Source organism: Myotis daubentonii, chromosome 18 (genome assembly GCF_963259705.1).
Source record: "Myotis daubentonii chromosome 18, mMyoDau2.1, whole genome shotgun sequence".
NCBI classification, from domain to species: Eukaryota; Metazoa; Chordata; class Mammalia; order Chiroptera; family Vespertilionidae; genus Myotis; species Myotis daubentonii.
The window spans coordinates 12,032,921-12,319,234 of record NC_081857.1 but is presented as its reverse complement, the minus strand read 5'-3'; the positions used below and the strand labels follow the sequence as shown (position 1 = coordinate 12,319,234).

Sequence of the window (286,314 nt, the reverse complement as noted above, 5' to 3'; positions counted from 1 at the left end):
GGACTTAATACCTAAGCATGTTACTTTTGTAAAATCTCTGATGCAAACCTCCAGTAGATGCATAAAGGACCCTGACTTTATACATCTACTGGAGGTTTGCATCAGAGATTTCACAAAATCCTCTCACCATGACTGCTGTCACCTTTGATAAATATCCAAGGAATATTTAACGCACCAAAACACTCCATTGTGCTGGAAGTCAGTATGATGGAGTGGTTGAGTATGTAGGTGCTCAAGCCAAATTCTTGGGTGTAAATATTGTCTCAACTACCTTCAAGCATCTCGGTACATCTGTTTTCTCTGCCGTGAAACAGGGCTACGGATAGCACCACTGTGAAGAGCAAATCAGTTAATACATGTAAAGGATTGGTTTTTGCTGTATGGCCAGCATTCAAAACTGTGAATTCCTTGAGGCAAATGTGCTCTCAATTTCCAGGATCTGCTTGGCCAAGGTAGCTGTGTGTTCTGGTGAAACTGGCCAGCTTGGCCATGCACTGCCTGTGTTTGATGTTCTTTCTGCCCTGTCCAATGTGTTCCTTTTTGCCTCCGTTTACTTCCCTGGCATTGCCTCTCTTGCATACACACAATAAAGCATTTACCATAATTTTGGCTTCAAGCCTTGCTTTCCAGGGAACCAGAGAAAGACTCTAGGGCAGCGGTTCTCAACCTGTGGGTCGCGACCCCTTTGGGGGTTGAACGACCCTTTCACAAGGGTCGCCTAAGACCATCGGAAAACACATATATAATTACATATTGTTTTTGTGATTAATCACTATGCTTTAATTATGTTCAATTTTTAGCAATGGAAATAGTTCCTGCATATCAGATATTTACATTACGATTCATAACAGTAGTAAAATTACAGTTATGAAGTAGCAACGAAAATAATTTTATGTTTGGAGGTCACCACAACATGGGGAACTGTATTAAAGGGTCGCGGCATTAGGAAGGTTGAGAACCACTTCTCTAGGGTTACTAAGGCAATACCAGATCAACTGGCAAAGAGTATTTTTAATGCTTTTGAATAGAAAACATACATATCCATAGTTGGAATCTAAATAATTATCAAAGGTGATGAGCACCAATGGTGTGTCTTGGGCTTGTGGGTTAAAGCAGGGGCCAATCTAGAGAACAGTACCAACCGACCCATGACCTTCCCCAACACCCCCCCCCCCTACAAACTGCCAAAGGAAATGTTCCCTTCAAGGTCAAGAGGGCCTTTTCCCTGGCGACAGCCCTGGAGGTGACAGGTAAGAATGAGGGTGTTCTTAGGGAAGCCCCGGGACCTAGCACGGACGGAAGCCTGCCCTAAGCAGGTCCACACGGGAGGAGAACTAACTCAAGTCCCAGGAATGACTCCCAGTCATGGGACCCAAGGACCACTGAGGAGAAAGAGCCCACAGAAACCCAGGAGCCTTTGCGACTGAACTGCTTCATCCAAATTCCCATAAAGTGGACACTTTCTCCTCCCAGATCATGTAGGGCAAAGGCTGCTTGGCCACGTCCTGTCTACGTTCCTGAAGTTGGTTCAGGGGCCGGAGTGGCCTAAAATCAAAACAGGCCCCTTCACTGGAGAGACCCGTGTGAGAAAGGAAGGAATAGGAACAGGGCTGCGACTGCTAGATAGAGTTTGTACTGTAAAATCACTAGACCTCGTCAAAAAAGTTCCCGTAACCCAAACATTGGCCTAAGCAGATTCATGGCAAAATATGTGTGATTCTAAAGAGAACAAGGGGAGGGCCGTGGTTCCTAACATTTTGTCTAATGTTAAAACCCTCGGGGGGGCCCCTCTCCCCCGCTCTGACCCCCTCCTCCGGATGGTAGCAGCAAAATGCAAACAGGAGCAAGAATCCTTTCTCTCTCCACCTCCTCATTCAGCCCTGGCCCTGGGCTGCATTCTCACCTCTCACTACATCTTCAGCCTCGTCCTAGACCAGTTTACCCTGGTTCCCGCCCACACAGAGAGCGCTGGCATCAAGGCCAAAGAACTGTCTCAGCAACCAGAGTCCCTGTTACTCACAGCACACCTACGTCCCTGCTTTTCCTTTCTGGTTCCATCTCTAACCTTCAGTGTATCCAGTGGTTTTTAACTTTTTGCCTGAGATTTGAAATTTTCTTTTCAGTTGGTAGTTACAAAATAGTCACCGGGATGTTAAGTACAGCCTAGGAAATAGAGTCAATAATATTGTAATAACTCTGGATGGTGCCAGGTGGGGACTGGAAATATTGGGGGCAATACTTTATAAAGTATACGATTGTCTAACCACTACACCTGAAACCAATACAAAATAATATTGAATGCAAACTGCAATTGAAAAATAAAAAATATTTTTAAAGTGGTTAGAAATAAAAGTAAAAATTTAAGTATATATTTTTATTGATTTTAGAGAGTAAGGGAAAGGGAGAGAGAAACATCAATGATGAGAGAGAATCATTGATTGGCTGCCTCCTGCACAACCCCCACTGGGAATCGAGCCCACAACCTGGGCATGTGCCCTAACCAGGAATCAAATTATGACTTCCTGGCTCATAGGTTGATTTTCAACTACTGAGCCACACCCGTTGTGCTAAACAATTTTTTAAAAAAAATTCTCTTGTCCCTTTTGTATCTTCATTCTTTCCATGTGAATAGATATGGTCCTCAGTTTCCCTTGGGAGTCCTTTATCAGGTATGACCTGACTTTGGCTGGCCCACCTGATTTGATGGCCTTCTCTTGCTGGGTATCAGCAACTGAACTTCAACTCTGACCCTATGCTCTCCAAACACTAAACACACACACACACACACACACACACACACGCGCGCACTCCAGAATAAGAAATGACCCATTTTGCCATAGAATTTTAAAAGAGACAAAAACCGTCTACTTCTGTTTGGGAGCCTCCAAACTAGATCTATTATCACCACCAGAGCACAGGGTCCAAATGAATCACAGAGACAGCCCAGCTACTGAGCACATGCGTTCTCTGGTGAGAGAAGACGCAAGCAACGCTCCATGACCCTGCTGACGTCAAGCTGATTTATCCCCAGCTCTCTCTCCTCTGTTACCCAAACATCAGGACCCCAGCAGCCTCCTGTTGCCATGGACAGCAAAGGAAGGAGAAGCGATGCTGGGAAGAGGATGACCTCAGAAAGGGGAAAACAAATAGAAGGGCGGCCAGGTCTCTCTTGAGCTAGACCCCACTCCCTACCTGCCTCTAAGCCCCACCACTGTTGTGGGTGGGTTTTCACTGTTGTGGCCAAAAGTTGTTTCTAGAGCCACCAAATTCACATTACTTAAGAAAGATTAAACTATTTAAAATTTCACTGTTGTCCGCCAAAAAAATAATAATAGGACGTTGTATAGAGTGGAATGTGCTGACAGCAGTAATGTTTCCGTAATAATTCATGTGCAGTAGATGATGCTCTGGAAGGCAGCCCAGCAGGCTAATGCAGATTGGAGATGCTCTCCTACTGATGGCCAAACGATTGATTGGCATTTTTGCTCCATCATGAAATCAGCTTGCAAATGAAGTGGAGGTGGTTCCAAAGGGAGGGGAAGTGAAAGGACCTGGGGAAGGAAGGGTGATGAACACTGTTGCACAGGGAAGTTGGAGAGACAGACCAAGGTACCATTTTCAAGCTTGATGTCCAATCTAAGCCATCTCCCATCTGGATTTTTTTTGCTATAATTTCAAAAGAAAAAAAAGCTAATATATAAATCATTTAATAAAAGTGGCATTTAAGTCTCTTACGCACTCATTCTCTCTTCCACTTAGAACCTGATCTTCCGCCCAAAGAAATAGCTGCTCTTTTTTTTCCAGTTGTTCTGCTAATTAGATCCATACCATCAATGAATTCTTCTCTTGGTGCACTTAGAACTGGGCGGTTCCTGCTCTGTCCTCATTGGTAAATGTGCCATCAACCAATAATGTCAATGGGTAAGGAACACACGTCTCTACCTGCTTCCCTAAGCTGAATCACCTTGACATCCAGGTGGCTTCAGGACCCCTTCTGCCCCTGAGTGAGAAAAAGAAACTTTATTTCTGAATTATCATCTACAGAACATAATTAGGTAATAAAATATGCTGCCCCTTATCTATCTATCTATCTATCTATCTATCTATCTATCTATCTATTGCATAACAAAGCAAACTGGAAATAAATTGTTAATCATAAATGTTAAGTTTTCTGAATTTAATATGGATAATTAAAATATTTCCAAGTATGTATCTTGTGATTGATGGATAGGAACCAGAGAGAATTTTACCAAGTGCCTCCCCAGTGCCAAGTAACTGAAATGTGAGTAGTCTACTGTGGTTGTTTGTTGTAAGTGTACAAATACACACCGGGTTTAAATAGAAAGTATACAAAATGAATGTAAAATATACTGATTACACATAGAAATTATATTTTAAAATTATTGGGTCAAATAAAATCTATGACAACATGAATTTTACCTGTTTCTTTTGACTTATTTTTTTAGGTGGCCTGGGCTCAAGTCCGCACTTACTCTAAGTCCCTTACCTGCCTGGTCTCCCCCTTTTCATCTGGGAGGCAGAATGACAGGAACATTCAGAGAACCAGGTCAACTTGGATTTAAGCCCAGGTCTACCATTTATGAGCTGTTTCTTCTTTTTTTATTTTTTAAATCACAGTTTATATTCAATTATTTTGTATGAGGTGTACAGCATGGTTGTTGACATTCATATCTTTTACAAAGTGGCCCCTCAATATTCCCAGTACTCACCTGGCACTACACATAGTTATTAACAATATTATCAACTATATTCCCTATGCTGTACTTTACATCCTGAGACTATTTTGGAACTACCAATTTATGCTTCTTATTCCTAAATTATGTAATGTCTTTAGTCCAGTAATTTTCAACCCTTTTCCTCTCATCTGTGGCACACCAAAAAAAATATATTATGTTTTTTTGCAGATCTGACAAAAAAATAGGTATAATTTTGATTGACTTATAAAAAATAATAATAGTAATTACCTACCCTTTTTACTCCAAAATGGCTTTTATTAAAAAGCCAGTACCTATACTTGTATATAAGGATTTCTGGGACCAAGAATTAAGTAATCAAATGTAACCCTATTATGCAACATCCCCAGTAAGATGCAACTCTATTATATACCCTATATATTTATGGTTAAGACAGGGCATTCACACTGGAGGGCTGTTGTTGTGTTGACTGTTGTCATTTTTATTATTGGCAATCTAAGGGAAAAGAGGTCAGTGCCCCTGCCTAGTCAGATATCACGTTTTCAAAATAACTGCAGCACACCGGTTGAAAATCACTGCTCTAGTCCTTAGTTTTCTTACCTATAAAAGGGCTTAATAATAACAAATTTGCAAGATTGCTATGAAGATTAAATAAAATGATATATGTAAAGCAGTTATTGCCATGCCTGGGGTATAGTAGGTGTACAATAAGTTGGGATTGTTATCATCATGTGTCTAAAGAAGTGGTTGAGCAAATGATAGCTAGTAGATCTTTTAATCTATTATTGACTATATGCCCACCTCTTACCAAGAGGCGATGATTCAAAATCAAATTATGGGTACAGAGAAAACTTTTTAACAATTGCTGGCCACTCTCTTGTTGTATTTATCTGCATGGATTCAAAATATTTTGCGGCATCATTTTAGAGCTTTTTTAGAAGTTATGAGGACATCTCAACTCAGATCAAGTTTCATGTGGCCCCTGCTCCATGTCTGGATCCTGCCACCTGACATAGGGGACCATTCACATGTTATCCTGAGGAAAGGATCTTCCTCCAACTCTTTCATTGGCCACATCACCCATGGTGACCAAAGCCTGCAGAGTGCCAGGGACTCAGGAGTGAAGATCTTGACTTCCGCCCCCTCTACAGCAGCTTCGCTGCATGGACCTTCTGGGGCAATACTCAAAAGCTTCAATGAAGTCAATCTGGCCATTTAATCAGAGGATATCTTCTTTTCCTGTCAACCTTTCATTAACTTCTTCTGGCTCTTAGAAAAAAATCTGAAATCTTTAACATTGCCTACAGACCTGATATGATGGGTCCAGGCCTACCTCGCTTGGTACGTATTTCTACTTCCCCCTCCCCCTTTCACTCTGTTCTAGGCAAGTTTGTCTTAGTGCATCCCCCCAAGGTCCCTCCTGCCTCAGACCTTTTGCATATGATGTTTCCTCTTCCCCCAAACTGCACCTGGCTAACTCCTAGTTATGATTCAGGTCTCTGCTTATGTGACATTCCCAAAGAAAGATTTTCGTCATCTTTTATTCTAATGCTACCCCAATCTTTTTCTTCATGCTCCTTATAACCCTGATCAAACTTTTACTATTTCTATTTTTTTAAAATATATTTTATTGATTTTTACAGAGAGGAAGGGAGAGGGATAGAGAGCTAGAAACATCGATGAGAGAGAAACATCGATCAGCTGCCCCCTGCCTACCCCCCACTGGGGATGTCCCCACAACCAAGGCACATGCCCCTGACCAGAATTGAACCTGGGACCCCTCAGTCCGCAGGCCGATGCTCCATCCACTGAGCCAAACTGGTCAGGGCTACTCTTTCTATTTTTCTCAAGATCACAACTCTGTCATTCTTGGCTGCATCTCCAGCACACCACACATAATATATACAACGTATGTTGAATCAATGCGTAAGGAAATGAATTGATAGACATTGGTTGTCCAAAGTGGAATTCATTGCTTGTCTACCTTTCTAACACCCTGTTTTCTGATCCCTTCCCTTTTCCACTCCAGATCTTTGTGTCTAGAACTCCTTCTCTTTGGCGATTCTTCAGGAGGCCCCACACTCACTCAGCATGTTGAAATGGATAAATGATTCCTCGGCCTGATGATGCAGCCGAGGACAAAGTTACATAGGTTTCATCAATGTGCAAATACACTAACAGTGACAATAGCTAAGATTTGAGCATGTGAAATATTCCAGTCAATCACAATAAATATGATGCTTATGTCTCATTTGTCCTTCACAGCAACCCTATAAGCCAGGGACATTAATTGTCCCCATTTTGCAGATGAACAAACTGAGAACTAGCTTAGGCCATTGTCTGAGGCCATAGGGTAGCTAGTGGCTGAGAGGATAGTTGAAACAAACTTGGTCTAATTCCAACACTCAAGCACCTCATCTCTGGAGTTTACTGTCTTTCTTAGCTTCAGGCACGAACTTTGCCAGTTTACTCTTATCTGACTTTAGCTCCACTCTGCTTCTCTCCTAATCCATCTAAGCTCCTTTCTTAAGGAGCAACACCTTAATGGCAGTTCCCCAAAATAACCTCAAGTTCAGGCAGAAGTTATTTTTCTTCAACACTCTGATGCTAACAATTGACAGTCTTTCCTCTTCGGTTCCCGTATCTACCAGTCCTTTACGAGATTTCTACAGCTCCTTTCTTTTAACCAAGGTCATTACGAATCTGGCACTTAATGAGAGGGGAAGAAAAGGTAGAAAAATAGCATTTATTCAGTCCCTTCTATGTGTCAGCCGTTCTTCTACATGTTTCACACATGTCACTCATCCAATTGCCTAATAGCCCATTAAGTGGTTATTAGTATCCTGTTAATATACAAGAGAACACTGAACCTCAGAGAAGTTAAGTAACTTACCCAAGATCACAAGGCTGCTACATGGCAGACTCAACATGTCAGACCTATTCTCCTTTCATTCCAAAGTCATGGCTTTCCCTTTATGCATATTATCTATTCCCGAATCTTTGAGATTTGTCTAGTCAGCTTCCTCACATCGTCTCCCCCTCTCCTTCTGCAGTTTCTCCATAGAACTTCACCATCCAGACACCGGGTTCTAGTTCCATCCCCCAATGTTATGAGAAATCATTCCGTTTTCCCCTTTCCTTTCTTGAGCAGTGGTTGGCCCAATGAAGATTTTCTGTTTATGTGCATGTTCATTCTATTTACATTTGCAAAGCACCTCCATTTGCATATCTCTTTCCCACAGCCACTTTCACAGAACATTAACCAAGGTAAGAGTCCTGAGCGTGGGGCTAAGGGAGCATTTTATTTGGGAGCTTGTCTTGTGCCAAGGCAGCGACATTGTCACATATCATCACATTAGCAGAGAGCAGGCTCCTAGGGGAATGGGACAGAAGACAGACCAGCTCCGAGAGGATAAGTGCCACCCTTGTATAAGCAGCTAACGGATGAGGGGGTCACACAGCCCCTGGAGGTGGAGAAGAGCTCTGGGAGCCCAAGGACAGTGACAGAGAGAAGGGGGCCAAGGTAGTGAGCACATCGTTTGAAACGATGAATAGTGAGCTTCAAGTTGTTATTTAGTCTGGTCCTGAAAATACCATCGCCACTTACCCTCCACGCAAATGCCAACTTGAAAGATTTCTTCTTCCTGGGAGTCTTGGGTAGAGCCTGTAGGCTTTATGTTATAAACAAGATAATCAAATTGACTTATAAGTCCCATGATTTGAGTTCAGGTACAAGTGCTCTGTTTGAATGACAAGTCTGAGAGAGGTTTTCAGAGATGCCATTGGAAAGCATTGATGGGTTATGTGTGCATATGTGGTCCAGGCATAAATGCCTGGCTGCTCTTGATAAAAGCCATAACTAGACCCAGTTTATAGCTCCACCAAAAACAGCCCATTGGCCCTCTTCCTGGGACTGCCTGGTGAAAAAAAGACATACTCTGGTCAGAGCCACTACTCTTAATATTGCTATAACCCTCTTAGAATGGGTGCTATTCCTGTCCACCCAGATCCCTCGAACCCTAGGGGCAGCCATCCCCAGCTGTTGTGTGATGGCCAGATATCCACCCCCAGCCCCCAGATCTGCAGAATTGCCTTTGGTGGAGCAGGAGCATTGCTAACTCGGAGACCACCTCTCCCACCACCTCCAGGTACTCAACCCAGGACATAACCATGGGGGTCATGCTTTATGCTTCAAAGCTTCTGTTAGGAATCAGACATGAATGAAGCGAGTGTCCAGATCTGAACAGATTTCTATTTAGCTTTCCCCCTGCTTCATCTTGATTCCCTCACTCACCTTTCTCCAAGAGCACGCCTCCAAAAATGTGTGTATTTATATACACAATGGAATATTATTCATCCATAAGAAGGAAAGATATCTTGCCATTTGTGACGACATGGATGGACCTTGAGGCATTATGCTAAATGAAACCAGCTAGATAGAGAAAGACAAATATGGTACCTTCTCCTAAAACATACAATCTAAAAAGCTGACCTCATAAAAACATAGAGTAGAATGGTGGTTACCAAGGCCTGGGGGTGGGGGAAAGGGAGATATTAGTCAAAGGGCACAACCCTCTAATTAGAAGATGACTAAGCTGCAAGGATCGGGTGTCCAGCCTGGTGATCATAGGTAACAATACTGTACTACATACTTGAAAGTTGCTAAGAGAGTAGATGCTAAATGTTCTCACAACAAAAAATAAATAATTATGTGACTAGGTGGAGGTGTTAGCTAACACTGCAGGGGTGATTAGACTGCAATTATAAGTGTATCACATCAACATGTGGACATCTTCACCTGACACCGTGACACACGTCAGTTCTATCCCAGCATCTGCTTCTTAGGAGCACCCGGAAGGCATCGCTCTGCTGCTCCCACGGACGAGGCTGTGCTAGAGCCCTGGTCTGGGTGACACCCAAACCTCTCCACCGAGGCCCCAGGAGGAAGCTGGCTCCCCTATAGTCCCACTGGGACCGTGGTCTCTGTTGGACGAAGAGTCCGCTCTTGTGTTCACCTTCAGAAATAGGAACTCAACCATGGCGAGTGCTCATGCTCCTGAGTCAGGGAGAGTCGCAAGGAAATGTGGGGCTCTCTAGTCTGCATGAACAGAGTCCAAGCTGAGCCCAAATCATTTGCTCCCAGCACGAAACTGTCCTGACATCTCTTCGAGCCACTCTCTTCCCAGTGGCAGCTGAGCGGGGATGACAGGGTAGTGAGCTGCTCCTTTCCATTAGCAGCCCCCCTGTGCCCCCCAACTATTCTCATGTGAACCTGGTGATGAAAAACAGACTCGGGCAGAAAACTGGGAAGGGGTGCTGGCCAACATCAGATGTGTATTTATTGAGGTTCAAGGAGCTCAGGAAGTAACACTCCTTGCTTCTACTCTCAAGTTTAGAAGAAAGAAGATTTCAGAGCAGATAAAGATCAAACTATCACCATGTTTGATAAATTGCATAGAAAACAAGGCCTTCTGCCCTGCCGGTGTGGCTCAGTGGTTGAGCATTGACCCGTGAACCAGGAGGCCAAGGTTCAATTCGAGGTCAGTCAGGGCACATGCACCGGTTGTGGGCTTGAACGCACTGTGTCTACGGGCATGCAGGTCTGACAGTGAGAAGGCAAAGGCTGAGCAACGTTTCTTCACCCAAATTCATTAATGAAAGAAATCACTGCTCCAGAGAGGGAGGGCTGGGGAGAGTGCTTGATTCTTTGCAGTCACTACCAAGTTTCCATGGTGCGGGGGTGGGGTGGGAGGTGTGTTTAAAATCATAGGGAGATACAACCAGCATTTAGTGGCAAGAGTGAGAGATGCTAAACATCCTATAACGTTAAGGGCAGTGCCGTATGACAAAGGAACAGAGGACATTCCACCCAAAATGCCAATGGCACCCCCATGGGAAACAGAAGTTGGTCTATGTGGAAACACGGGTAGAGAGCTTGGAGCCTGCCTCCACCCTCGCGCACATACTGTACGGATCACCTACAGACGGCAAAGCACAGCATGCCCAGAGGAGGTCATCGGGGAGGAGCAATGCCAGTTTCACAACCTGGGAAACCCAGCAGACACAGACCCAGTGGATCCAGGCATTGTTCCTGCACTTTGTGGGGCTCCCAGTTGCAGAGTCAGCGCAGAAGTGAGGCGGCCTGTGCCTTTGCCGAGGGGAGCACAGCACCGAGGGCCAGCGTGGCCAGCGGCGGGCACTTCTGGGGAAGGCTGCAGCCACCCCCTGGGAGTCCTCGCCTCCCTTTCTTCCTTCGCTCTCCTTGAGAACTGTGGTTCTTCTCTGGGAGGTGAATTGCTTGCCTGTTATGGTGTCTAGGAGTCTCTCTGTCAGCTCCCTCTGCTTAAGGAAAAGTGTCAGAGGGAGAATTTCTACTAATGCTACTCACACACCCACCCTGTTGCTCCTTCTCTGTCTTCAAAACAGGCTAGTGTCCCCTTGGCATCGCCCTTCAGAGGGCTTGGGCTGCAAGCAAGCAAGCCCAGAACGGTCGCTCGGGCCTCAACGTCTGCAGGCATTGCTGTGTCTGGCCATATTAAGGGGATTATAAATACAGTATGTGTAGTAGGAGTCTGAAGTTTAGAATTGATGAGTGTGATTGGCAAACTACTCAAATAACATGTTTATTATTGAAACCGTGAGAGAGACGCAATGACACACAGAGAGCGCTCACGCATCTCATTTGCGCCTTCATTTCCTAATCTTATCTACTTTTATTTTATGCCACATGAAAAATGGATGGCAGCTGCTTGCTATAGTTGATGAGTTTTCTCTGCAAGGATTCTTCCCCCACCTACTTCAATGAGAGTAGCATCAGGGTCCTCAGAGCCAGTCCAGCCCCAAAGAAAACCAGCACGCATGGCTCAGGAGAAGTGGAGGGGCCGCCTTCCAGGGACATGAGACACGGTGGTCGTGAACTCAGCCTGCAGGCCAGGAGAGCTCCACAGACCCAGCCACCTCCCACCTCTCAGGGATTGAATGAGACATCAGCAAATAAAAGTTTGTAGGGAAAAAGAATTATGGGAAACTTGGTTTCATATGTATTTACATGGGTCGTTTAGAGGGCCTTTTGGAAATGGTCTCTATGCCTGGCCCTTGGGTTGCATAATATCCACATTTCATAATATCAGACGCTCAGTCTTATCCTGGAAATTTTAGCCAAACATTTTAAGATTACTTGCTACTCAAGACAAGACTGTGTAAATATTTCATTAGAAAGCCTAGTAGTAAGCCCAGTGACAGCCAGTTACTCTGACCATTTAAGATGTTCCTGGCAGTATTCTGAGCTCTTTAGAGAAATGGATTCACTTCATCCTCACAGGAGTGTGTCCATCATGAAGATGAGCAAACTGAGGCCACAGGGCCGATTAGTAATGTGCAAATAGGTGGCAGAGCACAGATTTCGACTAGCTCTGGGTCCTGACACTTAGCAGGACGCTAGTAATTCTGGCGTTTATGTTCACCAAGATTCTATTTTCAACAAGCTTAGCACGTCGATAGAATCAAACAGGTTAGGATCCTTCTAAAGTATCTAGCCCAATTGTTCCTACCTCAGATTCCTACATACATAGGCAAGTAACATCTACATATAAATCCAGCAAGGTGCAGGGGAGCCTGTGAATGGTGGGACGTGAGAGCAACCCAATATTGGTATTTTTTCCTTTCTTTTTAAATGCTTTAAAAAATGTCCTTAGGCTAAATTCTGCCAGCTGGCTGCCAATATGGGAGCCCTGATCCTGGTCCAAAATTTTACAGACAGTGAAACTGTAACCCAGAGAGGAAAAGTGGTTTACACAAGGTCACATGTAAATAGTGACAGAAGCAAAGCTGGAATTCAAGGCTCACGCCTTTTTGCCCATCCCACACCAAAATCCTCTCTACCCTCTACTTCCCATTCCCTCCATCCCGGTTCCCATCTTTCCTATGCACAAGCAATAAGGCTCTTATTCTATCTGCAAAGTTAACAGAGCTGAGATACACATTACTCACAAGCATCGGAGCTTTTGTGCAATATAAACAGAATCCGGGTAATGTGTTCGCTTTCACTCCTCTCCCACACACGCAGGCTCCGCGCCAGCCCTGGCAAAATTAGCAGAAGGCAACTCGAACTCAGGCATCCTGGCCACCTGGAGATACACGCAAGGAGATGCACTTAATTTTTCCTGCTTTCTTCTCTTGTCTCACTGACCCTCCAATGGGACTAAAGACTGGATTGTTACTCATGAGGTATCACAGAGGAAAGAATGGAAGACTTGGAGTCACCTGGCTTCTCTTGCAGCCTCCCTGAGTCTCAGTTAACTTAGTTTCAGTGATGTGAGGATTAAATGGGTTAGTAAAAAATAAAGACCTGAAATATGGCACATTATTAAGGTCCCTACTCTCTATGTCTGAGAGGACACACACACACACACACACACACACACACACACACAACCTCTTGTATATTCATAACTATAAAAAACAATACATGTGTTTGGGAAGTTACATTTTTATAACAATAGCACCGCTGTTATTCAATCACACTTTTTTAGAACTAACTCATCCCAGAGAACATCAAGGGCTTAGCAAATTCAGTGTAACTTTGACAGCAGCAAATCTTCATTTTCTGAGTGTGAATGGATTTGATCTTTGATAACAGCCAAAAGTCTCTCAGAGCTCTGGAGGATAAATTGGAAAACAAGCCTGGGACACAAGTTTTAGAGATGAGGAGGCTGGGTGATATAATAAAAAGGGCTCGAGATTCTATGTCAGAAGATCCAGGCTGATTCTCTACTTTAGGTGAGTCCATAACTGTTCTCGGCCTCAGTTTCCTCATCTGTAAAATGGGAATAACAATTTCTTCTTGGAATTTTTTGACGATCAAGAGATACTATGTGCACAAGTGTTCTCTGGGCCATAAAGTCTAAATGTCAAGTTTTAAAAGGTTTTTTTGTTTGTTTTTCTTTTTTTTAGTAAAAGATGTGGGATGATAAGTAAATTAAATCTGAAAGCAGTTCCTATAATGAACTTAAAAGTCCACTGTAATGGGAGCAAAAATAATATCTCCAGGAGACAACTGCAAGTGTCTTCAATCTCATATCTATGCATTTCATGCATTCAGTCAGCCAGCCAATAGATGTTCTTTGAGTGCTGAGGACCAAACTGTTAGACTCGGGGAATTCCAAGCCTAAAAGTTCACAGTGGGATGTGCCTGGACATCCAGCACTGACTTTTGGTGTATCTCATCACCTTAGTGTTAGATCTGATGTGAACAATGACAGTGCAGAACAACTTTAGAAGATCCTTGAGGCTTCCAGGTGCCTACGAAATGCTTTGAAAAATAAAAGATGCCTCCATCTCTGTTCCAAAGTGCGAATAACCAGTGTGTCAGTGAGGCAGAACCAGGAAGATGCTGAAAAATAAAGGGCACAAGGGGAAAGTTCCAGAAAGAAAGCGAGGGTGGGACCAGGTTGGAGTGCCCCCAACAGCTCGGCAACATCCCCCTTATCAAACGCCACTCACCTCCTTTTCTCCATCTGTTCTCTGGTGCTACAACCCAGATGGGAGGAGCTGTCCCATGTAGAGAAGCCACCATGTTTCCATCTTTCCCTTGGACCCAGTTTGATTTTATTTCAGATTTTTCTGCATCACAGACAGTGATTTGCTGCAGCCTGCAGGAAGAATGTGCAGACGACCTGTCTGACCTCAGTCACGCCAGGTTCCCTCTCTGACTCCATTTTCTCGTTTATAAAATCAAGGACTTCAGCCAATGACCATCAAGGTTCATTTCAGCATTGAGATCCGGTGATCCTCTGCCAGACAGGGTAGCAGCACGGTGACCTAAAGGAGTTAATTCCTCTTGCAGAGTATTTCTAACCTTGCATCAGCCCAGGTGAGGCCGAACAGAAGGAGACGAGAAGGCAAGGCCGCCCATCATTTGCCTTTCATCTGTTTTCTTAATTTTCTTCCTAAGGAAAGTCACAGCTCCAATCAGCCCTCTAATCAATGGCTGCACTTACTCCTGCGCAAATGAGCTAGATTTATTAAAGGAGTCTTCTCTTCAATGGAAATGGGCTCCCTGCTGGGGCTGCAAATACAGCCTAAGATTGACTGCTCCCAGAATAGGTGAAGACTTAAAGAAAACGAGAGCAGGCAAATAAGTGATGTGGAAGGGGGCACCCAAGGCCTCTTATGACCCCTCCACCACTATGACCATGAATGGGTGGTCACCAGGGGCAGCCTGGACGTGTGTGTGTCACTTAGGATGACCTTGAGCACAGTAGCTAGTAGTGCGTCACAGGCCAGCACACATACTCTGTCACTTCCCTACATCCCCTAGGACAGTGATGGCGAACCTTTTGAGCTCAGTGTGTCAGCATTTTGAAAAACCCTAACTTAACTCTGGTGCCGTGTCACATATAGAAATGTTTTGATATTTGCAACCATAGTAAAACAAAGATTTATATTTTTGATATTTATTTTATATATTTAAATGCCATTTAACAAAGAAAAATCAACCAAAAAAAATGAGTTCGCGTGTCACCTCTGAGACGTTCATAGGTTCGCCATCACTGCCTTAGGAGCAGAAGCTCACCAAAAAGGGACTGAAGGCGACACCCTTCCAAGTAGAGAACTTCACAGAACCCGAGAGTTTAAGGGCTGTCAGAATGGAAGGACCATTTGAGGATGATGTATAGCCACGAACTGAAGGGGTGTTCTGTGAAAGGACCCTGATATTTCTGAATCATTGATGGCCAGAAGCAGAGGGAATTAAAATTTTAACACTGCAAGAAATTATTCATGTTAAATAAAAATTAAATATGTGCATATTCATATTTGGGAGCTGGGAGCTCTTTGTTGATGGGAAGTGGACACTTTCTTAAACGTTTGGTTAGGTGGGGATACTTGGGACAGAAAAACTTAATCTGTCCTACAAAACAATGTCAAGCTCTGCCTGCACTGCGAGTATATTTGTATTTCTGGAAATATGACTGTTTGATGGGGGCAGGTGTGTGGTTATGACGGGGAAATAGATTTCTTGTTTGTTTCCCCTTGAAACCTCGGAGAGACTGAGAGGCCTGGACCTCAGAGTAGACTATGGACAAGACACTCATGTGGGAGGCAGCTACCTGACCCTGGTAACGTGATGGAGAGAGAAAGATAGAAATAGAGACAGGGAGAGACTGAGAGAGAGGAGAGTCCTGTGCTATAAACAATAGAAGCCACGTTGCTTAGCATCTGTTTTTAAATTTTCTATTCTCGGCTAGAATTTCCTTCTGTTACCTTCAAACCTCAGTTTTATTCAACATGTCAGCCTGAGAGTGAGCAGTCTGGAGAAACAAACCAGTTACAAGATGGTAAGAAGGATCAACACCGCAGAGATCCAGGGAAAAATAGTTTATGGAGATGATGAAGTCACCAGGATGGATCTGTGGGGTATGGGAACGGTCCTGGGGTAAACCTCCCTCCAAAAACGTGGACAGGGGAACCTGGTAGAAGGCCTGCCTTTTCCGCAGGTGGAAACGGGGGCTGCCGCTGATGCTGAGTCACACAGGGAAAGCTGAGGAACTTCTCAGAGCTGGAGGTCTCAGGGTCATCTGGATCCTATAGGGAACAAAGTCCACAGGGAGTCATGAATGACTTGCTCAGGGTCGCATGGCCAGTTGGTGACAAGTTCGGATGGAGACTTCTTGACTCTTAGTCTTGAGTTCTCTGGCACTAGATTGGACCTTACCTCTCCCCACCTTACAAAGCCCAGTCAAGCTTTAAATACCACCCAGAGAGGGAGGGGAGGAAGGAAGAGGGCAGAAAGGAGAGGGACACGGAGAAGGACCGGGGAGTCATTCTGTGTTTAGGAGAAGAATACTTTCTAGCATTACTCTGGCTGCTCGCCTTTCTCTTGACCCGATTCTGCTTTTGGAGACTTGCAGCCTATTAAAGTTGGAAGGTCAGTTAATCCCTTCCTTTTTACAGATAAGAGAAGCTGCCCACACAGACAACAGCATGGCGATTACCCGAGGGGAATGAGGTAGAAGAGGGTACAGGGGGGATAAATGGTGATGGAAGGAGACTCGGCTTGGGGTGGTGAACACACAATACAATATATAGATGATGCAGTAGAGAATCGTATACCTGAAACCTAAAAAATAAAGAAAAACTGCCCAGGCAGTGGAAGTGACTTGCCTAAACTTCCTGACAACTAAAGGTCAGAGTGTGTTTGGAAGCAGAGAACAAAGTGGCAATGACAAAATGTGGAGGGAGAATGGAGAAAAAGAATTACCCCAGTAAGCCTGTCCCTCAACTCCAAGAAGTGGCTCTGAGAATAAGCCACAAACTATGCAGCTGTCTTACTCTTTCCTCCCTCAACCTTTAAAATAACTAGCGGGAGGAAATACCTCCTCTTCCCCGTCTCCCGTCCACTCTGTCTGAAGCCGTCCTCTTTACCTTGCTTAAGTCTGGTTCCCCCAACACTCCCTGCTCCTTCAGGGTAAGACCTGGGGCCCAGGGACTGTACCGTACCACGTGCTATTCTTTTATAAAACACCTCGCACAGTTTAGAATAAGCAACTCATACTCAATCAAACACCTGCATGTCGATCACTCTTTGAGAAAACTTGAAAAACTTCTCCCGGTGCAAATTCTTAAATCATAAGGGGAAAACGTAGAAGTGGGGAAATGAAACTCAGCTTTCTCATCTGAGAAATGGAGAGGAAGTTGCAAGGGCAACGTTAGCTACTGTCTTGACAGACCACAATCTGCCAACTGTGAGGCTTCCTCCCTTTCCCTGGCACCTCCTTCCCTCTCATCCCCGCTACTACCGCACGGGCCTCCGCATGTGACCAAGGCCTCGAAGGACTCCCGCAGCGACACAGCCAGAAATTGCTTGAGGCCTGTGAAAGGCGGCTGCCCTTTACCGCCTTCATATTGTTGTGCTGCAATTGAAATTCTGAGCCTGGAAGTGAGGGATGGCGGTGCTGAGTGCATTTGTAGTTGCGGTTGCTGTCAGAACACGGAGCTGTTTTGCCTCCTGGGATGGGGAACAGTCAGAGTTCAGGCTGGAAGCTGGAAGCGGGACATATTTGCAACCAGAAAACATTTTCTCAGGCGGGTGAAAAGAGCTGTGGCAATTGCTCCCTCTTCCCAATGTCTCCTCCCCAGAAACTACCGCTAATTTCCCTCTTTGTGTCTGTGTGTCATTAAAATGTAACTCATAATGTTAAATGAGGCCCTGAAGTTCAAAGGTAACTATGGGAGCTGTAGAACTATTCATGGAAAGCTTGGATTTTCAATAGTCTCCGGTCTTCATTGCAGAACATTCCAGGGAGCTGTGGGGAGGAGTGGGGGACCAACTCAAACTGACTTTTTCCTCAACTGAAGAAAAAAATAGTGGAGAGGAGCAAGTATGTTTCTGCCGAAAAGAGCCGTTACAAAGCCTTTTGCCTGGCATTATGCGCCACTTAATCTTTTCCACTTGAAAAGAGGATTCCAAGTTTCTTTTTTGTCAAGCAAGTCTCAGCTCCACAGCCCTACCAGAGAGCGACCGCACACAAACGCCACCCTTTTATTCAGGCAAATCTAGGCGGAGCTGGAGACAGACTCCATTCTGTCCCCCACCCTCTGACCTTCACTTCTGAAAGCCACTTGCTTTCAAGGTGAACAAGTCTTGTCCTGGAACCAATTAAATATATATACCACAGTGACTGGAGTGTTCTCCAAAGGATGTGCAAGGGGAGTACCCAGAAAGAGGAGGCATTTCAGAATGAATTATTGATCAAGATTTTTCTCTTACACACACACAAATACAAGGGTCTGGCATTCCTCGCCAGGGGGAGATTGTATCTTGTGTGGTCTTCACAGGGTTAAGGAAACGATAACCTCTTTGCTTCAAATTCTATTTATTTGGCAAATGGAAAATGTGTTTACATCTCTGTGTATCTCCTTTTCTTTGGTTTTCCAGAAAGCCCGAATCAGCAGATTTCAGAAGAATGCTAACGCATCTGACAGGCTTAGAGAAATGATCTGTCACATGAAAAAAATAGTTGGGGGGAAAAAAACACTTTTTACTTAGGTAGCAGTTTTATCCTAGTCTCTAAACAGGTTATGGGTATTAATTAAATGTTGTCATGCATGGTCACCTTGGTTCTATTAACCCAAGTGGAAACATCAGGATGGATTGCTATTAGCGGTGGGGAAACTGAGGCAATGTAGAAGGATGGATTAAACAGTCACTGAGGAAGTTAAAGGAGCTGTCTCCTGTGAATAGACCAATCTCACTCATCTCATGAGAACTACGATGCGGATGACAAACCAGGTACAGTTCACCTAATTCTGGTCTCCTCACTCCCAGTGGCTGCCATTTCTGCTAACCCAGCTCATGGAGCTGTCTCCTTGCAGGTCCACTTAGTGGCCATTACCATGCATTAGTTCCCTATGGTTGTATAACCAATTACCACAAGCTTAGAGGCCTAAATAGCACACACTTATTGTGTCACAGTTTCAGCAGATCGGGAGTCTCTGCATGACTCAGCTGAGTCCTATGCTTAGGGTCTCAGGTGGCTGTGATGAAGGTGTGGGCTGGGGCTGGACTCTCATTTGATGAAGAATCTGCTTTCCTGCGCACGTGGTCTTGGCAGCACCCTGTTCCTTGCAGCTGTCTTGTGCTGGCTGCGGGGCATGGTTCCTAAGGGCCCCAGGCAGTTCCTTGGCACGTGGATCTTCTGATCGTGCCCACTTTCATCAAGGAGAGCGTTTAGAGTCTGATATCAAGAAGGAGCCTTATACAACAGAATGTTACATCAGTGGTTCTCAACCTTGGCTGCACATGAGAGTCACCTTGGAATCACCTTGACTTCTCTTATCAATCCTCCACAATCAGGCCCAGAAATCAGGATTTTTAAAAGATTCCCAGGTGATTCTAATGTGCAGCCAAGGTTGAGAACCACTGAATTACATGATGTGCTTTGTCATCACAAAAGAGGACATCCTATCATGTTTGCTGTATTCTGCTGGTTTAGAACAGTGATGGCGAACCTTTTGAGCTCGGCGTGCCAGCATTTTGAAAAACCCTAACTTAACTCTGGTGCCATGTCACATATAGAAATTTTTTGATAGTTGCAACCATAGTAAAACAAAGACTTATATTTTTGATATTTATTTTATATACTTAAATGCCATTTAACAAAGAAAAATCAACCAAAAAAAATGAGTTCATAGGTTCGCCATCACTGGTTTAGAAGGAAATCACAGGGGCCACCCTGGAGTCTGTCTGCCACACCCAGGAATCTGGAAGTAAAAACTCCTTCACACACTTAGAGTAGGCTTTCAAAAGAAAAAGTTAAGGAATTGGTCAGATTATTTGATATTCTCATCTTCCACAAGACAGGCGAATTCAGCAGAACATGGAAGCCATACAAAAATAGGTGTTTAATAAAGAACTCAAGAAAGCCCCAGCAGTTTGGTTCATTCATTATGATATACAGGATTAATATACTCAACTAATAGCCAGAGTGCTAAAATGCCACCTTCAGGTCCCCTTTTATAGTCTCGGGGAGGAGGGGGGAGGGGAGGGATAAACAAGAGAAGTTCCGATCAATGCAATAACGATTTATTGAATGCCTGCTTTTTGCTCGCCACGTTCTAAATCCTGGGCAGGAGACTCAGGATGCTGTCAGACAGGAGCAGTGTTTCTCAAAGTGCAGCCCTCAGCCAGATCAGAGCCACCGTAAGAGTGTATGAGGAAAGGCCAGTTTCTGGGTGCCATCTCAGGCCTATTGAGTCAACTCTCTGGGTGCAGAGCCCAGTCATGGGCATTTTAACAGGCACCACTGGAATCTCATTCACGTGGTAGTTTGAGAAACAGGATGGAGCCGCACTCAGGAGACGTTAATACACGTATGACAGAACTGAGGTCTTGTTGGAATGCAGATTCTCTGACTCAATAGGCCTGGAGTAGGCCTGAGAGTCTACAGTCCTGACGAGTTCCCAGACGATGTCATAGCTGCTGGTCCTCAGATCACACTCAGAATAGCAAGCGTAGAAGATAAGAAAGACTGGAAGCACCAAATAGCAAAATTCTCCCCCTACCCAAAGTGACTTTGAAATTAGGGAATTTTAAGTAATTTACATATTTTAAGTGCAAAGCTCTGAAACTTCCAGAGCCTGATGAAGATTGCCTTTTGCTGTGTATTTGTCATATTGTGACTTTGGTAGGAAACTGATATTCAGGTTTGGGGGAAAGGGGTTGGGTGAGGGGAATGATATTAGGGGTGAAATGATGAAGTTAATGGATACATGATTAGAGAAATAAGGATAGAGAGAGGAGATAATGAGGGTCCAGGTGAGTGTCAAAAGGCTAGAGCTGGGTCAGAGCTAACCAGAATAGCCTGGAGCGCAGAGCATGCTGGTACAGGATGAGCCATAGGGATGGGAAAAAAAAGATGAAAGAAAATAAAAGCCTTAACAGTAATGGATCAGAATCAACTAAGAGCCTCCAACCAAATGCACAAAGAAGAATGAGAGCAAATGAGATTTCCTAGAAGACAGGGTAGTGGGCAGTTGGGAAGGGAGGTGACCACCAAGTTTGTTTTCCATCAGAAGCTGATGGCAGTACATCTCAAAGGCAATGACTTAATTTTGAGCTAGAGAATAGGAGAAGGGTACATGCCTGGGAGCCCCAGGGTGGCTAACATTTCAAACCTGAATTAAGCTAACTTAGCCATGGGAATAGCACCATTTTTGGAAGGCCTGAGACCATGTGATCTGGAGGAAAGATTACAGAACTGGGAGTCAGGAGACCTGACTTCTCCTTCTGGTTCATTTATTCATTCATTACAAATTTATTGAGACTGCAAGATTCTAAACCCTAGGTTAAGTTCTGGAAAACTTAAAATAATTAAAATAACAAAACAACAAAAAAATGTTACTTAATAATGTCAATAATAATAACATTTTGAGTGAGTAATTTGTGTAAAGTACTATTTTAAGTAGTTCACATTGACTGGGTACTTTAAATATTAGAACAATCTACTGAGGTAGGTAGTGTTTTTATACCCATTTTTCAGAAGTGGAATTTGAGGTGAAGAAATCACAAAGACAGACTATTTCTGCTCCACGGGAACTTATATCCTAATAGTTATGCCTCCAATTAACAGAATGACCTTCGGTGACTTTTCAGTCTGTTTCCTCTTCTATAGCCATACAATAATAGCTAAATATGTTAAGCGCTTGCTTTGAGCCATACATTGCATTTTATTTAGTCCTCACAATGACCTTATGAAGTAATTAGTATTATCATTTCCATTTCGCAGATGAAGAAAGTAAGGTTCAGGGAGGCTAAGTGATTTTCCCAAGCCACCACATCAAGGATTTAAACCCAGGCAGTCTGACTCCACACTACAATATAACACACCTAAAATTGGGAGATTGAACCAAAACTTGGCAATTGCATGTTGTTAGAATGTTCTATCGCATTCCTATAAATTCCCTGAATCTAACAGAGTTAATGACCCTGACACTATTGTGCTAACAGACGATAAGGGGCAGACGAAGAAAAAGCCACAACCTAAGGACAAGTTGTAACAGGGAAAAATCCACTTGACGTCCGTGGGCAATGGCCACAGAGCCAACACAAGCTCTGCCATCTGTGGGTGATGGCACAGATAGGCTGTGCCCCCTGCGGACCCAGACCCAGCACTGCGTGGGAATGTTCCCTTCAGCGTGGAGACCTCGAGGAGCAGGGAATCATTAACTCTGTGCGTCCAGGGATTTGTTTCAGCCCAGATCCACCATGTAACCTTTCCCGATCCTGTTGAACAGGAAAGGGTTTAAATTGAGGTCCTGAACTGAAAGAAGAACACATTAATCGTGCTCATTGCTGGAGTCAGAAACAAATTCATTTTTCCTGTAAGGAGCGTTATCAAGCAGGAAATCAAGTCCACAGGTGAGGGAGGTGGGGAGGTGCTGAGAGGAAGTGACAGAGGTGCCCCTGCAGACGCTAGAGTCATTGTATCTCCACACTCTATAGAACTTTATATACAAAATAGGTCTCCATAAACCACGCGCCACCCTTTGGCTGATATGATGGATGACTCAAAATTGAATGGATGCTCCAAAATTTGAGAGCTTCAACTTTGTCCAGAGCCCAAGTGATTCATTTTTTTCATTCAGCATCTATTCAGTGAATTCCCACTAAACTCCAGGCCTAAGGAATTTAACAGAGAACCAAATAAAAATCGACTCTGCCTGTCTCAAGATTATTTCTAAATACAAAAAATAATTAAAGAGCATGATAACTCTGGATAAACCAAGAGTTAAACCTGGTAACTTTAAGTGATGATAAATGTTATAAAGGGCACACACAGGATGATCTAATGGAGAAAGGCCAGAGATGGGACCACTTAGATACAATGGTCAGGGGAGATTTCTATTTTGAGGAGACATTGGACCTGAAGGATGAGAAGAATCTAGGTAATGAGCAGAGGAGGAGAGTGCTAGGCAGAGGGAAGAGGCCTCTGAAGCAGGAGCAAGTGTGGCCTGTCCGAGGACTTAAGAGGGGGCCACCATGGCTGGTGGGTAACGGGAGAAGGCCCTGGGACAAGATGTGAGAGAAGAAGCTAGGGCAGGGCAGGGTCACACAGGGCTTTGTGCATCATGCTAAGGAGGCAGGTTTTACTCTAAGACCAAGTGAAGCTTTTAAAAATATATGTGTGTTTTTTATTGATTTCAGAGAGAGGAAAGGAGAGAGAAAGAGATATATAAACATCAATAATGAGAGAGAATCATTGATGGGCTGCCTTCTGCACACCCCTACTGGGGATCGAGCCTGAAACCTGGGCATGTGCCCTAACTGGGAATCAAACCATGATTCATAGGTCGAGGCTCAACCACTGAACCTCACTGGCTGGGCAACAAATGAAGCTTTTTAAGCAAAGAATTTGCTTTAGAAAAAGATCGCTCTGCTACAGTGTGGAGAATGAGTTACAAAGGTCCTAGAATGGTGGCAAGGAGACCAAATAGAAGATTATCACAGTCATCCAAGTGGGAGCTGATGGTGACTTGGATTAGGCGGGGGCAGTGAGCTGGGGAAAAGTGGATAGAGTTAAGAGCTATTCTGGAGGTGCTAATGAATTAGGTGTGGGAATGAGCCAAAGGGCATATCTGTGCCCTTATATCACAATCTTTCTGTATTTGAAGCTCTCCTTCATGAATTTTGTTCAGCTTCATACATTACAGATATCCCCAGGGGTGAAACACAATTACCCAGTCTGAGTCTCTCCTCTTCTTCTCTTGTGCTGATGACCATGACCACAGGAGGGAGGAGAGAGAGCCAAGGGCCTGGCTGACCCACCACCTGGACCCGCAGCCTCCCGGCATAATCAGCTTCTGGGCTGGCTTTGATGAGAGAGTCGCACCTGGAGGAAGCCAATGATGCAAAGTGTTGGGCACAGAACATTGGAAATGGCCTTGCCAGCCATTTCAGATCTGCCTCAGGGGCGGAGGGGAGGAATGGGTTGAAGTTGTGGGCGGGGGTGAGGGGGGTTGGGGGGCGGGGGGGGGCGGATGGAGGGCAGAGGCAGGCTTGCTTTGCCTTAGCTAGAAAGGCTGTCCCTTAGCTACCTTGAATTAACAGAAAGGAATATAGCCACATCTGAATCCTGATGTCTCTGAACTTGTCAGAACGTGTCTCTGATTTGCAGCACAAATGGGAGTGGGTGGTAAAAATTTAACCAAAACATTATCCTGTAACTCAGGTTCCCTCCTGCCCCAGTACCCCCAGTCCCCTATCCTGCTGACCCCGGCATGCTGCCTCACAGAGGCCAGGTCTGGGCCAGAGAGAATCATGGAAATGTTGTCCTTTTGTGCCCTAGTCAAAGTCAATTAGACACATAGAGAGGGAGATGGAGGCCCTTGAATATTTTTTTCTTTAAAACAAAATATACAAACTGGCTTGAGTGATCTGCCTTGAAAAAAAAAAAAAACACAGAGGAAATGAAGTAGAATCCTAGATGGGAGGAAAAGCAGGATTGCTGGAGAGAGAACGGGAAGGCGTGTTTGGTTTGGCCTGTGTTGAAGGGAGTGAGCCAGCAAGGAGTGGTGCTCCTCTGACCATCAACAGAGGGGCTCCCTTCCCTCCAAGCACTTAATACCTCTGTGTTTTGACAAGTTACTTAACCCCTTGGGTCTCCATTGCTTTGTAAGTAAAAAGGAAAGGGGAAGACCCACGATAAAACCGTAACTGCCTGGAGGCAGAGAGCGAACCAAACGGTCACTTGAGGTCATTTCAAGGTCAGGGGGTCCATGAATCTGTACAGGAGGCTGAATCATATTGTGGCGAAGAATGCACTGCCATGCCCTGGCCGTCACCTTGGACAAGTTATTTATCTTTGTTGTACTTTCCTTTCCTAATGTGTTAAGTGCAGACCATAACAGTGTTGTTGTAAGGACTGAATGAGGTAGCACAAGTACATAGCTTAGAACAGAGTAAATAAGCAATATTCATTGCTCCATAAATATTAGATGTGTTTTCTCTGACAACCATCTTCTGTAACAACCGCCCCATGATCTGAGCGCCAAAGAATTCCACACAAGGATCCTCAGGCTCCCACGAGGATCTGCAGTCATCCTGTCTCCATGCTTCCATGGAAACTTTGCCTAAACTATCCCGGAGAGATGGGAGTGTGTGCCACCCAACATCATTTGGAGAAGCACCCTGACGTGTCTGGTTCCCATGGCTGACATCACAGCTGGTGGGCTTGCCTGTGACCAGAAAGTCCCCTCTACCTAGGAAAACTTGTGGGGGCCACAGCCACCGGATAGGAGGCCAATCACACAAAAAAAACAAAAAAAACAAACAAACAGGCAGTTGGACACAAGATCACAGAGAGGGTCTGTTTTCAAAGGTCAGCAAGTAACCTCAAGAGCCAACTCAAGCTCCCGTCCGCGGATCGATGTGCCAGGGGCTCGTGAAACAGAATAATCTCTCCCCAAATTTGTTTTACTTAGTAAGGTCAGTGATTCATTAATTAACCATTACTCATTAAAAAGGAGAGACACGACTTCCCAAAGCTCTGGGGATCCAGGGTTGTCAGAGCAGAGGCTGTTGGGAGAGGCAGGAAGACAACATCAGCTTTGTGACTGGGCTTGGGGAGCTAGATAGCTCCTGGGACTCTCCCCTTCCTTAATGCAACGTTGAGTGTTCCGCCTAAATACAAATATGTGGCATGTGGGTGAGTCCATTCTCTAACAAACTCCGAGACCTTCAGGGGCAACTGCTGTCTTATTCATTCCAGAACATCTATTGAAGAAGAAGCATTGCAGACGCCGTTCCCTTTTTTTTTTTTTTTTTTTTGGTTGTTTAAAATAAGAATTTATTTACTTTTTCTTTTTTAATTTCAATTTTATTTTCCACTGACAGTTTGCATATTATTTTGTATTGGTTTCAGGTGTACCATTTAGTGGTTAGACAATTATATACGTGTGAAGGCATTAAGAAGCACAAATTGGTAGTTACAAAGTAGTCATGGAGATGTAAAGTACAGCATAGGAAATATAGCCAATAATATTGTAATAACCATGTGCGGGGCCAGGTGGGGACTGGAGGTATCACAGGGAACACTTCGCAAATGCTTTCCCTTATTTAATGAAGGGGAAACCGAGGTCCACAGAAATAGAACCAGACCAGGATGGAAAAGCAGTAGAAAGACGTGAAATCCAACCACACTGTTGGACTGCCAGCTCCTCAGGTAGCTCTTCCTTGATATTTTATTCTTTTTCTGGGGAGGTTGCAAATGCAGTCCCCCGCTACCACCAATGATGAAGTTGAGTTTCCCCCATTTGGGGAAATCGTAGGGGTCAGCACATCCGGAGTGCAATGGATAAGCCTCGCCCAGGAAAACCGCCTTCGCCATCATGGCACCTCCCTTGATTACTTGGTATCTTAAGCAAGGAGAAGAAAGATGTCTTCCCAAAGAATTTGCTGTTAATCCAGTCGCTTGACCAAAAGGAGAGCCAATATTTAGGGGGGAAAAAATTATTTTTTAATCCCGTAACTGATCTCACTGCCTCTGGCACCTTCCCCTAAAACACAATTTCCTAAAACTTAAATCTGCTTATGTCGTTCTCTGGGTTAAATCCTTAAACCACTCCCTATTGACTTTAGGATAAAATCAAAAGGCCTTGTAATAAGGCCATTTCTTAACTGACTCCTGCCTCCCTCACCAGCTTTCTCCCTTCGTGCCACCAACGTACACACTCTCCATTCCAGCCACCAGAAGCTTCCACTGGCCCCAGTGGCCAGACTCGGTCTCTTTCCTCTTTCTCTGAGGTGCTGAGCATACTGCACGCGGCCTGCCCATCTCTTTCACCTTTCTAACTTCAACCCCGCCAAAGCCAGATATCACTTCTTCTCAGATGCCTTGTCAGTTTCCTTGCAGGACACTGTGGAGCCCCCTCAGCCAGGAGGTTTCACCACCTTTAAGTGATCCCTCTGCCACCAGGCCTGTGAGCTCCCCCTAGGGCAGAGGCTGGGAATAGCCATGTCCACAGCCTCAACCCCCACTCCAGTGCGTGGCCAAATAGACAGTAAATAGCAGATAAGTCATTAACAAATGCCTCTGTCTCACCTAAAGAAGGCCCCTTTCCTTTAGTAATTTTACATACAACTATTTATACTGATATTTAATTACAACCTAGAAAGAAACAGGGAAGCAGAATCTATTGTTAATTACTCTGAAAATGATTATCACCGACTTTATTGGAGAAATAAGACTGGCATCAATAGCCAAAATCAACAGACGATCCAGAAGTCATTTCTAGCTGGTTTGGGGTGCATGACATTGTGGTATAAATATGTGTGTGTGTGTCTGTGTGCGTGTGTGTGTGTAGGTGGGTGGGTGGGTGGAGGGGAGGTAGGTGTGTATGGTATGAATGAAGCAGGAAGAGGCATGTGCAATTGTGTGTGACATTCACTTTTACAGTTTGACCTTTGTTTTTGCTGACCATGCATATGTGCCTGTTCCCTGAGCACATAGTCATTACCAGGGAGAGTGAAGGGGGAGAAATGGCAATTTGGGTAAAAATGAGTGTGGTACTGCAAAGCTATTGCCCAAAGACATACTACATACAGTCCACCAAATGGATAACACATAATACCCCAGGAATTTAGCAATAAGATATCAATGTCCAAGACCCCTTTATCATAAAACCTCTTGCATTTATGTTGTATACTGGAGTTTACAAAACACTTTCCCATTAAAGTACTCATTTGTTTCAGACAACGTTCTGCAAGGTCTGAAGAATATTTTTTATCTCACTTTGTTTTATCTCTAAATAATATAGTAAGCAACCATGTACCTACAGACAACACACACATTAGCACCTTGACAAGAACTTGTACCTGTCAGTGCTGTAGTCTTCACCCATTCCATCCACTCCCCTACCCACAGCCCATAACAGTGCACTAAAGAAAACCATGGGCTTCCCTTCGTATGCATTTCTAAAAAGCATATTTTCATTTTTGTTTTTTAAACTTTATGAAATGGGCATCATGCCAGAGAAAATCTTTGTAGCTTACTTTTTAGAATTTAAGATATATATTGCTAAGTTTCAACCATATTGTTACATGGAGCTATGATGTATTCCTTCTGTCTGCTAGATAATATTTCATTATATGACTAACTATACCCTAGTTCAGTGATGGCGAACCTATGACACGCGTGTCAGAGGTGACACCCAAACTCATTTTTTTGGTTGATATTTTTTTGTTACATGGCATTTAAATATATAAAATAAATATCAAAAATATGTCTTTGTTTTACTATGGTTGCAAAGATCAAAAAGTTTCCATATGTGACACGGCACCAGAGTTAAGTTAGGGATTTTCAAAATGCTGACACGCCGAGCTCAAAAGGTTCGCCATCACTGCCCTAGTTCACTCACCCCCTTCTCCCTCAATGGGTAATTGAGTTGTTTACATTTTTGCTCTTGAACAGCACTGCTATGAATATTCTTATGCATATGTCCTGGTACACATGAATCTCAATCTAGCATCCTTTGTGCCAAATCAGGCTACTTGACTTACAAAGCGTTTTACTAGTTGTTGTTGTTTTAATTTGGCTTTGCAAGACAGACACTCTTGTCTACTATAGGCCTCACTATTCCCTAACGCCTTATACATGGGCTACTTCATACATTTATACTATTGCCTGGCCTCTATAGGAAAATGCATTTGAGATCCCTGTGATCCCTAAAAATCTAAAAATTTAGACTCATGGAAGAATAGTGGGTCCAAGAAAACGGGCTTTCCAATAGGATGCAGAGAGAGCTCAGGTGAATGCCCTGCATCTTTTGGATAAATTATCCCTCGGAGCTGAACTGCAGCTATTCTGCATCAAATGGGTGAAGTATAATCTCAGGAGTCCGTGGAATTCAAGTGACACATGCAAATGGGATGGGATGTAAAATAAACAGCTGTTGAGGGCATGCGCTGCCACAATGAACCCTCCTATCAATTCTTAGAGCTATGTATTACTGTCCCCATTTTATAGCCAAAGAACATGAAACGTAGGGAAGGTCATTGGCTTCCCAAGCTAATAAGTAGGGGAGAGCTGGGACCTGAATGTATTGCTGAACAACTGCATTCGAAGCGCATGCACAGGACACCACAGCACTAAAATAACTCCCTGTTGAGAAGTCACTGGTTTTATAAGAGGCACCTAATTCAGCTCCCCATTAGGGCTGCAAGGTGGTTATAGCACTTGCTCTTGCTGTTTCATAGAAACAGGACATTGGGATCTAGGGGCTTGCCCAAGATCACCTGGGGAGTAACTGAAGGTCTTAAGTTATGAACAAATTCTCCTCCTTCTCACATCACCTGCTTATTCCATACTGACCGAGCAGCAAGTTCTACCAAAAGGCCCCGAGAGGAGTCATTGCAGGCTGACATAATGCGTTCCTACCAGATAGACCCGCAAGTCTCCTCACAGAAGGCGGAGGCCTCAGGGGGGCAAGTTTTGGAAAGGAGAGAATTGCTGCACCTGTACTGGTCTAGACACTGAACACCTTCGCTGATGTCAGTGTTGAGCTGCACTTGAGTATATACTTGAGTATACACTTGAGTATAAACCTGCTAATGAGGAGGCACACACCACAGCTTAAAGATTCACTAATCTTCGTAGAAAGAAATGTTAGGAAAGCAGACTTCCAGAGAAAAGCAACATTCTTTCTAGAAACCGACAAAGAGTGGGCAGCCCAGGCTACAAGTTTTAATGTGATGCCCTTCTCCTTCTCAAAGCAGGTTTAGAAGGCTGCAAGAATAAACTGACCATCACCGTTAGAAACAAATTAAACTTCGAATTGTTCTCATTCAGGTCTGGATCCTGAATGAGAACAAAGACCGTGGAAACCCTCCAGCTTCAGAATAGTCACCCAGAGGAGCCATTACTGGATTACTTACCAAAAATAATACAAATTCTGACTCCATATCTGTTAAGACAGAGAATATTCCCGAAATACTAAGATGCCATTAGCATGAGCTGCTTCAAGCTTTGATGGAAGCTGCCTCTGCCCTGGAACCACCCCACAAGGGGAAGGTTTGAGGTGAGGACCCCTTGCCCTTCTTCAGGCACAGAACTAGACACAGAAGATGCAATGATAACTCAGATAGACTTTGCCCTCCAAGACTTCAGTTGGTAGGGAAGGCATATACACAAACAGGGACAGTTGGAGTACCGCATACAATGATAGAAGCGTGCAGCTGGGCCTGAAGAAGAGGGAAGAGCATCAGTCCTCTCAGTGGTGAAGAAAACCATGTAGAAAAGCAGATGTCAGAGATGAGTTTTCAGAATGGATGTAATGCTCAAGTCCTATCTACTGGATCTCAAGCATACCCCTGCAACTCTTTCTCTTGGGCCAACGAAGGCGAGGTAGTTATCTCTTGTGTGGCAGAGAACTAACACTTTCATTTGTAGAGCTGAGGTTCAATGGTCCTAAGACTGAAAAGCAAATGATCACCTTGAAATGCATCTCTACAGAGTATAGCCCTTTTCTACAGAAAAAGATCTCTACCCAAGTGTTCTCTGCCATCTGGATTCGTTTCATATTTGGGGCGACAGAGGCTGAACTGATGGCTTCTAGCAGTAGCATCCTTCCTCTGATCTTTCTCTCTATTACCCAGCAATAATAGCAATCTTTTCTATTGTCTCAGAATCTACAAGTTCAAACTGGCGTCTCTGTCTTCTGTGACCATCAGATAATCAGATGTGACTGCCTCAGCTTTTCTCTCCAGAGAAACTACAGGTTAATTCTGTTCCAAAGTAGTAAAGGAGACACATTAGGTGGGGGGGCGGGGGGGAAGAATTATCATCACCTACTCCCAGGCAATTTTAGCAGTCTCACATCTCCTGCCCCCTCTCTCCCATCGAAGTCAAACAAAGCCAACCATTTCGTCCTGATCTGTCCCTTTCCCCGGCACTAAATAAAGCTAGCTACAGATGGCATGCACGGATTGGTGCTCCAAAACTCCCCAGTGCCCACTCCCTTCCATCAAGCTGGTTCCTAAATCTGTGGATGCAGCAGACTTCAGAAGAGGAAGCGCGTGATCACGCAGCATGAGCCTTGGCACAATGGAGCCTGGGCTATGCCAGGGCCATGATGCCCAAGTCTCACCCGCTCTGATGCAGCACTCAGATTGGCATCTGGTTGCCCCACTGCCCACATGATGGGATTGTGGTTTTGAAAGCCAAGTTTCTCTCTCTGTATTGCACCCTGGGTAGTAGGTAAAGAAATGCATGATAAAATAGGGAGAAAGGAAAACATCACCAGGGGAAAAGTAGTTGAGGGGCTTGGAGGAAATACATCCCTGAATACTTTCTTCTCTGCTCATTAATTTTTCTGCATACAGCTTTCAGCGGAGAGTCTAAGGAAGGGCCAGCTGAGGAAGAGGAATAAAGGGTTTGGATGGCTTTTCTTCCCTGGGAGTTCTTGAGCTGCTCGCAATAATCCTGCCCCCAGCCATCCCAGATTCCATCCCAGAGCCCTTAGCCACAATAATGCTCCTTTGTTGGTATTTATTATGTTCCAAGCATTGTGTAAATTTTTTATACTCATTTTCTCATTAAATCTTCAAGTAAAATTGAGGGCTAGTATCATTTCCCCCATTTTCCAGAAGAGAAAAAACAAGAGAGATGCTAAAGAAGTTGCCCAGATCACATAATTCTTGAATGGCAGAGCCAAGATTCAAACCCAGCTCTATAGAACTTCAAAGTCTTTATCCCTAAAATATTTTGTCTACCTCACCTAGCTGTCCTAACAGAGCTTTGGCTTTTTGAAGCATTACCCGAAGCTCTCAGTCTCAGAAATATTTACATTTTAATAGCCTGTATCTTAATGAGACTTCAAGGAGCAAAGAAATGAATTGCTTGTAATGCTATTTGGGGCACCAGGATAGGTCACAGAGGAAATACATGGGGTCAGAGGCGTCTGAAATAACAGTGCGTAGACTGTTGTCTGTCTCAACTCCACGTAATGAAGACAGGAAGGTTGAAGTGACTGCTTCACACTTATTACAATAGAAACTGTGCTTATTGGGGGTTATAACCAAGAGAAATGTTGTTTACATATAGGAAAGCTTTCCAGTGAGCCTGTGGAAGTTTCCTGGATGACTAAACACACACACTCAGTGCTCATCCCCAGCCTGGGAGGGATTCAGTCCTACGTACCTGGTCACAGAGAAATGGACAAGGTGATTTCCCAGGAAAACTCGTGGCCTCAACTTGAAATCCTTACCTTTGACTTGGGATATTTAATTTGATTTCCCAGGACTTCCTAAAGACACACATGTAGTTGACATTTCTGTCCTTAAAACAACATTAGATAAGAAAAGCAAGAGACTTCCAACACAAAAGAACAACATTTTCCCAGACTTGGGTCAGGAATGAGTTGTCCAGCCAATAACATTTGGGATTTGATTGCCACCCTCTTCCAGGCTTCCAGCTCTCTCAACCCAAGTTGACTTTCCGTCCTCTGGGACCCACCCTTATTGGAAATCATTTCCTGACAGGCTACCAAGCACAGCTCCTTGAAGGCAAACAGCAGACCCAAAGGCCTCTATTTGTCTTTGTCCCTTCCCTCCTGTTGTGTAGAGAAAGCTCACCTCCAGCAGAGAAAGGTAGTGGTGGTGACCTGCTCCATTCCTGGGCTTGGCAGAGGCTGGATGCCAACTCCCTCCTCAAGCAGTCCCTCCCTCCTCCCCTCCCCTCCCAGAGTGCTCCTGTGGCTGCCCTGTCTGAAAGGAAGAGAGAGGAGAGGAGGGGAGGGGAGGGGAGGGGAGGGGAGGGGAGAGGAGAGGAGAGGAGAGGAGAGGAGAGGAGGGGAGGGGAGGGGAGGGGAGGGGAGGGGAGGGGAGGGGAGGGGAGGGGAGGGGAGGGGAGAGGAGAGGAGAGGAGAGGAGAGGAGAGGAGAGGAGAGGAGAGGAGAGGAGAGGAGAGCTTCAAGAGGACAACTCAGGTGATATTTCATCAATCAGGACCTGCCATATGCAAATCAGCAATGAAAATAAATTGCATAAAGATTCAACACCTTCATTCCAGCGATATGAATGCAGGTGAGCTAGATAAACATGGGCTCAGATACTCCAGTGTTGCCTTTTTATGCCCTCTTCATCATTTCAGCACAAGCAGGAAGCCCTGAATAATCTGGTTCTATGCTATGAACAACGATATATGTTTTCTGACAAATGCTTTTATAATTAGCTTTTAGTCACCGAAGGTATATTGTTGTCACCGGGGCATTTGCACTTCAGAAAGGATGCTAAACTGGTCAGGGCTTAACCTCAAAGTAAAAGCCAAAGTCCCTATTTATTATAGTGTCCTATGAGCCCCTTCACAATTTACTTCCCTCACCCCCATTTCTGATTTCATTTCTTACTAATTTCCCTCTTAGTTCCCTACTCACTCCCTTCCAGCCAAGTGGTCTCCTTACTGCATTTCCTGTTTTAGTCTTTGCCCTGGCTATGCTTTCTGACTAGAATAATATTTCCCTAGAAATCTCCTTGGCTCACTCCATCAAGCCTTTGCTCAAATACGACCTTTTCTAGGAGGTCTCCTCCCTTCCCTAAGCATCCCAATGCAAACTCTACCTGCTCCGTACCACTCCCCAACCCCTGCTCCCTCCAAACCCCCTTTAACCTGTACTATTTGTTCCAATTGTCATTTTATAACATACTGCATACTTGTATTGTTCATTATGTTTATTGTTCATTTACTTTTATCTCATACCTCGCTAGAATGTAAGCTCTATGAAAGCATGAATTTTTGAGCATTTTTTTTTTATCACCAATGTGCCCCAAATGTCTAGGATAACATCTTCCACATAATAGATGCTCAAGAAATGTTGGCTGAATGAATGCTGAGTGAAAGGAATACACACCTAATGGAGGAATTTCAAATACTCTGGAACTGGGCATCCACCTCTAGCCATACTCCAGGCGATGGGTCCACCGAGCATGCGCAGAAACGCCAAAGAAGAGCAAGCCTCCATGCTTCTTGTGCTCCTCACAGCCTTCATCCTTAGTCCCCTTGGACTTGTTTTCCTTTGCACATTTCACACTTTGCACCCAAACTTGAAGTAAATCCACTCACATTGTAACCTCCCGTTTAATCCCCACTGTAGATTTAAGGTGCCCAAGAACCCCTCAATTTGCTTCCTGATTTGCCTGCAATCCAGGCTCTTCTTCCCAATCTCTGGTTATGGGCTCTTGGCACTGCCTGCTACCCGGTTCTGCTTGGTTGCTGGGCTCCTGGTTCTGCCTGGCAACAGCCCCCACAAGCACCCTGCTTGGCTCAGAAATGCCCTTCTAGGTCAACTCGGACCCTAAGGGCGAGTAACACTCTTGAATGCATCTTCATTCACTGTTATGTGTAATACCAGAGCACACTTAAATCAGTAAGTGCCCTCAGCTTCCTCAGGAAACACGCTTAGGAAAGAGTGTGGCGTAATTATGACTCTCTGTTCAGAATGTCAACATGAACTTTGAATTTGTATCTCAATAAGGCAAGAGCGAAACCTGTAAAACTCTGAAGCCACAAGGATGACAAACTATCCCCAAACTGCACATGTATTTTAAGAGAATTTTCCTGGTCTAACTCTTGTTGTTAATTCTCACCTGAGGATATTTTTTCCATTGATTTTTACAGGGAATGGAAGGGAAGGATTGGCATGGGGACACGGAGGAGAGTGAGAGAAGAAACATTGAAGTGAGAGAGACACATCAATTAGTTGCCTCCCACATGCACCCTAACTGGGTCCTGGGATAGAACCTGCCACCAGGTGCATGCCCTTGACCAGGAATCGAACCTGAGACCCTTCGGCACACAGGCTGGCGCTCTAACCACTGAGCTACACAGGTCAAGGCTGGTCTGTTTTGTTATTTTTTTTCTGACAGCACAAATCAAATGATACTCTATTTTTCAATCTCAAACTGGGCAGCCACTTTTTAATAGTCAGCAGCCATATACTGCCAACTCTATATAGCATGGGAGCTCTGAGCATTGGGCCAGGCTGCTGTGGACGTGGGGTGTGCACTCTGCAGCCTCATTACACCTGTGAGACTGTTTTGCAGTAATACCACCTCCTCCCAGCGGGAGCCATTCCTCACTCTACGGGACCTGTCTTAAACGTCATAGCTTTATTCTCTGCCCTCCCTTCTCGCAATACTAAAATGACTCCTGCTGTGCGCGTATCACTTTGTAGATGTCAACCATGCCCTAAGTCTACCCCCACATCAACACTGTAGAGTGGGTGGTATTGTCCATAGGTTATAAAAGTAGTGACTAAAGTTCTGAAAACACAAGGGACTGTGTCAGGCTCACAGCTGGGCCATGGTGAGTTAAGTTCTAACTCGGGCCCTTGATTCCACAGGCTGGGCTCAGCCTTCTCATCCTGCTGCCTGGCTCAGTCACCCAGCACTCAGTGCTAAGTGCTGTAGCCCCCAGGTAACACTTCTACAGATAAACTCTTTTCATGCTGCCAACATGTGCTTCCTCATCCTACCGGCATATCAATGCAGGTATCAGGTGCAGACATCACACATAATTCTCTGCTCCGTCTCCCTTACTCCTTTGTGCTTTTGATTCACACCTGGACCATTGCACTATTATATTGTTTCACAGTTACTCGCTGTGTGTCTCTCTCCTCGCTGTGTATCTCTCTCCTCCAAGACAGCACTGTGTATTTATTACTCAGCTCGATTACCCCAGATCTTAGCACAGTGCTTGAGATGAAAGTTTTCCATACGGGTATGTAATTTTTGAGATGTTGAATGAATGACAATCATAGCCAAGAGAAGAGGAGTATCCTTCAGTGTCTAGGTCACATCCACCCCAGCCCACGTGCATTTTCACAGCCACACAGACCCCTCCCCCCACCCCCGAGCTCACAGGCAGAGGCATGTACACAGCCACAACTCACCAGTTTCTAAAGTCCCGGGGACCCACAGTATTGCTGCTCCAAGAGTCTATGGAGCCCGGGCCGGTGTGCCTCAGTTGGTTGAAGTTTGTCTCATGCACCATAAGGTCACAGGTTGGATTCCCGGTCATGGCACATGCCAGGGTTGTGGGTTCAATCTCCAGTAGGGGGTGTACAGGAAGCAGCCGATCCATGCTTTTCCCTCTTTCTCTCTCGAATAAAAATATATATTTTTTAAAGTTTATGGAGAAACTCAACTAAGAGAAGCAAAGAATTGATAGAGTTGATAGGGGCAGAAACACGGGAATTAAAGGAAGAGGAGCTGTCAGGAGGGCAGAGGAGGGAGGGGGATGCCAGGAGGAGCATCAGCTATGTCTCCATCTCCAGCCTTTACCTTGATGTGCCAGGTCCTGAGAATTCTCTGTGCTAAGAGTGATCAGACTCTGAGGCCCCTATGAGGAAAGCAACAGCTAAATCAAGAAAAGGCTTATATTTCAGTCTGGAATCATCTTTTCTATAAGCAAATTCCTAAGCTCCCTGAAAAGTGGCCCAGCTGTAGTTGTTTTATCACCATAAACCTTCACTCCAAATCTCTCCTCCATGTGGGATCCCTATTCTACACCATACACACACACACACACACACACACACACACACACACACACACACTCACACACACACCATCTCCTGGGACTGAGCTCAAACATTGATCACAATGGTGTGACCTGGAGCTTTCTCAGCTGTCTTTACAAATCAGTTAAATTCAGTTAATGTGCTAACGCTTCTTATGTGTCCAGCAAAGCTCAGGGAATACAAACCTGAATACACATGACTCCTGCCTGCATGGAGTGCTCAGTCAGGTAGATCAGCTGAACTCATAGAGAGGTGAGGGGAGCTGTAGCAAGCCATAGACACGCTGTGGGATGAAGGAAAGGGAGAAATTAACTCCACTTGAAGAGGATCAGTACCCCTGGTGGAGGAGGTGTGACCTAAGCTGGATCAGGAAGGATGGCGCTCGGGCCACTTTGGGGGGCTACATAGGTCTCTGTGTAGAACCCCTGTCCCTGTCATGACCTCTGCTCTAGGGAAGAACACAGACAGGACTAGTAAACTCTCCCAAGAGCAGTAAAAGTCAACCATGACACCAAGAAGCAAAGATTAGAGGTCCAGGTTTCTCTCCATTTGGGAAGATGTTGGTCCTCTAAACAAGCCATGGAACGATGCTGACTCACTCAGTAATTGTGAGGACTCAAGATATTAAGTAAAAGCATGTCTGTAAAGTGCCTACGTGAAATCACCCAGTGGCACCTTTACTTTTCTTACCAGCACCATCTCACACTCTTTTATATTTACTTTCAAGCTGGATCTCCAGTGCCAGTCCCTGTGCCCAGGCTTAATATCAAATTCAAATACAAGGCCCAGCCACGTGGCTCAGTGGTTGAGCATTGACCTATGAACAGGAGGTCATGGTTCGATTCCCAGTCAGGACACATGTCTGGGTTGTGGGCTCAATCCCCAGTGGGGGCGGGGGGGGGGTGGTGTGTGTGCAGGAAGCAGCCAATCCATGTCTCTCTCTCATCATTGACGTTTCTATCCCTTTCTTCCTCTCCCTTCCTCTCTGAAATCAATAAAAACATATATTTTTTAAAAAATCCAAATACAGGGACTTCAGTAAGAAAATGTTAGGGGAGGGGCAGCATTCCATGGGAATAGGGGCCCTCAGAACCTGGCAGGGAGTGGAGAATACGTCCACACTGCTTTACAGGGAGCAACGAAGTGAGGACAGTGGGAGGCAGCACTGGCAAAGTCCCTGAGGGTCAGAGCATGGGCGGGCTATGGCTGCCAAGCCTAGCAGTTTCGCTTGGCTGGTGCCTGCAGGGGAACCACGGAGGGCTTCTGAGGAGTGAATTGATCTGTTTAGGTCCCTCCTGGCTCTCCTGAGACCTGTGTCCTCACCTCAGGAAGTAACCAGCCTGCAGAGAAAGTGGTGTTAATTCTATTCCTAAAAGATGGGGGAGCTCTTCCTGGCCTCTGTGGTCTATGTGTCTGGATACCTAGAACTCGGTCTGTATGCAGGTATCTCTGAGGGCTTCAATGCCACGTCCTCAACTGGACACTGAATACTGACAGGTGAGCCACAGGTGAGCACGGAGGTGGCTCTCTCAGTCCTTGGTGAGGGGACCAACAGGCCTGTCGGAGCAGAGCCCTCTGCCTCACAGCGTGTGGGTCCCGCTATGGCTCAGGCCGAGCAAACATGATATGTCTCCTCTATTCATGACGCATATTCTCCACCTTTTCTGCAAGTTTCCGAGAAAATGTGTTGCTAACTGCAGTCATTTTCATTGCAAATTTATGGTATTGACCAACCACGGGGATGGGTTTCCACTGAGTCATGCCTCTTCCTTTGTCCAACCCAAATAGGGCCATGAGTAACCCATTCTTGTCATGTAAGGGCGTTTGAGTGAAAACAAGTAGACCCTAATCATGAAAGGCGAGATGGAGAGTGGTGTGGCCAATCTTGCTCTGGATGAGAGAGGAAGTGCAGTTGATATTGCCTAACTGATTCCATTCAAATTCCCCTCCAGCCTGCATCTGTGCATTCAAAGGCTCGGGTGGTGCTGGGGCAGAAACTGGGAAGTCAGTAGAAGTAAGGCTTTTCTTTTCTGGTTTCTGGATTATCATGAACTAGAGAATGTTTCCATAACAAAACAAATACTCTGATAGTTACATGGAAGATTTTTTTTTAAAACATAAAAATTGGGCATATGGTTTGACAAGAGTGAGTGTGCTTAGGAAAATATAAGGGAAAAAAGCATTTAAAATGCACACAGTCCCCTCATTGAAGGGGAATACAATAGGCATCATCCAGGGTGAGCCCATTAACACAAGTCACTGAGGACAACTAGGCGGTACCTGTGGTCCACGTGTAGGAAGGGTTCATCAGCACCGCTCAGCTCAGCCTCTTCGTGCCTCTTGGCAGCTAAGCTGCTCACTCAGAGGGCTCAGCAGCCTGCAGGTAAAGGGAGGCTCCGTCTCTGCATGTCAGGATGTCAGGAAACTCTGGCCAGTGCAGCCCTGGGAGCAGACTCAGAGGCTAATCAAGTTAACTATGCACTGTCCTCCGGAGAGCTGACCCTGGGGGATTATCCATCTTTTTTTCTGTACAATTTAGAACAGAATAAAATGGAAGCTTTCCTTAACACCAAAGAATTGCTTTATTCTCATCTGCAAAGTGCATAGCTGGTCTTGCTCACCCCAATACACATATACACAGACCACACAGACCTCCATCACAATCTCTCTCTCTCTCTCTCTCTCTCTCTCTCTCTCTCTCTCTCTCTCTCTCTCACACACACACACACACACACACACACCACACACACACACACACTCACAGCAGGCTCCATTTGGTTGTAGCTCCTGGGAGGAGGTATTCAAAACGGAGCCAAATTTACATAGAATGCCAGACAAGCCCTCCGGCCCCTGAAACTTCACACCTGTCTCCTGCCAGGACCCAAAGTGCCATCTGCTTCTCTGGAAAGCCAGACACAAGGCTTCTCTTTATGCCTGTGGTCGCTGATGAGAAAACCTGGCGAGGGGATCCTTAACTGCTCAGAAATAACTCCGTGGAATGTAACATACAGTTACACGAAGAGTCGGAGGAGAAGCCTGGCAGTCTTTTGACAAACATGCAGGATGATGGTTGGGGCATGCAAAAGGGAAACTATTTAAGGACTCAGCCTGGTCCCAAGCTGTCGCCTCTGCCAAGGACTCCACACGAGACTGTCCTTCGGAACAGGAGTGAGAGGCATCCCGGCCGAATGACATCTTTCATCTGTTCCACCCTGAATCTGAGACGCTCTTTTAAAACCTTTTCTACCCCTCACAGTAAATAAGTTTACTCACGAATGCTACTTTTCCAATACAGTCCTAGTCAGCTGTGGTTAAAAAATAAAATATAGTTCTTCTCCAGTTGTGAGGACAGAGCAGGGAAAAGGCCCTCTCCCAGGTGCATACAGCAGTGTCTGAGCAAAGACAAGCCCCGCATAAAACAGGGAGGCTGAGCCTGGCGGGCGTGGCTCAGTGGTTGACCAGGAGGCCGCAATTCAATTCCCAGTTAGAGCCCATGCCAGGTTTTGGACTTCATCTCCAGCAGGGGGCGTGCAGGAGGCAGACGATCAATGATTCTCTCTCATCATTGATGTTTCTATCCCTCTCCCTTTCCCTCCCTCTCTGAAATCAATAAAAATATATTATAAAAAAAGAAAAAGAAACAGGGATGCTGAGAGAAGCAGGCCAGCTCCCAGCATGGGTTAAGCCCGGGACTGCTTTGAGGCATGCGGAGAGACTGGGGCAGTCTGTCACCAGTGGCGCTGCTGACATGCGGGGCCGATGCATCTCCATTGTAGGAGCAGTTCTGTGCATGGCCGGGTGTTTTGCAGCTTTTCTGGCCTCTACACACTACATGCCTGTGCAGCCCCTTCCCCAGGTGACACGCCAACAGCCATTGTCAAATGTCCCCTGAGAGTGAAATCACCCCTTTTGAGAACTCCCACACTCGATGATCTCCTGAGGTCTCCTCAAGTTCATTACTGGGGTGCGTGGGGGCAGAGAGGGCTCTGACACATAGCACTGATCACAGAGAGTGATGTTGGTTATTTGTGGGTGCGCATCTCCCATTAGGTTGTAGCTTTGCCAGGACAGGAGCCGTTTCCAGCCTAGCATTGCTGCCTCTCCAGCCCGTGGCCCGGTGCTGGGCACAGCACGTCGTAAGGGAATGAATCATTGCTGGGATGAATGGCAGGCTGCGTCCCCCTCTCCTTCCCAACCCCATCTACACTCCCTGTGCCAAGTGCCGTGTCTTTGTGTTGGTGGTGGGAGCATGGGGGGATACCTTCAGGAAACTAATAAAATAAATGACTAAATAAATGGAACCTCTTGTCTAAAGAACACAGAGATAAGATAAATCATTTTGAGTCCTGGGAAAATTATCTCCACCATCCCGCCCCGGTTTCTCCGTTCAGCCAGAAAACACTTTAATTTATCTTGTGAAATTTTTCATCCGCTAGACGAACATTAAGTATTTCTTTCTTCTTCTTCTTTTTTTTTTTTTTAAATATTCTCCTCTCTACAAAGGTGGGTTGGCTCTCAACTCATTGGAATAAAAGCTCCATTAGCCTCAGAGGACGGGAGGCTTGGGAGGTTGGCCTGGATTCAGGGCCGGCAGAAGGATAAAGAAACCTGACACTCATTCTTCATGTAATTAGAGTTGGTAAAATAAACTGAGTGCATTTCATTAAGGGAATGGACCCATCAGCCCAGGACAGAGCGGGAATCCCGTGCTCGCCAGCCACACCAGCTTTTCGTCTCAAATGAACCCCCAGCTGATAAAAAGCTTCCCATGGAGTCATTGGGGAACATTCCTGAACCCCAATCCTATCCCTTCATGCTCTTTGGTCTCTCTCTGAGTCCACAAAGTTTCTCAGCTGGCTCAGACCGAGTCAACACCACCCACAGATGTCTTCTTACACGTGACACATGTCTCTGCCTCCCCCCCCCCCCGAAGTTCCTCCATAGGATGTTTTCTTCCCTCGGGAACATGATGTCATTTGCAAACACATATCCAGGTCCTCACCCGTGGCCAAGAGGGCTCTGCCATTCCATGCAGTCAGTAGTCGGGACGGGGTGGCACTGAGAAAGCCACACGTTTGACCAGCCCAGTGATCAGTTGCAACATGAATCTGATCATTGACTGGGAATCAACAGAATAACCTGCGATGATGAAATAAATTTTCTTTTGAAAAGTAAGCAGCCCCTTCCTAAAGTCAAATGATGGTTCTTAGCCATGTCAGTAAAATCTGAGCAAACCAAACCCAACCCAGTTTTCAAAGAGCCAGGGAGGGTCTTCAAAACTCCATTGTACGTTCTGGGATTCCTTGCTGCTCAGGGTGGTCTCCATGTCTGTCGTAGCTCTCTATCCCGCCTTCACTTTGGCTCACTTAAAATTACTATCAGCCCCAACTGATTTGGCTCAGTGGATAGAGCATCAGCCTGAGGACGGAAGGATCCTGGGTTTGATTCTGGTCAAGGGCATGTACTTTGGTTGCAGACTCGATCGCCGGCCCTGGTCAGGGCTCATGTGGGAGGCAACCAATCAATGAGTCTCTCTCACATAGATGTTTTCTCTCTCCCTGTCCCTCCCTCTCCCTTCCACTCTCTTTTAGAATCAATAGAAAAATATCCTCAGGTAAAGAGTAACAAAAAATTTAATATCAATTTCCTCTAATGGTTCTCTTACCCCTCCTTACTTAGCAGGTGCTCCTATTATTATTATTATTATTATTATTATTATTATTATTATTTTGCATATTTACCTATAAAAGTATGGTAGGTGGGGAAATGTGCCAGGTTAGAGAACAGACAAGCCAGCTCTCCACTGACCCTGGAAGAAACAAGTGGCAAGAAAGGTGCCAGAAGGACAGCCCAGGACTGCCAGGAAGCAAAGGCAGCCTTTGACCCAGACAGGCTGAGCAAGAGGCTCTGGACGTAGGAGTTGTTTCACCCAGAGGTGCAGCCTGGCTGTCCCCCTCAGCAAGCACCTGCAGGCGCTGGTGCCTGGTGCCGCACCGCTGGCCCAACCCCCAGAGTCCAGGGAAACAGCCACGACCACAGTATCAGCGAATGGGTGGGCTTTCCTCATGACAAGACTGTGAACCCCAGCTTTCCCCCTATCTGGGGCTCTTTGAGATTAGGAGAGGCAGTTTCTTCTCCAGGGAACACAATACTGAGCTAGCCTGGAATTTCTAGGAGCATTTTTATCTCCAGGAAGCTATGAAAATCGAGGAGCTATACCCAGGGCAACAGAGGCACCAAGCAGGCTTAAGGTGGGGAGGGTGGAGCCAGTAGGAGCCTGACTCTGCCCAGGCGCTGAGCAGTTTGACCGAGCCTGGGTCTCCTTTGGCTTGAGCGTGTCCCGAGGGGCTGGTGTAGTCCCTCGTAGCCCTGGTGGGTGCGTTTTGCGGTGTTTCCTCTTTCATTGTCTCCTGACTCACTGACGGCAATGTGCGTGCATGTGTGTGTGCATGTATGTGTGTTTCCTTGGCCATTTGCCCCACGAGGTTTCCAGACACATTTCCATGCGTATAGAAGCCTCAGCGGAGACTGGGAGCAGAGATGGCCTTGGGGGCTGGGAGGCCGTCTGTTAATGCCCGGGCCTGCCCTTCTCCATGAACTCAGACATTCGGCATCCATGACGTCTCACCTTTTAAGCTCACTGGAGAGTTGGGGGCAGCTCCTCTTCCCTGCTGGCCTTTGTACACCCGCCTCCCTCTCTCCCTCCTGCCGCCTCCATTCCCTGCTCTCCTTCTCCCCTCTGGTTTCTTCAGTTTCAATGACTTTATTGGCATGACGAATGTTGCCAAAGCCAATAGAAGTGAGTCTCGGTGTCTGGGGATGGATTTCACAGTGGGAAGGGGGTGACCGGGGCCTCGGACCGCATTCCCACTGTGGGTTTCTGCTTCAGTCTGAGCTGGTGGCAGGCTGCCAGGGACCTTGTTCACTTGGGTTTCCAGTCCCAGCTGAACTCACCAGCCTTGTCTCCAGACAGAGAGAACGTTCTTATTATGGCAGAGGTCATGTCTGGAGCCTCGAGTCTGGGGGGAGGGGGGAGGGGTGCTGGTGCTCCAAGCTTATGTTTTCAAGGAGTCGTTTATAAACAAACCCCTGTGCAAACTGCGCTGTTACAGCCCGGCCTCCCACTGACGGGGCAGATTCACAGACAGGACCAGGGTGACAGGACAGGCAGCTCACACCCCGCTTCACGGGACATTGGAAAGGTCCTGGATGGGTCTTCCGAGCACGTGTGAGTCTTACCAACATCCATGCCCATCCTCCACCCAACACAGGCACCGAAAGAACGATTTAATTTTGAGAATCTGAGATAGGCAAGAGAAAAGGGATATTGTCACAACTGGAGCCTCGAACATCCATCTCAAATGAGTTCTTGCTAAGGAAGTCTCCCTCCTAATCAGGGAGACTTATGAGGCTTATCAAGCACTCTCTCTCTCTTCCTCTCTCTCTCTCTCTCTCTCTCTCTCTCTCTGTCTCTCTCTCTCTCCTTTTCCATTTTCTTACACACACACACACACACACACACACACACACCTTGTCAGCACAGCAGGCATTTCCCTCCAGGGCGCCTCAGCTGATGGAAATGTCTATTTGCAATGAAAATCAACTTTGGAAACCGTCACAGCCAGGGACTTTTTTCCTGGCTGCCCCAAGATTGATCTGGTCCATAGGATGCCCCAGATCATTGCATTCGGTAATTTCATTCTGCTTATGATCTATTTCTTATACGATCAATATGATAAATGTGCGGCAGAGCCAAGTGGGTTACGGCCCGACGCTGGTGAAGAGAGGAGGAGCGGTGAGCGCTGGGCTGCCTCGCTGTGTGTCTCATGAAGCAGAAAAGCAATTCAGTCAGACTAAAGGCTACAGACAAGGCGGTATATTCTCCATGATAAATGCAAATGATGTGACTACATTTCCCCCCAGCACACACGGGGGGAGGGAGAAAGGGCCCGCTGTCTGGGAGCACAACATTCCCTTAGGAATCCACAGGAAATTTGCACAAGGCAAGCTTATGGGGGTGGGGGGGGGGAGAGGAGGGGCACTAGGAGGGAAGGATTAGAGTTGCTTAAATAATCAGTGCTAATAGCAAGCCCCTCTTCTCCACCTGGCCATGCCTCTGAGCATTGCCATTTTTAAGCATAATACCACAGAATCAGGCATCCTGCGAGCAGAGAACCTCGGGGAAATATGGGACAGGGCACTGATCCATGTGAACCCCATCATCTTCTGCGAGCATCAGGGTTCCCTTGGCTACAGGTCTTGTTGGGTAGCAATCAGTTTCACTGTCCGCATGGCTGTTTTGTGCCAGGGTCTTCTGTGAGCCGACGTGTCCTTGAATGAGCCATTGAATTCTCTCCATCAAACTTCCATTATCTGTTAACGGGGGTAAATTATATCTCTGCCGCTGCTGGAGAGTATCTTTATGAGGATGGAATGAAATAATTTAGATAACCTCTAAAAATATATAATGTGCCCCAAGCATGAGGTATGGGCTGTGGCGGGCACGGGGATGCCTCTAAAAGGAGAAGGAGAGACCATACTCTCAGAAAGTTCCGAGATCGATAGGGATGTGGAGTCAAATGCGTGAGAAGGAGAAGCAAGACAAGTTCGCATGGAAAAGGTGTCCTGGACCAGGAGGTATAAACCCTGAGTTATAATCCAGGCTCTAGCACCCCTCATGGCGTGACCGTACAACTTCCTTTCCCACGCAGGGCCTCAGTTTCCCCAAAGGAACATGAGACAGTTGGGTGATCTCCAAGGCCATCCACGGCCAAGACGTTGTATGGCACTATGAAAAGTTGGGCCCTAAAGTGGACGCAGATGTTAAAGGGTGACCTGAACTCCAGGAGGAAATAAAATAGAGGTCGATTTTAGAACAGGGAAGGGCATGCCTTGGTAAAATGGAGGCCGGTGACATTCTAAATGTGGAACTCAACCTCTCTAAGCCCCCCAAAATAGGACTGGGCAAGTGCCAATCCAGCATGTTCAAACCATCCAGGTGGTAGGACCCTGGAGGAAAGTAAGGAGAGAGGCAAAGAGCATGGAAGATGTGCTTGGCCTCTGAGCCCTTGCCTGGGATGAGGAGATGGAGTGGAGGGTGTGGACAGAGCTGTCTAGCTGGGTGGGCTCTTCATGCCGGTGCTGAGAAGAGCCTGACCTGCTCCCCTCCCTCCCTCCCATCTGTATCAAAAGGACAGCCTTCAGGATCTTTCTCCAGAGGAGCGCTCTGTCACCACCATGCTGCTGTTTCTTGTGTCCCTTCAGGAAATTAAATTTGAAGCTGCTGGCCCTGCTAGTGTTTGATCCTTCCCAGACACCTCCGCCTCCTGCTGCAGAAAGCCTGGGGCTGGCCGGAGGGGATGGTAGGCGATGGGGGGTGGGGGTTTGTGGAGGGAGCTGTCACGGGAAGATGGATTCCAGCACCTCTGTCCTCCTGCACCTCCCTCTGCAAGGAATTCTTGTCTCTGGAGAGGGGCAGTCGGAATGTCCCTTCTGTTTTCACCTGGCTGGCAGAGGCTGAGCTGAGATCTTCAATGGGAGTGTTGCTTGAATGGTCGCTGCTCTGAGGGCAGGGACGGGAACTGTGATCCAGCTGATAGTCAAGCCATTCCTGGCCCATGTGAGAATGGTCAGGCCGACTCACCTGGGCATTTGCCATTTGTGAGGGGACTGAAGGAATCGCGGATTCGTATATACTATGTCTACTGAAGGTGTATCTTAGATTTTAGTAGAGATGACCATATATTTGTTCACTCAGTTTACTTTCACCCACAGGGAAAGGAAGCCCAAAGCACTAACGCATTGCATCCCTCCTCTATAGCTGAGATGGCTGAGGCCTGTGTGGGGCCACACAGATGGTCATTAGAAGGCCCTGGGGTCTAGAGCAGTGTGGGAGGTCTGGGACTTTGGAAGGAGAAGGGGACCTGAGGGGGGCGCGGGGGGAGCCATGTGCAACTGTTTAAAAACTAAAAGAAGAAATAAAACTCAAAAAATGGGAAGTATTTATTTTAGTCAACAGTTTCTCATCTCCTCTCCATTCAGATATCTCAGCAAGTATGAAGTTCAGAAGAGAGGGCAGAGTATTGTCAAGGACCAAAGGGCCAGGCCTACCTACCCTCTTTGACCTTCATGAAATGAGTTGCCTAGACAGAGCACATAGGTTTCCTTATCAGTGACTGAGGATCATCAGCAAAACATAACATTATATGGGCTGTGCATTGAAAAGCCAGAGCTGGTGAATTAAGAATATGCAGGTTACAACCTGCAGAAGGAAGAGGCACAGAGGCCCACATCAGGTCAGCAGGTAAATCCCTCAGCACCTAAGCTCCCACTTTGGGGAAGTGAAAACCCCAGGGTCGTTTTGATGGAAGGCGCAGTTCCAATACACTCACACAAAAGAATTAAAGCCATAAGACGTGTTACTTACAGATCCCAGAACCAGGGGAGTGGGGAATGTGCAATGAGCCTGGGGAAGGGCAGCTCACTGTCCCAGGTCACCAGCCAGCAGGATAGAAGCACTTTTTACTTACAAGGTGGTTGGGGGCGGAGGTCACTAACTTTTCAACTCTAAGTGGTTATTTAAAAGGGTGCCCCTGGGAAAAGCAAAAGGGGAACCTGGAGCAGGAATCAGCCCTGAGCTCAGGTCCTTATCTAAGTGTCCAGACTCTGAGTGTGAACAGGGTTATCATACTGTAAAATGCCTAGGCAGCAACTCAACATAGTTGTTTTTCTTCTCCCAGTTTGCAATCCAAAAAGGGAGAATTATTATTCTTCCCCCATCCTCCTCATGTCTGAGTTCATTTTCTACTGACTTTACTATTAAGCATCTTAGAGTTTTTGCCTTAAAGAGATTTCTGGTTTGCCCTTTTCCAGCAGCCCAGGCTGCTCTTCTTTTGTTGGTAATGAGTGCAATTCACATGAAAAGCCAGAACCTTCTGAGACATTTGGGCGAGTCCCAGGCAACTCCTCTGCCAATGCCACTTGCCCAAGAATTCCTCTCAAGCCCCCAGGCCACTTAGACTCCACTCCCTCCAGACCATTCTCAATGCTCCAGAATAAGGCAAGTACTAAAAACCAATGGGAACATTCCCGTAGGAAGCCTTCCAAAGTCACCAAAGACGTGAATTACCTTTCCATAATTGGGAAAGTCCACCAAATAGCAGAGAAATGGTCTCTATTTTTCCCCCGACTTGCCAATCGAAACACTGTCTGCTCCTGATCGGAGACATGTCATGTGGCCTGTTCCCAACGAACTCAGCCCCAGTAATTGGAAGCAGCCCTGCCTCGCCTTTGGTCTTGGGTATTTTCATCCTTGGACTGTTGGAGCCAAGACATACATTTTGCCAAGGAAAACTTTCCTTTGAAAACTCCATCTTATCCAAACAGAGTTGGAATTGACTTTTGGCAGCTCCAAAGATAGTCCTGAGTTATGAAAAATAGTACATATGTGTCAGCCAATCTATGAGATTGTCCCCAATCTGAAAAAAAAAAGCAGCCCTTGACCATGAACTCGTCTTTCCTTCCTGTGAACTGAAGAAGGCGATGCACCTGTAACAACTCTGAAGTTGAAGCCACCTGTCCAGTTCCTCTGACTGCAACCCCCAAATCCTTCTACTCAGAGAGGTTTGTGAGGCAAAAGAGCAAGGGGCATTTTAGTGAAAGGGGAGATCTGGGCTACAGAGAAATGTAGTTGTATTCTTCAAGGGGAAGCATTTGAATTCCAGCTCTCTCGAGATTGCACTTTGGAGAAGGTTTGGTCTGACTTGGGGGAACTGCAATGTTGACAAACAGGGCAATGGCGGACACTGTTTATCTCCTTGAGCTGTGAGTGAGTCTTCATGAAGGGGACCCTGGTTATACCCAGAAGCTGACGGGAACATTTTGCAAATATTCAAACCAGTTTTCCGGCCTGGAGAACAGAGAGTCTGCCATCCCTATATAGGCTTCTGCAAGGGGAAGGGACACAGGGCCTTTTTTGTTGTGGTGGTTAATCCCCACTGGGAGACATTTTTTCCATTGACTTTAAAGACACTAGAAGGGAGTGGGGAGGTGGAGAGTGAGAGAGAAAGAGAAACATCGATGTGAGAGGCCCACACCAATTGGGTAGGGAACCTGCAACCCTTGACCAGAATCAAACCTGTGACCCTTTGGTTTCCAGGTCGATGCTCTAGCCACTGAATGACGCTGGCCAGGGCAGAGACAGGGAGTTTTCTTGAGGAATTCCAGTCTCTGTGAATCCCTTGCCCTGTGCTGCCTCACCCTGGGTTACTGATTTTTCTCCTAGTTGCCTTCACAGCTCCTGGAGATGACGTGTTTAGTGCTACATCACGCTCTCAGGACAATCACTTTAATGGGGAAGAAACTACTCAGAGTCATAGAGTCTCATAATTAGACATGACCTTAAAACCCATTTAGTCAGATCACTGACCTCATGCTAGAATGCCTGCATAGCACAGTCCACCACCAATGATATGACCATGACTGCCAGCAGCACAGCTCGAGATGCAGGGCTGGGCAGAGCCACATCATCTCAAGTGGGAACAAGACGCCAAGGCAGAGAAACCAGCTTTGCCAGTGTAAGGGACGACTGGTGGTTAGGATCATGGGCTTAGTCTGCCTGGAGTTAGACTCCCCGAGTTCAAACCCTGGTTCATTTACTCCTAGGTGACCTTGGAGACCACTTACTTGACCCACCTGTACCTCAGTTCTTCATCTGTAAAATAGAGATATTGATAATACCTACCTCATTTGGTATTTGTGAGATGAAAATGAGCTAATATGAATCAAGCACCTAAAATATTGCTATCTTAACAAATCAAGTAACTGAGATGCTCCTCATTTGAAAAAATGTTTTATAAGTCATTATATATGTGTGTGTGTATATATATATGCATATATACATATATATGTGCACAAAAGCATAAATAGCAATATAATGTACACTCATATATCAACATAGAATAATGAATGCCTCACCTAATTTCAACAATGATCAACACATGGTCACTCTTGCTTTATCTTAACTCTTCACACTTCATTTCCATCCCTATTATTTTAAAGCAAATAATATTTAATCTTTAAAAATTTTAGTATGCATCTCTAAAAAGTGGGGAATATCTTAAAAATGTATAACCATAATAGCATTACCACACTCCCCAAAATTATAAGGATAATTCTACAATACTAAATATCAATCATTGTCTCTCTCTTCCCCTCTATCAGAAATGATATGAAAAAAGGTCCACACATTAGTCTTTTAAGTCTTAAGTCTCTTTAATTTGTAGGTTACCCCCTTCAATTACTTTATACTATTTTCCCCTTGCAATGTTTTAGTCAGGAAATTAGATCATTTGTTGTGTAATGTTTCTGACAGTCTGCATTTCGTTGATTGCATATCATTTAACATGCTCCTCTTGCCACTCTGCATTTCCTATAAATTGATAGGTCTGCAGGATCAATTGATAGAGCTTCACTAATTTGACCAGACCACTTCACGGGTCCTCGTAAGCATTCCTATCAGGAGGTTCACGATGTCCAGTTGGTTCTTTTGCTGTGATGTTAGCAATATTAGTGATCAGTGCCTAAGCTTATTAACTCTTTGTCAGGTTTCCAAATAAAACACAGAATGTCCGGTTACAGCTGAATTTCATATAAATAACTAATGATTGTTTAGTGTAAGCATATCCCAAATCCACTTATCCAGGTAATTATTTGGTTTTAATCTGAAATGTATATTTAACTGAGGGTCTTATGTTTTATTTGCTAAATCTAACAACCCTAAATGGGGGCTGCAAAATGATGACATTCTATGATTCCTTCTTTATTTGTTAGCTGTACGACTTATATAAAGAGAAACTTCCTCTCATCTATTAGATAGCCCTGACAGACAGACTATCCATGAAAAGCAGGATAAAGGCTCGATTTTTCTTTTTATTTATCAATTTCAAAATCATGAGACAATTCCTTCAATGGCCAATAGAGGTATCATGATGAACTCACAGATGTAAATACATTGGCTGTGAATTTCAATCTTTTGCAGCTATTATCCTTTCTGTAAAATAGAGATATTGCTAATACTGACCTCATTTCTGGTGCTTAAGCCCTCCCATCTCTGCTCAGTGAGAATCTATCCTACCAGGCTCCAGAGTCCTTTTGACATCACACTAGTAGTGTTTGGTATTTAGTTTTCTTTCTGGAATGACAAGATTTTCCAGACTCACCTTGTGCATTTCCTGCCCTGGATCTGGCATCAAGAAATCTTGCATCCTTTTGGGAGAAAACGGTATTTAGAAAACGTAATCTTGGAGCTAGGGGTGCTCTAGTTCATTATTTGTAGGTCTTTTCAAGAGACGGAGCCAGTAAACATGTATTTTTAAAAGTTAACATGGATTGTGAGTTCATTATAGTATTCCCAATACAAATACAGAATCACAGGCTTTTCTTCACCTCATTGATCTCACATTTGTGTCTCTTCTCCCTGCTGCCAATGACATTTAGTATATAATTACTCATATACAACACATACACATAAAACAATACATAGCAGGTCCTCAAATGTCATTTCGTTCAACATCATTTTGTTGTAATATTGATGAGACGCCAGAGGAATCTAACTCTTGTTCATATCACTGAACTTATGGTTGAGTTCTATCAAGGATGTTGAGGACTTGCTGTACAATATCAACACTACCAGCACCAATACGATTGCTCAAAATAGCTTAAGCTTGGTTTCATTTTGTATTTCTTTTTGTTCTTAGGGTGGATCCCACTAGGGATATAAAAATTTTTATACTTATTTTTTAAGTTACTTGAAATACTTTCTTGGTGTGGTTTTGCTCCAACTGGATATACGGTTACATTCACTTTTGTTTTCTTTCATTTCACTTTCTAAATTTTTAGAAACCACTTTGTTTTATTTTGTTTTAAAGTTGTGTCAAAAATATTTACATAGTTCTAAGGACAAATCCATAAAATGTGGTATATTCAAAGAAGTCTTGTGCCTATCCTGGTCTTTTATTCCCTCTCTTTCTTTGAACATGTTGCTTTTACAATTTATCTTTCTATAATTACTTTAAGAAAATACAAAGATATATCTGTACCTGCCTCATTCTTCAAGCCTCAGCTCCAATATTACTCCTCTAGGCCTCACCACCAAAAAGAGAGTACTCGTGAAATTAATTATTGCCAGAAGTGCACCCTGCCTGACAATACACTGGTAGGGTCACATGCATTGTTCACAGCTAGACTCCATGCTGATTGTTAGCTTCTCTATTCTAATTGTTTGGTGCCTGAGTTTTATCTGATTACAGTTCTTTGCATTCACATCTGCCTCCCTTGGTAGCAAAAGTTGCTAGGATTTCCTTAAAAGCTAGGACCAAACCAGCCCTTACATATTTTTTATATTCCAGACAGCCACAGCCTCAATGAAAAACTGTTGAACTGAATGCACAAAGCGATGCCTCTTAGCCCCGGATAAGCATCCAAATTACCGATCCAGCCATTTCAGCTTTTTAACAGAGCAGGTTGTCACGTTCTAACCCAAGGCCCACTGAATCAGAATCCCCAAAAGTGATTGCCAAGAGTCTGGATTAAATGATGTGGTACGACTCCATTATACGAACAGTCGGAGAGTCATTGACCAGCAGCCACTCTGTATAAAGGCCCGGATGGAGCACAGCCCTTGCAGTGAATGGTTCTTAGTATTTGCTCCCCTCTGCTGTCTGAGATGGTGCCATTCTGTGTCGGCAAAGCCAAAAGGAAACCTTAGCTGGTCCCTTCATCGTCCCTGATGATTTTCATAAAGAACTGGGGAGAGTGGGTTTAGGCCTTGGAGAGAGAGTTGGTTGCATATCAAAGTTAGTTACTTTTTAAGGTCACACCGTTGTCGAAACCTCGGATGAAGCTGGCTTTGTGATCTTCTGGCCCAGGGCTCTGTCACCATCAGCAAACAGCTGCTTTCCCTTGCCCATCCTAGGATCCTGGAGGGTAGAGGTGACACATCTCCCCAGCCCTCCAAGTGCACTTCCATCCCCAGGCAGGACTTGAGAGCCAGAGGGATTTGAAGGATCTAATTCAATCCCTAAGGTGAGAAAACTGTGGCCTGGGTCAGCAAGGCGGTGAAAGGCAGAGCTCGGACCAGAATCCAGCGTTCATTCCTGGTTGATTAGGCTCTTCACTTCTCTAGCTGCGGGGTCCCATCTACTTTTGTGCCATCATAGCTAACAGCCAATCCATTGAAGTGGGCGGCATGAAGGAAGGGAGTTGTTGACATCTAGTCTCGGCCTAATGTCACATTTCTGCAACTGTGTCGAAGGCAAGAATCAGACCCTACTCGACTTGTCTAAGCTTTAGTGACAAAAGCCATTGCTAGACCCGTATCCAGGAAGTACACCCAAAGTAAGCTGAGAGGAAGAGAGGGGAGTGGGCTGAGAAAGGATTATCTCCTCCTACAATAACTTTAAATGAGCTCTCTCGTTTGCTTTTTCTTGATCATCTAGCAGTGAAAAGAGGCAGTGGGTGGGTGGGATGCCTGGGGGCGGGGGACCCCCAGGAGGAGCCTCACAGTTGGCTTCCCCCACGTCTGCCTTTGCACTTTTATCCCCAGGGCTCCCTCCATAGGGCCGAGATAGTCTAATTTATGTCCTGGGGGAAAGAGATGGCGGCTGCGCTCTATAGAAATGAGGCGTAGGTTTTTCCTCCATTGTGCCAATCTACATAATCCTTGCCATTCCCTGTCCCCAGCCCGCAGTTTGAACCAAAGGCAAAAACTGGAGGTGGTCTCCTTGGTACATCTGGCTATTTTTGAAAGCTCCAGGGAAGGAATCATCATAGTAATTGAATGCATCAGTTAAACCCAACAGAGTTTCAGTCCCAGGCAGCATGCGCGCGCACACACACACTCACACACACACACACACATATATACACACACATGCATACACACTAATACATTCGTTTATCTCAATGTACTCTCTAGAGCTTACGCTGGCCTCCTGGCTTTCATAGTGAGTCAAGGCAAATAAACTATTCAAACCACAAGCTTTAGGTTGTGGGGGATGTAGGAAACCAGAGAGGGTGGGCAAGCATGCTGTTGAACTTGAATGTGTGCCAGAGAAGGGGGGCCCAAGTGGCTTTGAAGGCAAAAGTCCCATAGGAATGCTAATCGGGAATATTGTATTGTGATAATTCTGGGTCTCTTTTTCTCACTAGGATGCACATAAAACTATGATGTGTGATAGGAGCCTCCCAGATGCTCACAATCTTGCTATTGAAAAGGAAGTTATAGAGCCTTCTGTCCAAGGCTTTCATAGAAATCATTGTTTAAACTTTCCATTAAAGTTTAAAAGGAAAATTTAGAATCTTCCAGAGTAAAAGTACTATAAAACTATAACAGGTGGTAGGACTACCAGTAATACATTCTAGACTTCCTAAAAGTTATAAGGTAGCTGCCCTGGCCAGGTACTTGGTTAGAGTGTTGTCCTGTATATCAAAAGTTTGCAGGTTCGATTTCCAGTCAGAGCACATACATACCTAGGTTGGGTTAGATTTCCGGTCAGGGCACTTATGGGAGGCAACTGATCGATGTCTCTTTTTCATATCAATGTCTCTCTCTCTCCCTCTCCCTCTCCCTCTCCCTCCCTCCCTTCTGCTCTCACTAAAATTAATAAAAACATATCCTCCAGTGAGGATTTAAAAAGGTTATAAGTTGGTAAATGCCTTATCATTAGATGGGTACAAGGAGACAAAGAATGACCACTGACTGAGTTGATCTAGGAGACATTTTTATAGAGCAGTGATGGCAAACCTTTTGAGCTCGGCGTGTCAGCATTTTGAAAAACCCTAACTTAACTCTGGTGCCGTGTCACATATAGAAATGTTTTGATATTTGCAACCATAGTAAAACAAAGACTTATATTTTTGATATTTATTTTATATATTTAAATGCCATTTAACAAAGAAAAATCAACCAAAAAAATGAGTTCGCGTGTCACCTCTGACACGCGTGTCATAGGTTCGCCATCACTGTTATAGAGGATGTAGTGGGGTTGAATTGTGTTCCCTCAAAAGATATGTTCAAGTCCTTACTTCTAGAGCCTCTGAATGTGACCTTATTTGGAAATAGGGTCTTTGCAGATGTAATCTGGATAAGATAAGGTCAGACTGGAATAGGCTAGGCCCCCATCCAATGACTGGTGTCCTTACAAGAAGGCCATGTGAACACACACACACACACACCACAGACACACACATGCACAAGGAGGTGCACAAGGAGTGATGCACCTACCAACTAAGGAATGCCAAGCACCAGGGACAATGACCAGGATCTAGAAGAGGCACGAAAGATCCCTTCCTGGAGCCTTCAGGAAGAGTGTGGCCCTGACGAAACCGTCTGAGAGAACAGCTGTTTTACACCACCCAGTTTCCGGTCCTTTTTATGGCAGAGCCTTAGGAAACTAACACAGGGTGAGACCAGGAGGCGTGGGGGGTCGCTTCCAACGGCAATGGCTGCAGACCTAAATTCATGGGGGTTTCTTTGCTGGGAGTTTTTGCAGAAACATCTTTCTGAACTGATTTCCACACAGTCCTATCATGAAAGAGAGGAAAGCCTGTCTGCCAATGAGCCGTAGGGAACCGTAAAAGCCATTGTAGGTCCTGTAGGGAGATTTTCAACAGGATTCTTCTTTCCTCAAGAAAGGGTTCGACGTGTCACACTACCACACTCTCTCACACATGTGCCGCCTTCCCATGTAAAACAGCTGGTCAATCTAATGGACAGGAACCAGACCCCAGTCCCCAGGGCTGTCAAGTGGGATTCCTGACTCAGGAGCGCCATTCAATCCCAAACAATTAAGATAATCCAATCAGCACTGCAGACGGCACACACTAATGCCATTAGAGACTAAATCTCCCAGGGCCGTGGCGGGAGGATGAGATGGGAGACAAAGCAGAGTGGGCTCAGTCTCAAGGTCACAGCGCTCTCTAAGACTGAGTTACCTGAGACAGATGGTTCTGAATCAATGCTGGTGTTCTCAGGGGCAGGCACCCCGGTCATCCTCCAGGGAAACCATGGCCAAAAGTAAAGATGGCCAATGTCAAAGGACAAAGGAGACTGGTAGGCGAGCCTGTGCATCTCCATGAGCGATGCATGAGGCCAGACGCAGGGGACCTGGTTTGGGGCCAACTTCTCCATTTATTACCTGCATTCCCCTGGGCAAAGGACTCCCTCTCCTAAACCTGTCTCCTCCGCTGAAAATAGGGACAACTCCCCTACTTCCCACCTTCCTGTGTTGCTCTGAAGACCGAAATGCATCAGGACCCAAAGCTTCTTGCTCTACAGAGGAGGACAATGAAGCGACCGGACTTTCCCAAGGCCACAGCAGACAGAGGCTACCACAGCACACCTGTCCTGTGAGTAGCAGTTCCTCTTGGGCCAGGCACAGTGGTTTTTGAGGCCCTCATTTAATTCTCATCCAACCCCATGATGCCCACATCCCTTCCCTGTCTTGCCATTGAGGAGATTAAAGTCAGCAAGTGATTATGTAACTTTGCTGAGACCATGAAGGAAGCAGTGGCAGAGCCAGGAGTCAAACCCACTCTGAAATCTATGCTCTCAGCAACTGTGACTGAACCCAGCATTTTTTTTTTTTTAGTCTCTATCTATCTGCTTTCGAATGAACGTGAAAACTTTGCCAATGGTAACCTGCTATACATACTGTTATATTAATGATTAACATTCACTGTTAAGTATGATTGCATTAAAGAGAAGTGAGTATTGGTTTGACTTTGAAGCTCATCAAGCGCACAGAGGTGATTCATAGGTCCTGGGATGAGGTGGATATAAAAATTCCAAGGCAATTTGGCACCTTCTTCTGTCAAAGGGTCTTCTCTGAGCTCATCAGTCAACAGAAAGGAGAGGATAGTACTTTGTTTCAAGAAGGCTAGAGGTGCTGGTGGTAGAGCTGGAGGTAGAGCTGGTAGCAGTGAAACTGAAGGCACAAACCAGCGGGGCAGAGCTGGGCGGCCCCTGGTGTCAGCCTGGGAGAGGAGCACAGATCATGGGTGTTTGCCGATCCAGGTCCCCAGGAGACGCCACCGTCAGCACCAAGACCTTCCAAAGTTTGGCTCCACAAAGTTGTGACCAGTTCAACAGACTGGAGAAAGGCTGGGGTGAAGCGGTCATGAGATCGATATATAACTTTTACTTCCAAGGTAAGTACAAGAAAAACATGAGACATGGTCCCTGCCCGTGATGCAATCTGATGAGAAGAGGAAGTGCTGATTGTACCAGGAGAGGTTAGAGGGGGTTGAAGTAGGACTGTAGCGAGGCAGATGGGGGTGGGGGGAGACCCTGGCCTTGGAATTACAACACCCGAGCTCCAGTATGCTCTCTGCCACTTCCTGGACCTGTGATCCCCACATTACTGAACCTCTCTGAACATCGTTCCTTCATCGGCTCTGAAGTGAGTAAGAAATGGCAGGTGCCATCAGTGAATGTCATTCAGCAAGCATTTATGAGGTGACGTCTCTATGCCAAGCTTACCACGGATAGGAACAAGTTCATTCTTAAACACAGTATGACCATAAGGCGCCCCTAGCAAAGACTGGGAAACATATTGTAGAAGAGATGGGTCTCAATGAGGTCATAAACCTGGCTCGGGCTGTGGGAGAGGAGGAAAAGGAATGGACCATTCCAGAATGCAGAAATAACAGGCAGAAGTTCAGGAGGGTACAGTGATCTCAAAGGACTGAGAGAGAGCCCATGTGCCTGGGGCAGGTGGGTAGGGGTTGTTAGAAATGAGAAGGAGTACAGAGGGCAAGGCAAGCTTATGAAAAACCTTGAAAGATGGCCTTCAAGTCCTCCGATATTATGGTATGGGTGTTATTTTTAATCCAGGGGAGAAAAAAAGAAAAGGAATGCATGCTGCTCACCCAAACATCAGGACATTCTGTTCCTCTGTGATTGTGCTTCATGAAAATGCTCTCCAGCAAAAAAGCAGAAGAATGATTAAGGGAAAATAAAACTAGAGCCACATTCATTTCAGCTCCGCTGAAAGCACAGCAGGAGGAAGGAGCTGTGTTTGCCAAACTCCAGAAAGAGACACAGTTGATTGGGGGGGGGGGGGGGGGTAGGGGGGAAGGGCGGGGAGGAGGAGGGTCCACTTTTGTTTTATTCTCCCAAAAAGATATTGTGAATAATAGCGAGGCGTAGTGCACGGAAGGGGAAATTCCTTTGACAGGGCCCCTTTGGGGAGGAAAATGGAGCTAAATGCCCAGTCCATTATTCCTGATCATTCATTCAAGGTCCCACTTACATGGGGACACCCCGGCGCTGATGTTTCCCTTCTGCCGTCTTAAGTCCTCATTGACCAAAGCCAATCATTTTGAAATAATGGCCTGCAATCCTTCCACTGCCGTGATTAACGCGGGGCAATCATTATGAGCACATTGCAAAGTGCAAGGCAAGGTAAGGCTCCCTGCCAGCGCCCCAGCTTTTCTGGACAGTTCCCCTTCCTTCCACCAGGGGGCGATGATTCCCTCCAGCGACCACAGAAGCCTTGCTCCTCTCAAGCTTCTCCAGTTGCCCAGGGCTGGGATCTGCCCTCATCCCAGGACCTCGCCAAACAACGCAGAATAAGAATTCCACAAGAAAGAGAGGAGGCCAGAGAGCGAGGTGGGTGGGAGAAGGAGCGAGAAGGCAAATATGTGATACCCGATCACCCCAGAGACTCTTGGCTTCTGAAACATCGGGAAATATTGACAGCTGGATGGATTGAAGGGGCTGGAGCCACCCATGACTCAGAAAGATTCATACCAGCAGAGCCCCGAACAGAAGCATTTATCAAAGGCAGGCAGGGAGAGCCGTCATCCACCTCGAGACAATTCAAAGGCGCAATCTTGTTTCCCAGCTCTGTCCCTGGTCGCACACCCCCGTCGATTTTTTAAGGCTTTTTTTGTGTCCAATGTCCTTCCTGTGCTCTCCAAGGAGGGGCTTGGAGTAATGACAACACAGCTGTGCTGGGAGAGAGGAGAGGACCCAGCATGATTTCTGCTTTTTACAGGAGGGTGGGGGGAGCCAGGGCCCAAAGAAGGGAGGTGACAGGTGTGCTAGGACAGGGAACAGCAGGGGCGGGATTAGAACCCAGGGCTCCTGACACCTGACACCTAAGCTAGCCTTTCCGACCTCTGCGTTTTGATGAAAATGACAGTCTTTTCATTCAAATGTGAATTCTGAGCGATTGAGGCCATTCTAGAAGAAAAGAAAGAAAAAGAGAAAGAGGCAACATCAGAAAAGCAGGACAGAAACAGAATTCCTCCTGTTGATCTCTGCTTCCCACCTCCTGTTCCGCCCAGACGTCCGACAGGAGAGAAGTTGCAAACAGGACAGTAATGAACTCAACGCTAAGCTGACTTTGAAGGAAAAGTGTGGCCCTTTCTTTCTAGGAATTGGAAACTCAGGATGCAGAAGACGATGCGACGTGCTTTTTCTCCGGCCATTGTTTCATGACGTGGGTGATGACGCAGTTGACTCCTACCTGCCAAGAGCTGTGCCCTTTCTGGATTTTCCTTTCTAGACCTGTGTCCTTCACACCCTGCCCTGCATTCACAGCGTTGAGGCAGGCCCTGGGTTTGCACCTGGATGTCAGAGTGTGTGATTTATGTAAGCGATGTGCTTATTTGTTTTTGCAAGGGAGATGGACTCCACTGCCAGCCTCCTCTCCAGGCAAGGCCCCCCCACCCCACCGGGCCCCGGGCCAGCCCCCACCTGCCTGGTTTGAGGCCTCCCAGACTCCCCCGTGCTCTGCACAGCCTCAGCAGCAAGCAGTCTAGCATTCCCTCCCAGGCCCTGTTCATCACTGTCATCACACAGGACTCCGGGCCCAGGGGGAGCCTGGCACTGTGTTAGGGACGCCAGATATCAGTCAGGAAAGAGGAGTTGGGGTTAGGGGCCGGCAGAGGGAGAGCTTGACATTCTGTCCCTGAAAAGCCCGCAGTCAGAAGCAGAGAGAAATTCTTCTGCTATCATTCTTGTCTTCCTTTCTCCCCTAATTAGAAGGAGATGTAAGTTCAATTCTGTGAGGTTTGCAGGGCACAGATGCAATCAGGGAGCAGGCAGACACTGGCGTGTGGCTCCCCCTGCTCCCCGTGGACCCCCATAAAGGCCGGCTGGCATGCTCTCTAAGGGGTGGGGGGGGGATACACGTTGCACCCAATTAGCCCATTATTTTGAAAGGCAGGCATGGCCACATATGTGCTGGGCAGCCTTGTGCAGGGCAGAGGTGACATGGCTGGTGGAGATTTGCATGTGTCGGCAGCTTCTTTCCTCTGGGCCACTCTCATTGTTAAACACAGACACCCTGCAAAGCGGAGGAGAATTGAGCTCATTAGGATGATTGCTTATAATAATCATGGTAATAATTGCAACATGCGCTCCTTTGTTAGAGAAAATGACACCCTGACCCTCAGGGGAACAGAAGCCCAAGGCGGCTTTGCTGGACTCTGGGGCGTCTGGAGGGCCTCCTGATTCGGGGCTCCAGGCCACCAGCTGGGTGAATGCTCAGAAGGATGAGGCCCCTGCTTCCCATGTTCTGGCATTGGAAGTACGGCTCCCCTTTGTCATCACTTTCTCCTCCTTCAGGAGAGGACAACGCTAGAGAAAATGGGCCTGGCTGGTGTGGCTCAATGGTTGAGCGTCAATCTATGAACCCGGAGGTCATGGATCAATTCCCGGTCAGGACTCGATCCCCAGTCTGGGATATGCAGGAGGCAGCCAATCAATGATTCTCTCTCATCATTGATGTCTTTATCTCTCTCTCCCTCTCCCTTCCTCTCTGAAATTAATAAAAAAAATATATTTAAAAAAAAAAAGAAAATGGATGTCAGGTCAGATAAACCTAGCTGCAAATTCTGACCATACCATACTCTATCTGCGTGGCCTTGGGACCAACCACTTGACCTTTTGCCCATCAGTTTTTGCATCTGCAAAATGGGACGATAACATGTACCTTGTAAGATAAGACTGGCGAGGACTAGGCATCCTATAGGCCCACCGCCAAGCACTGTGATTGAAACAGTGGCCATCCAATACTTTCTAGCTCTTGCCATGATTATGATCATTATAAACAACAGAAGGGAAGCCATCGTTTTATTTAAAGGAAGAACCTTGGATAAAATGATTGCTTCCAATCAGTTCCAAGAGTTTCTGATCTCAAAGGAATGAACCAGACGGGCTCTGTCCTGTCTTACTCACTCCCGCCCCAGATGGCCTGGGTGAGCCTGCCCGTCAGACACGGTCCCTCGGAAAGCTGGCAGCCCAGCTCCCACTGAAGCTCTGAGAGCAACTGTCATCCTAGCCAGGCTGGGCCATCGAAGCCAGGGGGTACGTGTGGGGGGCCACTGACCCCAAAGGCGCATCTTCATAATACACCTCAGGCAATGAGGGTCCATGCCTTTCCAGTGCTTGTCCAATCCAGGGTGTTCTCTGGAATCTCAGCCACCCCCCTGCTCCCCGCCTGCCTGGGCGGGGCGTGTGTGTGTGTGTGTGTGTGTGTGTGTGTGTGTGTGTGTGTGCGCGCGCGCGCGCACGCTCCCTGCCTAGCAGGGAGTGCCGACTCCAGCATCCCTGTGCTCTGTGTCTGTGTAGGAAGGTAACTGACAGAACCTCTGGGCCTGTAGCAGTTTCCAGGGGAGAGAAAGAGGGACCCCGAAGTGACGGGAAGACGATGCAGCCACCCCTGAAGAGAAGGCATATTTCTGAGGAGTCAGCTGCTTCGCATTGAAAACCAAGCCAGAGAATGAGCTGAACCACAGCCGTCGAGCAGTGGGTTTGGCTCTGGAAGAGTCATCTGGATGGTAAGACAACACCCCCATGTGTGTCTGACGCGTTCCAATTCCCAGCCAGGGTCTTATTTGATTCTTATGAAGCAGTGGCTGCAAGGTGAAGAATATTATTCCCACTTTACAGATGGGGAAATTGAGGCACCGAGAGAATTAGCCAGGGATGACGTGACCAGATGGGTGGCGCCTCCAATTTTGGACTCTCTTAGAGACAATAAGGACAGAAGACCCTTTCTCAGGCCCTCACTGCTAGGCACACAGCAGGGACAAAGTCAGGCGCCTCCACGCAGCCCTGGCCTTGCTTGCCTGAAGCCCAGTGGAGTCCAGGCTCCCTCCCTCCTCCTGCAGCCTGCACTGTCCCAGGGACCCATGTAAGTAGCTGCAGAGCTGGGCTAGGCTGGGCCTCTCAGAGACTATCCTTTCCCCAGAGCACCAGTCTTAGACGGATGGAGAGGGGGAGGGGAGGCAGGGAGAGAGGGCGAGGCATACAGGGACATAAGCTCCCCTTGTGGGAGGTGTAGTGAGAAAGGAGTGAAATCCCGCCTTATTGGATTTGGAGCCTTAACAGGCTCACTACTGTGTAAAGTACACGGGCAAGTGGGATTTGTGGAGGGATGAGAGGTGCGGAGAGAGGAGGGGACAGCCTATGAATGGTGCTGAGAATCCTGGCGCAGGTGCCCTGTTGCTCTGTGTCCTGGGCCCCTGGGCCCCTTGCCTGGCCGAGGCCCGCCAAGCTGGCATCCCAGTGGCTCCTCTTCCATTCATGGGACTTGGCCCACACACTCCTGTCTGGCCCATCAGAGGAATCCCTTTGTTCCCAACACTCTGGGGGGTAGAGGAAGCGCCTGCTTCTGCCTGACAGTGTCTGCCCCAAGACGGCGAGGTCTGGTGGGAGACAGAGGGCCCACCCACCAGGGACAGTCTCAGGGTCAGGGCAAGGGAAAGAGAATGTGAATTTTTATTTATTTTTAATGTATTTTTATTGATTTCAGAGAGGAAGAGAGAGGGAGAGAAATAGAAACATCAATGGTAAGAGAGAATCATTGATCGGCTGCCTCCTGCACTCAAGCCCCACACTGGGGTTTGAGCCTGCAACCTGGGCATCTGCCCAGACCGGGAATCAAACCGTGACCTCCTGGATTGTAGGTCTACGCTCAACCCCTGAGCCCCGCTGGCCTGGCTGACGTGCATTTTAGAGCAAAGATAGGTCACGTTGGTGGTGGCATCCGTGGTCTCAGCTTTGAGAGCCAGCTGCAGCCTGCGAACAGAGATTACTTCCCCAAAGTTCACACACCGTGGCTGGCAAGCCCTCCAGCCTCTAGGCCACAGGTCCAGGCCCACAGCCTCCCAGGCCAGCCCCCATTCTGCTGCGGGCAGCCTACATATATGCGTGCCCACACTCCCAGGCAGCATTCCCATGCTGCGCACTGAAGGCTTGCCCGCCCCCCCCCCCCCCCAAAGCAAGCAGACTTAATGCTGAAAGGCTGCCGAAGAGTGGCCGGCTTCCAGCGCCAAAAATACGTCTTGTGATCCGAGGGACTACCGTACTGGCATCTATTTGTGGGCCTGGAGCTGCTGCTGTGACAGAGAGAGGACTTCCCCCCTGGCATCGGCTGGTTGCCCATTGGGGCCTGTTCTCCCCAAAGTCTAAGGCCTCCTTCCAAGGGCCCTAGGAGGGCTACTCAGCCAGACTCACCCTCTGCAGGGGAAATCCGTACTCATGGCTCCCAGGAAAGATTCAGCTCCATTCTAGACTGCCCTCGCCCTGTTCTCTCCCACTTCTCCTATCCTCTTCCCCAAGTCACCCGTCTAGTGACAAGCAAAGAAGAGGCCTGGGCCCTGGACCCACAGATGACTCTCCAGGAGCATGGAGACCAGTGGAGGTGGGGGGGTAGGTTGGGATGGAGAAGAACCCTGCTGAGTTTTCGAGGATTTTCCAAATATGATGATTTTATATAAGACGATCATGTTCCCTGCATCCATTTGATAAATATTTATTGAATACCCACCACTGGACTGGGCTGTGGCTGCCCCTCCTCATGGAAATGAAGATGCACTGCAAGGCACTGTGCCAAAGCTTGGTGAGTCCCCGGGGGCTGTGGGTTTGACACCATTTGGGCAGGATGAGGAAGAGGACATCAAAGCCAACTAGATACCAGAAAACTCGAATCCCAGAAAGACATAGGCAGGCCTAGGGGTAGAGAGCCTGCTAGATTATTAGCATGATTTCTAAGAAAAAGAAAATGTGTGGAAGAGATAATTATGTGCTGCATATAATTTCCTTAAAGGAAGAAATCTAATAAATTCACTTTTAATAAATAATATTTGTGGAATAAATGAATGAATGAATGGATACCCAGTGAAAAGAGAAATGAGGTTATTTGAACACCTTTAAAGACCAAGGACATTACCTAGAAGGATGTTATAGCTAAATATAAACCATGAACCTGAGTTGTTCTTTTAACTCCCATGATATATTATTATAATTATGTGCTTAACTAACAAGATTCATATTTTTCCTTTAGCTGATTAGGACTGAACATATGAATAAATATTTCCATTTTAATGATACCATTAATTCTCCCAATGCTTTTAAATATGTCTATTTTGATTCCTTCAACTGTCTGTTGATTGATGGTAGACATCCCCATCTTACAGATGGACAAACTGAGGCCCAGAGATGTTAAGGCTACTTCATCCAGGGTACCTCCCAATAGACCAGGTTAGTGTTCTTCCCATTGTTATGTGACCACGGGTATTCCCACAATCTCTCAGGACTCAAATCTCAGACTCACTGAGTGGCAATGGGAACTAAGTCACTGCCACGCTGCCTTCAATGTGTGCTCCTGCCTGTCTTCTCTCTCTCTCTCTCTCTCTCTCTCTCTCTCTCTCTCTCTCTCTCTATCTCTATCTCTCTCAGAAAGAAAAGGGGAGGCTAGGAGTGAAGGATAGAAGAAGTGGAGGAATTTGTTTCATTTTATCCTTTCTTGCCCTCTCTTTGGAATTTATTTCTGGGCCCTGGGTGGTAGTCACACAATTGTATTAATGCAATTTAATTATTTAAATTGTATTATAATGTTCCTAAGATGTGATTAAACTGATGCATGGGGAAGAGGTGTGACCTATACCAGGGTCACAGAGCACTTGATTTAGAACCAGAGGCCCTGATCTTCAGCTTCGAGCTATATCACCTAGCTATTTCCAACCTGCCGCTGGCTGGCTTAGGTGTCGCTGGCCAGACTGATGCCCCATGTATCAAACAAATGGGAGAAATGTTGTTGCAAAATCTCCTAGCGCCTTCTTCAAATCATCTTCCGTAATAAATTGTGGTTTAGATGTCGCCTACCCAGCGATAAGGAGGTAGACGAGACTGTCTGGATGGGGAGACAAGATCTACTTATAAGGAGAAATTAATAATAATATAGGGTAATTTATGGTAATTGCCTGGAGGGGTGCCAACAATAAATGCTGCAGAAGTTCGCAGAAGAGAACAGGTATGGGTCAGGGAAAACAGCTTAGATTATTTTGTGGCTCCACAGGACATAACGAGGAATAATACCCAGAGAAAGTCACAGGGAGACAAATCTCAGCTCATTACAACGAAGAAAGCATTTTTGAATCAGTAGCTAATTTCTGTAGATGAAGTAAAGCCTGGATTGCCCCCAGTCCGGTATCGAATGGACAATTGTGCAAGATGACAGGTGAGTCTTCATTTCTTTCTTTTTTTTCTTTTTTCAGGCCCCTGCTGCTTTGGGAATTTCATGCAACTCTGGGGTTTCAGGAGTCAATGTTCCCCCTTATTTTTTACCACTGAAGACTGTGGCCACGAGAGGGCAGTAGAGGGAGTTTCTCGGAATACTCGGACGTGCCCAGTAAACTCTCCCGTGCTCTCATCTCCAGCAGGGACTACGAGACCCCGCGAACTCGCCGGGGTCTGGCTTGCAGGCCCGGTTCGGTTCCGACAGCCGCGTCCAGAAGCTGCCGAGATACCCAGACCCTTCACGGGGCGTAATCAGTGGTCATAAGGTCGCCGAGGCATGGCCACCCGGAACCCAGAAACCTCTCACCTGAGGTTATTAAAATAAGTTGTCTTAAGGCCACCTCTCCGATTCCCCCGCCTGGCAGGCGCCGGGTTGGGGCATAGACAGCTCCCCTCCCGTCCCCTCCGCTCGCCAGAGGCTCGGGACCCCCAAGAGCTGGAAGCTGGAGATTCCGAGCAAGACTCATCTTTGCGTTATGAAAATAATAATTCATAACAACTTCAAATCTCATTTGACAGCTTGTTGGCTTTCGGAGATTCACCAGCAGAAGAAATTTGCTCCCACAGATTCCGAGACCCCCCAGTGTCAACCTTGGCAGCCAAGGCCGGTTCCTCCCTCCCCCCACTTTACCCCACGCGCAAATGAAAGATGGAGAGGGAGGTGTGCAGGCTGTGCGCGGGGACCGGTGATGCTCAGGGTGGGGGAGTGCCTGTCCCCGCGGCCCTCACCCCTTCGGCCTGGGTCCCGAGCTCTCCTCGCGCCCCGGGCGCAGCCAGCTGGGCTGGCCAAGCCTCCACCCGCATTCCCAGGCCCCGGCAGGATTTTTTTCGCTGCCCCCTTGGCACTTAAGGGGGCCGGTGGGGCCGGGCTGAGCCGGGCGCCTGGAGGGCAGAGGGGCGGCCTCCCGATGCCAAACGGGCTTCTCCTTTGTTGACAGCTGGCGGGGGAGGAAGTCGGGGAGGGCGGGGAGGGGGCCGGGGGCTGGCGGCGGGCGGTGCCAGCGGCGGGCGCGGCCGGCAGGGAGGGGGTTAAGGCGCGCGGCCTCTATGATAATGAGCCGCCTGGTAATATAGGGAGGGAGGCCGGGCGCGGAGCAGCGCCGCCGCCGCCGCGGGAGCCCGGCAGCCGGAGCAGCGGAGCGGCGTCCTCGCCAGCCGGGAGCGGGAGGCGGCGGGGCAGGGGCCGGCGATCCTCGGCCAAGAGGGCGAGCCCGGGGGAGGGAGCCCCCGCGAGCCGGGGGGCGCGAGCGCGGCGGACCTCCCCGCAGCCGGAGCCAGCGCGGCTCCCGGAGGAAATGGGACCGTGAGCGGACCCGGCGAGCCAAGGGAAGGAAGCGCCGAGATTGCTGATGTCAGAGGCGCCCGGAAAGTCGCGCTGGGAAAACCTGAGGACCGCCTGGGCTCCGCCGCTTCCCCAGGACCGGCACCGCCACCTCCCGCCACCCCCCACGCCCCCTCGGCGCCGCCCGGGTCCCCCGCGAGCCGGCGGCCAGCGCCCGGGGACCGAGGGGCGCGCGCCCCGGAGACCCAGGGGCCGCTCCGGGAAGACAGAGAAGTGCCCGGGGATCTTCGTGAATGTGGACTCCATGTGGACGTGGCTCTCCCGGTGACTGCGAGCTGCGGGCCTCGGCGGCGCGGGCGGACGGACCGGAGACGCCAGGACAGACGGACGCCGCGGAGCCGGGTAAGCGGCGCTCGGGTCGCCGGCGCCCTCGGCCCTCTCTCCCCAGACACCCGGCCGCCCCGCGCCGGCTCCTCCGGCTCCCAGGCGCCTCTCCGGGGTCCCGGCCCCCGGCTCCCGGGCTCGGCGGCGACGGGCGAGTCCGCGGGCGGACTCGGAGCCCTGGCAGCTCGGGCTCCCCCGCCGCCGGCTGCCGGTGGCCGCGGCGCTCCGGGGCGCGCCTTCCCCGCGCACCTGCCGGGGCTCTGCGGCTTCGGGGAGCCCCGGGGCGGCGGGGCTGTCCCGAGAGCTGGGGTCAGTGTGGGCAGAGGTGGCACGAGAGCAAGAGAGCCCCAGGCCACTGTGGCCAGCGCTCGACTCGGGGGGGCCAGGGGGCGGGGGGATGTTCACTCCCGGGCCAGAGTCCCTGGCGGCCGCCGGCTGTTCCTGGGGATCAGGGGACTGACTGGGGAATGGAAGAGGAAGCTGCGCGGGTTCCACGGGCTCAGGGAGCCAGTCCGAGGTGCTGAACGGGGAGAGGCGCCCCCATGCCCTCTCCTCTCCGCGCACCCTCGTGGTGCGCACCAATGGGCACCTGCCCTGGGCGTGGGCAGAGGCGCGGGCTGGGAACTGGAGTAGAGGCTTGCCCAGGACCCACGGGAGCCTTCTCGCTGCCCCCCCCACCCCCCAAGTGATGTAGGGACCTTAGAAAATTCTAGCCCTTTGGAGCCATCCCACAGGTAGACTCCTTAAATGTTAGTCCTGGGCTGGATGGCCAAAGAGAGAGTCATTTCAGCTCCCGGACAAATGCCCGTCTACTTAGCATGACCCTTGCCATAGGAGGAGTTACCTACTCAAACTCAGGTCCTGGGTGATAGAGATAATGGGGGTGGGGAGTACAAGACTTGGGGTTCTAGGCCGGTTAAGAGTCTACAGTGAGAGCCCCCTGAGGTGGGCAGTGGAAATATGGCCAGGTCTCCTGTGGGGATCCAGTGACATAGCGGCAGTGGCTATCTATGCAAGGGACAGACGACACGGGCAGTCTGAGGGCCTCAGGTTGCCAGCTGGATCTTGTCAGTGACTGGGGGATCCAGCAGTTTGTAGGAACCTGCAGAAATTTGGGGACCCATTCATTCTCTGACTTGTATTCTTGAGTGCAGTGGACAAGATTTGTGATTATCTGTGCTGGGCTGGACATTTCAAGGAGGAGAGTCAAATTCAGCTCTCTCCTCCTGGGATGATAGCAGCCCCCACCCCCCAACCCATACCTTTGGGCTTCTTTCTCAGACCTTGAAACTCCCCTCTTCCCTCTGGGCAGGCTATGAATTCTGGGGCCTTCAACAGAGCCACAGAGCCCAGGGAAGAGGTAGCACTGGCAGGAGGAATGAGCTATTCCTGGGTGGAAATGCACAAGTTTTATGCGCTCACCCCAGAAAGCTCCTGGAGTTGCTAGCAGCCCTCTCTCCTCTGGCCTCCTGGCTGGAAGAGAGAAGAATCCATGAACTTCCCCCTCACCTCTCCAAGCACCAGGTGAACTAATTACCTGTAATCTCCCCTCCTTGGTCCAGGGAGTGTGGGTGGGGGAGTGAGGAGAGAGGGGAGGGGACCAGGGAAACTGAAGGAGCATCTGTCAAGATGCCCTAGCCAAGCGGTTTTTCCTTTCCCTTCTTCCACCTGAGTCTCTACCTTTCACCCCAACCCTTCTGCACCCCGGAGCATTCCCTAAGGGAGCCATTCCCTCCATCCCCCAGCGGACCCTCCTCAGGGTCCCGCTGATAAAGGAGGGGTGTGCACACGGCCCTCTCTGCTCCCTCACTGTCTTCTGCAAATTGCCTTCGGATGGGGCAAGTTGGCTGGCAAAGCTCTTGCATGGGAATGACATTTGGAGCGATGGGCAGTGGAGATGGTGGTGCCGCGGAGCAGCAAGACCCGACCTGGCAAAGTACCGGCAGGTCTCCTCTGCCCAGGGACCCCAAGTCTGACAAGGGGGTCCCACCTGGCCCCTCCTTTGACAGGACATAGGGTCATCCTCTCACAGCCCGGGGCAGGGCAGGGGGCTGGCTGGGCTCCCAAGTCTAAAGGAGGAGTAAAAGGTGGTGCTGCATGTCCACTTCCTAAAAGCAGCCGTGTCATGACAAGGTCACTGGCCCCCTTTCAGGGCTGGTCTGACTACCTGCCCCTGTCCCCAGAGCGCCAGGGGCCATTCACCCTCTCACGCTGTTGACCGTCTGAAGCTGCAGGTGAGGGAAACATAAAAGTTCACCCTCCGTTTTACTGGAGTCTGCGCTTCCAGCAGGGTTGAGAAGAAAACCCGCAAAGAGCAGCCCCTTCTCTCTTAGGTCTCTTTCCCATCTACACGCACTTCTGATGATTCCGTTAATCTGTATTTCATGGGCACGTTACAAGGAAACACACAGAGCGGGAGGGAAAACCGGTGACACAGTTAAATATACAGGGCAGCAGCTGGCAGCAGCCCGAGCCCGCCTGCTCAGGTGCTATGAAATATTTACGGTTCTGGAGTTGGCACTGTTTGGGGTTTTATAGTCTCTCTCCTGCCTCCTTTTCTCTGGCTGCATCCTCAAGACAGGGGGTCTGGTGAGGGGAGACTATTCCTGTCTCCAGCAGCAACAGCCCCCACCCCCAGCTGTCTGTCTGCTGCCACACAGCTGTCCCCACACACACAGGCTGGGGCCCAATATACTTCTGTCCATCATGGCCAACGGGGAAGCAGGGAGCTCCCAGCCAAGCCCCCCACCCCCACCCCCATTCTGACCATAAAGAGACTGGAGCATTGTGTTACAGTCTGTTAACTACAAATAATTCAGGGCTGTCCACGGGGAAATGCAGAACCGGGCTTGGAGGTGCTGTAGTTTTATAGCTCATGTGCACCCCTCCCATCACCGCCACCCTCGCCCAGGGGCAGTCTGTTATCAATTCATTATATGGGAATATTCTGTTTCTCCCCTGCACATATGCTCCGTTCAAACAATGATGAATGGGCCCGATTCCCTTATGGGAAACAGTTTTTTCACTTAGTGACAAAGATTTCATGCCCGATTAAAGTAAATGAGGGCGGGTGTGTGTCCACTTCTCTTCTGGTCATTTCTAAAGGTGAGCCCTGTGCAGGGAGAAAGGCCGCGCTTCCCAGGGTCAAACAGCTGGTCCCAAGGGAGGGTGAGATGGTCAGAAGTGGACCCCCTCCCTTTCTCCTGGGGGTCCATTGCCTGGCATGGGGCATATGGAACTTCTTTATCTCGCTCCAGACTCTCCCATCTGGAACTGAGGGCAGAAATAGAGGCGAGAAAGTTCTTTGTTGGGGAGCAGGGTCCCTCCTGGGTGAGAGTGTAAAGAAAGGAGGGGGAGCTGAAAGGAAAGGCTTAGGCCTGAGCAGTGCAAAAGTGCCTGCTCTCTCAGCTGGTTAACCATTAACCCCCCGGCCCTGGCCTGGCCACATCTCCCGCGTGGGTGAGGACATCCTCGGAAACCCAGAGGACTCGCAGGTGCTCCCCGCGGCCCTCTCGCCCCAGCAGAATATCCACTCTGTCTCCCCTTGCCAGCTCCAGCCCCAGGCTCAGTCCAGGCCCTTTATCCCCCTCTTCCCCGGCACCCTCCTCAGGCCCCTGCCAGCTGGCCCTCCATCCTGGTATTGCCCGTTACTTGTCTGCATGGTAGGGTACTGGCAGAGGCCAGGAGGCGGGCAGCACGCTGGGGAGAGTCAGGAGCTGGTTCCACCCTGGGCTCCAGAGCAGGAACTCCCAGCCCAGGTTCTAGACCACTTCACACATGAGTCAGCCCAGGTGTCCCTGGGGGCGGGGCTGCGGAAGGCAGCTGACGCCCAAGTTCCATTCTCCTCCGTCTTCCTTGTGCTTCTCACTGTGGGTCTGGCTTAGGGGTCCCTGTGTTGGCCTCTGAGATTAGGTCATTCGATCAGAAGCCTTGTCAGAGCGTTTCCAGCTCACCAGACCTGGTGTCCAGCAGGTGGACCAAAGATGCAGCAGCCTGGGCGCACCACGAAAGACCCAAGGCCGGATATAGACAGTCACACATAGACGGAGAGAAGCAGGTGACAGAAAGGGACGGCGAAGACAGAGAGACTGACAGTGTGAATGGAGCAGAAAGAGCTGAGAGCTAAAGCAGAAAGCACGTGGCAGAGACCCTTCCAGGCAGATGGGGGCTCCTTCCTATCTTCCCAGGGAGGGGGAGGCTCCTCTGGGTGAACTGGGAGGCTGAAGTAGCAGGTTATCGCCACTAGAGGGGGCTCTTGAAAACCAGGCTTGGTTCTAAACAGTGGTTTTTGTGCCTTTTTTTTTTCTTTTTTAAGACAAGAAAAAAATAGATGAGATATATTAGAAACTACCAGCTGTCACTACCCAGAGACCACAACTGGTAGAGTCCCATTGCCAGGGGGACCTCGGGGCCCTGCCTGGTTGCTGGGGACTGGAAAAGGCGCCTGCAGCATTAAGCAGGGCGCCCCAGGGTGGGGAGCAGCCAGGGAGAGGCCTGTCGGGACAGGATGCCTGGGGGTGTGAGGCCGGGAGGAGGGCTGGGGAGGAGGGCTGCCTTCTCGAGTTAGCAGCACTCAGTCTGCCGGCTGGCCCGCCAAGAGGCCCTTGCCTGTCTTTATCAGCAATAAAAGTTTTTGGCCCATCCCCAAGGCGCCTTCACATGCCTTCCCTCCTTCCAACTCCCTGCCTGCATGAGGACTTTCGAAACCCGCCCAGGTGGTGGCAACACTGTTTCTGGGGAGACTGTTTTCAAAAGATCTTTCGGGAACGGAAGGCCTGTCCAGGGCGCATCGCTGATTTAATCTCGGTCTTCATGTTCTCTGTGGGAGCCTTTCTCTGAATGATAATTCCCCCTTTCATTTCCGCGCAGGACAATGTGGAGAGGGCCCTTCTCATCGGGGAGATAATAACTGCCTGAGAGGGTGTGCAGAAATATGGACGAGGGGCGGGCAGGGGGCCAGAGTGTAGCATCTCCTCAGACCTGATACCAGCCCCTGATAGTTCATCTTGGTTTCCCTTTGGTGCACGTTGACCTGGGGTCAAGGAGGGGAGGGGGCGGGGGGAGAGAGAGACAAGAAAAACAAGATAAATGTATCGTGTTCTGAAAGTTTAATCCTGCTTTTCCTTGGCTGAAATTACTTTCGGTGTGCGAGATAAGGCGGTTGGAAAGTTCAGCGGTGTTTGAGAAGGAAGAGGGAGAGGGGTCCTGGGGCCCTGGGTGAACAGCCCGTCAATGAACCTCTCTCCTGTGCCCCCAACACCCGTGCTCCGATGGGCACCCCAGGGCTGCCTGCACTGTCCAGGAATGACACCCACAGGCTTCCTCCCTTTGCATTGAAACAGCCTCCCCTCCCGCCTTAGTTGGGAGATGGAGGGATGGAGGGAATGAGCATCCCCTCCCACATGAACCCTCACACTGGAGCTGTACCCCACGCTGCCGGCCCTTGCAGCGAACAGCAGACACTGAAAGCAGGGACTGCGATCCATGTCCGTGAAACCAGCAGAAATTGACCACGTAGGCAGTGCTAGGCATGTCGCAGCACCCAGTACAGAAGGGAAATGTCATAGGTCCTACCTTTAAGAAGTGGACAGTATCCTAGGGGGGAGGGAGACGGACATAAGCCGAGTGTCCCCCAGAGAACCTTAGCATAAGGCAGAACGTAGGCCACTGGGCACTGGGCCTCAGGAAGTGAAAGGGCAGAAGTTTCTGGAAGCCCTTGCTCTAGGCCATGCAAGGTGCCTTGGAGATGAGCCAGAAACAGCCAGTGCTGATAAGGAGAGGCCAGGAGAGAGACTCAGGTGCCTGAGGACTTCAAAGTGGCTGGCGGGGAATGACTAACCTCTCATTCCTCAGCCTCTAAGACCTGCCCCTAAGGATTCTTTCCCCTCCTTCTCCTCCACAGACTTTAAAGGTAGGACACTGGGTTGTTTTCTATTAGTCAGAGTCCTAGAGCAAGGTCTCCAGGCCCACTCCCTAGGGTTTCACATTGTATTCTATGTAAATCGCATCCCTTTCCGGTCCCCTGGAGCTGGCTGGGGCGGTCCTTCCGGACATGTTATTACTCATCTGTGCTCGCATATCAGGGTCCAGAATCCTGCTGCTACTCACCCTCTCTGATCCCAGTGAACTCATTGAATGGTTCCCACCAGAGAGAAAATCCAGACTGTAGCCCCGCCCCTTGGCGGAACAGAGAGGCACTTCCCAGCCACCCCTGCCCCCTGCTCCCTGGAGAAGGAACCCCAAAGTTTCTGTAGAAAGAAGGCAGAGAAGGGTGCGAGGAGGGAGGTTAGGGGGAAGGCCAGGCCTGCTTCAGCACAGTTTACAAACTGTCTCTGATCTTAACCTGGAAGGTCGGGCTCTCCTGTCTCCTTGAAGTGCTCTAATCCAGTCTGGGGTCCGGGAGGCCCCGGGACCGGGATGCACAGAACCAGGAGCATGCACGGGCCTTCAGCCGCCTTTGTGACACCCTGACAAGTGAATGCTCTCTAGACATAGGCGGAGATCTCTGTATATTTCTGAAGGCTTTGTGACCCCAGTCAAAAATGTAAAGAACCAGTACACCGCCTAGTATACCCCCTCTGTTGCTGGGTCCTGCTCTGGGGGTAGGACTGCGGCTTCGGATGAGGAACTGGGGCCCAGCCCCTCTCTCTCCTCCATCCACGGGAGTCGATGGATGACTCACTCAGAGTAAACAGGAGAAATCCAAGCCGGGCTCCGAATGCCAGGGGAAGCCAGGTTTTGGAATTGCTCTGCAACCCTGGGCAAGTCCTTGTCCCTCTCCGATGAGGAAGCAGGGCAGGGGGCACCTCCCTTCGAGGGAGAGAGGGTGGAAAGTTCCGGAGGAGAGGAAGGGCTGGGAAAGCTACCCGGCTTGCCCCAAAGGGCAGGAGGACAGGGGCAGACAAGTGGCAGGAGGGGATGTTGCTGCTTTGAAGCGCTTTCCTGCTTCATAAAAGCAGAGACCTCGCGGGGCTGGGTAAATATTACGTTGGCCTCTGACCTCCCACCTCCCCTGATCGCTGCCCCAGCTTCCCCGTACCCGAGGGCGAAGAGCCTGTTCTCTGAACTTGGGGTCCTCCACGGGATGGGGGGCCCAGCCCAAAGCAGACAGCACCTGGCGGTGGGCGGTGTTTTCCAGGAGTGAGGGGGTCAGGATGTCACAATCCCCTGACAAGACTGCCCCCCCCCCCAACCCTTGCCCCAGCTGCCTCGACCATCCTGACAAGTCCCTGGACTCTCCCTGGAACTCAAACCACACCACTAGGGTTTCTGTTAGGCAAACACCCCCCTGAGGTTCATCCGGAAATTAAGAAAATTCAAGTCTGCCGCCCACTGGGAGCGGCCCAGGGCCCAGCTGTGAGAGGCTTGGGGAAAAGGATCTGACCAGCCTGCGAGGCTGGGAAGCCGTGCTCTCACCCCGGTGCTGGAGGTCGGGTCCCACCGGGAAGGTCCCAACAGATGGCCAGGAAGAAGCTGGTGTCAGATAGGGTCCTAATGGGCCAGCACAAAGGGCCCACCTTCACACCTGAGCTCCTCCTTCTTCCTGAAGGATTTCTCACCTCCCCACCATTTGCTCCCGGGTCCGGGGAGGGCGAGGAGACAGAGCCACAAGCCACCCTGGGAGAGCTGGCCCCTGCCCTGTACCCAGCACCTTAGCTTCTCCATTTGTGTGGTGGGAATGACTGCTTTTCAGGTCTCCCCACGTCCCCCAGGTGCCTCTGTGCCTGGCGCCAGGCAGAGCAAGATGGTGGGGGGGATTTGGAAAAAGGACAATTGTTGCAAGCGTGCAAAACTATCTCAAAATTGAGAGCAGGAACGAAGCCAAGCTAGGGACAAGTTCTTCTCTTTCTCTGAATTTGTTTGGGACTTTCTGAGAAAAAAAAAAAAGGAGATTTTATTTAAAGAAGATCTGTGTGCTGAAGGTTGTTATATATAAAGATAGCTAAAAGGCTGAAGACTCAGTGGAGACTGGAAACGGAGAGGGAGGCCACTGGTGCGTGGCTCCTGGTTAGCATTAGTTTTTAAATCCTCTCCTGAGGATATGTCTTTATTGATTTGTAGAGAGAGAGAGAGAAGGGGAGAGAGAAACATCCATCAGTAGCCTCCAGTATGTGGCCCGACGGGAGAGCAAACCCACAATCTTTTTGGTGTAAGGGATGACGCTCCAACCAACTGAGCCAGCTGCCCAGGGCTCGCGGTGAGCATTGAACCTGTGGGACTGGAATTTGAATTCTGAATTTGCTATCCTCTCACCTTTGGTGCCTTCAGGTCTAAGAGGAGGGTGAACGAGACGGTCAGAGAATTGGTCAGGTGGCGTTTTTCCTGGGAGTCAACCCTCCCACGGCAGGGGACGGGGCAGCCCTCACGGGCCTCTGCCTGCCTGCAATGGGCTTCCGTCTCTCGGCAGACAGAGCTCCTTGGAGTGTGGGCATGGAGAGGGCAGACGTGGCATAAAAGACATGAGCAGGCGCTGCGTCCCAGGGCCCAAGCGGGACCCTGGGGCACAGGGATTAGATCCTCAGCCGGCTCCCATCATTGGTCAGAATGTAGCAGAAGGTTTGGGGGACACATCGGCTGTCTTCTAGCCCAAGGAGCTGCCCACTGCCCTCCCAGCTGATGCACAAGGGTCCGTCCCTTGTTGGACGTGCAGAGCGTGGGAAGGTGGCTCTCAGAGGAGCGAGTCCTATGCATTCAGAGCAGTGCCCAAGAGCCAGCTGTGGGAAATGAGTGTGAGGTGCCTTCATTTTCTTTTCTAACATATTATTTTAAAAAACGTTTGAACTACAAAGGAAATAGGTGTTCTGTATAGAATACTTGGGGAAAATGTTTCTGCGTATTTCCTAGCAGCTTTTACCCGGGCCCACATAATAGATGTGAAACCCAACTCCACACTGGGGGAGTGGAGCGCCCTGCGTCACATGGCGAGTGGCCAGGCTCTGCTCTCATCTCGAGGAGGTTTGCTGGCCCCAGCCTCACCCAGCACACCCTCTCAACCTGCCCACTGAGCCACCTTCTCTTCCAGTCTCTCCTTCCCTGACCTCATGCCCAGAGGAGGCAGGCACCTCACAGTGGCGATCCCCTGGAGCTGACCCCTCCCCTTCTCTGCCAGTCCACTAGCCCTTAGGACACACGGACAGCCTCTCCTTGCTCTGGGCAGGAGCAGGATGGTGTAGGACAGGGGTGGGCAAACTTTTTGACTCGAGGGCCACAATGGGTTCTTAAACTGGACTGGAGGGCCGGAACAAAAGCATGGATGGAGTGTTTGTGTGAACTAATATAAATTCAAAGTAAACATCATTACATAAAAGGGTACGGTCTTTTCTTTTTTTAGGTCTTTTCTTTTTTTAGTTTTATCCGGCCCTCGGGCTGTAGTTTGCCCACGGCTGGTGTAGGAAGTTCCCCTTCTCTTCAATAGCCCCACCAGCTTTCCCCCAGGCACAGCAGCAGGCCTTGCTATTTGCACAGCCAATGGTTCTGGCACCCCTCCCTTCACAAGAGGCCCTGTGGACACTGTTTGTGCTTAGGTCTCTATAGGCTCAGCATTCACGCTAGGAATGACCCCAGCAGCTGCCTGCAGACTGCCAGCTGGGAGCCCCCCCCCCCAATCCCTGTGCCTTGGGCCAGCCAGGTTTTGTGCACCTGCACCTGGGCACTTTCTCAGGCAGCCAGGCCCAACCCAGAGGGAATGGGGGAGAGCTGGGATCCAGAGGGCCTGGTCCAGGCCTTTTGATTGGCTTCCACCCGACACTCCAGTTTCCTTGGCCAAGCTTTTCTCTAGCTTTGTTGTCCCTGGAGCCTGGGGGGAGAGAGAAGGGACCTGGCTCCTGAGGACGCAGGCATTTCTGGCCTGAGGACAGGAAGGGGCAGCACTTGTCCCGGTAGAGGAAAACCAGAAGCTTCCCCAGGGGCCTGCCCAGGCAGAAGGGGGGGCCCAGGACTAATGAAGAGACTGACCATAATTTCATGTGATGGGGCAAATGTTTGTTGAATATCTACTATGTGCCAGGTATTGCGGGAGGGAGGCACGTCTCTGTGCTGGCTCTTGAGGACCGTGCAATGGGCCAGGGAAGGAAGGGTATGCATGAATGCTATTACCCGCGTTCGGTGTGAGTGCTGCAGGACCGAGGAGAGGTGGCCAGAGCCCTCCACCCCCAGAAGGGCCGTCTGGGAAGGGAGTGAGCTCCGTATCATTTGGAGAACTCAGGCAGAGGTCGGAAGCTGTGGACCAGGTCTTAAGAAGGGATTCCTGCCCGGCCAGCGTGGTTCAGTGGTTGAGCATGGACCTACGAGCCTGGAGGTCACAGTTCGATTCCCAGTCAGGGCATATGCCTAAGTTGTGGGCTCCATCCCCAGTAGGGGGCGGGCAGGAGGCAGCCGATCAATGATTCTCTCTCATCAATGATGTTTCTATCTATCTCTCTTCCTTCCTCTCTGAAATCAGTAAAAATCTGTTTTTTTTAAGTAAAGGGATTCCCGTGTGGAGCAGAAAGGTACAATAGCTGATGGCTGAGACTGCCACCCGCCTCCCAGTCCTCTAACCTTGAGTCTCCCTGTTTGCTGCTCAGTAAACTCAAGGAAGACAAAGTTGACAAGTGAAGTTGAGTCAGGCCTGCAGCTGCTGGCCTTAATGCCACCGTAAACAGAGCTGGTTCTCACACCTTCCCCCCGACAGCTCCCCTCAGCGGCACGGGGTGCCCGGCAGGCGAGGCCAGGGTAAGCCCTGGTCTCCCCGGGAGCCAGAATTCTCCTAATCGCGTTAGAATGAGCACTCCCTCTACAAGCAGGGCCAGACCCTCTGAACCGAGGCTGGTCAGCTCTCGGCACTGCTCTAACTTCTAATCATTGTCATAAGCGGGAGGGAAGCAGCTGCTCGCTCCAGTCTATTATCAGCTTGGTTGGAGACAGAGAAATTTAAATGACAGTAAGATGCTTAGCAAAGAAACGCAAGTCGGTGTTAAAAATAAAGAAAACAAGACAGCTTGTTTCATCGAAATGGAAGGGTTATTAAACAGCCCTGAATTAATCAGTGATCTGCCAGGGGTTGGAAATTGAAGAGCGGCAGGGCCAGGGTAGCAGGGAGGACGTGAGTGGGGGGTGTCATGGGGAGGAGATGGCAGGTTGGAGCTGCCTGCTCGCTGGGGCCACCAGCAGGGGCTGGGGAAATGTCACAGTCTTTAGAGGGGTGGTGGGCAGCCAGTGTTCTGCCCCGCAGATTGGAAGGGGACTCTGGCACCCCAGCCTCTCTCCCTACGAAGTCCTGCTTCTGGGCTCTTTCTACCTGCCATCTCCTGAGCAGCCCCGGGGGCCAACTCCAGTCCTCAGCCCTTCCCAGCCCTCCTTCCCACCAGTCAGGTCTGAGTAGGAGCCCAATGGCCTTTGCCTCTCTCACAGGGGGTCCCCAAGAACCCAACTCTGAGCTGAGCTCCTAATCCCCACCCCCACTCCCAAAGAGTCTGTCCTGAGCAGGGGCAGAGCCTTGCCCAGCGGGAGCAGAGAGCGATGGCTGGGGTAAGTGATCTCTCCTTGGAGGTGTCAGATGGTGGCCCCTACAACTCCAGGCGGCAGCGAAGCAGGGTGATACGTTTAACTCCAGGAGCCCATGTCCAAGCCCTGGTTCCACACTTGGTGCCTTTGCCAAAATACTTCACCTCTAAGACACCCGAGACTTCCCACCTGTGAAAAGTGACGCTGACACTGCTCTGTCCCTCACTGGCTTGGGTGGGGGGGGCTGCATTAATGGGGAAACATACATGAAATTCGTAGCGAACAGTGAAACTCGGTCACTGCACAAATGCTAGTGTATGTTACAGGGGGCTCCCTTGGGGCCTCAAAACTAGCCATGGGGCAGGGCGGGGGCGGGCGGGAGTTTCAGGGGGCACTGAATGTGTCTGGGAGGAGAGCTGACTTGCTCACCCCTCGGCAGGGGTGGGGGCTGAGGCGGGGGGCAGGGCCCCATGTCTGTGTGCACATCAGCACCCATCCCACCGGGTGTGCGACGTGCTGGATCTTGATTCAATCATTCCAGGAGCATTCGGCTTGCTCTTTGACCTCAGCATTCTTTCCCCTCAGCCTTCCCTCCCTCCTTCGTCCCTCCTGGCTGTTTACCCCTTTGCAGACTCCTCTCTCACACCCCATTCATCACGGGGCCAGATTCCCACTCAGGGAGATCTTTTCATCTCTCTGCCCCAGGTGCCCCCACTGCACTGGCCACCGCCTCCCGCTGCATTCCCTCCAGCACATTCTTCCTCTGTGTCAGGCTCCCGTAATTGCTCCCTTCACTTTCCCTGGGCTGCAGGGCTGGGGTCCCAGACATCAAACATCTCTTCTGCTCTGCACGCTCACCCAGGGCCGATGCCGCTCCTGGTGCAGGCGCAGGCCAGTGTGCGTGCATCTTGGCACAGCCCAGCTCCTTACCAGGACAGAGCTCTGCCCCTCCCTCCAGAATGCCAGCCACCCAGCCATCCCCAGGGTCGCTTTTATCCAGCCCCGCAGCACTTGCCCTGCTGCGGCGTGTGACTGAGCTCCCCTGTCACTTCACAGAGGCTGCTGACGGCTCAGGATCTGTTCTGCAAGAGCTCAGAGTTCCAGACAGAGAGAAAAATAATAGAAACGGAAGGTGGGGCGGTCCAGGGCGGGGACACAGGCTGCTTAAAAAGCCCCTCGTAAAAAAGGAGTTAGCTTTTGATTCGAAGGCTTGGCTGTCGGTTCGGAAAGGCACAGGAGAGGAGGAGAGGCAGGAAAGGATAAGGCAGGGGAAGCTCATCCCACGAGCTGGCCAGACCCAGGTTGGGTAGAGCCCAAAGGATGCGGAGCTACCGCCCGTGAAACTGTTCTCAGCATCTCCTCCCCTCCAGGGGGAAGGCCTTCATCTTTCCTCCTCTCCTCCCTCTTCCCTGCCAAGGGTCCCTGGGTGAATCACAAGAGCAGCAGAAGTGGGGTAATCTGGACCGTGTGGGGCCGAAGGGACTGGGGAGAATGGCTACTAGGGTCCAGCAGCACCCAGTTCCTTCTCAGCATCCCTAGGAGCTGGGAGCTGGGCGTCCACATTCCCCGGCACAAGAATCTCCCCTCACCTGGCTGAAATGGAGCCCCCAGCCTTTGTTGCCATCATATGGGGCAGCTGCCATGGCCAAGGAGATGATTTCCTTGAACCATGTTTCTCCAAAAACAGGAATGTGAGTCGTTGGTGTTTATTCAGACCTGCAGAGTTTACAGAAAAAACACTTTCACATCCGTCATCTCAGTGATTCTCACCACAACCCTGCGAGGTGTCCTTTTGTGGCTGAGGAAACTGAGGCTCCGAAAGGTTAAATAACAATTCAAGGTCATCAAGTGAAAGTGATAGGGCAAGACCGGGGCCCAGGTCTGTCTCCGAAGCCCAGAGTCTGCTCTGTGCACCCACTGCCTGGCTACATGCAGCCCAGGGAGCCTGGCCGTGTCAGCGAGCCCTGTTCTGAACACTTCCTGGGGAGTCTCACCCACCCCACTCTGTTCCTGACCGCTTCCTGCTGTCCGTTGACCGTTTCATATCACATACTTCCATGTGACCTATGATACTGTACGATTTGTGGCTTCAGGGCTCTCTTGCCAAGACTCTTCCTGCACAAGCCCAGTCTGCGTTGGGCATTTTTCAGAGGCAGACTGGTGTCTTCCCGTTCTTCTCCATCCTTCTCCCCACCTCACCCACCTGGCCAGTGAGACTGCTCTCCACCCTGTGGCTTCAAGAGGAATAATCGGCAGGACCCTTTCCGAATGGTTCGCTGCCTTCTTTGCTTCCACCAAAGAGCCCTTATGACAGATCACTGACTGGGCGTGGGAGTTCCAGCCGCGTCTCAGGTCAGGCCAGCAATTGAGAAAAGGCATTGAATCGTCCCGTCTCCCTTCTCCTCTGCTCCCCAGGGTGCAGACAGAGTGAAAGGCACTGGGCTAGCCCAGCACGGGGTGCTGAAGAGCATGAGGTATTGTCCCTGCCCTCTCAGAGCCTCCAGTTCAGTGGGGAGATGGGACCTAGTCCCATAGTCTGCAAGAGCCAGCACTGCAATGCAGTGTGTGCTAGCAACAGCCATTTCTAACTGACTTTGGAGGAGAGATGGTGATGGGGGACCTGGAGTCTTCAGGAGGCTTTGAGGGAGGGATGGGTTGGAATAGGCAACGCTGAAAGTGGAGATAGGGGTTCCCAGGAGAGGGGACCGCTCTGGTGAAATTGTCCAAGGTGTTCTGGGGACTCGACACATGAGCCAGTGTCTTGGGAGTGGAGTCCCTGGGAGAGATGGGAAGAGAGGCAGAGAAAGACAGAAGAGCCAGCTCGGGAAGGACATGAACTTGAGTGCTTAGGAGTCCAGCTTTGAGTCCATCTGGGCAATAGAAGGTGCTCCCATGGGTGGACGTCACCCTCTGGCCGTGTACCTGCCCAAGGTAGACAAGGAGTCTGAGGTACAAGAAACGAAGCAGAGCCAGGCACACCGGGCAGGGTATCTACAGCTGCCCAGGGCTTTCTCCGGGGTCACGCCCAGCCCATCGTCCCCTGTGCAGTCTTCCGTGCATTTTCAGGGAGGCGACACCAGGCTTGCTGGTCAAGAGGCCCACTCTTTTGAACACCGGGGACCCACGACTTGTGGAAGTGGAAAGTGTTGAACAATGAGCCTTGATCTGGCACGAATGGCCGCTTCCCCTGACTGAGGCTGAAGCAGCACGAGGGGTCCCCAGATGGAAGCAGGGGGCTGGGAGGGTCTGTAAGAGAAGCAGGAAGTGCTCTCACCCGGGGACTCCCAGAGGCCATTACGTTTTCTTCAAGAGGAGAAAGAGGGGGAGACCTTCTGGGGACAGGGAGTGAGTTCGGGGGCAGTCCACTGCCTGGGAGCCGAGAGGAATGCCTGGCGTTTTGTTTGAATTGTTTCTACCCCCTTATTTTCCTCCCTCCGCCTCCCACTGCTGTGGACTGGAGCTGTGTCATTATTCTTTGAAAACATTACAGTGGTTAATGGCAGCATAATATGCCATTATGTGGAGTAACTGTAATTTATTTAACGATTTCGTTGGGCACTTTCTACCCTGTGGCCTGCTCTCCTGCCTTGTCTCCCTCCAATCCCGGCTCTGCTATGGACAGTGAGGACGCGTGAGAAGGCAGGAGGCGCATCTCCTGGCGCCCTGGAAAGGTCACCGGAATGTCTCCGAAAGGTGACTGCCAGCTAGCACCCTGCTCGCCTCGAGACACCCCTGGATTCCACCAGGTAGCCCATAACTCAACCCCCACCCCCAGCCCTGCGCCGGGACCAAAGTGGGGGCCTCAAGTTTTGACCTTTAAAAGAAGGTACTTGCCAAGTCTTACTTAACATTCTAGTGAGTCTTTCCAGACCAGAGATAAGAGGGTTTGGTTGAAAAATAAATGCTGACTCTCAAGGCAGTGTGGATTAGTGGGGATAGTGCGGCTGCAGAAAGTTCTGTGTCCTGGCGGAATGATTCCAGTGCGGTTCTCCAGCTCCCTGGGATCCTGATTTCCTACCTGTGAAATGGGAGAATAATACCCTTCTTGCAAGATAAACACAAAATTTCCCCTGGCATATGCAAACAATCTAGCACAGAGCACCATGTAGCAGGTCGTTAATAATAACATTTATGATGTTTTCTAGAAGCAAATGGGAGTTGCTGTGATTTTGCTGCTCATGCCCTTAGGGTACCAGCTCTCCTAGCATGAATTTGGACTTGACTTTAGCCACATACTCCCACTTTTATTCTTCGGCCTGATTTTGGAAGGAGCCTGAGCATTCTTTCCCCTGTTCTTTAATCCCATAATGCCTACCAGACGGCCCCCCTAGCAGGATGGCTTAAGCAGGGTCTGGCGTGGAGTCGGGAGCAGTGGGGTGACCTTTCTGAGCTCACCGTGCCCAGAGCAGGCTCGCTCCTAGGGCCTACTGCTCCTAGCCTCAGAGCCCTGCTCACCTGCAGAAATTCTTCCTTCCCCCTGGGATGAGGTGTCCATGGGCAGGCCCTCCTTGCTGGCTGTCCTGACCCCACAGGGGGTTGAAGAGAGCAGAGCCACGGTAGGGGGAGGGGCAGGATGGGGGGAAGGCAGCTGCTTGAAATTGATTGCTCCTGTAGTTTAGTTTATACCCTGGGCTCTCTCAGCGCTGCCCGGGTGGCGACCTTTAGATAATAAAGGGAATTCTGGGAGATTTCTGACAGGCCCATGACATATGGGGCAGGTCTGCAGGGTCAGGCGTGTATCTCCCTGCTCCCGGCCCCAGGGTAATGAATCTTGTTTTGACTTTGCAAAGCCAGCCCAGCCAGTGCCCCCTCCCCTGCGCCACCCCTCAAGTGAGCGTCTTCGGGACCCTTCATAATTCAGGGGGACAACTGCAAACTTTTACAGGCGGCCAGGGCAGAGGACAAACACTGCGTGTTTTGCTAAGGCCCTGCAAGAGCCCGTGTGGTTTCCAGGGCTCCACCCGAGCCCGCTGGGAGACCTGGGGCGGGGGGGGGGGGGGATGTAACAGAAAACCCTCCCCAGCATGAAAAGGCCCTGGCCGGGACAGGCACAGGCAGGAGCTGGGGTGGGATAGGAGGGCCATCGGCCCTGGGAGTCACACAATATTCCATAAGGTCCTTGGGGTCTGGGAACGGACACACTGACTCTGCTGGGCAGGAGCAGAAGAGCGGGCAGGGGAGGCAAAAAGGAGAGAACCCTCTGCAGGGAGAGCCCAGCCGGGACTCAAGGGGATAAAGCCGGGAGAGGCAAAGCAAGCGGGCTCTCTGGGCAAAGAGGAAGCCTGTGGTGCCATCCTGGTCCTCACAAAGGGGGCAAGACATCTATGCACCCCACCACCGCTGGGCACGAGCATGTGTGTTTAGACCCTGCGCACCCCCCCCCCTTTCTCTAAAAGAACAATCTGGGAGCCAGGATGCCCGGGCGTGTTACTCCTCCCTGCTCTCAGTCTGCTGGGGCCGCTTAACAAAGTAGCACAGGCGGGTGGCTTCCATAGCAGCGTGTATGTCTCACCGTTTTGCAGGCAAGAAGTCAGGGTCTCAGCAGGGTGGCGCCTCCTGAGGTCTGGGAAGGAAGGATCAGCCTCCATCCTTGGCTTGTAGGTGCCATCTTCCCCGCGTGTCTCCTCACATCTGCTTCCCTCTGGGGCGGTCTGTCTCCGTCTCTGCCCACATTCCCCTTTTGCATTACGGCCCTCCCTAATGACCTCATTTTAACTCGATTTCCTCTTTAAAAACGATTTCCAAATGCAGTCCCGTTCTGAGGTACTGGGGGTTAGGACTTCCACATATGAATGGGGGGTGGGATGGGGGAGACACAGTTCAACCCATAACACCTGCCGTTCTGCGTTTCTTGCCAGCGCCCAGCCCCTGCACAGCACCCCACGTCTGCCCATCTTGCCAGCTAAGAGGTCGAGTCCAGCGCGGCCATGGGCTCCCGTGGGTCCCGGGCCTGTTGCCTGAGCAGAGAGCCACCCGCAGCCACAGTCATGAGGGCTCATTGCTGAGCCGGACTGTCGGGGCCCATCCTTGGAATCTCCCTTGACCTGACTCCTCGGTTACTGGAGATAGGATCTGGTTTATCCACCAATAAAAGGGATCGCATATAAAGACAAGCAGGGGATGTCTCTTCTCATGGTGAGAGAGGGCAACTGGATAGACGTGGTCGCCAAAAGTTGTGTTGGCTCACACTGGGGTGCCCCAGTGTATGGGGTTCACCGTCTCTGGGAAGGATGCCAGGAGGGCATGTAGGCCAAGGCCCGTTGTCCTCCGGTCTCCCTCGCCTTCCTTCTCTCTCACTCCGGGGCGAGGTAGAGCCACTTAGCTTCACATAACAGCACACAGAGTCTGGGGGGGAAAATGACATTCGATTAATGAAGCAAACGCAGCTGGTATAGCAGTGACATCTAAATTGTTCCTTTGGTCCCATTATTTTCTGTAGGAAATTCTCCCTCTCCCCACCCCACCCCCCTTTTCCTTTAAATCGTGTGCATAAAATACGCTAATAACAATCTTGGTGTCTGTGCATGAGTGACAGCTGAAATAAGAAAAAGACTAATCGTACCTCCTGCAGCCCTGTCACATGGAGATTAAATGAGTCTCTCTCTCCCCCTCCCCACTCCCCACCCCTCTCCCCCACTCTCTCCTCTCTCTCTCATGGTCTCTCCTCGGTGAGAATCATGGGCATTTGAATAATAATATTATAGGCGCCATCAGGGTGACAGTGGGGAAAAAATCAGCTCAAACCCATGATTATTCCTTCAATCTAATAATTATTTAAATACCAGATAACGCCTTTCACTCTAATTGAGGCCTTTCAGCTGCCGGCATTCCCCGGGGCCTCTGCGTGCGCCCTCTCGCTCACCTTGTGCTACCAACGTGCCTGGACTACCTCTGAGGTCGGTGTTACACAGTGGCGCTCGGAACGTTCGCATGTACAGCCACGCAGAGGACATTATGCCGGGCCCTTCGGGGTCATTCCACCCACAGGGGACAACCTGGGGGCCCCCCGACCTCACATTGAGACATTTTATCCTCCTAGACATCTTAAAGCAGAAGAAGACTTCTGAAGTCTTCCCTGCCTCTGGGTAACTTATTCCTAGACAGCTGTCGGGACCCTTCACTGTCGGAAAATTCCATCATCTCCTTGGCGCTCTGCCCCCGGGATCCTCTCCGGATAGGATGTCCCCTGAATATCTACCTTGAGTCCCTCCTGCTGCAGCTCTGACTCCGGGGAGAAGAGGCCTCCTGTGCTTAGAGTCCAGCTGGCCTGCCTGTCAGGCTGTCTGTAACCGGAGGGGTGTGGCACAGCCCCCCCCACCCCCCCAGCCCCCAAGTCACGGCGTAGGTTCCCTTCCTGCCCCTGATGACTTCCTGGGCCTAGAGTCCGTCCCGGGAAGTCCTCCCCAGCACAGAGGGAGCCGCTCCCATCATGGGGCCATCATTATTCAAGGCACCTTCTTTCCCCCAAACCAGGGCAGCCTCGAGGCAGCACGTGACTGACTCTCAGGACCCTTTTGCCCCATGACGGAGGCAGCGCTAGACTTTTTGCAGAGCTCTGATGGCAGCCTGTCCCTGACTCACTTGGGACAGTTTTTTCCTTTCCGAAGGTTTTAGTTCCTTCACCTAAAAATAAGTCGTGGATTGGTGTAATCATAATGGACTTCGGCATGGGCCCCGAGTGCTGCTTTAAAGGTGCTACTGATTGGAAAGGAGATGGGGGTGGGGGGGGAGGGACCGCCCTCTGCTCACCCTGCCCTGGCTCACAGCCTTTCTCTTTACCGCCTGGCTCCTCAGGATGCTGGCTGTGTGAGCCACTGAGTAGGGCAGTCATGGTCATAGGCACTTGTTACTGTCATTAGGAAAACTATCCTAGCCAGAACGGCGGGGGTGATGACGGGGGTGACGGCCATGACAGAACGGAGGTGGCGGAGCTACAGGAGGGTCCAAGGGTGGGAGATCTACTCTCACGAACTTGGACTCAATTTGACAAAATCACATCCCGACTCTAACGCCTCTTCCGAGCGGTGCCTTTTGCAATAAGAAAAGGACAAGTGAAAGCACGCGTGCCCGGATCTCCTGAGAAAGGCCACGGAGCGGGTCGGCAGGTGGAGAGAACCCTGCACTGAGCTGAACTGGAAATGCCTGATTGTCACTTCCTCGCTGCTTAGCCACCGACGCCCGCAGCAGCTGGTCGGGAAGGTATCCGATGCCTCCACTGGCTGTCACCAGCACCTGCCTCCCGAATCCTGATCGGGGAGATGGTGTCATCGGGCCGCCCAAATAAAATATTCAGTGACATTGCTTCCCACAGAGGCGGTCATGGCCTCTGCTTGGCATCGGAAGGGCTCGGGGTAAGATGTCCCGGGAGGCTCCACTGGTAAGGCAAGCGTCCCACCGCCGCATGTCCTGGTGCAAGACTTGGGGTGAGGGAGAGGCAAGCTTTGGCTCTTGAGAATGCATGTGACAAAGTGACTTCACGAACTAGACAGAGAGAGGAGAAGCGATGGGGAACAGGAGGCATCATGGAGTGGAAACTCCGGAGGCTGACATTAGCAGAAGATCGGAGTTAGGAGAAAATAATAGGTATGCAAAGTCACGGGCCTATGCTCACTGGCTTCAACCAAATCGAGGATGGACGGGTTTATTCTAAGACAGAGCATAGAATGGACGGAGGTGAAGAGCTGGAAATATTGACAAATAAATTACTACTAATAAAGACTAATGAATGGTGAACACTTAACGATGGGCCAGGCATTGTTCCAAGTGCTCTATCTGTATTAACTGAGTTCACCGTAATAATCCCACGAGGCAGATGCAAGTACTAATCCCATTTGATGCCGATAGTGAGATAGCATCGCAGAATGGCTGAGGACCTTGACCAAGTTTGCACAGCTATCCAAGCATCGCAGCCCAGCGTTCATGCATTTAACCATTGCCCCGCACGGCTTCTCGTCAGAGGTACCAAGGAGGGGGCTCGTCCCCCTTTCTCTGAACGTGGAGAGGAGACTTGATCCTTGCCAGCTGGGCCCTGCTTTGGAACAGCGACCTGGTTCCATCAGCCTTGGCATGGAAACACAGAGGCCCTCAAATTGCTGTGGGAGTCAGTTGTCCTTGTGAAAGCCACACTCCTGAGGTAGAGTGGGCGCCTTCCCTGCCACCCCTGCCCTGCAGGAGACCATGCCACCTCCTGCCTCCACTCCGCCAGCGCCTGCTGCTCCCACACGGGTGAATCTTGAGCCCCATGGGATGAATTTGCTTGGCTGGTCACCAAGAGGGGCCTGTCTCAAAGTGGATGCTGATGGAGGAGTCGGGGTCGGGGGGAGGGAGGGAGAAACAGGCCCAACTGTGGTGGTCTGTTGAGAATTCCTGACCTAAGCAGCTTTATCAGGTCGGAGGGAAGGACCTCCGCAGCTATCTCAGTCACAGACTAGAAGCTGAAGGAACCAAGCCTCAAGGCATTATTTCATCTGAAAGAAGAAATCTTACAAACTGGCTCCTGCAAGCCCCCTCTATTTTAAAATCAAGAAATGGGCTCAGGGAGATGCGAGACCAGTCTAAAGCCATATGGCTCATGGCTAACAGAGACAGGATTTGAATCAAAAGCTCCTGAGACCCCCACTCTTCCTCCTCCCCCATGACTGCATGTCTTCTAGCCACCAGACCAATTTCCCCATTTCAGCTCTCAGGATCCTGTGCCTCTGCCAACGTCCCCGCAGGCGGCCGAGGGACTGTGTTGGGACTTGTGCAGTGGTATGATAGAGAAGATCACCTCAGATCTGTTCTCTTTCCTTTGACACATGCTTCCCAGATTGAACCCCTTCACGGGGTCAGGGAAAGCTGGGGATCAAAGGTCTACCCACCGTGTCCATTCCCACGGAAAGAAAGAATATGAGCAAAAACAAGAAGCCGGGGGCTCTGGCAGGATTCCTGAAGTGTGGTCTCCTGGGGAGGCTTTGGTGAAAATAGTAACAACGAGCAGAGGCTGAGCATTCAGTGTGCCTGCCAGCCAGCGGGCTAAGAGGTTCCCCTGCGTTATCTCATTTACTCTCATGACAACCAGAGAGGTCGGTACTGCAGTGATCCCCACTCTCCCAGAAAGGGAGATGAGACTTGCCCACTTTCCCAACTTGTTCCCAGACTCTGCCTACCAGCAAAGCCACTCACGATTCAAACCCTGTCTTGGGATGTTGGGTAGGGAGGTGAGACGGTTGATCTTAGCCTCACACTTTGTCCTTTGACGTTATCTCTGCTACCAGGACCTTCTTCCTGTAGCCACGGGCTGACTATAATGTGCATGTACGTGGGGCTAAATCAGGTGCATGGATGTCAGGCTAAACGTAATGTGCATGTATGTCGTGGAGAAGGCAGGAGAGTGCTGTCCACAGACTCAGTGCCGGAGTGTCTGAGAGAGCACTTTCTAAAAGGCAAAACCCTAGCACTGTGTGGTGACAGTCATTTTCCTCCTTGTGGCTCCTGGCGGGACACGCTGCCCTTCCCCCGCTGGGACAGGGGCATGCCCAGCACAGCCTCCGGCCTCCCGTGGCGCCCTGTCCAGCGGGGATGTGAGGATTCTGTTATTTCCTTTTGCAGCTCCTCTTGAGGAATTCACGTCCTGCGACCAGCCCCTGGACATCGCTAAAAATAACCTCCGGTTTTTTAAACCGAAAGCTCTGGCTGTCGGAGGTCTTCCTGGTGGGTGCGGGCGCGGGGCCGGAAGGGCCATGCTGGAGTCCCCGGGGTCAGCCCGGGCCGCATGAGGCACCCCGCGGAGCTGGTTGGAGGAGAGCGGTCAGGTGGCCCCTCCGGCACCGCGGTGGCGGTCAGGCCCTGGGCCCAGGGTGCAAGGGGAGGAAGGAGAGTTTCTAGAGATACGGAGTAAATTCCTGAGGTGGCGCCTGGCCTGATTCTATCCCAGTCCAGCCAGCCCAGTGGGTGGAAGGAGGCAGGACCCTGCTCAGCTGCCTGGGAGCCAGTTCTCCATCCTGGGCCGGGGTGTGTTCACTTCTGTCGCCTGGCTGCCTAGAGTTGCCTGCCCTTGTCTGAGAAGGGTGCCGGGCCATTTGTCCATTTGTCCAGCGGGAGAAAAGAGGTCCCTGCCAGACAGCGCGGCTTGCGGCCTCCTCCTGCTGCTGTCCCTCTCCGCACTGGCCATGAACAGCGCTCTCAGTGGAGGACAGGCCCCACTGCTCCCCTGGCCCAGGCATCTCCAGAAGCCCCAGAACCCCTCATTTTGCTCCTCTGGGCGGCTTCCTGGGAAAACAGAAGAGCTATAGATCCCGAGGGTCTGGAGGGTATAGAGTCGGACACGCTCCAAGAGCTAGGCTGAGGCCCTGGGTGACCTCATGGATCCTTAAATAGTCACGAGGCCTCAGCAGTAGCTACAATGAGACCGACCCTCAACTTGCTTTCGTTTGCCCCTCTCACATTTTCCAAACCCACCCAGGCCTCTGAAGCTGGGCTCAGAGGGCCAGTCCCCGTAGCGAGGAGGCCCGCCTGCACAGAAGCAGAAGTTGAGGCAATGTCCTCAGGGCCTGGCAGCCTCCTCACCAGGTGGCAGTGACTGGAACCCGCCTGTCTCAAAGAGGAATGGGTGGGGGGTGTCTACCCATCTCCCCGGGGTTGTTCAGGTTCCTGAACAGCACGGGTGACAGTCCCAGGCCTGTTGGCCACAGCGTATCTCACATGTCTCACAGGTTGTAACAGGTAGCATCAGGGGTTCTTCCTCTGGAGAGGCTGAGGCTGAGGGGCAGCGGGAGGCACTGTCATTCAGAAGTCCTTCCCCGTGGAGGACCGAGCTTGAGAAAGTTAGGAGGTGCAGCTGCGTGAGGGGCTGGAAGTCTGAGACCAAGAGGAATTTTGTTTGCCATGTCCCGCTCTGGGAGTCGTTGGCCAGGGGAGCCCAGGAGAGGGCCTGCCCTCAAGCATTTAAAACCGGGAGATTTCCACCTGACGGGGGAGAGGGCAGACGTGATGCCCGGGAGGGAAGACTGGCTTTAGTCCCGACCCGGGATCCACTGGCCCGGTGAACTTGAACTGGCTTTTAACCTCTCTGAGAGATAAAAACGGTGTCTTAAGAGGACAGGAATAGAGATGTTTTGTAAAGCAAAAGAAAGGAATTTACAGCGTAAAGGCTGGAGACCAAAATAGATAACAGGATTCCCTGAACAACCCCAAGAGGGAGAAAGTCTGTTAAAAATAGAAACACTGAAATACTCAAGGAAGAGATGCAGAGCCAGCCGGGGCTGGGACTCCGGGTCAGGCCATCCAATTCACTCCTCTCAGGACCGATTTCCCGCTTGACCTCCCTGCCTTGTGTTTTCCAGAACCATGTGAGGGCCAGCCCAGGACGGCGGCGTGGATGAGCGCTCAGAGGATCCGCCTCCTGGTCCGTGCCCCGCTCAGCATGGAACAGAGGAGGCCCTGGCCACGGGCGGAGGTCGACAGCCGGTCGGTGGTCTTGCTCTCCGTGGTCTGGGTGCTGCTGGCCCCCCCGGCAGCCGGCATGCCTCAGTTCAGCACCTTCCACTCTGAGAACCGAGACTGGACCTTTAACCACTTGACTGTCCACCGAGGGACGGGGGCCGTGTATGTCGGGGCCATCAACCGGGTCTACAAGCTGACGGGCAACCTGACCATCCAGGTGGCTCACATGACTGGGCCGCGGGAGGACAACAAGTCCTGTTACCCGCCCCTCACCGTGCAGCCCTGCAGCGAGGCGCTCACCCTCACCAACAACGTCAACAAGCTGCTCATCATTGACTACCCCGAGAACCGCCTGCTGGCCTGTGGCAGCCTCTACCAGGGGGTCTGCAAGCTGCTGCGGCTGGACGACCTCTTTATCCTGGCGGAGCCGTTCCACAAGAAGGAGCACTACCTGTCCAGCGTCAACAGGACGGGGACGATGTACGGGGTGATCGTGCGCTCCGAGGGGCAGGACGGCAAGCTCTTCATCGGCACGGCCGTGGACGGAAAGCAGGACTACTTCCCCACCCTGTCCAGCAGGAAGCTGCCTCGCGACCCCGAGTCCTCCGCCATGCTGGACTACGAGCTGCACAGTGACTTCGTGTCCTCCCTCATCAAGATCCCCTCCGACACCTTGGCCCTGGTCTCCCACTTCGACATCTTCTACATCTACGGCTTCGCCAGCGGGGGCTTCGTCTACTTCCTCACGGTGCAGCCCGAGACCCCCGAGGGGGTGGCCATCAACTCGGCCGGGGACCTCTTCTACACCTCGCGCATCGTGAGGCTCTGCAAGAATGACCCCAAGTTCCACTCCTACGTGTCCCTGCCTTTCGGCTGCACGCGGGCTGGGGTGGAATACCGCCTCCTGCAGGCGGCTTACCTCGCCAAGCCCGGGGCCTCCCTGGCCCAGGCCTTCAACATCAGCAGCCAGGATGACGTGCTCTTCGCCATCTTCTCCAAAGGGCAGAAGCAGTACCACCACCCGCCCGATGACTCCGCCCTCTGTGCCTTCCCCATCCCTGCCATCAACTTGCAGATCAAGGAGCGCCTGCAGTCCTGCTACCAGGGCGAGGGCCACCTGGAGCTCAACTGGCTGCTGGGGAAGGAAGTCCAGTGCACCAAGGCGGTAAGGAGGCGTGCACCTGCTCTGCCCCCGATGTGGAGCTCCGGCTGCCCAGCCTGTGCTCTGTTGCACACCCAGGTTCACGTCATCAGGTGGTGACCAATCGCACCGAGTCTGACCTACACCAGACACACGTTTGTTTGTCCACTGAGTCATTCCAACTATGGTTGACCCTTGAGCAATGGGGTTGGGGCACTGACCCACTGTGCGGACAGAAATCCACTTATAACGTTTGACTCCCTAAAAACGTAATTAATAGCCTAGTGTTGACTGGAAGCCTTGCCCATAACATAAATAGTTGATCAATACTTATATTTTGTATTACCGGATATTGTATTCTTAAAGTAAGCTAGGGAAAAGAAATACTAAGAAAATATAAGGAAGAGAAAATACATTTATAGTATTTATTGAAAAAACATGCATGTTGCTCAAGGGTCAACTAATATATATATCTCAAGAGCCTATACAACACCAGGCACTGCCGACTTCAGTGGTGACCTGAACAGCAAAGCCCCCTACCCTCATGGAGCTTTCATTAGTGAGGCAAGACAAATAAGCACACATAACATATGTAGCCTGTCAAATGGTGATGATGGCTGTAGAGAAAAATAAAGCAGAGAAAGGGAAGAGGCAGTCCCTGAAAGGGTTGATTCATTGAGAAATGGGGCCTTTGAGCAAAGACTGAGGAGGGTAAGGAAGCGAGCCATGTGGGGATCTGGGGAAAACATTCCCGAGAGGGAACGGCAAGGGCCAAGCATGCGGGGCATGCCTGGCGTGTGTGGGGACCGGCAAGGAGGCCACTGCAGCTGCATCAGCGCATGCGGGAGAAGGAGTGGGGGAAGGTGAGGCAGGCAGTCAGAGATAACAGGATCAGATGGTGTCTGTGCAGAGGCTTGTAGGCCAGTGGGAAGCCAAGTTGGGGTGTCAGGTAGGCAGGTGGATATGGAAGCAGAGGAGAGGGAAGGGAATTAAGCTCGAATGGTAGATTGCAAACTGGAGAAACATAATCTGGTGAAAGGAAGAGAGGAGCAGAAAAGGAGCTCAGGATCCAGGCCAGAGGGCAGCAGAGACAAGATAAGCAGTTGCGAGCACTATCCTGTCAGAGAGGGTCCCAATAGAATATTCAGCAGCTTTTCAGGTGGGTCCTTTCAGGGTCATGGCCTCTACTGATGGGTCAGTGTCAGAGCCGGGGGCCATTGGTCAGTGCAACTGGTCCTGAGGTCAGTCATGACATCGCCTTGTCTGATTTTGCTGCTTTTCTGGGCCTAGAGATGAAACACAACTGAGGCCTACCTAGATATATCTGATGCGGGTCAGAGCCTCCTTGTCTTGGAGCTTAATGCTTAAGGGCTATTCTCTGGCCCCCTCCTCCCTTCCCCTGCTAAGGGGGTCTAACCCAATAGACTAGAAATATGCCAGGGGAGCATCAAAAATGCATGACCAGAAATATGAATGGTCGGGGGGCTCTAAACCACATGACCAGGGATTTGCTAGGGGACAAAGATACCCTGGGGCCAGGTCTTCGTTTTCCCAGTTTTGCCCTTTGCTAGGCACCTGGGGCTTTTTGTACCTGGCTGTCCTCCTTGTTCTACTCATGTCTACCTGCCTACTACAAGTCCAAGTTATTTCTGTCTAGCCACGCTGCTTTAAAGAAAGCCACACTCCAAGATCTCACCATTTGAGCAAAAGTGAAGGCGCATCAGGTGTTTGGGAGGATCTGACAGTTTAGAGGACAGAGAGAGAAATGTCAGCCATTCCCAGGGGTTTAGACTGAGAATAAACCGTTTTCCTCATGGTCTGCAGATTCTAGAGTCAGGGGGGATGGTAGAGAAGCCCACAATCACCAGCAGACTTTTGCTTCTGTCATTATCTCTCAGAAGCTGGCTTGGACTATGGCTGTGTGCAGACTCTGCAGCTATGTCAGCCCCAGGAGACGGTGGGAAATAAACCGAAACCTTGACAGGGACTTGCAGAGTTGAAAGGAAGGTTGATGATTACCTGGTCCACCCCTTTCACTTCACAGATGGGAAAACTGAGGCCCAGAGTGGGCATGTGACACATCAAGGTGAAGTGACTAGTTGGTCTTAGAGACAGGACTATAATCTAGATCTTAGGAGTTTTCCAGGGCCCCTGCTGCCTGCCGTGTGGGGATGAGAAGGACAAGTAGAAGATGTAAAAGGTAGTAGCTGCTCCTCTGGCTCCATTCCTAGGCACAAGATTCTTTCCACATGGGCTCCCGTGGTGTGCTGGTAAAGATTAAACAGCTAGCTCTATGCAGGCTGTGGCGGCGGCGGCAGTGGTGGTGGTGGTGGTGGTGGGAGCCTTGCCTAGAAGCATTTGCTAATGTCCATGGTGTGAGTGCTCCCACCACAGCTGATTTCACGCCACCAATGTGATGTCACTGAATGCAGAGATGTGCCGTCAACCCTCAGGGGCTGGCTCCAGCATACCCCTGCTCCCTTCCCTCCCTTCCTCAGAAGCTCATCCCTTCTGCTGGGGCGGGGCATGGGGTGTGGTGGTGGCTCCATCTTACCAGAGTTCAAGGTTATCTTCACCCTAAAAGTCAGTTCTCTTTCCTAAAGAATATACACACATGCACACTCACACACATACTCACACACTCTCACACACACACACACACACACACACACACACACACACACACTCACACACACACATTCCTACCAGCAGCAGGAGCACAGCTCTCTCCAAAACACAAGTCTCTGTTCCTGTGTTTCTCGGGAGGGAACGGAAGGAAGACCCTGGTTTAGCAAGCACATGTCCTAGCTTATACGCCAGTTATTTTAAGGACAGGAGGCCGCTGACCAGTGAGGCACCAGCCAGCTATTTCCTGGGAAGGGTGAGAGGAGGAGGTTGAAGGGAACAGGTTGCAAGTTTTTCCCTGACGCTTTCTATGCGACAACAGTCATTTCCTTCCTCCTCTGGGATGCCTTTCCAGACCCAGAAGAAACAGCTGTCACAGGACTCCGGGCTCTCAGCTGGCCCAGAGTGGGCATCCTTTGCCTGCGGGATTCCAGGTGTGTAGTCCACTGAGGTGTTTTGGAGGGCCTGTCACGGCCCAGCCCCAGGATGGGCACTGGGCAGAGACCACAGGCCCTTTGGTGTAGCCCCTGTCCTCAGGAAGCATACAGTCTTTTTATTTACATAACTGAATGCGATCTTAGAAATAATCAATTTAACACCCCCCTTTAACAGCAACCAAAGAGGATGCCACTGGTTCAAGTTGATACATAGAGGTACTTAGGGGCAGAGCAGAGGCTAGAACTCGGGGCTTCCTACTTTCTGTCCAACTCATTTTTCATTGGTTTAAGGTGATCTTCTTTCCAAAGCGCCCTAGTCTCTGTCAATAATGAAAATATAAAAATGAATGGAAGTGCCCCTAGTTTCTCCTGAAAGATACACAGAGGCACAACACCACTCCCTTCACCACTGGTGGCAGGGCGGCTGTCACCTGGACAGGGCGGGAGGCCTATACTGGACAGTGGAAATCATTACATAACTTCAGACTCTCCTGCAGGCATTGTTTCATTCGCTCTTCAGTCATTCTCTCAGAAAGGTGGGCAGGTGGTTTGACAAATGAAGAAACTGAGGTTTATATAGATTAAGTGCATTTTTCAAATTAAAATTTTATGTTTGACATTAAAATGACCCTTTTCAATCCCTCCCCCATATAGAAAGTGGTGAATAGTTGGCTTAAAATTCTTTATGCCCAAAGGGAGGTGTGGCATCCCAAACAAACAAGACATCCTCTCCAGACTGGTAGAAATCCGGGGATGTTGCCTCTGGACCGAACCACTACTGTCTAAATAGAAAGATCACCAAAATGGCATGTCCACCGAGACATTAAAATGGCCAGGAAGTGAGTTTAAGCCATCAGCTTTCCAAATTACCCTGGATCTCTTGATAGAAAGGGAATGGTGACTGCAGGTGAATGAGGAGGACGGCTGGTATCACCGGATGCCCCTGTGGGACACATGGGTCAGCTGGTGAGATGTTGTTTACAGCGAGTGTCAGGGCCCTGCTCCTGTGTCACACCTCGCTGAAGCCTGGTCCTAGGGCTGGGGCTTAGGGGTGGGCTATAGACTGATGGCCGTGACTCTGCTGTTGTTCACCCCCATCTCCTCCCTTTCCCTCCAGCCGGTCCCCATCGACGACAACTTCTGTGGATTAGACATCAACCAGCCGCTTGGAGGTTCCACGCCGGTGGAGGGCCTGACCCTGTACACCACCAGCCGGGACCGCATGACATCAGTGGCCTCATATGTTTACAACGGCTACAGCGTGGTGTTCGTGGGGACTAAGAGTGGCAAGCTGAAGAAGGTAAGAGACTGCGGCCCTTCAGCTCCTCAGCTGGGAGCCCCTTCTGGAAGGGAGCTGTTGGTGGAGACTGCACAACAGGCCACTCTGATTTTCTTGGCAGATGGGGTCGGATAGCGGAGTTATTTTTGTGGCTTATCTTCTAGCTGTTTCCCCAGCCATTTGTCAATGGGTGTGTAGGAAATGCAAGCGTGTTTCACATTGCCCACCCTTCAAGGAATTAGGAAGGTGGGTTTGCCTAAGGGAGAAAAACACTCCACTCTTTATCTCCAAGTCCAGAAGAACTGATTTGATTATTCGATTCTCGGTATTATAAATCGCCAACATCACGAATTCCTCCCCACAGCCCGGAGAGTTGATTGTACTGGTCAGAAGTCTTTGTTGAGTTCAGAGCATCTGGCTGAAGCAGATGAGGGGTCTTCATTCTAAGGACAGGGCAGATGGTGGGGCTGCCCTCCAGGGCACATGGTGCCTGGGGAAGACGCCATCCTTTGGTCTCTCCTCTTTCGGAAATTACAGAGTCTTCTCCACTCCTCCACTCCCACCCACCCCCAAGCCCTGAGCTTCCAAGAGGAAGTAGACATCTTAACCCCTGCCTGCCCTGGGCACCTCTGCCAACGGGAGGGCCAGGGCCGTCTGGGCTAACAGTGTGGGCGCCCTTGTGTGCAGCAGGCTTGTAGCTGCTTGCCTGGTGCTTGGGTGCGGAGACCGAGCACGGTCTGGCTCATTATGTGGGATTACGGCGGCCACATTCTTTCCGGTCCCAGCTAATCCCCTTTCCCTAAACTTACCTTCCTGCCACCTTTCCCCAGCCCTCCCCCGACCTGTGGATCACGGCACATGCGGGACATCGCCACGTCTCACCCTTGATGTTGTCATCACCCCTGCAGCTCTTCCCTCCTAATCCATTTAGAGCCTGGGAGAGATGTTATTTGGGAACGAGGGTGGCAGGGCGGGAGCCTGAGGAAGAATTTCCGTGATCTGCTTGTTCTGAGCTGCTGCCAGAGGAGGTGAGAACAACGGGCCTGGGTGTATGTGGAGGTGCTGAACCCTCCAGACCTCTTCTGGTTCTCATGAGACCAACGCCCTTTGGCCCTTTCTCCTTTCCCTGTGCCGTGCCTGCTCCTCTGCCAGCGAATCCTGGCTTGGCTTTTAGACACATGGAAGGGAGGCTGAGTGTGGTCCCTGCTTTCCCAAAACAAGGGAGGAAAGGAACTGCCTTATGAGATTCCATTAAGATTTAACATTGATATATTCCGCCCGCTGTTGTGGCTCAGTGTCGACCCATAAACCAGGAGGTCATGGTTCGAATCCCGATCAGGGCACATGCCTGGGTTGCAGGCTCCATCCCCAATAGGGGGCGTGCAGGAAGCAGCTGATTGATGATGTTTCTCTCTCATCGATGTTTCTATTTCTCTACACCCCTCCCCTCCTCTCTCTCAAAAAATCAATAAAAACATAAAAGTGACGTATTCCACCAGACAGGGTTCAGCTTGGAACCCGCGGCTGGCTGCTTCCCTGCTCAGCAGCTTCCTGTACTCCTGTCCGGTTGGGTAGACTGCTCCTTGCAAGGGGGCTTTGGACCAAGGGGCCTATGGGAGCTGAAGTCCAGCCTCAGCTCTCCCTGTCAACCATGCCCCTGAAGGTATAAACATTCTCCCAGAGCGGCTGCTCTTACTAGTCTCTCTGCCCATAGAGACCACCTTTTTCTAAGCCACACAAGGGCTGTCTGGGGCAGCAGTAGCCACAGGGTTCTGGATCACTCATGTAACTCCGTCTCCTTTATCCTCTTGAAAGTTTTATTAAAAGCAGGGGCCATGCTTTATTCATATTTATTTCCTTCTTTCTCCCTAATTTTTCCCCATGTGTGGTCACACATGGGATAGCCCTCAAAAGGGTTTTGAAAAATAGAACCATCCTCTAAGGAAACTTAGAGATCATCGGGCCCAATACCCTCAGTATTCAGCAGGGAAACTGAGGCTCAGGGACTTGTCCAAGCCTAGAGACTTGGCCAAGTTGCTTCTTGCCTTGACACCGAGTTTGACACCATTTTTAACTTAAAGAAGCAGCCACAGAGCCCAGGGATGGATTCTGGGAACAATCTTTGGGCCCAGACTTGCAGGAGGGGTCAGCCAGGGGCTAGTGCCTCCACTCTTTTTGGTCTTGGATCTGAGTTAAGGAGTTAGTGTTTGCTGAATGGACGGATGAGGACTGAATGAAAGAAGAATGACCTAGCCAGACTCAGAGGGCCCCTGTGTTGACCTTCCCCATGTCTCCGTGTATCTTGCACAGCACACAGCAGGGGCTGCTTGGGGCATCTTTCCAGGCCACACACCCGAGCGAGCAAAGTTCTCCAAACCCTGGCGGGCGAGTCATTATGGAGGCAAGTCAGCCGGTTCAAGGGCAAGGCTGGGAGTGTGGCTGCCCTCAGCTTGTTCCAACCTGCAAGCTGGCTGCTGCTTCTCACTCTTCGCTGTGCCTTTCTTTGACTCTGTCTATGAGCTCATAATACCCCTCCCCTTCTCCTCTGTGCAACTCGCCCTTCCTTTCCTACCCACACTCCTTTGAGGCACCTGGTACTCACACCCCGTCTCCCGCTGGCCTCTCACTTACCCACCCATCCCTCTCCAGAGAAAAGGTCCATGATGAATTTATGGAATGTCCCCAGGAAATCTTACCATGGTCCAGGCCCCATAGCTCTTTCAACACAGGAAGGAAAATAAAGAAAAAAAAAATCTAGCTAAGAGCGTAGGGAGGGGAGGGAAGTAGGCTGTGTCAGAACTGTGCACTCTTTCCCAGCCTGAGCAGGCGTCTGCCAGACTGCCCAGCACTCATCCATGGCAGCCCACAGGAAGGAATAGGATGTCCCTGAAAGGGGAAGTTTAGAGGAAGCAGAGACTCATGACAAGTGCATGACCATGAGGCCACTTCCTCTGAGCCACAAATATGCAGAAGGACCAGGAGGAAAAAGGACAAGTCCTCAAAGCCAAGATGGGAGATGTGTCATGCTTGCCCAGGCCACGGGTCAGTGTATGCAGGTGACAAGAAGACAGGTGAAGCTTCGCCACCGGGATGGAACAATTCCAGAGACACCAGCCGCAATAGAGTGGTCAACCTGGGAGTCTGTATCAGGGAGGACCTTCACCAGGCTTGGCTTAAGGACTGAGACAGGTGCACAGATGAGTTGGGGGTATGAAAGAAGGGCACTCTAGACCTTGGGTGCTATAGAGTACATGGGGAGCTTGGAGGACTTGGTGGAATGGAGGGCAGAGGTAGTGCCTAGAGGATCCAACCCCTAAAAGAAGCAAGTGAGAAGGATCTTGGGATTTTCACTGACCACGAGGTTGACAGGAGCCAACTGCTTGATACAAACGAGCAAAATTAATTAGTCTTCGCCACACTGACAGAAGGACAAGTTCCGGGTCATGAGAAGTGGGGGCTCCACGTTGGAGATAACATTGTAAGGGGGCCTTAATCCCACTAAAGTGTGAGATAAACGAGAGCTGGGGGGATGTGGAAGTCATGCCATATGAATACTGTTAAAAGGATGTTAAGCTAAGAAGAGAAAAGGAGGAGACCGTTTTGTTCAGATACTGTAATTTACTGAGCATGTATTATGTCATGTGCTGTTCTAAGAGCTTATATCTACTAACTCACTCAGCCTGTATGTAACTCATGAAGTAGGTGCTATTCTTATCTCCATTTTATAGATGAGGAAATGGAGGCCAAGACAGGTAAAGAAATGCAGCTAATGCTCCATAGCGAGTAAATGGCAGACCCAGGATTGGATCCTTGATCATTGAGTTCCACAAACAGCATGCTCAATCATTAAGCTGTAGAGGACGACTTAGACCTATTTGATGTGGCCCCAGAGGACGGGACAGGGCTATTGTATAGGAGTGATAGTAGATAGCTTTCCACTTAAAAAAAGGAAGAGGTTTCTTGTGGCAAAACTGTCCCATAATGGAAAGAGTTGACTCAAGTGGGAGTGAGCTCCCAGTCGTCGGAAATATTCAAGCAGAGACTGGATGGTCATGGATCAGGGAAGCTGTAGCGGGGCCCCTGCACTAACCACATGACCTTTGTAATCCTGTCCTCGGTCTTTCTCTGCTCCTCTGGTGGGAGTGGGTGACAGGGCGGGCAGGCTGTGGCAGAGACAGGAGCAGAGAGGGAGGCCAAGGCCCCCTGGGTGCGGGCTTTGAAGTCACGGCTGGGTTCGAGCTTGCCTCAGAGTGTGATGGAAAGCCCCTCAGGGTCCAGGAGTAGGTGCTTGGCAGCGACAGGGATCGGCTTTGCCAAGGTGACGAGGGCAGGAGGCCCCGGGCAGGAGCCAGGGGAGCGACAACAGGCTGTTCTGGGCCGGTTCACTGCGATGGCATCCCTCCTGGCTAAGAGCAGGCTGTGGGAGGCCAGAGGACAGATGCTGGGTGCTAGCACCGAAGCAGATGGAGAAAGAGCAGTGGGAACAGCTCATGTATAGTGCTAACCACAACCTCATTTAATTCCACTTCCTGGTTGAAGGGAGGAGCCAGGTGCAAGCACAGGCCCTGGGGCGGTGGAGAGAAGGGCCAGCTGAGAAGGTAGCAGCCAGCAGGACCTGGGGGGAAGGATTCCCTCCCTTCTTCCTCATCAGGCAAAGTCCCTCTGGTTCCTTCTCTTCATCTGCAGCTGCTAGAAGGGCTGGCTCGGTCCAGGCCTCCTCCGGCCCCCGGGCCTCACACAGCAGCAGGAAGTGTGTTGGCTCCTCGCTTTCTGTCCCCACTGGAAACTTGCCTGCTGCTCAAGGGCTGGTGACGAGACCTCTACCCTGTCCCTTGGAGCATCTGCGCTGTGCCTTCCTCAGATCCCTCATGGCACGTCATTCTGCTATGACAGCATCTGACACAGGAGCAGCTACACGTGTGTCCACCTCTCTTGAGATTCACAGATCCTTGCGGGCAGGGACCCTCCTTTCACATTTATATCACCCATCCCCACGGTCAGAGCCAACATCTCTCAGACATTAGGGGCTCATTAAATTTATGTCATATTTTTGGGGGGCTTTCTTCTGACCAGACTCCTGTGTACACAGATTAGATACCAAGAGTGACTCCTGTGGACGAGGCTGGTTGGCAAAAGAAGGACGTATTGTGTGTTGGATACGCTGGCCGGGGAGGAGGAGGCAGAGGCGGGAGGGATGCGGGATGGTGAGATGAGGAATCAGGAGTGAGAGAACTGCTGTGGGTAACAGGAAAAGAGTTTGTTTGCTGGTTAACAACACTTGGATGAGGGTGGGGAGGTGCTCTCAGAAATGCTGACTGGGGTGGGAAAAGGGGAGGGCATTTATACTGTTGCTTGAGATCCCTAATATAGAATAACATAGGGGGGTGGCATCTACCTCACCCAGGCAGGGAGGCAGGTACAAAGGCTCAGGGGACCACCGCTCCACTCTACCCCATCAGCCCCCTGGACATTCCCAAAATCCACAGGGACAGCCCTTTTCCAGTTGGGGGAAGCCGTGTGGCCTCTTTGGGCACCACCTTATTTCCCATTAGCTGCAGCCAGCTGCAGAAATGCCTGTGAAATTCTTGAGGAACATTCTTTCTGCCTTTCTCTAAGGGCCATACCAACCCAAGGTCTCCAGTCCTCAGCCCGCTGATGTCCCAATCCTGTTCTTCTCTTTGTAATCTCACCAACAATTTGCTAAGCACAGCCAGGAAGAGTGTGAGCTTCTTGAGTAGCATCTTAGGCGCTGGAAAGAATCCATTGAGAGCACCAAAGTATTAACTAACTGCCCCAGGCACCGGAGTTATTCGATAACGCTGATTACTTACAAGCTACCTTTCCCGTGACCCCTTCTGTCTTCCACAAATACTGTTGTTAAGTGTGGTGCTCGTCCCCATTTTGCAGATGTGCAAAACCGAGCCACAGAGATACTAAGCATCTTGCCCAAGGTTATATGGCCCCTCCCTGGGCAATATTGACATTGGCAATTATACTTCCTCCCAAAACACCCAGAGAAGTTCCTAACCTTTGACTTGGCTCCCTCGTGGGGTGGAGTTGTCTTGGCAGACACCAGGCCAAGTTGGATGAAATGCTGAGAAACATGCCTTTCCCTCTGTGCCAACCCCACCAAACAATAGCCACTCATTCCGCTGAGTGGAAATGATTCACTCGTCTCTCAGTGTGAACCCTGGATCCTGTAAACAGCCAGGGCTGCGGCTCCATTTCCAGGAGACCTCCTGGCTCTCCTGGAACCTGGAACTACTGATCTGATGCCCTAACTCCCCGGGCATCTCCGCAGGACTGGGGCTGGGGGAGCAGGGGTCAGGGGCAGACAACCCTCTCTCCTTCCCGGGAGCCTGCGTGGAAGAGGCCGGTGGTGGCTCGGAACTCACCACCGCAGCCCTAGGAATGAGCCTGGCTCCCTGCCCAGACTCCTGCGGCCAAACTCGCTGTTTGTTTTGTTGTTTTATAGCCCTCTTGAGTCCGGAGAACTGGTCTTCTGAAAGCTGGGAAAGGCAGCATTTGGTTGGCACAGGGAAGGAGGCATATTTACAGAGTGCCCCCCCCCCACTCTTGCCCCCCTCCCCACATGACAGGTGTAGAGACGGAATGTGGGTTTCTGTGCAGAGCCCCAGCTGACCCCAGGGGGAGGAGGCCCTGATCTCCCAGAGCCGGGCTGAAAGGGAGAAACTGAAGACTCATTTATTTTTTTGCACCTTTTTGTGCAGCTCTTCGTATGCCTCGATCTCAGACAATCCCTGTAGGAGGCATCAGGCTGTGCGCTCAGCAGGCTGCTTCATATCCAAGAGTTTGCTCCTTGGAGCTCAGAGCTTCCTCGCAGGACAGGGGGAGGGAGGGGTGCAGCTTACGGAATCCAGGTGACCCACATAGGCTGTGCGGAATTTCCAAGAGGCCAAGGTACTAATGTTACAGGCACTCAGCTTTAGGAAAACACCGACCACATAGATGCACCTCCTTTCTGGCCTGTGTGCCTCACCTGCCTGAGGGCCAGGGCTGGAAGGGACCGCCACAGACCAGGAGTCCAGTCCTCTGCCTCCCAGCAGGAATCGATTTCCACAACAAAGAAGTATGTAAGCTCATGGGATGCCTTCCTAACTCAGACCTGCTAGCTACGGGACCTCTCAGGTTCAGTGTCCTCGGGTGTAAAAGGAGGACAATTATGATACCTGCCTCATGAGGTTGTAATGAAGCTTAAATGAAATAATTCATTATGGAATGCAAATTTATTGAACACCTACTATGTGCCATTTTGGGGGTATAAGTAGTGAACAAAACAGTCAAAACTGCCTTTCCTAGTGAAGATTATATCTTCATATGGGAAGATGGACAAAAAAAAAAACCATAAACCAACAGTATGTTTAGAAAATAATTAGTGCTAATGGGGAAAAATAGAGCAGAATGAACTAATTCCTGTGAAGAGTGGTGCCGAGCTGGAGCGGATATGAACTTAAATATCACTGCTGTTGCTCCTTAACTTGTGAGCCTATGTATTTTTCTTCTATAGAGTGGGTAGTAATGAACACTTTGCATGGTTATTGTAAGAACTAAATGAAAGCAAGCACAAAAGTGCTTTTCATGATTATCACTAACATCTTTGAGGCTCCCCCTCTCCCCCAAAGCCCACTCTCCTCTGGCTCCCTGGGGAAGTGGAGCTGTCATATCAGCTCCCTTTTCAGTGACATGTTTGCAAGGTCAGATGGAGGAAGAGAACCCTGCCCCCCTGCCCCCAGCCCTGAGTCATGGGAAAAAATACTGCAAAGACTAGACCAGCTGAGCCGAACTAATCTACTCCTGCTGGACATTGGCACCATGTCCCACTGCTGCATTAGTCACCAGTGAGAGCTTTCCGAGTCCCCTGTCGCCACACAATACGGGCTGGCCCCTCCCCAGGGCGGGGCTGGGGAAGTGGCGGTTTGCTCTTGCAGCTTTACAGACTGGCTAAAACAGGGCCATTCCGTGCCCTTTGCACACTCCCAGGGCAACCATAATATCCTAGTGCCACACAGCTAGCTCTATCCCAGATTAACTGTGTGATCTCGGGGGACTTCAGTTTTCTCAGCTGGTCTTCCAAGATTGCTGTGCGTGTCAGACATGGGAGGTGCAAGGCTACTACAGAGGCTGATGCGTGGTAGGTGCTTAATAAAGAGCAGCCATTGCTGCTATTAGCACTCTCACCATGAGTATGACTCTCACTCGGCTTGCTACTGCCCCTCCTACACTATTGTCACGCTGTTCTCCCAAGGGCCCAGCCAGATTCCCTTGGTTTATATTACGTCATTAATCCCACAACATTTTGAATGGACAGGAAGGGTTGGGATGTTTCTCCGCTCTGTTGCACATACTAATACCGAAACTCAGATTATGGACTTACTCAGGGTCACGGGTAACTAAGGGGAAGATGTGGGAACTGGAACCAGAGCTACAAATATTTCAGGTGGAGATGGGCCCAGCACACACTTGTAGAGTCCAAAGGTGGCACAGCTAAAAGCTTGCAGCTACTTGAACTTGAACTCTTTTCTTCTTGTCATCACGTGTTCTGCTGCCCAGAGAAGCAGGTGCAGAGGTGCAGGTGGGGAGGGTCAACTAAGGTCTGGCCTTCAGAGTCTCTTCTTGGGATTCTGTCCCTCTCCTGGTCTCCGCTTCCAGAAAGGGTTCTGGGCTGCAAGGTGCGGCCGAACTTAGAAGCTGGTGCCTCTGGCCTCGTCCCAATCAGCCATCACTTGGTAGCACATTTCTATTTCTATTTCAACGGCTACTGCACCAGTTGGATGTCGCCACCTAACCTCAAAGGGGCAGTGGCATCACAGGGTTTAGTAACAAATCTGGGATTCTCAGGCTTTACTGTCACGGTGAGTGAGAGCACAGTCAAGGAAGGGGGCGAGGCCATGCAGCTGGGACCCTGAAGAGGGTTCGGGAACCCCCCCCCCTCAACTGCAGAGGAGGGGGACTCTATCTCTGTCAGAATCTTCCTCTGATTTTATAGCTAGAAAGGACCTCAGAAAAGTGGTCCAGCCTATAGACTTTAGGCAGTTGAGATGTGTATTCTATTTTATGGGTAAGACCGCTGAGGCCTAGAAAGGCTAAGTGATCTGCACGAAATCGCCGAGATGCTTAGCAGCAGGGGCAGGACTAAAATCCAGGTCTTTAGATTGCCATGTTTTGGACCCTTCTCTCTCCATCCAAGGGAAGAACGCTCCTATGCAGGAAACATCAGACTAACCTCTGCCTCTCCCTAGCGTGCAAGCATTCTCCCAAGACATGCAGCCTTGCTCAGGGGTGACCAGCCTCCCTGAGCCCTCACCCCACATGTCTCAGGAATCTTATTATTAGAGCCTGGCCAGCAAGAAGGCCTGTTTAACCCCAAAATTCTTGCCTTGGGGCTAAGAAGTTCTGGCAAATCCTAACACTGACTTGGGAAACTCAAGCCTTACATGTTAGTTCTCTATCTAGGCATGCCACTTTCGGGGGGACATGAGGGTCAATTACAAAGTAAGCACTTCCTCTTTGCTAAACCCTGGGAGAAGTAGTTTGGTTTTTGTTCAGTTGCACCTCACATTGCTCTTAGAAGAGAAGGATTAACCTTATGTCCATTTTCCAGATGAGCAAACTGAGCTCAAAGTTAGGTAACTTGCCAGAGTCACATTGCTACCGAGTAAAGAGCTGGAATTTGAACCCAGATCTTTCTGACCCCAGACCTGGGCTTTGTTAACCACCAGTGTTTAGCACTCCGTTGGCCTCCTCGAAGATTCTGTTTGTCCATCTATATCCCACCATATGCCCTACAGAGAGCTACCAGGAGATGCCGAGAGACGAGTAGAAGGGCTAACACGTTGTGCTCTTTTCAGCAAAGATGCCCTGGAAACCCAGGACCTGGCAGCTGTCACCTGGGCACACGCTGCCTTGTGTCACTCCCCTCAGGCCTCCTCCTCCCCCTCCCCACCCATCTCAGCCCAGGCCACAATGGATGGGGTGGCAGCCTTTTGTGCCACACACAGTCCCAGCTGACTCCCCTTTCTCTAGGCAGCATTGTTTGCCCAGAGCTTTCTGAAAGGGAGACAAAGGGGGATTGCTGACAAGGCCAAACGCTGCTGTGTAAAGCGTGAGGCCTGCCCCATCACCCGAGCATCCCTCGGAGCCCTAGGGCTCTTCTTCAAAGACGCTGTCTGGGATCTTTTGTGTGCCAGTCATACCCATTCAGAGCTGGCGGGGCAAAGGAGGGGGACACTGGGAAATGGAGTCATTTTCGTCTGGCAAAATTGGAAGAGACATTAATGCAATAGTTAACAGCAAGCCGCGTGGGGTGGGGGGTGGGGGGGGGGGAGGCGGGGGCAGGGCCGGAATGCTTGTTCTCTGTTTATGGGCTTATGCAATTCCATCAATATTGATGCCTGATGCCTTTGATTCTGACACTAATCATTGCTATGAATTAAATTTTCAGCCATATAATTAGGATTGCTATTAATAGGGCCCTGAGCTAAGCACTACGATGCGGCACGTCTCTTTCTTGATAGAAAATGGCATCCTTGGAACGCTGCTAATGGGGCGCACCTGGGGTTTGCCAGGAGTGATGTGAAAATTATACATTCTATCTTGGTGTCGGGCCTTCACTAAAATACCAGCGAGCAAAGGTGAGGCTGGAGGGAAGGCTCTCGCCTGCCCAGTACTGTGGGCAGCAATTAGGTGTCTCTCACACTCTTTAAAGTCGTTAGGAACGGATATGCCAGAGCCAGTGCTGGCCGCTCATGGTCAAGGCTCGGGCAGCTCACAGCCAGGAAGGGCTCTCTTGAGTCCAGCCTAACGCTAGCCAGCTGCACCTAAGAGACCAGTTGCTCTGGTAGTTTCCTTCTCAGACTTTACGGTGGCAATGAGCCAACTCCGGAAAGAGGAACTTCTCTTTATGCCCTAAGGTTGGTTGAACGGGCTGAGCCCAGTTGGGCCTCCATCATGGGTAGATGATTCAGCAAGACCCCTGCTCACAACTGATTCCGAAGACCCCCCACCCAGAGACCTCCATGGGCCACAGAGCACAGGTTGGCCTCACGCATAAAAGAGCCTGCGCTACACCTGGTGGGAAGGGATGAGCTCTCTCTCAGGGCGAGATGCTTCTCCAGGCAAATGTGCAGCATTTGTTGACTGGGGAGCCCAGTCTTTTATGGTTATCAGGCCCCCAGTTCAGTGTTGGAGACTCTCGATCCCCCCTTCACCCCCAATTTGAGTAATCATGTGTCACCGTGCACACAAGGTTCTCTAACTCTTTCCCAATGGCACATGTGGTGGCCACCCCCCTCCCGCCACTTCATCACTTGGAATCATAATACACACCAGTTGGCATAAGGGATGCATTAGTCCCTGCTCTTTGACCTTCAGGCTGGAAATAATTTTTCCTCCAAATCATCATTTATTGATTTTTTTCCCTTTCATATGTTTAAGTCATTGGGAGAAGACAATGGTATGAGTTCAAGTCCTAACTTCACTCTTTGTTAAGGATGAGACCCTGGCTAAGTTACTTCCCCCACTTGGGAGCTTGGAATGGAGAATTGTCATTTTTAAAATAGGGATAATAATAGCTACTTTAGAAGACTTAGAATAAGGTTGAAGAATTATCTGAATTGCTCATCATAGGCCTTCTATACCTAATAACACTCCCCATCCCCTCCCTTCCTCCTTTCACATAGACCCAGATAGACAGGACAACAGCCTAGCTCTTGGTACCCATGGCATTCCGAGGAATGCCACTTTACTCCCCTCCCATCAATGCGACAGCACAAGGAAAATTAACTCTTCCAAAACATGGAGTGAACGGGAGCATGAATTTCAAATGCCTTCAGGCTTTTTCTCCCCACCAACTAAAAGATGGAACAAGGGGCTTCTTGTCCGACTGTAGGTACCCTCGTTTCTGCTGTTTCTCCTTATCCTCAGGTAGCCCATGGTCTTAGGTGAACTGAATTCACCCTTGAGCTCAGGGCCCAGAGCACTCGCATTGAGGGCTTTGGGTGTATGGAGACAGGAGTGAGAGCATCCTCGCATCCCCCAGGAGGCCCTTATTATACAGGATGTGTATTCACTCTGCCTTCTGCCCCACACACCCCCTGTACATTCGCCCATTCTACCGAAGTGCACACCCTAAGGCAAATGTGTGGACACATGGCAATTGGCCGACGGCCAACATCAACCAGAGAATGTAGGTGCTTCGCCACATAAAATGCTAGAAGAAAAAAATGTGTATGGATGAGTCCTCAACTTGAATGTTTCATTAATTACCAAACAACTGTTTTGCACTTCATACCTGGAGTGTTGAGCAAGATGGAGATTATTGTTGAGTTATTGTTGGTAAAGCTGCTGTTTTAATTCCCACTAAGTAGAGAACATAATTCAGTCCTCTTAATGTTGGAAATTAGCCTGATGTTGGGCAAGTACGCAGTTACTCATTCGTGCATCGAAGCACACATTTAATATAATTATCCTCACCCGCTTCTGTTCTTTTGTTATTTGCACAATCTTGGATGATCCAAACAAAACTCCAAAATTGACTCACCCTGTGAGGTAATGTGATGCACCCACAAACCCTCCTGCACCTCCAGTCTTTCCAAGAGTCTAACTGCTCTGGAACCCATAAAACGTGGAGTAGCTTCCGTCTCAGACAGACAGGTGGTATCCCCAGAGGAATGGCCGTAGGGAAATAGAGGGAAAAATGTGCCCAACCTCCCCCCACCATCAAATCAAAGAAATAAAAAATCTGTCTCCTTGGTGCCTCCCCAGTATTTACGTCTGAGCTCAGCAGACACCCCTGGGCTGCAGCCAGTCTGTGCATCTGCATTAGTCCATTACGCTTTTTATGATGCGTTACCCCTCCCCCCCCCCCAGCGCAACCTTTTATGACTGTCCTTTTCATTTCTGGGAAGAGCCACACGGAATGGCAGATGCCTGCGTTTCTCCACTCTTTGGGGAGCTATTTGTAGGCGGCCTGTCCCAGGCCATAAACAACGGGAGAAAAACCACAGTCACTGCCAATAAATGCACCCAAGGCCAAGGAGGTGCAAAGAGTGGGGGTCAGGGGGGGGAGGGACTGGGGTAAGCTTGGTGGTGTCCCCACAAGCCCAGTGGCCGGTGGATATGGAGTAGATGCCACCTACAGGACAATCAAGGGCTAGTGTGGAAATGGGTGCCGCCCTTCCAGATTTCCCCAGTCACTCTGTCATGCCCGGCTCCCCCACTGAAGCCACCTGTCCCTTAACAGTAATCACAACCGGGGAACTTTCCAGTGGGGAGAAGATGGTTCCCTTTTGACATTTTCCTCTCCTGGGAGCTCATGTTGCTGCATAGATCGCCATGTGCCACTCATCTCCCATTGATGCTTCTGGACCTTGGAGGAACTTCCCAAAAGTGTGTCTGCCTTCTTGCACCCTCCCCCCCCCCCCCGTGACACCACCCCAACCTCTTCCTCCTCCCCTCTCCAATACTTTCCCCCTCCGTCATGCCCAGGGCCAAGCCTTACCAATCCATCACCACTTCTTCTGGTTTATTAAAACTTCAGCCAGGGATCTGGTGGCGGTGGCAGTGATGTTTTGTTTTTTTTTAATTTCTGCTTTTACGCTGCACCTACGAGCAAGTCACTCATGACAGCACCTGGACCCAGCTCTGCTCCCAAAGGGCTCCCCTGGGAGAAGAAAACCAAATTCCGAGTGAATAATTGGTCTAGTGGAGATTGCAGATTCTTCCTGCACATGCAAACAGCCCGAACGCGGAGACTAGAGCACAGATAGGAGGGGGGTGGGAGGTGTAGGACCAGCCGGTGAGGCCCTGGATAATTAGTGCATTGACGAGTTTCCCGCTTCATCAGCCTCATCTCAGTGGCAGGATGCACACAGAGGACGGGGCGATGTTCCTTTCTCCTCCTTATTGGTTTTGGACCCCACATCTAATGGAAACACACAGATGAAAGTGATGTGCATTTGCAATGTCTGTACACATCAGACTGCTGGAGATAGTAGCTATTATGCTGCGTGTATGTTTTTTTGCAGCGAGCTGCTAAATTATTTATTGAGCACTGGGCTTTAATCTCATAAACATACAGGAAGGCGCCGGCAGCCAGAACGCTGCATAAAACACGTATGTAGGCTGCACAGAGCACTTCGGTGACTCTGGCGGAGATTGGTCATTTCCACTGGATCTTTGCCCCCAGATCAGCTCTTGAACGGCAGGCAGACCAAGGAAGAACCTTCTCATTCTCCCATCACTGGGAGTGTGGAAGTTGATTTGCATATCATAGCAGATAAGCACCCCAACCTGAGCACACAGGACCAGGGAGCAAGTTCCCAGAGTCTCTGTCCTTGGCTGAGGGATGGGAGGGAACCTTGAGGTGTATGTGGAGGGATGGGGGGGGGGAGGGGACAGATGACTCAGGGCCACTGGATGATGTACCACTGGATGATGCTGGGATTTTCTAGAGCCTAGTGCCCTAAGCTATGAGGTCCCCCAATTTTCGAACCTGAACAAATTATTTTATATCTTGGGCCACAACTTGACCTTGTTAAATAAAAGTGATCTCCCTCAGCCTCCCTGGTTGCTGGTCTGGAAGGCAATCCTCTTGGTGTATCTCTTAGTCTCTGAACACCAAGATAATAATCCCCGTGGTTTGAGGTACATGAAGCATTTTCATGTGTATCTCACCCATTTTGAGCTCATCTAGTAATCCGAACAACCACGGGCTGGGATCTTGTGGACGAGCAAGCTGGCCTGGAGGGATCAAATGATTTACCCATGACTACTCAGGAAGGGCGCTGAATTGGAACCTGGATGCCCTCCTTTGTCTATTCTAATCCTAGCCCAGATACGTGAGCTCACTAGCGTTAGGCTAGTGAGGAAAATGAGGCACAAATCATCTCTGACCCCCAGGCCCACTAGGGCTGTCTGTGTGGAACAGTGTTAACACCAATGCTTTCATCATAGACATTTGAACCTGAGAAGCTCGGGCTTCCCAAACCCTAGGTCTCTGCTCTCTCTGGGCAGACGAAGCAATGCCAGGACTGTCTGGGCTTCGTCATTGACTGTCTGCAGCCACCGACAGCTTACATCTCCCCTTGCAGTCCCGTGGGGCAGGGAGACCCAGTGGGAAAATATGGCCGAAGCTAAGTGCACAGGGTTTTTAACCTGATTCCAGGATCCAGGGGGTCCATGATCTAGAGAAAAATGCTGTGCAAACATTTGTATGTCTATAATTTCTGTGTGGAGATACCATTGCTGTCATCACATTCTCAAAGCTGTCTACAGCCCTTTGTCTAATGGTTTTTAGACAAGTTTTTAGGCAGTGTGCCTTTGAGCTCTAGGGTAACCACTCTGATTCCCCAATTCCACCCTCCCATATACAAGTAGGGTTATAAGTAGAATTATTTTGTTGTCGTTTTTTTTTGTTTTGTTTTGTTTTTTTTAAAAGGTTTGGATGGTTGGCGTGCTCAGTAGTTGAGCATTAACCTATGAACTAGGAGGTCACGATTCAATTCCCAGTCAGGGCATATGCCTGGTTGCAGGCTCGTTCCCCAGTGTGTATGTGGTGGTGGTGGGGGAGGCGGGGCAAGCAGGAGGCAGCCCATCAATGATTCTCTCTCATCATTGATGTTTCTCTCTCCCCCCCCCCCTCTCCTTTCCTCTCTGAAATCAAGGGTTTGAATGAAAGATGATGAAATGCTGGGCCTGCCTGACCCTCATGTGGTGTGTACCCCTTGTAAGAGGCACGCATACATCATAATCACCACCTGCCACACACACATACACACACTCCCACCCCCGGGCCTGGTGTCAGCAGAACAAGGCGATGCTGAAACAGCCCAGATCAGGGCCAAGAGGTGAGCCAGAGGGCCGAGGCGGGGAGGAGTGGTGCTGAAGACCACACCTATGGGAGACCGAGCATGGGTCCCTCCCAGCCTTTAAATCAGACAGCACGGCTGGCAAAGGAGGCCAACTAGGTGGCTCCACGTGAGTGTCCAGAGAGACACACCACATGAGAGCCAGACAGGCCCAGCATGTCGTCATCTTTCATTCAAACCCTTTTTAAGAATATATTTTTTTATTGATTTTAGAGAGGCAAGAGGTAGTCCTATAAGTCAAGAGGCCAGGGGAGGGGCCTCACATGGGAGGGTAAGAATTGCCCCTTGATACCTTGATGGGTCTCCATGCTCATCACCTCGGACTTTGCATGTGCTGTTCTCTCAGACTAGAAACACTTCTCCCTTCCCCTTGCCCAGCTATCACTTCTCGTCTTCAAGATTCTGTGGTACCCCTCCTCCAGGAAGTCCCCCGTGATGTGCTTCATAGCGCCTATCACATGATTATCAGAGCAGAAGAGCACAGTGGTTCAGAAGAGTTGAGGCCCGGGAACCAAAGTGCCCTGGGCTCCACTCCTGACGCTGCCCCTGGCAGTCTGGGTGAGGTAGTAAGAATCGCTTCACCTTTCTGTCCCTGTTTCTTCGTCTGAAAACCGGAAATAATAGTTTCCGCCTCACAGGCTTGTTGTGAGGGACAACGCAGATGAGTTGATGCATGTAAAGCATATAGATCAGTTTCCAAAATAGACTCAGTGCTCAGTCAATGTTAGCTATGATTATTATAACTTCCCTTTTCCTTTCTCTGTCCCTCGGTGCACTCCGTAACTTTCGGATAGGGGCTGCGCTTCTCATCTCCGTGCCCATTTTACCAACTAATAGAGTAGACATTCAGTCATTGTTTTAGAAAAAGAAAGGAGGGGAAGAGGGGAGGAGGGGAGGAGGGGGGAGGGGGAAAAAATCCTGGGACAGGAGCCACCCCTCTGCCCAGCTGTAAGGTACCTTCTTGATGTGAGTCCAAGTGGCTTGCAGGTGTGTGCTGTGCCTCCAGGTGGAGTGTCAGGGGTTCCACCCAGTGTCTCTGACTGGCCCTGGGCACAAAGGAGGTTCTTTGGGGGGAGTGCTTGTGATTAGAGCAATCACATCTCTTACACTGAAATTCAAGCCCTCATTGCTGCAGGCAAATCCGGAGGGACTGCCCTTTCCCAGAGGGGAAATTCCTTCAGCCTCCTTAGCTCCCAGAGGCACTCACCTGTCAGTGCTCTGTCTGCAACTCCCAGCAGATGCCAGGTCTGGGCCAAAAAACAGCTGGCAGCAGAGATGGGGGGGGGGGCACCGGGTGATGCCCTTCCCAGCCCCTGCTGATTCCATCAACTGCCTAGAGTCCAGAACACAGTAGACAGTACCACTCCTGACACCGAGGCTTGACGATGCAGAACTCCACCTGTTAGTACTTACTGTATGCATTCACACATTCACTCCCTCATTCAAAAAAAAATACATGTTACTACCAGGGCCTACTCTGTGCTTTCAAATATATTGCTTGCTGCCGATATCACCATTAATTACATGAAGCCAGTATTTCTCAACGGGGGCAATTCTATGGACATTTGGCAATGTCTGGAGACATATTTGAATGTTGTGTTCGGAGGGGGGAGGTGCTACTGGCATCCGGTGGATAGAGCCCAGGGATGCTACCCAACATCCTACAATGCAGAGAACACCCTGCCCAATGTCAGCAGTACTGACGTGGAGAAACGGACCAAAGCGAGCAACCTGTATTGAGCATCCACTCTGTCTATGGTAGGCACAGAGTGGGTGCTCAATAAATGTTCCTTAATCCTCGAAACAGCCCTGCAGCGCAGGTACTATGACTATTTATTGTTCCAGATGAGAAAACTGAGGCTCGGGGAGGTTCAATTATTTTCCCATTCATTGATGAACTATGTGTTTATTGGACGGCTCAGTGGGTGTGGATTCGGAGAGCAAACCTAGTTCTGCTGGCCCCAAAGCCTGTGCTTCTCTCTGCACAAGGTCAGGAAGGAGAAGACATGAAATAAGTGCGTGAGGGAGAAACATCAATTTGGGAGGAGACGCTACTTGATAAATGCCACTGGCTATGAAAAATGACATTACTTTTCCTTTTCTGCTTTCTTCTGTCCTTCTTTCCCCACACAGGCCCACCTACTCACAGACACACACAGGCAAGGGAACCAAACCCTTGAGGCCCCAGTTTGCCTTCAAGTTTATTTGGGGATTTTAGTTTGAGATTGCACTCCCCTTTCCCAGCCGCCCCCCCCCCCCAAATGTTTCTCGTCTTACAGACACAGCCAACCCTCCCGCTGGGAGGAGGTGGGGATATCTCTCTGGCTCCTCAAGTGTCTTGATAAAGATCTGCTCCCCCGCCAGCCTCTCCTTGTGCTGATTTAGTGCCTCCCGTAGGAGGTGTGGTGTTTTATTTGTAGCTCCTGACCGTGGGCTGTTTGCTCGGGAGCAGCATGTGTAATGGGAAGAAAACGGACCTTAGAATCAGACCGTGTTGGTTCAAGCCCTGTCTTGGCCACCTACTAGGTCGATGGTGCTGGGAAGAGTGGTTGACCTTATGGAGCTCTGGGTCCTTCATCTGTGAAATGAGATTGAAGATTCCCACCTGGCATGGTGCTTTGAAAATTAAATGAGGTCAGATAGGGTCGTCTTTTAGTGTGGTTGCTTGGCCGAGAGTGGGTACTTAAGACATGCTAGCCAGCCTGGGCATCCTTTCGCCTGGGCCCCAGGTTGGCATTTTCCAGGGGCTCCAGCAGATGGGAGAGGTAGTCAGTCCAGCCTTCTGGTGGGCCTGCTAGGCCTGGCTTCTCTGCCTGCTCTGGGCCTCCTCTGGGGACCCCGTGGATAGGTCAGCCAAGGCCCCTGAGTCAGCCACAAGAGTGCCCTTGTGCCCTGCCTCTGTGGTGAGTTGGGTGACTTGACAACAGCCACTACCGCCTCCCCTGACATGACCACGTAAGCCAGAGTCATCCATATCTATCCCTCAACCCAGCAGAGAGCCAGCGCACGGCACAGAGCTAAGAATGGTGCCAGTTGTCCCTTTGTGAAGACAGATCTGAAATCATTTAAGACTCTGAGGCTAGGAGGGATCCTCCAGGTTCCTAATGATTGTCCTCCCCGTTTTCCCTTCTCATTCGTCTCACAGTAGAGGAACTTGTAGAATGCATAGGGACAGAACACACGCACTAGATGCCTTGTCGCCCTAATGTAGCTCGCCGTCCCCTCCTGGACACACTACTCACCTGCCTGGGGCAGGAGGGCAGGGGCGTAGCTCTGAGAGCCCTCTGCAGAGGAGCTTCCCTCTCTCTCTGTGCTCCCATTTTTGGTGACCTCCTGAACCTCAAGGTCAGCAAGACCCAGCTTTACACATCGCAGTTTGCAGTGTTTGCATTCCTCATTTCCTTTAGCCCAGATAGCAGCTCGGGAGCTGGGTGTGCGTTCTCCATTCTGAAGATGAGGTCAACAGAAACCCCAGCGGATTACTCAGTTAGTAAGCCTGGGAGCCTAGACATAAACTAGTTCTGCGGCTGAAAGTTCACAACCCCCATGATGCCTTGGTACCCTTGTTGTGTCCTTCCCCTTATCCTACCTCAAGTAGCCATTCAAACAATATTCTTGGAGCCCCTGTGATGTGTAAAGTCTAGCTTATGGGCCGTGGAAGATGTAACGGAGAATGAAGGGCCCTTTACCCAGGTAGCTGCCAGGGGTGTGCTTGCCTCCTTCTCATGTCTCCTGTGCACCATCTCCCAGAGGCCTGGCTCTGCAGCTGGGGAAGAGAAACCCAGAATCCTCCAGGCCTCCGCTCCAGCCCGCTCTACAGCCTGTTCCCTTATCTCTAAAATGGAGATATTGGTCATTCTGGTTCCTACTTCCCAGGACCAAGGGGCACATTTGGTGAGAAAACACCTGTGAAGTCATTTGGAAAGCAAATGAAGGGCCTCTGTCCCCTTCCCATCTTATTAGCAGCCTGAGACCCGCAGAAGACATTTCTATGCTAATCACCGTTGTCCCCTGGCCGTATGTCCTGTGACCAGGGCAATTACAGCTGCATGCTTTAACTGCTGCTGCCCGCAGCCTATGTCCACCCCGCTCCCCCATCAATTACAGATGTTACCTGTGTGATGACAGGTTATAGTACAACCCCCTCCCCTTTAAAAAAAATAGAAAAGCATAGAATGAGCAGGACCTGAGCGATAGAACCCGACATCGGCAGGTTGTAACCCAAGAATCAGGCCTGGCAATGCCCTTCAGATGGAGGAAAAAAATGCCAGGAACTTTCATAAGATCTTGGTTATTGTCCCAACAGGTAGGGGAGGAACAGTTTGGGGAGGGCACAGCGCCCCTGGGGACATCTTCTCGCAGTCCTGGTTTCTCCAAGGAAGACTTTGACTTGCTTGTGAGGTTTTGGGGTCTGCCTTCAGGAGGTCAGTTGTAGGGAAGGGAGCTGTAAGTAAGCACCGAGCAGTAGAGAATTTCAAATTCTGAGCGTTCCTGAGGGCTGCATGCATGGTGAAGGCCCCGTCCCTTCCGCCCCACTCCCTTCCGAATCCAGCCTCCCACAGCCTCCTTCGCACAGTGTGGAGCTGAGGTCAGCGAGGTAACCAAAACCACCTTTCTCCCGCTGGTCTGTGACACCCCCCCGCCAGTCTGGGAGCCATTACCTTTTCCAGATGTGGAAGCTTTGCAGGGCTGAGCAGCCCTGGGTCTGCTGGGGTCTCTCTCCAAGGGACCGCAGGCCTTTCTATTTGATCCGAGCAGAAAAGAAGAAAGTGGGAGATGCTGAGAAGAGAGCTAAGATGTTTGCCCCAAGACACAGTGAGCTGCTCTTAATTGCAGTGCAACGTGCTTAGGGCCCGAAAAACACTGGACTGTGTCTCTCCTCCCTCCCCCTTACTTCCTACAGGAAGAATTTTGTTCAAAATAACAGCGCAAGTCCCAGAGCGCCATTCCTTAGCTACTCTCTGCAGATGTGGGCCAACTCCGCCCCCCTCCCCCCATTCTCTCCATCGGGCCTCTGCTCCCAGCCTACCTTCCTGGAAGACATTCTTGACACTGTCATTACACAGCTGCCAGCAGCACCTGCTGGCACATCTCCGTTATAAAGATACCAACCGACTTTACAAAGAAAGAATACCAAACAAGACAGGCTCCGGGAGGTGGAGTTGTGGGGTGGGGTTTTTTTGTTTTTCTGGTGTATTTTTTGGTGTTTGTGTGTGTGTGTGTGTGTGTGTGTGTGTGTATGTGTTTCCAAATTACATTTTCTGCCTTTCTCTGTTGATCTCGTATCCCTTTACCTTTCCCACTCTCTGCTTATGAAACCCCCTTCCAACCCCCACTTTGAAAATCAAGAGGAGAAAACCTGTTTGGGGATTCAACATGGTGTCAGCATGTGGCTGGGATCATAATACCTCAGAGAGGAGTCACGGGGCTCTCTCCACCCCACCCTTTTTTAAACATATATTTTTATTGACTTTAGAGAGAGAGGAAGGGAGAGGGAGGGAGAGAGAGAGAGAAGCATGGATGTGTGTGAGAAGCATCAATTGGCGTCCTCCTGCATGCCCCTTACTGGGGATTGAGCCTGCAACCCAGGCAGGAGCCTTGACCGGGAATTGAAAATTCGACCTTTTGGTGCATGGGGTGATGCTCAACCAACTGAGCCACCACCGGCCAGGGCTGCACCCACCCACCCTTGAACAGTGGAGGGGGAAAGAGAAAGGTGGAAGAACCAGTCTTTCCGTCCTCTCTTCCTGGGCCTCCTTCCAAGAACTGCTGATGCAGGTGATGAGGACGGGATTCTTAGAACCTGTGCCTAGTGATAACTCCCTCAGAAAGTCATTACGTAGGCGGCTCTTCCAGCTCTCGCTGGTACCCTGGGGTTTCTCCTGTTTATCTAAGGAGCCATCACAAGGAGCCCAGCCCATCTTTGCTTGTTGCCCAAGTGGTTGCCAAGCCCTGACAGATGCCTACTCAGCGGGACCCCATCCTGTCCACGGAGTTGTAACCCACTCCGAGCCAGCAGCACCCCACTCTTACCCACGCTGCTCCTAAGTGCCAGGGGATGCCACTGGCCGGGTGGTTTCCTCCTGCTGCCAGCTGGAGCTCAGATGCAATGCCTATGTATGTTTTAAGTGGGAGGTCAAAGGCAATGGATTTTATTTTGCTTTCAGAGGCCAGAGAGGACTAAAGGGGCAACTTCAGGAAAGCAAGCGAGTTGTATTTTGTGATTGGGGGGTGGGGGCTATGAGAGGGGTGGAGTTACTGGGAGCAGGGTCCAGGGGCTCTGCCGAGGTCCCCCCTGAGCTCTATGTGTGGGAACCATCAAACTGATGACTGACGGTTTTCTATTGTGTCATGGAAAAGGCTTCCAGGGAGTTCTTGCCAAGTCTTTAGAAGAAAAGATATATATAGTTAAGGATATGTATATTTATAGAGAGATATACAGGTATATTTATGCCAGTCATGCCGTTAGCTCTGCAGGGAGCAGGAGGGGCCTCCCGAAGGAGAGGAGAGCACCGGGGCCTCCCTGCAGCTCTTCTGGGCCCTGGGGAGAAGGAACTGGCATCATGGACGGCACCGCGGTCCTTGGCCTTCATCCCCCGGGACCCCTCCTCCTGGATCCAATGGAGAAAAGGTCCCTGATGGAGGCGATGCCTCTCAGCCCAGTTTTCCTTTGAACCGTTCAGGCAGGTCCCTGAGGCCTAGAGGACATGCTGGAAGCAGACCTTTCTGTGATCCCGAGTAACCTAATCTGCGGAGCAGAGTGGGGGCAAGTCCATCGGGAAAGTGCAGGGTGCGGAGGGGGGTCGGAGGCCTGAGGACTTCCTGGCCCCAGGACGGGGAGGAATGACTCCACATGCCTGTGGGAAAAGGTGGACTGTCGGCCTTAGAGGGGCTAAGGCCAGACCGTAAGGCCCAGACCCAGGGTGTAGAGGCCCTGGAGGCTGCCTGCTTCGCTGGACCCTCTGTGGGCCCCGTGGAGCCTGGAGGAACAGCTGAAGCCACTAAGAGATGGGCTCAAGGTTCTTACCACTAAAACCCTGCAACTCCATGGTGTGTGGTGTGTGTATGCATGTGTGTGGTGTGCATGTATGTGTGTGATGTGTTTGTGCATGTGTCTGCAGCATATGTGTGTGGTGTATGTATGTGTGGGTTTACATGCATGTGGGGTGGGGCGGAGGGGTGTGGTATATATGTATGTTTGTGTTTGTGTAGAGTGTGTATGTGTCTAGTGTGTGTGTACATGCATGTGGTATGTCTGGTGTTTATATGTGCATGTGGCGTTTGCATACATAGGTGCATGGTGTGGGTGTGTGTGTGGTGGGAGTGTGGGATATATATGTGTGTGTGTGTGTGTGTGTGTGTGTTCGTGTGTGCCTGTGCTCTTCCTGACTTCTCTCCATGCCGGGACCTCCCAGGGCGGGTAAAGCAGCCAGGCCGGTGAGTGAGTTGGGTGGGAGGCTTGGCCGGGCGTGCTCAGTATCTGACTCTGCATCTCTCATTCCTGCTCTATCCTGTCAACAATTGTCAAAATTGACTGGAGCATAACCGCTTACTTCATCCCCAGCCCATGTCCCCGTCCCCATTCTTGCCTCTGCCGGCCCAGTGGAGGCCAGGGGGTGTGGTGAGCAAGTCTTCTAATGCCTCTCCGCCCACCTTATCTGGGATTGCCCTGGTCTGCCTTCCTGGCGTTTCTGACGCTGAAGCAGGGGTGGGGGCGGGAGGCAGGATATTATTGCAAAACCCGCTTGGCTTAGCTGCCGCCTGAATTCCTGCTCTGCTGCAGCCACCCCTCCGCCTGCGCCAGCAAACAGGCTCCAGGTCTAAAGAAAGCACACGGGCTGCCAACATGAACATAATTGTTGTGACATTCTTACATCTCGCTTCCCTCCGCCCCGTCCGGTCCCACCCACACCCATCCTTCGGCCCCGCCATTCCCTCACCCCAGAGGAGCAGGCTAGCCTGTGACCATCTGAAGAAATCAAGAGCGAGCGTTAGACTCAAGTATGAACTTTCTAGAACAGCAGTGTCCAAAACAACTTTCTGTGACGCCGGAAACTGTTTATATCTGGGTTGTCCCACACAATAGCCACTGGCCCTACTGCGAGATGAAATGTGTCAGTGCACCCGAGGGACTGACTTTCTCATTTTACTTCATTTAAATGGAAATGGCTGCGTGTGGCCACCGGACTGGATGATGCAGTTCTGGCCTATGAAGTAGAAGCAACTTGGAGGCCTAAAGGAGGGTCCTCCATCTCTCAGTCCCTGTTGTAAGGGGACATTTGTAAGATGCCCCAGTGAAGTCTACCTCCCATCTGCCCCAGAGTGAGCCTAATTCCCACCTCCAGCACCAGCCAGCCGTCTTTCTGTGATCCGTTCCCTGGACAAAGGAGCTGGGGGTGGAGCAACCATGATGGGGCCCAGCCCTCCCCCCAGCCCCAGCCTGGCCTCCTCTGCACCTGGCCGCCCCCAGCCCCAGCCTGGACCCCGAGGCAGCGGGTGGGAGCACCGTGCAGAGCCCTTGCAGCTGCAGACATCTGCTCGCCCTCCGTCTCTGCCCCTTCATTGCTTTTCTGTCAGCAGCAGCTCTTGGCTGCTGACGGTCACCAGAGTCAGAGAGACCTGCAGACCTCTTTTCCGGCTGCCTCGCCCCCCCCCCCGCCCCCCCGCCTCCCCCCCCCCCCCCCCCCCGTCCCCTGCCCAGCAAGGTTAAGGGGGAAAGAGGAAAAGAGAGTCAGGAAGGCAGAGTGAGGGTGAAATGAAATGTTAGTGACATTCAAGAAGGTGACTTCATAGGCGCTCACTGCCCTCCCCCCAGATTCAGGATGAACCTTGTCTGGTTTCTAAGCCATCAATGCTTCTCTCCTGTCTGAGTTGTCAAAGCCCATTCCCCCCACCGTCCCCATCTCCCTCCCATGCAAACAAGACCACATGTGCCTCTCCCAGACCATGGCAGGTCCATCTGTGACCTTTATTCTTCTGACCTCACCCCTGGAGGGGGAGGGAGCCCCGGAAGAGCTTCAATCCCTACCCCAGGCTGAAAAATCCCACCACCTCCCCTGACCCCAACCTTCCGTCCATCCGGGTACCCAGGAGGAAGAGAGGAAAGCCCTCGCTAGGCCAGGAGGTCGGCAGCCCCGGCTGGATTCCACGTGTGGAGACAGCCCACAGGGAGGAAAGGGCTCCTTCTTCTGATCCCGGCCCCTTGGCCTCAGCTGGCTGGGCAGCCAGGGAAGTGAGCACCTGTGAATTGCAATTCACCAGGTCGCGCAGCAGCCGGAATCTTCCCAGGGAGGCTGAGCTGCCCCTCCCGGGGTGGGTGAGAACCCAGGCGTACTGGCCACAAACCCCCTCGTCCCCTTCTCAGGTGTAAGGCAGCCCTTCAAGGTCCCTTCCTTTCTTGTAACTGCAGAGAACACCTACCAACCAGCAGAAGGAAGGCAGTGGCGCCTCAGTTTCCCCATCTGCAAAGTGGGGAGATTGCACTGTAGGGCCCTTGGAGAACTAACATTCCATGAGTGTAATTTCCAAAACACTCCACTCATGTGGGCTGAGCAGGAACTGCTGGTAGCTACAGAATGGCAGTCTAATCCTCTTGAGCAGGGGTCCTCAAACTTTTTAAACAGGGGGCCAGTTCACTGTCCCTCAGACCGTTGGAGGACTGGACTATAGTTTAAAAAAAGACTATGAACAAATTCCTATGCACACTGCACATATCTTATTTTGAAGTAAAAAAACAAAACGGGGAACAAATAAAATATTTGTATTTGCATGTGGCCCGCGGGCCGTAGTTTGAGGACCCCTGCTCTTGAGGCTTTTGGTTCGGCGTTAGAGGGTGAGCCAAGTGCTCACCTCCCTGCCCCAGTCTGAGCCACTCCCCACCTGACCTGTTCTGCGCCCTGGAGCCGAGCTGAGTGCTGAGCTAGACTGAACAGACAGGGTGGGAGAGCGGAGACAGATCACGTGTGAATTAGCTTTTGTTTGTGTAGCAGCTAGAACCGGGAGGAGTTGAAGTGAGATCATAGAAGGAACTTCCCACAGCGGCCGAGTTCCCAGGGAAATCTAGCGTTCCCTTTCCTGGCAAGATTTCCAAATGGGAACATTGGAGGGTACATTTGGGTCTCGAAAGTTACTTTACAGGGCATGAGTGAAAACGATGCATTCCCCTCCTCTGTATCCATTCACCACCCCTCCCACCTACAGGGTGCGTCCCCCGAGCCCAGGCCCACAGGGGCCTGGACCACAGATGGTGGGAAGACTCGGGCCAGAGAGCAGGGGTGAAATTCCCCTCCCAGCCCCTCGCTGACTTCTGACCTCTGCACCTTTCTTGCTCGTGATCCCTAAATTACTGAGCTGTCTAGCCCCCTCTGTGGGGAGGGAGGCAATCAGGGCTGACGGGAGGCAGAGCGGAGAAAGGATGAGGTGAGGGTCAGGGGTCCTTTCACAGTATGTTTTGGCAAAGGAGGCCTGTGGAGCAGCCAGTGGGATGGGACTTTCATCCTTCCTGAACCTCCCTCACGCAGAAAGCAGCAGCTGCCGCTGGGGCGGTGATTTGGAGCCTGAGCTCTGGGGAGGGGGACGCACCCCTGGGGGTTAGGGGACGTGGGGGAAGAATTGGATGACAGCCCCCCCTCCTTGAGGGGCTGCTCAGGAGGATGAACAAGGCTTGGCTCGGTCTGGCTGGCCTGGGTGGGGGCCACGTGGATGTGAGAGTCCGCAGAGCGCCAGCCAGATTGGGTACCCCGCCACATCGCCACGTTGCTGCGTGTGCAATTCTGTCCCCCGGGCAGGCAAATTCAGGCCTAAAGGAAGGCAGAAGCCACAGGCTCAGGGCCTGGAGGCTGGAGTTCCCTCCTGGGAGTTCCGGGCTCCAGAGGAGCCCATCCCCCTTTCTCACGCCTGGGCAGAGGGGAGACACCAAAGGCTTGAGCTGCCCAGGGCCATAGCTCTCCTTGGCCCTGATGTCACCACTCTCATCCCCAGACCCCAGCCTAGGACTCTTCTGTCCCCGCTCCCTTTGGCCGCTTTGGGATGAGGCAGGAATGAGACAGTGAGCTGGGCTCAACTGGAGCTAAGTCTCCAAAGACTCAGCCATGATGTCGCGTGGCCTGTGTTCCCATGCTTTGTCCACCACTTGCTAGCTATGACACTGTGACCCTCAGTGTCTTCTTCTGTGGGCTGGGGATGGTAGCAGTGTCCCCTATGTGCCGGTTCCATAGCAAGTGCTGCATCAGTGCTAGCTCACTCTTTCTTGTTCTCTAGCCCATGGGGACAGCCCAGTCCTAGGCCACCACAGCCATGGCCACGGCCACGGCCACGGCCAAGGCCCAAACCTTTTCTCTGCCTTCTCCCGCCCCAGCATCCAGGCACAGAGGTGCTGCACAGGCTCCAGCCAGGCCCTCTCCCTCTGCCCCAGGCAGAGGCGTTTCCTCTGCTGACAGCCTGAAGACAGGTCATTTTTCTTCTCTCCCCATATAATGGCCTTTACTCCCCTACCCGCCACCCCCTTTTCAAGCCTTAATGACTTTAACATACACACAGTTCTTTAAAAAAAAAAAAATACAAGCCCCCAGTGAGCTGCCCCAAACCTCTGGCGGTGGAGGAGAAACACCCCGAGCACATGTTCACAAGTCACTGCTGTGATGACAGGGGGCCTTGTGCTAATTTCCTCCTGTGTTTGAAGCTGGCGCGTGGGGGCAGGGTGGCAGGCAGCGAGAGGGAAGAGGCAGAGGACTTGGGGTATTTGGTTGCTCCCTTTGATCCTTTCAGAAACGCTACAGCATTTGGGGAACTATTTCATCCCGGGAAATCTTGGAAAAATAAGAAACGAGGGTTGGGTGGGTGGTGGGGGCTATTGTGGAAGGAGAATGCTACCAGATGCCCTTTCTCTCCTTGAAATTCTGGATCTCTGCTCGGTCTTGTATCTTTGGGCAAGGGGCAGGAGGAGACGAGCTCTAAGGGGAGACTGTACCTCTCACTGTTTATGAATTTGCTGAAGCCTCCTACCCTACATGCATGGTTTCGCCTCCAGTTTCTCTCTGTGGCTTCTCTGAGCGACCTGGAGGCCAGCAGAGCCCAGGCCCCTCATCTCCTCCCTGCAGGCAGCGTCCAGGGTGAAACTCTCACGTGCCTTCCTCGGGGCTGGATCTAAGTCCGCAGGCTGAATGCCCACGGATGGTTCAGTGGGGGGTGGAAGGTGGGTACTGCCTGCTTCTTGGCTGTTTCCCTAGCCCCTCACCTGCCCAGACACTGGCAGACTCCTGTGCCAGGAGCGGGGAGGTGACTCACTGGAGGGAGACTCCAGCAGAAGGGGGAGGGGGGAGGACAAGGGGCTAGGAGCCCCAGCTGCACCCCCTGGCATGGAAATGGAGCTGGCTGGGGTCCAGGTTTTCTTCCAAATCAGAAGCAAATGCACGAAAGCTGCAACCTTACCCCTTGACCGAAGACGGGAAAATGCCCGTCTGACCTCACATTATTGACGCTATTATCATCATTATTGGTAATATCACCATCATCATCCGGTAATTTGCCAGTTGCAATGGCGAGGAGGCTGGGGCCTCCTCTGGGCTTTCGTGTGCAGAGAAAATGAGTTGTGGCAGCCTCCCCGCCCCTCTCCTCCCCTCTACCACCCACAGGGCCTCTCCTCCCACCCTGTCCCCAGAGACACCCCTGGCCCAGGCCCAAAATGCCTTCATCCTGGGGGTTTGGAGGCGGGGGGCACAGACTGTGTGGGAGTACTAGATACCAGCATAAGAGGGAGGCCCCTTGCTTGTGGGGTAGCACATGTCCTTTTTCCAAACAAGAAAAAGACTTTCATCCGTGCCCTGAACAAGTGGGTCTCAAGCCTGGGCCTTCATCAGAAGCCCCTGAAAGGTGTTAGAATGCAGATGGCTGGGCCCACGGCGGAGGCCCGGGTTTATGGATATGGGCTGGGGCCTGGAAATGAGCCTGTCCCAGATGCTGATTTTGCCAGTTCTCAGGTAAGGCTGATGCTCTGGCTCTGGGGACCACACTTTGCAAACCCCTGCCCTAAACCATCCTAAATTGGGTTGATTTAAGGGTCGAGGCCCTTGAATTCCCCTCCTCCTCACAGCCTCATGGATACAGGTGTTTATATTGTGCCTCATTCAATACCCTCAAAAGTAGATTCCCAGCCAGGGGGCCAGGCGCCCAGGTGCCGTGTGAGGTAAGAGCGTGCTGCTAGCTTTCACATATACAACCCCCCTGGAGAGGAGGCAGAGGCAGGCAACACCCCCCGAAGATTTATTCCTTGCCTTGGCATTTCAGGCCTTCCTCAGGGGGAGGCTGGGGCCAGCCTGACTCATGTGTAAACCTTTGTGGGGAAAGTGGGGCCCCAGCCAGCCTCTCCCTCATGCTTCTCCACCTGTTCCTCTAGCTGAGCTACAGGCTCGCGGAGTGACAGTGTCCCTGTCCACCCGCTGCACACGCCCATGAGACAACCGGCACCCCACGGTGCACACTGTGTGCGCTGATCCTCACAGCAAGGCTCCCACAGTTCCCTGCTGTAGCTTGCCCCTCCCCTCTGCTAAAGAGAGCTCGGATTCTCCTCCAAGAGCCGTGCCGGGGAGCATGGCTTTCTCCTCTTCAACCTCCTGGTCCCACGTCTCTGCAGGAAAAGGAGGAAAGGGCATAGGGACTGACACGTGGTGAGCTCCTGCGGCGGGCAGAGACTGCGCTGGCCTCCTGGCACATGGTCTCCTATCAGCGGCAGTGTTTTCTCCCCGACACGTGCCCCAGTCCTCAGGGGAAGGCCCCAAACTTGTGTTGCAACAGCAGCTTGAAAGCTCGGAGCACACACTATAATAAGACACTGACCAAGTCCAGCCCAGCGGTTCTCGGACTTGAGTGTGCACCCGAATCACCTGAGAGCTGATAAAACTCCCCCTGCCAGGCCCCAGCCCCCCCCCCCCCCCCCCGGGTTTCTGATTCAGGATCCCTGGGCTGGGGTGAGGGCTGAGCATTTGCATTTCTGACAAGTTCCAGGGCTGGGCTGATGCTTGCTGGCCCCGGGACCACACTGAGAACCACGGTGCTGGATCCACAGCCCATGGAGTGGGCTTTCGCTGGCTGTAATTCCATGTGGCACTTCATCACCACTTGATTTCCATCCCTACACCAGGTGACACTCCCTCTGGGTTCTCAGGCCCCTGAGGGAAAATGTGACCAGCTTTCTAATTCCATGTTGTTGTTTCCTGCTTTCAAAAGGTAATCGTTATTAGAGTAAACAGGGCGTGCTTGCTCAGTGGCGCTGCCCTAGGGTTTTGCATATATTAACTCATTTAACCCTCATAATGATCCTATGAGGTATTTGTAATGATTACCCCCAGTTTACAAAGGAGGCAACTGAGGCACAGAGAAGATGAGGTTCATCAGAGGCAGAGCAGGGATTCAAACCAGGCAGTATGGTCCTAGAATCTGTACTCCTAACCAGCCTCCAGCTTAAGGACTGTGCTGGAGAAATACACAGATTAAATACGTCACATTTTGCCTTGTATTAACAAAGGGGATGCCATAGGTCAGTGATGGCGAACCTTGTGAGCTCGGCGTGTCAGCATTTTGAAAAACCCTAACTTAACTCTGGTGCCTTGTCACATATAGAAATTTTTTTGATATTTGCAACCATAATAAAACAAAGACTTATATTTTTGATATTTATTTTATATATTTAAATGCCATTTAACAAAGAAAATCAACCAAAAAAAAATGAGTTCGCGTGTCAGGTTCGCCATCACTGCTATAGGGTAATATAGAGATAGAAACATGGACCAAGTGCTGAGGGCCTAAGGCGGAGAGAATGAGTCATCACTCAGCCTGGGAAACTGGGAGAAGGTATCAAAGAAGAGTGGGCCTTTGAGCTTGAACTTATAAATAAAAGCAAAAGCTAAAGGCCACTCCCCAGCAGCAGTCAGGAGAGTCTGTGCAGAGACACGGTGTGCAAGCACAGGGACCGTGATGGCCCAGGGCTCGAGGACCCAGGGCTCAAGGAGGCAGGGGGCAGGTGGAGAGGGCCAGCCCTGCAGGCAGGCAGGGCCCAGGTGGTGGGCCGTCTTGAATGGTTTGCTCACGGTTTGGACTTTGGCAACCAAGGGGGAGCTGCTTAAGGACTGTGAGCAAGTCAGGGACATAATGTGTGACTGAGAGAGATAACTCCTGGTTTTAGCCTCTGACCCAGCATGGGCTACACCAAGAGCTAACCCCCCCCCGGCCCCCCAGCTTCCTCGGTGACTCACATCCCCCCTGAATAAAAGCCCTCCCTCCCTGGCATTTTCTATCTACCTGGACAACATCCCTGGACGGTCTGGTGCCCACAGTGGGACTCTCTCTCTAGTTGATCTTTTCCATTCTTCTCAAGGCGTTTCCCACCTGTGTCAACCTCATTCTGACCTTGTCACTCATGGTCTTTGGGTCTCATTCTCCATGACCCCAAGTCCTGCTGATATGTAGCCCAAAGCCCATGCTCGGGGTTGACTGAGGCTCCTGGGAGGGTGGGCTTGGATGCATGCAGAATTGAAGAACTATAGGAGTCATAGCCCTCCCTCCTGCCCACCCCCATGGAAATGGATGGGCCCCCGAGTTAATTACAGGCCATTAGGACTCCTCCGCAGTGCTCACTCCCCTGCACTTAGAAGGCTTTGCCTGGTCTGTGTAACCGGGATCTCGTCATCAACCTGCTGCCACCTCTGTTTCCTCACCTGTGAAGGGGCGGGAAGTCCTCGCCCATTGATTCAACAGAGCTTGTGTGACCTTAACTTAAACCCGTCTTTGAAAGCGTTTTGTAAACTGTGAAGCACCAGGCACATATGAGGCAGAGGAGGGTACGTAAGGCTGGTTGCTTCAGTCAGGAGCGGAATTGAGTCATCCATCAGTTCACTTCAAACCAAAGCCCAAGCTACCACTCAGGGGGAAGCTGACCCATGTCCAACCCTGTAACTATCCCAGTGAGTCCCCAGGGACCTGTTAACTATCTTGTGAACTGCAGGGTCTTCCATCTCGGACTGCCGGTTTTTTTAGGCATTCTCTTGGGAAGTCTGCCATTCTTAAACCCTTTCTCCAGGCGGTCTCCCACTCCACGCCCCCTCCAGGACCTCAGGTTGTAGCTCCCACCCCGCACGGGGACTGTGGATAACCTTTTCAGATTTCCAGCCCATTCCCCAGGAGAGTGGTTCCTACCGGTATGAAGCCAGCTGACCCCAGACCTCCCAGCAAAGATCAGAACCAAGCAGGAGGATCCAGACCTCACCAGGATGCCCAGAATTTTAAGAGATACCAGGACATTTAGAGACCCTGCCCACCCTACCAGGGCTTTTCAGAGGTCATTTGCCCTCTTTCATCGCCTTCAAGCCACCAACCTCAATCCTTTCTTACTTGGATGCTAGAGCCCTTGGGTCTCCCGTTCAGAGGACTCCAGGGTGGCAGGCATGACAGTCCCGGGGGACCCATGGAGGCACCTCCCCCAGAAGAAATGGCCCCCCTTGCCCAGTGGCTGGCTGCGTCCCATGCTTAGTCCACACTGCACTGTCTGTCAGATGCTGAGCTGAGATGAGTGGACCTGGGGGGAAGACCCACACTTTTTAAAAAAAAATATTTTTATTGATTTCAGAGAGGAAGGGAGAGAGAGAAAGAGAAACATCAATGATGAGAGAGAATCATTGATGGGCTGCCTCCTGCACGCTCCCTACTGGGGATTGAGCCCACAACCCAGGCATGTGCCCTTGACCGGAATGGAACCCGGGACCCTTCCGTCCGCAGGCCGATGCTCTATCCACTGAGCCAAACCAGCCAGGGCTCCACACTTTCTTCTTGACCTAACACATCCCCATCTTCCCCCACACTCACCCCTTAGCCTTCTTTCCCACCCTCCCTCAGTCTAATTTCTGAGTTGTCTCCAGTTATAGGGTCCCCAGGAGTTCTACCCCTTCATTGTACACCTTCTCCTAAGGATTTCGGCAGGACTAGCCGTCTGCTCACTGCTGACGGCCGGTGGGTGTGCTGTTGAGCTCTGGGTTCTAAGGGGTCTGGGAGTTCCCACAGAGTTGCCAGTGCACAGAGTTCCAACCACAGCTGGCTCGCAGCTGACCCTGCCCCCCCAAAGGGAGCAATTGGCTGGGCCTGGCCAGGGAGTCCGAGCACCGAGGAGTGGTCAGAGCAGCAGGAGACACTGAGGGAGACCAGGACACACCAACTCATTGTCTTGCATCCACACTGCAGAACTGGGAATGCCATCACTTTGCAGCAGTGACCTTGAGCTCTAAAGGGGGAGAGGAGGCGGCAGGGCTAGTGTGGAGCAGGGGGCGTACGGTGGGGATGGAGTCGTGGGGGGAACTTTAAGCAGAGGAATGGGGCACAGGCTCAGCAGGAGCGCCTGGCAGTCTCTGTCGTCTTCGCAGAGTAACTAGCCTCACAGGAGGCAGGGGAACGCCTCCCACGTCCCTCTCCGATGGCACCTGGCCGGCCAGTCTAGGTGTGCTGCCTTCATCGCCTGCCGCTGGTGCCCCTCGCAGCCATTTCCCTGCATTTTGTCCTTCTCCGCACCCCACACCCGCCTCCAGCCCGGCTCCATATGGTCTGCACATCTGGCTGATGACCATCCAGAGACGTTGACAACGCCTTTACCCCTCCCTCCGCAGCCCTCGCCTCCTCCCACCCCCTCCCGCTGAGTCTCCTTATGACTCTACCGGCTGTGTTCCTCCCTGCCTCCCCCAGGTGCCCTGCAAAAATAAAACAAGAATACAGGCTCTCCGAAGAGTCATCCCTTCCCTCCCCGCCCCCAGCCCCACACACAGCCTGATCAAGTCCCCACTCCCCTCGTGCCTACATTCAGAAACCCATCTGGCTGACAGGAGCTGGGGCCAGGAGGTGGGCAGGGCCTCTCCATGACCAGGCAGGCCCTGGACACGTTTGCAAAGACCCTTCTCCTCATCACTCTGAGAGTCCAGCCTCTGACCCAGGGCCCTCCTCAGAGGCCACTTGGCATAAGGGAGAAAACCCACATATTCCACTAACTTCTTTTCTTTGCAAGACTCCGAATCCTTGGGCCCCGCCTCCTATCTCTGGTGTGAGTATGTGCCTGCGTGTACGCCCCTGTGTGTGCGCGTGCATATGTGTTTGTGCGTGTGTGCATACATGTGTGTATGCATGTGCACGTGTGTGCACACATGTCAAGTCTTGGCATCCCGTGCGCAGGCAGCATTCCCCGGCGGGACGGAGGAAATGAAAGTCGAGCAGACTGCAGCAGCAGATGTTGCTGGGAGTTCGTCGTCCTGGCTCAGTGCTGCCCATCCCTCTGCAGGTCAGGCCTGTAATGAGAGGATTAATTTTAGTTCCCCTCAGCCTCAGCCCCGATATGGCTGGCTTATGCTGGTTCAGCCGGTAGCATTTCCACTGGCTGGAAAATCCCCTGCCCACCCTTGAGACGGGCTTAGCATACACACGTAGGCCCAGAACTGGATCTGCCTGGAACCGGAGCCTTGGCCCCAGGTCTTGGCCAGCCATGACAGCTTGGTACCGAAGGAGCAACTCTTGTCCCATTGCAGACAGACTGGAGTGGAAAGAGGACTGGGCGGGGCCGTGTGCGAATCCTGCATTTGCCACGTGCAAGCTGTGTGACCTTGAGGACGTGACTCAGATGATGGGAGCTTTGATTTTCCCGTTTCTTAATGAGCATAATAACACAGGACTCACAGGGCTTGTTCAAGGATTAAAGATGATAACATATTCACGTGTAGTAAGCGCTCAGCTAATGCTCGCTAAGTCTGATCTAAATGGTGATCACGGTGCAGGGAACTGGAGCCACAGACTTCACAGAGCCCTGCGGTGCCTTAGGTCACACCGCACAGCAATCCAGTGGTTCGGGTCATATTCTCAGGGCTGTCTTTGTACCAGTTTGTAATCCTGCACCGTCTCATTTTTCAAATGAGGGTATTGGGCTCCTGGAGATTCAGTACCTCACTTGCCCCGGGCCATGCAGCTACTTCCTGATACAGCCAGGAGTGAACCCTAAGGAGAAGGGCTCTGGGCTTTGCTCCCAAGCATTGCCCCCACTGCCTTCAGATGTGCGGGCGAAGCAGCTTCAGCCCAGAGAGGGCAGGGACTTGCTCAGGGTCACCAGCTGGTAATCTTCTTCCTCGGCCAGGGCGCTCTCCCATGGCATCAGGCTGACTGGCCACATTCTTTAGGAGGTGCTGCAGGGCCCCGTCTCCTGATTGGCCAGTCAGTCCCAGAACAACTAGGTTAGCCCTTTCTCCTCTGTGGCTCTAGAAGGTGTCTCCTGAATGCAAAAGGCAGCTTCCTGCAGGCTTCTAAGGGGACTCCAGGTAAGGCCAGAGCCCGCCCAGCCCTCCTCTGTGCAGGTAGGCAGTGGACGCCATACTCTCTGAAGACACGATAAGGTCAGCTGCCTGGGCCCTCCAGGTTCTTAGCAGGAGAAGACAGCTTCCTTGGAACACTTGCACCCAAGAGCACAGAAGCTCAGCTCCCAGCGGTGAGATAAGTGTGAGGGTGCGTGTTCTGCCCTGCCCGCCCAGGCTGAGCTCAGACCTGTGAGCCCCCTGTCACCTGCAGATGTGGGCAGTGCTGTGGGCATGGCTAGGAGGCAGAGGCATTGGGAATGGAAGAAGAAGGGCAGCAGTAAGTTGCAGGTTCTTAGGAGTTGTTTTTCAGGCAGTGGCAAAATAGTGAGCTAGAAATAGAAGAAAAAATAGAACATACCTTTTCACAAGGCAAAATCCAGGCATCCCAGACCTCTCATGATATGATCCCACCTACCTTTCCAATTATTCTTCCCCCAGCCCAAAAACATTACTCCATGAGTGAACTGAGGCTCCAAACAGTGGCTTTCACATAGGTCTTCATCTCTCCTGCAGACCCACACTGCTCACAATGCCAATGCTACTATTTATTGAGCACCTACTGTGTGCCAGGCACTGTGCTAAGTGCCTTCCATTCATTACTGAATCCTCACAACATACAATTCTATTGGGTAGGCACTATTATTACTGTCATTTAATAGCAAAAGAAACCGACGTTCAGAGAGTAGATTAGGTAATCTAGGCAAGCTTCTTAAAAACTCTCAGTGCCTCCAATTTCTCACCTCTAAAATGGGGAACTAGCTCAATTTTATTTTGCAGATTAAATAAGATGATGCACATAAAATATTAAGAGGGGTATTTGGCCCTAGTAAGCATTTAATAAAAGTTAGCTATGGCCTGGTCAGCATGGTTCAGTGGTTAAGCATCGACCTATGAACCAAGAGGTCACCGTTCAATTCCCAGTCAGGGCACATGCCCAGGGTGTGGGCTTGATCCCCAGTCAGGGGTGTGCAGGAGGCAGCCAATCAATGATTCTCTCTCATTGTTGATGTTTCTGTCTCTCTCTCTCCCTCTCCCTTCCTCTCTGAAATCAATAAAAATACATTTTAAAAAATTAGCTATGATTATAAGTACCATTAAGTCTGACTAAAAGCGCCCTCCACATTCCCAGCACACAAGTCTTACCAGTCCTCTGGGCTAAAGCAGTGACAACGCCAATGCATGGCGTCCTCCCCCCTCCTTGCCACTTCCACCACTACTCTTCTTTCATATGGACAATTTCCCTCTTTCCAACTCTGTCAAGTGCAAACTTTCCTACATACCTTTCAGTTGTGTCCCCCTGTTCCCACTTGCAGTCAAGGTAGAGCCCTTCATGAGATGGCACCACCCATTACAGCATCACTGGGAATGACTCCCCCTCCTGGATGCCTTCCCCTTCAACCCCCACTGATCCCTGATTCCTGGCATGACTGTCATCTGTATCAGGCATTTGCTCACTGGCATAGCTCCCTGTCCTTTTTCTTTCCCTATCTTGTGCATTTCATTGGCTCCCGGGATTCTTGAGAGCAAGGGGTATATTTTATTTATCTTCATACTGCCAGGATATTTATCACTCAAGAGGACCTGAAGGAACTCGTTGGTTGGCATATCACCCAATCATGGTGAATTGTTCATTAAAAACAATACAGCTTATAAGGCACTGGGCAGATGAGAAGGCAAAGTGTCAGCACTGGGCCTGTTCCAAGGCCGAAGGCCAAATAATTTGGGGGCCATGGAGTTCTGTCATGAACCGCATCAGATTGGTTCCTAGCGCGCTGGGCTGAACTGGCCCCTTTATGAGCACCCCCACAGATAGCTCTTGCCTACTAGCCAGCCCCTGACCCTGCCTCTGGCAGGCATCCAACCTCACAGGGCCTCCTGCTCCCCTGCCTCTGTGGGTGGCTGTGCCTCTCCTCCTGGCAGCGGTTCAGATCTCACCCACCCCATTTCCCCTCTGCCTGTCAATCACTAGTCTCTGGAGAGGGACCCGGAGGCCCATCCCTGTTCTCCCAGCCTCCAGTCACAAATGACTGCTCCAAGGCAGGCTGGTCTTTGTTTAACATTCTTTTCATTTGACTTTGGGCTAAAGAAGGAGATAAATGACACTCTGTCTCTTTAAGGTAAAAAAAAAAAAAAAAAAAAAAAAAAAAGCATTAAAAAGAAGACCTCTATATTTTTTTTTTTTTTTTTTGCCTTTTAAGAGAAAAAAAAATCCCCCAAGTTATTAGGGGAGAGAAAATTATTTGACTTAAGCTGCCTCTGGCAGTCTGGTGATGCTGAGACAATATACCTGTCAGCATCTATCAGGTTTGGAAAACAAAGCCATCTGCATATGGGGAAATGGAGGGGGGCTAGGGAGTGAGGAGAGGTGGTGAATATCTAATGAGGGATGCACAGGGATGCTTCATACTTGCCTGGAAAGCCCTCAGAGATCCTGGTTTCTGTGGTTGGCCAGGACCAGAAAAGTCAAGACATTTTGGGAGGGAGTGATAAGTCTGGAATTTTAGAATTTTTGTAAAAAGTAACGATTTTAGAGTTCATCTAACCTGACCCTTTCATTTTGGGGGGATAAAGAAACTTAAGATCATAAAAGGGAAGTGACTTGTTCAAAGTCACACTTGATTGTTCCCAAACCAGGGCCAGAATCCAGTTTCCTTGGCATCTGCTGACTGCGGTCCCCTTCTTACCTTTTGCACATGTTCTTTCTGTTCTTCCTCCTCTCCCCTCCCTGAGCCCTGCCCCTCTTCTGTCTTCCCTTCCCTGGGCTTCTGCACTGCACACCCCAGTGTAACCTCCAAGTCCAAGTCCGTGTCTCTCTGACTCCTTGGCGCTCTAAGCCCCTTGCCCACAAGGCTGGGGCCGCTCTAGATTATATTTTCTAGGATAGGGGCTCTGGCTTTATTCCCAGACAGGACCAGATGCACCCAAAATATCCTTTTAGATGCAGCACCAATCTGCCCTGAGTCTGGGTTCTGCAGCGTCCAGTCCACTGTGGGAGACTGCAATAATCACGATGAGTTAAAGTTCTACCAGCACACAAGGCCGGTGGTCCAAGACTCTGCCGATCACTTGTAACCCATCTGAACTCTCCCTGTGTCTTGTCATCACCCCATTAATCTGCCCTTGTTTATCAGTCTTTTAGTATGTGTCCTGTCTGGGTCTGGAGTGTGTGGCCTGTCACCCGTCTGCCAGTGACTCCCAAAGGTCAGCCTCTTCTTTCCTCCAGCCTCTCAGCGGCGTAATGGGGAGCACAGTACAGAGGGAGGGGCAGCCTTTGCCCCAGGCCAGCTGTTCCGCTCCCAGGAACTTGTTCTGGAGCATCCGCGGGCCTGAGTGAGGACCTCAGGACCCAGGGAGTACACTCTAAAAGTGCAGGGCGGGCCTGGGATCAGCTCAGCCTCATCGGAAGCCGCTGAAGGGGCAGGGTAGCTTTTGAAATCCACGTGGATGGAGGTGGAGCCTGGAGTCCATGACCCTGGAGGGGTCCAGCTTCAGCTTTGCAGAGGCCCCGCCTCTGGTGCCTGCTGAGGAGCTCATTTTCCCTGGCCTCGGGTCCTGGTTGAAACTGGGACTTACTGGTCACGGATGCCAATTAAGAACTGTGTTGGGGTCCATTAGCCGCTCAGAAGCAGTATCTATATCCTTGAAAACCACACCTACTTTATCTTCTTTTTATGTCTATTTCTCCTTTTTCATAAAATTAACAACTCCCCACCCTAGCCATTTTAGCTCAGTGGATAGAGAGTCGGCCTGCGGACTAAAGGGTCCCAGGTTCGACTCTACCCAAGGGCGCATGCCCTGGTTGCAGGCTCGATTCCCCCCACCCCCCACTCCAGCAGGGGGGTGTGCAGGAGGCAGCCAATCAGTGATTCTCATCATTGATGTTTCTATCTCTATCTCTCTCCCTTCCTCTCTGAAATCAATGAAAAAAATAAAATAAGGTCTCACATTAAAAAGAAAAAATTAACTCCCCAAGCATTTAGAGCCTACTGAAGGCATCAGAAAGAACACTTAAGTCAGACACATATTTTTATCTTAGGCTTAGGCAAGGCACCCAGACTCTCTGGGCCTACTGATTCTGCACAGTGCTGGCGATTTACTCTACCATGTGGGGTTGTTAGGAGGAATAAATAAGAGAAAGCCATTTATCTTATTTACTTACCTATTTATTTATTTATTTAATCCTCATCTGAGGATATGTCATTGATTTGAGAGAGAGAGAGAAGAAGGGAGAGAGAAAGAGAAAAATCAATCAGTTGCTTCCCGTATGTGTCCGACCGGGGATCAAACCCGCTACCAGGTATGTGCCCTGACCAGGAATTGAACCCACAATATTTTGGTGCATGGAACAAGGCTCCAACCTACTGAGCCACTTGGTCAAGTCTCATTTATTTATTTGTTCAGTATTTTCTGAGCGCTGACCATAGACAGTATATGTTGGTCACTATTCTAGGGGGAATATATATCTGTGAACAAAATAGATAAGAGCCTGTTGCTAGTTACCTGCTTTAAACTCAAAGGCGTACGCTCTAGACCAGCGGTTCTCAACCTGTGGGTTGCGACCCCTTTGGGGGTCGAACGACCCTTTCACAGGGGTCGCCTAAATACATCCTGCATACCAGATATTTACATTATGATTCATAACAGTAGCAAAATTACAGTTACGAAGTAGCAACGAAAATAATTTTATGGTTGGGGTCACCACAACATGAGGAACTGTATTAAAGGTTCGCGGCATTAGGAAGGTTGAGAACCACTGCTCTAGACCTAGACTGAAACCTGTGTGTGAGGTGTTGTTACATCCCTACAGTCCCCTCCCCTCAGCTGGACAGATGCCTCCACGCCCCCTCCAGGCACGGCTATGCATAAAGAGGGGAAAGGGAGGGAGAGAGGCACTAATATTTCTCATAAATTACACCTTGTAATCCTGGCCTGTGACGTAGGTGTCACTGTGCCCACTTTCCAATAAGAAAACCAAAGCTCCAAAGGTCAAGGTCACCTGCCCAGGGTTTCACAGCTGGTGAGTAGCACCAGCAGACTCTGCACCCAGGCCTTGTGACTCTAAAGCCCTGCCCTTTCGGTTCCACTCGTCTCCATCCGTATAAAAAGTTCCCTTTGTCGCCCGTCTCGGTATTAATCACGCTGGGTGGTCCCCAAGGCCACGGAGTGATTCAGGGATGGGTTGTGGGGGCAGGGGCAGCAGGCAGGTGCTGTGCTTGTGTCTGCGGAGTCTGTGTATGTGTGTGGGGTTCCAACGATGGGATCTCAGTGGGGAATTGGTACTTGGGCTGCTAAATAACCGCAATTTGTATTAAGCAAAAACATAGTCATTATGCAGCACGTGCGGGCTGCCGCGTCTGACTCTCATTAGGGAAGCGGGGAGCCGGGGGCGCGCTGGTCTGTGGGCTGGGGGGAAGCTTCCCCCAGGGGTTCTGAGATGTCCTTCTCTGGGCAGGATGTGGGGAGCAGGTGGCGGAGAAGCGAGAGCTAAGGGGGGTGGGGGGCTGCTAGCACCTCCACTTCAGCTGGCCTGTGCCGCGGCCCCTCCTACCTCCATTAGTAGGGCCATTCCAGTTCTAATTAACACAAGTAAATACGCGTCCCAGCACTGGGCAGGGGACACATGTGTTGATATTTAATTATATAGTGTGCGCTGAGTCTATTATGGCTCCTCCAGGGAATGGCAGCTGCAGACAATGAGGTGCAATGGAGTACATTCCAAACTACTAGTTAATGAATGCATGAGCGGCCCCCTTTGGTGTCAGGGGGTGTGGGAGAGAGGGCACCCGATATTCTCCTGGTGTCCCCCTCTCCCTTCCTGTTGCTCTCTTCCTCCCAGCCCTTTTCTTCCACAAACTCCTTGAAATCCTCAGTAGTCACAGGAAGCTCCCATTCGGAGCTCTGGTCAAAGATTTAGTGAGCCAAGGGGTGAAAGCTCTGCGCGGACATAAGTCAGTGAAGCTTGGAAATTCCGTGTGGGTTTCCTTTGTCTAGTAAAGTTGGTGCCAGTCCCCAGGGACCTAGAGACTCTGAGTGACATTCTGTCATAGCCCCGAGCTCTGCTCTCTATTTTGGGAACGCCCTCGCCCTCTTCCATTCTAGGCGTCAGGTGCAGGCTCGGGAGCTGCATTGCACAGAATCCCGCCGGGCTGGAAACGGAGGGGTTGGAGGTGAGAGGAAGGAGGGCTGCTGCATGCCAGCCAGGAGAGGTGCCAGGGGCCAAAGCCGGGGTTAGGGGTCTAGCCACTCAGGAGAGAAATAGGGAGAAGCACTTTCTCCTCGTTCCTGCCAGCGTGTGCCGCCCCCCCCCGCCCCCCCCCCCCCCCCCCCCCCGCCCCACGCCGTGCCCTTCCTGACTCTGGTTAATCACTGTCAGTGCATGAAGCCCTCACTCCGTGCTCTTTGCGGATTTCATCACTGTGCTGCTTTGCACAGGCGTTCCTTTTCCTTTTCTCACCCCCTGTCCTATAGACTTTATGTCTCGTTCTTTGGAACTTCCGGAACATTTTCCAAATCCCCCCATGTGCATGGTCATTGAGCCCGTATGGCTCCCTCCTGGTACAGGTGGCGGCGAGGGCAAGGCCCAGATCACAGCCCGCTCTCCGTGCCGGGCACCGCCCTTTGCACAGCAGGCATTTGGGTGACATCTGAAGTCCCCACAGGTCAGGGATCATTCCTGTCTTTGTCCTCGGAGTCCCTGCTCCCAGCTCGGCGGGCAGAGCCTGCTGAGAGTTTGGGCAGAGCTGGCCCTGTTGGCTGCTCTACTTCCAACCAGCTTCATCTCAGCTCTGAGGACACTTGCCTAAGCCAGACACCTGGCCGAGGGAGGGTGGGCCTGGGAGTAGAACTCAGGCGAGCACCTGCTGGTGTTTGTGGGGGAGTTCCTAACCAATGAGATCTTTTCATTCTCTCCCCAAACCTTGCCAGTTGGGGTTGATTTCTTTCCCCGCCGTGTGTAAATGTGAGAAATGTAATGTGCCCTTTCCTGGGGTGGTGTGGACGGGCCCCTTTTCAGGGTGCTCTTTCCTTGGACCCGTGGCAATGGGTCCTGCCCTTTTGTGGGAAGTGACTTTCAATTTACCTGCATAGAATAAACAGCTAGAGCAGGAAGGTAACCCGTACAGGGGGCTTTCTGAGCAGGAGGGAGGAGCAGAGTAAGCATGAATCAGTTTGCCAGTGGAAATTGTAGAGCACTGCTTCTCTTTCGTCAAAAAATCAGACCTAGATCCCTGGCCCAGGCAGAGAGTGGAGTCTCACCTGGAAGCCCGGGGCTTCCCTCAATCCTGGGATCCTCTCAATCCTAGGGATCCCCTCAATCTTGGGGCTCCCCTCAACCCTGGGGCTCCCCTCAGTCCTGGGGTTCCTCTCAATCCTGGGGTTCCTCTCAATCCTGGGGCTCCCCTCAATCTAAGGACCCTGCAGCCTGGAGCTGGGGAGGGGAAGCCACAGCTGCAAACTTCCCTCCAGTCTCCAGGGTGGGAGGGAGAGGGCTTTGAGGCCAGCCTAGGGCGAGGCCAGCCCTGGACCTGTTAGGCAGCTGGGCCTGTGGCACTTAAGACCAATGACATGAACTGAGGGTTTGCCCTGAGCTGTTGGGGAGGTCCCCATGGGCTTTTCCCCAATAAGGGGATGGAGGAAAGCAAAACAGAAAATGCACGGTGAATCCCGGACAGGAAACACGGAAACCCTGGTTCAAGTCCACACGCTGCTACTTCCAAGGTACGTGACCTTGGACACGTCTCATAAACTCTCCGAGCATTGTTTCCCTATAAATAAAGTCGGAGTAATGATTCTCACCTCAGGAATGCTGTGAGTCTGCCATGACGTACGTGGCAACACTTCCGAAGCAATAAAAATATCCTATAATGTGGTGTATTGTTATTCCCTCCCACCCAGGACTTGGTTCCTTATCCCAGGAAAGAGAATGAGCTATAAAATGAATCAGAGCTTGGCACCCACACCCAAGCCGCGAGAGTCAGGAACTTCACCCTCTAAGTGGCTAGCTGTCCAGACCTTATGAAAGAGGCTGAGTGAACCCCTCCATCCCCATGCTCCTTTGCAAATTCAAATTCAGAATTGTAGCCAGTTTAAACCGGAGGCAAACGAGAGATTTGGCCAGCCGAAGGTCGAGCAGCTTGGGTCCCACTCGTGACTTCTTGTCCCAGAGCCTCTCGTCACTGCGGTTCCCACAGCACGGCCCCGCCTAAGCCTCTTGGCTAACAGAGTATTTTTAACCTGCCACCTCCTTCCGCTTTGCCTATCTGCAGACAAGGGTCCCTGTGAGATAACAGAATCCATTAGTGCCGCTAGCATCCGCAGCGCCTGCTAAGTAGTCCTAAGGAGGTGCCTCCTGGGGGCGGCGGCCTGGAGGGACACAGAGGGGGAGGCAGGCTAGCTCAGGGGTCGGGGAAGGATGCTCCGGTGCAGCCGAAAGGAGTAGGCATTCCCTTCTTAGGAGTTCTCAGGGATGGTCCCTGCCCCTGCCCCTGCCCCTTGAGGACCCCCCTTAGCCCACATCTGGGAGTAAGGATCCCATGCTTTGCCCACAGGATTTGGCAGGAAAGGAGTCTCAGAAAGTGTCTAGAACTGGTCCTCAGAGGAAGACACCACCACTGAGTAACTGGTGGTCACCTGGAAGGAGGGGGAAGGCAGACCACCTGCACGCTCTTCCCATTTGGGTTGTGGGACTGAGAACAGGAACTTCTCTGCCCAGTGGGAACTGAACTGTGGGCTCCTCCCTCCTCCCCCTTTTCCGGGAGATGTTGGTAGTGACAGAGCAGAAGCATTTGGGGGCACAGAGGGGGCAGAGGAGGATCCCCTGGGAGGCTGGCCAGGGAAAGGGGTCAGAGACCTCTTGCCGGGAGCTTGCAGGGCTGAAGGTGTCCGCTCGTGGGAGGCTCTCTGATCGCTCACGCACACACCAGCCCCCTCCTGCCAAGGCCAGTTTCCATGCTGAACTGTTCATTATTGCCACCGGGCAACATGCACCGAAGCGCCAGAACCCACCAGCGTGGGGGAGAGGGGACAGGTGAACCCATGACTACATCTCCTGCCCCTCACTCCTAGGCGGGTGCGGGCCCTGGGGAAATTGGGGGGAGAAGCCCAGACCCTGATGCCCAAGGATGGCGAAGGGCACCCCGCCCGAGGCAGAGCTCAGTTCACTGAGCAGGTATTTCGTGAGCATTGACCTGCCCAGTGCTGTGCCGGGCCCGGGGCACAGGGCTGATGGGGAAGAGACACCAGGGCTGGCTGCTTGTCACCGTGGTGACCCTGTCAAAGAGGTGCACAGGTCCCACGGGCAGGTGATGATTTGTAACCAGGGGACCAGAACTGTAGGGGGCGGGGCTTCCTGAGCAAGTGATGCTTATGCTGAATAAAAAGACTTCACCAGCCTCTCTCTGCCCCCACCCCCACCCCACCCCTAGGGGCCGCCGTCCACATTCCTCACCAGCCCTTCCCGGCACAGGTGCACCCCCTGCACTCCTTCACGCCCCCCTCTCCCGCATTCCCTGCATTATTGGTCCGTCCTCTTCTCCAGGTGCCCTCGCCTGCCCTCCTTGGCCCCCTCCCCCAGCTGGGACTTACATCCTGCTCCTGAGCTTGTGCTGGCTCCCTAGTTGGCGTCCATATTTTTTTTAACCCTTTTAGTGGCTCCCACAGCTTTTAGGAGATAGCTCAGCCTCTTTAATTGTTTACAGAGCAGTCACCTGCGGCCCAGGTGAGCTGAAGAAAGGTCTTGTTCAAACCACAGCTCCTCAGCACTCCGAGCCCAGCAGCCAGGAATGGAATACCTGGGTCTGACTCCCAGCGTTCCTGCTCCTGCCTGCATGCCATCTCCATCCTCTTTGGAGAAGAATGGATGGTCAGTGTCATCCCCAGCCTTCCCTGGCCTACCACTGAGCCACACTTCCAAACCGCCCCTAAGCCTCCTGCCCTCTCCGCCGATGCTCTCAGAGTCCTGAGCCCTTTGCCCTTCCTGAGGCCAGTTTCCCGACCCTCCAGGCCGGAGCTGGGTGCTGTGTGTTCTTTCAATAGGAAGCTGCCAGTCAGATTGATCCCCGCCCCCTCCCAGGACCCACCTTGCCAGGCACCCAGAACCCACTCAGACTCCTCCCTTCACTGTGGACTTGATAGAATCTGGAAAACGCATGCCCTAGCTGGTTTGGCTCCGTGGATAAAGCGTCAGCCTGCGGACTGAAGGGTCCCGGGTTCGATTCCGGTCAAGGGCATATGCCTGGTTGCGGGCTCGATCCCCAGTAGGGGGCGTGCAGGAGGCAGCCAATCAATGATTCTCTCTCATCATGGATGTTTCTCTCTCTCTCCTTCTCCCTTCCTCTCTGAATCAATAAAAAAAATATTTTAAAAAAAGAAAGAAAGAAAATGCATTAAACATTACACAGAGCAGTTGACGTGTAATTAATGAAGTACAGAGTTTGGCTGGAAGCCTCCACTTAAAATAGCACCATGAGTGGGGAAGGAGGAAGCAGAGGGGAGGAGGGGGAGGCTCCCAAGATGGCTCATGAGAAAGAGGAGGATTTTATTTTTTTACTAATGAGGGTGAGACTGGGGTTCAGAGAAGCCAGATGTCTCGCCCAAGGACACTGGTGCATCACAGGACAGAACTGGGGGCCCGCCTGGGCAGCTGCCTTTGACCTTGTCTGTACCTCCAGGTACTGGAGACCCGCACTCCTGTATCCTGACCCCGGGAAGTCGCACATTCCAAGGCTGTTTTAATGTGAGAGATGTTTTAATGGCGTTTGAGACGGCCTGTTCCCTCTCTGACTCTGGGGAGGCTGGAGGGAGCTTCACGTCTTCTTTGAAGCCAAAAAAAAAAAAAAAAAAAAAGGCTTTTCCATCTGCAGGCCTGTTCAGAGAGTCCTTCTCCAGTTTAGAGGCCTCTGTGCAGGGGAGAGGTGAGGAGGGCTTGAGGAGGGAAGGAAGGACAGCTCTGTGGTTAATTCAGATGCCTGGCCTCCAGGGCCTTCTCTCTGGAAGCTGGTGCCCTGCTGCTTTCTGATCCCAAACTGGGTTTTTTTTGAAGCAGAACGCAAATTTCAGCCCAACTGATCAACCCTGACAGGGCAGCAGCACCTCCGGCCTGCCACTCATTAACCAAGGACCCCGGGTGGCTAGAGGAGGCAGGCCAGCCCTGAGGGACGAGGCTGACATGGAGGGGTATCGAACCTTTAGGATCAGATCACCAAAAGGGAAACGGAGGCACGCTTCACCAGACATAGGAAATCCTGATGGAATCCCTTTGTCGCACTTGAAATGCTTCCCTCTTCGCTCTACAAGGCAGAAGTGAACTTGATCTTCTTGTCGAAACAGCAGTGAACGGGCGAGAGCGTGTGAAAGTCCGTTCTATGCCGAGACCCTGCAGGCCCTCTATGAGGATAATTCATCTGTTAATTACGTGCCGTAAGGAACACAGCCCTGGCTTCTATGGCATGATCTGTGTTGTGTTTGTTCCTATAGCCCAGTGGTTCTCAACCTTCTGGCCCTTTAAATACAGTTCCTCATGTTGTGACCCAACCATAAAATTATTTCTGTTGCTATTTCATAACTGTAATGTTGCTACTGTTATGAATCGTAATGTAAATATCTGATATGCAGGATGGTCTTAGGCGACTCCTGTGAAAGGGTCATTCGACCACCAAAGGGTTCGCAACGCACAGGTTGAGAACCGCTGCTATAGCCGCAAAGCAAAAGCACTATCCTTTGAGGAAAATGTTTGTGGCCAGACTCAGGAGATCAACAGCAAATGTTTGCTCTACGCCCCCCCCCCCCCAAGAGCCTCAGTGTGTTCATCTGCAGGATGGGGATAAAGAAAGCCTCCCTTCCCTGCAGCCCGTGGGGTAGACTGAAAAAGATGCTGCTGTTTGTCTGGCAGCCGGGCAGTGGTGCAATGCCGAGGTGATGTCAGATGGCTGGCTGCCTCGTTCTGCCTAGTTTCTGGTCCCCCTGTCTTCCCGCCCCTGCCTGGGCCAGAGCCAGCTGCACACACCTGGCCATCAGAGAGACACATGGGGTTTCTGCCTTCTACCCTTAGGCTTCCCCTGCAGGCACCTTGTTCTCAAATATCCAGAACTTGAACCTGGAACCGAATACAACTACTTCTTCCCAAGGGAAAGTAAGTTAGAGATCTGGAGATGGGAGCCCAGCCATCAGCCAATTCGCAACTCTAAGCCTTCCCACCCTGGGGCGGGGGGAGGTGCTGATGCAGGAGAGGGGGGTCAGGGAAGACATGCACTGTCTCCAGTGCAGCAGGGTGAGGGGGAGGCTGGGGCAGAGCGGGTTGGGTATCACGGGCATTCCACAGCCGGCTTTGGCCTTGCCGCTGAGTCAGAGCCCAGGGAGCTGCCCAGACCAGAGGAGCCTCAGAGTCGACTGTGGGCAAACCTGATAGCCCATCTGGAATCCATCCACGGCCTGCCTCCCTCTCCCACACCCTGAGCTCCTCGGAGGAGCCATAGTGCGGAAACAGGGCCAGGCGCCTCCACCAGCAGGCCGGGCGGTCCCCCAGGTGCCAGCCACAGGCCCTCACGGCCCCCTCGTAGCTCTGAAAGCTCAGGTCGCCCAGGCACCCACTCCTGGCTGCAGCTCCTGCCCCTTCCTCTCAGCACCAGAGTGAGCTGGTCTTGTGACTTCCAGTAGAGCAGGAGAAAGGGGAAGGGGACTCAGAGTCTTTCCCCAGGGGGCCTGGGAACGTAGTCCCTTCCCTGTCAGAAAGAAGTTCAGATTGCCTTTTTTAAAAATGTATTTTTTATTGATTCAGAGAGGAAGGGAGAAGAAGAGAGAGATAGAAACATTAATGACGAGAGAGAATCATCAATCAGCTGCCTCTTGCATGCCCCACACTGCAGACTGAGCCAGCCCTGACCAGGAATCGAACCATGACCTCCAGGCTCATAGTTCAACACTCAACCACTGAGCCAGGGGCCAGGCCAGATTGCCCTTAAGGTAGCGCCAGGCTTTCAGAACCCTCACGGAGGAGTCGACCAGCCCTCCTTGGCTGGCAGAGCCCTTAATCTCGTTGGCTATCTGGTGGCCCCCAGTCTCCCATCACTCCAGTATCCTAAGGGCTCAAGTTCTCACAGCACGGGGGTCTCGGGGTTGGAAGACGTGGACAGTGCAAAGAGCAGGGACCACCAGCTGCCTGCAGCCTTGGGCTGTGCCCTCAGCTCTGCGGAGGGGTTTGCTCTGTGACCTTGCGGGATGCCTTTTCTTTCTCAGGGACCCAGTTTCCTTCCTCTATAATAGGATACCTCCCCCCTCCCTCCCCCCACGATGATCACGAGGCTTATAGAAAAAAACATTTAAATGATAGAAACAAGCCCTGACCATTTTGGCTCAGTGGATAGAGCGTCGGCCTGCGGAATCAAGGGTCCCAGGTTTGATTCCGGTCAAGGGCATGTACCTTGGTTGCAGGCACATCCCCAGTGGGGAGTGTGCAGGAGGCAGCTGATTGATGTTTCTCTCTCATCGATGTTTCTAACTCTCTATTCCTCTCCCTTCCCCTCTGTAAAAAATCAATAAAATATATAAAAAAAGATAGAAACAAAAAATGGTAGGTCATTACACATGGTAGTGCGGTGCCAGTTACAGCAACAAGTGGCAGCCTTCTTGGGGGGAGGGGGCCTGACCCCCAGGGCCCCTCTCCTGGGCCATGACAGGGAGTGCCCCCCAAAGCCTGGAGGAGAGGGTTTTATTTCCCCACTTTCCTGGCATCCCCCCTCCCTGGGGTCAGTAGGTGTCCTGGTGGTCTTGTTGTAACCCACCGCATTTTAGCAACCTCTGACCGCCACCCAGCCAGCCTGTGGGTGGCCACCAATGGGGCTCTCCCTCCCTCTCACATGCAGACATGCACACTGCCCTCTGTGAGCAAGGTGGGAAGCCCCTGGGACCGTTGCGCTAGAGAGCACCCTCCGCAGGGAGGATCCTGGGAGCCCGCGGAGACATGTCACCTGTTTGCTGGAGACCCTGGCGGGGTCAGAGGAGACATGTCACCTGTTTGCTGGAGACCCTGGCGGGGTCAGGGGTCAGGGGTCAGAGGCAGCGCAGACCACCTGCAGGGATCCAGGTCCCTTTGCCCACCACACATCTCTTTTAACAACAAACTTTGGGAACGGCCTGTGTTCCCGGAGCAGCTTCCTGCTGCACAGTGTTTGCCTAATCTGTCTACCCCCAAATCCTCTCCAAACACCAGGTTTCCTGCCCTGCGCTGACAATCAGCGAGCTCATTATCTGGGATTAGAGAGGGAATAGGCTGGGGGTGGGGTCACTTCTAATTACAGGAAAAAAATTAGCCCAACTCATGTCAGCAAGGCCACTGGGATTAGAACAAAGTCCAGGTCTGGACACAGGTCAGTGGGCAGGCGGGACTGCCCCTCGCTCTGGACTGGGGTATTCTGTTCCTGACTGTTTCTGGGGGCTGGGATGAGGGTAGAAGGGGGGCTCCCAGAGCTTCTCTCTCAGTGATCGGGGAGACAGGTGTGTGCCGGCATTAGAGAGAGAGGCAGAGAGGCAAAACAGAGGAAGACGGGGATGTAATGGACACCCAGAGAAACTGGAATTGACAAGAGAATGACAAGGAAGGGAGGAAGGAAGAGAGCAGCAGGTGGGAGTTAAAAGGAGATGGCTAGTGAAAACAGACAGACAGACACATGTTCCAAGACCTCCCTTTCTCTCCTCACATTTCTTGTGGCCAGCGTTGCTGTCACTTTCCCTTTCAAGGGAGGACAGCAGGCAGGCAGGAGAAGCAGGCCTCCCCTGCCTTGCTCCCCCCCCCCCCCTCTCCTTCTTCTAGTACCCAGCTCACTGGCCCAGCTTCGCCACACTCCGTGCAGGTGGCCAGTGCTTTCGGCCTGGCCAGGGGACAAGGGTAGGGGGGGAGCTTGTGACCTGAAGGTGAGCCCCTCTGCCAAACAGTTCTTGCCTTCTCTTCTGTGTGAAGAATCTCTTGGCTCGGTGAAGCAGTTGTTCATTAATTTATTCATTCATTCTTCCATTTCACAAATAGGTAGGTGGCATTGTTATGGGCCAGACCCATAGCTGATCTAAGGATGTTTATTTTTATTAGCCTAATTGACCACTGGCTCTAGGTTTTACGTGGAATCTGTCTCCTCACCTCATTCCTCTCTTCTAACGCACCATCTATATGTACTTAACCATCTTGGGAGTAGTCCAGGCCCTCAGATACACCCACTGGCTAACTCCTACCCAGAGACAAAGGAGACAAGCACACAGTGCAAAGGCCTGAGAATATGTCAAGGCAGCATACAACAGAGTAAAAATGCATCTGTGCAAACAGTATATTTGTGCATGAATTAGTAATTATTTGTATATATTTCTACCCGCTTTTCAAATAAGGAATTAGGTAACTTAGAAGAAAAGATTTGGCGAACACATATCATGAACACGAGCATGGAACTGGAAAATCCAAGCCACAGAGTGGAGTGGAAGTAATTATGTCAACAATAAAGCTCCTATAGGAACCATCACCCAGCATCAGATTTGGCCTGAGTCTCCTGGCAGCCAAGTCAAAAAGGGAAATGGGATGAACTAGATGGAAATCCTTACTCTCTGATAGAAGTAGACCTGTTTTTCAGGAGAGAGACAATTCCCAGATGTCACATTCTACCAGTGATTTATCATGTGAAACCTTGCACAGAAACCAGGAGAAAAGTTGGACATCAAAATTGGAAGCAACTTTTATGTGGCGATTTCTTACAATAACTCACAATAAGATGCCAAGGCTGTGACATCCATGGAATAATCAACATTCAATAAATCACTCTCCTGGAGTAACCAACAATAAGAAGGGAGGAGATAAGGCCATTAAGGAAAGTGAGGCTTGATGATTTAGCTTTTGTGATCCAAGTTTGTGGCTTGCCGGAGCTCCGACGTGATTCAGGGAGAGCTTGCAACCTTTTTAAAGCACCCCCTTATGCTTGGCACGCTGCCAGAAGTTGAATAAAATGAACTCTATAGATCCAGCCTCTACATCTGGGAATTTATCATTTTTGTTGCCACTTCTATAGGGGCGCAGACAGCTGAATAAGACCATTAAAATGATAGTAAGATGGCAAAGGGGGATGCATTTGGGGGAGGCATGTGGCTTAAAAGAAGCTCACGCCATCAAACCGACTCAGGTTCTAATCTCTGCCTGCCCCTTACTGGCTCTGTGACCTAAGGCGTGTTATTTAACCTCTCTGCGCCCCAGTTTCCTCATCAGTGAGATGGGTTTGGGGGATTAACGTAGATATTTTGTGTAAGGCACCTGGTGCCCGGTGCAACACATGATATGAGCTTAGTAAGTGGGAACTTACACAGTCCAGGGTTGCCAAATAAGGCTAGATTCCTAGTGTGAGGTGCGGAACCCCGAGTGAGGCAAAGGGGAAGAGTTCTCTGATCCTCCCCAGGTGGCTGGGGACCCAAAGCCCCTTCTGAGGAATCCCTCAAAGCCATCAGCTCCTAATGCTTGCGACTGTCTGAAGCCAGTCCTGCGTGCTCCAACCTAGGTTGCGCCTCCTGAGGCCCCAGAATTCTCTCTTTGCTCTGCTTCCATCACAGCCTGACCGGGAAATCCCTGTGCCTGCTTCCTCTCACCTCTTCGGAAACGTCCAGGAGTTGGGTTTTGCTGCCCAAGGTCATTGTTTAGGTCCATCTTTCCTTGCCCAGCCCCATCGTCTTCCCACACCTCAACCCTCAGGTGTGCCTCCGCCGCTTGTCCTGGGAGGCTCAGGTGTCAGGTGGGGATGACAGGTGTTCACTCCTGCCCCTCCTTGGGGCACCCTTGTCCAGATTGGATGTCAGCCACCCCAGGCAGCCTCCAGGCAACAACAAAAGGGGGTGAGGACAGGAAGCCCTGTGGTGTTCCCTGCCCGTCCCACCACCCCTCCCTGGCAGCTGGCGACCCTGAACTCCCTTGACCACAGAGCTGGGCAGGAAGGGGAGGCAGCGCCAGAGCATCCAGGTGTCGGGCCAGGGGCCAGGCGCACGCCATCTCCTCTGCCCACCCTCTCTCCCTCGGCTTCTTTGCAGTGTCTCTGGTACTTTCCAGCCCACTGCCAAATTGTCAAAAGCTATGAGAGGCAAAGTGCTGTTCAGTTAATGATTCCAGTCCCTGGAGAGGAGACGTGCTCTTCTAGAAGAAAAAAATAGAGAGGAGTGGGGTGTGGGAGGGGCAGGGGAGGGGGATGCTTTAGTACTTTGCACAAAAGCTACGCTGTCGCTCCTCGCAGCTCTTTTTAAGGAGCAGATTAGAAGTGGGTAGGTTTGCCCTGAGCAGCCTTCTCTCGGTGGGTAATGACGGGAGCCTCCTCCTCACTTTCTCTTTTTCACAAAGTAAAAGGGTCTGAGTCAGACACTGCCATCCTTTCGGCCCCCGTGGCCTCAGCCTTCTGTGTCCCAGCACAGGTCCAATGCAGACCCTGGCCAACCCATTCCTTCAGCCACTTCAGGCTGCACACTCCCCCAGTGCCAAGGGCTGAGCTCCCCCCTTTCCCCCGCTTCTCCCTTCTTCCCCTTCATCCTCCTCCCCTCCTCTCCCTGCCCCCCTCCTCCCTCCTTCCCCTCCTCTGCCTTTTCTCCTCCTCCCTCCTCTTCCTTCTCCCACTCCTCCTCCCCCCACCTCTACTCCCTCCTCCTACCCTCCAGTTACCCTCCCTCATCCCCCTCCCCTCTTTATGCTCCCCATCCTCTTTGCCCCTCCCTCCTCCCCCTCCTCCTTCCCCAGCCATTCCCCTGGAATAGACAGAGAGCAAGGGTGACCAGTTGCCCCAATGGGCCCCTGAAGAATTTCCTCTCTGCCCAGTTTTCCTCCTCAGTTGCGTCCCACACAAATCTCTGGATTGAAGGTAAATCCATCAAAACCTCTTTGCCTCCACGCAGCCTTTCCAGCTTCCCAACCGCTTTCACATTCCTTATCTCATTTGTTCCTGCCGCAGCCTTGTCTAGTGGGCAGTGCTGTTCTTATCAGCTCTGCAGGTGAGGGAAGTGAGAATGAACTCCCTGGCTGAGTGTCCCTGGGTGGCCTCCGCCCCAGCCAGTTACTAGTAAGACCTCAGCCCTGACGGGACAGTCAGCACCTATAAGAAGGGAAGATGGAAGTGTGCGGCCTAGAAGACCTAGAAAGCGAGCAGAAAATCTGGGAAGTAGCTGCAGAGGTGGACCTGTGTGTTCTTTAATTTCCAGCGTCACCAGGTGTGACCCAGCTGCAGGGAGGATTTCTCTAAGGTTTTGTGTTCCATAGCATTGCCAGGAGCGTGCCCCCGTGGCCATGGCCCCCGCCATCTGCTCACATTCATGCAGAGAATTGCACGGGGCGTAGAAACGCCGCCACCCTTTGGGCACCGTGGTGTGCGGCTGCGCCAGGGCCAGGAGCACAGCATCCTGGAGAGTGGGAGCCCTCAGGGTCTGGAGAATGTGGGAGGCGGAGAATGGGCTGCACTTTGCTGACCGTTCAGCCCATTGGATATTCTCAGAGAAAAGGCAACCAGTTTGGCCCTCACAAGGCCTCTGCTTCCCTCCTGCTCCCTCTCCAAGGAGATCCTCGCACCTGCTGTGCTGTTGTACCCAGCCACCAGCAAGGTCTGCCTGCTGGCGCTATGCCCGGCAGCTGTGGGGGCGTCAGTGCCAGGAGGGGCGGGCGTCAAGGAGAAGCAGGTGTCCAGCCAAAGAGAACAAGGTGACCGGGAAGGGTCCCGGGGAGCAGAGCAGAGCCAGCAGACCAGACAACCCTTGCTCACCACCCCACTCTGATGAGAATGATCTGGGCCCAGAAGAATAGCAATGAATTCATTAGGGGTCTGTTGTCACAGAGCCGCTCATTATTGAAGTCCCTCTGCTGGGAGGGGAGATGGGGAAAGGTGTGAAGGGGACAGCTATTCAAACAGAATCTTTGAAAGGAGTTAGACCCTCCCCCAGCTGTCTGCTCTGCCCTTGGGCTCTGCCAGAAAGACCCACAGAGCAGATACATGGGGCCCCTGAGCCACCCTGGGTGGGCTGCTCTGGATTTCAGGATGGAGGCTTTCCAGCCTCACCCCTTTCTAGTCATTCCTCTTCCTGTGACTCTGAGTCTCAGACCCCAGCTCTGACCCAACCCATCATCGTGACCTTACCAGCGGTTCTCAACCTGTGGGTCGCGACCCCTTTGGCGGTCGAACGACCCTTTCACAGGGGTCGCCTAAGACCATCCTGCATATCAGATATTTACATTACGATTCATAACAGTAGCAACATGACAGTGATGAAGTAGCAACGAAAATAATTTTATGGTTGGGTCACAACATAAGGAACTGTATTTAAAGGGCCAGAAGGTTGAGAACCACTGCCTTAACCTTTGCTTTCCGTCTGCCTTTGAGCTAGCACAGCTCCAGCTCCGTGGCCCTGGAGTTCTTTACCTAACAGCACCTTGAGTGTTTAGTGCTTTCCTTCTAAGAGCCCTTATAGGTCCAATGGGGAGGCAAAAAGACCGTTTCAACAGAAGCAAATGTGTGTAGTGTGTTTCAGTGCAAGCTCCAGAAGATTTGGTTTGGGGGCAGGGCAATGGCAGAGCAAGATTCCTTCTTTCTCCACCCATTCTTTTCTAGAGATGGGGAAAGAGAGGCCTAGGAAAGTGAAGGCCCAACAGGCATAAGATTCTGTTTCTTCCTTCTCCCAGCTGTGTGACCTTGAGGAATTACCTCACCCCTTTGTGCCTCAGTTTCCTCACATATAACATGGGAATAGTAGAACCCTTAGGATGAGGTCTAACAATCATAGGGGCTAAATATATGTGAGCCGTGGCTAGTGTTCCCCTCCTGCCCAGACCCCAGAGCAGGATTCATTCATTCCATCAGCATGTGTCCTTGCGGGCCTGCTGTATGCACAGTAGTGCCAAATGCAGTGGGGCATATGAGGCTGTATAAAACACAGTGCCTGCTTTCTGGGAACTTACCATCTTAGGCACGATAACTGCATGTGTTTACCAGTGACTGTGCCAAGAGACACTGCTAGGTGCTATGAGAATTCAAAGGAGGGATCAGGACAGACTTCATGGAGGAGGTGGCATTTGGATTGGGCCTTGAAGGATAGTCAGGATCTGGGAGGTAGAATAAATTGTCAAGCACAGGCATCAAGACCAAAAACCTGGAGACATCATTGGAAAATGGTGAGATGGCCCTGTCAGCTAACCCCTACATGACTTTTCTAAATTACCAGTGGGGGCCATTCAAGGTGTTCTGTGTGTGTGTGTGCATGCAACTATTCACTCTTTTCCATATTCCTAACTTAGTGTATGTTCATTATTTTAAAAAATTAGGAGCCTGAGATAAGCAAGAGAAAGAAAATGACAAACACCTGAAATGTAAGGGTTTTGCATACAGAAAAGGCAGGATCAAATAAGTGTTTTAAGAAGATTAATCTGGCAGTGTTTGGGAGGACAGATTAGAGCAGGAATATGCTGGAGGCAGGCAGATTTCTCAGGTTATTGCAGTTGCGCAGATAAGAGGCAATAAAGACTCAGACCTCGCCCGCGAGCAATGGGAGAGAAATACAGAGACAGGGATGTGGTCTCCGCTTTTTTTTTTTTTTCCCCAGTTACCACGCGTTTGCTGCACTGTGGTATACACATGCCACACGCGTCCTTTAAATGATTTTTCCTTTGAAAGTCTCAGGGAGCCCCGTGCATTCAGGCACAGCCCAGTGTAGGATGGCTGTGCACACCAATCTTGACCTCCCTTCTCGGCCTCCCAGCCCGCAATGCCATCCTCAATGTCAATGCAAGCAAGAGATGACTGTTCCAGATTATAAAATGCAGGACAATGGTAGGCCATGGAGAAGAATGAGTTAATTAAAGAGGGTGACAACCCGCTCAGACACCCAGCCTTTGCTCTGTTTCCAGACTACAGGTGCCTGTCTTCGTCACCCTGGGGGAGGCAGCTATAGGATCTATTTTGTGTCCCAGGATTTAGCTCCAGGGGCACTCAGCAGTCTTGGGATGTAATTTTGAGTCTCACGGGCATCAGATGCACCCTCTTGTTGGACTTACCGGTTGGGAAAACCGAGGCCTCAGCGTGTGGCCGGAAGAAAGACAGCGTCCAGGCCTTGGAATCAGGCAGACCCACTCTGCGCCTCCCTGCACCCCTGACCAGCTGTGTGATCTGACACTTCCCACTTCCTATTCTGTGGCATGGGGATCCTGGCCCATAGAGGGTTCAAGATTATTCCTGCTAATATCTCCAATCTTTTGCACACCGATGGCCATGTTCAATAGAGGAGAGGTTCAAAAAATCCTTTAAGCTAAATTGATGAAGGGAGAGAAATGGTTCGAGAGCCTGTGTCGCCCAGCCCGTGTGTCTCAGTGGTTGAGCGTCCACCTAGGAACTTGGAGGTCACAGTTCGATTCCCTGTTGGGACACATGCCCAGGCCGCAGGCTCAATATCCAGTGTGGGGCGTGCAGGAAGCAGCCGATCAATGATTCTCTCTCATCATAGATGTTTCTATCTCTCTCTCCCTCTCCCTTCCTCTCTGAAATCAATAAAAATATTTTTTTTTAAGAAAGAAAGCCTGTGTAAATCCAGTTCCACGGAGGGCTGGGTTCCCTTACCTGCTCCTCCCTGGCAGTGTGATGGGGCCTTTCAAGGTAGTTAACCTGAGTGTCAGCGTGCCTCATGCTCACCACACCCTGTCCCTGAGCTGGGTGAGGAAGGCTGCACCGCCCCCCACAGGGGCCCTAAAGGACTGTTCTAAATCATTCATTCAATCCTGAAGCAGCCGGGGCGTCCCCAGGCGGGAACCTGTGTGCAGTGCCTGGAGCCCCACATATTAGAGCTTTGGGTCAACGGAGATTCTGTTTGGCAGCAGTTGCTCATTATTCTTTATTAATTCCTCCTCCCATCCCTCTACGCTCCCCCCAGCTCTGTGCACGCTCCCTGTGAATTATTGCTTCGCCACTGCGTGATGTGATTTCATCTGAGGCTGCTTAATGCCTTGGCTGTCCCTGGCTGTGTTTATCTTATTTGTTTCCCAGAACAATCAAGTGCTTCCTCTGCCCCTGGCAGCTTCATCCTGTTCCCGGAGCCTCCTGACCTGCCCACAGTCTTGAGTTGGAGCAACACTGAAAGGTGGGGCTGGTCTGAGACCAAGCCCTGTGCTCAGAAACTGCCCCACCCATGCCATTCACCTGCACAGGCTCCTGTCCCTTCCTGCCTTGAAGCTCAAAGCCCTTCGTGACAGGGAGTCCCCAGAGTTGGATTCTTTTGCTTCTGGGTTGTTGTTGTTTTTTTAAAAATATATTTTATTGATTTTTTTACAGAGAGGAAGGGAGAGGGATAGAGAGTTAGAAACATCGATGAGAGAGAAACATCGATCAGCTGCCTCCTGCACGCCTCCCACTAGGGATGTGCCCGCAACCAAGGTACATGCCCTTGACCGGAATCGAACCTGGGACCTTTCAGTCCGCAGGCCGACGCTCTATCCACTGAGCTAAACTGATTAGGGCTGCTTTCTGGGTTTTGATGTCCTTTTCCCCTGAGTCTAAAGGGAGAGGCCCCGGGGATAGGCACGTCGGTGCCCTGGTGGAGCGCAGTGAGCCACTAACCTCAGCAAGGTGGGAAGCAGAGGCTGCTCTTCTCAGGCCTATGGGCAGCAGGGATCTGTGATTGCCGGGCCCTCCACGATTTAGGGAAAAGAAAAAATCAACACTCCCCACTCCAGCCAACCTCCAACCCAACTCCTGAACACTTATTTTACCCATAGTAGGTGCTCAATAAAATATTCACACCATCCACTATCCCCGTCACAAGCCAGGCTCTTAAATCTCAGGCCGTCCCAAGGTGCAGAAGTCCAGAGAAGTGCTTCCTCTTAGACCCTGCACCATGTTTCAGAAGAAAGCCCTCCATGGCTTGGCCCTCTGAAGTCCAGGAGCCTGTAGTCCCATGCACCCCACACGTGCAGTTTAGTATTGAGGGCAGATTGCTAACATGCATAGACATAGAAGTGATTGTACATGGAAATGTCATTCTTTAATGTCAGAGCCCCAGTGAGTAACCGACAACTCTCCAAATCTCTAGGGACCAGTGTTGGGAGCGCGCGCGTGTGTGTGTGTGGGGGGGGGGGAGGGGGGGCGGGGGAGGGGTGGCCAGAATTCTCCAAGTTTAGCACGTCTTAGTGACCTCCTTCCTTTTCATGGGCAGGCAGATCCTGGGGCTTGTCTTCCCTCTTCCCCTCCTCCCCTGGGTCAGTGCAACCCACTGGCCAAGTTTTCAGGCTTCCCTGTCCCTCTCCAATTAGCCAAGCATTTAGGGCCAGGTGCCCGGCTGTCCTCCGGGAGCCTCGCCTGCTTGGCTGTGACTCTGCATGGTTAGTTAATGTTTGCACAGCTCCAGAGGGTGGGGGGTGGGGGGCGGCGGGCGAGCCCACGGTGCCCTGGAAGTTGCTGCTGCTTGTGTGTGTGTGTGCATGTATGTGTGTGTGCAGGATAGAGGGAAGAAGAATCTCAGAGACTGAACTTACTAAAGACTTCCATCTATAAATAATCCGGGTCATGAAGCTGTACAGAAATAAACTTCAGCATGAATCCCTTCTCTCAGCACTAAATGCACAGCTGCGGACACACTCGCTCATTAACTCACTACTGAGTTCAGTCTGGGCAGCACCGGGCTTTCTCCACCTTGCCCTCTTTAAAGGTCTAAATGTGCACATGCATGCACACACATATGCACACACATATGCACATGCACCACATATATGCACACACATGCACACACGCATTTATATACCATGCAACCCAGAGTGCTGAGGCAGAGATACAATCAAGTCACAAAGGCCTCTCCCAAAGTGAATTTTAGGGCAAACGGTGACAAGGGCTGGAATTGTTGAGCCCTCAGTAACTGCGTGTCAGGTCTGCAACCCCAAGTTTCCAAGAAGCCTGGGCTCAAACATGACAACTGTTTCATATTTACATCACGCTTTAAACTTTGCAAAGAACTCACATTTCCGCCTCTGCTTTGCAGTTGAGGTGTCACCTCCTTCAGGAAGCCTCCCCTCACGGCTCCAGACGAGGTGCTGTCCTGCCCCACAGGCTGTCCTCCCCAGGCTCCCATGTGTTTGTGAAGAGGGTAGAATTGTCCATTTCCCTGTTCCTTGGGCTTCCTAAGAAGATCCTTCCCCACAGTGTCCCCAGCGGTTAGCACAGGCCTGGCTCACCGTAGGCATGTACTAAATGCCTATGGGATGATACTGAAATCCATAGCTAATAACTCATTTCATTCTCACGACATCTCTTCTGAGCTAGTCAGGACAGGCGCTACCACTCTCATTTGGCAGCAATGGAGACCATTTCACAAACAAGTGAAGCGAGTTGCCTGAAGTCACATAGCCAATTACTGAGAAAGTTGGGATTCCATTCCAGCCCTCCAGACAGGGACTAGTGCCTCCCACTGTGTGGGGATCCCTCTCACACACATCTGCTTCCTACTGGGGAGGCCCAAGAAGAGAATTCCCGATTCTACTGCTCATCAGCTGATCTTGAAAAAAATGACTATGACCATGACTACTACTAATCAAGTGATATTAGAGCGTCACATTCCAAGCAAAGGCACCATAATTTAGGACTAACTAGAGAAGAAATTGATGTACAAGAGGAAGAGTTGGGGGGGGGGGCTGTAGGTAAGCTAGTTAATTGGATATGCTGATTTGAATTGGATGTTCATGTAAAGAGGCTGCCATTAATTTCTGCACAGACCTTGCTGTGATTTAAAGGGAAGCTACTAATAGGATTACTATTTCATTCTCATTTCCGAGAGGCCCCTCCCATCTGGGGAAAGGACAGTAAATCTCCCCTGGATTTCACAGCCCCAACGCCATCCTTGAGAAATGGACTTTTAGCCACCAACCAAATTAGATTTGGAGTTTATTGTTGCCTCCCAGGAAAGAGGTGACTGTCCCACTTTGGCCTTGGGTCTGAAGGAGGAAGAGTGGGCAAGAAGAGAATTTGGACATTTAGCCGCAATAAACAGCTAGAGTGGCCCAGTGTTATCCTTTCTTAGGAGAATCAAGGTTTGTGTGTAAATGAATCCCCTTCTACCACCCTTATTAGCCATGTGGTCTTGGCCTAATTCAGTTTAATGTTGTCTTCTGGGCATTGAAACTTGGCCCTGGGGATACAAGCTTCAAACTGAATGGAACTGTCACTTTGTGGGCCACCATACAATAGACTCCACCAGGTGGATTTTAAAATCCCTCTTCTGTTTGGGACTCTCTGACAGCCCCTCACTATCACCCTGGGTCTGGCAGGGATGGGGGACAACTTTGAAACTCAACCCTTCCCATCCAAGACAGAACAATGTGGGCAGAGAAGATGGGAAGTGAGCCAGGAGGCCAGGGGGTCACAGAAAAGGAGGTGGGGCCAGGGGCTGGCAGGCAGAAGGCAGGGGAGGCCAACTGACCTTGACCCCTACCCTCCCCCCTCCCCCCGCCCAGAGGACCCTCCTACCTAGCCCGTAGCCCCCTTCAGCCATGCGCTTCCTCTGCATCACACTGGCTGGGAGCCAGATGGAGCCCCCATTCCACCAATACTAGTTGCGTCCTTTGAATGGAAGTGTTTGGATGAGATGTGCTCCAAAGCCCTTGTCTCTCAGCAGTATCATACAGTCTGTGGTTCTCCACTGACAGGGCCCAAGCAGATTTCTTCTTCCTATTACTCAGAGGGGGAAACTGAGGCTCAGAGAGACAAGGTAACGGACCTAAACGTATACCCATAAGCAGAAATCAAGGCCAGGCAAGAACAGAGCCAGACCAGAAATCCAGGAACCCTGAACCGCAGACCCATGCTCTGCCCACTGCGGTGTGTGGGCAGAGGGAGCAAACGGAATTAGGTCAGGGAAAGACCGCTGTGGCCCAGTTGGCCTCCCCTGCCTTCTGCCTGCCAGTCCCTGGCCCCACCCCCTTTTTTTGACACCCTCCCCCGAGCCATCTACCCCCCCCCCCCCCCCCCCGCCTCCTGGCCCACTGTCCATCTTCTCTGCCCTCCTGAAGGTTTCTGGGAGAGTCGCACAAGCTGGGGGCAGACCGCATGGAATGAGAGTCAGAGGAGGGGCTGGGCTCCCTGGGCAGTGCCGCTCTTCTCTCGGGGCATTTAGACTGAATGCAATAGGATAGCTTAGTTCAGGTTCAGCTCCAAGAACATTTTCTGTTCTGGTTTGGTTTTAGCTCTGACGTTTGAGTGTTATGCAGATTTGAGTCTGGCTTTAACTGGTTTATTAAAAGATTGGGGTTGCAGATGGGAATAAAAAACAAAACACAACAAATCTGCTTAGGTCTCCGATTCAGTAAGAGGTGAATGACTGGGATTGGTCCTAACTGGGATGCTGCAGAGGATGTGATGAAAAGGTGTCTGGCGCAATCCCAGCTTCAGCCTCGCCGTGGGTACCATCTATTCCCAGGCACCAGAGAGGGAGGGCCAGGCATGTGGTGTTCCTCCTTCTGACTTTGTGTCCAGGCCTTTCTGGGGGTCCAGGCAGGTGCCCAGGCTTGTGGGGAGGGAGGCTGCTCTGCTTGGCAGAGAGGTAACTGGCCTCCCGGGCAGAGAGATCCTGGGCCAGGCCGGAAGGAGGGGGCAGGTTCTGCAGTTCCTGGGCCTGAGCCAGAGCCTTGGAATCTCACAGGAGAGGAGCAGCTGTCGCAGGGAGGGTGGCGAGAGTCACTGGACACTTCCTCTTGAGAGGAAGAACGGAGCCGGGACTTCCCATGATATGGAGATAGAAGGCTGAGGTCAAGCCAACCAGGAGTCCTGACAGCTAGCTCTTCCCTCTTCCTTTGGCAACAGCACAAGAACTTTTGTGACTAAAAGCTACCACTTCTGGAAGAGTCTCATGGAAATTTGGTATCTGTTCATCTGAGAGAGAATGCTGCTTTGAATGCTAAGGGGAACCAATTTAATGGTGGGGTGTTTTCCCATATAAAGACCCTGGCCCTTCACTCTTCTTGGGTCCATCATCAGATTTGCTCAGGGTGCACGGCAGTAGCCTCAGCCCCATAGCATCATCACTGACCCAGTCTTCCTCCATCCTGTGAGAATGAATTCAGTGGTGCCTGGCCCCTTCCCTGGAAGGAGGGGCTTAGTGACAGTTGCCAAGGCAACAGCTTTGAACAGCAGGAAGCTACTTGCCAGGCAGAAAAGAGGCAGAGGAGAAGCTTAGGGGAAACAGGAGAGTCTTGCCCACAAAGGGAGGTACTTGGGTAGGAATGGCTAAGAGCAGAATTTCTTTGGTTCCATTGAGGCTACCTCCTCATCTTCATCTCAACCATCAAAGTGATGAGAAGAAACAACATCCCCTATTCCAGGCCCTGCTCTACTGTTCTCACTCTGGGGCTGGGCACAAGGCCTCAGGCAGGAATCTGCTGTTTCTGCCACTAGGAAATACAGGGCCACACGGTTCCCCATTCACAGTGGGCTTATGGTCTACCTCCCGCCCACTCCAGTCCAATTCCATTGCAGCAGGTACAGACCATGCCCTGGCTCAAGCCCTTCAAGTAGGCCATTGTCAGGAGGGTAGAGAAATAGGAATGGAATACTTCCCCAACTCTGCAATAAGTAATGCTCTTAACCCTCCCTACTCGGCCAGGAGGAACTGAGAATGCCTCCACTTTTCCATCCTGACATGTTACCTGTGACATCAGGCTCAGCCCTTGGGATGAATAAGCCATGTCCTCCCCTAAGGAGCTCTCCATGGGGTGGGAGAAAGGGGCAGAGGGGAGGAGATGGTTAGAAAGGGAATTGGGATAGGAAGGCTTAATCTTAAAATCTTCCAAAGAAAATGTCTTTTGACTTCATTTTGATTTGGCACTAAAGAGTCCATAATACTTTATCAGTTGGTTTGTAGTTCATGTCCTTCCAACAAGTATTTTTCAAGCATTCCCTTCTATCCATTAACAGCTATGTCCCCAGCCCCATTCTAGTCCTCAGGGTTAGAGGGTTATAAGAGAAATAGAAATGTTAATGGACATCTGCACATGTGAAGCAATTAGAGAACAATTTAAATAGGTCACCAATACACGTTAGCAAGTACATATACGATGAACAGATCAATTGATTATAATTCTAGGACAAAATGTCTGGTAGGAAAAAAAGGCATCTGAGTGAAGTGCAGTTAGTGTGGGGAAGAGATTGAGGAAGACTTCATGGAGGAGATGGGGCTTGAGCTAGAGGGGTTTCCAGGAGTAGAGGACAAAGAAATGAGCCACCGGTAAGGATTGTTGGTCAACAGTCAACTGCTCTGCTGGGAACAAGAAACCTAGGATGGAGACACATTCGAACCAAGGACCCCGGCCACCAACTTTTGGATGACCTAGGGCAGTGGTGGCGAACCTTTTGAGCTCGGCGTGTCAGCATTTTGAAAAACCCCAACTTAACTCTGGTGCCGTGTCACATATAGAAATTTTTTGATATTTGTAACCATAGTAAAACAAAGACTTATATTTTTGATATTTATTTTATATATTTAAATGCCATTTAACAAAGAAAAATCAACTAAAAAAAATGAGTTTGCGTGTCATAGGTTCGCCATCACTGACCTAGGGACATCTCCCCACCGAGTCTCAGTATTGTATCCATGTACTGCTTAGACTAGATTCGTGCTTCTCAAACCCTCAGATCAGCAGCATCACATCACCTGGGAATTTATTAGAAATGAAAATTCTCAGGCCTTATTCCCACCGAATCAGAAACTCTGGGCATGGGCCCAGCCAAGCATTTACCAACCCTCTCCCCTGGTGATTCTCAGGCTTTGAGAACCACGGGGCTACATCAGTGCTTCTGGACTCTGGCTGCTCGTTAGATTCACCTGGGAAGCTTTGAAATGCAAAAAGGATGCCCAGGCCCCACCCACAGAGATCCTGATGAATGGACCCAGCCCTGACATCCATGTTTTCTAAAACTCTCCAGATGATGTTTATGTGCAGCCAGGACTGAGAAGCGCTGGACGAGATGACGTCCAAGTCCTTTCTGACTTATGACCCTGGGATGGGCTCTGGGAGCCGGAGCTGGGATTCCTGGCTCACCAGATCTCACCGAGTGGATCTGCAGACATTCAGGGGCTGTTTGGGAGCAGACAGACCTTCCTAAGATCCAAAAATCTTGCACCTCTTGGCCAGCTTTTTGGTGGTTTGTGTGTTGTCCCACTCTTCTCCCTTACGTGCCTGAGACAGAAACCCTGTGCAGATGTTGACTCTCTCGCCCCAAACTCAAATGAGTGTACACAAGCACACACTCACTTGCACATACACTCATCATCCTGTGCTATAAATGTCTGTAAGACACACACAAGAATGACCACATTGGAATATTCAAAATCACACTTAAGGGCTTATGATACGCACACAAATAAAGCCACCAATAGAAATCCCAGGCTCTGCACACTCAGAACACGTGGGAAAGGATGCGTCTTAGTGGAACTGGTCTATTTGAGCTAAGGGGTGCCTCTGTCTTCCCTGTAGCCTCGCCTGGGTCAGGGGAGCAACTGATGGTGGGGTGGGGTGGGGTGGGGTGATTATCTTCTGTAAAACTACTGAGGCTGAGGCCCACCCACAGGAGACTGCTGAGTGCAGATATTGAGGATGTCCTTGTTTCTTGTGCAGATTCGAGCTGATGGTCCCCCCCATGGCGGGGTTCAGTATGAGATGGTGTCTGTGCTCAAAGACGGGAGCCCCATCCTCCGGGACATGGCCTTCTCCACCGATCAGCGCTACCTGTACGTCATGTCAGAGAGACAGGTAAGTGCTGGCGCCTACTCCTACTTTCTGAAGCCCAGAGGAGCTGATAACCTGTGACCTTTATGCAGAAGCTGTTGCATCGAACAAGGGAGACCTCTGGGCTTGCTACTCAGGGGCCTGGGAGAGGCAGAGTCCAGGGAGGCTCCTGCAGGGAGCCAGAGAGAAGCATCAGGGGCCAGCCACTTCCCGCAGGCTTCTCTCTAGGCCACAGCCCCTGTCGCAGAGCGTGATGAACAGCCCCGCAGGAACGGGCCAGACTGCGCGGAGCAGCTTGGTGTGATTAGGAGGTAGATTTACTGCTCCCGGGCCCACAGAGTCTGCTGCTTGAGGGAGCCAGAGAGGTGTAAATAATCCGGGCCTCCGGGGCTGGGCCCAATCCTGGGAGAGACAGACCCAAGAGAGGGCCTCCCCCCAGGAGATAAAAACCTTGGCCTGCGCCTTAGATGAGGCAGGGTAGAAATTGGCCAGCACTGAGAAGCTGAAGCTCTGCATGAGAAATAGAATTCTACCCTCTGCTGGGCAACCGCTGACCAGGTTCCCCACCCTCTGGGCTAGAGCATTATTTCCCAGGATTGGATCTGCTCTGAATATGTGTGAGCAGCGAGAAGGCAAATGTAAGGAGAGCCATGGTGAAGGGCAAGATGGGGGGTTCTCCAAATCAATGGAGATGCAGAAAGCAAAGTCCTTAGGAAAGGCTGGTTTTATCCATTCATTCAATAAGTGGGTCAGCAGTTGTTCAGCAGCATTGGTGGTCTTGACGTTGACCTGAACACGGTAAGCAAGACAAAGGCCAAAGATGGAGAAAAAGGACTGCGATTCTGTCTTGGTGCTGAGGACAATGACTTAGGCGAGACAAGGATGCTGGGCTAGAAGTCCAGCAAACTTTCACAAGGTGCCTTCTAGCTTATGTGTCATTCTCAAAGTACTCTGCCAGGATTCCAGGTGTCCTGGATCAGTGTCACCCAGAGTTCTCTTTCCCTCCTTTCTCTCTGAATGTGAGAATTCTGACTCCGGAGATGATGGATGAGTGGAGGGAAGAACGAAGAGGCGAATGGGCACATGACAGCATGAGGTGGAGCAGTGATGCAGCTCTAACTTGAAAATTACTTCTGGAGAATAGACGGCACAAATCATATGCTAATGACATGCAAATTGCATCCAGATCCTCTTGAACCCACCTGTCTTCTTACCTCCTTTCATGTGGCCCCTGCAGTTGAGGCATAAACAGGTCCAGATGGGAACCTGGTGGAGCTGGAGGAGGCTCTGCCTGACCTTCAGTGGGAAAGACAGTCTTGGAAGTAAACACTGACCTATCGGTCCAATAAAACAGTTGGTGAGCCCTGAAAAACCATTACTTGAAATATATTTATTGGGAACAATGTACAGGGAAAATATCAAAAGGAACGGGGCTCAGTCGCTACCCTGAAGTTGCTTACAGTCTAACGAGGGAGAGACACTTACCCAGAAATCTATAACATCAGGTTCAAATCTATAAATACTCTGCGTTTTCTTCCTATTTTTTTTCTTATAAACCAAGGGTTATTTCTTTAAAAAAAAATGGTAGGTGCTCATTATACAAATTTCAACAATACGTATGGAAAACAAGATAACAACCAGTCCCCAAACCCACTACCCAAAATGTACCACCTTGTTAACATTTGGTGAACATCATTCCAGACACTTTCTACAAGAAAATGGACAGATAGAGGGAGGGATGGATAGATGGCAGTCTGCATGGGTGGGTGAAAGGATGGTCCGAGGGATCAAATAGACCCCCATTATACATGATATTTGCAAAAGGCATTATGTATGGCTGAGGACCAGTGGGTAACCCTGGGTAAAAGCAGTTCCTTGGGTAAAAGCTCTGAGCCCACTGAAGTGGAAAAACAGAAACAGCACATAGAAGTGACCAGTGAGACCTTAGTCAAAGCATCCATTTTTCGGGTGCATATCTGTTTCTCAAATAGGATGCTTTCTGAAATTGCATTTGAAATGTGGCCAAAGACACCTAGGCCAGGGATGGAGGCTGATGAGTGGCCGTTAGAGAATATAAGGGCCTCTTGAGGCCGTCTCTTGCGTCACCTTTGAGAGCATCAGTTCTGGCTAAACCAAGTGTCGATGTCACTTATTTCTAAATGTCCTGTCCTTCTGCCTCAGCTGCATCAGACAGAGGGGCTCAGTAGTCGCCAGTCACGCTGAAAAGATATAGGAATAGTTTGGATTGAGTGCCATGGGGCTGTCTCTGGTAGGTGACATATACCAGGTGGAGCTATGAGCAGCAGGCAGAGTCTAAGGGGGATTTGTGGTGGAGATCTGAGGCCTGTTGCCCGGGGAGCTGTAAATCATGTAGAAATAGGTAGCCAGGTGATTTCACCAGGGGCTGGGGCCAGGGATGAGGGCCAAGAACAGCTCAGGAAGCCCATCTGTCTGAGTCTGAGCAGCTATGAGCACAGAGTGTTCACAGACAGACAGCTCGGACCTCCTAAAGGAAACTCTTTAATGTATGTCAACAGAACAACCAATGAAAATGCGGTCAGATGACTTGGGTTCTAGCCCAGCGTTCACTATAACCGGAAGTATGGCCCTCACACCGCTCCAGTTACCTCCCTTGTAAAATAAAGGAGTGGCATCCGATAATAGGGTTGTCTCTGAAGTCCAAAGCTCCAATTTGGATCCAATCTCAACATTTTCTAGCTGGGCGGCCTTTTATAAGTCAATTCGCCTTAATGTGTCTTGGGTCAACAGGAGGCTCAGTGGAGACCACAGATGGGAATCTGGTTTCCAGTGCCTCAAGCACCACACAAATAGTCGATGTGAGGATTTTATGTGGCCCCTTCCAGCCTTCAGGCTTTCTGATTCCATGACTCAGGAGGGTGGTGACAATGAGTGTGATTAGAAGGAAGTGAATGGCAGGTGGCACACCCAGGAGGCCCCAGGCTGATCAGGAGGCCTGTGTTCTAGTCCAGGTCCCATTTCTAACAAGCTGGGTGGCCTGGCCCCTTAACTTTGCAGAGAGACTCCGTTTCCTCACCTATAAAGATGGAGAGAATCAATCCTAGTCTCCAGTCTCTCTCAGATCTTAAAGGGGCTTATCTAAGGTCTTGGCACCGGGACTCTTCTCTCCAGAGGACAACACCAAAGCACAGTAGGCTGGCTTCGAAGTTCACGAGGCCGTGTGTATTCATACGGACTTCTTCCCTGAAGGGGAACGCTGCAGAGAGGGAGCAATGCTGGTGGTTGTGGATAAGTGTGTCTCTATTTTGAGGCAGTGGCTTAAGGCTTTGGCGTTCTCTGGAAGACCTGAAACCTTACAAGACATCATGGGAATGGGCCTTCGCGTCACCTCACTTTATGATAAATCTCCAGGCAGCCTACTCTCACCCCTGTCTTCGCCTTGTCCTCCCAGCTCTGCCCTCTCTGTTCCCCTCCCCAGCCGCGAACATGGCACCCTATTGTATTCAGGACACCATGTGAGAGTAGAATGAAGTCTCAAGTCTTAAGGTCCACCTATAGAGGCTTTCATTTTCCACAGAGCTAAAAAAATTCAATATAACTCATTCATTCATTCTCTCTCTCTCTCTCTTTCTCTCTCGCTCTCTCTCTCTCTCTCTCTCTCTGTATGTGTTGATTAAATGTAATTAAAAAATGGAATAGGACTAATCAGAAGTGTTGGGTCATTAGTGCCGCTGCCTAACGAGTTGCGTTAATATGCTGTTAATATGTCTGAAGCCAGCCAGACCCAGGGGGGGTTGGGGGAACCTGTTCCCCAATCCTGTTATTTGCCCAGGCTCTCCACTGGTAACATGCCTGGCTCTTCCCTAGAAAGTCCACCCAGTTTCCTCAACAGTGAGTAGACAGATGTTGTGGGAGGGAATACAAGTCACTCCCATATCTTCAGAGTCTAATGGAAGTCAGACAGCAAGTCCGGGGAAAATCAGGCTGCGAGCCAAGTGGAAAACCAAGCGACGAGATGAAAAGAAACTCGATAGCCCCAGTTTCCACCCAACTTCTCAGGCTGGCCACTCCTAGAAAGGGAACCTAACTCTACTCTGGGTGGATAGAAAAAGAGTATGGGGATGGAAGCAATTATTCTATTTTATACTTTAATTAGTTTGAATTAGCAGAGGGAATAGAGGCATAAAATGATCCAGCGAAGGGTGAAATGGAAAAAGGGAGTCGCAGTGGAGAATGGCTGTATGCAGGCTGGAAAGGGCCTTGGGAACAGCAGAAAGGCTGGCGGGGGGCGGGGGGGGGGGGGCGGGGGGGCGCTGGGAGGGGAGGGCATGGGATGCTGCCGTCTATTTCAAGGCTTGGAGAGGCAGCATAACCCAGTGGTTAAGAGCTGGAGCACGGGAGTCAGACTGCTCTTCACTCAACCTATGGCCACTTACTAGGCGTGTGGCTTTGAGAAAGTTATTTTACTGCACTAAATCTCAGTCTCTTCATCTGTATAATGGGCCTATGAATGGCAACTATTGTGAGGATTGAGAGAATATACATAAATAATCTAGCCCTGTGCCTGACACATCATCAGTGCTTTCAAACAGCGGTAGTGATTATTATCATTGCTGTTGTTATTGGTAGTAGAAGTTCTCTGGGACCGCTGAGAGGGCTAGAAGCAGTTCCCAGTCTCATCAAACATCTCTAACCTGCCATGCCTGCAGGCCCCTCCCTAGGGACCCCTCAGAAGCCCCTGGCCTGGCCGAATGACAGCATCAGGCTGAGTTGCTCATAATCTCCTATTTATTTGAAAAATTCAGGAATGTGCCCAGCAGACTAAACAGTCCTGCTCCCCTTGATACAGGCAGAGGCAGCCCCGGGCCCGTGTGTGAGGCCCAGCGGCCGGTGTTGCAGCATCTGTGGAGAGAAGGGAGGGGTCCTGAGCCCTGGTCATCCCCCACCGCCAGGGCCCGGTCTGGCTGCCTGTGTGGATACTTGGCCAGAAAAGGGCTGCCCGTGGGCTTTTCATTCTGGACTCTTCAGGAAGTAAACTAAGTCTCAAGCTCGTTGCAAAAGATGGCCAGCCTTTCTCCAGGCCGTGGACACTCAGACCCAGTTCTGCACGCCCTGATAGCTGTGTGGTTGGCACACCGTTCTGGGCATTTATTGCTACATAACCAAACACTTTCAGAATTTAGGGGCAAAACAACCCGTTGTTAAACACCAACTGTGTAAGCCAGGAATTCAGACAAGGTGCTCCCAAAAGAGTGTTTTTTTTTTCTCTACAGCTTGAATGGCGTGGGGGGACTAGAAGGACTAGGGACTAGAATCCTCTGGAAGCTCCTCTTCTCCGAGGCTGGGATCAGCTGGGACTGGCGGCCAGCGTGCCTTGGACTTCCTCACAGCCTGGTGGCCTCAGGATCGTCAGCCTTCCGGAGCAGCTGACGGCTGACGGCAGCTCAGGGCTGCCAGAGTAAAGAGACACTTTCTTGCCTCTTTGTGGCCTAGCCGTAGAAATCCCACGGTTCCCTTTTCCCCCTGCCTCACCTCGCTCCAGCAGTCACCCAGGTGATTCTGATGTGTGTGGCCCGTGGGCACGCTTTGAGCAACGAGGCTCGGGGAAGAGGAATCCGTGGGTTCCTGTCTCCCGGGGTCACGGAGCCGCAGAGCGTGAGAGCTGCCGTGGCGGTGTGGCACCCGCCCACTCAGAAGGTGGTCCTCCTTGGTGGTCTGCCTGGCACGCAGGGCAATGGATGGTAGGAAACTTACCCGCACGGATCACGGGAGACTGACTTTTTAACCACAACGCTTTGAGTCATTTAAGAGAGTAGCGGCACGGAGAACTGACTCGGTGCTATTAGAAACAAAAATTTTTTGCAAAGATGGGAAGCCCTCCCCCCACTTCTCTGCAGGTCTCAAGTATAGCACAGGACCCCCCCCCCCCCCCGACCCCTTGGGTGAAGATCCTGTGTAGGGCAAGGAAGGACACACCAGTCCCCCCATGTCATGCCTGCAGTCTCTAGCCACCTTCATCAAGAGAAAATAATTTGGGTTTCTTTGGTTTGGGGGAGGGCCTGACAACTATAAACCGGGACCTAGGGCCCAAAATAAGAAGCATTTTCCAAGCGCCTATGGTGATACAAGCCTCCTACCTGTGGCCAACGCCACTGAACCTCCAAACCAGAAAGGCTTGTAAAGATCCGAGAAGGGAGAGGGAAAACCACACGGAGCCGTGCGTCCAGATGTCCCCTGACCATTTATTTTGACATCTCAGACGGTTATTTTGATTGTGCACATTTGTTTAGTCCAGGCGATAAGGCTTCCCAGGGCGCAGGCCGAGCGTGCCAAGGTGTATTTTTACAAGGCCCTGGAAGTCTGGTAACAGGAGCCCTGCCTGCTGCCTGGGCCGGGGGGCCTGGCTGAGCGCGGGGAGGAGGGAATGTGAGGAGGCAGGGGCTGCAGTGGAGCCCCAGGGACTTTGGGGGAGCATTACAGAGTTTGCGGATTAGGAAAGTGAGGATAAGCGAATTTCTGCTGCACTTTTGTTTTCAAATGTGTCACTTTCAATCCAAGCCTTTGATGCACATGTGTTTCTGGTTAAGGACGGGCCCCCAGCGTGGGCCAGGAGCCCGTCCATATCTCAGTGCCTTTCCCAGAGAAACTGGGGGATCCTACCTCCTGGGGAGGGGGCCCGGGGAGCAGTGACCACCTCAAGCCTGTGTTTCCATTTTCTCTCCGTCTTTCCCCCTATTTCGGAGACGCCAGCATGGAGCTGATTCCTTGGCGATTAATATTCTCATTGGAGCATTTCTGAAAAATACTTCCACACCAGGGAGAGGAGAGGCAAACCCACCCTGTGAATCAGATGCTTGGCTTGTTGTATTAAAGAGAGAAAACTCCAGCTTCTTATTTTAAAATCCTTTGGTTTGGAAAGAAATGATTGAATACAATGCCCAGCTAAAAGAACTGGCGCCAAAAAACTCATTTCGATAAATGGGCAGGGCGGGCTGGAGACTCTAATCCTTGGCAAGGGATTTGATTTCTCTTTCTAGGCAGGTACTGCTGGATGCTTATACCCCACTGCCCAGGAGGAGGTGACCATGACCCCGAGAGGGGAAGTCGTGCTGCCTCAACACCGGAAGGGAACCCCAATCCCACACCTATTTATTTTATCATTTTTTTCCTCCACTTACTTTAAAGATAAGGAAACTGATGCCCAGAGAAGAGAGGCACTTGCCAAGGCCATCCTCTTAATTACAGAAGAGCCAGAATTAATCCTGATTAACCTGGTCCAGCCCAGCATTCTTTTCCCAACTTGACAACAGCTTCGCTCAGAGAGAAAACTGGTTGTGCTAAAAGACTTTCAATTAAGAAAATTAAAACAACCTGGGCCCTAGAGTCCCTGAAGGTGTTCCCAAGGGTCAAATTAAAATAGAAAAATTTGCATACATTTGCATACAGACTTATTCATTCAATAGACCTTTAAGTGTCTACCATGTATAATGCATAGAGCTGTCCACCTGACAAGTCATTTGCATACGCAGATGTAGGTAGGGCAGTCTTTCTAAGTAATATTCCAGCCAACATCTTATAAACAGGGCTGCCCTGAAGATAGGTACTGTCTTGATTTCTTTCTGTTTTCTTTCAATGCCAAACCACACTGGTAAGTGTGCTTCTGTGTAGAGATAAATAAAATAGAATCCCTGCTCTCAGAGAGGTCACATTCAGGTGGGAAGATTAGTGTATAAATGAATTACAATATAGCCCAGCTAGTGTGGCTCAGTGGTTGAGCGTTGACCTATGAACCAAGAGGTTGCCGGTTTGATTCCCAGTCAGGGCACATGCCCAGGTTGCAGGCTAGATCCCCAGTAGGGGGCGTGCAGGAGGCAGCTGATCGGGAATGTTTCTCATCATTGTTTTTATTTCTCTATACCTCTCCTTTCCTTTCTCTTAAAAAAAATTCAATGAAAATAAAAGCATCTATAATCTAAAGTCAGCACTGCTAGAGCAAAAGCGCACCATTCACTCAATAATTGAAGTAACTCATACCACCAGCGACAGGCCTCTCTTGGTCCCTCCTTGGAGTAACAGAGGACTCACCTTCTCTCTGACACAGCAACCCAGAACGGTAGAGCCTCAGAGGTTTTCTCTTGAAAAGTAGCCCTTTATCCTTGAAGACAGGAGGCCTAAGTGGGAAGTGACTCTTAAGAAGGGCGGGTCTACCTACCTAGATTGTGAAGAGGCAGGTAGTGGCTGACGAGGGGTGGTTTTCTGACCCTATGAAGAGCATTGGGCTCTGGACTCTGCCTGTCTGCCTAGGTTCAAGTCCTGACTCTACTACTCGTTGATGGGTGACCTTGGGCAAGTTGCTTGACCTCTCTGTGCTCTGGTTTCCTCATTAGCAAAATGGGCATAATTATGAGATCGGCTTGAGGATTAAGTTAATTGAATGAATACATAAAAAGCACTTTGAAAGGTACCTGGCACATAGTGCCTGCTTAATAAACGTTCGTAGTGGTAATTATATTTTTGTGTATGGCTGTGCCCCATGCACAATCACCGGGCCAAGCCCTGCAGACCATGCTCTGCCTACAGCCACACCTCAAAAAGGAACCTAACCACCCTGCCTTACCTTTCAGCTCTGCCTGAAGATGTGTTGCGATCAGCTAGCTAACCTGTAGGTCAGGTCTTTTCTTATTTTAGTTTACAGACATGACCTCAGTGAATGTAACAATCCCATGAGATAAGTGGTATCTCCTGGCCTTTTTTACAGATAAGAACAGTGACATTCAATCTGCCTAATTTGCCCAGGGCCACCGCACCGGCAAAAAAAAAAAAGCAGGGCTGGGACTCCACCCCACACATCAGAGCCAAACTCACCTTTAGCTTCCTAAGATGACGCCCCCTGGCGGCTGTGTGGGTGCACCGGGCTCCAAGTTTAAGAGAAAGGCCTCAGAGGTGCCTTCGAGGCTCCAGGAGACCAGCACAGACTCACAACTCCCCACTGGACACCCCCACGGAGGCTGGCGCAGTGCACTGTTTTGTTTTAAAATCCAGTAAAGGATAGTGAGCACTGCCCGGGCCTTACGTGAGCAGTCACAGGTGCCGTCTCTGGTGCTGAGAGTGGTGCGTGAAGTCACTGCCGCTGTTGATCCTATGCAGCGGGCCAGGCACCTCAGAAGCATTATCTCAGCTCCTCACAACAACCTTGAAACACAGGTACTGTCACCCTCATGTGACACATGAGGAAGGCTCAGCAAGGTGAGGTGCCCTGAGCAGGCCATCCCTACAACCCTGTGGTGGCAAAGCTCCTGCCCCACCTGCCCTCCCCCACCGCCCAGGAGCCCCCTGCAGGGACCTGTGACTCCTCAGCACACTCTCTGCCCCCATCCACAGCCCGGCCTGTCTGGCGAAGGGACACCGTTGCAAGGAGAGGAGACACACTTGAGAAGCATTGCACCCAAGCCCCGGTTCGGCCCGGGTAGACTGGTATGGGCTCGGAGGCTGGTCCCCACCAGGGCTCTTAGACTCTAGAAAGCTCTGTGCTTGCCCTCTGGAGTCTTACTTAGGCAGCCAAGGGCCAGGGCCCCATGGTGACACCCCAGGACTCTGCAGCCTGTTCCTCGGCCCCAGAGCTTCCTTCGGGCTCCCTGGGTGTGTTTCTGTCATTGATGGGTTTTATTTAGACCAGAGCAGTTAGTGCCACTTTGGATTTCCAATTAGGCGTCAATCAGACACCGAGAGTCTGATCCGTTGTGTTGTTTTGATCCACACAAAAGATGGCCGCATCAGAGGAGCCGTCACGAAAAGTTATTTCCATCCGCTGACGACTGGGACAGTCGCTGCGATGTGAGGACACAGCTTCAGAGGTGCCAAGAGAGGACACACCAGGCATCGGGGCAGGGGGAGGGGACAAAGGGAAGTCAGCAAACCTGCGGAAAGAAGCATGCTGGGAAGTTCCGAGTACCATGTGGTCTCCCCCAGAGCGGGGCCCCTCGGAGGCCGGGCTTTAGGCAAGTGGGTGAGGCTCCTTCCTAAGGGGGCGCGGGTCCTGGGTGCCCAGGAGGGAGGGGAAAGGAGAAACCAGTTGGTGTCTCACACAGATGGCCCAGGCCTATGAGGGGGAAACTGACCATCAGTCACTTTCTCTAGAGCAGTGGTCAGCAAACTGCAGCTCGCGAGCCACATGCGGCTCTTTGGCCCCTTGAGTGTGGCTCTTCCACAAAATACCACGTGCGGGCACACACGTACAGTGCGATTGAAACTTCGTGGCCCATGCGCAGAAGTCGGTATTTTGTGGAAGAGTCACACTCAAGGGGCCAAGGAGCCGCATGTGGCTCGCGAGCCGCAGTTTGCCAACCACTGCTCTAGAGAAAGGCCTGTGAGCTCCTCAGCCAGGCTGTACTGGTTTCCAGACATCCTGGTGGCCGAGGGGGGCGGGGGGTAGATTTCCTCACTCCTGAGAGTGCTGGCCAGCATCTCACATGCGCTGCCTGTTAGACGAGGTTTCTCTCTGAGGCTGGTCCTAAAGATGAAACTTAAAATCCCGTTTTGAGCCGCCAGGGAGTTGGTGGAGGAGGTGGAGCGATGGCAGAGGGTGATGGGAGAGGGACAGGGGAGTGGTCGATGAGGGTTCTGCCTTCGGTTAATCACCAGAGTTCCGCCAGTGCACCTGACTTAGGGCCTCCTGGAGCCTCAGTTTCCCCGTCCACAAATGTTTTTGAATGCCCCTGCAGCCATGACACTTGGGACTTCCTTTCTAGCCCTGAGTGTGTTTGAAACAGTGGCTGTGCACAGCACTTGGAGGTGACCTGGGCCCCGTGCGCATGTCCTTGTGAGAGCAGGGGTGTGTGGGGATGAGTGAGGTGGGGTGAGCGCTCCTGTGTGTTCGGGGGTGTCTACACTAACAGGGCTGTTTCCTTCCATGGTACAGGGTCCTGGGGGAGAGCAGGGCTGTGCCCCGTCTCCTCAGGGCTTGCTGTGTCTTCAGGGCCTCCGCTTGGCTGTACTTTCCAGCGGGCCCTATGGTCCTTCTGTAACCCGCCCGCTCAGGGACCCAGCAGCCCAACCACAGTCTCCCCTCACCGTGTGCATGCTGCACAGTTAAATTCCCAAACCCTTGCCACTCAGCATGTAGTAGCCTTCCTCAGTCTCCCTCCCAGTTGCTCCCGCTCCCCACCTCTGCAAACAGGTTGGGGTTGAAATTGTACCAGGTGGAGGGAGAAGCGACGGTGTCTTTAGCAGTTGGTGGCTTAGCACACAGTCTGGGTTCAGCCTCTCTCCCTCAAGTCATGTCTAATGAGAAGGGGGAGATGGGCAGAGAGGAGAGTCAGGCAGAAGGAAGACTGGAGAGAGAAAAATGGACAGGGCCTAGGACAATGCCTAGTTAACCACTAAGCCCCCAAGTAATTCATGAAAGAACCTTGGGGGACCTATTGGGTGCACAGAGTTTGTCCTCACAAAATCACATTCCCCAGGGAAACAGCCGAGTCAGCAGGGAATTACAGTACGATATGCAGAACGCTGGGAATGCATGAGAAGGTGCCACCCAACAGAGCCTGAGTCAAGGAGGACTTCCCGGAGGAGGTGCTTTAGTTGAACTATGAAATAATTTAATTTCACCAAGTGGAAGAAAAAGCACAGGAGTATTTCTCCAGTGAAGGAAAGCACGGAGGCATAAAAGAGTTCAGCATATTCAGGGCCTCTTCCCCAGATTTCGTTATTGTTGGAGCTGAAGGCATCAACCCTCACGGAATATTTGTAGCACCCGGGCGAGCAGCCTTCAGGTAGACTCAAGCCCCCTACCCTCATCAAGATGGAAGGAGCCTCGGCTCAAAGAGCCGGTGCTTTAGCCCCGCAGCTCCTGCTGCTGCAGCAGAGAACTTGCGGGGGGAACGAACTTGCATGCAGTTCCCAGTGCTGCTCCTTCCCGGGCAGCAGGCCCCCGGACAGGCCATGGATCTGAGCAGCTCAGCCAAGATAAAAGATGCCAGGGATGGGCGGCACCCACCGCCACGGCCCTTTGTGATCAGGCCAATCCACTTCCCCTCCGGACAGCCCCTTCTCTGACTGTGTGAAAACCTCTGCCCATCTCAGGTTCATGGGAAGAGGAAAAGAGAGATACTGTACCACTTCACTCATCCATTCATTTGGTCATTCATTCAATCATTTCAACAGCATTTATTGGTGGCAGACGCCTTGCCTGTCTGGGCTGCTTCTGTCTCCCTCAGAAATAGTACAATGTTTGGCCCTTACAGGTGCTCAGTAAACACTTGTTGAAGATTAGGAGGATAGACAGGGGAAGAAGAGAGAGCTACGAAGCGGAGGCATTGTAGGGTAGTGCAGAGAGCTCATCTTTGGACGCAGTTCGGCCTGTATTCAAATCTTGGCTCTGCCCTTCTTTGACAGGACCTGGCGTATCCTCTGTAAGCCTCAGTTTTCACTTCTGTAAAGTGGGGGTAACAATCATACCTGCCTTCTAGGATTGCAGAGAAGACTCAATAACTAATCCCAGGGACAGAGAAAGAGCCAGACCCCACAACCAGCTTCGGCTAAGCCCTGCCCCTTCCCGCTGGCTCACTCCGTGAGCATCCCGTCCCGCTGCCACGGGGCCCCCACACTACCATGTTGCTCATTTTTCATCTTTAAGTCACCTGCCAGTTGCATCTATTTCTAGCCTCTGTCTTATGAGACAAGAATAAGGAAGGGAAACAGATAACTGCAGAGGCTCATTTGCCAATTGTCAGCTCCTGCCGTCAGCAGAGCTCTCTGCCTGCTGCTCCCTGGGTGCCTGAAAAATCATTGTGACCTTTTATTTACTGGTTGATCTAGTCAGCTCTTGGCTCGGGGTCTCTCTGCCTCCCGCTCCAGCCCACCCCCCACATCCCCACCCCCTCAGCAGCGCAGTGCTGGCTCCCTGCCTCCCAGGCCACATCCCACTGCAGGATGGGCCAGCCAGGCCGCTCCCTCGAGCCCCTGTGTCTTCACGATCATTTTCCTAAAAACCTGTGGCCACAGAGAGGAGGAGGGAGCAGAAGTATTGATCTTTCCTGCTCGGGGCTCCCACCAGGAGGATTTCTGCTGCTGATTCTCTTCTGCAGGCCTCCCCTCATCCTGTGTTGCTGGAGCACGAACTGAGATTTAGACCAGCAAGTGGCCTGCCCCCACCGTCCCGCAGGAAGTTGCAGCATTTCCCAGAAGAGCATGTGTTTCCCCCAGCCCCTCATCCCAGTTTGTTCTTGGAGCTTTACCTTGTGTCTCCTCTTTCTCATCCATTGCTCCTCAAGCTCTACCTCTCTCGCATCAACTCCTAGCTGGCTGGTCTGCCACTTTTCTCTGTTCTTTCTCCCTGGGCCCAGCCACGCAGTCATGTCCAGGCCCTCCGAGCCAGCTGGGCTGAGGTGTGCAGCCCCCGGGGGTGTGGAGGTGGCCGTTGCGGGTAGACAAAGAGGTAGAGATGGTTGACAAGAAAATATACCACAGAGGTCCCAGGAGGCCGGGAATGAGCCAGGCTGACCCCACCTACCTGTGTCTTGATTGGCTGCAGGGGTTAATTGTGTAAACCCTGTGTGTATGTGTGCGTGTGTATGTGTGTGTGTTACAGCCAAATCGGCTTCTGGAAAAACTGATCCAAGATAGAACATGGCTGCTTCCTCCATCGCCTTCAGGCCATCTGCCTTGGACTTCCCAAAGCCTTCTTTGCCCACCTCAGAGCTGGCCGGCCTTACAGCTCCCTCGAATTTGGGGGGAGGAACTTTAAAAGCCTCCTGTGAAAGTCCCCCCCCGCCCCCCCCGATTTTCCAAGCTCTTGTCTTGGCCCGCGCTGTCAGCATCAATTTTCTGCAGGGAGTGATTTAACCTTCATTTATTCATTAATTCTTTTTTCCCCTTAACTTCATTAGGGAAGATTTATAAAGGTGCTAAATGGGAAAGGTCACCTGTCCCCGGGCCCAGAACACAGTGTGCCTGCCTCTCTTCTCTGAGTTTCCTTCTAGGAGTGTTCTGGAGTTGGGGGCGGGCGGGGGGGGGGGGGGAGACAGGGAAGTAGCAGGTAGAGCGAAAGCGGAGCTCTGGCTCCCAGGTAGATCGGGCAGCCTCTGAACACACCCGCTCCCTGTCCCTGCCAGCTGTGGGGAGACCTGTGGCGTGGCGTGGGGGAAGGGCAGGCTCTGTGTTAAGCACATCTGGAATCCTGGCTTCGCCTCTCACTGCGTTGACCTTCATCACATTATCGAATCTCACGGAGCCCTCAGTTTCCTCTTAGAAAAAGTGTCGATAATGGGGTAGACTTACTACTTGTTGCAAGGGTTAAACAAGGGGGCGCATGTCGAGTACGGAGCCCAGGGCTGGGCGCACTGCAAACATTCGAAACAGCTGCTTTCTAAACAAGAGCTGGAGTTGTCCTGGCGGCGTCCTGGCAGGGATGGGCAGTGGTTAGCTCACTAGCCCCCGGAGACTGAGACCCAGGGAGTCTGCTTTCTCCAAGGAAAGGAAGCCCACAGTTCATGACCGATTCCACCTCCAGAACCACAGGAAAAGCCCCAGCTCATGGAGGGCCAGGAAGCACCAAGCCACTGCTCGGTGTCAAGGTTGCTTCCCCAGGCCCTGCAGGTTCCGGCGGGAAATCGGGCAAGGCTGGCATGCTGTTCTCGGCGGTGGGCTGGCCGCACTCACGGCCTCAGGCCCACCCAGCAGTTACCCATGATCATGGGCTCTGCCCGCGTCTCTGAGGCCTGCCGGGCCCGGCCGTTAGCCATCCCCTCTCAGGGAGCCGTCTCTCTCATTAACAACCTCCCCAGGACAGGGAACAGACCGCAGGCTGAGGAGCCATACAGATATTTTGAACCTGTGGAAAGACAAGGGTATCAGCTTGCTGCCAATTTCATGTGTCCTTGCTTCTTCTGCCCCCCACAGAACGCAAAACCATCCATATGCACCCCAATCAGAATGAATCCTACTCTCTGAGCCTCTTTAACTTACGGTCAAAACCACCTATCTGGTGATTATCTATTTGGTGTCTCCCCCATTAGGCTCAAAGCTCCTGTGGACCAGGTGCCGGCTAGAGTCCACGTCCCCTCCCAGCGCTGAGTGTGTGGCCAGAATGCAGCGTTTGAGAAAATAATTTTAATAGGAAAGCAGGCAGGCAGGCCTATTCTCTGTGCCAAGCCGAGAATATTGGGTTTGGATATGATCACAGAGGATTACAAGAATTAATTTTATTTTACCTAACATTCTTAGCGTCCCTGCCTCTAGAATTCAGCATGCAAATGTATGCTCATAGTGCAGATTGGAGCATGCCAGATTAATGGAGAAAATTCTAGTCCCCTCACTTTTCCCCGAATCCTACCTCCCTCACCTGAGATCACCTATTTATTTGCCAAGGATGCAGTAAGGAGTAAATTGCAATTCAGGAAGGAACTCTAGGGCTGGGAGGCTGTGCCCAGTGTCTCCTCTATGCTGGATGGAAGGAGGGAGACGCTGAGCATTGGGGAGCAGCCCTCTGGGGAGCGTGGGGGCTCTGGCAGCAGCCACAGGAGGCCACACGGCTACTCTGGTCCCGGCGCAGTCCTCCCTGGGATGCAGGCGACTGCACGTGTGTGATATTAGTTTGTACTGTCCTCATGTGTCCAGATTTAATGAGAGTCTTTGGGCATTGTTAATAAGCAATGCTTGACCTTTTAAAGAGTGGCAGCCCTGTATCGTTTTATTTCAGGAAAGAGGGCCCGATACAATATGCCATTTGGTATAGTTACTGTTCCATTTTCAAATAAATTTAGCTCTAGAGATAAACTTGATTCTAGGACTCTCACAGAATTCACCAGGGTCACCAGAGATGCTGGTTACTGAGTAGTTCAGACAGGAAGTGACCAGCAGTGACCCCTGACCTTCATGGTCACTCCTCATTATCTGAGTTCTTCCCTGGGTCTCTAGCTATGGCTGCTACCGCTGCCACCACGCCTGGCATCAAAGGGCAGTGCAGCTTGTCGCACTGTGTTGGCCTGACTGCGGACAAGTTCCTCTCCTTGTAATTCAAGCTAAATCCATATTGGAATTTATAGGAGAGAAAGACCGCACGTAACCCTCTTTAGTCGGGTTTGCCTAAAGCATAAGTGTTAGTGGTACGTCTGGTTCTATTTTGCATGGGAGTTCAATTTCTTTACCCGTGGCCCTAGACTAACATCTAGTGGCCATGGGGTAATGATGGTGATTATCAATACAGAGCGTGAAGCTGCACACACGATTTAATCTTTAAGTATTTTCTGTCTCTGGGGTCCACTGGCTGGAACATATACCCTGTTATTCCTGAAACTCTTGGAATTGCTGCCCTAAGGGACACATCTCACAGCAGTTAGAAAGCAAAGATGATTGACATTTCCTGAGTCCAATGAATAGCTTAGTCCTTTTCAGCCCTGATGATAAGCCCCTCCCACTTCAGGGACCGCCTTTGGCCCAGTGGTGTTCTTTCCTGCTTCCTAATGCTGGAGTCTTGCAACGTTTAAAATTACTTTAAACATAAACAATGACAGATAACCATTAGAGGAGAGTCATTCTTTTCCATTGTAAAAACAGAGTTGGGAATTGCCACTTTTCAGAGGTAAGAGAGAGACATATGGACAGAATACCAAGAGATTCCCATTTGTCTTTTAACCTGAAATCTCAATCATAAATCCGCAGATGAGAGACTCTTACACTGGGAGCCTGTTTGGTTTTCTGTCTTCAGAAGAGGCATATGGAGGGTGCGGAGAGCACACGCTCGGAAAACACATCCTTTCGCTGCGCTTCGGTCTCCCAGGGGTAAACAGGAAGGCTCCGCAGCCTGACCCCGACGCCGATCACTGAGTGACTAGCCCGGTTCGGTTAGACTTCTTAGGGGGCACACTTGGATGGATTCCATTATTTATGACACGTGCTGGTGTGTGGGTATAATAAGCTCTGGGCCTTCACTGTCTTGGCTTGGAATTAAGAAACTGGGGAAGTTACTAATATATATGCTATAACATGATGAACATAGAAAGCATAATACTAAGTGGAAGGAGCAGGCCACGGAAGACCACATGTTGTATGATCCCATTTGCATGAAATGTCCAGAAGAGGCAAGTCCATACTTGATGGGTGGTTGTCTAGGGCTGGAGCAGGTGGGGGGGGGGGAGAGGGACTGCTAATAGATATGAGGTTTCTTTTTGGGGAGTGATAGAAGTGTTCTAAAATCGATTGTGGTAATGGGCACACCATTTGTGAATACACCAAAAACCGTTGAATTGTACACTTTGAGTGGGGGGATTTTACGATATGTGAATTATATCTCCATAAAGCTATTATTTTAGAAACCTTAGGAAGGCTGGGCCATAATCGTGTGGCTACTCCATAACCTCCCCTCCCCCCAGGAACCACCACCCAGGAAGGCCTGGGCACCTGCCACAGAGGATGCCCGTGTGTGGCAGCCAAGGGGTCTGCCGTCCTCATTGTCTCCGCCTTTCCCTTCTTCTGCCCTTCTCTTGCCTTAGTCTCCTGCTCTCGCCTATTTCCTCTACCTCCCTTTTCCTTTTCCCTCCTCTCCCTATGGTCCCACCAGTCAGTGGGCCTTCCTTGACCTCAGGAAGCTGAAAGGAGAGGGAACAAGAGAGTGAAAATTAATCCTAACTGCGATAGTAAATTATTCGCATGACAAATTATTATTAGAGCAGTGCAGGACTTAATTTACTCTCCACAGCATCACTGTTTAGGGAATAATTATCCACATTTTATAGATGAAGAAACTGAGACTCAAACAAGCAGCCTGACTTGCCCAGGTTGATCGGGGCACAAGCAGAATCCAATCCCAGTCTGCCTGGCCTCAGAGACTATTCTTCAAAGCACGACAAGGCCTTAAATACGAGGCTGAGCTTGGTTATTTATTGATGAATTATAATAGAAGTCATTTGACGGGGTTCAAAACTGCAGTATCTAGCATCTCATCGGTTGGCCTGATATTTATGGCCATTTATGGGTGATATCTGTGTGGCTCTTCCATTCATTATGGCTTTCATTAAGACTCTAATCCTGTTTAGAAGTCTGTTTGTCATTTTTTACTCCTCCGCTTAATCTTGCGCAGCCCTAATCCTTCTTCCCTACCAGCCACAGGGAGACAGCTCCCGATGGCGTCCAGGCTCGGCTGGGAGGGGGGCCTGTGTGTCATGAGTGTGTGTGACATGAATATGTGTGTGGGATATCGGTGTGAGCGTGAGAGGCACGTGTGAAGTGTGTGTTGTGTCAGGGTGTTGGTGTGACATGTGAGTGTGCGGTATGAATGTGTGTTTGTGTTCATGAGTGTGTTTGTACAAGAGCAGGCGTCTGTGGAGTGATGGTGAGCGTGTGTGTCAGGGGGCTGTCATTCATTGAGTCGTTGTTCGGAGGCACAAGGATTCTTGAGTTGAGGCCTAATCATTTGTTTCCAAAGCAAAGGGACTGGTTCCCACCGCACCTGCCAGGCTCTCCCCTAAGTCGACTTCATCCCTCACGTACAGACATGGAGCCTCTGCTTAGTGTTCCCAGTGATGGAACTCGCCTCCATCCAGAGTTATCGGTTTATAAAAAACGAGAGGCTCGGTGCACAAAATTTGTGCACTGGAAGGGGGTCCATCAGCCTGGCCTGCACCATCTTGCAATCCAGGAGCCCTGGCAAGATGTCCGACTGATGGCTTAGGGGAGCAGGCCTAAGCCGTCATTCAGACATCTTTAGTGCTGCCGCGGAGGCAGGAGAGGCTCCAGCCATTGCCACTGCCACTGCCACTGAGCTTGCCAGCCATGAGCCCACTCCCCCTGTGGGAGAGCACTGACCACCAGGGAGCAGCTCCTGCGTTGAGCATCTGCCCCCTGGTGGTCAGTGCGCATCGTAGCGACCGGTCTTCTGCTATTTGGTAATTTGCATATTAGCCTTTTATTATATAGGATGTTTTCCATTGGGCTAGTCTTCCTGGAGGCAGCCCTGGAGTCCCTTTACTTTTTAGATTCTTAGTTAAAATGTCTACTGACAAGGAAGACAGGAAATCTAAGTGGGGAAATCGAAATCTTTATTGTGTCCTTTCTTGTCCCCAGAGCACACCCCAAAGCCCATTCTCCCTGCTTTGGCTTATGACATTTTCCTGCCCGGACACTTCCCCCTGCCCCTCCTCAGCTCCCTCCTCCCTCTTAAGTCTTCCCTGCACCTCATCCACCCTTGACTCTCACCTTCTCTGTCCCCAGAGGGTTGTAAGAGTCACAGTCTTTAGCCCTTAAAATCTTCTGTCTGAGGGTCAGCTAGAATGCTGGTAGACCCACACTACACGTTCCAACTCTATTTCCTGGGAACTTTGGGCATCAGGGCCGCCACATGCGATGGTTCAGGCTGTGTGCTGCTCAGAGGAGTCTGGCTCCAGGCAAGTGGGGCTGAAACCAAGTCCTCACTCATCTTACCAACCCTTACCTAGAGGGGCGCCCTTTGCAAATTGCACAAAAGTATTGGCGAGAGTGGCCCAGAAAAGGAGCCCCAGAGGGTTCAAGCTTATTGTCTGAAGGCCCCTAGTAGCAGCCAGAAGGATGCTTAATGAGACACCGAGGGTGCTGCCCACGGCCCTCCTGTGACTGTCCCTAAGGATCCTTCGCCCTCTGAGGAAGCCCATCGCCCTGTGATCAGTAGCTCCACATGCCCTCGTCTGGCTCCAGCTTCATTTTCACTTCCCAGTATCTGCTTATAAGTGTTCCAAATCTTTTTTACATCTCTGTCGTGTCCCTCTGACGAGCTGGCTGGCGCTCAGAGGACAGAGAGCGTGTTTCCGGTTCCTTTGCTTCAGCCGCCCCTGTGACACTGCCCTGGGACTCTGCCCCTGCCCCTCAGCGGAGGCCAGATCAGTGTTGCCGAGACTGAGCCACCAGCTGGAGGGGCAGAGAAACCACAGATCTGTGCTCAGAGCCCTGCCCCTCCCCAAACACCAGCTCAACCAGGCGTCTCAGGGGACACACACCCACCCAGCCTCCCTCCAGCTCTGGACCTAGTTACCTGCAAAATTTCCTAAGGATTCAAAAGTTCTGGAGCCCTCGCTGGTTTGGCTCAGTGGATAGAGCATCAGCCTGTAGACTGAAGGGTCCTGGGTTTGATTCCTGTCAAGGGCACATGCCTGGGTTGCGAGCTCAATCCCCAGTTGGGGGCGTGTAGGAGGCAGCCGATCAATGATTCTCATCATTGATGTTTCTATCTCTCTCCCTCTCCCTTCCTCTCTGAGATCAACAAAAATATATATTAAAAAAAAAGAAAGTTCTGGAAAAGTCAGTGCCGGGAGCCGGTCCATCCTTGCTGTTTCAAGGGACCTGGCATATATGGCATACGGTTCTTAATATGTTTGCTCACCTTCTTGGCGCTGTGTTTTAACCAAGGTCACCTCTCCGAGAAAGGTTGTTTTCCCAGGTAGGAATTTTTCCCTGAAGTCAGGGAGGGGATGCCTCTCCTAGAAAGGTTGTTTCCCCAGGTAGGAATTTTTCCCTGAAGTCAGGGAGGGGATGCCTCTCCTAGAAAGGTTGTTTCCCCAGGTAGGAATTTTTCCCTGAAGTCAGGGAGGGGATGAAACTCCTTAACTAAGTGGCAGGCGGGTAGTTAATCACTACAAACAATCATGCTTAAGCTACATAATCTTTACTCCCTGGAATGGAGATAAGAAACGCCCTAACCTTTGTAATAGAGATTGATAGGATTGAATCAACTGGTATAAATACAGATGTAACAAGACAGCAAGACACAGAACTCAGAACACAGAACTTAGGAGACAGGGCTTGGAAGACAGGACCAAGAGAGACAGAGCCTAGGCACAGAACCTACACAGAACGTTCTCTAGAGACAGAAGAACTTCGCTGGAGAGAGCATGCCGGAGGATCCTGGACAGGGACTGGCCTCGGAGCCTGGAGGCGGAGCCTGGCGAGAGAGCATGGCAGGGGATCCTGGACTGAACCTGACTGCGGAGATTGGCAGGAGAGCCTGACTGGAACCTGGTGACTGAGCCTGGCTGGAGATCCTGGACGGAGCCTGGCTGGAGAGCCTAGCGAGGGAACATGGCTACAGAACCTCGCTGGAGATCCGAAGCAGAGCCTCTCTGGAGATCCAGACCAGAACTTGGCTGGAGATCCTGGCTAGAGATCCTGGCTAGGCTGCTGATCAACTGAACGCTGTCTCCGTGTCATTCCTTCTTCGCCGACTCCGTCCACACCTTTGGGGACCCCTGGACCCGCTGGGGTTGGATCCCGGCAAGTCAGCCCTTCCCAGTGTCTCTCTCTAGGGTGACACAAAGAGCCGGACAGGGAAATTACGTGGCCCCAGCCCTTCACCAGATGAACCATTAGTCATCACGTAGTGACTGATGGATTGGGTTTCTGATGTGCAGTGGCTGGGCAGGGACTAACACTTACCCACCTGGACAGATGTTTGGTTGGGTGAGAGGCGGGTGTGCGTGAAGGCGGGCCATCCCGGGAAAGGGCCTTTGGGCGGCTCTGTGACATCGTGGTTTGGTTGCGCCCCTGCAGAACAATGCATGTGGCAGGTCTAGCCTGCAGCAGTAGGAGAAATCTCTGCCTTTTGTTCCCGAGGACCGCCCAGCCGGGCCCGGCTGACTCCCTCCACTTCGATCCCCCTGTCAGCATCCGTGCCCTGTGCCCCCTCCGCACGCTCTCACACTCCACAATGAGCCATTCAGGCAGTCACCAAATAGCAGTATACATGCTCCAGCCCCACGGGCCCTGAGATGATATTGCATCACCCGTGGTGCGGATCCAGATTACGCTCAGGTGGTTAAAAGTCCAGGTCTAATTAGAGTTCCAGGGAATCGAGCCATTGTATTATTAATGATTCGCCGGCAATGTTCTGATTAAAACAGTAATTTTAATAAGCACAGCTCGATGCTAAGTGTTCACTGAGCATCTAATTACATCAGTTATAACTCCAAAATTATTTAAAATCCCCCCCCCCCTTTTTTTACACCAGACCCGGCGTGCACCAAATATAATAGAGACTCAGACAACGTGGTGATTATTTGTCCTAATTAATTTCCTAAGCACCTGGTTAAAAAAAAAGGAAAAATCTTTGTCTCTCTTCCAACTCCCCACGTACCCACTCCACCCCTTTCTATCTTCAGAGGCGTAGTGGCATCGGGTACCTTCGAGGCCATCATTAAGGAGGCCACGACTAGAAAGCAGGGAGGAAGGTGAAGATTTGAACAGTCCCTGCCACCAGCTCCCAGGCAGGGGAGGCTGCAAAGCCCTAACCCCCACTGAGCGCTCAGGCTGGGCCGGGCTCTGGGCCGAGCAGGCAGGGGCGCCACCGGACTCCGGGCCAGGAGCCATTTCCTTCCAGCACCCTGCCCTCATGAGGCCAGCTTCGGGTGGCATCACCCAGAACTGTGCTTTTTGTCTTGGAAGACAGAGGCAACAAGTCCCCAGGGTGGCACTTCTCAACTTCTTTTGACCCATGAGCTACTCGGGTTAAAAAGAGACCTCAGCCCTCTTTGCTCCCGAGAGGGACCCCAGGATTTCAGGGAGAAGGGCCCACTGAGCCATCTGAGAGTTGACGACCTGAGTTTGATAGTTTTAAAAATCATGCTATCGGTAAGTTCTCATCCTGTCACCAGAGGTGACACCCATAATTCCCCGGGACTTGTCCAGTAAGCCTGATCTTGAACCGGTTAGTGTCATGCCCTCACTGCCTGTGACCCTCACGACCGTGTCAGGAATGACAGTCCATGGTGTTCTCAGGCCCAACCAGTGTGCTGGGAGATAGAATCTAAACACTGCTTTATGTTGTCCCCGACGGCCCCCTTCCCCCAGGTCCCAGGCAGCCTGCGTAGCTCGGCCACTCACCGCTGGATCATGCAGGGTCCCTCGAGTCTCAAATGCAGGCTCATCTCAGTTCAGAATCATCAAGTCCCGCTCCTGCCCCAAAGTGAAACTCTGGACTTGACTGAAGCTCAGACCTCCCCCCACCCCCGCCCTCCTCGGGCAGCTGCACTCCCCACTTGCAGCCATGCGGGCTGGAGGCCTGTTTTCCCTCCTTTCCACCCTTCTCTTCCCCGACTGGACCTGTCCTAACTGTCCCCTTCCGCTTGAACTGGGATTGTCACAGAGAGGCTCTCGCTCTCAGAGCTGGCTGGTGGCGCTGGTTTTCGGGGCTGGGTCCCTCCTGGCCCCTGGACAGCCTCGGCTGCAGCTCCCACCAGGTGGGCGATGCCTCCTGCTGTCCCGCCACCCGCCCCTGAGCCCTGACGGTCCTTCCACACAGATGTTTCCAGCAGGGCCCCAGCCCCACCTCCAGGGGCCGCTTGGACAGGCCAGCTCTCCCGCCTGAAGCACTTCCCGGCCCTCTCCTGCCATGTCACAGGGGTGGGAGCTCCGTGACTTCCCCACGTCCTGCCTTCACTCTGCCTCCTGGGAGCTCACCCACCTGCCACCTGCTTTCTGGATTCTCCTGTCCACTCTGTCCCCTCCAGTCCAGTGTATGCCCCTCAAGCTTTCCGGGTGGCCCTACTGAAGGGTGGCTAGGCACCCCAGGGCCTTCCCCCAAGCATCTCCCCAAATCCTCTTTTTATTCCTGGACCGTTTTATTTCCGTGAGCTGGGTCAGGGGACCCAGGATGAAGAACAGAAGGGTGAGCCTGGGTCCTGAGAATCAACTCTGAAAGTCAGGGCCTGGCTGCCCACGCGCTTCTGCACGCAGCGTTCGTTGTATCTCGGCGCCTGGGAAGATACTTGAACTTGGACATGCAATAGTATTTACACATGTGGAGACTGAGGCTCGGCGAGCTGAAGTGGCTTCCCAGGGCAGATGAGTACAGGGCGAGGCCGAGCCAAGTTCTTCTGCCTTAACAGTCGTGTCCTTTCCCTGACACCGTGTGCCTCTGCTGGGGTATAAACAGTGAGTCCATTAAAAAATAAAAGCCTCCACGTCACCTAATGGATCCCAGCAGAATGCCAGGGGCCTCAGCCACACCTAGCCAGCCTTCCCGGAGCTCAGTACATTTCCTTAAGGAGCTTAAAATAAAACCTGGATCACTGGGCACGTGTGATTAGCTTCTCAGCGGGTGTTTATAGACCTATTTTGTGTAAGAAACTGGGGTGGGAACACACAGGGATAGCTCATCTGAAGAAATAAAGAGCCGAGTCCTCACAGCCACCTGAAAAGAGGGAGAGCTAAGGGGAGTTTAAAAGTTCACTCGAGTCCTGCCACCTGGGCAGAGTCTGATTCTAAATTCACAGGGAGGTCCCAGCGGCTGGTCAGGAAAGGCTGCGTGGAGAGGGCAGGGCCCCGGGATGGGCCCAGGAGCAGGGAGGGAGGGGTGACAGTCTGAGGAGCAGGAATGACATGTGAGAGCAAATTAAGGAGGCAGGACTGTGCAGAGTCTGAGAGGAGGCCAGCGGCCAGGGGTGGGGGCTGACGCTGACAGACAGAGCTAGAGTGGAAATGTCAGCCTGGGTGGAAATGGGGAGCAGAGGTGGAAAAGCTGAAACATGAGGCTGTGGTGTTTGGACTCTAAACTTCATTCAGGAGGCAGTTTTTCTTGTTGTTTTGATTTTTTTTTTTTTGTATTGTTATTGTTTTAGCTGAAGCTGTCATTACAACACACTGCCTCTTGGAAGCCTTCCCGGACTTGCCCTTCTTCTTTGCTCTTCGAGCTAGCTAGCTGTCCCACATCTCAGTCAGAGTGCTAATATTTCATTACAGTTTGGAGGTTCGTTCATCTTCCTGGCAATATTCTAAGTACTTCAGGATCAGAGTCATGTCTGGTCATCTTTTGAACTTCCTACCTGTGCAGAATATATAGCAGGTGCTTCATACATATTTACTCTATTAATAACAGGGAACGGCTACACGTCAGGCCTTGGGCTAAGGGTTTTCTAACCTGGACCATCCCCATGCTAAGAGGCAATTTGGTGTAGGCCTATGGTCGGCAAACTGCGGCTCGCGAGCCACATGCAGCTCTTTGGCCCCTTGAGTGTGGCTCTTCCTAAGCCTTAGGAGCACCCTAATTAAGTTAATAACAGTGTACCTACCTATATAGTTCAAGTTTAAAAAATTTGGCTCTCAAAAGAAATTTCAATCATACTGTTGATATTTGGCTCTGTTGACTAATGAGTTTGCTGACCACTGGTGTAGGCGTTCAGAGCATGGGTTTCTGCAGGCAGTCTGCCTGGGTTCGAATCCCAACTCGACAACTTACTGGCTATGCGACTTTAAGTGAATTCACTAAGACTCCCTGTGCCTCTGCTTCTTCCTCATCTGCAAATATTAGGTCTTATATAAGTATGTGCTATTATTATCACCCTGTCACAAGTCAACAACTGAGGCTGAGAGCTGAATAACGGGCCCACAGCCACACAGGTAATGAGCAAGGGGCTGGGATGTGGCCCCAGGCCGTCTGGCGCTAGGACCCCTGCCCTCACCCATTACGCCTTTGGGAAGGAAAATGAAGATGTGCAGAACACATCTGGTGAGAAAGCGGGTCTGCAGCTGGGAAGTCAGAGGGAGGCCGAAGGAATACAATGACGGGGACAGACATGGGACACATCATAAAAGAAATGCAAAACTTCTCCTTTCCCTTCTTCCTGTTCTGTGTCCATAACCCTGGCCTGGCACGATCTTCCCTCAGATCATTTTTCTCGTCAGCAGCCTTGCTCTAATACATGTCCATGACTGGGGTTCTCCCTGCATGTCTCATGGGTGTTCTTTGCTGATGCCCTTCTCTCCTCAGAGAATGTCCTTCCTCCATTCCTGTCTATGAAAGTATCACCACACTTTCAAGGCTGCCACCAATGATGACGCCGTCCTGGTTCCTTCAGCCAGAAGTACTCACTCCCAGCTTAGAACCTCCTGTGACATCTTTCACTTTCTAGCTTTCCGACCAGAGAGCATGCTTTTTGGAGGGATTGTGAGAACGGGGCTAACTCGTATTTGTGACACCACAGTGCAAGACTTGACACCGGGTCTGTTGAATAAATGAATTGATGAATGAAGGATGCATTCCTAAATGAACAAATGAATGAGTACATGAATGATAAAGAAGCAAATGAACAGATTATAAGTATTGAGTGTATTTTAACAATATGCAGGTCTACTCAGTTATAAATTACGTCTACCTGAATGTAGATCCATAAGGCCAGGCCAATCAACCCATATCGACTAGTTCCCAAGTACAGAGCACTGTGTCCCTGTCGTCATTGCTGCCTCAGTGGGATGGTCTTGTCTATACAGGTTCCCGAAAGCAGCACAGTGTCACAGGATTCAGCAAAGCATGGTTCCCGCCTTCCACATCTCCACCTTGCCAGGGCTGCATGAATGAATGAATGAATGGCATGAATGAATACACGTGCTCTATTCAGGAGGGAAATTTAAATATACCTTCAGGAGACTTTTTTTGCCTTAGACATTTAACATGTACTCTTATCCTCCATCTCTCTCTCTCTCTCTCTCTCTCTCTCTCTCTCTCTCTCTCTCACACACACACACACACACACACACATACAGAAAGATAGACACACACAGAGACATACACACACTCGTCCACTTATCTACTAATTTGTCCCAGGAAGCTGTGAGTGACAAGAAAAGGCTCTGTCTTTCCCAAAGGTGCTAGCCACTTGGCATACTAAGAAAATAAGACAGAATATTTTCAGATCCAATATGGCTGGGAGGACAAGATGGCCACGTCTTAGATGGTTAGAAAGGAAAGTTGTGAGATGGTTGAAGAAATGTGCTCCATGGGGTCCACTGGAAACCGGAATTCTGGATTACAGCATGAGATGCCAATCGTTTCTTGTCTACTTAGACTTACAGGGCAGACAGCGTAGGCAGAGAGGTGGAGGGACCGTTTCAGATCCGGCGTCCATGGATAGGGCTGAGCCAGCTGTGTTTTTTTCTTATGCACACAGCTGCTGACGGAGGAGTACTAAAGAAGGGCCTGGGTAGTTGGGCTTGACAAAATCCGATTCCATCTTATACATCATTTGGTAGGATTGCTCCCCCAGATCAAGGTGACCTGGGAACTTCAACTTGAGGTTCCCTCCGAACCTCAGACGCAGATTTCAGGGAGGGCATTTGGGATAGAAAAGTAACACACAAAGAATCCCTGGGATTGTATCAATAATCATGAGTGCCAACATCAGAACCGGAGGTGACGTCAGGCACCAGGAGGCGGGCACCAGGCAATGCCAGGATCTCTGCCGAAGGGAGGGTTATGATCCCCTTCAGAAGCAGTGAGTCCTCAGGCCCCACTTTCCCTCTTAGAGAAGGATTTCCTGAGTCCTCGCCTCACACAGTACTAACGTTAGCCCCTGCCTGCTACCCAGACCGCAGCAAAGGTGTGCTTCCCCCAGATCTCTGACCAGCCTCCTCTTGGGCCCTGACGATTCACACCCAAACCCCACCTTGCTAAGCCCATGAACCATAGATGCTTCACCGAGAACGTGGGACCAACTGGAGCTCCAAACCCTCTCATCTTGCTCTCCTGGTGACTGGAAGGCAGAGGAGCCAGAAGTAGTTGATGGGGTGTGGCCCAAAGGCCAGGACCATTAGCCAGATGCCCAGTTCTTACGTAAAATCAAGCTGTGTGTGGTAAGGGCAGACGTGGTCTCTGCATCCAGGGTCCTCACTAGAACCACCTGACTGAACAGAAGTGTGAGGTGAATGAATGGGTGGGGATGGGTGGGGAAAGGGGCGTCACTGACTTGTTACTCCGTCCCCTTGCCGTCACCCCTTTTCCCTCCTGCGGCAGATGAATCGATGTCAGCCCGATAGAGAGCTTTGTGAGACCTGGCTAATCCCGGGCATCTGGTTTCCAGATGAGAGATCTATTTTAGTTATTTCTTAAGGCCTATTTCCCAAATCCTTCTCATCTCTCATTTCCTACCCCACCTGCTTTTCCTAACCGAATAAATCCACTGTTGCCATGGAGACAACATAGTATTAGCATCTCTGCTGCTTCGTCGATCCTTCCAAAACCCAGGACTAGTGGAAAGGGCCGTACTCCTAACTTCTGGCCCAGGAGTCCTGCCTGGGAAAACACAGGATGGTATTGGGGATATCTGCTTGGCCCGTTGGGTTTCCTCTCCTCTCTGTGTTTTCCTTACCCAAGTTCCCCCTTCTTCCTTAGGAGACGAAGCTTAGGTGGACGTCTTGCAGTCAGGGAGCCCGAGTGTCGGTGCACTTCAAGGCCTCTAGAAGGGATCATGTCATCCATGAGGACAATAGTGCGAGGGGCTGTGCTGCTCTCCATGCAAAGGGCAGATACAATTCTCCCCACAAGATACAGCGGCCGTCTCAGCCCAAAGAGCCTTGGTGGCCGGCTCAAGGTCACCCGACCCCTGGGTGCAGAGCCTGGGCGGGAGCCCTCACCGCTTCCTTGTACACACACCGCCACCTTCAGTGGGGGCTGCCCGTAGAGACTGAACACGACAGCGACCACTATTGAGCACCAACTGTGTACAAGGCGCTTGGTGCACAGATGTCACTTAAACCTCAAAACAACCTTGTGACGTTGATATCATTATTGTCACCACTTCACAAAGAAGGAAACTGACCGTCTAGGACAGGGGTGGGCAAACTTTTTGACTCGAGGGCCACAGTGGGTTCTTAAACTGGACCGGAGGGCCGGAACAAAAGCATGGATGGAGTGTTTGTGTGAACTAACATAAATTCAAAGTAAACATCATTACGTAAAAGGGTACAGTCTTTTTTTTTTTTTTTTTTAGTTTTATTCATTTCAAACGGGCTGGATCCGGCCCGCGGGCCGTAGTTTGCCCACGGCTGCTCTAGGAGGTCTGAGAACTTAATGTTGTACAGTCGTTACATATAGGAGTTGGATTTGAAACCGAGGATGGACTCTTTCAAAGTCCACCTTCTCAACCAGAATAAAATTTGGCCTTTACCTAAAAAAGAAAAAGAAAAATGTAAAAATAATTAAAAAAAAAAAAAAAGATTCAAGAGCGGCCGCTCCCCTAGCACTTACCACAAAGATAAAATTCCACTCTTTGGGGCCAGACATGTCTTTCCCCGTCGCCCTCTCCCCTTTGACTCCTGCGTGACCCTCTGCTGGGTTTTATGAATGAGGAGGGAGAAAATGTCATTGAAAAGTTCAACAACTTCAGATTCCACCTCTCTGAGTGATAGATGGCTTTAATTACTCTGAAGTACTCGGCCACTCCACTCCTCTCCCCAGGTCATTAAAAATAGATTTTCTCTCTGAACTGCTGTCCCCCCTCAGGTCTCCAGAGAGTCGGGAGTTCCGGGGAGACACCCAGGGTCATCTTCTGACCAGAAGGTTGCCTGTTGCTTTAGCTGCAGTCACAGCCTCCAGAACCTCCCGCGGGCTTTCTGGGCGTTCGTGTCTCCTTTTCCCTGATGACCTTGGTGATGTGATTGTCACAGCTCAGGGGACAGCAGGGGGCTGGGCTGTGTTTATGAGGGCTTGCGGGGATCTCACAGATGACTATTGATTTTTAAAGAACTGGATCTAACACTGGGGACACAACCATAGTGAGTTCTTCACATTAATTACTGGGAAGCTGATTCGTAGACGAGACCGAGGCTGAAGATGTGAGCTCAACGGTCCTCCCTGATGAGCAGGGGAGATGGGTGAGACTGGCAATGCTGTTTTCACTGGAAAGATGAGGAAATGGAGGCTTGAGGTTAACTGGCTCGGCCAGGCCACACAGCTAACAGCTGGCAAAACCGGGACAAAACACCCCTGCCACCTTCACTGCCCTCACTGAGTCGCCCTGGCGTTCCTGGGGGGCTCTGGACGGAAACGTGCAACCTGCTGAGAGCCACTTCCCTTACTGTGCTGGTCCTGGCGGCTGAAAACCACCCAGCAGGGATCTCCCACCCTCCCCGACCTCCCTCCCTCTTCCCCTCTGGTTCCCCCTCTGTTGTCCTGCTCAGGATCCACCCCTGAATGTGGTTAGGGAACAGAGAAGAGTAAGAAAGCTAAGGGGCATGCAGTGGTGGGGGATGGAATTGCACTGTCAACAGCCTCAGCTCATGCCTGAAGGACCACAGGGAAGGCACATGGAAGGCACCCCATGTCCAGGAGGAAGCAAGGTGACCTGAGAGTCAGCCCTCGGGGCAGCCCCAGGAGAGGGGCCTGCCCTCTAGTGATGCCTCTGTCTCCACATCACCCCTGAGCCTGGGAGTCGGACAAACCTGAACTAAGTTTGTTTCTGACGCCCAGGAGGCGGGTGACCTTGGGCAAGTTACTCAACCTGAGACTCAGTTTTCTAATACGTGGGCCTAATATTGCTTCCACTGCAAGGTTGGTATAGGGATTAAATGAGATAAAATAGGCATGCAGTAAGTGCTGGAAAAATGACTATTATTATTATTATTGTTATTATTATTATTATTAATATCTCTGCTGCTCCATCCTGTTCAACAAGTTCCATCAGCTGCCCAGCACTGAGCAAGGAACCTGCCAGCCATCAGCTGGAGACCTCAGTCCCCATCTCTCCCTTCCCCAACCCACAGGAGGAGGGGATCCCCTTGCTGTCTCAATACCCCGCCCCCCACCCACTCAGCAGGGGAGACTGAGATTGAGATGCTGCTGCAGGCAGCCATAGACAATGGGCTCCTTCCCCTTTAAGGACAGGAGAGAGGATGGGTATTTTTCCGTGGGACCTGCTGAGCCAACGGGGATATCACTGGGGGCCTGTCAGGAGCCCAGCGAGCCTGGCCCACCCCCGGAGTGTCCACTTTATAGCTTTGGTGCTTGAGAGAAACTGGCCAGAGCAGGGGGCCGGGCTAGGCCTCCCTGACTGCCCATCTGCCCCTGTCCGTCTCCCGGTGAGGACTCTGCCTCCGGCCCCATCTGGTGCAAAGGGAAGGACAGAGCCCTAAGCTCTGGGCCTCCCAGTGCTCCTGGCACCTGTTGCGGAGATTTGGGGGAGCCTGTGCAGAGAGATCCACCCACCCATCCAGCCCCTCAACTAACGGCTGCAGCGCTGAGAGCGGTGGAGTCAGAGACGGGAGAGAAAGCCTCCCCTGCCCTCAGGCTGCTCCTCGCTTCCTGCTCCCTCAGCCTCCGGCTCCTGGAACTGAACCCTGAACCTTCTCTGCCTCCTCACCCTCCAAAAGACGCCTTATAGTATGTCACATCAGGGGCGATGGAAGACTGTCCTCCTGGCCACTTCTCTGCTCACAGCAAGGCCACGCCTAGGGTTGAGCCAGCCCTATGCGCCTGCCTCCTGCTGGTACAAATGGAGCAGGAGGAGACCTCGCCTCCCTTCCTTCCTAGGGAGCTGTGCAGACCTGAGAGGCAGGTGTGTGAAGGCGCCTGGAGATGCTCAAACCCCCTCCAGGAGTTGTGGTTGTGTGCTGGACCTCGGTCCACACACCAGCCCGGGCCTCAGCCCAGGCTGTAAATGAGCTTCAGATCTTTTCCTGAAAACAGGTCGGACTGGGTGAAAGGGAGAGAGTGGGTCCGAGACCTACACACTCCAAGGGAGAGAGCTTGGGCTGGCAGGCAGGGGCCGCGGGAAGGTACAAAGGAAGGAGAGGGAGTCTGGCCAGTTGTGTTTCAGCTGCTGTGCGCTGTGCCCAGGGCCCTGGGACCAGGGGGCTGCAGATCAGGCCAATTGCATACTCCAACCAGGCTGTGTGTGTCACCCCACACCCCGGCCACCTGGTCTCGGCACTGAGAAGGCCTCTGTTTCTTTCCTGGTGTCAGGAAGCAGGGGACACGTGTGGGGACAGGTGTACTATCTGGCAGGGGGAGCAGATTCCAGGGAAGCGGAGGGAAGGATTAAATGCTCAGTGCCCCAGGGGCCGCTCCAGCCTGGGGGGACAGCTCTCCCTCACTCCTCCCTCTTGGCCCCCTTGCAGGATTACAAAGGAATCCCGCTGGCCTCTTGAACACCAAGTGTTTGTACCAAAACCCCCTGGGGCGAACCCCCACTCTGTCCTTTCATCCACAACCGTCTCCTGATTGTACCTCTATGGTGGCATCTGTCCCACCGCATTGAGAGGCCCTGTCTCCTTGGTTTCATCCTCAATCGCACCACGGGCTCCAGGAGGGCAGAGAGTGCAGCCCAATGCCTCGCAGAGAGCTTGACACAGCCCAGATGCTCAGTAAATGTTTAAGGACTGTGTGGGACCCGGGGCCCATCCACAGTCAGGGTCCTACCTGTTGTTCTGCTTTCAACCCCAGTGTTTCTGCGACAGAGCCCTCCAGGTCCTCAGAGCCAAGTGGCTCCTTGCAGGTGTCCGCTCAGGGGCAGAGGTGGAGCTTGGATTTGCTGCCCCCAGTGCACTCACCGAAGGGCTCCTGTTCCTCCCTCCACCGTGGGACGCCTCTCCGAAGAGTGATGAGTTTGCACCTAAAGGCAGGGAGTGCTCAGGGCCTCTGCCCAGGAAGGTAGTGACTCCAGGGCCCAGAGCCACGTCTGCCCTCACCCTGGGTGGCCCACACCCGCAGGTCTGCCAGCTCTTTGGGATCTCTAGGGATGAGGCTGGCTCCAGCAGTCCCCCCAGTGACTGGTCCCCACCGCCAGTAACAGTCCTGTATCATGTCCCTCACTGTGCTGGGCCTGACACCCCCTTGGCGACCCAAATTTGCTGAAAGGAGAGAATCGGGAGGAATTTCCCCAAACTCTGCGAGCCCTGCTGAGCCAGCCCTTCCCACATAGACGTCCAGCTCCCCTGAATCCAGCCAAGGAAGGTACCAGAGATGGGGGGCCTGGGGCTAGAGGAGCCAAGAGCACAGTATGAGTCACCTTTAATGAAGACTATTTCTTAAGTAAATGACTTAATAGGACAGTTATATTCATTAGAGGCATAATTACAAGACATAAGATCAAGCAGAGAAGAATGCGGAGTGTGAGGGTGGAATCAAGTCTGACGCAGGCCCGTGGTCCTGGGGAGAAGGCGGTGGAGGGGCAGGAGAAGGGTGCCCTCCGACCCTGGGCTTCTCGTCACCACACTCATTAAAGGCTACGTGGGACCCAGCCACCCTCAGATCCCAGCGCTCCGTGAAAAGGGTGGGGAGACGCAGGCATAATTAAAACGCAATCATCATAAACAAACACTCATTAAAGCCTCCTAGAGTGTCCCATTAAGCTCTGAGTCAGCCCTGACAGAGGCCACCTGAAACTCTTCCCTCCTAGAGCTTCCAGAGACAACTCCCACCCATCGCATCCCACCCCACCCCACCCCGCCAGGTCCTAGTAGAGCAAGTACCCACCTATCCCCGGGGGTGCAGAGTGAAGTGCCCCCCTGACCCTGGAGGCTTGAACGTGGTCCTTTAGGGCCTCCATAGACTCAGAGTTATTAAAACCATTTCTTCCTTCCTGGACATAAAGCAATCCTCAGAGTACCCTCACTCACCCCCCGCCCCCAAATCAGTCCAGTTCCTTACAGAGCCCCACGGCAGAGTTTCGTTCTGTTTCTTCCTGGCTCCAGAGCCCTAACATTCGACAAGATCTCCCCAAGATGTGAGATGGTCTCTATCAGTGGTTCTCCAACTTCAGCGTTCATAGGCATCAGCTGGAAAGCTGTGAGAATGTTTTGGGACCATCCCAAAGTTTCTGGTCCAGTGAACTCTGGCTGTTCTGTCTCATAAGGCACAAGTTAATGCCAAGGGTACTGGTCTGAGACCCATGCCTTGAGAGCCATTGGTCCTTAAGAACCACAAGGCCACTTCTTTTAAATATATATATATATTTCAGAGAGAAAGGGAGAAGGAGAGAAAGATAGAAACATCAATGGTGAGAGAGATCATCATTGATAGGCAGCCTCCTGCACGCCCCCTACTGGGGATTGAGCCTGCAACCCTACACGTGTCCTGACCAAGAATGGAACCGTGACCTCCTGGTTCATAGGTCGACGTTCAACCACTGAGCCACACCAGCCAGGCAAGGCCACCTCTTTTTGAAGGACATTCTTTTGACCAAGGACTTTATATATTCCAGCTTTGTGGTCTCCTCTGTCCTTCCCGATGTGTAGCCATTGCTCCCTGGCCCTCACGCCAGGTTTTCTGAGGACACTCTGCTCTCCTATGTCTGCTCAGGCGGTTCTTTCCACCTGGAACCCGCTTCATCTGGACAAACATCATTCACAACCCACACACGTGCCGTGTCCCTCATGACACCTTCTTGGGATTCTGATCTAGTCCAGGGCTGTCCTACAGAACTAAAAGGTGAGCAAAATGTAAGCCACGTGTGTAATTTTAACTTTGCTGGCAGACATATTTTAAATTATTTTTTAATATATTTTTATTGATGTCAGAGAAGAAAGGAGAGGGAGAGAGGGATAGAAACATCAACGATAAAAGGGAATCATTGATTAGCTGCCTCCTGCACGCCCCACACTGGGGATCAAGCCCACAACCCGGGCATGTGCCCTTGACCGGAATCGAACCCAGGACCCTTCAGTCTGCAGGCCGACGCTATAGCCACTGAGCCAAACTGGCTAGGGCTGGCAGACATATTTTTAAAAAGTGAGAAGCAGCAGCTGAAATTAAAATTAATTTTATTTAGCCTAGTATTTACTAAATTTTTCTTTTCAACATGTCGATAAAAATCATTAATGTGGTATTTTACATTCTTTTTTTTCCGTAAAACATCTTCAAACGCCAGTGTGTCCTGTGAGTCTCTGGCACATCTCAGTCAGGGCTGGCCACCTTCCGGATGCTCACGGCCACACGGGCGAGTGGCTGTCACATTGGACACTGCCGATGCAGATGTATTTTCTCTTTGCTCTGAATTCCCTCGGCCTTCTTTCCGCGCCTCTGTTAGAACACAGGTCACTTTGCAACTCGAAGATGATGGCTGTGTTTTAATGCTGCTGCTGTTTTCAGTCCCCTGAAGTGCTTGGTGCGGGCCTGTATGTAGGACATGATCAATGAATATTGGCTGCTGAGTGATGAATGACTGTCACGGCCCGAGAATATAGCGAAGACAGGGAGCCCATGGTAACGAACATCTGACTCTGAAGGTCTCCTCCTCCCTGTGCCTGGTTTGTATGTGGCTGTTAGATCTTTGAGGAGGGAGACATTCACGTTTTAGAACCGCCCCCTCACCCCAATAAGTTTCCTGTTTCGCTTTGCTCTTCAACTCAGTGCATTAAAAAAAAAAAAAAAAAATTCCCACCAGGAGGGCCCAGGAAACAGGAAAAATAGTTGTGCTATTGGTTTCATGTTTGGAGAAGAACAGGGTTCTCACTATCTCCGTGGCACTTGGCGTGAAAGTGGGCTTTGTTGATGGAGACACTGCTCCCATTCAGGGCCCCCTTGCCCAGCTGCTGAGAGCCGGGCTGTGTTTTGACAGACGGGCCGAATGCAATGCAGACAGTTGTTTTAATTTCCAGCCAGATGCAGACATCACTCACATGGAACCCGAAACCCAAGAAAGGAAGGCCGGGCACTGGGCTGCTGCTCTCAGGCCTGGGAGGGTGGGTGGGAGGGGGCCAGGCGGAAGCCCAGCGGGCGGCCGGGGTCACAGATATCCCCAAGGGCTGAGTCCCAGGCCCGGAGAGGCACACTAGGACAGTGTATGGCAAGCACCTGTCAGAAAGGTGCTCCTGGTAGGAATCGCAGGCCTGGAGTCAGAGGTCAAGGGTTACTCCTTAAAGCATCGGTTCTCAACCTGTGGGTCGCGACCTCTTTGGGGCTCAAACGACCCTTTCACTGGGGTTGCCTAAGACCATCGGAAAACACATATATAATTACATGTTATTTTTGTGATTAATCACTATGCTTTAATTATGTTCAATTTGTAACAGTGAAATTGGGTATCACCACAACATGAGGAACTGTATTAAAGGGTCGCGGCATTAGGAAGGTTGAGAACCACTGCGCTTAAAGCAATATGATATCTGTGGCTGGTGGCGATGGCTGGATATTAGCTTTTAACTGTACAAGTTATACAGGACAAAAAGCATAACCAGTGTCAGGGCAGAGTTAGGTAAACAGTGAGAAACCGAATCCCGAGTGGCAGAAGTGGAAGGACTAGATCAGCCCTCTCGGAGGGCAGGAATCCCTTCACAGCCCCCGACACAGGTCACTTTAACTGCTTACACATCCCACTGAGGGCGCTCCTCCCGAAGGGAGGTCCGGTGCATTATTGCACCGCCTTGCCTTTCTTCTGTTGAGCTTTCCTAACACTTTTCACCTGAGTCTTATTGCAGCCACACTGCTGCCCTTCACACATTGAAAAACAGCCTCCATGGCCAACCTGAGATTCGTCTTTTTTGAGCCAAATAAACAGGCCAAGTCCATCCGCTGTACTTGCGATGCCACATCCAGGTCCACCCATTGTGACCTCGCTCTGGGAAGGATCCTTGGTTGAGCAACACCCCTCGTGGGGGGAGGGAGGAGGGTGCAAAGACCTGAGCGGGGAGCCCCCTGGTGTGGGGCGGCCTCTCTCAGTCTTGACATTGTGCCTGTTTCCACAGCCCGTGAGCAAATTAGCCCCTCCAGCTATTCCATCGTCGTGTCAGGTCGTGTTGGGCATAGAGTCCACGCAAACCCTCAGGTCTCTTCCGCATGAGCTATTTCAAACCAGCTATCCCCCAGCCTCCGCTTAAAGGATGAATTTTTAAAAATCAAACTGCAGGATTTTACATTTCTCCTTCTTGCATTTTCTATTTTTGTGATTAATGGAAGGTTAGGGAAGTTTAAAGCGGTTCATGTCACTCACTAACAGGAAGGCCTTGAAATAGAGAATCTTAAGTGTTATTTGTAAGCATAGGGGGGAGGCGGCAACAGAGCAAAAGAAGGCTCGTGAGGCTGGCGCCTTTGGTCATTGGGCCCTTGCTTACATCCCACCCGCCTCATCTCCGCCCCGCCCATCCAGGGCGCACCCTACACGTGTGCATACTGAGCTTGATTACTTATGTGGGTGATGGTCTTTCAGCTTGGAATGCCATTCTAAGGCCAGTGGTCGGCAAACTGTGGCCCCTTGAGTGTGGCTCTTCCACAAAATACCACGTGCGGGCGCGCACATACAGTGCGATTGAAACTTCGTGGCCACACTCAAGGGGCCAAAGAGCCGCATGTGGCTCGAGAGCCGCAGTTTGCCGACCACTGTTCTAGGCCCATTGTTTCCCCACTTGCCTTTCCATCCTTCCTCCCGGCAGGTTGTACTGGGTACCCCTTTTTTAAGCAACCAGGGCACACACCCATCCCAGGCACAGTGGAGAGCAACTTGGTTTGTCATTTCCAACTCCCACTGGACCGTGGGTCCTGCGGGGGCAGGATCTGTGTCCAGTTTGCTGTTGTTTCTCTTGAGCGTAGCGTCCGAGCCTCCATACAGTGACATCTATTGAACATCTGCTGCACGAGCAGCGTCAGGCTCCCTCCCAGCCTCTTGGGAGGATGCTGTAAGGCATCTCCATCAGCTCCTTTGCCCCTGCCAGAGGCGGAACACTGTGCTGCTGGACCACAGGTTGTGTTTTCACTTGAGCTCACACATCCAGTAGGTGGGGGACCTCTACGCCCTAACAAATGAGGAGCTATTCCCAGCCCATTACTAGTAGATGTTTCTGCGGCCCAGCGGCCTCCTGCCCCAGCCAGCAACAGATACCTAGGACGTATCAACTGGAAAACTTCAACCTCCTGCCCCTCCTGCCCAGCCTTAATGTCGCACACGCTGGGCATGGATGGGTGAGTAAATGTCCAAACAGGCCCAGCTCAAGCCCTGCAGGACACAACCGGGATGCCAGGAGGAGTTGGCAGGGGCTGTAGTCTTGGGGGGTTGGAGGTGGGGGAGGGAGGGCGTGGGAAGCTTGATCTGAAAACCCCCACTTTCCCCAGAAAGGCAGCTCCTCTCTGTGGATGTTCCCATTTAGCCAGACTTTTCAGATGCTGGGACATTTACTAAAGAAACGGAATTCAGACATCAGAGAATGGGGATAATTGGATCCAGGTGGTATGTTTGGTCGGCTGTAAAGAGACTGTGCCACATGATGAATATTATTTGATAGGAAAAGTTTCTCCTCCTCTCCCTTTTCAAGTGTGTTCTGTGCAGGCAGGATGTCTCAGCCCAAGCCCAGCTGAAAGCTCTTCAGAGACGAGTTGGAGGCACGCGATAGCCTTTTAACAGAGTTAACCGTTTTCAGCACTTGGCAGGAGCAAGCCCAGCTCTCGCGAGGACTGTAGTGCGGGCAGAAGGACACTGAGGTTTTGCTTCATTGCTGGGAAGGCAGGAAGGCTGGACCTGCCACCTGAGAAACTCAGTCGGCTTAGCTGTGCCTCCTAGCTGTGCCAGGCCAACAGATGAGAACATGGAGGCCACCAAAATGCCCCCCAGTGTCTCCCCTTTAGGGGTGGTGATGGTGCAAGTGTGGGGAGATTGTGGACGAGTCTGAACGCACATCGGCGAGGCGGCGCTACCGGATCTAACCATGATCTCTCCTCTCTCCACCAGATCACCAGGGTCCCCGTGGAATCCTGTGAGCAGTACACGACTTGTGGGGAGTGCCTGAGCTCGGGGGACCCTCACTGTGGCTGGTGTGCCCTGCACAACATGTAAGTTGGGGACTGTTCTGAGAAAGGGCCGGGAATGCACAAGACCAGGTACTTTCCTGGGAGTGTCGACGAGGGATGTGACAGAGGTTTGCAGGGAGGGAGGGCTTTTCCTCTGCTGTGCCGGGAGCAGCAAGAGAAAGACAGGTCATGGGGGGCCTCCTCCCATGCAACGCCTTTGCCTCTCTGTCTTTCATTGCACTTTAATATATATAAATATATATTTATTATTGATTTCAGAGGGGAAGGCAGAGGGAGAGAGATAGAAACAACAATGATGCGAGAGAATCATTGATCGGCTGCCTCCTGCATGCCCCCTACTGGGGATCGAGCCTGCAACCCAGGCATGTGCCCTGGTAGGGAATCAAACCTCGACCTCCTGGTTCATAGGGTCAAAGCTCAACCCCTGAGACATGCTGGCCGGGTTCTTTCATTGCGCTTGTAAAGCCTGCCCTCCCCGCCGCTCTCAGTCTGTACCTCCTCAGTACAGAAAGGGTAATGGTTTGGGAAAATCTCGAGCGGGAAGCTGTAGAATCTCTAGGTTTCCTGAGAACCTTCTGGAACCTTCTGGGGCAGCCTGAGCAGGTGTCTCCTGTTGCGAGTGTGCAGATGGCGGGGCAGTAGAATCGGGACTTTGGACTCCACGGAGCTGCTGTGGGCCCAGGGTGGTCCACTGACTCCTCTGGGCCCCTGTCGCTCAATAGGGACAGTGCCTACCTCACAGGTGAATTGTGAGGATTAAATGAGATAATAAACGCTCTGGAAACGAGGAAGCCCAGAATAAGCTGCACAAATCAAAATAACGCCTATGGGCTCTGAACTCAGGGGCACCCTTCTGGCCTCATTATTTCAGGATTCCAAGAAGTCTGCCTCCCACTCCTACTGGCCACATATCCCAATTTAGTTACCCAGACACACACACCCGCCATTGAATGCCAGCTCCATAGAAATGCAAAGTTACACTTAAATTTCTGAATTTGAAGAGCCGCAGAGGGAGAGAAAAGGGTGAAACCCTGAAAGGCAGGCGCTGACTAGGAATTCTGTTCCCCAGCGGAGTTGGAAACTCCGTGGCTCGGTGCCAGCCAGCAAAGCATCTCTATGAAATGCGCCGGGTTTGGGTTTGGGGCGGAGGCGGAGGCGGGGGCCAGAGTTCAGGGGCCGCACAATAGCTCTTGGCTCCCAGCCTCTGCAGCAGGTGTTGGGAGGGCTACGGAGGGAGAGAGGGAAGCAGGCGCCTCGCAGATGCAAAATCTGGACTGGATCTGAGCCCACAAATACTGGGTTCCCCGCTTGGGTTTGCAAAAAAAAAAAGTTTTGCATAAAAATGCTTGCACTGGAACACGGACATGGAGTCCCCATTAAGGTCAGGCAAGGGATGAGGATGGCTGGTGACACCCCTGTTGTGGCCCGGGAATGGCAAAGGTGCCTAAAATTGGGTTCCCTCCTGTGAGGCTGACCTGCCCAGTGGGCTCTCTCCTCCAGAGGAGTTCTCCCTCCAAAGAACCCGACAGCCACGCAGCATGTCCCAGGTACCTGCCCTCTCACTGGGCAGTGGGCATGTCCAACTGTACCACTCACTCCCTGCTGCCCCTGCCTTGGCCACCAGCTCCTGCCAGCATCACTTTTCCCAGGTAGAACACACCAAAGCTATGGACGGAGGACATCCACATTCCTCAACTTGTAGGTGTGCCCACAAACCTGTCGGCAATGCCGGAGCCTCCTGGTGGCTCCGGCCCACCCCTGTCACCCTCCAGGCCAGATGTGGCTTCTAGAATGACTGAGCCACGTCATCATAGTCTCAGATCTCCTCTGCCCTGCGAACTGCTTACCTGTCCTCAGAGACGCCCTGCTACCTGCCAGGGCACACCTCTCCTTCCAGCCACTCTGCCTGCCAAGAGCAGGCAGGGAGCAAGCTTTTTCCTGGTCATACCCAGAGCTTTCTTCTCTCTTCTTCACCAGCCCCTCCTGCCACCCTTCCCACAGGCCACCACCAGCCTGCCCGGGGGAGGGAAGGAGGAGAAGGGCCCAGCTCAGCCCGCGGGCCCACACGCTGGACTTCAGCGGAGGCGGAGGGCTGAGGGAGATTGCTCAAGAAGCTCTGGGTCCCGGGGGATTCGCAACCTTCCTGTCTCTTCTGTGTGCCTTGCTCTTGCGAGTGTGTTATTGTCTCCAGGGCTATTTATCTCTGTTAGGGCTGGTGCCATAAATAGTATGATAAAAAAGAGCCATTTCAGCGAGTCAATGAGATAAAGGCTCCAGTCAAGAGCTCACTTTAGAGCTATCTTAAGGATTCACTTAAACCTCCATAATTCTTTTCTGTGACAGCATTCATATTTAGATCCATTATGTGCCTGGAAAGGAAGAGGGGGAAGGGCGGAGGAGTTCCGTGGGAATCACTGCTCCGCCCCCCCCCCTGCCACCCCCTGCAGTGGGGAATCTGGTACTGTCCCCGCTGTGTCCCCTGGCTATTAGTTTGGGGAAACACCAGCGTGTTTCCGTGTGACATAAGTGGCAACCACATGCCCCCGTGTGGAGATGCCATGGTGCCCACCTGCCACCGTGGGCCGAGGCGCCAGGAGCCAGAGATAAAGTTGTCGGGAAACAGCCACACAGTATTCTGACAGAGGCAGCCCTGCCTGCGACTCCTCGTCTGTCTCCCTGTCTCCAGGCATTATTTCACACCACACACATCTATTTAAAATGTGCCGCGTGACAGGTAGCGTATCTCAGAGAATAAAACACGGTCCCTGCCTTCAGAAAGCCATTAACCCAGCCACAAGATCACATGTATGTTGTCCCACACAGCTAAGACCCTGGGCAGACTTTCAGATATCCCCGGAGAAGAATAGTAATAGTCATTATTGATATTATTACAGGGGCCAGGAGGCCATTTTCTAAGCAATAACTCATGTAATCCTTACCACAACCCTACGAGATAAGGTCAACATTTTACAGTTGGGGAAACTGAGGCACAGAGAGATTAAATAATTTGCCCAAAGGGCCACAGCCAGCATGCAATCGATCTGGGTTAGAACCCAGCTCGCCTGGCTCCAGAGTTTATGTTCTTAGCCTCCTATGCGCTCACGGTCCCCACCTCCCCTCCCTGGCTCATTGAGAAACCTCTAAAGATGCTGACTAGAGCTATGCTTTGTGTCTAAACCGAATCTCTCATTCGGGGAGTTAATCCCACTTCCTCCTAGCCTGCCTTTCACTGCAATAGAGACCATCTGGGAGGCACCCAAGCCTCTGGGATGAGAGAACGTGGTAATGAGGGGACCAGCCACAGGCCTCAGAGCAGCAAACCCCTCTTGCTTACGCCTAGGGGACAATGGAGCCCAACAGAGGGTTCCCGCAGGCCTGACCTCTTGCCAATCTGTGTCTGTGGCAGGTGCTCCCGCAGGGACAAGTGCCAACGGGCCTGGGAACCCAATCGATTTGCTGCCAGCATCAGCCAGTGCATGAGCCTCGAGGTGCGTCCCAGCAGCATCTCAGTGTCTGAGCACAGCCGGCAGGTAAGTCACCCAGGAGGACAGGGGGACACGGAGCACACACGCGTGTGGGCGGGTTCCTTTAACACTCGCGCAGGAAGCTGTAAATGGATCGTGCTTTCCATGCTCCACGGGAACTGTATTTATAGAAAACCCGCGGCAACTGCTTTTGTAAAGGGCACAGTCATCCTGCATACTCCTTGCAAATTCATTATCCATTGATCTGTTTTGTAAACCTCGATTTTGCATTTAGCAGCCAACATCTACAACATCCTGCAATCCGATAGCAGATAACGCATTCTTTGGTAGATGCTGTATTTATAATCCTCCACCCATACAGCCTCTCACAGAAACCTGAGAGTTGCATTTGTGTGTGTGTGTGTGTGTGTGTGTGTGTGTGAGAGAGGAACAGAGACAGACTTAATTCACAGTGTGTGTGTGTGTGCTTCAAAGAGAATATTAAAGAGAAGACAATAGCCCTTAACCACCTGTCAAAGTGCAACCCCAAATACCTCATGTCCTCGGGCCCTGCACAATTATTTCATTCTGAAGTTTTATGAGCATTCACGAATGTTAATTAGTTAATGAACCTTCCAAGATTCCCGTTTATTCATCCCCACGGGGAGGTTTTGGCTCCCAGGGAGCTGAGGGAACAAATAGCGGAGTTTGTACCTAAGTCTCTGGGCCCCATGGAAACGAAACTGGGGCAGGGATTCAGCGGCAAGCAAATGTATGGGAAGGCGAGGGGACACCCACTGTGACTGCGAAGCCCTCTGCTGCTAAATCCCGCCAGGTGCCCGTAGGAAGACGCAAGGAGGCCCATCGACCTCACGGCTCCCAACACGGAGGCCACAGGGCTGATGTATGTCACGGTGACCCCTTATGGGCACCTCCCACTGCCAGAGGGAGCCAGTCTCATTTCTCACATATTGTTTTAAATACCACTTAGAGGTGATATTGTGGTCATTGACTACAAGCTCACTTCCAAGTGCACTGAATTCAGCGCAGCATCTTGCCATTAAATGGTTTCTCAAGCAGCAGATTGTTCTGGCAATCGGGCAGTCGGGGATGTTTTTACCATTCCCAGGAGGGTGTTCACACTGGAAAAGCTGGCTACCACTGGCCTAGGTCTCTGGAAGCTGTTCCAGGTCACAGCTGACATCATCCACGCCAACGGCGCCCATTCCCTGCTCTCTCTCATCCTCTCCACACCCTGGGAAGTGACTGCCCCTCCAGGGGAGCTGTCAGCAGGCCAAGAGCCCAAGAGGGACAGATAAACAGAAACTTGAACATGTTCACCCCATTGATAAGCAGCCCCTGAACCCCGAAGGACAGCCAGAGTGAGGAGCTGGCTGTCTCTCACCAACCTGGTGAGCTCCTGGGAACCTCCAGTTTGGTGACACTTACTCTCCGAGGAGCCAAGGCTACAGCTTGTGAAGGGCTCAGCTCGTGACTTGCTTTCAAGCTTGCGTGGCTTCATGTCAAAATTAGCTGTGTCTGAGATGGATTTGGGTACCTTTCCCCCGAGGGCACCCCACCCCAGTGATTCATAATAACATTAATAAAGACCATTGACCCTGGCAGCGCTGCTGTAATTGTTCAATGTCAAAGCCAGATCACGGACATCAGCATCCTTTCTTACAGATGAAGTCAGGGGAGATTAGTGAGGCGGCGGCAATGGCAGGGCCAGGACTGGGGCCAGGTCTCCACGCCCCTGGGGCTCTTCCAAGGGCACCAGCTCTTTGCTTCTGAGCCTCTTTGCTCCTCCCACAGCTCAGCCTGGTTGTGAATGATGCTCCAGATCTGTCTGCGGGCATCAAATGTGCCTTCGGGAACCTGACAGAGGTGGAGGGACAGGTGTCCGGGACCAAAGTCATCTGCATCTCACCTGGGCCTAAGGATGTTCCTGTCATCCCGTTGGATCAAGGTAAGAAGTGTCTGCCATGAGAGTCACATGGTAGGGCCTGCCCTCCGAGGGGGACCAGGGGTAGAGCACGCAGGGAACCAGGTGACAAGTACCAGCGCAGAAGTTGCCTGACCAAGTCTCCTTGTGCCCAACACCCAAATGGGCTATATAACGAGTTTTAGAGCAAACTGACATGCCCCAAAGAGAAACTGAGGAAGAAGGAAATCCCTTGCTCCCATTTGAATTAAGGCTGCATTGGTGTGCAAAGCATTTTTCTAGACTTCCCTTCTTGGAATGGCTGTGGCTTTAGCCGGTGGTTTCCAGTGGGGTTCTCTCCACAGAACTGGAGGCTTGAGGGGTTCTGGCTTAATCCTTCTCAAAGTGTTTCAGTCGCTGAACTTGCCAGACCAAAGGCTGGGCTCTGTGGGATGTGACTGATGACGTCCTCCCTAAGCCAGGTGTGGGCTGCCTGGCTCTCAGCAGGATGAAAGGGACTCTGAAGAGATGACTCAGGCAGGTGCTATCTACCACCTGTGCCCCGCGAGCCCTGAGATAGCGGAATGATTTACCCTCAGGGTCTCCACTGGGCCCGCAGGTTGTCACCTCCATCTTTTTCCCTTTATTTTCCAGACTGGTTTGGGCTAGAACTGCAGCTGAGATCCAAGGAGACAGGGAAGATATTTGTCAGCACCGAGTTCAAGTTCTACAACTGCAGCGCCCACCAACTGTAAGTCCTTGTCAGAGCCTTGCCCTGGGTCTGGATGTGGGTGTGGGATTTCTCTGAGCTTGAATCATGTCATATTCACCTCCCGGTCTTCCTACGGGGCCTAGTACATTGTCTGGAACAGGGGAAGCTCTCCATCAAGGTTACTTTCCCATTCCATTCAGTTTATTCAGTTACGTTCATCTGAATGGCAGTCACAGACCAGAGCCTCGGGTCTCATTCAGACTCCCTTGCCTTCCCCCACCCCCCAAAAACCCTACCCCCAGCTCTCAAGCTAAGAGAGTAAAAAGAAGGTTTGAACTAAAGACTAAGATCATGGTCTAGAACAGTGGTCGGCAAACTCATTAGTCAACAGAGCCAAATATCAACAGTACAATGACTGAAATTTCTTTTGAGAGCCAGATTTTTTAAACTTAAACTATATAGGTAGGTACATGGTTATTAACTTAATTAGGGTACTCCTAAGGCTTAGGAAGAGCCACACTCAAGGGGCCAAAGAGCCGCATGTGGCTCGTGAGCCGCAGTTTGCCGACCACGGGTCTAGAACCATAAGAAAAAGTCTTCATTTCTGACCAGTTGGTGGTGCATTTCAACATAGAGATTGACAGTGAGTAGAGTTAGACATGTCATCCATGACCAAATGAAGAAGGACTCAGATAAGACTCAGCTATGCATGCAGTTACCCCCAGAGGAGGGACAGGGATGGGGCCATAGCCCTGCCCAGCACCCGGGATCAGGACCTGGGCTGGGAGAGGGAGAGGAGGCTTTAACTCCACTGGGGTTCGAACCCAGCTTCAACTTTTTAAGAAGGCGGTGGGAGCCAGACTAAACCCTAGCCTCCAGAGGGCCTTGAATGCAGCCCAGCTGACTTCACCAGTGTCTACAGCAGCAGAATGCCTACCAGTGGGTGCCCACAAGCTATGAGATCCTACAGCTGCTCAGGAAGCTGGAGGAGCCAGGGGCAGTGGAGAAATGGACCCACATTCAGTTTCTGCTGGGCCTCTCTGGGAAAGAAACAGACTTCTTTCATACAAAGTGGGAACAATGGTCACAGGCCCGTGACCTTGGACATTCAGCAAGGAGTGAGATCAAACAACTCCATACCAGAGGAAACAGTAATTGGGAATATTCTGTGGACCCATCCTTCCCATTGTTTGGGACAAGAACAGCCTGGGGTCTACATAATAGGCAGAAGTCCAAGGCATCAAGTCTATAGGGTGGGCATGATGGGCTCAGCATCCACAGGGGAGAGGGTCTGTTTGTAGCTAAACCTGAGAGCAATCTTTAGCCCTTAAAATAGACCAGTAGTCGGCAAACTGCAGCTCGTGAGCCACATGCGGTTCTTTGGCCCCTTGAGTGTGGCTCTTCCACAAAATACCGACTTCTGCGCATGGGCCACAAAGTTTCAATCGCACTGTCCGTGTGCGCCCACATGTGGTATTTTGTGGAAGAGCCACACTCAAGGGGCCAAAGAGCCGCCTGTGGCTCGCCAGCTGCAGTTTGCTGACCACTGAAATAGACCAATGAGCCAGTCTTCATTTTCCCTGCTCTGCTCTTGATTTTGATGATTAGAATCATCTGCTAGAGTTCTAGGGCCTCCACAGTAGTTAAGGAAGGAGACATGGCTGAGCCCCTTTGGGACAAGTCAACAGATGTGCTGAGAAAGGACAGTGTTAAAAATGGTCCGGGGGGAGGAGCCAGGGCAATAGGGCTGAAGTCAAAACAGACAACATTGCCCACTAACCACTGCATTCTAATCCCAGCTATCCCTGTTCTGGGAAATGCGAGCATCTTGGGAAAAGAACCTCCCAACCTTCTTCTCAAACTCCAACACAGTGGTGATGGAACCCACTGTTTGTGAGCGCATTCTCACCTCCATGGCAGTCCAGCGTGATGTCACCACTTTCAACCATGCATTGCTATGGCAACAGAGATGCTGTCCCAAGCAAAGTTTTAGGGAAGACAAAAAAGTGGGTCTCCTTGACAGCACGGGTTCCATCCTTTTATTACCAAAAACTATCTCTCTTGGCATTCATTGTAACAAGTCACAGAACCAAGTTCAATCTCTCCTTTTAGTGTGGGAAACTGAGGCCTGCAGAGGACAAGTGCTTCAACGAAAGGCACAAAATTAGTCACTGGAAGAGCCAGGCTTAGACCCCATGTCATCATCCTTGGACCATTGTCATTATTTACTTGCTGGATCGTAAGGTGTTAGCAAGAATCAGTCAATCTGGCCTAAGCTCATAAATGAAGTCACTTTGGGCATATCGGGAGGGGAAACAAATGATCGCCAAGGGGGAGATGAATGCAGTTGGCTAACGCACCCAACACACAGCCAATGGCCCCCAGGGATGGAGCCCCATCCACCCAAGTGTAATGAGAGCCCCCCACCAGGTGGTGCCAGACTGCAGACCCGCCATGTCCCTTCCAGGTTGTCCGGTCATGAAAGGCTCGGCTAGGGAAGCTGTGGAGTGGCAGGAAGACCAGCCCCAGGTTACAGAATCCATTCCCATTATAATGGTCCGGTCATACACAGAGCGCCAAAATAATATGCACATCCTGCAGGTACAACAGCAGGGAGGGAAGCGCTCGCCCTGGCAAAAATGCATGAGCCACACAGCCTATTGCCACCTATGCCTGGCTACTTGGAGAGCCAACGTTTCCATTTAATACTGTTTAACTCCCAACGCTCAGGAACACAAGTGATGTGAACCAATCATTAACAAATATTTGAGAGTTTGAAATAACAGGTCATTTAAGGGCTTGAAAATAATACATTTAGCATTGTATTTTTCAAAACCATCTCCTATACATTCTCTGGTTTGATGCTAAAATCCCTGTAGAGGAGCCAGGAAAGTTTGATTACAGACAGATGAAGAAAATTCCTATTCAGAAGCTGGAGTGACTGACTCGGGGTGACCCCAGTGGCAGAGGCAGAGGCAAGACTGGAATCAGAGCTGCCCAGTTTCTACCCCAGTGCTCTTTCAGCCTTTTTGTCTTATAAGTAGGCCTTTGAAGGGTTTCCCAAACACACTCTCTTGGCCTTGAACTCTTAGTTTCTGAAACAATCTGTTATATTCAGCCAGAAAAGTGGAATTTGCCTATCCTAGAAGAAATGTTTAACCACCAGCAATCCGGGGCGGGGAACCTCATATTAGTGTTTGCCAATTCCTGTGGTGTAAATACTCCCTGTGGCCGATTTCAAGCTATCAACCCACTTGAAAAATTCCTGAGGATATAAATAACCAGCTCTCATGAACTGATACAGGCCAGCTCTAGCACACCTCTGCTTCATAAGTTACAGTATTTCTACTCTGGACTCATTTATTTTTTTCAGTTCTCTCGTCCTGTGAATAGCGTAGAAGGAGAATCCACAATGATCAGTGTTGAGGGCTGCCCCATCAATATACTCTCCTGAGAATGAGACTATGATCACAGACTAACATCAGGATACATAGGCTGCCTGGTGCCCTTATCCTCTCTCTCTGTGTCCTTCTCTTTGCCTCTGACTGTCTTTGTCCTTGCAGGTGCCTGTCTTGTGTCAACAGCGCCTTCCGCTGCCATTGGTGCAAGTACCGCAACCTCTGTACTCACGACCCCACCACCTGCTCCTTCCAGGAGGGCCGGATCAATATTTCAGAGGTAAATGGGGATCACCTTGGCCTGGCATTGTTCCCAGTGAATCTGAGTGGCCCTCCCTTTCAGATGGTCAATCCAGCAGCTTGGCCATCTCCTGGCCCTGGCCCAGCTTGGTCTTCTTCCAGAGATTCTACATGTTAGAAAGCCCTGTTGTTATAAAGTTCAGAAAGTGGCAGGAAACACCCCAGAGGCAGAGAAGTGCGCTGTAGCTACTAGACTCCTAAGACTCTATGAATTCAAAAACCTGAAGGGAACTGAAGGTTGAGGCTGAAAGCTTAGAGGAAACATATCCCACCAAACAGACTCCATGGTCTAGAAAAGTGCAGTGAATGGCGTTTATTCTTTGAGTGTAAGCCCTTTGCTTGGCTGCAGACATAGTCTAGTTCAATAGAACATTCCCTCGCAACCATTCTTTCATGCCAGCTTCTCTTCCAAGTGTGAAATTCAATGATTCTCTGACTCTGATGTATGACTGGGTGGGTGGCCTATAGAGAGAGAGAAGTTCAGTGAGTGAAAAGAACCAGGCCTTGCTAAAAGTCCCATTTTATTATGTAGTCAATGTTTCATCCCTAAGGCCTGACCCACCTTGGTTATCAAAACAGTGGAAAAAAACCAATTGCCTCTCTGTCTATGAATATTCCATCCAATGATTATTCACTGATGTTAACTTTCTTACATATTCGCACTATGCCTTAGAACAATGAAGCCTGCTTGGTCAACTACCCTTTCCCTTCCCAGTGTTTTTCATACCTGTGGGTAGCCAGTGGTTGCATTTGAACAACTGTAGAGACTTTATGCATTCACACATATGCACATGTGCATATATACATGTATCCCTCTTTTTTTTTTTCCTTGTAATCCTCAAGTGAGGATATTTTTCCATTGACTTTTAGAGAGAGTGGAAGGGACAGGGAAAGACAGAGAGAGAGAAACATCAATGTGAGAGAGACACATTGATTGGTTGCCTCCTACATAGGCCCCGACCAAGGCCAGGGGTCAAGTCTGCAACTGAGGTATATGCCCTTGACTGGGACCGAACCTGGGGCCCTTCAGTCCGCACTCTATCCACTGAGCCCAACTGGCTAGGGCTAACCATCCTCTCTTAGTCTACCTTTTAGAAATCCACAAACATAAATAGGTGACAAGTAGCATTTGCACTTATTGCTACTGTACATGTCTCCCTCTTGCACGAAACCACAAGATCCTTGAAGGCAAAGGTTACATCTTCCCTTTAAGTCCTCAGTGCCTTCTTCAGTGAATGTTTGTGGAATCCATGCCTGAAAGAATGGACGGACCAAGGACCACTCTACCCAAATGCCATTGATAAAAAGGGTTCCTTGGATCTATGTGTCTAATATATCAAGAAATAGAGTCTCATGTGTCTCCTAATCTTGAAAGATGTGCTGGATAAACATGAGAAAGCAGGCCTATATGTGTGTGTGTGTGTGTGTGTGTAATCATCATGGTGTGCACCTTAAATATCTTACAATTTTATTTGTCAATTACACCTCAATAAAGCTAAAAACATTTTTTAAATTAAAATAAAAAAGAAAGTAGGCCTTTGAAAGGTTTCCCAAACACATACTCTTGGCCTTGAACTCTAAGTTTCTGAAGCAATATGTGTTATATTCAGCCAGAAAAATGGAATTCGCCTGTTATATAAGAGAAACATAGACGGTGCCCAAGGGGATTTAAGGCAGACCCACCCCCAGGTGCCTCACGATGGGATACCTAGTTGCTTGAAAACCTTTGAGAAAAGGTGTCTCCTCCAGCCAGTTGCTGGGCTTTGACGTAGCTGGTCAGTAAGCAGTGCACTGGTCTTAGTGGACCCTCGGAATCCATCCCAGCCCGGGATTCTGCAGGAGCTGAAACTGCTCTCAGGCCTGTCTTCTCACTGGTAGGAGAGGCCTGAGAGCCCCAGGGAATAGAGTGGGCTGGTTACCCCAGCTTGGGAGTTAATGGAAGAATGTGAAGGCTGGGAGGTGGGCGGCCAGGAAGTGCAGAAGCCACTGGAAGACCTGCACAGGCAGCAAAGGATCAAAATAGTCTCAGAGACTGACCTTCACATTGGCCACTTCTAAACTGCTAAGTTCCTTAAGAGAATAAATGGAGATAGACCACAGGGCAGGGGAGGGGAGGGAGAGAGAAGGAGAGAGAGAGAGAGAGAGAGAGAGAGAGAGAGAGAGAGAGAGAGAGAGAGAGCGAGCTCTGGACAAGAAGGAACAGCTGCTGCATTTGCTCCTAGGGGCTCCCCCTCGGGCAGGAGAAACCCAAAGCCAAGCCAGCAACCGCCAGCAGCTGGAGCGAGGGCAGGAGTGTCACAGAGCAAGACAAATAAACTGCCTGGTGTGGAGGCCGGGGGGCTGGGCCCCAGAAGGCTAATTGGAAGCATGCCGGCCTCCCTCGGCCGTTTAGAAGCCGCTGGAACACAGCTCCCTCGCAGCCCCGGGGCTGAGATTCAGGCCTGAGGTCCAGGCGTCCAGAGAGCTGGGCCTGAAGGAAGCTTTTGCCCTCCACCCCTTGCATCTCAGGATTGAATTAATAAGGAAAGAGGCCTGGGGTCCACCCAGAGGCTTCCCATAGCCTTTTAGTTTTGCTTTTTCTCCTTAACGTAGGTTCCCTGGAGTAGGAGAGGTGCCTTTGTCTGCCCGCACCTCCCACCTTCCCCAGCGGGAATGGAGCGGACCCCTCTCTTCCTGCTCATATGCACAGGCCGCAGGGTCCTGGGATGGGCGGTAAGGGAAGCCCGGACTCCATCAGCCCCAGATTTTTCTCAGGAAGGGAAATAAGGTGCAGGCTCCCAGCGAGTTGCCAGTCCTGGCTGCTGTGCAGCCCATCCCAGCACATAGCACCCCCCAACCCTGCTCTCTCTGTCCAGAGCTCTGCTTATGGGAACCTCATTCTTGAAAATGTGGGGCAGCAAAGGTGCACGTGTCCAACTTGGGAGAGGTTCCCCTGACTCTACTAGGTTCTCTGACAGCCTCAGGTTCTTCTGGGGACTGGAAACCCCGTAGGTGCCTCTTTGGAGTTCCTAGAATATCTCTTATACTTCCAGTAAGGCACCCCCAAAATTTTAGGTCTGTACATCCTAGAAACAACATATAACTGATTAGCTCCGTTGATTTGCATGGCAACACGAATGCATTACACATTTGTAGTTCTCTCACATGTGACAGGAGCTCTCAGCGTGTGTGGGGGGCCGGGGGGGTGGGATGAGTGGTACAGAGCAGCAGCCACAGCACCTGGGAACTTGTTAGAAATTCAAATTCTTGGGCCTCATCCCAGGTTAGCCTGAAGATTGAGAACCACTGACATATGGCATCTCAATTGATTCTCGCAACAGACCTGCAGTTTCACATAATTCATATTTGACACATATAGTAACCAAGATGCTACAAATTCAGGATTTTTGCCCAAGGCTACAGAGAACTCAAGCGTCCAAAAAAAGCTGAGTACAGTATGCTTTCTACAGAAAACCAGGGCCAGTTAGCGTGTCTGTCTGCATGGCCACAGCCACACTGGTGGACCTGACCTTGGTCTGGCCCGTGGCTGTCGGTCCTAAGGGTTCAGGCTGTGGAGGGACCCTTCTCCGTGGATGGAGATACTGCCCCTGGAAGGTGGGTCAGTAGTGCCACACCCAGAGAGAGGCCACCGGCCCGTGCGGTAGGTCTGCCCATTTCCTTCCAGAGGGCTGGTGGCCCAGCTCCACTCGTAGACTTGACAACAAGGAACTGCTCTTCTGGAGCGAATGCGGTGCAAAAATGAAAACACAGCAGTAAACATTTATTGAGTGCTTACTATACAAGCAATATTTTAAATATCTGTATATCTCATTTACTCTCTGAAATGGACTCTATTATGGAAAAATAAACTGAGGTTTAGGTATACACATGAGAGAAATACACAGGAATAATATTAACCTTGTTCATCCCATGTATTACCATTTACATACTTGTATACCCTTTCATGCACGTTCATGTTGTCACTCATTATCAGCCCCATTTTCTAGATGAGGAAACGGAATTGCAGTTGAACCATCTCTTGAACTCCCTTAAGGTCGTGAACTAAAACTTCCCCTCCCCTGCACCCCCCACCTCCCCACCCCCGCTCAGAGCACAGCGGATCTCTGACAGGACCCCCCAAATCTCCGCCTCCGGGCTGGATCCAGCTGCGACATGGTGTTAGCGAGCGGAGTGCACGGGAGTATGTATGGCTTTCAGCTTTAAAAGCTCATCTCCCTCCATGGCTAAGCCAGGCCTAGTTAGATGTAGATACATAAATATCTTCTTTATGCCCTGCCCCAGGGGAAAGATAGAACCAAATAAATCCGATTAGCTGCCCAGGATGCTGGCTGCTCTCGCTCTTTGAAGTCCGGTGGGTGAAGATAATGCCATTTTCACATGGGAGAAGTAGTCTCGGAGGGCGGAGGGTCCCCAGCACTGAACGCTGGCGATGCACAGCTAAACGGGAGGGCGATGCCACCCTAAGGCCATGGGGCTCCTGTGCCAGGGTCCTGCCCTCCCTGTGCTCCTGTTGTCTCCTCCTGGCTCCCCGTGCCCCTGGGGCATTCCCAGATACATCTGGTCATGCTGATGGCAACTCAGGTGGCTGCTAAGGAGGTGATGCTTCCGCCTATAAACAGAAGAATATGATGACCTAGAGAGGCCAGGCCACGCTCAGGGGGCCAGTAGTAGCAATGGGCATTTTATGGATGTTAACGACAGTCCTTACATCCCAGGGAAGAAGAATCATGGCATGGATTTTTGTCTCTTGTTATTAGGACAGGAACTGTGTGTGTGTGTGTGTGTGTGTGTGTGCATGCGCGCGCGCTCACAGAAGCAAACAGGTTGAAGAGGCCTCATTGTAGCGGATGAAAGCCATCACCTTCCTCAAGTCCCAGAGGTATTGCATTTCCGACAATTCGGCAACTTTCTGGGCCACCCGCTCCACTGCGCCTGCCTTCAGCCCTGGCCACTGATTTCCACCCACAACTCGCTGCCCCTGTCTTCCCCTGTTTCCCAAGGAGGCAGTGTACCTGGCCACCAACCAGTTTTTTCTTTTGCTCGAGAGATGAGCAGTACGAATCCTACTCTCTATGGCCTGAGAGAAGCAGCCAAATACACAAACAAAAGCCTAAGACATCCTTGTCTCCTGGGGCAATCTTGGAGCCCCTGATCATTGTCTTCAAATGTAGTGCCAGAAGGTCTGAAACAGCAGACCATTAGGAATTTTTGTAAAATGTTTAGAATTTCTTAAGAAAAAACAAACAAACTCCTAAGAGCCCTCATAAACTCTCTTCTTTTGATTCTTTAATCTCCAAACTGAATCAGATTTAGCCCAGACAAAGAGCAAGGATGTGTACACGTGTGTGCATCTATAATATTACACATAATAAAACAAATCCCTATATAAGTATCTATTTTTGTCAAAGTTAAAAGGATTCTACAGTCCTGTTTACTAACCCAAGACATTTTACTCCCAAAAGCATATCTTTAACGCTCTGCTACTGAAATTTGAATTTGTTCTCTGGGCTCATTAGAGATGAAAAACAATGGCCATCATTTACAATGTGTCAACTAGTTCCAGTCTGAAGATTTATTCCACACCCCCCGCTCTCGCTCACACACACACACACACACACACTGTACCTCAGCCTCATTTCTAGTCTAAATTAACATTCCAATTTATTAGACTCGATGGGGATTTTTTTTAGCCACTCACAGGAAGCAGTACCTCCTTTTCCATAGGATGCCTGGGTTTCCCTAAAGTGGTGTTTATTTTTTTCTTGGCTATAAATATATGAAAGACTCTGTCAAGAGTACCCGCAGGGAATGAAGGTGAAAACTCGGCAAAGAGCAAGTTTATGAGTTGGCAGCTTGAGTGACTGGCTTCTGAACAGGGACCCCTCTGTCTGGGGTCGCCCTGTGACCCCGGCTCTCGTGGAAACCTCGCCTGCTTGGGTCCTCGCATGCAGCTGGCCCGCAGGCCAGGGTCAGCACCTGGAGCTTCCTGCAGGCCTCCTAGATAGGTTTCTGTGGGAAATTTCCCCTGGGTCCAGCTTTTCGTAAATCCTCAGATTTCTTAATAGACACGGGCATGCCAAGTTGGTAATTGTGTGATTCTAGAAACAATGACCACTTCCAACCCAGCTTTGGGAATCAAACTCCTTCTCAGGTGTCTTGATGTCCAGAAGGCAGGGCTGTCCCCTCCTCTGTAAAGAATCTAGAAATAAGATCTAGAAGGAAAGTTAGAGATCTTTTTGTCTGCTGCTTTGTTTTCTCATTTTTCATTTACCCTCCCAGAAGCAATGACCAGGCATCCACTACCTGTCAGGAACTGGGGTAAAGACTGGGGACACAGAGCCTGATCCTCAAGGCTCACAGACCAGTGAGAAAGGCAAGCCAACCAGAATCCAATTCTGAGGTCTAGATGCGATCAGGGGAGGATATCCGTAACCCAGCCTGAAGGCCAGTGCAGGGAGAGGGTCAGGGACAGCTTCCCAAAGCAGGAGATGCTGCCCCGTCAGTGTGGCTCAGTGGTTGAGCGTTGACCTATGACCCAGGAGGAGGTCACAGTTCGATATCCTGGTCAGGACACATGCCTGGATTGAGGGCTTGATTCCCAGCGGGAGGTGTGCAGGGGGTAGCCAGTCAGTGATTCTCTCTCATCATTAATGTTTCTATCTCTCCCTCTTCCTTTCTCTCTGAAAACAATAAAAATTATTTTTAAGAAAAAGAAGGAAATGCTGAGTTTGCAGACTAATTAGAGGCAATTAGCTAAAGGTGGGCCAGGAGGAAGATTGGGGGGGGGGGGGGGTAGGAGTGAGTGTTTCCCATAGAGAGAAAAGTACCTTCCAAGGACCAGAGGCGGATGAGTAAGGCTGGCCCCTCAGAACTAATCGTAAGCTTACATGGCTGGACCCTGATGCACAAGAACCCGCAGCGAAGGAGGTAGGCAGGGACCAGGTTGTGAAGGGCCTGCATCTGAGGCCCAGAGAGAGGAAGAGCCTGCCTAAGCCCAGCTCTCCCCATTCCCTCTAAGGCTGTCCATTGCTAACCGTTGCCTGTTGAGCAGTGTTGGGCCTTAAGGCTCGCCGCCAGCATTAGGACAATGTATTGCATGTGACTGTGCCCCCAGGCACTCAATGCCAGTAGCTCCCTCTGCAGGGTAAGGACATCAACCCCAGGGACTCCCCAACGCTCCCTCTGCGAACCCCAGCGGACGGGAAGGGGATAGGGAGAGAGGCACCATCTTCCAGAATTTCCCTAGTTGATCCCTGGAAACAGGAAATGGTTGCAGGGGGAGGTGACAGCCAGGTCCTCACGGAGCGAGGCTTCTGGACTCTGTCTTCCTTGGAGGGGGAGAAAGTGGACAGGGGATCGGGGCTGCGGAGAGCTGGAGAAGCAACATCTAGGAAGAGAAATGAGGAAAAGCAATCACTTCCTTTCTCAGGGTCCTTCTCAGAGCCTCTCCCCATCAAGACCTGTGTGTGTGTGTGTGTGTGTGTGTGTGTGTGTGTGTTTCAGTTTTTTTCTCAAAGCAACGCGGCATCCATGCAGGGCCTGGTAATGAAATGAGATAAAAGGCCAGAGCCAGTGTTTAGAGCATTGCTGGGAGGCTGACCAGCCTCCTGGAAAGGCCGCAGTGGGAGCTGGGAGCTGAGGCCGCTGATAACAGACTGCCTCAGGCGGGGACTGTGCAAGCGGCTGGGGAGATGAGTGGAACCGAGAGGTGGGGGTTCCAGGTTGGAGGCAGGGGCGCATGGAGCCTCTTTCATCCTGTGTCTCGGGAGATAAAATCCGCAGCCTGCCACACCAGTGCCTGGAAATTAATTCCTAAAGGGTTTCACACATTCCAGATCCAGGACAACTCGTGGGTTAGGAATAACAGTGTCAAGGCGGGGAGTTAAGAGATCGATTTCATTTTCCCTGCTGACTCCACGTGCCCCTTGAGAGAGGCATGTCTTTCTCCTGGGCAGCCCACCTGGACACCAGAGGGTCTGGGCCTGGCATCGGGCCCTGTCCTCTGCCCTGGCTCAGGTGAGCAGGAAGGCGTGAGCCGGACAGACGGAACCTCTCTGCTTGCTCCCCCAGGACTGTCCCCAGCTGGTGCCCACGGAGGAGATCTTGATACCCGTCGGGGAAGTAAAGCCCATCACCCTTAAGGCTCGAAACCTGCCCCAGCCTCAGTCCGGCCAGCGAGGCTATGAGTGTGTCCTCAGCATCCAGGGGGCCGTCCACCGGGTCCCCGCCCTGCGCTTCAACAGCTCCAGCGTCCAGTGCCAGAACAGCTCGGTAAGAGGACTCGGGCCTGGGCCCTGCTGGGAGCTGGGCTTCTCTCACCCCTGCCAAGGCCTCAGCCTGGCCTGCCCCAGCTTCCAGAACCTCCCAGGTCCACAGTCCGGCCCCTCGGCAAGCACAGATCAGGCGATGGTGTCAGAGGAGCTGGAGTGCTCTGTGCCCTTTCTGAGTTGGATGGGTGCCTCTTGAGGTCTTTGGCGAAACTTCAGCCAAAGCCGGTCAGACCCTGCAAACCCCGTCCCCGTTCGGGGAGTGGATAAACCAACAGGAGGGCGCTGCACGGGAGCGACCAGCAGGAAGCAGGATGGGATGGGGGGAGGCGGGAAGGAAGGAAGTGGAGGCCGTGAGTTTCAAGAGCAGCCAGGGTTCAACCAATTCCGAAGGCCAGACAGAAAGCCCGAGGTGTTTAATTATAATAGCAGCCCGGAGAAGATCTTCTATCTGCCAACTCCCTGTCTCCGCAGGTGGGAGGTCAGCGGGAGATGGGGGTGACATGACAAAGGTGTTGAGGGAAGCTAATTCGCCCGGGAGAGATAAAGAGGATCTGGGCCGCTTATCAGGGAGCTGTCAGATTGCCGGGTCACAGGCGCTTGATGGAATTTGTAATCGGTGGAAGGCCGCCAAGCACAAAGGGAAGTTGGGACAAGAAAGAAATGGAACAACAAAGGGAGAAGGTGGCAGGAGGGGCTCCGGGCAAAAGGGCTGATGGGGACATGCCCTGAGAGCTAAGTGGCCAGGGCTGGGGCGGTCCCCACGGAGGGGGTTCCCAGAGGTCCCCTTCACAAAGACACAGGGCCTGGGCCACCGAGAGAGGCGATTTCTGACGTGTGTGGGGGGGTTACACGTCCTCTGTGGGGTCAGCACCATAGAGAATCGACTCCTGGCCACAGCTTGAGGCCGTTTGTGGCAGCACTGATCAGGTATCCGCCCGTGAGGCTCTGGGCCCTTCCCTAGCAGAGTGCTGACCAAGGTCAAGCTCACCTGCAGGAAGAAAGGACCATGCAGGGCCCAGCCAACCGTGTGTTACACACATGCTCTGCTCAAGGCTCTGGGGTTTACAGGCAGCACATGCACCTCTGGAGAGAGTAGACTTGCACGGGGAACCGTGCAAAGCAGTCCTGGGTTAAAGGCAGAAGTTGGCAACCCCAGGGGACAGAGAGCCTGGGGCGGGCTGGCCGGGGTGTCAGAGAAGACACCTGGGGAAGGCGAGTCTGAGCTAGACCAGAAAGATAAAGGGGGGGAAGGACCATGTCATAGGGAGAGGGGGGCATTCCTTGTGAGGAGGGAATGGAGGCACCGGGGCGGGGTGGGGGGGAGGGGAGTACGTGGGCGAGTTGGTTTGCAGTCAAGTGGACTCAGAGACTTCTGGAGGAGAGCAGAGGAAGAGAAGGTTGGAGGAGTCAGTTTGGACCTGGAAGGCACTGAATGCCGAGCTAAGGGGTTTGACCTGGATCCTGTTGGCCTTAGTGATTAGGAGCCAGGGTGGTGGGCCACAGAGATATTTGAGCGGCACATGGGGTTCCTCAGATTGGCCCGCTGCTGCTTTCTCAGTCCAGGGAACCAGGGTCCCTAGCTTCTTTCCTGCTGTAGTCCCGGTCCCCTGAGACGCCCAGCATCCCTGCCCCCCGTCATAACCTCACCAGCATGTGCCTCTGCCCTCCCCTGCAGTACCAGTACGACGGGATGGACATCAGCAACCTGGCCGTGGACTTTGCCGTGGTGTGGAATGGCAATTTCATCATCGACAACCCTCAGCACCTGAAAGGTAAGCGGCTGCTTCTGGGTAGAGTTTTGATCCGTCCGTGACCCTGGGAAGGACCGGGGCTGGCGGGATCGGAGCGTGCGGCCGCTGTGCCAGGAATAACACACTGCCTCTGTCAGCGGAACTCTGCCGAGGGTCCGAAAGCAACACTGGGAGCCATCAAAGGAGTCCTGTGAGGATCCCTGTTTTATTACAACCAGAGCATCCGCTGTGGCTGCCGGCTCATCGCGGTTTTCTTCGGCTCCCAGAGACTTTGAAGTGTCTGTGGAACCTGACCCAGGAGAGCAGCAGGGGGAATGTCCCACCAGTTTCCCTGGAAAATGGGGATCTTGTTTCCAATCAGGTTCTGGCCCCGTCCTTGCACAAAGAAGGTTTTCAAGGCTGCTCCCCTGGTCCTGGGGTGGGTGGGAGAGGCCAGCGTGGGGACTCAAGTGCACAGCTGGCGCAGGAAGTTCAGGAGGGAGCTGGGCTGATGCAGGGGGACTCTCCCGGAGGGTCACCCTCATTCATGATGTGCAGCGCCTCCTATGGGCCAGGCAGGTGCTACCCTCAGTTCAGTTAATACCAACATTCCATCATGCTTTCAAGAATGACAAAGGTACCTCCAATTTGATGAGCACGCATTGATTATTTTTTTAATATTTTTATTGATTTCACAAAGGAAGGGAGAGGGAGAGAGATAGAAACATCAAGTATGAAAGAGAATCATTGATTGGCTGCCTCCTGCACACCCCACATTGGGGATCGATCGAAACCGCAACCCGGGCATGTGCCCTGACCTGGAATTGAACCATGACTTCCTGGTTCATAGGTCAATGCTCAAATACTGAGACATGCCAGCCAGGCTGAAATTATTTTTTTAATCATTGCAACAACCAGGATAGGTAAGCACCAGTATTATGCTCATTTTATAGATTAAAAAACCGAGACCCAGTGAGGTTAAGGAATGGACCGAGAGTGCTCACTTCGACAGCACCTATACTAAGACTGAAATGATGCAGGCTATATATAGCCTGGCCCTGCACAAATGTGCCAATTCACAAAGTGTTTTGTGTTTTTAAGACAAATAGTGTATGATATCTTTATATGTAGAATCTTAAACAAACAAAAAAACAGCAAACTCCGAGAAACAGGAAGTAGAAGAGTCGTTACCAGGGCTGGGGATTGGGGGAACCAGGGAGAGCTGTGTACAATGGTACAAACATTCAACTAGAAGATGAATAAGATCTGAGGATCTAATGTAAAACATGGTGCCTTTAGTTAATAACACCGTGTCGTATAATTGAAATTTGCAAGCAGCGCAGAACTTACATGTTCTCACTATGTGTATGGTGAAGGCTGTGTGTGTTAATGAACTAAATGAAAGGAATCCTTGCCTTGTGTATGCGTATAGCACAGCATCACGATTTCAATATGATACAACCTTATTTGTCAATTTACCTCAATAAAGCTGGAAAAAATAAAGGAAAGAAAGGGACCAAGAGTCAGCTAGTAAGAGCCAGGATTTGAACCAAGAGAACCAAGAGAGCTAACGCTGAAACACATCTCTTTCTTCCCAGTGACTGAGGCCACTGTGGGGTGTGACGGCTCCTCCTCCAGAACACTCCCCCCCCCCCCCCCGTGAGCCACATGCCTCACCACAGTTCAAACAGCTAGGGTTGCCACAGGCCTCTCCCTGTGCGCCTGAGGGTCACCGCAGGGACACCGGGACGGAGACCAAGGCCACAGCAGGGCCTGCAAAGGCTTCGGATCCATGGGCTGCAGCTCCCTGTCCCGGACGCTGCCTGAAAGCCCATGCTGCTTACACTGGGGGAGAGAAACTGAGCCAGCGAGGGTTTTTGGGTTTTCCTCTTTCTCCTCATACCCAGGCCACATTTTCTCGGCGCTGAGAGATAGATGTTTCCCCTGCTGAGCTTCTAGGCTCGGTTCCCAGAGGCTGCCTGTGCACCTGGAGCTGAAAGAAACATGGCCAATCCAAGCTGTCGCATCGGCACCCTCCCTTGCGGTGCGGGACAACTTTTAAGCAGCTCTTGAGTGCACGGGCGATGCCATCTTCACCTCCGTCTCCCTCCCACAGCCCCAGTGATCCTGGAGCTACGCACCATGCTGGGTGGAAGAGGCCATGGTATTTGAGGACTCACATTCTAGATTCTAACAAGCCAGGGTCACGCCCTGTCTCTCTCACTCACAGCAATGTGGACTCGGGCTAATTACCGTTCCTCTCTCTGCCTCAGGTTCCCCATCTGTGCCAGGGGGAAAGGATGCCCTTTTCTCAAGGTCATCCTGAGCATCCCATGAGAGCTAGACATGGCCCTGTGTGCACAGTGACAAATGCTCAGTGTGTGCTTGCTCAGTGTAAGACTCCCGTCTTCTAGGATTCCTACCCTAGGAAGCCATGGGCAGGTGGAGGTTTAAATCTAGTCCCTGCAGCTGGGACTGGGGGTGCTGACAGAGCAGAGGAACAGGATGGGAACCTGTGGGAAGAATAAAAAACGACGCCTTCCCTGGGGCATTTCACGGCCTCCCGCAGAGACACGCCAGGACTCCTGAAAGCTGTGTCTGCTTGGCTTGAGTTGAAAACCACTTTCCGAGTATTCTACTTCTATGGGTTCTGCTTGGAACTCTGAGTTCAAAACACCAGCAGGCAACAGCTAAACCCCAGGCTCACAAGACAGTTCTGCTAACTGGCCGGTCAGGGGCTTCTACGTCAGGAAATGCCAGAGCAGCAGCAATGGGTTTGCAGACTTGAAAGTGACCTGCTCAGTGGCCACTTTGTCCTCTCGGGGGACAGCCTCTCCATCCACAGGGCCATGAACAGGGCTGCCTCTACTTTGCCAGGCCTTTCTGACGCCTCTCCCTGACCCACCACTTCCCACTGTGCCCGGGCCAGGTGCCTCCCTGCTCAGGACCTGCAGTCCAGCAGCACAGCCAGTTGGAATTTCAGGATCCCAGTTTGGGTGCACTCACCTTAGTGAGCTCTAAGAGTGAACAAGTCTCTGAGCTTCATTTTTTTAAAATATATTTTTATTGATTTCAGAGAGGAAGGAAGAGGGAAAGAAAGATAGAAACATCAATGATGAAAGAGAATCACTGATCAGCCGCCTCCTGCACACCCCACACTGGGGATCAAGCGCACAACCTGGGCATGTGCCCCAACCAGGAATCGAACCGTGACCTCCTGGTTCATAGGTTGACGCTCAACCACTGAGCCATGCCGGCTGAGCTCTGAGCTGCATTTTTATGTGAAATGGGGAAGTTAGTCCTTCCGTCTCAGGATGAGGCCACATGTGAGTCAGAGAGGTACCAGCATAAGAAGGTAGTGTGTGTTCAAAGAAAAGATAACAAGCAGGTACAGAACATCAGGTATGTTACATGCCAGTGCTTAGCACTGAATATATTACATCTCACTCAAACCTCACAGCAAACGACGATTATCCCCATGTTATGGATTAAGTAAACAAGGTTCCAGGAGGTCAAAGTCTTTGTCACGTGGCTAAGGAGGGGTGAAGCCTCCATTAAAGCCCTCATCTGATTCAATCTGGAGCCAGAACTTTTAAATAATCTTATTTGCTGTATTGCCTTTATTTTATTTTTTAATATATTTTATTGATTTTTCACAGAGAGGAAGGGAGAGAGATAGAGAGTTAGAAACATCGATGAGAGAGAAACATCTATCAGCTGCCTCCTGCACATCTCCCACTGGGGATGTGCCCGCAACCCAGGTACATGCCCTTGACCGGAATCGAACCCGGGACCCCTCAGTCCGCAGGCCGACGCTCTATCCACTGAGCCAAACCGGTTTTGGCAACCTTTATTTTTTTAAAATGTATTTTTATTGATTTCAGAAAGGAAGGGAGAGAGAGAGAGAGAGAGAGAGAGAGAGAGAGAGAGAAACATCAATGATGAGAGAGAATCCTTGATTGGCTGCCTCCTGCATGCCCACTACTGTGGATCATGTCCGCTACTGTGGATGGAGCCCGCAATTGACTGGAAAGAACCATGACCTTCTGGTTCATAGGTCAACGCTTGATCCACTGAGCCAAACCAGCTAGAGCTCTGTATTGCCTTGAAATGATTGCTAAGATATTCCATTTGTTGTTAATTATTCATCAATTGTTCTTGCAATGATTGCAATTATTATTGATGTTATCTGTGGCTGGGACGTTTCTGTCACACCTGTAAGAGGAGGGTAAATTTTGGGAGAACCCGTCCCACCCCCTCTGAGACCACCCCCGTGTCTTTGCAGTCCACCTCTACAAGTGCGCAGCCCAGCGGGAGAGCTGCGGCCTGTGCCTCAAGGCCGACCGGAAGTTTGAGTGCGGCTGGTGCAGCGGCGAGCGCAGGTGCACCCTCCACCAGCACTGTGCCAGCCCCTCCAGTCCCTGGCTCGACTGGTCCAGCCACAACGTTAAGTGCTCCAACCCGCAGATCACCGAGGTGAGTCCCCCCCGCGTTCCAGAGCAGAACGGGATGGCCAGGAGCTGACCCCAGGGCAGTGGGACAGGAGCGCCAGCTGAGCCTTTGTGGAAGAATTCTTGGCCTCTCGGGGGTGTCTCGATGGCCCACATCCAGGGGTCAGTGACAAGTGTATGGAAGTGTGCCCTCGCGCCTGTACAAGAGTGTGCGTGCACCCAACAAGGGAGGCAGAGCCAGGCCTGCTGGCCGGGAAGCGGGGGCGGCACTGGATGGGAAATTGGCCACGTGGCCGGTGAACGTTTCAGAAAGCAGGTTTCGCTTTTCTCAGCAGAAATGCGATTTCAGCAGCTGAGATTAGCTCCGAGTTGCACAGTTGAACACGGAGGAAGTAAAGGCAGGCGCTCCATCAGCCACCGTGCCGTTTCCCAGGGTTTACTCTGTCCCAAGTTTTGTGTGCATTTTAATGGGAAGAAACAGGTAATTAATTATCCTGGGGAAAAATGATGTTTCCTGAATAGCAAATTGCAAAGGACGATGAATAGGTGATGTGCATGGAAATGCAGCTGCTGGGGTTTGAACGGCCTGGGAGAGGCATAGTTGAATTTAACGTTGCCGGCGTTCACGTACTCATCACTCTTCACTGCTCCCAACTCGCTGACTGTCACCTGTGCCACGAAACTAGCTGCACGTTCCTCTGGTTACGAGGCATAAAAAGGCCTGGGCAGGTACCACCGTGGTCTGTGTTCGAAGAAGTCAGGGACGGGCCGCTCCTCTTCTACCTCTTTTCTGAGCAGAAGCTCTGTCCCTTTTCCTGCCTCCTTTTCACTTCCGGCCAAAGAAAGCACCTCTGCTCTCCCCTGTGTTGCCGGGTCCTGGGAAACCTCTGAAGCATCCTTATGATCATATCCAAGATGCAGAGCAGAGAAAAGAAAACCCTTGAGATCAAACGAATATTGTTCACCTACAGCTGGGTCATTTGGAGAGCGAGCACATATTCATGTAGTGGCTTTGGTTGTCACGGTCTCAGGCAGTCCTCACAACCATTCTCAGCTCCATTTGACAGATGAAGACAACGAGGCTCAGAGGAAGGGAGTGAGTTGCCCAAGTTCACACAGCCGTTAAGTGTCAGAGCCCCAATTTTAGCTTGGATGTATTTAATTATAAAACCATTTTTAAAGCCTTCACTTTACTATTTTTGCTCAAGTTACATAAAACAAGCAGTGGTGCTTCCCCTTCCTGTATATCAGACCTGTCTAGCTGCTATGGACCAGATAGAGGCCAGCCATCCACAGGGCAGCATATCCCAGGGGAAACGCAGTGCTGGGGGCAGGTGGTTTCTGCACCCAGGCCCTCGGGCAACCAATAGGAAGGTGCTCTGAGACTGTAGAGAGACACTGCCTGTCAAAGACTGGGCTTCTCCAATCCCATTGCACTTTCGGATGTGGCCAGTGACGGGGCCCACTGGCTTTCCCCTGTGCATTTATTTATCTCGCGGGAAAGAATGCTTACAGGGCTGTCCCAGCCTCTGCTCTCAGTCAGCTGGCTCCCCGACCTGCTCAGGGCTCCACGCCTTCACCCCGATTGTCATGATTTCCAGCAGCTGTTGGCCTGAAACGTGCTCTGTTCTGTAATTCTTCTTGTTGATGCAGTTGTGGCCTCTACGTCTCTGTGCCTGTGTCATCGGGGCTCTTAAATGAGCCGGGGACTCCACCATCACCTCCCACCTCTGCCAACCCTGGCTGCTGCTCCAGCCCCATGTTGTCTACTCCCTGACTGGCAGGCCCCCCGCCCCCAAGCCCCAAAGCAGGCTTCTCCCCGGGAAACCTCTGCCTCCACCGCCCCTGCTCACTGACCGGGGACTGACAGGCTGCTCTGCTCACAGAGGACACCCAGCTACACGATGCTAATTAACCCCCTGAGGTAATTAGGCTGTAATTGATTTTCCCAGAGAACATAGCAGCAGGAGCCAGAGGCCCTGAGCAGTGGGATCTCCTGTTGGTGTTTTTCAAGCAGAGGCGGTGGAGGAAGGAAAGTGCATGTTGTTGGAGAGACAAATCCATGCTGTGCCCCAAGCCACTGTGGGCAGATCATTCTGGACAGGACATGGGGGGAAGGAGGACCCGGGCTTGGAACGTTTGACTCACTATTATCAGGAATATTTTCTTTCACTTTACATCTCCTCCTTCCAACCTATCCTCCTCTCCCTGTAAAAGCCATTTTCAATTTTTTTAACTTTTGAAATAATTGCAGACTTAACAAAAGGCACAAAAATAGAACTGCCATGTATCCTTCACCCAGATTCTCTAAAATTAACATGTTACATAACCACAATGTAATGATCAAAATCGGGAAATTAACGTTGATACAATAATGCCATCTCCTATAGATGCCTCGTTCACATTTTGCCTGTTGTCCCTCTGAAGTCCTTTTTTTCTGGTCCAGGATCCAGCCCAGGGTCAAAGGTGACACTCATTGTCATGTCCCCTTCATGCTCTGATCATTCTTTGTGTTTCATGACCTTGATACTGTCGAAGGAGGATACAGGCCAATTATCTTGTGGTTGTTCCTCAATTTGTGGATTTGCCCGATGTTTCTTCATGATTAAATTCGGGTTATATGTTTCTGGCAGTGAGCACTAAAAGAAAAAAATTGTAGGTTACGTGTCAAAAGGGCACAGGGGCCAACTTGATTTGGCCCCAGTGGGCAAATCTGCGGCAATTTTAGCAAGAAAATAAATAATGATCCTAATGGGCTGTAAGAAATAGAATAAAATAAGAATTGATGGTCCTCAGTGATATAAATAAACAACTCATGCAGGAGAGAGAAGGCTCTTCTTTATACTAGAATTTCAGCTCCGAAATGTAGAGGGAATTATGGAAATAGAAAAACCATCGTTTGGCAAAACTCACAGTGATAATTGTTTGAGGCAAGAATGGCCAATGAATGTTAAAATTAGTGGATGAAAGTATGATGAGAAATATGATATGTACATAGTCTCAAGCTATCTCCCCCAAGATACTTATGAATTACAATAAGAAATACTAACTTCACAGCAAAAACACCTGGCACGTGCAACCTCAGCCACGGGATCAAAGTTAACTTCTTAGGAATGGGGAAACCAGCCTCATGTGCCCCTCCATAGCATGTGCTAAGAACATGACCTCATTTCTATGGCTTTTTTTTTTTTTTTTGCCCAAAATGTATAACTTGTTTAAAGTAACTTTTAAGAAGAATTAACTTATTTTCTTTACCTCAGCTTTTTGGCCAATTCCTTGACATTAGGATAGGTCTTTTTTTAAAATAATTAGTATTATATGAGACCCATGCTCTTTTTCTCCTCCTTGTCCCTGGAATTCTATGAGACTCATGCCCTTTTCTCCTTATCCCTGGAATTCTATAGGATCCGTGCCCTTTTCTCCTCCTTATCCCTGGAATTCTATGAGATCCATGCCCTTTTCTCCTTATCCCTGGAATTCTATGAGATCCATGCCCTGTTTCTCCTCCTTGTCCCTGGAATTCTATGAGATCTATGCCTTTTTTCTCCTCCTTATCCCTGGAATTCTATGAGATCCATGCCCTTTTCTCCTCCTTATCCCTGGAATTCTATGAGATCCATGCCCTTTTCTCCTCCTTATCCCTGGAATTCTATGAGATCCATGCCCTGTTTCTCCTCCTTGTCCCTGGAATTCTATGAGATCTATGCCTTTTTTCTCCTCCTTGTCTCTGGCCCTTATGGGTATCCCCTCAGTGCAAGCCCCCGTGCAAACAGAAGCTATTTCCTATGAAGAGGCTTCTTGAGGGGTGGAAAGAGGAGGATGCTATGACAGCTGTGAAGGCTGCTGGGGGCTGCAGAACTTCCAAAGCTAGAAACCCAGTGGAGCTGGAATGGGTGCTGACCTTTCCAGGGGCAGGCAACTCAATGAGATGCCCCGAATGAACGAGTTCTGCTTTAGGAAAAGGAGTGGGCCCGAGTTTAGTTAGATGAACAGCTGTGTTCTTCCTTAACGCCCCCTTACACCCCCCCCCCCGCTGTCTCCATGACAACCAAGCCCACCCCTAGAGACCCATCTCTTATGGAGGTTTCATGTAAGACAAGCCTTACAGCCTATCGAATTTCCCAGTTTGCATAAACTTCAGGTTAGGACCCCCTCAGGACTCGCCGTCTGCTCCTTCCCAGCCAGCCCGTGTTGTGATAATGACGCTGTCCCCCGTGGGAGGCATCCCCGGCTGCTCCCACTCCAGCTGTCATCCTGGATGTCTGTGCACGTGTCACCTGTTCAACCCCAGGAACAGGCGACGTGCAGAGGGTGGGAAAGCCCAGGAGGGGAGATGCCTGGCCCATCGCGTTTCTGTTCTTCCCAGCGTGTGCTTCGGGTCCTGCTGGGACCTCGGAGAGGGGGATGTGACGCGCCACCCACTAGACAGGAAGGCTCAGAAAGAACATTTTCCAAGAGGCTGTGAGTGGGCAGCATCCAGGAGGAAGGGGAAGGATACAGACTATGTTCTTTGGGAGGAGAAATTTGGGAAGGCCAGGGGCTTTGGGGCTCATGTGACAGAGGTCTCCACTCAAAGTGAATGTATTAGTTGTTAGGGCGGCAGTTACAAGACACCACCAACTGGGCAGCTTAAACAACAGAAATTTGTTTTCTTATAGTTCTGGAGGTTAGAGGTCCAAGATCAAGGTGTTGGCAGGGTCGGTTTCTTCTGAGGCTGTGAGGACAGTCTGTTCCATGCCTCTCCCCCAGCTTCGGGGGTTGTGGCAATCTTTGGCTTTTCTTGGCTTTATAGAAGCATCACCCCAATCTCCACCTTCATGTCCACATGCTGTTCTCTCTGGGTTCATGTCTATCTCCAGCTTTTACAACAATAAGACCACAGTCATGTTAAATTAGGGCCAACACTAAGGCTCCCGTTTGAACTTGGTTACCTCTGTAAATCGTGTCTCCAAATAAGGTCCCAGTCTACGGGAATGGGAGCTAGAGCTTCAACATACGGATTTGGAGGGGACAGAGTTCACCTCGTAACAGCATTCTGTGAAAAAAAGGAGATGCCCAGCTTTAAGGAAATGAATTCTCTCATTCATTATTCATTTAGTGAGTGCCTGCTGTATGCCATGCACTGGGCGAGGCCTGAAGTTCTCGCTGATAGGTTAGTCCTGGGGGAGGAGGCGGGACAATGCAGCCTCTCTCTGTAGAACTCCAGCCTATCTCTGCACTTGGCCACCAGAAAGAGGCTGGGAACTGCTTGCCCTGCAGCCAGTCTGCTTTCTCCGAAGGACCTGAGACGGTCACTTCTAATCTACACCCCTTGCTGTCGTCTCCTGTTTGGAAAGAGGACTGCAGCAGGGTCCTAGCTCTCCACGCCTAAGAGGACACAAACTTCAGGCCAGGGACACGAAGCGATGAGCCGCATCCTAGTTCTGGGAGTCTTAGCAATAACAGCTTTTCCTTAACGAGACTGCTGTGTGCCAGGACCTGTGCACTTTGCATACCTACGACGCCTAAGAGATGGTTATAAGTATCTTCATTTAAGAGTTGGGGAAGCTGTGCTTAGGGAAGTAAACAGTTTGCCGGAAGTCATGCATTGGTTCGTGGCAGAGCAAACTCAAGGCCAGGCCGCTGACTCCAGAAAGCAGACTCTCCCACCATGCCATGTGACCGCTCTTGGTCAGAGGAGTGGAGGGGTTCTCCCTTGCTATACACCTCACTCCACTCCACGTATATCAGAAATGCCTGGGCCCAGGGTCAGAATCCTCTGGAAGAGCCAAGAGATGCCAGACAAGCTGAGAGCATTGGCTGTGCTTTGTATTGAGCCTTAAAAGACAAAACAAACAAAAAAAACCGTTACATAACTAGGTCCACACATTCCTGTGAGTGGGGGGAAAACAGGAAGAGCGTTTTGGGGTGCTCTTGAGCTTAAGGATGTCACTTCTTGCCGGCCTAGGGCAGATGTAACTTTAATTTCGGGTTTCTTAAAGCCACCAGACTTGATTTGGTTGGTTTCTGGTTGTCTTTATTAGTTCTGTGATGGTTCAGGTGAAAGTTGGAAGTTCCCTAGGCTGGTGGCTCAGATCTCAGCCCGAAGGGAGAACCCGGAGGATGGGGTCCCGTGGTCCACAGTTGTAGCTGAGAACGAGGTCAGGGTGAAGTAATGGCCAGAACTGCAAGGGGTGAGTCCCCAGTGCTGGACCCTCAGGACGTGACCAGGAACCTACCACCACTTGGATCCCAAAGAAGGTCCCTGTGTGTTTCTGAAGTCACCTGCCACATTGCCTAGTGAGGGTACACGCAGGCCAGGACGCAGTTGTCTCTCCATTGATCACCTTGTAGCTTTTGCTTTATATATTTTTCAACTTCACCAACTTCCCCTACACCTCACTAGTCCCTGCCCAGGAGATAGTCCTTCTCTTTAACGTTATCTTAGGTACATGTTCCTAGGAAAGAAAGCCCGTTGCAGAAAACCGTGTACACCTCCCTCCAAGACCAAGCCTAAATCATGTTGCTGTTTGACAGGATTCATCACTCTGGCTTCCTCCTGCTTCCCTCCTGCCCAAATGACTTAAAGAAGATTTCCCCCCTGGGTTCCCTCAGGTTCAAATGCATTTGTGAAACCGTTTGGGGAGCTGGGCTTTTACAAGTATTTACCAGTATCTGCAAGGCTGCCTCAAATCTCCGCAGAAAAGGCCAAACGCCACCTGCCCGGGGCCAGAGTGACTGGCTGCAAAGTTCCCGACAAATACAAGAGAAGTAGCCCACGTTGCTGAGAAACAAGTCAGCACTCTGATCCCCGTTCCTTTATTTGCAGGCCTCATTAATATAACATCCCTGCAACACACCGCTAACGGGGGATGGTGTCAAGATGAATAATGGAGTTACTCTGCTGAGATAACAATTAGGTTTTGAATGTCCTATCAGCTAAGACAGAGGCAGCCAGGATTCATGTCGGGTAGGAGAGCTGGCACCGCCAGGGCTATAGATTCCTGCAGAGCCATCAGCTGGGCTCTCGCCCACTGTGAAGAGTGTGCACACCCACGTGCGCGCGCGCACACACACACACACACACACACACACACACCCCAAGTTGGAAAAGACTGTGACAATGTGCTATCTTGGATGAGCATCAGGTGTCTTTGGGATCCAGGGTGGGATCAGCATTCGCAGGCACAATGCCAGCATCACTGCTCTCTATGGTTAGGGAAGCTCTAAGCAACAGGAAAGGAGTGAGTCAGGAGATGAGCCTTGTCCTCACAGACTTGTCTTGATTGTGGGATGCTTGAGCTTTGATCCACAATGTGACCTGAGTCCCCACCAAGAACAACACCAGAGGCTCACCTGCATAGGAGCCAGAGCCACTTGCCGTGGCTGGTGTGGCTCAGTCGGTTGGAGCACCATCCCGTACACCAAATTCCCAGTCAGAGCACAGACCCAGGATGTGGGTTCAGTACTGGGTCAGGGTGTGTGTGTCAGGCAGCCAATCCATGTTTCTCGCTCACATCGATGTTCCCTCCCTTCCTCCCTCTTTTTTTCCCTTCCTCTCTCTAGAATCAATTTTTTTTTAGAAAAAAGGAGACATTTTTCCTCTGGTCTTTAGCTAGCCCACCTTCTGCCCGATTTCTTACTCATAAAATAATAAGAAGAAAAATAATTAACTAAGAGTCACTGAATGCTTAACCTGGCACCTCGCATGGGGCTTCGCATCTCAGGTATGTTAACTCATTCAGACCCGACAGTAACTTTTAGGAGGTTGAGCTATTATAATTGCCAGCCCCATCGGACAGGTGAGGAAAGCAAGGCTCTGTGAGGTGTGGTAACTCCCTTGAATTCACTGCTAGTAAGTTTTAGGACTGGGACTTAACCCTCAGCTACTTGATGCTAGAGCCCGCCTTTGACCAGTAGACCATTCTCAACCCCTCTCCTGGGCTCACTTAGACAATTGGAACTCTCACCACAGGGCTGGAGGCAGGGAAGGGCTGGCCTCTGGCATCAGCCCGCTGCAGGGATGGGGAGAAAGCCAGTGCCCACTCCCAGGGACAGGTGCCGGAGGGAAGGGGGGTACAGTCACAGGGACAGGGGCAGAGAGGAGAGAGGAGGGAAGCTGAGAAGTTTGGAGAGACCTCAGTGACCAGCAAAGCCAAACTCAGAGCTTGGAAAGCAGCAAGCTTGGCCTTAGCTGAGGGAGGGGACGGGGGCCTGAGGAGAGGGAACCCATGGGCAGATCAGCTTGAGTTGACCCAGGATCTGCCCCAGGGTGGGATGATGACCAGCTCAGGCACTGTTGTGCCGAGGCTGAAAGCACAGGTTAGATAGGCCTAGCTGGGCTCTGCCACTCCCTGTGCAACCTTGAGCAAGTTACTTAACCTCTCTGGACCACTATTCCCCATCTATACAATAGCAATCATAATAGTCCCTCCCTCCAAGCTTGTTTGGAGCGCATCATGGGATAAATATGTAAAGCCCTTGGCACAATTCCTGGCTCATGATAAGTACTTAGTAAGTGCAGAGCCGGTCGTCATCATTAGCAGAATCTTTAATGACCTGGAGCGGATGCCGGATTCTGTCTTTTCTCACTGTGTCTATCAGACAAGAGATGCAACCAGAGGAAGATGGGTTCCAGGATGGGAGCTGGGCTTTGTGAGGCGCCCACCAAGAAGGGGTTCTCCTCTGACCCCTTAAGCCTGGACCCAGCAGGAGGCCCCCACTCCACCCCTGCAAGGCTCCTGAGCCCCAGGAATGGCCCACCCCACACTCCCCAGGCTGCGGAGCCCCGGGCCTGGCACCTCCCTCACCACTCCCTGGTGCAGCCCCTGGGAGCTCTCCAGCTGTAATTAACCGGCTGCATCTGCGCTGGCCCTAGGGCGGCTTGGTGGCACAGTTCCCTCCAAACTGCTCCATGAGAATCAGGGTGAGTGCAGCAGCATGGGGACTGGTTTCCAGGTCACGGCACCCACGGTGGAAACACACGTGACACAGTCGGACAGGAACACAGATTCAGCCGCGGTGCGGGGCAGTGGGGTCTGGGGAGCTGGGGAAGTGGCTCTCCAAACCAGAGGTGTTGGGAGGCTTTGAGCGTGAGAGGACCCAGCAGGACACAAGACTGTCCGAGTTAGTCCCCTGCCATCAGCACACGCCAGCCTCACCCCACATCCTCTGGCTGAAGATGAGCAGATGAAGAAGTGCTCGGCCAGGACTCAGACTAACTAACCCCTTTATACCCAGGCCTGGTCAGTGACTGCTTCTCAGATGGAGTTTAGGGCTGCTGAACTCAGCCCTTCGCCCTAATGCGTTCCCACGTTTTCCTTCCGAATCCTGCAAATAGACAAACACTTCATAGCCTACAGCCAGTTAAAAGGCCAGTACTCTTAAGACAAGGTAATAACCGGAACCTAATGTCCCATTAAGATGCAAATAAAGGTTTCTTTAGGGAGGAGAGACTAGCAGGGTGAGAGGTGCCTAAAACGGGCGAAGGAAGCCCAGAGAGAAAAGAAAGGAAGGGGAAGGAGACCAAGGGGCTACCCTGGCCCTCGCATTTGCGCAGGACCGGCCTGGGGAATGTCTGCGTGACAAGGGAAGGAAGTCCTGGGCACAAGCCTAGGGGTCACTACCCTCTCCGAGGACGCACGGGAACCCGAGGTCCAAAGACCAGCATCTGCAGTGATCAAAGGGCTTAGAAAACAAGATCTCCCGACAGAAGGCTAAGAGAATCACAGCAGCGAAGGCCAGGGGTGACAGATTGGCCGTCCTCAGTGTCTGAAAGATGTTTGATGAGGAGGCAGCTGCTAAGTCGTCCGTTCGATGCGGAATCACAGCGGAAACTGGCTTACATGAAAGCCGGGGAGATGCAGAAAGAGCGTCCTGATGATTCCACGTGGAGAAGCAGCAGCATCCCCAGCCACACTGGGCACCTCCATGCTCCCAGCCGTCATGAAAGGGCAGTTTGTTCCAGAATCCGGTCGAGACCAGCACTTCCCAGTCACAAGAGCTGGGGATGTCTGTCAAGGCAGCGCGCTGAGTATTAGGTTGCTAAGCTAATGTGAGAGGGTCCCTGTCCCAAGATAGTTATCAACTCGATGAGGAAAAGGCAGTTACAGTCCCTGTGGGCTCTGCTGTCCCGGGACCTTCCCAGAGGGCAGTGGGCGTGTAGGAGAAGGTGCTGCCAACCCTACCCCAGGGAGTCAGAGAAAGCCTCTGACTCGCAGTGGGCACGCTTCCTGGGCATTTCAAATGCACATGGGAGTTAGCTGTCTAGCTGTGGGGACCCAGAGCTCAGGGAGGTGGGTAGGGAGGGGGTCCCAGCAGGAGCAAGCACAGAACGTAGGGGAGATCGTCATGCCCCCTTCGCCCCCCTCAGCAACAGCAGCTGCTTCTGGGATCCTCTCTCCCTCGTGCCTGACTTCGGGCTCTGACTGCCGAGGACCACAGAGAATTTAAATAGCTCTCTGGTCCACATGATAATAGGTTTCAGAGCACGGGGCTGAAATGAGTCAATATCTAAAGATCTTGCCAGCTGATTTCACAGGTTTTCAGCTTCCTTCTCCCTCTCTCCACGCCCTCAGCCACTGCACACACACACACACACACACACACACACACACACACACACTCAGCCCAAACTGCCAAACCACTTGTTTGTGTGGATGTCTCATTCAGAATTACTGAATTACTTAAAATAATCCATTGCATTTATTATGAAGGTCAGTGCCTACCCCAGAACGGCTACTAGCCAAGGGAAAAAGACGTGGTGAGAGAAGGACGGGAGGAAGGGATGTGGACCATTTTAGACAGGACCAGTGTCTTCCCAAATTTATTCCAGGAGAAAAGGTGATGCATGGCTCAGACTATGCTTCTGTGCAGGGCCCAGAACCCACCAAAACCCAGGCCCTGTCCTCAGCACCCCAGCCACTCCCTGCCCAAGCCCAGGCTGCAGGCCACCTCCCAGGCTTTCTCCAGTCAACCCAGGGCACCTCTTCCCAGCTGGGCCACCCCAGCATCTAGGTTATGTGTGTCTGGTCCACGTGTCCTCCTTCCAGATCAGCAGGAAGAGCCCCACCCTCTAAAGCTCCCGACCAACACTGCCACCCCGTGATTTTGTGATCTAGGAAGGCACAGGTATGGGGGAACACAAGGAAGGAAATGGCCTACTTTCAAGGCCTGCTCTCCAACCCACCACTGCATTAGGGACTTTCCAACATCCCTGTGAGGCGAGCATCACTGTCCGTTTTCTGATAAGGACACAGGGATGGAAGGTCACACAGCCCACACGTGTCGGAGCTGGAATTCAAACTCAAGTCTATCTGACGCCAGAGGCCACTCTCTTCCTGCTACAGACACTGCCTGAGCATCGGATGGTCTCTCTCCATCCCGGCCATATCTTCTCCCCTGTCAGTGGGGAAATCTGTGTAACTCCACCTGCCCTCTCACCTTCACCTCTCCCTTCTGCTGTAGCCCAACACCTTCCTGATCTGCAAGGCAGAAGGCAAGACCTTCCTTGGAGTTCTATAAGCAGTACCTGGGACTCCAGCAACTTACCTCTTTATAGACCGGGTTGGATGGGCAAGACTTTGCTCCTGAGAGAAACAAGCTTTGTGAGTGCTACACTGGGTGCTTTGCAATCTAATGCTGCTTTAAAAATTATATATAATTGATTTCAGAGAGGAAGGAAGAGGAAGAGAGAGACAGAAACATCAATGATGATAATCATCAATTCGCTGCCTCCTGCATGTCCCCTGCTGGGCATCAAGCCTGCAACTCAGGCGTGTGCCCTGACCAGGAATCAAACTGTGACCTGCTTTATTCATATTTCAGTGCTCAACCACTGAGCCCCATGGGCCGGGCTCTAATGCTGCTTTTAAGAAAAGAGCCTTAGGATTAGTCTCCAGGGTGGGCTTGGGACACTGCAGCTGCCTGGTCTGAGGGGGTGTCCTGAGGGATCCTGCTCACCCCCTCTCTGGAGAATAGATCCTTTCTCATCAAGCCTCCCCTCTGTAGCATCTCCCCAATACCTGGTGCTGAGGCGAAATAGGAAAGCAGGATGCCTGCGTTTTTACCACCCCAGCCACTGCACAGGCATCAAGGCCCTTACACTCATTCTCACGTGGAAGCCTTCAGATAGCAGGGGCTGTGTCCAACAGGATACCTTCCTGTCCCTTTGCACTCTGAGCCCAGAGCGCCACCTGACTCTCTCTGATTTGTAAGCCAGGGGAGAGCAACGACATGAGCAAAGGCCCAGAAATTTTAAAGTGCGTGTGTGCGTGTGTGTGTGTGTGTGTGTGTGTGTGTGTGTGTGTGTGTGAGAATCACCGGTATCTGGGGGGGCGTAGTACAGAAGACATAGTACAGGGTGGCAGATGTGGATGAAGAAGTCACAAAGGTCAGAACCTGAAGGGCCGGTGCCTTGACAGGTTTTTAAAGCAGCTAGTAACTGGGCAAGTATGTGTTCATGAAGGTCAGACCTAAGGGAGGAACATGGGGTTCTGGCTGTTAGCATGGGTGAGAGGTGGTAGAGCCCTGCTTATCACCTGGTCTGGAGCACAGAGCAGAGCACAGATTCAAAAAAATACCTGGGAGTAAGAACTGGTCATGCCTGCCGACCATATGCATTACGCATGGTAGGCAAGAGGAGGGAAACAGTTGAAAATGCAAGATTCCCGGCTGGGTGCACAGTGATTCCATTAACCTTGAAAGAGAATCTGGGAGGATAATGAGGTTAGAGGTGGAAGGAGAAAAAATTAAGAGTTCATTTTTAGACCTGGTGAAATGTGAGGTGCCTGCGGGACACACAGTGGAAGTGGAGGTGTCCAGTAGCAATTGGATATATGGATGTGGAGCTCGAGAGGCAGGTCTGAGCCAACAATATAGATTTGAAAGTCATCAGTAATGGAGGCATTGGGAATTCTCGTGCAAATCAAATGCTCACCACCTCACCTATGTTTGGGAAATCCAGACTTTTACCCATCAGTTTTGTTTTAATCAAGGAAGATGTGAGCCCCAGGGCATGATGGATGCTGAATGCCTCCGCCCCCTACCCCAGGTGCTGGCCGCAAGCACATAGCATGTCACATAGCACATAGCGTGTGCCCTGTAGGGAAGAAGAGCCACATGGCCCCAGCATTCCCCGGGTGCTTTCCAATGACTCAGAAGGACTCTGGTTCTCCAGGTTTGCATTCCCGCAGCTGGTCGCTGGCTTAGAAAAGATCAGGCTGGTGTCTCTACGCCCCAAACTATCTACCTCTTCAACATGTGTCTTCATGCCAAGATCATGACACTTGCTCATGATTTTTTTTAAGTCTTCCTTCCCTGCACAGTATAAGCTGGCTTACGCTTCTGAGCAGCTCAGTGCCCATGACCATGTCCCTGACCCTGACCCTGAGGCGTGGGCAGGGGATACTAAACGACTTGCCAGCAGGAGGAAGCTGCCCCATGGAACCTGCCAACACCCCTGCCTCCTCACAATACAATCCCTACATGCTACCTGCAAGACGAAAATATTTTTAGTCTTTCCAGAAAGATTTCATTTCACAGTTTTTCTGAAAGGTTGTAATTAACTGCAGTGAGCAAAAGAATGCATTTTTAAAAATAAAAGTGGGGGAAGGAGAGTGAACCAATCACCACAGGTTTGTCAATTGCTTTTAGTAGGTGGGTTCCTGCCATCCAGGTGGCTGGGGGAGGGGGAGAGGGGCCAGCTGAGCTCATTCCAAGTGGATCAAAAGAGAGCCAGCCAGGTGCTCAAGCTTGTTGAGAGCAATATTCCTTCCAACAGAGGCTCCTGCATGGGGCATGGGAGAAGCCCCTTCCATGGTCCTCATTGCCCAGGGTCCATCTTGCAGAGTCCAGGAGGCCCGGGGACCTGAGACACTGCCAGGGGAGAGTGGGAGAGCCAAGACCAAGTATTGCTTATTTTTAGCATCCCAGGGACAGAAAAGCTGTGGGCCACAGTTCCTCATGCCAGCGCTTTTATCTCCAATTTGTCCCGCCTTCCCCCCACACTCACGCCAGCACTCGGAGATGCCTGTGTGCCCCTCCACTCTCCCTCCATTGATTCATTTCATGAATCTTGTTGGTTTTATTCATAAGGTGGGATGTTTTATTCCCATGAAAGGGAGTCAGAGCCATAGACAAGGTGACTTAGGTGAAATGAGTCCCTGCATGAGATGAGTTCAGGGCCTGGGGTGACAAGGAAGGAAGGAGGCTGCACCTTATAAGGCCTGCAGGCGATGGCGGGGGGGTGGGGGGGAGGGGAGGATGTCAGGAGGTCAGAGTGATCTCAGGTCCTGGTTGTGCAGCCCAATTACTGAGATCTCAGGCAGTGAGGGAGGAGGGATGGTGGTGGTCCCATCCCCAACATCTCTTCTCAGTCCACGATCACCTGGGAACTCGTGTTTGAATTGGTGGCAGAACTTACGGTGCCCGTATCACAGTAAGAGAGCAGGGCCCCTTAGGGAAGGCGAGAGGTGGAAGAGTTTCCAGAGCCTTCAACAGCATTTTCACCTACACTCACCTGTCATCTGTGCCCGGACTCATCTGCCCACTGGCCACCCCACCAGCACGTATGGGCATAAGGGCAAGCTCCCCAGAAGGGCCTAAGGACAGAAGGAACCAAGGCTGCAGCTCTCTGCCCAGAGGCCTCATCCGGGAGAGTCTGGTGGACTCTTAGCCTTGACCAACCCCCTCCCTCTCTCCCCACCTTGCCTTTCCTGTGGTCGTGGAAGGAGCCCTGGACTTCCTTACAACTGTGTGTATAGGTTGTATAAGCATCTTAGACTAAGATACCCAAGTCCCCTTCCAGTTCTGAATTGCGTGTTGTTGCTTAGGACTGGGTTCTGGTCTGATGTCCTTCAGCTTTGGATGTCTGTGGCCCACGGTGTGAACGTATCCCTGGCATCCGTGGGATCTCTAAGAGCTGCATTCTTCCTGAGCCTGATCTCTCCCTAGACCAGTGATGGCAAACCTTTTGAGCTCGGCATGTCAGCATTTTGAAAATCCCTAACTTAACTCTGGTGCCGTGTCACATATAGACATATTTTGATCTTTGCAACCAGAGTAGAACAAAGATTTATATTTTTGATATTTATTTTATATATTTAAATGCCATTTAACAAAGAAAAATCAACCAAAAATAAGAGTTTGCGTGTCACCTCTGACATGCGTGTCATAGGTTCACCATCACTGCCCTAGACAGAAGTTTACGCCTTGGGAGAGCCTGATTCTGCTGTTCCCTTCCCTGTTGGGCCAGAGCAAAATGAGACAGTCATCATGTGGTGACTGGATTAAGAAATGAATCCATAAATAATACTTACTCACAGAAAGCCAGCAAAATTTGGGAAATCCTAAAGTTATTATTATTGTTGGGGGAAGGGGGAGCTTTAGCATGCATCACAGGGATTTTTTTCCAGAACAACATAAAACACCCTCCCATCTTTGATCATCCCTCTGCTGCTGCCTCACCTCAGGCTCCTCTGGGATCCCCCAGCTTTGCCTGGAATCCACCAAGTGCCCGGCATCAGCATTGTGTATGGCCTCCTTCATCTCTCCTCTCAACCATACTTCCTTGCGGGCATACTTCCTGTGCATTCATCACTGTATTCCCACAGAGTCCCGCACGCAGGAGTGGCAATGGCAGCACCTCACAATTGCAAGGCCTCTTTGGTGTAGAGAATGCTCACAAACACCCTCTGTTTGGTACTCGGGAGCTCCTGGGGTGAGACTGGTAGAGATGACTCTCACAATCAGGCAACTGGTGAATTAGAGACATGTTCAAACAATGGTTCAAACAATGGTTTTATTCCTTGAGTCTAGTACTTTCTGTTTTCTGTTTAATAATTGGATGAATGAATGAGTTAATGACCAAAAGACCCGAGGAAGTAGTATAAGAAATATGGTGCCAGGATCCTAGACAAGCTACAAAGTAGAGAAAACGCTCGCTGTTCACCCAGGTTCCAGATGTCCATCCAAGTCCCCCGCGCCTCCCTCAGGAAGGCAGTGGAGGCTGCTGTCTGTACTCCTGAGGACTGACTGCAGGCTTGCTAATCCCATTTCCCTCCCACAGATTTTGACAGTGTCTGGACCACCCGAAGGAGGGACTCGAGTGACCATCCACGGCGTGAACCTGGGTCTGGACTTCTCCGAGATCGCCCATCACGTGCAGGTGGCTGGGGTGCCCTGCACACCCCTGCCCGGGGAGTACATCATCGCTGAGCAGTGAGTCCGGTCTGCTCTGGCCTGCCCCTTCCCAGGGGAGCTTCTGGGCGGGCGGAGACTCCCCTCCACCCCCCTTTCTCTGGGGCTTTTCCAAGAGTCATTTCCCATCTCCCTTCTCCCGTGGACCCTGCCCCCAGAAGTCCACCCAGGGCCCTGTCCTTTCCCACCTCCATTCTCAGAAGGTCATAGTCTATTCTCTTCCCTGTCCCCTAGCTCCTCTGGCATCAGGGATCCCTGTGCAATGCTGCCCCTCCTTCAGTTTCCCCCTGCCCGCTGGCATGACTGAGTCAGTTCCCAGCCAGCCCAGGCTCCGCCTCTTCCCGGCCCCTCCCCGCCAGGCCCCATTGGAATGCATTCCGCAAGGTGGGCTGTGGGCAACAATTTGTTTGGCTCCTGGGGCTCTGACAGCAGCTTAATCCGAGCAGGGCCTCCGCCGGAGCAAATTCATTTATTTCACTAAGGGAAATGTCAGCTGGAAATTAGAAAATAGGCATGTCGCAGCGGACAGGCGATCGGGGCTCCACCACGAGTGACATATGTTCCAATCTGGGTGTTCACTTGGCAGTGGCGGCCACTGTGGAGTTGGTGGGCAGGAGGCGGGCATGAAGCGGGGGCGGGAGGGTACAAGGAGGGGTGCCTCCCCTTCAAAGGAGAAAAGGCGGGGAGCAGCCAGATCACTCTGTATCATTGGTCACATAAAGTCTGGTCAGGTCACCCTCGTTCCTCAGAGAACACAGCCCTGCCAGGGGTTCTCAGAGCACGGCTTGGGGATGGGGCTTCTCCCCCTAAGCTTTGCCCCCTGCAGCCTCAGGTCCTCCCTCTGACCCCCACCCCCAGAACCAAGCTTTAGTAGCAACCATAAAAGTGGCATCAGCGACCATAAAAATGGCATCACTTTCTTCTATCAGCACTTGCACAGTCTCACCGATTATCTCATTTTTCATTGGTCAGGACTCTGCGAGGTACATACAGTTATCGTCATTTTACAAAGCAAGAAAGGAGTGAAAACCTGTCCCTTTCGCTCAGAGCACAAATGGCCAAGGCAGAGCAGGGCCTGGAGTCTTCCCTTCCTGACCAGCGATGGGGTGGACTCGGGGTGAGAGTGGCCTGGAAATCTCATGATGTATCACTAAGTGGCTTCCAGGTTCGGGGGCCTTGATCCCAGTGCGGCCCAGGGCTGGGTCAGGGCGAGAGGGTGAACTCCCAGACTCTGAGGCTGGGTGGGACGCCTGCCAGCAGGGGAGAAGGAGCCTGATCCTTCAACCTGCAGCTCCTTCCTGTGGGATCCTTCACCGGCAAACTTAGCCCTGCGAGGAGAGCATGTGGGGAAAGTTTGGCAGGGTCTGCAGGAAGAGAGGAGGGAGGGAAAAGGGACGTGACTTAGTAGCACTTCTGAGCCAGGAGAGGAGGGGACAGCTGTGGGCAGGAGCCAGGCCGGCCTGAGAGATCCTCACAGTCAATGGCTTTACAGGGGCCAGTGCCCTGCCAGGCTGAGCTAGCCCCTCGGTCTCACTGACCCAAATCCCTGGGGCGTCCAGGCCCTGCCTTGTGCCTCTAGACATGAGCTAAGTCTCCAGCTTGGGGAGATGCCATGGGAAAGGACTTGGGTGGGTGAGGGGTATGGCTTTGAGGTGAGAAGAGCTTGGGCAGTGGGACATGGACGTGCCATGAGGTTTGGGATGCAAAAGTGTTCTGAGTCCTGGCTGCTCCCCTGCCCAGCCCCGAGACCTTAGCCATCTGTCCGGTCTCCTGACCATCATCGGCCTCATGGAAACCATGATGCCTGCTGCACGGGTTTTGAGGAAAATTCAGTAAGATGAGAACACGGGGACTGTAACGTGCCCTACGAATGTAAGAAAGTTTTATCTATGAAATCAAATGCTCTGCACTCGCTCAGGGCCACGGGGAAGACAGTCCTGATAGGAACTGGAAGGAGCCTGGGAAGGAGAATGGACCAGGGCTCCCTGCCAAGGCTGGTGGTCGCCCTAGAAAACCACCAACACCGCCTCCGGGCACAGGGCAGGCCGCAGGGGCGGGCGCGCCCAGCGCCTCAGCGGGATGCAACCCTGGTTTCCAGCCGTGCCAGGCTCATCACTGCTCTCGAGGTTTCAGAGTTTGTTAACATCATTAAAGCCTCCATCCCAGGCAGGGAGCAGCAGGCACAATCGTTACAGATGTCTGCGAGAGATGGATTTGGCTCGCCGTGCACGGTGCAGAGTCCTGGCTGCAGGCAGGATTAGCAGGCACGGTAATGGCTCACCAGATGCTGGTGCCTGCCATCTATCACTCAGCAATTAGGTTAATGTTGGTTAAAGGGCCCCACTTAGTCCTACAGTCGGCACCCCACAGGACTGCGAGGGCCGGAGGATCCCACCACAGGGCATTTTCCGGGCAGTGGGACGCAGGTTGAGGCCGCAACGGAGCCAGTCCTGGGACGGGGGCTCTGTGTGATCGACTCTCAGCTCCAGGGCTCAGACCACCTCCCTCCTATCTTCAGCACCTGTGAACTCAGCCACAGCTGGATGGGTGTTGGATGCCTGTGCCCCCCACCCCAGGTGCACAGTGCTGGGCTGAAAACGATCGCCTATGCCAATTTAAGGGAGGTGGTCGGGTGGGTGTGAGGGCACTGGCAGGGGGCCAAGAGTTCAGCTGTTGATGAGCTAGGTAGAAGACTTTGGGCAAGTAACTTTGCTCTCTGCTCCTCAAATGTCTCATCTGGAAAATGGGTATGTAGACATAGATGGTCCCTACAGTCACGTCTGTGGTCCTTAGGATGGCAGAAGGGGTAAAGTGTGTGCCCCACGGGGCCTGCTCCTCCCACTATTAGAAAGCTCATTGGTGGCACTAATGTGTCTCCAGAAATCCCTGCCAACCAGGAGGAGTCAAGCCTTCAAACGCTGGAGCTAAGTAACTGCTGGACAGGGATTTAGTCCAACTCCTCACTTTATCAGGAGAAAACATGGCCATCTGTTGTCTCCTAATGGCGCGTAGGGAGCCCAGAGCCACCAGGGACACTGGGAGGAGGCAGGGAAGGCAGGCGGCCTCCAGAAATCAAACCACAGGAACTTGGCCCCCTGGTAAGGCCCGAAGGAGGAAGTGGTGCACACACCGCTGCCTGTGGCCATTGACAGCCAGGAAGGCGGGGGCACAGGTAGTTAGCTCTCGGGGCTTTGGGACCCCAGCCAGGCCTTCCCTCCCCCACTCCTCTTCCCACAGCAACCTCAACTCCACCCCAGCATGGCTGCCATGTTGACCCTGGCCCCTTCCCAACAGACACACAGGTCCCTCCATTAATCCCAGAGGCGGTGGAGTGGTCAAAGGCATGAGCTTTGGAGCCGGCTGACGTGGATTTGAATAGGGCACTGCGGCTAACAGAGCTGTGGCTACAGTGAGTCACCGAGCACCTCGGAGCCTGAGTTTCATTGTCTATAAAAGGAGCTCATCAGACCCTCCCAGTAGGAGAGGCTGAGGACACAGGATCCTGTCCTACCCAGTGCCTGCCAGGTCACCGCTCAGTCCAGGGTAGCTCCTGTTACTATGGAGACGCAGAATCTGCTTTGGCCGGACCCACACTCCTCATGATAACCTCCCCACTCCCTGCGGCTGCCCTTCCTGTCTCCTGGAACTGCCCCTGTCCCTGAGCTCAGAGAACAGCTACCTGCAACAGATACACTCCAGGAGGCAAGCCCTGGCTCCCGGGAAGGAAAGGGACAAGAGTTCGAGGGCACTGAGTTCTTCTACGACGCTGCCTGGTTCCTTAGGATTCTCACCTGTTTGAGACCGACCGACCCTTTTCCGCAGCCCACCGCCTCTCTCCCCGCTCACTCGCTGCAGTGGAACCTCATTCCACCAGTGGGAGAGGGTCAGCTGCAGCGGTCCAGCCCCCCCTGCCCAGCCCCTGACCCCCCACATCACCCCTTTCTAGGCGAGGCACTCAGAGCCTACTGTAGCCATTCAGCCGTGGACACCTGGTCAGTGCCCATCTCTATGCATCCCCTTTCTCCCAGGTGTTTGACATGTGAGGCGTATCTTTTGGGACATGAACCCTGAGCAAAAAAAAAAGAATGTTCTAGAAAAGGCAGAGTGCCCAGAGGTCCTGGCCCATTGTTAACGCCCTCCAGGCACAGCTGAAGCCGGTCTAGGCTTTGTCTTCTCCTCGACAGGCCCTGGGGTGGCCCAAGGAGGAACAGATATGCCCATGACCTTCACATATGCTCATGTTTCCTCTTGCCACGATATCAAGCCTGCCATGATTCCTTCCTCCTTTTCTTGAGAATCACTTCGGCACAGATTGTCCAAGTGTGGGGGGTGGGGAGAGGGGTGAGTGAGGGACAAGAAAGCCCTGATTGGAAGAGAGGGAAGGAGACATACCTGCCCACTTCTCTTCTGTGCCTCTGGAGCTCCTCATGGTCTGCAGGGTGGCCCGGCCCCACACAGCAGCCGGCGCTAGGGCCCAGGAGGCAGGTTGAGCGTGGCCACTCCACGCAGGTAGCAGCACTGAGATCACCACACACAGTGCCATAAATTAGGCTTCTCCGATGCTCTGCTAATGAGGTTTGAGGAGACAGCTACGTGTAAAATACTAATTGATCATCGCTCTCATCTTTACTCTGGGTTCATAATTAACGTATTCATTCACAGAGAAAGGGACGGGAGAGTAGCCGTCCCTGTGATTCAGTTCTTGCTTGTTGAATCTAATATGCTAAACGTAGCCAGACAGTTATTGCATGTTAAGTAAATATTCACCAGGAGTGAAGTGCTTATTTGGGATTAACTGTGATGGAGGAAATGGAGATCCGCGCACGCCGTGTGTGCGAGCATGCGGTGTATTTGTTTAATGCAGGTTTCATTGCATCGGAATGAAATTTCGGTTTAGTTACCTTCCTTCCTAGAGAAGCGGTTGAGATAAGCATCGCTGGGTTAAAAGCCGATCTTCCCCACCGGGCCAGGATAAGGCTGGGGATTAGTGCCGGGGGTGAGGGATGGGGGGGGGGGGGTCTTTTACTGACTCCCCACTAAGCAAACCTACCAAGGGTGCCAGGCTGCTCTGAACTCTTAACGTGTGGTTGGGAGGGAAGGAAAATCATTGTCTCTGTCCCCAGGTTCCTTTTTGCTCTGCCTGGTGGGACCCTTTCCCACGCACCCCACGTCTACCATTCCAGGCAAGAGGTCTCCCCAAGAACCCGATTGCTTCAGTCCCTCCAGCCACCCACCATTTCTAATCTGTGGCCAAGGCAACCAGTCTCTGGTTGTGCTTGTTGTAACTTATCTCAGGCCCCAGGGAAGTCATCCCTGGGGGGTATCGATCTGCATTTCATGAGAGAGAATGCTGCATCCCTCTCCTCTCCAGCTCTCTCTCCTGTTAACACGAGACCTGACTTCCAACCCCGGGGCTGGGTCCCCGCCTCCCCCAGCAGCTTCCTGCGCTCAGCCCTTGATTAAGTGGGAGTCCAGTGCCCGCCACTGTCCTAATGAACTCATCTGCCTCCCAGCCCTTCGCCCGCTGCCACAGGACTCCACTCCTCCCGCTGTGCTCCAGGCTCCTGTTCTGGGCTCTCACTATCTCACCGGATTATCTCTTCTCTTTTGAAAACTCACTGCAGGAAGCAAACCACAATTGAATCAGTTCGGCAAATAGGCCCTCGCTCCCTCTTTTAGGGAGAGTTGCAGTGTTGGCTTGTCACATGGGAAAGAACACTCAATTGGGCAGAACCTCTCTGTTGGGCATTCGGTTTATTTCACAAATAGCAGGCAGCCACCCAGGGGTAGGCACTGCACTAGGCACTGGGTACCACACGCTTGTTCAGAGAATTGGGCATTTTGGAGGCACACGGGGCTTTAGAGATGATCTCATCCAACGTCTCACTCCACAGATGAGACACTAATGCTCAGAGAGGGAAAGCTGTTTTCTCAAGGTCACACAGCTCAGATGGGTGAGCAAGCTGCATCTTGGTTGGTTCAGCACTGTTGAAAGGCTGTGAGGAGTCATTCATTGTGACAGTGAGCAGCAGGGGCAGGGATGCCAGCTCTTGCCCGGCTTCTCACTGGAAGGTGTGCTTTCTTCTCAGGATCGTCTGTGAGATGGGCCATGCCCTCGTGGGGACCACGTCTGGGCCGGTGCGCCTGTGCATTGGCGAGTGCAAACCAGAGTTCATGACCAAGTCCCATCAACAGTACACCTTTGTGGTGAGTGTGGGGTTTCATGCAGGCTCCCAGCAAGGGCACACTTCCTTCTGGACTCCTCCACACACCTCCTCCCAAGCCAGGCACCACCGCCAAGAGACCAGAAAAGGGAACCTAGGGCCTCACTTTGCAAGCCTGTCTTTCCGAGTGGGATGGGGGTGTGACTAAGGATTCTGTGAAGACTGGAGCCCAGCAGAGCCAAAGGTCAGAGTTTTAAACGTGGCAAAATCAGGCCTTTCTTAGAATTCAGATCTTAGCACCTCCCAGGCTAGGGAGGGGTGGCCCTTTTCCCTGCTGAGGTAGTATCTTCACGCCTAATTCGGCCTAATGAGGCCAGAGCGCCTGGAGGACCCAATTAAAAAGGTCTAGATCAGCGGTTCTCAACCTTCCTAATGCTGCGACCCTTTAATACAGTTCCTCATGTTGTGGTGACCCCCAACCATAAAATTATTTTCGTTGCTACTTCATAACTGTAATTTTGCTACTGTTATGAATCGTAATGTAAATATCTGATATACAGGATGTATTTTCATTGTTACAAATTGAACATAATTAAAGCATAGTGATTAATCACAAAAACAATATGTAATTATATATGTGTTTTCCGATGGTCTTAGGCGACCCCTGTGAAAGGGTCGTTCGACCCCCAAAGGGGTCGCGACCCACAGATTGAGAACCGCTGGTCTAGATTCACTGCAAGCTTTGTTTTCTGCCAAGGATATTGTAAGTAGGAATTTAGCGGGGGCCCTTGAAATCCTGCAGGACCGTGTCTTTGTGCGGGATCGCAGGAGTGGGGTGTACAAGCGAGTTGCTCTGTGTGTTGGTGTGGTTACACGCAAGTAAGCACACATTCACACCTGAAACCATCTCTCTGTGCTCAGGCAACAGGTAGCAAAACCACAAAGGCCTCCTTTAAGGTGCCTACTGAATCAATCATTTGCCTTCGGGCCCTTAAGTCCCTTTTCTGACACTTACCTACCTGGCTTCATTAGGAAGTATTAGCACCAGCAGGTGGGGGCAAACTAGCCTTGCTGAGAGTTTTGAAAAATCTCTAAACCACAGATGCTGTTCTCTGCAGCATTTTTACTGCTTGTTGTCGGTTCTCCCGTCTCTGCCTTCCTGTCCCGGCATCTGCACCTTTTTCTTGTATTCTTGTCTCTCGGGCTGGAGAGAACCTTGGCTATCTGCCTCCAGCCTACCCCATCCTCTGCACAGACAGACGGGGTCTTCTGTGAGAGGCAAATGCAGTAATACCAGATGCAGAGAGAACTGCGGAATGCCAGAGCAGGGAGGAGCTATAGAGACGCGTTAGCTCACCCTGCTCTCCACAGGGGAGCAAATGAAAGCCCAGGGCGATCCAGAGCCTTGCTTCAGGGCTCATTGCTACTGAGTGGCTAATGGGGACTAACTAGTTCATGCCTGTGTAGTTGCTCAGTTAAATACACTTTCCACTCTGCCCCACCGCCCTCTGTAGAAGCAGAAGCAAATCCTTCTTGACTCAGGTCGGCTGCCTGATGACATTTCTTCTAAGCTTCAGGCTTAATTTTACAACTTAATGAGCTTACTGAAAAGCCCCAGCCAGCAATGGGCCATCTATCCTCCTGGTGCAGGACGGGGAAGCCATGTCTAACATTCCCGTACAGCCCTCTGCACCAGGGACACTACCGTGTCCTTCACATGCTTAGGGAGGCATGGACAGATGTGCGTGGCCCTTAATGGAGGACTTTAGCCTCAGGGTGGCCTGATCCAGGCAGTGATGCTTTATCCAGCCCTATCGATTTTGTGCCAAAAAAAATCAGTACAGGTTCTAGATAGAGAAGCATTTTCAAATTGTTCTCAATTTGTAAACTAATTGATAGATTAGTCAGTGTCACCTCTGCCTTCCCATCAATGTTATGGGCACGAGACTCCCTGGGGAGTTAATTAATTCCAACGCATGACCTTTCTGTCTTCCCTGGACATGCCCGAAGCCTCTTAGAAAGGGTCTCAGCTCCAGGGGGAGGCGGAGAGAGTGTGTGGGATTCAAAAGGGCAGGAAAAGTACCTCCACTCAGAGCATGGACATGGTTCCTCCTTCTGTCCTTAAGTCTAGCCTGTGTCCGTCCCTTTGCACAAAACCTGAGCTGTGATCATTTCTCTGCTTCCTCCCAAAGAACCCTTCCGTGCTGTCCCTCAACCCCATCCGGGGCCCAGAGTCCGGAGGCACCATGGTGACCATCACGGGCCGTTATCTTGGAGCTGGGAGCAGCGTGGCTGTGTACCTGGGCAACCAGACCTGCGAGTTCTATGGGTGAGATGCGCTCGAAGGAGCACTGGGAGACTGTCCTTGTGTGGCCTGTGCATGCTCACACATGTGTGCACATGTTCCTGTGCATGTCCACACATATATACACATTTGTGTGCAGGTTCACACATATGTACACACGTTCCTGTGCATGTTCACACATATATATGCATTCGTGTGCAGGTTCACACATATGCACACACGGGCCTATGCATGTTCACACATATATACACATTCGTGTGCAGGTTCACACATATGGACACACATTCCTGTGCAGGTTCACACATAATGCACACATGTTCCTGTGCATGTTCACACATAGGCCTGCCTGCCTCCATCCTATGTGCTGCATCCTTGACCCAAACACCATTCTGGTCACATAGCACTAGCCCGTTTGCACCTCATGAATCACAGGGCTGGGTGCTTCTAACAATAATGAGAAGTGAGAGCCCTGAGACTGCAGATGAGAAAGGCCCCCAGGAGCTGTCCCGTCACCATCAGGCCACACGTTCACTAGGTCCCCACTGTGGTTACTTGAGAAACATGGACCTTGCATGGCCTCGGCCCTCAGCAAGCCAGGCTCATCCTCAGGACATCTCTTAGGCCTAAAAAATTGAACACCTACTATTTGTCAAATACATTGAATGGGGGTGAGAGAATTCTTAAAGAATCCATGGATGATAACCCAACTCGCCCAGTATTTGATAATCTCCTCCTTGGACCATCAACTCCCTAAGGGCAAGAACTGAGTGTTCACTTTTCTGCATGGTAGGTGCTCAATGAATATTTATTTATTTATGTATGCATTTATATGTTTTTAAATATTTGTACTGATTTCAGAGAGGAAGGAAGAAGGCGAGAGAGAGAGAGAAACATCAATGATGAGAGAGAATCATTGATCGGCTGCCTCCTGCACGTCCCACACTGGGGGTCGAGCCTGCAACCTGGGCATGTGCCCTGACCGGGAATTGAACCGTGACCTCCTGGTTCATAGGTCGACACTCAACCACTGAGCCATGCCTGCTGGACTCAATGAATATTTATTAACTGACTGACTAGCCAGCCGTGGGCAAACTACGGCCTGCGGGCCGGATCTGGCCTGTTTGAAATGAATAAAACTAAAAAAAAAAAGACTGTACCCTTTTATGTAATGATGTTTACTTTGAATTTCTATTAGTTCACACAAACACTCCATCCATGCTTTTGTTCCGGCCCTCCAGTCCAGTTTAAGAACCCATTGTGGCCCTCGAGTCAAAAAGTTTGCCCACCCCTGGACTAGACTCTAAGCATCAGTTAAATAGTCATTTTCTAGAAAAATCCAGAAAAGAGAGTGAAACGCATGAAGCCCAGCCCCTGCTTCATTCTCTAATCCCCTCCTCCAGCCACTCTCTCCTCATCGAACCAGAGCTGGATGTCAGGGAAAGAGGATACTGACAAGGGAGTGTTCCATAGTATACAGTACACAGGACCAAGGACACTTCCTGGCCACACCCTCAGACTGAGACAAGCTCCTTTTCCAGCAGAGGGCACCCCGATTGCCCCCGCCTTTCTTCACAACCCTCCTGCTGTCTCCCCACCAGGCGGTCAATGAATGAGATCGTGTGTGTCTCACCCCCATCGTCCAATGGCCAGAGCTGTGTTCCTGTCTTCGTGAGTGTCGACCGAGCCCGTGTGAACAACAGCCTGAAGTTTGAGTACATAGGGGACCCCCAGGTGCAGAGCATCGAGCCGGAGTGGAGCATCGCCAGGTGAGGCACGGCGTGGAGGAATGCACCGCGTGGCATCAGCCTCTCAGCCCAAGTATGGCTTGTGAGAGGATCCAGGGGTGAGGTGGTGGCCATTTGAATTTTACCTAACCTAGCCTCTGCTTGTTCCCAGTGGCCACACACCCCTGACCATCACAGGCTCCAACCTGGATGTCATTCAGGAGCCAAGGATCCGAGTCAAGTTTAATGGCAAAGAATCTGTCAATGTGAGTAACCACTGGTCGCCTGGCCCTCGGCAAATATTGCATGTATCAGTGTTTTGTAATGTGCTGAGCTCTGTGCTGGGCACTGGATGTAGGAGAAGAAAGATGGCTCAAGACTGAGCCCAGAATCATGTTCCCAAACGCCTGAGCCTGACAATGATTTTTATAATTATGGCACTAGAGGCCTGATGCACGTGCAAGAATAGGCCTTCCTTCCCCTGGCTGCCAGCACCACCTTCACTCTGGCTGGAGCCACTTTTCTGCCTTCCCATGCTGCTCAGAGGCCCTGAGCAGCTGGGGCAGTCTGGAATGCCTGCGTCATTGGCATGGCGACAACGCAAGCGTCCAGCCCTGCCCCTGGCCGCTCAGTGTCTGCGTATGCAAATTAACCACCATCGTTGGTTGGTTAATTTGCATACTCACTCCTGGTTGGCTGGTGGGTGTTGCAAAGGTACGGTCAATTTGCATCTTTCCATTTTATTAATGTGGATAGTCATTTCTTGTCAGAAGGTGATATAATGAGTGCATCAACCTAGTGCCTTCTGAGCTTAAGATGTAGCACAAAAGGGCTCTTGCTGTGTGACATGCTCACTCTGAGGTCCGATAAGCAGCAGTGTTGTGAGAGGGTGAAGGAATTCTGACTCCAAATTCAGGTACTTCTGGATTGGAAGCAGGGCACTGCCATTGATTAGCTGAACAACCATGATCAAGTCATCTAACCTCTCTGATCCTCCATCCCCCGTCACTTCACATGGTGCTAAGACTCGCGGGCAGATTGGTCACCTGCAGCCTTTGGCCCCCACGAGGTTGGCACTTGACAAATGGTAGTCACTGCATGCGAATAAACCCATGCTGGTTGCTAAGATGATCAGGTTGAACATTTTACTTTACTCCTCTGAGCAGAGCCATGTACTTCAATTTCTTTCATTATGGATTTTTTGTAATTTTAAAGAAGTTTTCTATCATAAGGGCAGAATGTCTGATATGTTATAAATATTTTAGTTTGTTCTAGTGGCTCTTCTTGGCCAATATTTTCTGAAACGTTATTGTATTTATAATTATAGTCCAGGAGATGCTGGCACTATGAATTATGGCCATTATTTTTCAAATAAATGGCTATCATTACTGCTTCGACCTTCGGGGGATTGACGAGGCTGAGATGCTGATGGGGAGGATGGCTCTATGTCTACCTTCATCTCTGACACATTCCCGGAGTGCTTGAGGCTTCCTTAGGAAACAGAAATGCACTAAATGACAGGATGCTAGAAGGCTGGACCTGGAGGCTCTCAGGGGTCATCTGGGCCTACCCCCTCACAGCTGAGGAAACTGAGGCCAGAAAGGAATAATGACTTGCCCCAACCATGCAGATGACTGGTGGCAGGACCAAGCTAGATCCCAAATATCTGGACTTTTAAAAAAATATATATATTTTTATTTATTTCAGACAGGAAAGGAGAGGGAGAGAGAGATAGAAACATCAATGATGAGAGAGAATCATTGATCAGCTACCTCCTGCACACCCCCCACTGGGGATGGAGGCGGCAACCTGGGCATGTGCCCTGACCGGGAATCAAACCCTGATCTTCTGGTTCATAGGTCAATGCTCAACCACTGAACTCCTTTATAACTAAACCACATGAGATGCTCCTAGACTTGGAGTTCCATCATGCCAGGCATGGGGACACCTTTTGCAACCTTCTACACCCCACAATCACAGCTTTTTGCGCTAGAGGAGCACATGTCTCCTTATCCCGGGTGTAGAGTGTGACCCCTGGGTAAAGAATCCGTGCCCCAACTCCACTTCCAGACTGGGACCACGGCCCCATAGCTCACAGACCACCTCCATCTGCCCGACTCCGGGGCCTACGTGGAAGGGAAGAGCGTGAGGGGTAGGAATGGGAATGGCGAGTTCACACTCAGGAAAAATAAAACTCCCCCAAAATTAGCCGCACTTTTAAAATTTAGATTTTATTATTCAGGTATGACAAGGCCAACAGATCAGGAGATGACTGCCATTGGATAGTTTGTTAATACAGATCCCGCCCTGGCCGGCTTGGTTCAGTGGATAGAGCGTCTGCCCGCAGACTGAAGGGTCCCAGGTTCGATTCAGTCGAGGACATGTACCTTGGCTGCAGGCTCAATCCCCAGGCTTGGTCGTGGTGTATGCAGGAGGCAACCAATGGATGTGTCTCCCTCACATCGATGTTTCTCTCTCTCTGTCTCTCCCCTTCCCTTCCACTCTCTCTAAAAATCAATGGAAAAATATCCTCAGGTGAGGATTAACAAACAATAACAAAATACTCACAGATCCCAAGAAAGGGGGGCATGCCATGGGGTGTGGGGGTTGGGGAGAGGAAGCCGCAGAGTAGGTTAGGAAGCAGAAGGAGGAAAGACAACTATTTTGGTTTCCACAGGAAGGAACTAGCCAGGCAAGGCAGGCAGGTTTGGGGCCAGTTTGGATCATGCTCATTTCAATGGGCCGTGGGGCAGAGGGGCCCTAGTTGTCTGGCGCCCAGCCCTGGTAGAGTCAGGGAAGGTGGATAGTTGCCCACAGTGTGGAAGGAGGTGGTTGGGGTGTGGGCTGATGAGCTGTCTGCCTTAGAAAGCACGCGCTAGCAGGCGGCACGCTGTTGATGGTCCCTAGGGGTTGGCGAGTCTGGGGAGGGGCAGTCCCTCCAGAGTCAGCGAGGCCCAGATGTGAAAGCATCAGACACAGACAGTACGAGGCGCGGTTCACGTGGCACAGGGAGAATTCGGGAGAGTGAGGATGTGCCTGACGAGGTCGGCCTCCAAGGCTGACGCTGGTCCGGGGAAGCCACTGAAGAGAAGCCGGGGCTGGGGCCCTCAGCTTCAGTAGTGACCTGCCTGGGGCCTGCAGGCGGGCAGATGGAGAGGGAGGGCCAGCTCCACAGTGGGAAGCCCCTGAACTCCGCCCTGGGCCTTCCCCTCAGGGTGGTGGGAGAGAAGCGCTGGGCCCCTCAGCCCAGCCTGGGCCCCATGGCAGCCTCAGCCAACTGGGGCCTCTCCTTGCCTTTGGGCCATGAAGCAGCCCCTAGTGAAAAGTGAGAAGGGCCAAAGCCAAGGCCGCAAAACCCCAAGGAATGTTTGGCAAACGAAATGCCGATGCAGCACCGGGCAGGAAGCAAACAGAGGCTGCTTGTTTGGGAGTGATCTGCGTGTTCCCGGAGGAGCCCAGTCTGGGGAACTGGAAAGAGCGGGGAAGAAGGTGGGGTGGGGAGGGAAGAGAGGCACCCTGGCTGTGTGTCTGCCCGCAAAGCCCGGGGTTTCAGTCTCCCTGCCTCAACTCTACCCTTAAACTGCACCCCCATTTTCCTTGCACCAGAGTGTCCCCACCTGGCACATGAGAGGGAGATTGGGCTTCTAAGGGCTGCTGAAGTGTGAGCTGAAAAGGGTGGGGATGGGGACTGACCTCCAAGATGGCAGGAAGCCCTCGGTGAGCCGTTGACTGAAACGCAAATGGCCTCTGGGAGCAGAGGGTTAACACTTGGCCTGGGAGCTCTGACCTCATCTCTGTGCCAGTGGCAGCCTTTTTGCAGTTTCACACACGGCCTTGTTTTCTGAGCATGAAGTCCATGTGTGCGTATGTTGGCCAGACACACATGTGCGGGCCTGCCAGGACAGTGTGTACTTGAGCAGGCCGAGTTCTCACAGATGCCCTTGGCTGTTGCTGGGACACCATGGCTCCCAAGACCGAAACTGAGCCGGGAGCTAGGAGTCCAAGTTTCTTCCCAAGCCCCACGTGGATCCCGTAGTGGTTTCTTCATTCCAGCTGCGGCCTCGGGCGGCCCCAGTTCTAAGCCAGAGGAGAGCATGACACACCTCGTGCTAAGGAGGGGTCAGCCCAGCTAGGATTTTATTTGGGAGACCAGTGTCCACCAATAAAGAAAGGACATTCCGAACCCAGTGTCCATACCACGGCTACATTCCCTCGAAGTTAGGGGACTTGGTTGGAAAAGAGAGAGAGATTCTACGTAGAACATTTAAAGAGTTGAAGACTCCTTATCATGAATCAATGTAGTCAGTAAACATTAACTGAACACCTACTATGTGCCAGCAAAGTGCTTATCTCACACTATGTCCGGCTCCACCCCCAGCTCCCCTCCATACTGACACTCACACCCAGCACCGCATCCCACGTTTTCATCAAACCTTCTATGCTCTCATCCTGGGCTTTTGCTGGGATTTGTTCCCCTCTCTCTCCCTCTCCTTGTCTAGGTAAGTCCCACTCATTCTTCAGATTAAATTTCATTTATTTCTTCCCTGGGGAAGCTTCCGTGAGCCATGTGCACTCACACACATGCCCATGGCCACACACTGACAGTCCCCTATACCTGGTCCCACCCCACCAGGACCTTCCTCATATCCATTCGTCCCCCTCCTGTGTTCTCAGTCTTCTGCCAGGACTAGATCATGCTTGAATCATTCGTCTCCCCCTGTAGACTGTGACTATTCACCAGGTAGCCCCAACTCCTAGCACAGCACCTGCCACAAAGGAGGCGCTCAAGCGATGTTGGTGAATGAATGAATGAATGTATGAATGAGGTTAAAATGCAACCCCCCAAAAATTAGTCTCACAGCCCTTTTCTTCAAGGGGTTCACTATCTAATGAAGACAAGCAGTAGCCTAATAGTAATGGCCAAAGCAAGCAGAGGGTGGGAGGGGCCCCACAGACCCCCGGTCGCTTGCTAGGCGCTTGAATGCTGCTCTCTGGGCCTTGCAGGTGTGTAAAGTTGTGAACAACACCACCCTCACCTGCCTGGCACCCTCTCTGACCACGGACTACCGGCCCGGCCTGGACACTGTGGAACGGCCAGACGAGTTTGGCTTTGTCTTTAACAATGTCCAGTCCTTGCTCATTTACAATGACACCAAGTTCATCTACTACCCCAACCCAACCTTCGAACTACTCAGCCCCACTGGAGTCTTGAATCAGAAGCCAGGATCCCCCATCATTCTGAAGGTAGGAACGTGGGGAGGGCAGGGATGGTAGAGAACATCCTCTCTCTTTGCCTTTTATGTTCTCTTTTCTACACAGGATGGACTCGCAAAGCTGTCCTCCCCCTGTAAAGGGAGCTTATTTGTAGATATTGACCCATCGGGCGATGTACAGGGTGGGGCAATGTAGCTTTACAGTTGTGAGTATGCGGAACACAGAATTTATTCTCGTGTTATTATTATGCTACTAGAGGCCCGGTGCACAAAATTCGTGCACTGGGGAGGGAGCAGTGGGCCTCAGCTCGGCCTGCGCCCTCTCACAGTCCAGGACCCCTCAGGAAATGTCTGCCTGCTGGCTTCTCGCAATCCAGGATCCCTTGCTCCTTACCAGCAGGCTCCTTACCTCTCGGCTTCTGGCTGAGTGGTGCTCCCCCTGTAGTAGCACACTGACCACCAGCGGGCAGCTCCTACATTGAGTGTCTGCCCCCTAGTGGTCAGTGCGCATCATAGCGACCAGTCGTTCTGGTTGTTCCGCCATAATGGTTGCTTAGGCTTTTATTATATAGATTCTTTTCCATAGGAACAACTGTCAGCCTACCTTTGCCCCACCCTGTATCTTGCACCTGAGATTCCTGAGAAACACTATGGAGTATTGCTGCTTGTTCTCATGAGCCGGGGGACCCAAAAGGACTGCCGTGAACTTGAAAGTCACCATTGCCTTTCTTGACCGCTGTTGTGGCCACTGTAACCTGTGCACATATTTCAGGAGGTCACGTCCCTGGGACAAGTTTTGTTAGTCCACCGCTTCCATTGATATCCGAGGTGTCCTCCCCAAATTTTCACTTGTTTAGTGTTCTGTCTCCCCTTCCTTTCTCTTTCCAACTGTCTTCCTCCTTCTTTCTCTCCTCCATCTGCTTTCTCTCTTTCTCTCTAAATTGTGGCTGTTTGAAGTCCTCTCAAAGCTTACCATGGAGTCACTCACTGGTTTTTGCACTGCTGCCCTTCCCTCCTTAATCTATCCCTTCACCTTTTTTTGAAAAAGGCAATTAACTTCTGAGCGCATGTGTCAATTATTCCTGTTAAGATGACTGTTATCTACAGGGCAAAAACCTCTGCCCTCCTGCCTCTGGAGGCGCCAAACTCAATTACACGGTGCTGATTGGAGAGACCCCGTGTGCCGTCACTGTGTCTGAGACACAGCTCCTCTGCGAGCCCCCCAACCTCACGGGGCAGCACAAGGTCATGGTGAGTGTTCCCTGTTCTTCATATTATGTCCTCCCCTCTTCACCGTACATACGTGATCTGCCCTAACAAAGGCTCTCTCTTCCTTCTAGTCCATATCCCTCTCCACGTCCTGCATTAAAATGGGAAATGTATAGCAGCTGAGAACACAAGAATGGAGGGAGGGGGACTAGGTAATCAGCAGGATGTTGTTTTGAATACAGACCACACTGTGTGGTTGTGGTCTCTCGTGTCCTTTCTGAAACGATGAGGATCCGATGGCATGCCAAGGCTCTACAGCGTCTGTGTGTGTGCCATGCGCAGGTCCACGTGGGCGGGATGGTGTTCTCTCCGGGCTCGGTGAGTGTCGTCTCAGACAGCTTGCTGACCCTGCCAGCCATCGTCAGCATCGCGGCGGGCGGCAGCCTCCTCCTCATCATCGTCATCATCGTCCTCATCGCCTACAAGCGGAAGTCTCGAGAAAACGACCTCACGCTGAAGAGGCTCCAGATGCAGATGGACAACCTGGAGTCCCGTGTGGCCCTGGAGTGTAAGGAAGGTGCGTGGAGGCACTCTGCCTTTAGCGAACTTACTACCTCCCTCCTTACCAACAGCGCTCATCTGCTCATCTTCACTTCCTTCCTCCCCACCCCAGCCACTGTGCTCCACTTTGACCTCCGTTTCCTGTGCCCTCGGGACCAGAGAAGTCCTGTTAATGCCCACAGTGAGGCCCAGGCCTGATCGCATTGGTCTGTCCTTTGCCCTGACGCGTGCCTCAGTCTGGCTGCCTTCATCTCCCTCCCAGGGCCCCAGTCCCCCTCCATCAGAACCTCAGCCTCCCGATCCCCCACGTGGGAGGGCCTGGCCCCTTTTGCAGAGGCCCTGGGCACGTGGAAGGGGCAGCAGCAGGAGCAGCAGCAGGAATGGCAGGAGCATCTCACCTGCCTCCCACTCCAGGGTTTGTTTTTCTTCCGTGCAGCAGGCTGAGCGCTCTGAAGCTGCGCTTGTGGTGTCCTTGGCCATGGATGTGTGTGGGAGTGGAGAGTGTGTGTTTTTCCATCTCCGGTCTCCCACGCAACCACAGCCGTGAGGCAATGAGTGTACCTGCCGTCCCCGGGGGCTGAGGACCCAGTGAGCTCTCTGGGTAAACATTTCCATTAGGAATCAAAACATTTCTTCTTTTGCTGCAAACGTCAGGGCCAGAAACAAGCCCTCTGCTGGATGAGAGGGAAGAGCTGGGCTGAGCAAAGGCGGTCAGGGGCTCCTCCCGGTGCCAGGGCTGGGGAGGAGGGGAGAGGAGGGTACCAGGAGACAGGCCTGCGCCAAGGGGGTGCTCCCCTGTCGGTTGAGGGCCAAATGGCCAGGGTGCCCCAAGGCTGGGTTTGGTTTTGTTCTGTTTCTCATGTATATGAGTGTGTGTGTGTTAAAATACACATAACACAAACGTTACCATTTTAACCCTCACTGTCTCTACACCCCAGGGCTCTCCCCTCCTCCCGTTCCGTGGCATTAAGTACATTCACGTTGTGCAGCCATCACCACCATCCATCTCCAGAACTTTCTCAATCCCAACCAAAACACTGTATTCACTAAGCAATAACGCCCCCCTGCTCAGCCCTTGGCAACTGCCATTGTACTTTCTGTCCCATGAGATTGACAACTCTAGGGACCTCACATAAGTGGAATCGTATGGTACTTGTCCTTTGGTCCCTGGCTTATTTCACTTAGCCTAATGTCTTCACGATTCATCCATGTTGTAGCACGTGTCAAACTATCATTCCACTTTAAGGCTGAAGAATATTCCACTGACTGTATAGACCACATTTTGCTTCTCCATTCATCTTGCAAATTTGGCTTATTTCCACCCCAATATTGTGAATAATGCTGCTGTGAACATGGGCGTACAAGTATCTCTTCAAATTCCTGCTTTCAGTTCTTTGGGGTAGATACCTAGGAGCGGAATTGCTGGGTCACATGGTAGTTCTGTTTAATATTTTAAGGAATTGCCAAATTGTTTTCAAAAGTGACAGCACCTATTTGCATTCCCACCAGCAATATGTGATGGTTCCAATATTTCCACATCCTTGCCAACATTTGTTATTTTCCATTTTTTTGTAACAGCCACACTATCTCATGGTGGTTTTGATTTTTACTGTCCCCCAAGCTTTTGCATCTTGATTTATTCTCTTGCTTGAAAAGGAGGGGTCAAAGCTTCCTGTTTTGGTCTTTGCTTGGCCACTCACCTGCTTTTAGCACCTGTAGCATGGTGTTCTTCCTTTTTCTTGTCGTACGTACAAAGAAAATTAAAAATTATAGATAAACACCAAAAAGGAAGTAACATAGAAATCACCCATATTCCCACCACCTAAGAAAGGCAGCCTGGAGAGACCCCATCCCCTCTGGAGATGTACCCCTATAACCCTCCCTATCTGTACTCCCAGACCCCCCTCCTTCTTCACAAACTTCTCCTACCTTCCCCTTTCTGCTGGGGTTCCCGTCCTGAGCCTCCCTGTCTCTGCTGCCCTTTTGTAGCTTTTGCTGAACTCCAGACAGACATCATTGAGCTGACCAGCGACCTGGACCGCTCAGGAATCCCCTACCTGGACTATCGTACCTATGCCATGCGCGTCCTGTTCCCCGGCATCGAGGACCATCCTGTCCTGCGGGAGCTGGAGGTAACACCCGCCTCCCTGGCCCAGCCACACAGTAGGGACGCAGCGCCTGGGTATCCTAGGACAGGCTGATGGGGCCCGGCAGCTCAGAGAAAAGTGAGGAGGGGAAACAGCTGTCACAGTTCCAATCGGGAAGATCACAGCCAGGGGGGCACCCAGGCTCTGGGGTGATTCCAGGGCGAGGCTCATTGTTTGTCATTTTTAAGTGAATAACTGAATTCATTAACTACAATTCTGCCTCATTTTCCAATGGATCGAAGGTGGCTTAGGGAAAGATGTAGGATTCTGTGAAGTTTGTTGGTTGGTTTATCTTATTGAAGATGATAAATCAGGACAGAGATGAAGGGGAGACTAGTCAACGGAGCGGGTTTTGCGGGGTGTCTCCTATCATGTCCTTGGGAGAATCAGGTGGATGGCATCTGCACCCAGGGCCCCGCCTGGAGCCCAACCCTCCCAACCCCAGAGAAGGTCAGAGCAGACTGTGGCCTTCAGAGCCCGGCCATGCCTACATCCTCTTGGGTGGGGGGAAGACCCTCAGGGAGAGGGGGCCAGGAGGCCAGGAGCTGTCCGCTGAGGGTGCCCCCGCCCCGCCCGCCCCAGGTGCAGGGCAACGGGCAGCAGCATGTGGAGAAGGCGCTGAAGCTCTTCGCCCAGCTCATCAACAACAAGGTCTTCCTGCTGACCTTCATCCGCACCCTGGAGCTGCAGCGCAGCTTCTCCATGCGCGACCGCGGCAACGTGGCCTCGCTCATCATGACCGGCCTGCAGGGCCGCCTGGAGTACGCCACCGACGTGCTCAAGCAGCTGCTCTCCGACCTCATCGACAAGAACCTGGAGAACAAGAACCACCCCAAGCTGCTGCTCCGGAGGTGAGCTGAGGCCAGGCCCGGAGGGCGGCGGGTATGACCAGGGACACCGCCCGTGAGAGCAGGTCCCGTAGATGGTACCAGAGGGTTCCTCCCGGAAGGGCCTGTGCGCGCACATCCCACAGAACAGAATCCATCTCCCGGGCACCGTGTGGTGTCTGCAGCTGCTAAGCCTGATGGAGAAGCACAGGCTTTGGCTCGGATCTGGGCTTGAACTCCAGCTCCACCACCGACTGGCTGTGTACACGTGGGCCAGTGACATGGCCTCTGCTGTTTAGTTTCCTCGGGATAAAACGACACTGAGAGCACCTGTTTCACCATCTCTGTCCCTCCCTGCGTGTCCAGAGCGGTGCTGTCCAACATGGCAGCCACATGTGACCATCCATTACAACGAAACAAAACGTGTCATTCAGCCCCTCCATCACACTAGCCACCTTCCACCGGTGTCACCACATCCCGGCCAAAGGAGAGCATTTGCGTCCAGCAGAAGGCCCTACTGGACAGCAGCAGGCTAGAGACTTGGTGTGGCCGGTGCCTCCCGGGCCCAGCGTCTTGGACCTGAATCACCAGCATCCACCGCATGCCCCCTGCCCAGTTGCCATTCTCCTGGCAGAGGAGAGGGCTGGAGACCTTGGGGCCCATCCCTAGAGCTCACCCTCTGGAGCTCTGGGAAGCAGAGCACAGCTTTGGAATGCACCACGCCTATGTCGCCGCCTTCCCTTTAGCCTCCTCCGAGCAAGGGCGCAGGCTTCCAGGCCCCACGTGGGGTGAGAAGGGAGAAAGAATGGCTTTGTTATTTGGCGACTGAGCCTCTATCCTGCCAATCTGAGCATTAGCAACTCTCACTAAGAACCGTTGTATTTAAATTGGAGCTAATCTCAGGCACAATGCAGGAGAGGGTGCTGGGAGGGGCCCGGGAGAGAGCTGCAATTTCTCCCACATCAGCACTCTCTCCCAGGCCCTGATCGCTGAGCAGCCCTGGCAAATGCCGGGGATTTACTGCAACCAGAGGGTATAATTTGCACCACGTGCGGGGAGGTAAAACGCCCCTCCACGTCCCCATCGCTGAGGACCTGTCACAGCGGCTTTGTTCCTTCCCAAGTCCCCAGACCTGCAGCCCAGGATGGGGGCGGGGACGGGTGGTGCTTGCAGAAGCAGGTCCCCCCTCAGTGAAACACACACACTGCTCTCTACCGGAGGGGCTGGGATCCAAGATCCCACCTGACCCCAGTGACCCCACCTGGCAGGATACCAGGTGGTATTCTTAGCACTTTACATCTATTAACTCACTCAACCCTGACAGCGATCCTGTGGGCTAGATGATGATGATGATTTAGAGATGGGGAAACGGAACTCAGAGAGGTGAGCTCACTGGCCCAAGGTCGCACGCCAGTACATGGCAGAGCCAGGATTTGAACCCAGGCAGTCTGACTCTGAGTGTTGGAGGGCAGGTACCAGGTACCTTCTGGACGTGTGAACCGGAGTACAGTATTCCGGCCTGCAAGCAATCCCAGAGGGACAGGAGGGAGGAGGGAGAACTAGTTCTTTGTAGCCCTGGGGGATGGGGGACTGGGCACCTTTATCTGCAGATGGCAGCACCACTCCTTCATCACGGGGAATTGAGGCCCGGAAAGAAGAAATTTCTGTCTGGCCCAAGGTCCCACTGTGGTTACTGGCTGAGTTTGCTAGGACCCAGGTGTCCTGGCTCTCAGCCCTGTGTCCTTCCGTGCCCCCAGCAAACCAGGCCCTGCCCTGAGACCCCTCCTAAAGGTCTGTCCCTGTCCCTTCTCCCTCCCCAGGACAGAGTCCGTGGCTGAGAAGATGCTGACCAACTGGTTTGCCTTCCTCCTGCACAAGTTCCTGAAGGTGAGTGGGAGTGAGACGGGAGCCGCAGTTGAGAGCGAGATGGGGGGGCCGCTCCTCTGGGCCTGCCCCCGGGGCTGCATGGGGACCGCCCAGGAGCAGGGCCCCACCTGGCCGGGTGGTTGGGAGAGGAGGGAGGAGGCTGGTGCTGCCACACGCCCGCCCCGCCTGTGCCCGCAGGAGTGCGCAGCTGAGCCGCTCTTCATGCTCTACTGCGCCATCAAGCAGCAGATGGAGAAGGGCCCCATCGACGCTATCACGGGCGAGGCCCGCTACTCCCTGAGCGAGGACAAGCTCATCCGCCAGCAGATCGAGTACAAGACCCTGGTGAGGAGGCCCGGAGCTCGGGGGACCGCGCCAACCTCCTGCCCTGATCTCTACCTCACCCTCTGGCTCCACAGCCAGTCTGAGGGGGTCGATAAAGAGGCCAGGAGACCGACTGGCCTGGGAGCAAGTCCCTGTGCTCCAAGGGCAGGCAGACCACCTGGGTGCCTTCTAGCCATCTCAGTTGGTGGGCCCAAAGTGCTCTTGGTGCCTCAGTTTACCCTAGACAATATAGGGTGGAGAAAACATATCACCCACCCTTAAGTATGAGGAAATTGGCATCATGGGAAAGAGCGTGAGTCTGTGGATTCCTAATAGAGAAGCTTCGGGGAAGGGGCCATCTCAGAAGCCAGGACGCCTGGGTCCAGGGTCACAGCAACCCCCAGCCATCCAGGAGCTAGGAAGCCGAGTCCCGGTTCTCTGAGAAAGGACAGGCGGGCAGAATGGCTCAGGTTGTTGTTGGCAGATGGCAGGGAGGTGAACAAAAGTGAAGCACAGACAGAGAGGCACCCCACATCCCCAGAAAGGGAGGGGGCCTTGAACAGAGTTACCTCGTCTCCTCCCTCAACTCCCTCCGGTTCCCTCTCTCTGGCCGCTTACAGATCCTGAACTGTGTCAACCCCGACAACGAGAACAGTCCGGAGATCCCAGTGAAGGTGTTGAACTGTGACACCATCACGCAGGTCAAGGAGAAGATCCTCGACGCCATCTACAAGAACGTGCCCTACTCCCAGCGGCCGAGAGCCGTGGACATGGACTTGGGTAGGAGGCCTGGCTTGGAGTGTGGGGCAGGCGTGGGCGGGGGTGAGGGGTGGCTTCCAAGGAGGGCATTTGGGCTGTGGCGTGACTGGGTCCTGCCCAGTGAGGGGCAGCCTGAACTACTGCTCAGATGGGGCTGCCTTTGGGGAGGCCCACACGTCTGCCCAGCTGTCTGGACCCCATGGAGGCCTAGATGCCTTAGGTGCTACCATTGCACCAGCTCGAGGAAGCTGGGGTTGCAGGTCCCTAGAGAAGGTAGGACTGGGTGATCCTGGCTGGCAGCCCCACCCCCTCACAGTGACCCCTCCACCCAGAGTGGCGTCAAGGCCGGATCGCCAGGGTCGTGCTGCAAGACGAGGACATTACCACCAAGATCGAGGGCGACTGGAAGCGGCTCAACACCTTGATGCATTACCAGGTGAGGGGGGGCCTCTCGGTGTGGGAGGCGGCTTTGCTTCAGGACCTTTGTCCCAAATGCCCCCTCCCCTCCAAGGTTGGCTCCTCGGCCCTGAAAAGCCTAAAAGGGGTTTTCTGATCTTTCCTTTTCCCCTTCTCCCGGATCCTAGAGCCGTGACTCTCAGCCACAGTTGCCCATTAGAATTACTGGGGGAACTTATCAAACACATGAGCACCAGGCCCACCTGAGAAACTGGCTGACTGGCCTGGGGTGAGGCCAGGCATTGCTATCCTGGAGGCCCTGCCTCTGCAGGGAAATTGCATGTTGTAAAGTCTGCCTCGAAGGTAACCAACTGTAGGTGCCTCATGCAGTTTACGCTTCTCGTGCACAGCAAAGCAGGAAATTGGATAGACCAGTGATCGGCAAACTGTGGCCCCTTGAGTGTGGCTCTTCCACAAAATACCACGTGCAGGCGCGCACGTACAGTGCGATTGAAACTTCGTGGCCACACTCAAGGGGCCAAAGAGCTGCATGTGGCTCGCGAGCCGCAGTTTGCCGACCACTGGGATAGACTTGACTTCAGGTCTTACATTCTGCCACTGGCTCGCTGACGTCCTCGGGGAAATGATTGAAGCTCTCGTCCTCCTTATCTGTTAAATAGGGTTGATGGTGATCCCTGCCCTTAAAGTCCTGCGGAATAGGTTAAATGCAGCAGGTAAAGTGTTTAGCACACTGGCAGAACTCAACTGCCTGTTGAATGAACAATAAAAAAAAATCCCCAAATCCCAGCCCTCGCCGGTTTGGTTCAGTGGATAGGGCGTTAGCTTGTGGACTGAAGGGTCCCGGGTTTGATTCTAGTCTAGGGCATGTACCTTGGTTGCAGGCTCGATCCCTGGTCCTGGTCAGGGCAACCAACTGATGTGTCTTTTACATCAATGTTTCTCTCTCTCTGTCTCTACTCCTCCCTTCCACTCTCTAAAAAATCAATGGAAAAATATCCTCGGGTGAGGATTAACAACAACGACAAAAACAAACAAACAAACATAAAAAAAAACATTTTAAAGAAAAAAATATAATTTTTTTTAAAAATCCCAGCAAAAGAAGAAAAGATCCAGGAGGTATCCCCTCCTCCTTCCCCTCCCATGGTAACCACTCCGGGCTCGGGCTCCTGTAAGAGTAAGCACAGGTAGGCAGGTGGGGATTCAGAGAAAATTATAAAATAGAGCTGAAAATGAGAGACACCAAGGGAAATTAAACCAACCAGAGGAAGTGCCTGAGGCTGCAAGGCCCGCTGGGACTGCCTGACTAATAGCATCCTCCTATGCCTGCGCCTCACACGGGAGGGTGCGGGGGCTGGCAGGCTTGGCTCTGAGGTACCGAGTTGCCAGTGACCAGGAGATCAGGGACCTTCACAGCCACAGGAGCTGACTGGGTGCCTCCAGGGGCACTGGGGAACCCCTGAGCCGCTCCTCTCCAAGCTGCATCCCCTATGGGCCAGCATCCCTGCCCCAGATAGGAGGAGTGTGCTGTAGTGGGAGGAGAAAGGGCTTTGCGACCTGTATTTATTGAAATCCCTGCTTCCCCACTCACCGGTGGTGTGACTTTAATCTCACCGAAACTCGGGCTTCTCATCTGTGTGATGAAAATAACAATCCAACTGTGAAGGCAGTTGGAAGGATTAGAAACAACAGGTGAGGTGCCCAGGGTGCATACTCACATCCACGGAGCCACAAACATTCGTGTTGATCCCACCCGCCCCGGCTTCACGGTGCTTAATGTATTCTGCAGAACAGTTGTAATGAACCAATTTGAGCTGGAGAAGAAAGTGCCAAACGGAGTAAGCATCCTGCCCCCGAGTTATTAGTGTCTCCAGGGCAGGAGTGAGGCCTCTCTTCTCTGCCCCTGACGCCCTAACACTGTGACGGGGCTGTCCGTCCGATGGCCCTCGATCAGAAGAATGGAATATTCTATTCTTACAGTGCTCGTCACACAAAGCACTTCCAATTCCCTGATGCCATTTATCATTCATGTATTCATTCATTCCTCAAATATTTACTGAGCTTTACTGGATGCGCAGCACTTCCCACATGCTAGCCCTGAGTGACAGGGGACCACAGGGAGTATCCCTCCCTTTGGGGGCCGGAGATGATGCCGCTGCTCATAATAACAGCATAATGCCAACTCTCAGCGAGTGCTCGCGGGGCACCAGGCTCGGCCCGCGGCCTTTAATCTGCACAACAAACCTAGACAAGATGATTATCCCCTGGACAAAAGAGACCACTGAGGCCCGGAGCGGTGAAGTGGCTTTCCTGGAATAATGTAGCCAGGAAGTGGCAGAGCCAAGGTCAGACCCAGCTGGGCATCCTGACCATGGACTTGCACTGCCTGTTGGCCAAGAGAAAGACTGAGGACGAGAGATTTGGTGACCTGGAACTGAGTCGAACTGTGCTCATTCGGGGGGCATCTGTGACTCTTCCTTTAGGTGACAACAAGCGGTAAACGATAGATCATCTGTCCTTTCTGGGGGTGTAACCTCCTGCCCCCAGGCTTTCAAAGTATCATTTCTAGGCCGACAGGGGCAAGGAGGGTTCCTGAAAGACAGAGTGCAGAGTTCCCCCTGGTTCCAGACCTGGTGCTGATGCTGCAAACTGCTGGAGGTCCTGAAGGTGGCTCGGCTGGGCATCAGGGAGCCTGGCACCGCTCGGGCCTGTGCCCAGGCAGGACCCTGCAGCTTTAGGCCATCAGGTCAAAGATTGCCCTCTAGTTACCCTCCCCGGAGTCAAAGGTCCTTGGAGCTCCCAGGGCAGAAAATCTGCATAATCTTAATTAACAGAGAGATGTTAACATCTTCCTGGGCTCCTGCAGATTTATGGGGAGGGTAAAATTAAACACCACCACTAAAACCAGCTATCAGGGAATCTCGTTAGCGCTAATGTTCATTTATAGTTCGACTTCCCAACATCTAATTCTTTTTTGGTGGGAGAGAAGGACTGACAATTTAAGACCCAGAAAGATGGTTTTATGACTCGTGCAGCTATAAATCAAACTTATAAAGTTCATAAAAATTGTTAAAATAAAAAATGGTTTAATAGGAATGTTTTATGGCCCATAACATTATTATAGCTATTTTATTCCCTCTGCGTTAGGGGTTTAATTGGATCATCACAATTCTGGGGATTCTCCGTTTTTATTGGATGGAGGGTAATCTTAAATCACAATGGCCCCAAATGTCTTCAATATGGCTCCTCATTTATCAGCCCTTGCCCTCCAGGCTGGGTGCTGCGCTGGGCACCCTCGCAGAGAACTGGGCAAGACAGCGTCTTTTTCTCTGAGTCGCTAAGAGCAGCCATTCTGTGTGAGGAACTCTTCAAGGTGGCCCAGGCATTGTAGGACCCGGGCCAGAAAGAAATCCGAGCCAGAAAGGAAAATGGACTTCAGACCAGTGTGACTGGAAATAAAATCCCAATGAGGATTTGATTAATGAGGAGAGCCGGTGCTCTGGGGCCGGCAGACCTGGCTGCGGACGGTGTCTCTCCAGGTGCTCAGGGTGTGACCTTGTAAGATATTGCTTATCCCCTTGATGCTTCGATTCCCTCTTCTGAAAAATGGGCATCATTGTCCATAACTCACAAGGTTGAAGGGGGCCGGTTCTAGCCCAGCACTGCCAATAGAAATACGATGCAAGCCACATTTACATTTCTACTAAAAATACACTGATGAAATTAGTGTCAACAATATATCTATTTCACCCAACTGATCTGAAATAATTAGCATTTCAGCATGCAATAAATATAAAAATTATCAATGAGATAGTTTTGTATTTTTTTTATTCATGCTAAGTCATTGAAACCCAGTGTATACCGAACACTTGTTTATTTATTTATAATCCTCACCTGAGGATATTTTTTCCATTGCGTTTGAGAGAGAGTGGAAGGGAGGCAGGGGGAGAGAGAAACATCAATGTGAGAGAGACACATCGGCTAATTGCCTCCCGCATGTGCCCTGATCCGGAGCAGGGAGCGAACCGGCGACCCTTCGGTGTATGGGCCAACACTCTAACCACCTAGCCACACCAGCCAGGGCCTGAACATTCATTTGTAGCACGTTTCAGTTCAGGCACCTTCAGTGCATCTCGGTTTGAACTAACCGAACTCCCAGGGCTCAGTAGCCACAGGTGGGAGTGCTGCCATGTTGAATGGCAGGAATCTGCTACTTCTGGGATTCCTGACCTGCTTGCACTCTGCTGCACATCTTCTCCATAACCGTGTAGAAGTGCTTGTCTACTCAGTCTCGCAAGATGCCGACAGTCACCCGCACTGTACCTTTCCTACCCTTCTAGGTGTCCGACAGATCGGTGGTGGCTCTGGTCCCCAAACAGACCTCCTCCTACAACATCCCCGCCTCTGCCAGCATCTCCCGGACGTCCATCAGCAGATATGGTGAGGACCGGCCTCCTGTGACCCTCCAGGGACCACTCGCTGTCCCTTCTGATGGCGGGAAGCCCCAACTGCTGCTGCCTCCAGTCAGAGGCCTTTGCTCATTAGCTTCCCTCCCTCCCTAGTCCAGTGGTTCCCAGAGCAGCCCACCTCCTCAGAGCTGTGGGAGCAGGTGGCACCCTGTGCCCTTCCTTCGATAGCCCAGGCCTGGTGAAGGAGCTCAAGGGGCACCTGGATGGGGGAGGTTCACATATCCCAGTCTACGTCTGTTGTCCTGGCGAGAGTAGGAATAGTGCCCCGTTTGCTCTCAAAAGGGTCCCAGTTTGGGCAGTCGGTTCACAGTCCTAGCCTGTCCACACTGAGGAGCATTAGGGCCCCCCGTGCCCTCTGGGGATGAGGTGCCAGTGCTGCTCTTACTCTCTTTCCTCTGGATCCACCTGTGCACTGAGGCTTTGGGCTCTCCGGCTGAAGGACACCTCAGGACGGAGGCCAGCGGCTCCAAAGGCCTCGGCCGTTCCGATTCTGGCCCCATGACCTGCAAAGAGGGAGGATCACAGCTCCCAGCTCCCGAGTATCAGGTTCCCCCAGGCCCTCGCGGAAATATTTGTTTGACATTTTACCTATTGATCATCTTGGCTGGAAGCATCAGGGGCGGGGGACTCCGAAATCCCCCAGGTCTCTCCAGCTCCCAGAATTCCTAAATCCTCTTTTACACAAAGCTCTCAGGCTGTCCTCATGCCAACCAAGAATCCCTAACCACCACCCCCCCTCCCCCCCACCACAGGAGGAGCCAGGAGTCCCCTTCCAATGGAAACTGGTTTCTTCCGAGTGGGTGTGGCAAGCGGGCAGGGGTTCTAGAAGGATTCTTCAGGCAAGGATGTTGCTATCAGCTGCTCACAGGCCCCCACCGCCCCCTTCTCCTCAGACTCCTCCTTCAGGTACACAGGCAGCCCCGACAGTCTGCGGTCCCGGGCCCCCATGATCACCCCAGACCTGGAGAGCGGGGTCAAGGTGTGGCACCTGGTGAAGAACCACGACCACGGGGACCAGAAGGAGGGTGACCGGGGCAGCAAGATGGTGTCGGAGATCTACCTGACCCGGCTGCTGGCCACCAAGGTAACTCCTGCTCTGCTCGGCCCATCACGGCGTCCGTCCTTCAAGGGGACCCAGAGAGGAGCAGGCCCAGGCCTCCCGGCAGGCTTTCCACGGGACCAGCCACCGCTCTTTTCTTCCCTTTGGCAAAATTCATAGCCCGATTGCTGCTCCTGGCCCCCTCCTAGGCCCAGCATCACCCTCCCACATCTGCCCGAGCCCCTTAGGAACAGACTGTGGTTTTCTTATTGGTGCTGACTGGACAGATATGCCGGCTCTCACCATCACTGCCTTTTCTGCCCACTTGCTGGCCACAACGGGAGGGAAAGCACGAAGGAAGGCCTGGTCCTGCCAATAATCACAGAGAAAGCTCCCCCCCCCCCCCAATCCCATCTGCCCCTGTTGCGGGGGCGGGGGCTGCGTTGCTGGAAACTGTGATGTGAAGCTGCTCCCCGCTTCCCTCGCAGAGAACTAAGAGGCCTGTCAGTGTGGCCACCACACGGCGACGTAGGCCAGGCAGGGCTAGGTTTCAAATACTCTCCCCACTGGCCCCACAAAAATGCCGCTGAAGTTCCAGCACAGTGGCATCCAGGTTCCAGCTCTCAGACCTGTTTCCTGATATGGCACCAAAAAACACCATCCAGCCACATGTCTTTAGTTCTGCTTCGCCTAAGACTAATGAGAGGCCAACAAAGAGACACCGAGGTTAGACATTGTCCTGGCCGGCAGAGGTATTCCTGGAACCTCGAACTGTGGGGCCCAGGCCCAGCCTTGTCCCTCCACAGACACCCTCCAAGGCCCTGTGGGTCAGGGTTCTTCCTGAGGGTTAGATCTGGACCCTTCACTCCAGCCCCAACCCCAGACACCACTTACCCCAGGCCCCTAACATCATAAGCCTTTTCACACCTATCAGACCCTCTGCGGCCCTGCCATACTCCTGCCAGGAGGCTCCCAGTCTTCCGGCTGGTTCTTCAAACACCCTCTCCTATCAGCCTGCACCCCCTTTCCCATGGGAAGCCTGGGCTCCGAGCTCTCGCTGTCTTCCCTCCTGGCATGGACACTGCATAAATGTGGCCTGTGGCTGCACGCCGGAGCAGAGCTTCTCAGGAATCTGCAGCCCATTTCGGCCCTCCTGCCTCCCCGACATCCCAACAGTCACCTCCCCGCCCCCCACCCCTCCACCGTCTGCTCAGGCTGGAGTCGCAGACAAATTTCCAAGGCGGGATGGGTCCAAGGCACCATCTGCTCTGCCCGCCTGCTGCCTGCTGTCCCCCTTCTTTCCCCTCCCCTTCACCTCATCGTCTCCCCCCTGCCCCTCCCCCAGGGCACCCTGCAGAAGTTCGTGGACGACCTGTTCGAGACCCTGTTCAGCACTGTGCACCGGGGCAGCGCCCTCCCCCTGGCCATCAAGTACATGTTTGACTTCCTGGATGAGCAGGCGGACAGACACAGCATCCACGACACAGATGTGCGGCACACCTGGAAAAGCAACTGGTAACCCCTGGGGAGCCTGGGGAGGCTGCGAGCTGTGTGTGGGAGGGGCTGGGGCCAGGGGGACAGAGGAGCCTGTTGGCGGTGGCTGGTAAGCCCAGGCGCCTTGGGCAAATAGCGCACATATGCTCTGCAGAGCCACCATGGTCCCCCGCTGCCGCCGAGGGGGGGCCTGCCTGGCTTGGGGCCGGGCGCCAGGACGCACACTTGAGCTCTGCCCTTCCAGGTGGAGACCTTTCCCCGGGAAGCACCTCCTCCCTGACTCTGAGGTGTCTGTTCTCAGGGAAAGGGAGCTGGGGGAACCTACGCAAAGCGCCTCATTTGAGAACTAGCAGCAGAGCCTCAGAGCCCGGGCAGCGCCGGGCACCCTGAGTAGAAGGCACTTCCTGAGATCTGGGAGCCCTGAGTTAAGCCGGAGCCCCGAGGAAGGTGGCCCATGCTCCGGAGAGAGCTCACACCTGCTGTGGACTTGAGCCCACGGATCAGGAGGAGGTCCCTGCAAACCTGGTCCCGGAAGGCCAAGTTTTTACCCTGTGGCTGTCAGCAAGCAGCGGGCAGATGTCCTGCAGGCTTGCCCTCTCTTCCCTGAAAGTCACCTCCGCAGCCAGACCCAGCGTGGGAGGCAGCTCCCACAGGCCACTGGCCTGAGACCTCTCTCTCCTGGGTTTGAACCTAAACCAAAAGCCAAGCGAAGGGCTGGCTTTCAGGTCCGATCGGGCCTGGCCAGGAGTCAGAGTCAAAACCCTTCCTCCGGGAAAGAGACAGAGAGTAGAGAGGGGAGGTCCAGGCATGGGGCTGGGCAAGCAGCCCACACAGCTGTCTGGAGCCAGCGGTCTCATCAGAAAACAGAGCCGACACAGATGGGCCCCGGCTGTTATTTGGGAATCCAAAGTCCTAGCAACCAGCAAAACACGTTGGAAATACCCAACTCCGGTCTCTTCTGTCCCTTCCTTCTCTGGTGTGTCATGGCCGCTGAGCCCCTCGGAGCCTGCAGCTTTGATCGCAGGGGAGTGAAGTGGAGAGACTCGCGTGCTCGTGGGTGCGGAGCCCAGGGTGCACTTCACCGGGGCAGGCCCTTTGCCTGTGTCCCCAGGGGCAGGGCCATGGATGTCTCCTTTGTGAGGGAGGATCCCAGTCCAGCGCGGGGAGTAGGCAAATTCAGGGAAATCAAAAGAAAAGTCTGGATTCTCCCCATCTCGGTGCCTCCTGTGGCAAGCCAGGTCCAAGGCATAGAAGTTCCCTCCCCTGCGGTGGTGGTGGGGAGTCCCCTTACCCAGACTCAAGCCCCCAATGCCCAAAGAAAGACTGTCAGGAGGTCCCCACGGCTGGCGGAGGGAGGGGGGAAGAGATGCGTCACTTCTAAGTGGGGGCAGCTCCTCCCAGGTTATGGGAAGCCAGGTCATCATCATCCTCATGACCATTTATTTTTTTATTTTAAATAGATTTGTATTGATTTCAGAGAGAGGAAAGGATGGGGAGAGAGAGATAGAAACATCAATGATGAGAAAGAATCATTGCTCAGCTGCCTCCTGCAAACCCCCTACTGGGGATGGAGCCTGAAACCTGGGCATGTGCCCTGACTGGGAATCGAACCGTGACCTCTTGGTTCATAGGCCGGTGCTCAACCACTGAGCCACACCAGCCAGGCTAATTACCATTTATTTTGGAAGATAAGCAGAAAACCTAAAGGAAGGGCTTGGAGTGGGCAAGGCAGATCTTTCCCCAGAGTTGACAGGACTAAGATATTCGGGAAAGTTTGGGGTCCATCGGAGTCAAGAGAAGAGGAAAAACAGGAGAGGAGAGGTAGGCTGGGTGGCTGGACCATCACCTCGAGCCCGAGGGACAAGCCAGAGGACAGCGCTCACTCCACAGAGGAGCCAAAAGAGTTAAGGCCCCAGAGGCAGCTGGAGGAGAAGGCAGAGCTGGGAAAGGCAGGAAAAAACAGCAGCTGTTCTGGGTTTGAAGGGGACTAAACGGGCTTACCCTCCTCCTGGCCTGAGGAGTGGAGAAAATGCATTCTGCTCCGATGATGAGTTCCCACTTTGCCAAAGGGACCCTCCTAAGGACTGATGGGTTCCTCTTGGGGTGGGAAAAACGGAGCTACAGCGGGTCCTTTCCACGCCAACAATGGCCTCCTCTGCTCCCTGTGCCCCTGCCTGAGACACAGGAAAGCCCTGGGGAGAGTCCTGAAAGACCTGTCCCCCGGGAGCCCATTCCTCAGCCCACGAAGCCGGGGCTGCCCTGGGAAGCCGCCTGGGCTGGGCGGGGAGCACAGGTGGTGCCCTTTGTGCCCTTCGGAGGCCGGCCGTGCCTGGGGCTGCGGGCTGCCGCCTTCCCCACAATGGCATGGGCACTGTGAAGGGACTCAGGGAGCCTGGTGGCTTTGTTTGCAGCCCTGAGAAAGTTGTGCCGTTCTCTGTACTTGGGCTGCCCCGGGGCACGGAGGCCCTTGGAAACGGCTGCCAGGAAGGAACAGAACGCCCCTCGCCCACCCCCAGCTGTTAGAGAGCAGGGTCAGCCCATCAGGGTGCAGTGACGTCTCTCCGTTTCTCTCAGGATCTGGAGCAGCTTGAGCTGAATTTGCAGGCCTGGCTGGACCAGTTTTCTGTCATTCCATTCCTTGCCCCTTGGAGAGAGAACTTGAATTTGGGGGGCAGGGAGGAATATTAGTGGCCGGCATCAGGGGTGCGGCCGGCCGAGGTGCAACCCTCAGGCTCTGCTCCGCCTCTTCCCCCAGCCTCCCTCTGCGCTTCTGGGTGAACGTGATCAAGAACCCCCAGTTCGTGTTTGACATCCACAAAGGCAGCATCACGGACGCCTGCCTCTCCGTGGTGGCCCAGACCTTCATGGACTCTTGCTCCACGTCTGAGCACCGGCTGGGCAAGGACTCCCCGTCCAACAAGCTGCTGTACGCCAAGGACATCCCCAGCTACAAGAGCTGGGTGGAGAGGTCAGTGGCACCGAGGACAGGCCCCTGCCCGCTGCCTGCTCCTGTCCCCACCCTGTGGCTTTCACTGACCCAGCACTCACAGCTGTGTTTGGTACCTTTATGCCTGCTCCATCCTTTCCCTTGGCTACACTGCCTGCTGCGGGGAGGAAGGGAAGCTCTGTGGCCTTTGAAATCAGGTCAAGGTCGTTATCATCCTAATTACCATTTATTGAGCACATGCTAAGCACCCAGCACTGTGATAAAGATTTTGTCTGTACCGTCCCATTAAAATCTCCGACAGAGTTGTGAAGTGGGTAGTATCATCATCCCCATTTTACTGATAAGGAAACTGAGGCACAGAGAGGGTGAGTCACTTGCCCAAGGTTCAACAGCTAGCAGGTAGCAGAGCTGAGATTTGAATATAAGGATTCTGCTCAGAGTCTGGGCTTTTCACCACTGGGGGGCACTGCAGCCAGGAGCTCACAGACAGATGGAACCTGGCCTTAGGGGACCTCAGATTGAGGCAAGAGGCCAGAGGAAGCCACATCAGGAGAGAAATAAGAAGGCGCTAGTGAATGGGGACTCCTTGTGCTCGCGAGGGGCTCCAGGTCAGGGCAAGCCCCACCTCAAAGAGCCTGTCCTCTGCACGGCAGATACTATGCAGACATCGCCAAGCTGCCTGCCATCAGCGACCAGGACATGAACGCCTACCTCGCCGAGCAGTCCCGCCTGCACGCTGTGGAGTTCCACATGCTGAGTGCCCTCAATGAGATCTACTCCTACGTCAGCAAGTACAGCGAAGAGGTAAGACAGGGCCCCGGGGCACAGACACCCACACGCAGCAAGCCAGGCTCGTCCTGAAATAGCAGCATCAGAGGGTCATTTAGAAAACACATCCATGGAGGCAAAAACCCCTGCGCTCCAAAATCACCCCCATCCTTCCAAGGCAGCCCCGCCTCCCCCACTCACCCAGCACTTCCTTACACATCGCCTCGTCTTTCACTCGTCGTCACGCAATAAATAACACTTTTAGCAATGTTGTTGTTTTCCAGTGGAAAGTGTTGTGCGGTTAATTTCATTCTTCCTTAAACAATGAAGCGGTGCGCACTAGGGCACAGCGCGCCAGTTACATTTCAGAGACGCAGGTGGACCCTCACATGAGTGGCAGTTCCACGGGACAGCTTCGGGGAATCCACCTGTCACACATGAGCATTGTGCCTGAAAGCGGTGTCAGTAATGATAACGATGATAATAGCAGTAACTAACACTTGCATAGCACTTCCTGTATGCCAGATGTTCTTTCAAACACCTTAGCTACGCAGCTGCCCCTTAAACATGGTTTGAATTGCACAATCCACTTGCATGTGGATTTTTTCACTTGACCACAATTCCGCTAACTCGCACCGGTCAAACCCATGTTGTTTGGAGATGAAACATTCTTTGGGAATCACCCATGCAGAGGGTTGACTGTAATTATACGAGAATCTTCTATCTGGGAGGTCAGCACCCATAACCCCTGTGCTGTCCAGGGTCCCTATAGACATATATGCATACATAACATATACTATATACACATACATATATACACATGCATACATAATATATACATCTATACACACATACATATATAAATGCAGATATACAGACATAGTCAGTTAAGCATATACATTACTTAAGGTTATGCTCATTAGGGCAGAAGGGAAAGGCAGATAGAAGGATGGAAGATTCGGAAATGGCGTCTCCTGTCCTGAGTCCTGAAGTCTCCCGCCTTTGCTTTGTTCCTCAGCTCATCGGGGCGCTGGAGCAGGACGAGCAGGCCCGGCGCCAGCGGCTGGCCTACAAGGTGGAACAGCTCATAAACGCTATGTCCATCGAGAGCTGAGAGACGGAGCCTCCTGTTCCTGGGCAGAGGGACCCGTGAACGCTGTGACACTGGGCGTCTCGGAAGGAAGGACAAGTGAAGGGGATCGGACCCCAGAGCTTGCTGTCCCCCGAGACCCCATCCCGGGGAGAGGGGAGCCACGCCAGCCAAGTCTCCTCGCAGGCCAGGCGGATCCTGCAGGGAGAGACCATGGGCGTCGCCCACCCCAGGGCGCACAGGAGAGGAGCAGGGCCGCGGAGGAGGCGGCTCTTCAAGCCGAGAGGCGCCAGCTGGACACGGTTCCGCCTCTGTGACTGCTGCTTTGCATGAAAACTCATTTGATGTATATTGGGGAAATAATGAGAACTTTATTTAATTTTTTTTAAGAAAAAGGAAAACCAGAAATAAAACAAAACAAAAAGTTTCCCTGTTAATCCCGTCCAACTTTTGTTGAATTCTGGGTTCTATCCCCCCTTTCTTCTCTTGTCCCCTGCCCTCCTTCCTTATCTAACTCCTGTCTCCAAATGCCAGGGGAAAAAAAACAAAAACACACCTACAGAGATGCTGAGAAAAATCGGAGGGGAAATTGTTTCTTTTCCCTTGGCATTAAAAAAAAAAAGGAGGAGAAGAAGAATGAGCACAAGTCTGCACCAAACACTTTGCAAAACTAGAGGCCAGTAAAACCTGGAATTATCCCGGCAGCCAGAGAGCGTGGGAACTACAGAACTTTGCGCCAATTGCAAAGCCGTGGAGCAGCTCAGCCTGGCGGATGGGGAATTGAGCTTTACAGACCACACACCTGTATATTCTCATCTCTCGAGAGATGTGTCTCTAGAGTACCAATGCTTTTTGCTACTGTTTTTTCTTTGTTTGTTTGTTTTGTGTGTGTGTCTGTGTGTGTGTGTGTGTTTTATTTAATCCCAAACCTCAACAAATGAGGAGCTGATCTTTGGTACCTTCCCCTTTGGTTTCCCCAAAGTTCCTAGCGGAAGTGGGGGAGAGGTGGGCCTCTCTCAGACCAGACGACTGGCCTCCCTGAGGACATGCGCAGCTCCGCCTTCACATCAGTCACTGTCCTGAACCAGGCACCCTGGGGAGAGGGCCTGGAGGCACGGGGCCAGGCCTCCAGGAGGTTCCTTGTGGGGGCATGAGTGTGTGGCTTTGGATTCCATTCCAATCCGCTGGTGGTTTTCACCGTTAGAGAGAAAACAAGAGTCAAACATCCAGCCATGTTTACAGCAAGCAGTACCTGCAGAGCATCGTTACAGAAGCCGCGGGCTTTCCTGTTCTGCTCGGTTTCTTTCATTCTCTTGTGCCTGGCGAGGGGAGACAACCCTTCGCTCACATGTGGACGCTCCTGATGGCGCACTTCCTGGGGAGAAAAGACTGTCGATCCCCACATGACTTCTGCCTCTCTTGTCCTTACGAGTTGGAAGGACACGTGGGCGGTTTCTCGCTGGGCTCCTGTCCTGCTCTCTCCTGCTGGCACCTAAAACCATGATGACCAGCTCTCCGGAGTGCAGTTTCCAAGCAGAGACCCACGCGCCAAGCCCTGGTCCAGAGGACTCTTGGGAGCCAGTGGGAGTCACCAAGAGGAAGGCCCTCTGTTGGTGACAAGACCTCGGTGACTGGGACAGCCATCCGGGTTTCCGGGCCTCCCACGTTGGCAAGGATCCAAGCAGACGGCTCCGACTTCTCTACAAGCAGCACCGAAGTGTGGGGGAAGGAGGACAAGAGAGAGGCAAAGGGATGGGAAGTGGGGGAGGCAGGAGCGGACCAACCTCCCCTTCCCACCTCCTTGTCAAGGGGCTGCAATGCTGGGAAACGGGACCAGCCATCCCCAGAGAGACCAGACCAGAGTCATTTCCTCTGTAATTAACTCTGGGCCCCAGCTTCTCTGTGCCCTGATTTACCTCCAAACAATTCCAATTTCCAGAGGCTCTGCTGACCACATTGGATTCCCAGGAAAGGGCTGGGGGAGGGAGGCCGGAGGGCTGGCTTCCATCGCTGGCATGTGGCTTTGGATTGCTGGGCTGACCACACAGCAGACATCGCCTGCTCCCAGCTCCAGTTTCTTGCCTGAATGCAGCTGACAAATGGGAAGAGAAAAGCATTCAGCGAAATACTCAGGAAACTTGCTTGTTTTCATTCTAATTCCCGATCAGCCATGCCAAGGCCACTTTCTTCTGATAATCCTCTTCTGTTAAAGTTTCTCTGGGCTCTATTAACAGCCTGAAAGAAATACTAATGACTGGCCTTCCGCACTACGCCAAAGTGTTTACTCTTCACAGCACCCAAAGCTTATCAGCTCAGAGCCCATGATTTATGGAGATGAAAAGAGAGGAGATACGAGCAAGAGGAATGTGAGAAGGAACTCTGTGCTACTCACACACACACACACACACAAAATTCTGGCTCGCCTCATTTTACTTCTGAGTTCTGCACGCAGGCTTTCTGATCACACCTCTGCTCTAACTGGCACCCAGGACTTGGCTCCACCAAGAAGCAAAAGCAAGTTAGACATCTCCATGGCATCTTAACCATCCCTTACCTCTGGGCATCCACCTGAGCACCTCCCAGCAGCTACTTCCGGTGGCCGCTCACTGCCCCCGGGGGTGCTTCCTTGAAGGTTTTTGGAGAGGTAGAGGATGATGGGGGGTGGCGGGTAGACTGAAGAAAGCAGGCACACAGACGCAGAGAGAAGAGCCAAAGCTGGCAAGAGACTTGGCCCCGTTTCTGAGTTGGGGAAGTTGGGTTGGCAAGGGAAATGGCATCCCTGAGAAAGAAATTAAGGAAAAGGAAACGTAGGTTGGACTCAAGCCAGGCTAGGAGGGCAAGTGGTTGTAGAGCCTTGCCCCCTCTCTGGCGGCTCACCTAGTCCTCCTCCACCAGCTCTTGACCTTGGATCACCAAGGACCAGTGGAGTCCACCCTGTGGAACAGGGAGGAGAGGCAGTCGGTTGGCCTCCCTCATCACTGTTATCCAGTTCGAAGACGGTTTGACCTTGAGTGAAGGATACGTATGAAGGCACGGCCTCTCCCCCAATGAAGCCATCCACCTTGGCGGGAGGCCAGGAAGGAGGTGTCTCTGGAAAGGCAGTCCGGCTTGTGTTTTATTGATCTGCACAGAAGACGATCCCCTGGAAAAGGAACAGGACCCCAGAAAGGTGTTGGGCAACACGGAGACGGACAAGATGTCCATCATGGTGGAGCCAGTCACTCCAGCGGCCTGCTGCTTCCCACCCTCAGCCTGGTGTCGACTGCTGCTGTGCCATCCCCCCTCCCCCTCCTCACAGCGCACCCCTCAGGACCATTTCCCATCCACCACTGGCTAAGAGCACCCCTCTTGGCAGAGCTCGGTCATTGAACTCGTGGATCAGCTGTCAACGGTCGGTCACTACAGGGAGGGACCTGTTTTTTTTCATTCATTCGTTCATTCAATCAGGGAACCTTCAGACCTGTAACTGTTCTCTGGGCACCGCTGTATGTGCTGAGAAAAGGCAACGAACAAGACCCAGAAGGACCTTCTAGCAAGTTTACATTCTCCAGGCTACCGGTTCTTGCCACCAACTTAGCAGGCGCAGTTCTCCTTCCTCGCCTGCAGGGGGCAGGAGTCTTCTAAGCAAGGAGGCCTGAGGCGAGAAGAAAGCCCACCTACCCAGCTGCCTTACCTTATTCTGGGGACATCACGTGGGCAATAGAGCCTCCCTCGTTTCCATTACCACTGTCTCTTGTGGCGACAGTTCCCCTGCTCCTCGAGCCCCTGAACTTCCTTCATTTCCACCAAATGAGGACAAGAAATGGCCCCGCTGCGCATGCAGAAGTAAGGATGGGTGTGACAGACTGCAAATGGCCCGGGCAGAACACCTAGAGAAAGCCTGAAAGCCTCGTCCCGTCCGCTAAATCTCCAGGCGCTTCCCTATTGCCACACCTGCCCCCGTGAACCTGCAGCCGGTAAACACTGAGCCAGCTGCTCTGGGGGAGGCCTGGCTGCAGACAGGAGGCCCAGGGGCTCCAACGGCGAGAAAACGCGAGCAGCCGCACAGCCACAGGGTCCATGTAGGAGTGGATCCCACAGCGAGACTCGGGGATGGAGTTCAGGGCCTTGGGGAGCCCCGGGAGCAAGCTCTGAGAAACTGGCAGCATCCTCCCCCTCGCTCCAACCTCCCTCCTCTCTTCCCTTCTCCCGGTTTCCCCCAGGAGTGAAGTTTTAGCTACTGGGCTCAGCGATGCCACCTAGGAAAGACCAAGTTTCAGTCCGGGACTCAGGAAAGACCTGGGAGAGATCAGCCCACTGCTGGTCACACAGCCCAGCAGCCCAGCAGCCCAGCCAGGCAACCTGAGACACTGGCTTCCCCGGACCCCCTCATCCGGCCTCCTCACCTGAAAGAAGCTCCGCCTTCAGACCGGCCCCACCCTTTCTGCAGCTCACCCTGCCCCTGTCCCAGCCTCAAGGAAGATGGGCGGTCCTCTGGGCTTCGGTCCAGGCCCTGACTTGTTACCCTCCTTCCTGGCATTGCAGGTGGAGAGCAAAATGGAAACTAGTGCCCTCCATCCAGAGCAGATGTCCTCAGGTGTGTCTGGGAGGAAGGGACCAGCTCCTTGTACCACGACACTAGGGGCCTGAGCCCACCGCCTCTGCCCACAACCTCTCCTCCCCAAACCCACTCTTCCTGACACACTGGAATTTGTGTGATAGCTATATTTTTAAGAAAATGCAGCGATCGTTGTCTGGTTTTCTTGTTTTTACAGGTGTTGCGGAATTAAAAAATAAAACTGGAAGAAAATGAAGTATTTAAGATGTTCCAATAAAATAGGTTTTTTTGTTATTCTAATATATTATTGTGTACCTATTGTAAATATGAAACACTCCTATTTTGCAAGCCAAGGACGCGATTTGTACTGTTGTTATATATAAATAAAATTTACTGGATTAAAAAATACCTTAACTCTTCAGATTAACTTGATTGTTCAGCCGCCTAGACGCAGACGAACTTTTCCCGGCACATTTAAGAAGCAGGATATCTCGGGGAGATGAGCTAAGTTGTTTTGAGGGACTTCTAGAATTCTCTGTGGAGCCAGAGCTCATTAATGTCCAGTCATCTCTCTCTCTCTCTCTCTCACACACACACACACACACACACACACACACACACACACACACACGCTGCTCTGCTTGCAGCAATAGGTGAACACTGCCCTCTAGCCCCAAGACCCCAGAATATAGCTTTTCTTCCAAAAAGGGTGACAGTGCCAGGCACTTCGGGTTGTGGCACTTTCCCAGGAGTGAATACGGGCTCCCAAGAATGAGGCGATCCACCCAGCCCTTCCTGAAAATGACATTCACTCATTAGTACATAACACTTATTAAGCATCTACCATGGGCTGGCATTGTGGCAAGTGCCCGGGGATAAAATTAAAAATGAGAGAGAAGCCCTAGCTGGTTTGGCTCAGCAGATAGAGCGTAGGCCTGTGGACTCATGGGTCTCGGGTAAATCCCGGTCAAGGACACATGCTGGGGTTGCGGGTTCGATCCCTAGTATGGGGAGTGCGGAAGGCAGCCAATCAATGATTCTCTCTCATCATTGATGTTTCTATCTCACTCTCCCCTCTCCCTTCCTCTCTGAAATCAATAAAAATATACTTTTGGGGGGGGGGAATGAGAAAGACATGATCCGCGCTCATCAGCCTTGCAGTGTGTGGACTCTGGGAATGGAGTGTCTGAGCCATGCCACAGGAAGGGATTTTTGTTGTTTTTCTTTTATTTCCAGTTGAGGGATGAAAGGGGTCAGGGGAAAGGTGCCAGGCCATGGGTGCCTTTAGATCCAGCACAGCGAGAGGGAGAAGATAAGCAGTTAGGCCCTGGCTGCATGGCTCAGTGGTTGAGTGTCCACCTATGAACCAGGAGGTCACGGTTCGATTCCCGGTCAGGGCACATGCCCAGGTTGTGGGCTCAATCAATGATTCTTTCTCATCATTGATGTTTCTATCTCTCGCTCCCTCTTCCTTCCTCCCTAATATAAATTAAAATATTTTTTGTTTAAAAAGATAAGCAGTTAGGCTGACCTGAGGATGTCCGTTTTCCTATATTTCCTGCTCATATCCCAAAGTGTGTGAGTGACACTTCCACCCTCGGCTGGTGAAGGGCGTGGGTGAGGATAACTGGACAACCTGCTCGTCTGACATCTCAGCTGAGCCGCCAGAACTGCTGGTCACTCCCTTCATGATAATGACGTCAGAACTGGTTTCTGGACCCCCGCTGTGTGCCTGGCACTGGGAGTGAAAACTCCTGAAGGAGGAGGAGCAGCCCTTGCCCTCAGAGAGCCTCCGATCTGATGGCGGAGGTAGCTGCCGCCTTCACGGAGCTGCCAGCCGAACAGGGGAGACGCAGACCCTGCTGGCCTGGTGGCCAGTCTTAGATGGACTGTGACGCTGTAGGAATGGGGCCTGACGCTCAAAGACAGAAGCATGGAAACAAGTGACTGTTCATAGATACAGTGCGTGCTGGAGCTGTAGAATTGTCGTAGATTCAAAGAGAAAATTATCACCCTCACTCCACAGCCTCTGCGTTTATGGTGCTCTCTCTTTCTCTCTCTCTCTCTCTCACACACACACACACACACACACACACACACACACACACACACACACATTTCCTAAGAGACAGGAGAGATGCAAATGCTGGCCCTGAGGGTGAGAAAAATGCACACAACAGCCTAAAGAGCCAGGAAGAGCAGGCACAACGTTGCTGAGGCCTGTGTGTTATAAGTGCATTGTCTCCCATTGCAGGGAGGGCTGGTTTGTGAGCACAGGGGCCATGGGCCATTTGACGAATGTTACTGACATTAAACCATCCTCCGCTTCTCTTTTAAACGCAGACCTGAAGCGCTGGGTGCAGTGGGAAGGTGGGATGGTTTCTCAGCAGAGACCTGTGGCCCTGGCGAGCTCCTGCCAAGAGTGTGGTTAGCGGAGAAGGGCCTCTGACAGGGTCTGATGGGGCCCTGGGGTCGGCTGGGACACAGACCAGATGGAGGAGGCCTTTACACAAGGTCCTTGCACCCGAGAGTTCCATCTTCCCTTAGCAACTTGGACTTGGAAAGCCTCTATTATCAAATAGCCGCTGCAGGAACTGTGCCGTCCTCAGGAAGGAAGAGGCAGGGAGAGGAGTCTACCGGTGCCGGCCTGTCCTGTTTACAGAGGTGAGTGCCAGGCCCACAGCACACGCCCAGTAACAGTGCTATGAATGAATGAATGAATGAATGAATGAACGAACAAATGAATGTTAGGAACCACCTATCATACTCCAAGCATGGGAACATCCTCTTTTAGGCCACTTAATCTCACATGATAGGAGTGTTCCATTTCTCTAGCCTGAGGGCCAGAGAGGTTAAGGGACTTCCTTAAGGTCACACAGCTATTCAGTGGTAGAGCCTCTGAGGTCTGACTCCAGAGTTCAGATCGCATGCCCCTCCTACTGCACAACCTCTAGAACAGCCGTGGGCAAACTACGGCTCGCAGGCCGGATCCGGCCCGTTTGAAATGAATAAAACTATTGGGAAAAAAGACCGTACCCTTTTATGTAATGATGTTTACTTTGAATTTCTATTAGTTCACACAAACACTCCATCCATGCTTTTGTTCCGGCCCTCCGGTCCAGTTTAAGAACCCATTGTGGCCCTCGAGTCAAAAAGTTTGCCCACCCCTGCTCTAGAACCACTGAATCCTTGGCAATCTTCTCCAGAAATGGATCCTCCCTCTTGTAACAAGCAGGTGACGGGGGACCCATCTTCAGCGTTCGTCAATATTCATATTTGTTCCACACCATCGCTATTGATTCATCGCTTGAAGTTAGCATCACACTAGACTGGGCACCATTAGATATACACGTCTCAACGTTGCAGCTTTCTCAGAATTTACAATGTAATGTCAATAGCGAATCATTATGCAAGGAGAGAAAGATTTATCCCTTTTCTTCATTTTTCCTGCAAAGTGCAAAGTAATGTTGCCAACCTGCAGCAACAGGCATCTGGGAGCGCTGGGCTCCTCGATATGAGGGAAAACGTGCATGATAAGCCGCTGGAGAGAAAGAATTCGGGGAGGTGGGTGTTGCTGGTGATGTGTGTTTGATCATAGTGACACCATGAGCTGTCAGCCCTCTCTGCTCAGCCAGGGAGCTGAAATACAGATGAGGTCCCGCTGCGTTTGGCTGCCAGAAGCTGGGAGCCAAATTTGGGGCCCGCCAGTAGCACATGTGCAGGACTTTCTTGCTATGGGGTAATAATATATTATGAAGTAATATGACATATATTAACTAATAATATGTATAATATGTAAGCACTAATAATAGTAATATACTTTCCACCTGATTCCCGGCTTCGCTTTATGTCTCTGCCTCATTTTTCTTGCGTCCTCGCTCCCGACCCCGTGATAATTGCTGGGTTTCACATACCCCTAAGAGCACAGGCCTTGGAGTCAATTGCCCACCGTTGAATTCCATCCCAAAGCTGAGTGGTCTGGGGCAAGTTACATCATCTTTCTATGTATCAATTTTCAATTCTATAAAATGGGGATGCTATGTATTAAGTAGGGTTGTTGTAGGAGTTAAATAGGGTAAAATAAATCTTGGGGTCCATAGATATTACAAAAGGTAAATGAGAGATAGAATTAACCATAAATCCTTCTTTGTAAAACAGTCCCGCAGGACGTACAGGCCGGAGGAGATGGGGATCCTATCTGGCTGTGGACGAAGCGGAATCAATGCTCACAGGTTTCAGATGTGAACGTTGGTACTGAGAGGTAAGCGCTCAGAAGACTAGGCCTGGATGCCGAGCAAAGAAAGCAGGAGATGAATGAAGGGTTTACCCAAAGACAGAGTCAGCCATGAACCAGCCAGTCAAGAATGCTACAGGTAGCCCAGCCGGCATGGCTCAGTGGTGAGCGTCAACCTGTGAACCAGGAGGTCATGGTTTGATTCCCAGTCGCACATATCCAGGTTGCAGGCTCCCTCCCCTGTGTGTGTGTGTGTGTGTTGGGCGGGGCGGGAAGGCAGCCGCTTAATGATTCTCTCTCATCATTGATGTTTCTCTCTCTCCTTCTCCCTTCCTCTCTGAAATCAATAAAAACATTTTTTTAAATGCTACAGGTAAATAGAAAGTAGCAGAGAGAAGTGGGTCAAACCAGCTCTCCATGTGCTCAAGCCACAGACAGAGTCCTGTTGGCCACAGGTCAGTAGATGGCTTCCCGAAAGCCTGACCAGGACCAGGATCCAAAAACTATTTGGGGCCTCGCAGGTAAAATACCCTTTACCGGGACAGTCAGGAGGCAGGGCAGGCCCACGGGCCCAGGGCAGGTGAAACAGAGAAAGATAAGTGCGGAGAGCGGCTCCCAGATGGCTGAGTGATATGGGCTGTGTGAGCCGCAGCAAGTAAACAAAGCTTGATCAGGTGCATGTAATTGAGTAGATTCGAAACCCGCGAGAACGTTGTAAACACCTTGACCACGCCCTTACTTGGCCTCGTGGAATCTGGCTATAAAATAAAGACTCGGCTTGCAGGCTGTGGCGCTGTCTCTCCATCAGAGTGGGCAGCGTCCCACCTAACGCCCAGCTTTATTCTCTTGTCTGTCTTTTCTAATCCTTCACCGACCACCTCCCTCAGGTTCACCCATGGCCGTGCTGGCTTGGGTCATAAGTGGACTGGAGGCACAGGGCATGTGTGTAGTGTAGTGGTAGATAAAGACAGAGGCAGAGGTTTTAGGGAATTTATGGAATCGGCTCACATCACTGGAACTGGCAAGTTTGCAATCTGCAGGGCAAGCTGGCAGGCTAGTGACTGTGGCAAGCATCGATGCAGGGGCAGAATGTCTTCTCTGGCAAACCTGTATTACCTGAAGGCCTTCCTCTGTTGGGTGAGGCTCGCCCATACTAGGGCAGGAAACCTGTTTTGCTCAAAGTCTACTGAACGTAAATGGAGATCTAAAAACTAGCTTTGCAGAAACATCTAACAGGGGTTGGCAAACTTTTTAACTCGAGGGCCACAATGGGTTCTTAAACTGGACCGGAGGGCCGGAACAAAAGCATGGGTGGAGTGTTGGTGTGAATTAATATAAATTCAAAGTAAACATCATTACATAAAAGGGTTCGCTCTTTTTTTTCAATAGTTTTATTCATTTCAAACTGCCGGATCCGGCCCGCGGGCCATAGTTTGCCCACGGCTGATCTAGAATGATGTTTGACCTAACAACTGGGCACCATAGCTAAGTTGAGACAAAAAAATTAACCATCACAGTGAAGAAAAGACACATCAGTCTGCTTTCAAACACTGAAGCTGAAGGTGGGCGTGTAATCTGCAAATCCATTCACTGTGATGCTTTTATTCTGCTAAAATACACGTAACATAAAATTTCCCCTCTTAACTATTTGAAGTGTACAGGTCAGTGGTATTAAATACACTCACACTGTTGTGCAACCATGACCACCACCCATTCTCATCACTCTTTTCATCTTGCAAAACTGAAACTCTACCCATTAACAATAATTCTCCATTCTCCGCTCACCCCAGGCCCTGGCAACCCTGAGGAAATCCTTAGTTTCCTGATAGAATCCCAGCCTTTGCTAGGTAACCAAGGAGAAAAGGGGCAGATATCAACCAGGTATGCAGATACCTGGAGGCCAGGAATGGGAGTGGGGGAGGGCGGGGTCCAGGTCCAGGTC

At 51.4% G+C, this 286,314-nt stretch overlaps 1 protein-coding gene and 1 non-coding gene across 6 annotated transcripts; one reads left to right on the top strand and one right to left on the bottom strand.

The window, feature by feature from the left end:
* Positions 1 to 26,466: 26,466 nt before the first annotated feature.
* Positions 26,467 to 26,627, bottom strand: LOC132221434 (U1 spliceosomal RNA). Its single transcript, XR_009449984.1, has one exon. It is a non-coding gene; the product is annotated as a U1 spliceosomal RNA (small nuclear RNA).
* Positions 26,628 to 66,432: 39,805 nt separating this feature from the next.
* PLXNA2 (plexin A2) lies at positions 66,433 to 280,546 on the top strand. Of its 5 annotated transcripts, XM_059673733.1 has the most exons (32): positions 66,440 to 67,063; positions 90,853 to 92,117; positions 96,273 to 96,455; positions 161,306 to 161,440; positions 199,777 to 199,877; positions 203,263 to 203,386; positions 205,136 to 205,289; positions 205,899 to 205,995; positions 209,520 to 209,634; positions 217,725 to 217,925; positions 219,600 to 219,696; positions 223,940 to 224,130; positions 240,151 to 240,302; positions 246,371 to 246,488; positions 248,638 to 248,774; positions 250,349 to 250,516; positions 250,647 to 250,740; positions 255,479 to 255,718; positions 256,795 to 256,938; positions 257,239 to 257,473; positions 259,447 to 259,589; positions 260,187 to 260,455; positions 262,252 to 262,318; positions 262,496 to 262,642; positions 263,242 to 263,401; positions 263,713 to 263,816; positions 268,135 to 268,234; positions 269,157 to 269,347; positions 270,648 to 270,817; positions 273,552 to 273,764; positions 274,397 to 274,547; positions 275,530 to 276,152. In XM_059673733.1, exons 1-32 carry the CDS (start codon positions 66,955 to 66,957, stop codon positions 275,623 to 275,625), a joined length of 5,871 nt encoding a protein of 1,956 aa, XP_059529716.1. In that variant the 5' UTR covers positions 66,440 to 66,954; the 3' UTR covers positions 275,626 to 276,152. The 5 variants fall into 5 exon arrangements, with proteins under 5 accessions (XP_059529719.1, XP_059529720.1, XP_059529718.1 ...); XM_059673734.1 differs by lacking the exon at positions 161,306 to 161,440 and having other exon boundaries at positions 66,439 to 67,063; XM_059673735.1 differs by lacking the exons at positions 205,136 to 205,289; positions 205,899 to 205,995; positions 209,520 to 209,634; ... (21 more) ...; positions 274,397 to 274,547; positions 275,530 to 276,152 and adding an exon at positions 276,361 to 280,546 and having other exon boundaries at positions 66,435 to 67,063.
* The last annotated feature ends 5,768 nt before the right edge of the window (positions 280,547 to 286,314 follow it).

Excerpts from the sequence above, each read along its gene's own strand:
- PLXNA2 (XM_059673733.1), top strand. The coding sequence starts at position 66,955 with ATGTGGACTCCATGTGGACGTGGCTCTCCCGGTGACTGCGAGCTGCGG. Across the intron at positions 217,926-219,599 it reads TCCAGTGCCAGAACAGCTCG|TACCAGTACGACGGGATGGA; the intron begins GTAAGAGGACTC and ends CCTCCCCTGCAG. Across the intron at positions 219,697-223,939 it reads CAACCCTCAGCACCTGAAAG|TCCACCTCTACAAGTGCGCA; the intron begins GTAAGCGGCTGC and ends GTGTCTTTGCAG.